The sequence below is a fragment of the Cyprinus carpio genome, chromosome B5 (assembly GCF_018340385.1).
Source record: "Cyprinus carpio isolate SPL01 chromosome B5, ASM1834038v1, whole genome shotgun sequence".
NCBI lineage: Eukaryota > Metazoa > Chordata > Actinopteri > Cypriniformes > Cyprinidae > Cyprinus > Cyprinus carpio.
In genome coordinates this window covers 3,767,867-4,040,721 of record NC_056601.1, presented here as the reverse complement: position 1 = coordinate 4,040,721, position 272,855 = coordinate 3,767,867, and the positions used below count along the sequence as shown (strand labels likewise).

Here is a 272,855-nt window from a genome sequence, read left to right as displayed (position 1 = left end):
CAAGGCCATGGTGTGTGATGTTGTTCCGTTGAGAAAGCGAAACTACTTTGTTTTTGCCTTCCAAAAGAAAACACAGCTAGAAATCATGTTTATATCATGTTTATAATGGGTTTTATGTTTTCGTCTCGTCGCTCCGGCCGGACAAGGCTTCACAATATGTTAAGAGGCGTAACATTTCCATCACACGCTTGAGGCATTCAGCCAATCACAATGCGCTGGATAGCTTGCCAATCACAGCATACCTCGCTGTTCAAAGAGATGAGCCTTGTGAAAATCGACGCGTTTCAGAAGGCGGGGCAAAGAGGAGAAACAGTAATGTACAGTATGTGAAAAATGTGTTTTTTTTACCTTAAACTGCATAAACACATTTCATTACACCAAATACACAAAATAAATGTTCTTTTAAGCAGCATCATATGACCCCTTTAATGTAAAATGCTTAAAAACATGATGAAATTCATACTTGGCTTTAATAAATAGAATATCAATGAGAATGGGATTTATAAAATAAACTTGATGGGAAAAGTAGTGAGAAAATTAATGAAGTAAACAGCTATTTTAAACTCTGTTTTCATGTTGATATAGAGGTTAACATTAAATATTCCACTCTCATTATTGGAGATAAGGACTGAAATTACATAAAGTCATTATGCAGAAGTTAAACCAAAACTATATGAATTGACATATTTGTAGTGGATTCGCTTGATCATCTTTAAACTAAACTGCAGATCTCAAGTTATAAGAAAATATTTTTAATGAAAATGATGTGCACTTACTTTGATATTATGGCGGATACTGCTGGATTCGGTGGTTGAATGGTCCATTGCCCGGTTCAAATAGGTCCAATGATAATAACTTATTGTACAACTGCAGCTGCGCGGAGGTGATGATGTCACGTGAAGGCATCTCTACAACATTATGAAAAATACAATTGCGTTTGAAGGATAAAACTTGATGCATCATGATACAAGCCTCTTTCACACAAAGAAGTTGCAGGATTTTGTTCATTCACACTGCCAGAGCTGCTCTGTTTACTGTGCTTGCATTCATATAAGCCTAAGGTAAAAAGGAGTATGTTAAAAACCGTCTGGGAGCTTGGACAATTTATCAAATACTGTGGTTTCCTTTAATATATTTATAAATTAAATAACATGCAAAATAATGTTTTTGGCCTTTCTTTTCTTTGACAGGGAAGCCTATACAAGAGTTTACTTCGAAATAAATGCAAGGTACAGTTTTTGTGTAACCAAAATACCAATAATAACTAGATTTTTTTTTGCATCATGCAGGACTTTTGATTATAAACAAGCCCAAAATACGGCAGGTCATAATTCATGAACAGTAGGTCATAAGCATCTGTTGGCATAAATGCACAGCATTCATTGATTTCGAAATGCTTCGAAACCATGAGAACTCTGATACATGCATCACTTATATTTAATTAAATCACAGACTTTTTAAGTTTAATAATCACATTAGCCTGCTGCAAATCCTGTTTTTCTATCAAGTCTTAGAATTATAATTCATATGTTTGTTATACCATTTTAAGACTTTTTATGAACAGAAATTTCATAAAACTAATGAAATGTAGTTAAAGACTTGTTTGCACACATGGTCCTAAATACATTTGTACACATCCCTTTTTAGTCGCAAATGTGAGTCGAGCCCTGCACTGTCTGGAAGTGAATTTCCAAAATGCAGGTAAAGACAAAAGTGATACCACAGGACTGTCCTGTATTTCAGAAATTTGCATAGTCTTGGTATAAATTATACAGAGAAAAACTAGGTTTTCTGTTTGGAGTGTTTGCATTCTTTACAGTTTTTGTATAGATGTTGATGACAAATTTTCTTTTAGTCCTGGCTTCTTGTCATGAAATGTTAATACGACATGAAATACACTGAAAACTCTAAAAACTGTATACACTGACCTATTGTGAGTCCTGTTGCTGAGCCCCAACTTGATATAATGATTGACAGGTAGATGGAGTGATTGGCTCGGAATGCATTTTCAAATCCACATTGACTTTAGGAGGGGTCCTATTATGCTCTTTTATAGATTCTTGATTTTGTTTTGGGGGGTATACTAGAACATGCTCTCATGCTTGGTGGTTTGAAAAAAAAAACATAATTTTTCACATAATTTACATTATTACAATACCTCTCTCCCCAGCCTGGCACAAACGGCTTGATTAGTTCTGGGTTTGATGAAGTCCTGCCTTGTTGTGATTGGTTAGCTGTCCCAATGCATTGGTGAAGAGCTAAGATGGTGTTTCAGTACTACCCTGCCCCTTGGAAAAGCAACAGTTCCATCTGCTCCGGTATTGTTAAGGATGGCGTCAATATTGCCACATCAATTTGAGCCAGATTCAGATTGTCAACCGCTTAAAAATTTCAAATTTCAAATTATTTCAAATGCATCAATAGGAATGTAAACAGTGAGATGTTGAGGCAGGTGAAAAGCGTTTGGTTATTGGTGAATATTGACCTATTGTGCGTCCTGTTGCCGAACCCCGCCTTGATATAATGATTGACAGGTAGTGGGCGTGATTTTTATAAAATTTCTGTTCATAAAAAGTCTTAAAACGGTATAACAAACATATGAATTATAATTTTAAGAGGTGATCGAAAAACAGGATTCTCAGCAGGCTAATGTGATTATTAAACTTAAAAAGTCTATGATTTAATTAAATATGAGAGATGCATGTATCAAAGTATTTTGGGCTTGTTTATAATTAAAATGGCATTTAAATTATAATATTGCTACAGTTTTTGCTTGGACATGTTAAACATATCTAATCAATTTGGGTAATACAATTTTATTTTATTTTTGCAACTTATAAAATACATAAATATGTTTTTAATTTACATATTAAAACTAGTGTAGGAAATGGCAAACCTAAATTAAATAATTAAATTTTCATTTTGCACTAAATGTTGCACATATGTATGGGAAAATGTAAATTTAAATAAAGAAATGCATTGCCATTTTACATATTTCATTGCCATTTTGCAAATTACATTTCAAAATGAATTTTGCTACCCATATGCTTCCATAGAAGACAGCCGGTTTCCTTCAAAAATATGGTGATATAAAAACACCCGCAAGGGGTTCGATTTTGATGGGGGTGCGGGTGCAGGCGGGTAGAGACTCATGTGTGCGGGATGCGGAAGAATAAGTTTGTACTCATACTAGGCAATTTTAACCATGCCCGAACCCTGTTCTTTTGACTAGTGTGATTGCTCCGTGTTCGTTTAGGCGTTCCTGACTCAGTTGGAAGAGGTGGGCCAGAGTGCGGTTCAGTTATATAAAGATTAGTGAGTGTGAGCTCTAACCGCGTAGGAGCGCGTTACTTCTGATACATGCAGCATGATTTCATGCACATTTGTGAGCAGCAAAAGTCATAGATCTGTAATGCAATATATTCCTAGAGGGCCGTGTGTTACTGTGTTCCAAACGACTCAAAATAATAAACCACAAAGTTAACAAAACGATGCACTCCACTGTGCTGAGCGAGAGTGCTTCTCTGCTGTCTTCACGTGCTATCGGACACTTCATATTTCCCACATGTGAGCAGTGCTGCCATCTTAGGCCCACCCCTAATGTTCTCATTGGGAGACTCCATATCAATCGGATTCAACGAAAAATACAGAATATTAGAACAATCAGTAACGCGCAATAAATAACAGTGTCATAATTATGCACATTTTTCCCAGAATGTCTTTGCGACCCGGCAGCAATTCTTCCACCCAGTCCGGAAGTGGGTTGCGACCAGGTGGTTGGGGACCTCTGCTATTAAACCTTCAAACATTAATTAATTCTTACGCTACCTTCTTTAATTCAGTTCATTTTTATACTGTGTCCTTTCATATACTGTCCCCTTTTGGAATTTGAATTTAAGACATTGTCAATTCAATTCTGAATGTTGTACAATACAAAAACAGCACAAGGAAGTCTAAACGCATGGAGTTTGCCAACATTTCTTTAACCTGATAAAAATCTGCAGTATTTTGGATGGTTGTCTCCAGATTGTTGGATGCTAGTCCCAGTGGATGCTGATGTGCTGGTCTCCTCACAAAGCTTCTTAACCCGCTTAATCAGTGTTACAGAGCTACCGCCTCCCCTTATGTCAGCACCGCCCCATCCTTTTGGTCACCACCTTGTAGTCAGGCTTCTGACTGGAGCAGGTGTGAGAGGAGGGGCGCAGTAAAGGTGTACTGCTGGCAGTGTGCTCTGGTTACGAGCACTCATGTCTGCTTTAGAAATACCGAACTCTGCAGCCTGGAATTGGGGGTGTAAATCGCTACTGCTGTACTCTGCTCCTATCCACACCGACCAGCATGTGATTAATACACACTATGTTTTAGTTTCTGCAAAACAATCCCTTTGGACACACTATTACCCCCATTTTTCACATTGATGTTGACTTGTTTATAATAAACCACACCACATCCACAATATCTATCTTTGTTCATCAGGAGGTCCAATTTAACCAGAGCGAACATGCTAGCAAAAACAAAAATGGTGTATAATTATAATAATTGATTTAGACTATTCTTTTCAAAATGTTATTTTCAATAAAATAAATATATAATTTCATTAAATTAATTATAGAAATTGAATTTTCATCAAAAGACAAAAACTTTAACTAAAACAACAGAACTGCTAGACCAGCACCAAACCACCAGTAATGATATAAACTAGCCTGTGAACTAGTGAATGATTCATGCCAGCCTAAGTTGTTCTTTCTACCCATTTTACTTACTTTATGTTTCTTTTAATACATAACAGATTTACTTGTGTATTTATTTATTATGTATTTACCAGCATATCATACTGCACTGTTTGCACAAAAGGTGCTACATAAAGTCTGAACTGAATTTGTAGCCCCTCAATCTTTGTGCCCAGCGGACAGCAGCAACAAACTTATCAGGAAAAAAATACCCAGCCTTGATGCTTTTCCCTTTCGTCTCATCTGAGTAAAGATTAATCTGATCTACAGAGCTCACATCTCCCTCACACGCTTTCGACCAGTGTCACACAGCCAAGCTCGGCTCATCGTCATTTCTCATCCCTTCATCTGCAGCCTCTGATTTTCCATCAGCCAGCCCCTCTGCTGACACGAGTCCCTGCGCGCACACACACACACACAGTCCCAGCTCTGGAGTCATGTCGGGTTACTTGCCTGCTCCTGCTGTGGTCTTTTCCTCTCTCAGTATTTTCAGTTGCCTTATGCTCAGGGAATTTAAATGTCACTCATTTCTGATTGGTTGTGTATACAGAAGCGATACAGGCTGTTTGTGGTCTAAAACCCACACATTCAAAGCGCTAGAGTTTCAGAGCTGACATATACACTACATTTGAAATCTCCCCTATGAGCAACACAAAAAGAAACCTTTGTGGGTTTATTAGTGAGGGTCAAAGTTTCTGTCTGTTTTCAGATGATTCATGAACATGATTCAGAGCAGCAGTTCAGATCCTGACACAGATTTTTCCCAAAAGCCTTCATGATGACTTCATTTTCAATAAATGGCAGAACATCTGAGATGTTGACCTTGCATTGCTTCACTCATACTAGTTGACCAGCATTTCATCTTTCATAAATAAATTCATCAGATTATTTTTCAGAGTTTGAATGCTGGAAATATGTCCTCATGATTTTTACACCCACTCCCTGCATTCACCATAGAGGGAGATACAACAAACAATAATCCAATTGAGGACCCAGCATGTTGGAGCTGTGGCACTGCAGGTGTATATGCTCATGATACAAGCCTCTTTCACACAAAGAAGTTGCAGGATTTTGTTCATTCACACTGCCAGAGCTGCTCTGTTTACTGTGCTTGCATTCATATAAGCCTAAGGTAAAAAGGAGAATGTTAAAAACCGTCTGGGAGCACGGACAATTTATCAAATACTGTGGTTTCCTTTAATATATTTATAAATTAAATAATGTGAAAAATAATGTTTTTAGCCTTTCTTTTCTTTGACAGGGAAGCCTATACAAGAGTTTACTTTGAAATAAATGCTAGGTACAGTTTTTGTGTAACCAAAATACCAATAATAACTTTTTTTTTTTTCTTCATCATGCAGGACTTTTAATTATAAACAAGCCCAAAATACACCAGGACTCTGTCATAATTCATCTACAGTAGGTCATAAGCAATCTACTGGCATTGATTTCGAACTACTTTGAAACCATGAGTACTTTGATACATGCATCGCTCATTTTTAATTAAATCATATACTTTTTAAGTTTAATAATCACATTAGCCTGCTGCAAATCCTGTTTTTCTATCACCTCTTAGAATTATAATTCATATGTTTGTTATACCCTTTTAAGACTTTTTATGAACAGAAATTTCATAAAACTAATGAAATGTAGTTAAAGACTTGTTTGCACACATGGTCCTAAATACATTTGTACACATCCCTTTTTATTCACAAATGTGAGTCGAGCCCTGCACTGTCTGGAAATGAATTTCCAAAATGCAGGTAAAGACAAAAGTGATATCAGAGGACTGTCCTGTATTTCAGAAATTTGCATAGTCCTGGTATAAATTATACAGAGAAAAACTAGGTTTTCTGTTTGAAGTGTTTGCATTCTTTTTGGTTCTTAGGTATAGATGTCGATGACAAGTTTTCTTTTAGTCATGGCTTCTTGTCATGAAATGTTAAAATTAAATGAAATACACTGAAAACTGGAGAAAAGTATGTGTAAAGACCTGTGGTGCTCAAAGAGATGCAGGTTCAGATTTGGCCAGCCCCAGTTTCGTTCTCCACTTTCCTCTCTAAACCGGTCTGCACTATAAATGCAAAAGCCCAACAAAGAAAATAAAGAATTTCCTTAGCTATTTCTCTTTGCAGTGTAAAAGCACTTCCAAACAGTCTTTTTGTGCGGCTTCCACACCTGACGCTTCTCTCTCTCTGTCACCACAACTTTGATACTGTTGCCCCTAGAACTCAAAGACGTTGTCACAGTCCTTTAATCTGAGTATAGCCTGTCTTCTGAGGTAAGAGTGGGGCCTAGAAACTGAGGAAAACATGCATATTGGCAATTCAATCAGTTAGTTCAATCAGTTCAATCAATTAGTCAGCACTCAATAAAACAGTTAGCAGATGCAGAAATTAAATATGCATGATCTGCAAATATTTAATTTTATTAACAAACCTACACCATAAAAAGTTTAAACTTGCAATTTTAGCATTCAAACATTTTATACAATGAGTTTAAAGGGACAGTTCACCCAAAATTAAAATCTGTCATGAATTACGTTCCAAATCTGTAACACAAATCTTCGGAACACAAATGAAGATATTTTTGTTTAAATCTGAGGGCTTTCTGACTCTGCACAGACAGCAATGCAACTACCACATTCAAGGCCCAGAAGCGCAGTAAGGACATTGTTAAAATAGTCCATCTTTAAAAGTAGTCCATCCACACGTGTGTGTCGTGGTACTCTTGTGAATGCGCATCAAAGACTGACACTGAAGAAAATAAATTGTTTGACTAAATTTATTTTTTTCTTTTCACACAAAAAGTATTCTCGTAACTTCGTAAAATTATTGTTGAACCACTAATGTCACATGGACTATTTTAACAATGTCTTACTACCTTTCTGGGCCTTGAACGAGGTAGGCACATTGCTGTCTATGCAGCATCAGAAAGCTCTTGGATTTCATCAAAATATCTTAATTTGTGTTCCGAAAATGAACTTAAGATGTCTTACGAGTTTGGAATGTGAGGGTGAGTAATTAATGAAAGAATTAAAATTTTTGGGTGAACATATTCATGAAAAAAAATTAATTATAAAAAACATATATATTTTTTTTTTAATTTTATAATTATATATTTTTTTTACTCATCCACTGTCGTTTCAAACTTGTATGATTTCTGTGGAACATAAAAGAAGATATTTTGAGATATGTCAGTTCTTGCAAAGTTGGAATTGCCCCACTTTGTAGAAACAGCCTTTGTGCACAGATGGCATTGTAGGCTACTCTCCTAGGTTCAGGAAACAGAATTTTCATTTTTGGTTTAACAATTTTTATAGCAGTTTCTAGTATACAAGCTTTGGGAAAAGACAGGAATAGTAACTTTTTGTGCCATCAGTCAAGTCCTCTACACACTCAAGCTTTTAGGGCCATATTACTCCCAGTTCTTGGCTCATTTTGAGTCAGACAAGACAAATTCAGTAAGTGGTTATCTGAATGCTCCGACCGGATCAGTGAATTTGTTGTTAAATAAAGAAAAGGTGCAATTGGTTCAGTGCAATTCGAGAATAAATTCTTCAGTGCACTCTGTTAACCAATTCAGCAGTTTCATTGGAAAGAATCAGCTCAAAAGAATTAGACAGATCGCAGCGGGCCTCGGTTCAATTCAAAATATTAAGGAATGATATGTCTCTCTAAGATGTAGTGGTGTAAAAAGTAAGATATTATGCTTTAGAGTATAGTCAAGTATAAGTAAAAGTCTATGAAATTATAGTAGATACTTGAAAAAATTTACATTTGAACAGGGAATATACAGACCTAATACACTTAAATGCAACAAATATAAATATCCCTTATAAACAATGAATCAACTCTCTTTTAAATATATGTTGAATTATTTCTGTATGAAGCTTAATGGAGGATTAACAGACGGAAGACGACACCATGTAACCAGCAAAATACTTGGTTTAACGGAGCGCACACACATGCACATACACATACACATACACATACACATACACATACACACACAACTCATTGAGTTGGAAGAGAGAATAGATTAACTCTCCCCACTCTCTGAGTTTAGTTAGAGTTGAACATTCTTTGGTATCGACTTAGAGATTAGCTCACCTCCACCCTTCTACCTCCCCATGGGGTGTTACCATGGAGATACAAATGTGGGAAAGAGGCTGTAGCTATCCCACAATTCCACACGTCTCTACGGGGCAAGAGATCAAACTGAAAGACTCTCTCTCTTTCGCGCCGACTCTCCTTTGTTAACCCTTAGAAGGCTCCCTGCTGCGGCCGGATCTTTTAAAACTCAGTACTAAAGATTTACAAAGTGTCTCTCTGTAGGAGAACATTGAGACCAGCAGGAGTTGTAATCATACAACCGCCCAAACAATTCATTATCAAACCCCAGAGTCTAACCCTGAGCCAACCACCAATCTTACCAAACCTGTGCACATGCCAAGTTCCAGGAAAAAAGCTTTGTTACTTGTCTAATGACTGAATTTTGAACAACAGATAAATGCAAACACTATTAACACAGATAAAAATGATTAAAATGCCAATAAAAGAGTTATAATTAATTTAACATTTAGATGGAAATATTTTTAAACGTTGTGGTCAATTAGATTTTGTAATATTTTTGAAAGGAGCCTATTATGCTCACATAGGCTGCATCAAAAGTAAGTAATATTATTACAATTTAAAATAACTGTTTTCTATTTTAATATATTTTAAAATGTATTTCATCATTAATTTTTTTTTTTTAGCATCATTACTCCCGTCTTCAGTGTCAACAATCCTTCAGAAATGCTTATTTGATTCTCAAGAAACATTTCTTATTATTATCAGTGTTGAAAATGTGCTGCTTAATATTTTTGTGGAAACTGTGATTATTTTTTTTTTTTTTCAAATATAATTATTTGATTAATACAAAGATCAAAAGAACAGCATTTATATATATTTCTTTAAAACGTTCTGTAGCCAAAGGTTTCATGATGTGCCACAGCGATTCCTCACATAAACTCTCATTTTAGGAGGATTTGCCTGAAGGGGAATTTGTAGGTGAGACTGAAGGTTATGTATTATAGATTTGGCCTTTTTTTCTGCTTCTGTTAGGTTGGTGGCAGTCTGGTAAATTTGGTACTGTGTCGATGGATGAAATCTCATTGGGTGCCTGTTAGTTAGATTATGTTTGTTGTCTGGTAATGGTAAATGTGATTTAACAGTAAACTGCAGCAGGGGTCACAGCAAAGCCCAGAGCTAAACTCTCATGTGACTTGACGAGAATGCCATTGCCCTGTGGGAGTCATGAGGCAGTAATAAGATGTAAAGACAAACCACTCGTTGCAAAACGAATGGGAGAATTGGCAATGCCTCATTTTACTCCAGAACATGCTAGTAAAAATGTAATATATTTAAAATACATTTAATTCATGCTAAGTATTGCTATTAACATATTTGTTGACATATCGCTTGACTTACTGATATAAAAATTATAATTAAACTTTATATGGAGTACTTGTGCACAATGCCCATTTCTTAATATTTTGCCTAAAATGTTTTAATGTCACTATTGATGATGACTGTGATCTTTGAATAATTTCAGTCTGTAAATGCAAGATATTTAAAGTGTACCTGAAGTATACTTGCAATAGTTCCACTTAAGCAGAATCAAATATACTTTAGTATATCTTAAGTTGGACTTCAGCACTACTTCCACACAGTTAAAGTGCATTCAGCACAAAATAAGTTGTTCCAATTTAGCAGACTTTAAATATACTAGTTTAGTATACTAAAAGTACAATTGCAGGGTATTTTTTATTAAGTACATAAATATGTAAATGTATTTGTAGTATACTTAGCATGAAATAAATGTAATTTAAATAATTTTAGTATATTTTTTTTTCACTAGGGCATTTTTTTAAACTAAAGAAGCCATGTTTGATTTATGATTGTTGATTCGACATGTTATTGAAAAGTAAACTTGAAAAACATTTACAGAGATTTCTGTTTTCCTCCATTCAGTTAGATCTGTACCTGCATTCCTATTGCCTAGATGAAAAATAGCTGCCTGGGGGGCATTGCCAAGATTGCCGCTCAGCACACTGATTTACCTTAAAGGGACTCCAGCCAGTCAATCATTTTTATACCCTCCGATTGATTTTAATGAAATCACATCCCTGCATAATACATCAGGACATTCTCTGTACATAATCTAGCAGTCATCAATTAGCGGACCAAGGCACAGATCCAGTCTGAATGTGTGTGTTTCCATTTTTTCTGCCTTTCAAGCATGGTTCTGTTAAACATATTGTTTGTATCTTATTCAAATGAAGTGCAGTTATTAAAATAACAAGAAGTCCAAGTAAAATAATAATAAAAAAAGTTTATTATTCTCCCTGCTTCAAGTGTTAAACAGACAATGTATCATTTGCTCATTAGTGCTGCTAAAACGGGATAAAAAAGAGCCTGTGTTTGTAGCTGTGAGTCAGTGTTCTCAATCCTAAACATCATTAAATCAAGTTTATTCTGAGTTCAGCAAACATCATCAGATATGTCTGAGAATTGCACTGACTCAATTTGTTCACAATATGTGTAGGATAAGGAATGGGTTATATTTCTCACTGAGTGGATTAAAATGTAACAAGAAAAATACACTTTTCTTTCTTCACTTTTAAATGTATTTTGAAAAAATAACTTTTAAGGCATACAATTCATTGAGGCATACAGTATATGTGTGTATATACATTTAATAAGAATTTAAATTTAATTGAATTATATTTAAATTTAAAGAGTTAATTCAGGTTAATTGGGAAATTTTCTCTTCTAATATTCTAAAATATCAATGATTTGGGCTTCAAGCAATCATAGAAATGTTTTTCATAATTTGAAAACAATATTATTAAAATACCCATTACATTTTCACCATTTAATTTGTGAACTTTGAATGTTTGCTTTCCAGCCAGATCTTTATGGCCAATTTCATTTGCAAACCCCAATTATCTTAATGATACTAAACAAAGTATTACATTGTTTAGTTTCCTTTCAGTCTTAACATGCTGGACACACACACACACACACACACACACACACACTAGACCTCAAAAGAAAGTAGTAAATCTGCAATAAGAGATTCAGCATTCACCTAAGAGAGCCTTTTTTTAGTACCATTGACATTTAATACTTGCTTGTTGTTTCTATATTTCTTTAAGTTCGATCAATAATAAATGCAAAGCAACAAATGCCCTTTTATATTAGTCAATCACTCACCCCTCTTTTAGTGTGTGTAAGAATGATGTATATTTGCTCACTCACACTTCTCTTTCTCTCTCTTTCACACACACACACACACACATATAGGGCCAGCGGCGGAGGATTTTGATCGTGTGGTCACACTGATGCAACACTGACTCAATGGAAGTAAATGATAGCTTTTAAACATGTTCTTCATCTCTCTCTGTCATAACTTCCCCACAACCCATCTGCACTGGGGGTAAAGCATGCCAACGGCTAATGCATGCTAAAAAATAATAAATGCCAAAACATGCAGAAAGGTTTCAGTGAGAGTTAGGGGATAGAAAATTTCATTAGCTGATTAAAACAATAAAATCCAATCAAAAGTCCCCACATTAATAGAAATTATAGATATTTATTTGACAAAATTGTCCCTATAAATGAACAAAATCTGTGATTGTTCTCAACAGAAAAAAGCGAAACCAAATAAACATAATTTTGTATTATAAAGATGCTAAATGTTTCGCTTTGGATCAGGTTAGGGTTTGGGTATTGTGCGTGTGTTTGTGTGTATGCGTATTGTGTGTGTAAATATATATATACTTTGTGTGTGTGTGTGTGTGTGCGTGCTTGTAATCCCTTTTGCTCAGGTCTTGAAATCTGCCCTGCAATTACAATGAATCAGCTTTTCATAATTGCTGTTTAAAACATCTACCTTCCAAACTTCTCTCTCTCTCTCTCTCTCTGCATATGTTGAATATGGTGTTGGAGGAGTCAGCTATGTGTGAGAGAAAGCATTAAAAAAGCGAGAGCTGCATCAAGAAAGTGATAATGTCTATTCCTCACTCCCTCGCCTTTGTCTCATCTGACTTTTTATTTCTCTTTCTTTCTTATCTCACATCCATCTCTGCACTGCTGGTCTATACATCAGTAAAGCTGAGATCCAGACTCCCACCCTCCCTCTTTCTGCTCTTTTTTGGCCCAGCTCCCTCACTCCCCACTGGGCTTGAGTTGTCAGAAATCCCCCTCTCTCCCCTGGATCTCCACTAAGCCTGGTTCTTACTTGCTCGCTCACTCTAAGATCTGTCCTTTGGGAGAGCTGTTTATCCTGCATGCTGGGGAAAACAGTGTGCACACACACACATGCATGCACACACAATGACATGCACATGCATGGACATACATGAAAACCACAAGCACACACCTATACACACACACATGCTTGAACAGACTTACTCAACACTCATGCACACACATTCGCTCTCTCTCTCTCACACACACAATAAAATCTGCATGTTCTTTTAGCGGGGGTGAATAGCCTTAGTCAGTGATGCTTAGTTTTTCCATTTTCTTGCTGTCACATGCACTGAATACAAACAAAATCTTCGCCGTTTGAACCCATAGCACAGACATTAAAAGACCATCTTCTGTAGGTTACCACTATAAATGCTTCTCATGAATAAAATGTGCTGTCCGTCCACATGGTCCAAAGCATTCAAATATTAAGTAGAAGTGAGTGCAGCTGGATTTGACACTGAAACAAAAGAACACAGGGCCATTTCTGACATCATGAAACATTTATCTGTCTGTCTGTCCGTCCGTCCATCCATCATTTTAATGTTCATGGAAATACCTTTGCTGATTACTTGGTGTTTTTGTAAGTTGTGTCTGCATTAGGAACTTGTGAATGATGTTAAATTTGTAATTTTAAGCCCGGCAGGGGATCTTCTTCATGGCTGGCTGCATAAACAATTGAACGCCTCCGAAGCTCAAACCGAGAAGAATGTGAAGAAATAATCAGCAACTGTTGAGTTATTACTATGCACCCACCTGTGGCACGTGTTTCATCCTTCTGACGACTCTGGTAAAAGTCACCTTTTTCATCCACCCAAACCTGTATCCAGAGGTTAGTGGGGATACAGAGCATTAGGTCTCGCACTTTTTTATCATTACAGACAGAAAGTAAAAGCCTTCCTCTCTTCTCATCTCCACATCCTTTTTATAAGGCCGTAGGGAAAGATCTGCCACCAGTTAAAGAGATAGTTTAGTATAAATGTACAACTCTGTCATTATTTATTCACCCTCATGTCATTCCAAACCCGCTTGGCATTCTTTTTTCTACAGAACACAAAAGCTGATATTTTGAAGACTGTTGGTAACCAACAGTCTTCTTTTATTATGTTCCACATAAGAAAGTAAGTTAAACAGATTGGGAACAATGTCAGGGTGAGTATGTGGTGACAGAATTTGCATTCTCACCCTTAAAAATCCTGTACCAATAATATAGGGAAAGTTGTGTCATTGCAACCTGTTTTTAAGAAGTCATATTTTGCATGTTAAATGTGTGTGTATACTGTATATGTGTGTGTGTATATATATATACATATATATATATATATATATATGTATATATATATATATATATATATATATATATATATAAATACTGCAGTGGTTCTCAACCTCCCTTGATATTCTGTGTTTCGGGGCATGCCGTTATTCTCATCATGCTTTGTAAAATACAGACTGAATAGCATCTCAAAACACTTCGATTGCTGCAAAAGCATATGATACGCAAACTCTTGGCTGGATAAAGCAAGCCAGTGCCATGCTAGTAAAGTTTTGATGGATGACTATTAATAAGGTAAAGATGATTATAGTGACATACAGGAGTTGTAGAATAGGCACACGCAAACTAAGAGTGTATGTACGCTCTCATCCCACTGATGAGGGTTATTTTTTTTTTTTTTTTTATAAGAATGTTTACATTTTTTATTTGTATTTTAATGTGTTTAGTGATTCTGAATGGATCTGTATAGTAGTTTGTATGCAGTCATCTGACATCTCCCTCTGGTCTTGTTTGGTATGGCAGGTCGAATTGTGCTTATTTGTTAAAGTTACTGAATAGTTGAGCTTTGCATACTTTCAAGTTGTAAAGAATATCTGCAGTGACATTTTTGTAAAGTATGTTTTTAAATGAATTTTTAAATCTTTCTTGTTTAAAAATATTTACATGGAATTGAAAAGTAATAACACTAGAATACGTAGGTTTTGTGAATAGAACAGGTTGGAGGGCCTTGCAGTATTGATTTGAAGAGGAGTAAAAAAGGTTGAGAACCACCGATATACTTTATTCAGGATACTTTGAAAGACTGAATGCGATTTGTATGAGAGTAGAAAGTGTGATTTTTGCCTAGGAGCACATTTATTAATTAAGAGTATGACTAATAAGTTTCAATTTTACTCCAGTATTATTTCCCTACACTAAGACTTAGTAGTGAGGTACAATTTCTCAAGGACTTTAAGTCACATCAGAAGTACTCCCAGTGAAATCCATTTTAGTTTAAAATGTAATGGGCTACAACTATAACAGGTCACTGTTCCTTATGAAGAAACACCTCACAAGTCACTAAAACCTAGAAAGCAATATGTTTAATTATCACCATCCCTCAATAATCAATTCAACCTGATTATAAAGAAAAGCTACTGATGAATTTAAAGCTTTAAAATTTCAGGATACTGGTTTCAGTTAAATGTGTTCTAAAGCTCTACACAGTCAGGACAAATTGTGATTAAAGAGTCTGCTTTACAAAGTTTGTATATCAAAGTTGCGTTAATGAGAAAATCCCCTCTGATTGATTTAATTAGTCTATTTCCAATCTAAGAACGTTCATATTTATGAGTGGAATTAAATGTGGTACCTTTTCTACTTTCACTAAAGTATGTTTTTAGCTAGGTACTTTTTCTTGTAAGTGAATACAGGTTTTACATAATACCCACAGTCTACCTTATGTACAATTTCTCTGTATTGAAATTGTACAGTTCTGTATTTAAATGATTGAAAATAGAAAATCTAAGAATGCCATTCAAAACTTTCCCATAATGTGCCATCTGAAAATCTTGAAACAACTGAAGGACCTTCCAGTGTCATTCATGACTTGAGTGTTTCAGAGACCTTTGGCTGTTTGCTGCTGTTGGCTTTCTCCCTCAGCTGATGGATTTTCCCACAGGGAATTAAAGCTGCTTAAACACACACTCACAGGTCTCATTAACTTACAAATGTCTTAAGAAGTTTCTTGTAGAATCAATTCATACCTGCAAACTCAGGGTTTTTCTTCAGAAACAGATCAGTTGCCTTGAACACAGAAAAAACAGCTCATGCATCTGAGAGTCCAATAACTTTGTCTTTTTTATTTGTACTTTTATTTTTTTTTTAGTGATAAAAATGCAGCGTCATGATATCAGATAGTTGCCAGGGCATTTTAATGCAGTTTCTATGTGTCATAACTCAGGTTAATCCCTCATTGTCTTGGATATTTTTCAGCTGTTTTATCATTCACCAGATAAAATTTCTAAATGTGATTGTTTAGCACTAAATGATGTGGGACATGTTTAATGTCAGGCCCCGACTAAAGCTAGTTTCTCTATTTCTGTTACATGATGGAGTTTGAGTTCCCTGCCTCTGTCGCCTTTGGCTTGCTATAGTTGGGTTTTTAATATTTAGTAATATAATCAATATTTAACATTGACATGGTTGTCAAACTGAATTGAATCAACACAACAGAATTGAGCTGAATAATGACACTATTGTTTTCGACAGAGCTGCAGTAGCTAAATTAAACTTGGTAATAATTGATGAACTGCACAGTTATTCAACTGAACCAACACTGAACTGAACATGACACTGCTGTCTTTTAGTGCTGCTTTACAGCAGAATTTGTTTCATATTTGGTAATGTTTGCATCATTGATTCTGTTATTTTCCTGTTTAATACTGTGAAGCTACTTTGAAACCATTTGTAAGTCAAAACTTGACATTTTAGGGGTTTGCGCAATCTAATCTAATATCCTGGTTTACAAAGAAACTTAACCAGTGATGTGATGCAGTTGTTTTCTACTATGTGGCCGTACTCAAGTGATTTTAATTAGAGGGGTAAGGATGCTTGTAAAGAGCTCTGAATGTTGGAGCACGTTGTGGCTTTTGTACTTGAGGTCTGGATAAATTACTCCACAATACAGCATCAATGTATCCGATCAAGTGAGGAAAACTAAGTACAAACCCAATAATCTCTGTCCCTCTTCCTCTCAGCCCCCCCCCCCCCCCCCCCCCCCCCCCCCCAAACATCCCCCCATCCAAGGGAGAGAAAGAACGAGAGAGGTTGGGGCAGAGAGGGATGGTTTCCCTGAAGGCTGGTTTATAAGAGGGAATCCAGAGTAGAGAGGAGACATGGCTAATTTACCACAGAAACACCACTGACACCTTGATGAATGAGCCTCTATATACCTGAACTCCGTGTGTGTGTGTGTCTGTGTGAGGCGTTCACAGTATAACCACGTGACGCACACCCGAGTGTGAAGGGAGGGGTCGAGCCCCCCTATTCACCCCGCTGCTGCTGTTGCCGGGGGCAACTGGGGCCAAAGACGGGAGGAGCGGAGGTAAAAGAGGGGCAATAAAAATTGAAAAGCAGGATAAAGAATAAGGGGTTGCGGAAAGGTGACTGAATCGGAGAGAAAGCGAGGAGGGAGACGCCAGGCAGGGTCATTGCATCGTATGCGTGTCACTCTTCCTGTATGCGGCACACTCCACCCAAAAAACTGAGCTTTAGCCTCATTCTGGATCCTTCCCAGAAATACAAATGAAAACATCCTCGATATAATGCAGCAAATCATCATCATAATTAAATGCATTTCACTTTGAGCCACCTGATCATCTCTACTGCAAGATATAATAGGAGACTCTTTCACAGCTCAAACTGTACAGAGAGAGAACACGACATCCTGTTCCTCTCCTGTTGGTAGGCAATAATCATATCACCATGACAACGCAGCGGAAAAAAACCCGGGAAGAACGGGGCTGTGATGATTCTGACGGACCCTTCGGCAAGATTAAAAAAAAGCAGGTCGGAAGATATCGCAGCAACACTCCAAATCTAAACAACTAGGAAGATTCACAATGACCTTTAGACGATAAGAGGTTTGCTGTTGGGAAGTGTCAGGATATATTATGAAGCTCAGCGAAATGTTACAGTATGTGTATGTGTGTGCGGCTCTGTCTGTAGTTGTCATATACTGTAATATCTGAATGCCTGAAACGCTGATACACTGTGACTGGCAAATGCTGTCTTACAGTCTAAGATTGTGTATGTTTGTATGTGGTGCAGTACATTTTGTATATGTATGTTTACATATTTTGTCATGAACAGCAATGTTTCAAAGTTTATATTGTATATATATAATATATACTGTGACAGGTACACTAAGTGTTGTCTTACCGTTTATGTGTGTGTGTTTAGGCTGATGCACTTTATTCTAAAAACACACCACAAAAATAATTAGTATTTTTGCCTTTTTTCCAAATTCCTCAAAACAAGATTAGTTTACCTGAGAAGCAAAAAGATGGTGAATGTAATTAGATTCATACTTTTAAAAGTGTAAAAGACAAACTTTCAAAACACAAACAAAAGTTCCAATAGAGTTAGAAAGTCTCATCATTGCCTCATTTATTTGACCCACCCAAAATATTATTACAGTTTAAAATAACTGTTTTGTATTTTAAATGTAATTTATCCCTTGTGATGGCAAAGCTACATTTTCAGCAGTTATTACTCCATCAATGTCGAAAACAGTTGTGCTGCTTAATATTTTTTGAAAACCATGATACACTGTTTAATGATTCTTTGATGAAAAGAAAGAACAGCGTTTTTTTTAATAGAATAACATTTTAAATGGCTTGACTTGCACTTTTCAGTTTAATCCACAGAATACAGGTCCTTCTCAAAAAATTAGCATATTGTGATAAAAGTTCATTATTTTCCATAATTTAATGATAAAAATTAAACTTTCATATATTTTAGATTCATTGCACACTAACTGAAATATTTCAGGTCTTTTATTGTTTTAATACTGATGATTTTGGCATACAGCTCATGAAAACCCAAAATTCCTATCTCAAAAAATTAGCATATTTCATCCGACCAGTAAAAGAAAAGTGCTTTTAATACAAAAAAAAGTCAACCTTCAAATAATTATGTTCAGTTATGCAATCAAAACTTGGTCGGGAATCCTTTTGTAGAAATGACTGCTTCAATGCGGCGTGGCATGGAGGCAATCAGCCTGTGGCACTGCTGAGGTGTTATGGAGGCCCAGGATGCTTCGATAGCGGCCTTAAGCTCATCCAGAGTGTTGGGTCTTGCGTCTCTCAACTTTCTCTTCACAATATCCCACAGATTCTCTATGGGGTTCAGGTCAGGAGAGTTGGCAGGCCAATTGAGCACAGTAATACCATGGTCAGTAAACCATTTACCAGTGGTTTTGGCACTGTGAGCAGGTGCCAGGTCGTGCTGAAAAACGAAATCTTCATCTCCATAAAGCTTTTCAGCAGATGGAAGCATGAAGTGCTCCAAAATCTCCTGATAGCTAGCTGCATTGACCCTGCCCTTGATAAAACACAGTGGACCAACACCAGCAGCTGACATGGCACCCCAGACCATCACTGACTGTGGGTACTTGACACTGGACTTCAGGCATTTTGGCATTTCCTTCTCCCCAGTCTTTCCTCCAGACTCTGGCACCTTGATTTCCGAATGACATGCAAAATTTGCTTTCATCCGAAAAAAGTACTTTGGACCACTGAGCAACAGTCCAGTGCTGCTTCTCTGTAGCCCAGGTCAGGCGCTTCTGCCGCTGTTTTTCTGGTTCAAAAGCACACGCCTGTGCACGGTGGCTCTGGATGTTTCTACTCCAGACTCAGTCCACTGCTTCCGCAGGTCCCCCAAGGTCTGGAATCGGTCCTTCTCCACAATCTTCCTCAGGGTCCGGTCACCTCTTCTCGTTGTGCAGCGTTTTTTGCCACACTTTTTCCTTCCCACAGACTTCCCACTGAGGTGCCTTGATACAGCACTCTGGGAACAGCCTATTCGTTCAGAAATTTCTTTCTATGTCTTACCCTCTCGCTTGAGGGTGTCAATGATGGCCTTCTGGACAGCAGTCAGGTCGGCAGTCTTACCCATGATTGCGGTTTTGAGTAATGAACCAGGCTGGGAGTTTTTAAAAGCCTCAGGAATCTTTTGCAGGTGTTTAGAGTTAATTAGTTGATTCAGATGATTAGGTTAATAGCTCGTTTAGAGAACCTTTTCATGATATGCTAATTTTTTGAGATAGGAATTTTGGGTTTTCATGAGCTGTATGCCAAAATCATCAATATTAAAACAATAAAAGACCTGAAATATTTCAGTTGGTGTGCAATGAATCTAAAATATATGAAAGTTTAATTTTTATCATTACATTATGGAAAATAATGAACTTTTATCACAGTATGCTAATCTTTTTTAGAAGGACCTGTATATCCTTTCTGAATAAAAGTGTATATTTTTAAGACTATACTATGCTACAGACAAAAAGTAGATTGAAGTTACTTACCGGGGATGATATGTTTATAAATTAAAATATTTGAAATATGACAACCATCCAATGATATAATTCAACATATAATGTTATTTTTATCACCTTAAGTATTAAACTTGAACAGGTAAATGTATTATACACAACAAAACATCCTAATTTACATAACAGATTAGAAAACCGATTTTAGCACAAGGACTCGAATCAGTGAATTGATTTTTTTCTAAACGATTCACCAGAGATAGTCAGACCTACCAATGCTACAGAGAAAGGACTGTTTAGATGAGTGTGTTTGATTATTCCCTCCGCTTAGACAAACAGTGATGTAACGATGGAAACACTAGCTTGTTACTGGAAAAAGTACACTTTGAAGACAGCTAAAAGGTTAAAAAAAAAAACAACAGCCTATAACTGCCATGCTACTGAAATGCTACATTTGTATCATTGCTATTTTAGTTAGTGTTAATACTGTTGTTTGTCAGTACAGTGTAAACTAGCCTTTACATAAGATTGTGTCTGCACTGTTAGTGTAATCTATATTTAAATCTTAAATTACAGATACACTGTGACCTGTAAACACTGTGTTATAACCTAGATGTGTGTGTGAGTGTGTGTACACTCCGTCTCTGTCTGTTCAGTGACAGACACTATCTCCAAAAGCCCTTGCTTCGTCTCTATTACTGATCCAAAATGACAGCTGTCAATCATCAACAGAAATAAACCAGCAGGTCATTGGGGAGAGGCACACGATCTGTGTTGTTTTGTTTTGAAGGCTAATTCTGTGACAAACTCTTTCTTTATGCCTAACCCGCAGAGTGCACTTTCAAGTTGGAATTTAGAGTATTTTTGTAATGCGTGCGGACAGAAACATGTTTAGTGGTTAAGCAACGCAAAGACATCAAATTGGCAGAGCGTAAGAGAGAGAACCTGATGTACCTACCGGGCACTGCCATCCCGACAGTCAGGATAACAATATGTAACTGTGTATGTCATTTAGTCATTATGTTATGCATCATAATGCCTCCATCAACTAAAGAGCTTATTAATGGGTTCAGTTGCTCCTGTCCCCGAAGATCTGAGCAGATTATCGCTACTATTCTACCATAATCTGATCTGAACAGCCGCCTCAGGGCAGAGACCTGAAAACACACCAGACAGTTAGGAGAGAGTGGAAAAAAGAGAGCAATGGAGAGTTGGAAAGCAAGATAGAGAGATGGGAGGGTAAATTAGAGAGGTGAGATCAAAAAACTATAAGAGAAAAGCTCTAGTGGGGCCCTTTGCATGCAGTGACAGTACAGACAGCAGTAGGGTGCCCTCGGGGCTGCTGTGATCGCGAACCTCTATCAGTAAATTACACTCTGAGGTCATGAATAAAATGTCTATAAAACTAAAGGGGTTCTGGATTTTGTTGAAGTTCTGCCACAGCCTCTGACAGCAGTCAGCGCAACTGCACTTAAACTCTGCCAAGACTGATTTCACCCTTCAACCGTGTTTTCATTTACCTTGAAGCTTTCACCTTTTCCTGCAAAATGTGTCTTATTATTTCCCGAGCAAAGCCCTAACGACGGCTTAGAGACACAACACCTCCTACACAAAAATACACCCCCATACTGTCTTTCATATGCTCTCTCTATCTCTCACACACGGGTATAAACGCATGCAGACAAACAGACATGTCTTCTTTTGAACGTAAGCCATTGGCTACACTACTAGAACGTACGACTTGCCAAAAAACGCCCTGCATAATTTATTGGGAGATTGTTAGATCTTTGTCCATATTGATGTTATATTCATAGCGTGAGCTTTGAAAAAGTCTTGACATAACCTCCCTGATTCAAAACAAAAGGTTCAAACTTCTCAGAAGAAACCGTACAGAAAGCAGAGCCTCAATGAATCAAGAGAAATGTGTCTTTCAGCGTTCGAAATCTCTGTATTCAAAGCAAAATCAATCACTCCAGAGGATCAAAGCTTTATCACACACCTGAATTTAATCTGTTTTGGCACATACACACAAAGACAGTGCTGTGCATACGTGCCTGTCATTTAGAAGTCACTTTTATCAAGAGGACGGTCCCCCTCAAGCAACCTAGTCAATTGCTCAAGGGCACTGGCACCTTTTCTGCTATCCATCCATCCAAAAACTAATTTACATAACTCAGTCAAAACAGTATGGAGTCAAATGTGTGAATATTTTTTTTTTAAATATGTTGATATACGTCAACCACCTGATTCACTCAAATCATTTAGAATTTTCAATGCTACTTACTGTATAAGAGAGCCCTATTTATCACATTTCCCATCTATCCACACATTTATCCATTTACTAAACACATAAAAAACACCCTAATTTACATGAACTGGGTTGAACTAGTGTTGAATCAGTGAATTGTTTATCTGTTCATCTACATGAACCTTCTTGAAAGAATTGATTCACTGCAATCAGTCAGACTTTTTCATGCATATAATACATATATCATCCATCCATCTTCCATGAAAAACAAAATCTTAATTTACATACTACTACTACTACAACTAATCCTAAATCAAAACATATAATATATAATGCAAGGAGTCAATCTATAAATCGTTTAAAAAAAAAAAATCCATTTATGTGAACCACCTAAATAATATGTATCATTACAATAATATAATTATATAGTTCTTGTCTATCCATTTACTAGATATAATAAAACACCCTATATCTGTGAAATCCGTCCCTCCCTCCCTCCCCCTCATCTGTTCCAAAAACAATAAGCATCACTTTCTTTGCATTGGATTCAGTAGCTGAGCTGAGTGTTGGAGACCTTTGTTCGTGATTTTCAGCTTTAATCAGAATGCTTTTGAAAGATAACAGCAGGAAATCAACCTCCCCATTTTCTCAATGGTACACTTTCAAAGACAAGACTGGACGCGGTGGAATGGTGCTTTTACAGAATAGAAAGCGTCCCCTCTCAAACCAAATCAAAAATTGTCACAACATTGTTATGAATCCATGTGGTGCTGTAATTGCATGTATAACAGGTTACACAGGTGCACCACCTGCCTGACAGAATGCAGTGAACAATGTGAGGTGCATCTAAAAAACAAGTAAACAAAAGATGTCTAGTGGGGATGAGGATGCTGTCCTGGCATGACACCCATTCTTTATACAGCTGCCCAGACATAAAAATAGCAACAAAAAATGAAGGTTTGATGCAAGCTGGGAGCTCTGTGCCATACAAAGCTAAACACCTTGGTCCAAATAGGTCTTTAATTTCCAATTTGAGTTTCAGTGAAGTGTTGTCAGCCGATGCAACACTGCTCTTACTAGTCTAATGTCCAAAATAGTGACTGCTAATGGGTTAGTTCACCCAAAAATTAAGATTTTAATCTTTCTCACCTTCATGGTTAAACAGGTTGGTAACAACTTTGTCAATACATTAAAAGCCAGTGAATTTAAATGTTAGTTTGGAACAGTTCAAAATCAGTTAAAAATATAATCACTTGTGTTCCACAGAAGAAATAATGTCTTATGGGTTTGGAATGACGTTACGATGAGTACATGATGGTGATTTTCATTTGTGTGTGTGTGTGTGTGTGTGTGAGAACTATATAATAGAGGTCATGTGTGGCATTGTGTTTACAGTCAGAAAGTCCAGTTTCACAACAACCCACAAACACTGTGGTTTTCCTCATAACATATTTCTCCACTACAGCTGTATAATAGAAATACCCACTAGGGGGCAACTTAGAGGGTGATAATGGAACACCCTTGTAATTTGCAACCTTGTATGTGCACCTCCCACTGTGCAGCTAGTGTCCCAGTTTCAAAACCATGAACAGCAGCCCCTTGAATTCAGCAGATTTCTGTTTAGAACCATAAAGAGCTTTTTATTACTATATGTCCTTCTGTTCAGCACCATGGACAGCTCTCCGCCGTTCTCCCTCTCTTATTGACTAAGAGCCTCTTACTCTGACCATGAGAATAAGTGAATTGAGTTCAGGATAGAAATCTGGTCTATCTCCAGGGTTACACAACATCCACTCAGGCTCCAAACAACATTCTGTGGGGGCAAGAGACATGGTGACCTTCTCTTAACCAGTTTCTTCAATGAATTTGTGTGGTGTTTTTGGAGCCTCTTTCCTCCTCATTCGATAAAGTATTTTACAGAATCGCTGTTTGTGTGCCAGCGGTTTAGTCTCTGTTTTGGGAAGGAGCACCATCAGCTGATCTTCTGAAAGCCAGCATTAGTAGAATAAACTCATCCTCTCAAATGTACTGAAGGAAAAGTTCCATTGAATCCACATATATCCTACCGAAGGGCTTGTGGCAACAAGTGTAAATAGAGCTAGCATTCACGTGATGGGCTTAACTGACCACTGTGTGGGCCCTAGATTGACTGAAATTCATAACATTGTTTTGGCTCTATTAAGAGCTGACAGGAGAAATATACGAGATTACAGAAGTCGGAATGAAATGGAAGTTGTTATCATCTTTTCTTCCCTATTGTGACATATATCGAGGGCTTCTTGAGCAAAAAAATGAGAATTTGTCCATTGAGAACTGATTGGATCATTTTTGTTTGCAAATTGTTGCGATCTCATGAGAGTGACTCAATACTAGAGGATTATTGTCTCAAAGATTTTTTATTTTTTATTTTGATTAAAGACTATGAGGGCACATGGATTTGAAAAAAATGTGATGTGCGCGGATAAATCATTTATAATAAACACTGCAATATTCCATAATAAATAAGAAATGTCAAGTTCATGCCTTGACTTGAGGAGACAGAATCAAAGAACTACAAAGGACTGGCTTGCGTTTTACCACCCTTAATCCCACATCTTTCATTTGACTCTTTTCCAAACAAAGATTTGCCAATGAGTCTCTACGGGCTTCACAAATCAGAGTTTACAATGAAGCTTCACAAATGAGAGTTTTAAGTTTAAGTTTAAGTTTTACTTCCTAAAGACTGGTATGCCAATTTAAAGATGACAGGAATATTCACTATTCATATCAAAGAGGTAGTTAACCAAAAAAAAAAAAAAAAAAAAAAGAAACTTCTGTCATTTACTCACACAGCTGTTGGTATGAACCTGTGTCCATTTCTTCAGAAAACAAAATAAGATCATTTAAAGGATTTTGGTAAAAAAAAAAAAAAAAAAACCCTTACGGTTATTATTGATTTCTATTGTAAGGACAAAACACTAAGACATTTTTAAATTATCTTCTTTTATGATCTACAGAACAATCCATGACAGAACTCCCCTTTAAAGTTACAGGGCTCAGAAGCTACTACATAACATTAGTTGGTCATTTATTGGTCAAAAACAATTGTACAATGTTCTACGTTTTTAGGTCCTGCTTTTATCATTGCATTTTACTGAGTGGCTGACATTGCTGGTGATATGCTGTTGATGATACACAATATATTAAATTGATTTGAGTTTTAAGAAGCCTTTATGTAGCACAAACAGTAAAGCCCGGCACTAGCAATGCCAAGGTTTGATTCCCAGAGAATGCATGAACTGATAAAATGTTTACCTTGAATGCAGTGCAAGTCATTTGGGGTAAATGCACCTGCCAAATGCATAAATGTAAATGTAAAAATCATCCAATCCAAACCATTTTTCACATTTCAGATAAACCAGAGCTCACATCTCTGTCTAACATGCTCTGTGCTTTTAAAAAATACTGACATTGCTGCAGGCAGAAAAACTCCTCAATCATTATTAAACACATATGTGCTTTTGTGCATAAGTGCAAGAAATACATACAAGCTAGTGATTGGGAGGGTGTGTATGAAAGATAAGGAAGAAGTCTGTGTTCTTCAGTGGTTCGAATGTCTGAATACATCTGTATGTTAAGATGTTACACCGTTTGCTCTTGTTTACATGTGACTCGCACACGTGTGTGTGGGGACGGCTGGTTTGAAGAAGATTAGATCAGTGGATTCGCTTTTCCTGACAAACGCACTCTGACGGGCATACAAACAGGTTTGTGTCTGTCAGTAAACAAATCATCTGTGCTATTCAACACATGCATACCCCCCCACACACACGCATAAACACACACCACCAGGGATTAAGAGATGGCAGAAATACTTAAATAGAACTGACAGGGGGCAAATGATTTTGACCCCTTCCAAACACACACACAGATCTGAAACATTCACATGATCACACAGACAAACACACATATACAGTAGTATATGAGCACACAAACACACACAACAAAACACATACTTTGCCTCAGGCAAATGATTTGTACGACAATAATTTTAAAGGATAAAGGTTCAAAGCGAGACAAGCCTGTTATAGGCTTTGACGTGCATGTTTAGACATATCTGCTCTAAAAAAACAAAAAACAATGCAACTGGTATTCGCTTTCTGGCCTCAAAGGAGCATTTTTCTCTACTTAAGAACTGAAGAGCACTTCACTTTGCTTTTCCACTTTGTTTATATAATGCTCACTCAATTAAACTTTAATTAACTCACCAAAACACCATTCATTGACCTTTCATTACTGCCCCCTGCCCACTTCTCCTCTTTTCTCTCCCTTCATGCTGTTTTGTTTCTTTTTGTGCCTAAATGTTCCCTCTGTTTCAGTCCTGCATCCTCCAGCCGGTAGGGTTAGCGGAGCTGGCACCAGGGACTGGACACATGGGGCGAGAGAGAAAGAGTTAGTGCTCAGCGGTCTTCTGGACCACTCAATACAAAATGTTCATCCAATCAGAGACCTCGCTTTTCTATTCAGTTCCAGCTTTAGCTGAACCATCAGTAGCAGAAATATATATATAAAAACCCCAAACTCCCCTCCTCCACATCACACATGATTCCTCTTTTTCACTAAACTACATACAAATACACACAAAGATTTGTGAAATTCTTCAAACACAATGGTTTTCATGCTAACACAATAACATTTACTATGCCCTACGTCTAAATCCTACCTCACACAAGCCCATTGACATTGGTAGATTTGAAGAAAAACACGATTTGGTCCAATTATGAACTTTGAACAATGAATCCTTTTAGAGCTGGGTAGTAACTCATTACATGTTATCTTGATTATGTAATCAGATTCCAAAAATCATGTACTTGTAATTAGATTAAAATACATTTTTAAATACTCGTAATCAGACTAAAGTTGCTTTTTTTTGATTACATGATTACACATCATTCACTCAATAGCCATAAATATACCTAATACGATATACAATATACCAAAAACTCACTAGTTCAAACTTATGCTCCCTCCAGAAGCTTGCGTTCTGCAAGTGGTGCCATCCCAAAGAGGTTCAAAATCACTCTCATGGACCTTTTCCTGGACTGTGCCCGGCTGGTGGAATGACCAATCTCAATTCGAACATCCGAGTCTTTACTCATTTTCAAAAAACATCTAAAGACTCATCTTTTACTCCAGCACTTGACCAACTAAAACTAGCACTTACCTTTTCTTTTCTTGTCTATCCTATTCTTAAAAAAAACAAAAAAAAAACATCGATATTCCTCTTTTTCATCTTTTAAATGCTCCTTTTTAAAATGGTCTAGTCTTTTGTGGACATTCGCACAAAGACCAGTCACAAGTCACTACACAGCATTTGACCACTGGATTAACAAAATTCATTTCAGGTTTAAGAAGTGTTTCAACACTGCATCATACTGATGCTTTAATTTATATTTGAATTATCACTCAGTGGTTATTTAATCATTTATTACTGTGTCTGTGGAAGTTGTTTGTCTTTCAGACACATTAAAATGCACAAATTCACATGGTTATTTTTTTTATTTTTTATTTTTTTCATGAAATGCATGGATTCCTGAACTTTTTGTCATCATTTGTCAACCTCTTGTCAATCTCTTTCATCTAATATATTTACTTTAAGTACCCCTGATATTTTAAAATAAATATTTCAATAACTATTCATCATATTTGCATGTTCACAATTCTCTGACATTGGTTAATGATCACAACATGCAGGTAAGCATGAAATATTTCATCTTTTTTAGGATGTGTTTTATTTTGATTGTCATTTATTTTAATTTTACATTTTTATGATTTAATTAATTATGAGCTTTTTATTAAACTCACAAACCCCTGTTTGGGAAACCTTGACATAATGTATTGTTTAATGCGCTTCATGTTTTTAACTACAACAAATGGAATATATATCTTACTCTTAATCTTACTCTTGGTATTTTTATATCAATATGGTACAAGATTGTCCTACTTGTATTCAGTGATCAATATTTAAATATTTAAAACTGTCAAAGAGTAAACAAACAATTGCAATATTTTTATGTGTGAAAATACACTCCAACAGCTCAAAGCAATGCAGTCTTGTTTTGACTTACAGCAACTAGCATAGATTCGTCCAAACTGCAAATCGGGGCAGAAATCTATGTAAGGGTTGTGTAGTATATTTCAGCTCTTAGTTTTGCCCTTAATGAATTTTGTCCCTTTTCAAAAGTTTTTCAAAGGTTATGCTTTGTTACCCAAAAGACAACAGTGTCAGTGAATAACTAGTCTCAGCTTCAGACGTCACGCCCACAGACCGTTGGCTAAATGTCTGATGCATATGGCACACAAAAGTGGAAACACTTCAGGAGTTTCGAAGTCGTCGCCGGATTGGTTGAATTATACAGGATTTCCGGTAGACATGCATGTCGCGTTCTTTAACATTCCGCCTGGAAACAAAGATGCCGTGACACCAAACCTCCTCACGAAAGCCATTGTGTTTACAACTGTGACAACGAGTGCTTATCAGGATCAACTAAACACTGGATTTTCAAAAGTATGCGAAATATTTAAAGTTCACGGCATAGAATCTTTAAAAGGTTTTACACACCGGTCTGTTATTTTGGCGACATTTCCACACCCCAAAACGTGACATGGGTGGGCCTTGGCCAGTGAAAGCTGCCATGAATTCCAGACCTTCAGCCGTCAGTCTGAAGGTCTGGGAGTGATTAGCATGCTTGAGATGAAATATGTACACTGTGTGAAGAAAACAAAACAAAAAAAGTGAATATAATTTCCATTAAAAGAATGTTTTCATTGTGCGTCATTTTCAATTCAGCTGAATGATGCAAAAATTATTAATTATATTTAGGAAACGAAATTTGTAAAAAATAAAAAATTCTTTTCATTAACCTTATTTCAAAAATGGTTAAAATGCCATTTCCACCACTGTCATTGCCCTCACAAAACACAGGTTAAAATCACAATGTGTGTGTGTGTGTGTGTGTAAAATATTTTGTAAGAGTCCACAGTGCCTATAGCAAAAGAAACTCCAGTTATGGCTTTGAAAGATGACACATGTTGAATAATGAATGTGTTATTTTTGAAACTCATCTTCAGCTTTTCTCTCCAGGTGACACAAAGTGGGTCTAATGTTACAAAGCCAAGGTTTAATCCCTGAATTAAAGCTTAATCCATTCTCACACTGGCAGTTTACCTTCCATCGAGAGTGAAAGGCAGAGAAATGATGAAAATATTATGACAGATTTCTCTGTGTGCTGAACAATTGCATCAGGGTATATGAATGTTGGTCAAATGACACATCACACCGCCTTACTAAAAGTCACACACTCAAACCCACTTAAAAACCTTCAGGAGGTTCAGATGTACCCTTCAGCAGTATATCATTTTAAGTTGCTTTATCTTTGTGTGTGTGATTGCTGCTGTAGAAGACGGCACCAGCAGAGATCTATTTGTCAGATTAAGGCTAGACCTGAGCTAAACTTCACGCTAATGGCGATTCTGGCTCTCAGATCCTCCAGAGTCTTCGGAGAGAGCGGCATTCTGTCTGTTGGAGTTGAGCTTTGAGTTAAAATACCACATACACTGAACACACACACACACGCAGAGGAAACTTTCTTCCATAAACTTCCACAGAGCCAAACTTCGGCCATCTGTCGATCATAACAAATCCTAATTATTTAACTCTTCCACTCAAATCTGCTCTCTCTCTCTCTCCCTCCATCTGCTGGGTGAGAATCTGATGTCTATAGACAACCGATGATCAAACATGTCCTTTTTTATTGCATGTCTCAATTCAGTTCAGATGACATGTGCTCGCTCACTAACTCTCTCATCATTGCTTCCACATTTATTTTTATAACTTTATTTCTGCAAATGTGCCACGGCTCAATTCGGGATTTTAGAATCCATCTGTAAATAAGTAATGTAAAATGATGGGGTTAATTTGCAGGAAGTTGTTGAACACATGTTTAGAAAGAGTTGAGTCATCTTCATATGCAGGTAGAAAAAACAATATAATTGTGTATTTAGGCACTCAGCTTTGTATCACTAACAACATGATTAGACTGTAATGTGAGGCAGCTGTTAGCAAGCTCTGTGTATTTTCAACTATATGTCTCAATAATTGTCAAAAACGTTATTTGTGCTCTACATTGTAAATTGTTTCTATACTAAAGCTTGTGCAAGAAACAAACATCTGCTAAATATAAGTACAACAGAAACACCAAAATAACCGTTATAAGCAGTAAAAAAAAAGAGCATGAGGGAGAGCAAAAATAATCATAAAATTTTTTGCTCATTTATTCAGAATATAATTAGCTTAAAGATTTAAAATGTGAGCTCATTTTAGCAGTCATCACCCATGACGATTAAATGAATAACTTAATCAAGTAGCATACAATTAATCTAGAAGTTCACAAAGGCCAGCGTTACATTCATAACACTTATGCTGTATAATCATAATGGGGGGATTGTAATAAATGTAACAAAGGAAAAGATTTTATAATGGGAATATTTGTGCACATGCTAATTTTAATCAATAGGAAACACACCCTGTGTACTCACACTTACACAACACATATCTAAAAAAAAAATAATAAAAAAAATGGTCATTTGATGGTGGATGTGGTGAAGGTGCCAGTGATCAAAATACTGATTTTGAAGTCATTGAAAATGATAGTTTTGAGAATATGGTTGTGATCGTGAATATAAGCCAGATGCTGAATTTACTGTGGAAGTGCGCTCAGACGATGACAGCAATGGTAAAATCATCTGCTCAAATTGAACCCTTTTAAATTTCAAAAAGTAATTTAATATGCTTTATTTTATATTCTTTTGTAATTGTTAAAATATCAGAAGAGTTTTTTTTTTTTTTTGCTATTGCAGCAGCATGGATGCAACTCATCCATGCTGGATATATAGGTCCAGTCACTAAAGACCCGAATATGTAACAATGATTGGTGAAACATTCATGCATTTAAGGGTTAATATTAAGTTCTTATGGCTCAGGCATGCTGGGTTTCCACCTTCACTTCCAACAGAACATATATTAAAACCAAAACCAACATTTTTTGCTGGTCTAGAGGAAACTCACATTCTTAGAAATTTTGGTAATATTCTTTTTTGTAAATCAGTCTTTAAATCAAGAAAATAATATACAGTATGAAACTCTGAATGGTGAGATAGAGGTTTAATAAATAAATGAAAATATTATATACTATTATGTAAAATATGTTAATTATGAACCCCCACTATCGTTGTTACAAACTTAAACTTCAAAAAGCAATAATACAGGTTTAATTCAAGATAAGCTTCACTAACAAAATCTGTGGCAAAATTTGTATTTTATTTTATTTTATTTTTCCAAAAAAAAAAAAAAAACACAGAACAAACAAACAACATTGCCTCAGACCCACAAAGAAGAAAGATAAAATAGAATAAAAAACACACGTATATACAATACCTTAGACATAAATTATAATACTAACAATAACAAATACAAATTCATTAACTAGAGGTACCATAATAAAGAGCTATGAAACATCAAAATAAGTATTGATAATTGTTCAAAAATGTAAATACTGTAAAGGAGGTACAGTACATTTCAACATAAATCACCCAGAATATTGCTTTAAACAAGATTTTTGATTCACTCAAAAGTGCAGAAAACAACAGCCCGAGTAGCCTAGAAAGCAGTCTCATCAATAAATAAAGAGCAAGATCAGTGTTACTATTCCCTCTCCTGTGAGGAGACAGCAGCCATGTTGAAGACGTCTCAGCCCAACAAGTGGGATCTGACTGAAAAGCTCCAACTTTCAAGGCCTTTGAAAAGTAGACTAGAGACTGTGTCCTCTGAACGAGGCAAAAAAAAAAAAAAAAAAAGATTGGCTAGGTCGCAGGAGATCTAGAAAGCGACTTTATGATTTTCCATATTTCATTTACGAACCCAACAGAAGATAAAACAAATCCATGTTTTGAGAGCCTGTTTATATCACAGAGGCGTACACGCATGCACACACTTGCATTCTCTCTCACTTCCTCTCAGCAGCTCATCGCCCAGGCTTTGATTTCCCGCTGTTACTGTGGCATTTGTTTCCATGGTTACCAAAAACACTCAAACTGAGATACAGACAGTCTTTCAGAAAATGCAAACAGTTGTCACTAACCAACTGCGCACACTCGCACACACACATTTAGCCTCGTGCATGAATGTGTATTCAATTTTGCAAGATAGGTACATGCATATAATTAACATGTTTGTTTGTTTGTCAGTTGTTTCATCTATAGGAATTGTTTTGGAATATTGGGTTGAGTTTTTTAGTTCACATTTCAAGTAAAACCTTTTCTGTTGCAACTGTTCTACAAGATGACTATTTCTCAGCCCTGTAAAGGAGTAGTTCACTCAGAAATAAAGAATTATTTACTCACCCCCATGTTTTTCAAAACCCACATGACTTTTATTTGTGCAACACAAAAGGTGACATTCATGTTAAAGTTGTTCTTTTTCATACAGTGAAAGCGAATAGTGACTATAGCTGTCAAAAACAGGGTTCCAATTTAGGAGGCTTTAACCATTATGTGCTTAGATCATAAAATAAGTAAAATGTAATGATTGTGTTCATTTTGTATTGCACTTTTGCTGCTATTGAGGTGGGATACGGGTAAGGTTAGGGACAGGTTGGGTGGTATGGGTAGGTTTAAGTGTGGGTTAAAGTATAAGTGATGTGTCAACAGTGTAATTATAAATGTAATTACTGAAATTAATTATAGATGTTACTACATGCAGGTATTTTTTTTTTAATATAAGTACAATGTAAAAACAATGTATTTACACAATAAGTGCATTGTATCAAATATCTCTAGTGAATTATTTATTTATTTATTTATTTATTTATTTATTTACTAAGAGTTTATCAGGGGCATTCTGTCAAAGTCCCTTTAAGGTAAGTCATTTCACTTGGCAGCCATCTCTTTGAATGGAAAAGCAAAAAATTCTCCCAAGTTTTTGATGACTTTACCAATTAGCGTCTGGCTTTTATTTAGAAGTCTATATTGCGTGTTGCACTTTTTCCCTTCTTAGTATACTTCAAGTCTGTTGTTATGTCCCTAAACCTCAAATGCTATCCATACTCAAGGTTTTTCAGAATTAGCCAAGGGACTACAATACTGTAGTTTGATGTTTAACATAATTCTTACGTAACGAAATGCTGGGAATATGTATGTAACTGTACATAAATCATTTATTTCCCAAATGGTTGGTAATTTTCTAAAAATCTGTGCCAGTTACAAAGGGATTCGGGTGAGCAGATCTTCAGAATCATCATTATTGTTCCTCGTTCTCATTGTTTTGGTGATTTCATGCGCAAGAAAAGCTGTGAATTGCTCATTTAAGCGGGAAAATGTGTTTTGATTACCAAAAATCACATTGTATTTGATTAAAAACTAACTCAACTAAACTAATTGGCGGAAAAAATCATGACTGTTTATTTTCATGTTTTCTCAAGCAAAGCAAATTTTGAAAGTCCACTGAAAACATATGTTGAAGGTGCATGTGACTTGGGCAAACTAATCAAAATGTAAATCAAAATGAAATGTTTATTGTTTCATTTGTTTTTCCCCTTTGTTCTCCACATAAAGAGGTCACTGCTCGCCACTGGTGTTTATGCTTATATATTTTTTTTCAGTCAGTTTTTAATCTTAAAAGGATAGCTCACCAAAAAATGAAAATTCTGTCATTAATTACTCACCCTCATGTTGTCCAAAACCCGTAAGATATTTAATAAGATATTTTTGATGAAATCCAAGAGCTTTCTGACCCTGCATAGACAGCAACACAACTGACACATTCATTGCCCAGAAAGTTAGTAAGAAAGGTTTAACCTGCTGTTATGAAGCTACGAGAATACTTTTTGTGTGCAAAGAAAACGAAAATAATGACTTTATTCAAAAATTCTTCTCTTTCCCTTACTACCTTTCTGGGCCTGGGAATGTTTCAGTTGCACTGCTGTCTATTGGAGGATCAGAAAGCTAGCTCTCGGATTTCATCAAAAATATCTTACGTATATCTACGTTTGAAACAACGTGAGTATTTTGATTTGTGGGTGTACTCTTGTTATAGCTCTTATTGGACAACTGATATTTACTCACATATCAACTCATGTACTTATTTACTCTGGTAACTCAGAAGATCCTCTTAATGGCACACTCATTGATTCGCTCCCTCAGCCCACCATATTCTTTTCACCAGCTGCCCCCAGTCATCGCCATGGGAACGGCATGCCGCTAACGGCCTACACTGTTTCTCTCAATGTACCTGTAAACGTATAGAGTACTTGCCATTGACCTGTGACTCACATCGGGTCCATACACAGACACAAGTCTGCGGTATTCAACCAACTTTTTCTTTGCAACTTCTTATAATTTTCAAGGTTTTGCTTTTTCTATATATGAATCGTCTTTTCTGTCTTCTTTGGTATCTTTTATAAATATACTTTTTCCTTGTGTGAAGAGTCTCTATGTCCTGATCACACGTTCCTACAACGCCTGCATTTTAGTGAATTTAGAAGGGCGTGTTTGGGTGTTTTTGAACTTTTAGATTCTTTTCAGTTGTTTATTTGTGTTCTTGTATAATTTGAATATATTTTAATCAGCTCCCTCATTTAATGCTGCAATTAACAATGAATGAAGCTTAATGATGGATAATCACTATTTTAGTAAATGAAAACTAATTTAGCAGCTCTGCTACCTGGGGATTGTGTAAATGATTGTGTTTGTGTGTATGGACCAGTATTTGTGAGAATAATAGGTGTCCAAACAGACTCTGCTTTGATGAGTAGCAGGAATTAAATCATGGAATTATATTATACAATGCATACAAATGGCATAAATAGCATCAAAACATTACATTTACTTTAATGCTGTTTAAAGTTCACGGTGGATGAATATGAATGATGAAAGATGGCCAATCAGAGAGCCATTTATATTTTTCAGCGTTTTAATTTTTTTTAATACAGAAAAGGTTATTTGATTAATGAGTCAGATTAATTTGAAGTAATGTTGTTCATTTCCGACCACAATGAGTCACTGATGTACTGTTCACTCAAGTCTGAGCCAAACATGATGATTTACACTCCACCCTCACTTTTCTCTCATGCTGCAGTGTATATTACTCTTTCGCCGCATCTCATCTTGCACAGCTTTCTAAAGCAGGATGCAGTGGAATATTGTTTTGATATTTTCATATCTTTCTATTTAATTCACATGGTTGCTATCTCAGCTGCTATGTTTTCTCCTGTTGCTTCATTTTTGCCTCATCCCATAAAAACGCTGTGTATGTTTTAACACGATTTGAAGTTCTCCTGTTTTGCCTGCTGGGTGTTTAACTCTTCAGAGAGCACAACAGCTGTCTGCTTTCATCATCCCTGGGACAAAATCATGCAAGCATGTTCTTTTCCCCTTCAAAAATGCTGCTTTTTTAGCGATGGCTTTTTCTCCTGAAGGTGTGAGTAGGTGGTTCATTTGAACCCTGAGCATTAAATAGCTTCAACAAGCATCCTGAACAACAGCTCTAAAAATACACGATGGGACAGCAGTGCATCATTAATATGCACAAAACAGCAGCTGTTTATTTTACTGTGCTTTGACTTGTATAGATTAGGATTGAATGTCGGTAACCTTATACTTTATATGCTCTGATTTTACCTCATTTGAACTCTTTATTACTATAACCCTGTAAAATACATAAATAAAAGGTCATTGTGACTTTTTATACCGAAAAATAAATAAATATTTTTTTACTCATAAATTGCTAAGTCCATTAATCACAAAGAAACAGCAAGTAACACTGAACATTAAACATGAGATTTTGAAGTAAAAACACTGAAATAGTAAAAAGAAAATACTCAAATAAATACATTTATTATTATTATTATTATTTACAACTTTGAAAATGTATTTTTACAGTGTAATTGCGACTTTAACTCCTAAAGAAGACTGTATTATCACTGACTTTATCTTAAAATGATTGTATTCCTGCGATGGTTTCCATAAATCATGTCAAATTTAAATGGAATTGCTTTTAAACAACATTAGAGATGGTTAATTCTAACAGTGGCAAGGCAAGGAAAGTCAAGTTTATTTTTTAAATAATTGTAGTGCAATGCCATTTTGGCAGCTATAGTTACCATGGTTAATGATTTCTAAAGACATATAGCCAGGAATTGACGTGAATATACACCAGAACAATCTCCTGCTGTAGTATTGGACTCCTTTTGTTTGTTTTGGCAAGAGATTCTGCGTTCGCTTTGGACAGCCTCAAGGTTCTGTTTGGAATGAAAAGCATTTCAAAAGGTTTATGATTCTGTACTGACAAACCCAAACCTATCTATAAACGCACACACACACACCCAAACACATTGATATTAGCTGTAATTACTGCGTGGGTTTGTTTGTTTATCATGGTAACCACTTCAACAAATATTGAAGGAATCAACAAGTCAAGATAATGGGCTAATTTACAAAATGGTGTGAGCAGCGCAACTCTGTGTGTATGTGTGTGTGTGTGTGTGTGTGTGTGGAGAGAGAAAGAGAGGGGACAATCACATAATGCGGGGTGCCTGGCTCCAGCGTATTAATTATCTGATTTCTCTGGTTATAATAGTGCTGATTGAGAGACCCATTTGGACTAAAATAATCCTCCCGCCCTCTTACTCTAGCTCTCTGTATGCCCTCTCTGTTTTTATCTCCCGTATATGCTCATCTTCCTTTTGTTTTGCCTTATACTGCCTGCAAATGTACCAAGCTCTTATGTTGGGCACTTGTTATTATGATTTGTCATTCACATGAACATGCACAGCAATTTAATTGGTCATATGATGCGATTTCAAGTTTTCCTTTCTCTTTGGAGTGTTACAAGCTGTTTGTGAATAGATGAGATTCCTAAAGTTGCAAAGACTAAAGTCTCAAACCCAAAGAGATATTTTTTATAAAAGTTAAGACTCGTCCACACCCTCCTAAAATGGCCCTTTTACCCCCCCCCCCCCCCACATGTCTATGTCACTGTGTGGGAAGACTTGCATAACACCGCCCAAATGTTCACACAAAGAAAGAAGGCATAACTTTTATTCTTGCTGTAGTATTGTTGTTGTCGCTGGTGCCTTGTTGTCGTGGAGATGCTGTGTGTTTCATTGTGAAAGCAAAACTACTTTGTTTGGTCTTCCAAAAGAGGACACAACTAGAAATCAGTGGTTGAGTTGTATTTACAACACTGTTCCAGAACAGTTCAAACCAAATATTCAGATGTGTTTTTTTTTACGGATGACCAGGACTGTTTCCTGGGAGAGTAGCCTACAATGCCGGTGTTCTGACAAATAATGCTGACTCACAGCCTGTAAGTACATTTTCATATTTAAAGTATTTGCCACTGATGATTCAAACGCAAGTTTTGAGCAGTATAGAGCAGTGCTAGTTGTTTGTCGTTTCTCCAATCACAAACACAGACATGGTTTTATGTTTACGTGCGCGATAAGCAATGCAACGCATAAAAAGACAGTATAAGTTATTATAATCAGTAATAATGTCCCCACTGGATGCAACAAATGCCTTGTTTGTAATGGGTTTTATTGGTTTTGTCTCATCACTCTGGGACATACAGCATCACAGTATGGTAATGGGTGTAACATTTCCGTCACACGCTTGAGGCATTCGGCCAATCACAACGCACTGGATAGCTGGCCAATCAGAGCACACCTCGCTTTTCAGAATGATGAGCTTTGTAAAAAACAATACGTGTTCATATGACCCCTTTAACAAAAATAAATAAATAATAAACAACAGCAAAATAAACCAGTTTTAGTATTGATAACTGAAATCAATTTAAAAGCTGAAATAAAATAAAATATAAATAGTTAGTAGAATAATTTTATATTTTGTTTTATATTTACATTGCCAAGGCAATGTTTCTGATTTTCAAGTACTTCGATTTCTAAACTACTCTGGTACTAAAACTACTACTAGAACTGAAATAAAAATAAATGATAATAATGAACTAAAATAATTAAAATATCAATAAATAATAGTATATAAATAATAGATAAATATAATATAAAAGTATATAAATAATGCTTAAAATACACAGAAAAAATGGTGCTGAAACAATTTTCACTCAGACATTTCTAGTAAATTTCATAATTACAAAGAATCCATAAGTAACACTGAATTAAACATCATTTCTTTATTTTGAAGTATAAAAACTGAAATTTTGAAACTTAAAAAAACTAAAAACTTTAATTGAAAACATGAATATAATTTTTTACAATGTAACAGTGAAATTCACCTGCATCAGTTTTATAGTCAGTTTGATTTATTTATGCATAATTTACATTTACATAAAATTACATACAAAAAAGCTTTAATTAGCTTAGCATTATGTTCTGTCTGCTTGAAGTCCACGTTATATCAGTGTCTCTTATTATGTCCGTCTTTTCCCCTCTTGCTCAGTCTCTCTGCATTTCTGTTTGCTCACACACATGTACACGTTTACTCTACCCTTTTGTTTTGGTCCACGTGTTTGTCCACTCGTCCACAGGATTGAACATGCGTCCAAACATACAAATGCAAACAGGTCTGTGTGGCGTGTTATGATTTCTCTCCGAGCAGATGGTCTCGGAGCCGTCTGTACGATCTGTCCTAACAGTCTGTTCTTACTGCGAAGCCCCTCAGTTCTTTCTCTCTCACATACACACCCATTTGGGTTATCAAATGTTGTTTGGTTTGTGTGATTATGGTTGGTAAGCGGCAGGCTGTTGTGTAATTTTGTCTAATGTCACAGCGCTGTGGGATGACAGAGGAATTCTGTCTTTCTCGCAGGGTGAGAAACAAGCTAAATATTTCAGCTGTCATATTTACACTCTGTCAAAGACGCTTAAGTTGTTTTGCTTTTTTTGGACCTATCCACAAATTTACAAGCTTCAGAAATTAAAATGAGTGAACATCAACACTTCTAACTATCTTACTGTTATAGTAAGTCACAGAATACACCCGTTCACAAATAGGGGCCGTATGTTGTGTAGGTTGAGGTGTGATTAAAGTCCAGGAGACACAGCATGAAATTCCACCCTTTACCGCAGGGAGAAAAACACATGAGACCTATCAACGGCAACAAATCTTCTCACATGAAGAAAGCACCCAAATCTACAGCTAAAAACCCTTAACAGATAACCTTCATCTAAACAAGACACGTGTAATGCTACAATTCTTTTCTGATCTAAAAATTCTAAATAATCATTTACTCTCTTGTCTGACTTTCTTTATTCTGCAGAACTCAAAAGTATGTACAGTATTTCCAAAAAGGCCTCAATGTTTTTTGTGCATAAACTGAAAAGGGTGTCCAGTAAAGTAGGGCTGCACAATTAGAGGAAAAAACAAACTGAGATTTTTCCAATAAAAATTGAAATGGGATGTAAAAAAAAAAATTCTAGCTTGCTCTGGCAAACTTTTGCGATTATATATCAATATGGCTAAATAATAATAATTTATTACTAAATAAAAAATATTAAAAAAAAATAAAAACAAAAGAAATATTACTATTGTAATACTGCACTATAAAATAAAAAAAAGTATTTAAGAAAAATAGAAAGGAATGATCATTTTAATGTAAAATATACTGCAACAAATATTTATATTTGTATATTTAGATACTGTATATCTATTATTGAACTTTTATTTTAATGAGAAACAGCAGGGAACCCTTAAAGCCTTTCTTTTATTGATAAGCACTTCTCATTACAAGTATGGTAAGATGGTTGGCACTGATTGTGTTTCGCAACCTTTACGATATCGCAAATTCAGTTTATTTCAATTTATTCACTCTTAAAAATAAAGAGGCTTCAGAATGCCATAGAATGACCTTTTTGTCTAAATGGCTCCACGGCTGAAGAACCTTTCTGTTTCACAAAAGGGTTCTTTGTGTTGTGAAAGAAGGTTCTTCAGATTATAAAAAGGTGAGAAAGAGATGGTCCTTGGTCCACTTGACTGAATGGTTCTTTGTGGAACCAAAAATGGTTCTTCTATGGCATTGCCGTGAAGAGCCTTTTAAGCACGTTCATTTTTAAGAGTGTACAAGAAAGTCATAATGATTTTGAACATCATGAAGGTGAGAGATCACAGAATGTTCATTTTAGGGTGAACTATCCCTTTAGGGAAGAAATGTTACCATTTATGATCATGTGAACTTGGAAGGTGATCATGATTCATATGAATGATAATTTAGGAATATTTCACCCAAAAATAACAAATCAGTCATCATTTGTTCCTCCACATGTCATTCAAAACTTTTGTTTGACTGACTTTCTTTCATGCAACACAAAAGAAGATATGCATAATGTTCAATTAGACTAACCACAGAAAGTACAAGACAGCACCATAAAAATAGCTGTGTATATATTCTAAAACTTCTGAAGCCATTTGATAGCTGTGTGAAAGAGACCGGTATTTACTGTAAGTTATTCACTGAATATGCACAAAAAAAAGAAGCTGGAAAACAAAAAAACAAATTAGTGAAAAGAGGTGCTTTCAATACCCCTGGCAAAATTTCTTTTGTGTTTTACAAGATAAAGAAAATCATTCTGCATGATAAAACAATAAATTAATGAATGATCCGAGCATTTTCATTTTTGAGTGAGCTATCCCTTTAAGCCTTATTGTCAGTTATGTAGAAGTAACAAACGGTCACAAATCTGTCCTCATCTGATTTGTCACGGCTACACAAACAAGCGCTACTTTGCAGCCAAATCCAATTTGCGGCCAGAATGATGCAGCAACTAAATCAACATTGATTCAGCAAAATCAATTACAGATCCTTTTCAGATTCGAGTTGAAAGCTTATACCATATAAGTGTTCATCTCAAATCTTTTCTACAGCGCAGTGCTGTTGTGTTCATGACCACCTGTGTCGGCAGACGTCTGATGATTGTTATTTCCTGTTGCCAGGTGATGCCGACCGACCGCTGTGTACCCTGACCTTTACTCTGGAACCAGGATTTATGGAACGGTTGTGAAATATATCTGTATATATAAGGCAGCGAATTTGTGAGTGTTGAAAAACAATGCACAAACCCTTGACTACTGCAACCAAACCTTGCTCTTATTCTTTTGATAGCCATAAAATTGGTACAGCTTTCCTACAGCCATTTTTATGGTTTCTTGGTGCTCGGTTTCTGCCCTTGTGACCCGCTGGAATATCGTGACTTCACAATATATGTGGTTCATTGTAAGTTGCTGTGGTAAGAAGCAGCAAAATAAATGGAAATGGAAATGCGCAGACTTACAGCGGAAGACTTCCATCAGAATTCATCATCAGCATTCTGCTCCTCCTGAATGCATCTCTCTCTCTCTTATGTTTTTTAAATCTTTTGTGTTTCCTTTTCCTACTCTTTTGTGTTGCCAGAGATAATTCAAGGGTAGATTAACATGTTTGCACACACACACACACACACACACACACACACACACACACACACACACACACACACACACAAAAATGTTAAAGATTATGTATCGACTGTCACTGCCCACACTGACAATATTATCTCTAACTTCATAGTAGTGTTTCAGAGCATTTTCTAAACATAAATAGAATTCTGAAAAGAACTCTGTCCATTTGAATGGATTCATTCAGTTGCTGAATTGGCCACTCCTAACAGAAAGCTGGAATGACATGAACTTTACTAAAGTGGAATTTCAAGAAGTCATCAAACATAGGAATTTCATTAGTCTAACACAAAGAAACAATACATTAATCATGCTACATAATAAAAAATTTTTTTTCAATGTCCAACCACAAATATTATTGGTCCATAAAATGTGCTGTTTGACTATATAAATGTACACTATTGTTCAAAAGTTTGGGGTTGGTAAGATTTTATAAATGTTTTGAAAGAAGTATTTTATGCTCACCAAGGCTGCAATTATTTAATCAAAAATATGTGTAAAAACAGTAACACTGCAAAGTATTATTACAATTTAAAATACCTGTTTTCTGTTTGAATATATTGTTAATTGTAATTAATTTCTGTAATGGAAATGCTGAAATGTCAGCAGAAATTATTTCTTGCTATTAGTGTTCTATGTATTATCAATTATAAAAAGGGGTGAAAAGAGTTTGTGGCAACCGTGATACATTTTTTCAGCATTCTTAGATACATAGAAATTTCAAAAGAACAGCATTTATTTTATTTTACTGTCTCTATTTACTATTCATTTGGTTAAAAAAAGAACAGAATTTATTTGAAATGTAAATCTTCTGTAACATTATAAATGGAGTTACTGTCACTTTTGAATTTAATGTGGTCTTGCTAAATAAAAGTATTAATTTTATTAATTTTTTATTCAGTATTTATTTTTGTAAAAAAAAAAAAAAAAAAACACTTACTGACCCCAAACTTATGGACTGCTGGTTTTTAAAATATTAGACATTTTGTGTTGCTTTATTTTTAAATCAAAGAAAATTAAGTAAAATAAAATTTTAAAGTTGTATTTGTATACATCTATTCTTTTGAGGAAAAATGTGTTGTTGCATATCAAGAAATATATAATGATTCAAAATGGATAAGTACAATGTTAAATTGTAGTAATATTTAAAAAAATTTCACAATACCACTGAATTGATCAAATAAATGCAGCCTTGGTGAGCATGAGAGACTTCTTTAGGTTCTTTAGACTGGTAGTGTATGCTGATTTTATACATTATGTGTGTTTATCCATTATTTATGACTTATGTGTGTACACAGAAATCGACTTTCTGATATTCAGCGAGTTAAAGGTGTGACAACTAGCCTCGGTATTCCCTTTCCCACAGTGCTGCAGTTAAATCGGGCCAATGACAAACCGCTTTTCAGATTAATTCACTCGTTAGAAAAGCACTTCAGAGAGGAGTGTCAGCTCATCAAACGAAGAGGAGAAGTGGGAATCACTTTCAGTTCAGTTTTTTCCCTCCAACTCTTTCTCCCTGTTTTCCTTTTCTGCCGGTGAGGTCATAATGGCAGTGTTTCCTCTAGAGTCGTGTCATCACAGCAGGTCTAACTCTCTTTCATTCACAGATTACCTCCATTCCTCCCTCCATCCATCTTCATCCTTCACTTGCAATAATTTCACTCATTCATCTCTTTTCAGTCTCTCAATCTGGGTTTCTCTCTCTCTAATTCACTCAACAGAGAGAAAGGGAGAGTTCTTGCTGATGCTTCAAGAACACTCTTGATCTTTTTCCCGCCAATTCTTTTTGGCTCTTTCCTTTTTTATGCTCTCTGTCCTTTCATTTGCCCTTATCCTCATGTTTTTTTCTTCTTAACATGCTTTAACCCCAATTCTCTCTCTCTCCCATTCTGTAGTGGTTCTTTATGCTAAGCTGAGCATATTTAAGTAGAGTGAGTTAATAGTCTGTGACTCTGGGGTTTAGATTTGGTCATATAAGCTCCAAGGATGACTGAGAAAAGAGGATGAGTCTTTTAAAGAGACAGAAACGTTCACAGATTCTGCAGGCAGAACCAGGACTGTGCACCGTTCAGAAGTGAACAGAAAACGTCTTTACATTTCTGAAATTTAGAGTTTTTTTTTTTAGTTTTTTTTTTTACAAAAGTACAGCATTTAATTGAAATAGAAATCCTATCTCACCTTCTAAGTGTCTGTACTGTCTCTTTTGATCAATCAAATGCATTGCTGAATAAAAGTAGCCTATTCATTTCTTTTCATTCATTGCTTTGCCATTACTGCAGTGTAGTGTAAACCTATGCAAGCATGAGGCTACGAATTATTAACCAACACAAAGTTTTCATAAGATCTGTAATATCACATTCTATTTCACTTCTTATAGAGCCGCTCTGATTAGAGTTTTTATAACAGCGCATGATCAGCACTATATCTGCTCCGTTAAACAGGTCTTTCTGACCTCGCTCACCCATGAGATCGTTCCAGTCATTAGGGTAATTAAACTGGTTACTATACCTTTGTGAGAAGCTGGTCTTCGCATACAAAGTGAGGGTTTTCATCAAGCTTCAGTTTGTGAAATTCTTTTTGTTCTTGTTAGCTGCTCGCTTGCAGTACATGCCCTGAATTCCAGTTTGCATGCTAGGTTATCCATAAATAAAAAGTGAGATAAGAATTTGTGCATCCCATATCAAAGCAGACAGAAATAAATAAATTCAAAGAGTGCATATGCACATGCTATTTTAGCTAATAGGCCAGTGGACTCAGTGGTCATTTTAGCAGCTGCCCCAGGTAGTGATATTCTAGTCATGCCGGTACTTAGTGAATATATAACAGTTCACTTTCAGCTTTTCCAGCAGAGAAATGTTGTTTTTTAAATGTAAGCCCCTAAAATGTGCTTTGCATGAATTTTCACATAATTAATTTAGTTAGTGTCAAACATTTAAGCAAACAGTATGCCACAAGAGGTTCTTTGAAACCAAGATTTAATTTTATGATCTTATTATACTTTGCCATAACTGGTAAATGATGATGTATTTTTAGCAGTGGCATCAAGTTTTAGAACGTGTACTGCTGACATCAAAACAAGTCACCTTTATTTATATAGCACTTCATACAATACATGTTATTTCAAAGCAGCCACTGTATGAAGACTGGGCTTATGAATATTAATTAGCTTGCAGTGACGTTACTTGTTATTCCTTCTAGAAATCTTTAACGTAACAAATTAATATTCATGAGCCATTAAATTTTCATGCTGACTTGTCATTGAGATACAATATCCAGTATATAAAATTTTTTTTTTTACACATTTAAATACACATTTTTACTTTAATTAAAATGTAATTAACCCAGAGAGTGGCTAAATGGGTCAAAGACGAAAGTTTGTGTTTAAACATCAAAACAATAATAGTTTAATATTTTTTTCTCTCTCGATACATTAGAATGTGTCTTGTTTAGTTTTTTTCGGAGCAAAAAAAAAATTACTAATCAGACATTTTTACCATGGTATACAGAAGACACCCAATAAAATGTCCTTCAGTGTAACATTATACCTATATATATATATATATATATATATATATATATATATATATATATTATATATATATATATATATATATAAATATGTTTTTTTATTTTTTAAAAATTTTTTAAAAATCAGGCATATTTAGAACACAAATAATTAAAAGACTCTGTGTAAGGATTACAATGCAACTCCCACAAACTGTTGTAATTATAATTCTTTACCAATCTTTACCGGTATCCTTCAAACCACTAGATTTTACCCATTTGTCAGTAAGAAGTTTTAATAGTAGAAAATATAAAAAAATTTAGTTTGATCATTTTTGCTTTTACTGTATATATAATATGTACAGGTAAGAATAAGCATGCTGTTTCAATTTTACATAAATATATCTGTTACACTGAATGATGATTGTACACAGTATATAATAGGAAAAATGTTCTTGTCATTATAAAAAAACAAAAAGCAAAAAAACAAAAACAAAGCTGTGACCAAGTAAAATATATGTATATTTTCAAATATATAAGTAACTGTAAAATTTGTAAAGTATTAAATATGTTTTTCTTCAATGTGTCTAAAGGTTTTTTTTTTTTTTGGCACAAATCTGTCACTATGTAATTCTAAATACATTTTAATAAAAGTTGTATGATGAAAAATTTTCTTTCAGTTATTTAAAAAAATCAATTTTTTATCTATCATCTACAGTATCTTATTATTTATGTATTTATTATCTTTAATTAAAAGCTTGATTTTTGTGAATATTTTGAATGACAGCCCAAGAGGATAAACAAAAAAGACATTTTCCTTGGCCTGTTTTGCTGATATTTACAGAGGTTATATGAATAGGTATATATATTATCATGCATCAGAAATGTGCTTTTGAAGTGAGCCAGCACGTTTTAATATCAGACGAGGGGGAAATGGCACCCCTGACTTTTAACGGATATGTAATGTCAATTGGGACGTAGCCACTGTGTTACTCACTGTCTCTCATACAAAACCACACACACACCACGTGGCTGCTTTCTGCTAACAGATGTTTACAGCTTTTTACAGTCAGATTTTTAGACAGAAAGAGAGAGGAAATGCAGAAAAGTTACCATGTCCCTCTCAAGTGGCCGTGCTCCAGTGACTCTGAAACACCTGTCATAATGAGGGCCACGCTGGACACGCTCCAGTGATCTGTGAGCCAGCATGTGTGTCAGTGTGTGGCATGTGTGTTAATGTGTATTTTGCCTTCCTTTTGGACAGAGATCCGTTTCACCTGCAATGGTGCGGAACAACACAAACACATAAACGGTAAACAGCAAACAGCGCAGGTGTGGCCAAACATCTGCTCGGGTTACTGTGGTTATAGACTTAATACTGGAGTGCTGGCAGTTAAGTGCAGCTTTTGGCTGGCTACTCGTGTGTGTGTGTGTTTTTCTGAGTGATTAATGTCTATAATTGTGTGTGTTTGTAAGAATCACTTAATATGAGCTAACGTTCATCAAATTTGAAACCACAAATTATCAGAGCACTTGCAGTCTTTTGTATATGTGTCTCTCAGTGTTACCACAGTAATGAGGCCTGTTTACTTAAGAGGCTCTTCTTTTACCCTGAATGAATCCATCTATCTTCTTTTCTTCTTCTTTAAATTACTCATCTTTATTTCACGGAATAGCTCCTATCTTTCTGCCCGCCGCCTTGGGAATTCTCTCCTTTTTTGCCATGATTTCTTTGGTTTTTCTTTTCTCTGGTCTTGTCTCTCTCTTTCTCTCTCACCTGCACAGAATCTCTTCCACAAAATACCTCAATCTGTCTGTCCTTCCTTTTAATGGCCCCTACAACCCCCGCCCTATTCTTCTCTTTCCACCGTTTCTCGTCCTCTCTGATCCCTTCTGTCAGCTGAACTCTTTCATCTGTCCTTTGCCTTTATCTGCACCCCACTTGTCTGTCTGAAAGAGGGATGGAGGGTTCCCCTCTTTCATTTGAGTTAGAGATGTGCTGTTTTATGTTAACATGATTAGACTGATGCAGATAGAATCTGACAGTCTCTCTCTCTCTCTTTCTCTCTCTCTCTCTCTCTCTCTCTCTCTCTCTCTCTCTCTCTCTCTCTCACACACACACACACACACATACAGCACAGCACAGACAGTTTGGGCTCACAGGAGGAGCAGCAAAAAGACTGCAGACTACTTTCAGACTACTTTCACTCCAGACATAAAGGGCTCATCCGTGGTGGAAAGAGTACTGAAAATTTGTACTTAAGTACAAGTACTGTTACATTGCTGAAATAATACTCAATTACAAGTAAAAGTACTGGTGTCAAAACAGTTCTGTCAAAGTACTCCTCTCAAAAACTACTCAGGGTACTAGTTACTAGTTACTTTTTACCCGGCGATATTTAATTACCAAAAAATATTCGTATCAAAGATCTATGTATAATTTACATTATTACAATACCTTTCTCCCTAGCCTGGCACAAACGGCTCGATAAATTCCGGATTTGATGAAGGCCCGTCTTCCGAAAAACGAAATGTGTTGTGATTGGTTAGCTGTCCCAGTGCTAGACACTGAGACACTGTGAGCACGGAGCCTGTAGTGTGCACAGCAAATTTTTAAACGCTTAGCTTAAATATGTAATATTAATTAAATAGTGCTCATAAATGACTGCTGAGATAGTATTCTAAAGTGAAATGAGTAGAGGCTTGCACCCGGAAACAGCAGTCCTTACGTCATACTTAACAAGAGGATTCTCCCTGCCATCAAACTGACTTCATCAGAGCAACAACGCTATTCCAGAGCGGAAGCGACGGCAGACAATTTTTTTCCAGTGTATTGACTTGCATGGTTCAATTGTTCGCCACAAAACTAGTCATGTGCAGTAAAAAAGCAAGTAGGGTTATTTTTGATTTCATGATGTACAATAATTTTCAATACCATTGGAAAAACTACCACATGCTGTAGACTGCCATATAGATATTTTAATTTTTTGACCATCCATTTTTTCAAGGCACTCATTATTTCAAGCTTTGAAATTGGTTTAATCCAAGTATTCTAAAAAGACACATTCACTTTGTATGATGAACAGATTTTATATAAGCTTTTATTTACATATATATAAATATTGATCAATAACCATTACAAAAATCTCAATCTTAAACATTTGCTCATTCTTTGTATTTGTGTCTGTAAAATAGGGTGACTTTGTTGCAAAAGCTTACAGCTCAAGGAAGCTTGATTTCAAATTTGATTTCAAACTGAATTGAATTTACAAAAAAAAAAAAAAAAGTACACAGTCAGTAATAAAATTACAAAACAAATTACCTCAATTCAGTTTGAGGTATTCAAAATATGACAACACTGAATTTTTATAAACAGTGATTTAAGAGCCATATACAGTAGGCCTGTTTATTTAGATAAATGGAACATCAGATGGCTTTGACCTGTAATGTGTCAGTGTTGTGGACTTTAGTTTCCTTGTTTTACCCGTCTTAGTTCCTGTTTTCCTTATTTGGTCATGTTTCCTGTTCCTGTCCTCAGTTCTCTAGGTGTTCCCCGTTTAGTTAATTTGGTTCCAGCTGTGTCCCATCAGTGTCTCTGTATTTAATGGTTTCTCAGTTCCCAGTTCTCGGTCTGTTGTTGAATGTCGTTTATCAGTTCCTCTGTTTGTATCTCCTTGTGGATTGAATTAAAATCATACTTCTGTATTCTCCTGGATGTTCTCGTTCCTTCTCCAAGTGAAACGTGACATAATGACTGTACAATGTAGTGATGCAGTCAGGCAGACTAGGATATTTATATGTAAAAATCAGAAAAATATCCCATTCCAAAACATTTCTAGCATAAATTTACGTTGTAAGTTCCGTCTTTGACTGTTGAAAGACTTTCTGGTGCATTTCACTTACAGCCACTAAAATTTCTAGAAGGATTTTCATCGGTCAGGTGTGGATCTATTCTGAATGGTTGATAACTTTTGACAAAGTTTAATCCAGGAGCAAAGAGAAATCATTTCTACTTTAAAAGCACGGAGAGATTGCGACTGCACACAGTCTGTGCACAAGCAGTCCATTTGTATAAGTTAGGCCTATTTGAGAGTTCGCGTCCAGTTTTCTGCGATTGCATGACAGTGTTCTCATGTTACAATAAAGCGCTCGCCACATTTGCATGGGAATGATTAAAATTATATGGAATACTTGCAATCCCGTGCAGACATTCAGACTGTAATCAACAGGAGGCGGATGATTGTCAAACTCACTGTCGGAGAGGAAAGAGAGACGCAGATTGTATTGGTGTATATTCAGTAGAAACTGTGGAAAATTACTAATGGAACCATGTCAGATATTTCAGTATCAGTATCAAAATATTACGGAAGTTCTAAGCAGCCATGCATTATAATTTTTTTCCTTCTTGTTTTCTCGTTATAACAACTTAATTTTCTTGTGATCTCGACATAACGAGAGTTGTTTTCTCATTATCATGACTTAATTTTCTCATTATCTCGAAATAACAAAAGTTGTTTTCTCATTATCACAACTTAATTTTCTCGTTATCTCGAGATAACCAAAGTTGTTTTCTCGTTATAACGACTTAATTTTCTCATGATCTCGACATAATGAAAGTTGTTTTCTTGTTATAACGACTTAATTTTCTCGTTATCTCGACATAACGAAAGTTGTTTTCTCGTTATAACGACTTATTTTCCTCATTATCTCGACATAATGAAAGTTGGTTTCTCGTTATAACAACTTATTTTTATACTTCTGTGTCATAAAATAACTGCTAAGTACAGGTAAAAGTACAGCTTTAAAAATATACTCAAAAAAGTAAAAGTACCCGAAAAAACGACTTAATTACAATAATGTGAGTATTTGTAATTCGTTACCTCCACCACTGGGGCTCATACAAACCACAAAGTTTTGGGAGTGACAACTAAATTTAAATGTAGGAGTGAATCTCTTAAATTATTGTTCCATGTGTGTACAGATTATACAGAGCTCCTGACTGCCATTAACATGGTTGCAAACTCAAAAAAAAAAAAAAAAAAAAAAAAATTGTTACAGTAGCATAAAATCTTGCTAAATTCACAGCTGACGACTTCTCTGAACTAAGAAACAAAACATCCATCTTGATCAAGATTCTGTAATTTGTTAACTAAAAAGTCAATAGACTTTTAAATGTTCAATTTTAGTCTGGAGCTCTGAAAATAGGACACTCCCCATCATATGATGGCTGATATAGCAAAATAGTGACTGGAAGGAGCTCAGAGGAAACTGAAAACCTAGATTTAAAAAAACAAAAACTTGACTTTCCTTTTAGGGGCCATTTACACAACAATGTTTTCAGCCCAAAATGAGAAACTTTTTATAAGTTTTGCTTGTACGTTTACACGACAACTGCGTTTTGGTGACTGAAAATGCATATTTTTGAAAACAGGTTTCAAAGTGCAAGTTTTTGAAAACGTCACCATTGTCATTTCCGTGTCATTATATGTTTGTACGGAGTACACAAGAAGCCCTGATGGATCATTTAGCTTTTTTCCTTACTGACAATTTATGTACTTAAAGTGTAACAAAGATGTTTTTGCCACTGCAATGCTCTGATGCTTTTCTCCTCCATGTCTATACAAACGGCACTGTGTTTGCTCATGGGTGATTTTCAAACTAGTTGAGCTTCGATGATAATTAAAGGTGCTGTGAGCCATATTTGTTTGAATCACCACACATACGTCCCAACTACCTGACAGATAGCACAGAGATGAGTGCCATGAGAAATCACACCTGTCTCTTAGACTGCCCTAGGCCTGTAAACAGCAGAACAGAGTCAGGGAAGTGGCCTGCGGATTTTTATTCAAGAACGTCCCAAAGTCAATGGGTTTTTTGAAGGGGGCAAATGCCTGAAATAAGGTCTGTGGTTAACACAAGCTTAAAATACATTTATTGTACAGCCTGTTATTTTTAAGCCTTTACATGACATGAAAATGGCAGTTGCTAAGTGGCTAAATAGGACTACATACAGTATGTTGCCTGTTGTAAGGTACATTAAACACAATCACAACGAATAGGTAAACCTACTCACTAGTATGTTCTTAAATTTGCGCTATTGCAAACTTGTCTTTTAAGTTTTTAAACAAAGTCTTTAGTTTTTAGCTTTTATCTACCAGCTTTAGATTTTTAGTACTACTGATTCTATTTACAGTAGGCTTTAACATTCATAAAAGTTGTCATCTTTATCATTTTTAAAGATTATCTTGATGAACCAAATATTTAAGAATCAAATTTTTATATTTACTGTAATGATCCAAAAGCCAATGGAAAAATACTACTGGCTTTTTGTAGAAGGAAAGAGGGTAATGCTAAATTCTGAGTTGGACTACAAAATTACATCATCACTGCAGCACTCTATTGCCTACATAGAAAATAGCTGGCCATGATGGCAACCAAGTGGACTGACAGGACTTTGAGTTGGCAGAATAAAACTTTTTATGATGCGCAATTGAAGAAATGCATTAACGGTATTAAAAAATGTAATGACGTTAAACGTATCTAAATAATCGACAGCACCAGAAGTTTGGCTCTGAACATGCTTCATGGATTTAATTTACAGTAAATACCACTGCCTGAAATTTTCAGGAGTAGAAAGAGGTTGTAACTTCTATAAATATCTGAACTCTGTTCGAATGGTTAACCAGATTAACAGCAGTTTTAAGCTGCAGTGTGAACATGGTCATAGCGAAAGAGACAAGGACAAATAGAGAAGGAGACAGAAAAAGCAAGGGATTGTGTGAAAGGGAAATGGTCTCCCTGTCTCCTTCTCTATTTGTCCTTGTCTCTTTCGCTTTGACCATGTTCACACTACAGCTTAAAACCGTTGTCACTTCTCGTTCGAGTGGTTAATCTGGTTCTGGTTAACACATTTAGTGCAAATTTAAAACTGATTCAGATAGCATGCAAATATTTGGTGGTTAATGTGCGAGTATGTGTGAGGGAGAGTGCCAGTCTCTAAAGAATTTAGACTATTCTTACGTATGTGCCACGTTGCTACGGGAAACAGTCTCAATGCCTATTGTTTTAATGGAGAGAGAGAGAGAGTGGATGTGTGTGAGTCTTATATAACTGTCTGTACAAAATCCCTGCTTATGAAACGTGCGTTTGGAGACTTTATTGAATAGGATCTCAGTGAGGGGCTGAGTGCAGCATGACATTCTCTCTTCATGAGAGAGTGTGTCTGTGCTGAGGGCTGGGAATTTGTTAAGCTCATGAAACTAAACGCATCTAGGAGGACAGAGAAAAACAGGATGCTGTTGAACCCTCCTCTCTCATCTCAGTCTCTTTCAGTAATCATTACTCTAATGGTGCAATAACAAAACTTAATAAAAAAATGAATTTACTTTATTCCTTTGAGAAAAAGAGATGGTGTTTGTGTGAGAGAGATTGGGGGGGGGAGCTTTGAAAATGAAAAAGTTTCTTTAACAGCTGAAAAATTGCAAGATGTTTTAGAAGACAAGGCTTTGTGTTGCAAGACAAAGTATTGTTTTTAAAGATGATGTACAATATACACACTCTTACGCAGTGCTGAGCAACATACTCAAATGAAGCCATCAAAGGTACCAACTACTCAAAACAAGCAGAAACTATTTTTTATAGAGAGTAGTGATTTAAATTTAAGCATTCGAAATATGAATATTGCTGTAATTTATTCAAATGCTATACATGCTTAGCCCTATTAATAAAACAACAGGAATTCATTGCCAGATGCTGTGAGCATGTACATAGGGTTTGCTATAAATTTGTCCTCACAAATATATGAATTAGGGATGCACCTAATCCAGATTTTTTTGGGTTCGGCCGAATACCGAATCCACTGTTTAAGATTCGGCTGAATCCGAAACCGAATACCAAATCCTACTCGCATCCATATTCCATTAACACAGTAAAACACATTAATGAAGTAAACAACGTCCACAGCAGTGTATTTTTCATTTTATTTTATTTTAACTGTGTACTGCTTATGGTCCTTGCCACCATGAGACAAATCGGCATTGCAAATTGAACATATAGCTCGACTTGAATCGCCTTCTTCAGGTTGAAAGTACTGCCAAACAAAAGTTTTTTTGCTTACAAGTTCCATTTTCAGATTCTCACAGCCTAATACATTCGAACGGTCCACATGTTAACACCTTCACGTAATCAACGGCCGCATGACGTTGACCAGCGTAACTCAAGCCTAGGGTTCGGTTCGGTGGAAAAAAAACCTAAGGTTCGGCCGAAACCGAACCCCGTCAAAAAGCCCAGTATTCGGCCGAATCCAAATCCTGGATTCAGTGCATCCCTAATATGAATCATGCTGAAAGTCCACTAATGAGGCCATCAGAAGTGGTGCTTATTACTTAAAAGGCTGATGTTACTTTGAAGTACTGTATTTACATGGTAGGCTACTTCAGTGTTCCCACTTAATGGAAAACCATGGTACATTTCCAAAAGTAATGATAAGGCATTGTACTTTAAATGATTTTATCTACTGTTAGGCTGATGATACACGAGACAACTTTTTGAGCAATGTTGCCATCAATGGGCATCCAGGTGTGACACAGGGCCCACCACCGATTTAAAGTATCCAGACAGAAATCTGTCACCCGTTCTCAATGGAAAAGTGCTCAAACAACACTGTTCAAAGAAAGTTGCCTGGCAAAATTCCTCAAAAAGTTGCCCAGTGTCATGCATGTATTTATATTATTTTTTCATTATGTCTTTGTGTAATTGTTTGAACGAATTAATGATTCAATGACTCAGTGATTCAATCATGAACCAATCATTCAATGACTCATTAAGACAGTGTTGGCTTGGCTTTCCGATCCAAAGATATATATGGTAATTCAGTCAAAATGTTGTTTGTAGCGCAACTTTATTGTGTGAAATTATTTCTTTCAGTGCTTTTGAGTGGCAGTGACCAACCCGGAAGAGCCATCAATATTTGAAATAAGTGGATTGCCAGGTACAACTGTACAGTCTTGTCAACTGTACTGCACAAATGAGCTTCATCATAACAACATGATTTGAAAATATTTTAAAATAGTAATGCTGCTGCCCAATACTCATCTACACAAAAAAAAAAAAAAAAAACGTTTATTTTCCTTTGTGCCTTTCAGATTTCAGAAGAATCATAGTAGCATGACATAAACAACTGAGTGATATCTTTCTTTGTTTATCATGAAACCATCAAGTTTAAATTGAGGTTGTTTTCAAAAGCTTTTAGCTGTAAGATGTTGATATTTTTGGTCCAGATCTGTCATTTTAACGGCACAGCTGGCATGTCTGTTTGGCAGCTAACTCTGATTGACAACTTGTGTTCTTGAACCCCTGCTGAGGGTTTCTTTTATTAATGTGTGTATGTGTTAGGAGCATGTGTACGGCTGCATGGGAGTTTAATAAGTATACTGTGGCTGGAGGTCATACCCTATACGTGTGTGCATGCATTCAAGATATGTTCAAGTCTTGGGGGCAGAGTGATTTTCTCGTTACAGCATGATGATTTACTTCTGCACACCACAATTGGATGATGATAGTCCACTCAAAAAAGAAAATTGTCATCATTTACCCACCTTCAGGTCATTCTAAACCTGAAAGACGTTCCTTCTTCACTAGAATGTAAAAGAAGACTCACATATGTCATTTGTGTGATTTGAATGTGTGTATATACAGTATATATATTTTATTTACAGTATATTGGATATATATATGTGTGTGTGTGTGTGTGTGTGTGTGTGTGTGTGTGTGTGTGTGTGTATTATAGTGCTTTTTGACATTTTTGCAGATTGTCAAAAAAAATCATACAGGTTTGTGAGGGTGAGTAAATTAGTTTTCATTTTTGTTGAACTGTCCCCACCCGGGTTCCTGTGTAGTTTCATTAATGCGGTAACACATTTCTCCATCTGGTATGCACTTGTGAATCTGTTACCTGGTAAATTCTAAAGTATTTTTGCTGGGAAAAAGTTAAATGTTCTGTAGATGAGAACAGATGTTAGCTGAAAGCACTGCTGCCCACACTGCAAGCGAGAGTCAGTCGTCTGTTAGAATATCTCTTGTTGTCTTGTCTGTAAAAATTTCTGTCCTATATGGAAAAACGTGTGTCAACCCCATTGAGGCGTTAAACGTGGTCTTGATGAATTTCGTTATGATAAAGTCTTTTCTTATAAGGAGAGTGACAGGTAATTGGGAATAAGCATAGTCGTTATGTGTATGGGAATGTTTATGTCATAATTGAAGGCAGTGGGAGGCTTAATGTATCTGCTAGATGACGAATAAAATGTCAGCAATTTGCATAAAAGATACGTTTTGTCAAATCGTTTTTTGTACAGCAGTTAAACAATTTTCACTTTTTATGTCAGGTTATGTAATATCATTAATTCTGAGGTACAATGGAACATATGCTGTTAATTACTGCAGAGAATAATTCCGACAGTGTGTAAAAATGGACAAAATGTACAGTATCACACCATTAATGCATGTTTCTAGGACAAGCCACTGACATAAAACATAAAATACCCACAGTACATGTACTTGCTAACATGACTAGTATGACCAAATCACTTACGAACTTTGTCTGTGCAAAGTTATATCCAATTTCTCAAGTCATCACCATGTAAAGCCAGTGTAGCTTTTGCATAATACACAAGGGAAGGGACTTGTTTACAGAAAAATCCACCCACAGGAATTACATCGGTAATGCATAACAAAAGTCACCCACCTAGAACAGTGATGACACCACTGAAATGATTTGGGCAATATTACAGCACAAATAGCACATATTTTTGTACCGATGTATTCATATAAGAGCTTTTACAAAAAATGTGTGCTGCCTTTCCCAATAGACTTCTATTGTACTGTAAGTGCATTCATGTAAACATGATTGTTTGCGTCTTTTTACAAATTAAAGGGGTCATATAATGCAATTTAAAGTTTTCCTTTCTCTTTGGAGTGTTACAAGCTGTTCATGAATAGATAAGATCCCTAAAGTTGCAAAGACTAAAGTCTCAAACCCAAAGAGATATTCTTTATATAAGTTAAGACTTGTCCATGGCCTCCTAAAACGCCCCGTTTAAACACGCCCCCACATCTCTACGTCACTATGTGGGAAGATTTGCATAACACCGCCCAAATGTTCGCGCAAAGAAAGAAGGTGTAACTTTGATTCTCGCTGTTGCTGCTGGTATCCTGCCATTTTATCCTACTCATCATATTTTCCTACCAGGGTTTACTGCATTTTTTTTTTCATGCTGAACAACAATATTTAATGTATTTGCCTTACTATAAGGACAGGTTTAGGGTTGTGGTAGGTGTAGACGTTAACAAATCATAACTTTACAGGTAGCATTTTTCGTTGTCGAATTGTACTACCCACTGTTTTAATGGGAGACATCAAAATCTAACAAGTTAGAACAAATCAACACAAAAAACAGGCCCAATGTTGTGGAGATGCTGTTTCGTTGTGAAAGTGAAAATACTTTATTTGGTCTTCCAAAAAAGGACACAACTAGAAATCAGTGGTTAAGTTGTATTTACAACACTGTTCCAGAACAGTTCAACCTAAATATTTAGATGTGTGCAATGCATTTTATGGAGGACTGTTTCCTTATCCTGGGAGAGAAGACTTCGGTGGTGGCTCGTTTGTAATGGGTTTTATTGTTTTTGTCTTGTCGCGCCGGTTAAGGGGCGTAACATTTCTGTCACGCTTGAGGCATTTGGCCAATCACAAAACACTGGATAGCTGGCCAATCAGAGTACACCTCGCTTTTCAGAATGATGAGCTTTGTAAAAATCGACGCGTTTCAGAAGGCAGGGCATAGAGGAGAAACAATAATGTACAGTATGTGGAAAATAATGTGTTTTTTGAACCTTAAACCACATAAACACATTTCATTACACCAAATACACAAAATTTGTGAAACTCACAAATAAGATCGTCATATATAGTACCTTGCACATTCCTCTAGTCTATAAAAAACACAGCATATAGCTTTCCTTTCCAGCATTTTACTGCCAAGATTTACTTTTAAAGCAGCTGAAATCATTGACATCAAGATGTGAACTCATATCTGCCTTTCCAACTTTCTCTAGCTAGCAAGCAACATTAACAGAATCAATATGCCTGAGGTCATGTACTCTTTTTTTACACACCAACATCTTGAATTCAAAATGGCCACTAGCCCGGGGCTCCTTATTTGCCTCCCCCGTGAGCCAATTTTATGGTCTGGTTGACTGGTAAAGTCTGACACACGGCAGAATGCAAGTGAAATGCTTTCAATGAGAGCTTGCTAGGCGGCTGCCGAGGTGTGCTCACGGGATCACAAAGGCAACAAGCTGACCTTGAGAAACATATTGTGAATGCGAAATCTGTGAATGTGTTTCAAAGTGAGGGAAAACTGAATTTCTCAAACAAAGCAACAAACAAACTCTTTCTTTCAGTTCTTGGAAAAGCAACAGCTACCTGGCAGCAACTAACTGGCAGCAGCTACTATTGTGGCAGCGCTCTGGTGCCCATAATTGACGGTGCACTCCTGACTGAAGAATGGGAGAGAGAGGCTGTCCGTGATCATGGAGGTGGAAGAGGGGTGAGGCTCTTTGAGGTTATCTCACGCTGAGGGAGTGGAGCAGAAGTCGGTGTCAGTTGAGAGTGGCTGTGTGGCCTGTGTCTGCTCAGCTAGTGTCTAGGGAGAGAGAGAGATAGAGAGAGACACACAAGGAGAGAGGTTTCCACACAAAACTGGGGCACCAGCATCTTTTTTGCTGATGAACTGAAATCTGTGTCAGATGTGTTTTTTTCTCCCACGTCACCTGCTGCCCACGTGCCTGTGTTTCGGCCCGTCTTAGATGCTGAGATCCATGCGGTGTAAGAAGCACGGTGACGCTGATTGGTACACGGAAGGCATGTCTTCACACGAGCTATAATCAATTATTCATGCTTGCAGCAACAAGTCACTCCTCTGATAATGCAATTAAAAATTAAATGGATTATTTTGATAAACAAAACACAAGGATTTTCCGAAGTCTTGTAGAAATTGTAAATGTATCTAAATGTGAGTACGAGTTAGCACAGGATCACTCCCACGAGACACCATAAGGCATTCTAGCAGGGCTAAAAACCTCCTTCAGTATACATATGTGTACACGTTTAGACATGCTGTGACTCACTCGTGTGCTCTTAGACATTGGCTCTCATTCTCTCTCTTTCATGTACACATGCTGATATAAACATAATTGGCTTCCTTACGTTCGGTCAGTAATGCAGATCGAGTTTGCTGAGGTATTGATGCATGAATCACGCGCACACTCACAGCACATTCGCCATCGTAGCAGGCGTGCTGGAGCGTGAATGACTCAAATCATTAAAAATTTCATCCTGAGAGCCTCAGATCATCCCATTACACACATAGGGGGAAATGCACACATACACACACCAGTTTCTTCAGTGTGTAAGAATATGCATTGCTTATCTTTCAGAGGTCAGTCAGCTAAAGCTGAATGAGATCGTTCAGTATCCTCTATGGTGGGTAAGGCTGGTGGCGATATGGAAATATTCTATTCTATTCTATTCTATTCTATTCTATTCTATTCTATTCTATTCTATTCTATTCTATTCTATTCTATTCTTTATCTGTCAAAGCTATGTTCAGACAGCTTGATATCTGTATTTACTAACAGGTGTGTCCCCTTTTTAAATCCACTGAATATCATCTGTAACTATTATGTCATGTTATGGTTCTTTTGTCTAAATACTGTACACTGATTTGAAGTAAAACACTAAAAAATAAATTCATATTTAGGGACATTATTATGAAAGTTTTAGGAAAATATAATTTTGAGATTAAATTTAATAGAACAAAACTATCAATGCTATTAAAGATTAACTTTGAGTGTTAGATGATGGCCAAGGTAATCTTAATGTGAAAACAAGGCAAATGAGCACACGCAATTAAAAATGAGTTTAGGCTGATACATACTGCCTTTCAAAATTTTGTGATCAGTAATATTATTTATTTATTTATTTTTAAAGAAAGTAGTACTTTTTTAAGTAACAATGCATTAAATTGATCTAAAGTGACAGTTAAGTCATTTATAATGTTAAAAAAGATTTCTGTATTAAATAAATCCTGTTCTTTTGAATTTTAGCATGCAATATTATGCAGCGCAGTTGTTTTAAACATTGAGCACCACTGAGTTTTTAAGAGCACTGATTTCTTGAGCACCAAATCGGCATACAGTATTAAAATAGTTTATGTATCATGGGGCACTTAAGACTGGAGTAAATAAATAAATAAAAATCTTACTTATCCTAAACTTTTAAATGGTAGTCTATAAATCTAAAAACCATATATTAGATATGATGTATGGATATTTTACATATAGAGTGGTGGCTAAAATTGTTAGAACACCTGACAGATCTGAAATTATTGACCTTTTTTGCCTCCAAAACATGATTTCATTTCATAATGTTCATGAAACATGCAGATGTTTGCTCTGAGCACAACAAATATCAGATAAAGTGAGACCTACGGTTTTTATCCACTTTTAATTTTAATATTTGGTATGTTCACCTTTTGCAGCAATTACAGCAGCACATCTCTCTGGCATAGTGTCAATATATTTCCTGAGAACTTCAACACTAATGTTATCCCATGCCTTCTGCAACTCAAGCCAAAGGCTTTCCTTTGATTGTTCATTAGATCTTTCCAGTTTATTTTCCAACTTGCCCCAAATTTGCTCGAGGGGTTGAGGCTTGGACTTTGAGGAGCCAGTCCATCATTTTCAGTGTTCCAGTAGATTCCTTCCTTCGCAGGTAGTTCCGGCAATAGTTCGTTTTATGGATATTGTAATGACCAATTCAACAAAAACAACTGAAACCTCTTAAATATGCCAAGTCTTCTAACAATTTTGGCCACCACTGTACAATATTATAACATATAATATTCCTGGTTTGTGCTGTTTTTCTGAGACATCAATAATTTACAGCACAGAATAACTTGTGAAACATCATGTCATACATGTTATAAATGTGCATATCATTAAAATCATTCATAGTCCTGAAAGTAAGAGAATCACTTTGGTTATAGAATGCATAATCTATTACATGGCAATGTGTGAATGCCATATTTAGCACTCCAAATCGGACTGGCAATGGTAAAATGCTGCTTACTGTGAGCATGCACATTGTCTACAACTGTTTAATATATTTACACAGCAGTGCATTCAAATATATGCCTGTTTCCATTGCCTAAGCCTAACTAACTGCAGCTCTACACTAACATTCAGAACCAGTGCCAGGTCAGAGGTCACAGACAGAGCGTTGGCACATCGGAGTCATATGCAGACAGGCAACAATATTGTGATGGCAGTGATTACCAGCAGTGGATATCCTTGAACAAGTGTGTTTGTATAAATGAACTCCCAGTCTTCAAGTTTAGGTAGCAAAAGATACTATACATATTTAATATTTGCAATAAATATTGCATAGCTACAGCGTTACTAGGACTACATGCTCACAATAGGTGTTTGTGTGTGTGTGTGTGTGTGTGTGTGTGTGTGTGTGTGTGTGTGTGTGTGTGTGTGTGTGTGTGTGCCCATCCTCCCCATGGGGTGTAACATATGATACTCCCTGTCTTAAAATTCAGGGCACACACACACATTGTGGCTCCTAATAAATGTTTTTGGAGAGTTAAATGTATTTAGAAATAAATGGCAGACTACTTTCTCTTTCTCTTTCTTCCTTTTCGTTCATCTATATTTGAGGAGCACTAATGCATTTGTAGTGTCTTTCTGCTGCTGCTCATCACTTCTGAATTACAGCAAATGACAGACTGTCTTTCTATCAAAAAAATTCTACGTGCATGGACGTGCCATTTCCCAGCGAACCGAGAATTTAATGATTTTTACATTGAGAGCTCTTCTAATCCTCAAGTCTAAACAAACTATTTACTCACACACACAAATGTAAAACGGATGTCTTTCTATGCCGTCTCTTTTTTTTAAACATGCACTCTCTCCTGCTTTTCCGTGATGTGTATTTAAGAGCGGCATGCTGCTTACGGAACAATCTGGGGAGTTTATACGGGTTATTCTGTGGATAAGCTGAATAAGTCACACACCAGAGTGGCTCCAGTGGAACACTCCCTGATCAGTCTTTTGGTTGGTTTGCTTTGAGTGAGATTCTCCTCATGTCTTTCTCCTGACAGCTGGAATCCTAACTGGGAATAACCACATCCCTAATCCTGTGCGAAGTGAGACCACAGAGCTATTTATGCTACACAGAATGTCTTCAGCTATCGGGCTCACCGTGAAATCAAAATGGACAATTGCCTTTTTTTTTATGGACCATCACAGTGTTTATTTTAAATGGTGTATCCTTGCATATCTTATAATTTTTAATGAATTTATTGTTGTTTTAATCAAAAACATTAACTTCCCCTTGACAATGACAGCTCTGATGATGTGTGTACCAGTGCGGGGGCAGGACAGTAAATCCCTCCCACGACCTGTCAATCAATGAGAGAATGCCAACGACAACAATCCAATGATCCAATCAATACTCAATGGACAAAGTCAACTCCCGTCCTACATATTTTTCCTGTTTGAGAAGCTGCTTCACTTGGATATGCAACACAATAAGGAAGAAAAGACTGACACGCTGTGTTCCAATAATTCCGATACTGTATTGCAGTACTTATTTTGTTGTGATTGAATGGACTACTATTTGCGTACTCTTTTTTTTTTTTTTTTTTTGGAAATAGCATTTATACTTTTTATATTATTTTATAGAAACAACTCGTTGTGCAACAATATTCATTTCAAAACTTTAATATGCTACAGTGTTGTCTGTCACATGACTCCATTACATTGCATGTTTAATTGAGCATTCATAAATTACACAAGTACGTCTATTTGTTGAAAAGTTACAGAGTTCAGAATGTGCTGCATTACAGGAATGACCCTCTTAACCCTTGGCAGACAATAAAGTAATGTGTCAAGAAGGACGTGGCTGATATTACTTCCAGTTAATTTGTTCCTGAGGAAATGGAAAGTAAACACATTGACTTCCCTCACTAATAATGCATATGCAAGTATTTGTGTATAAATCTGTTTGTGAGTGCTGCCACACAGTTGTCGTAATGAAATCTTAAAGTCAGAAACTTTGCCAAAAAGTACTGTTACTTTTATTTAGAACTTTATCTTGGATATGTGATCCATATAATGTGATCCTGTACTGTACTGGTCCAAAACACTCTAGTCTATATAAAGGATATTTCTTGTGCTTAACTGGCTTTAAGGGTGTGTGTGAGAGAGAGAGAAAGTGGCGAGACTGTGTGAAAGCACTTATACAGAGATGGTTTAGGTGTGTTTTCATGCAAATTCTATCTGTTGGCACGCTCTCCCTCATTTAGAATAACCCAGATTCATCAATATGCAATGAGGGAACAAATTGATGTGCATAGGACAACCTGTCAAAATTTTGCATTAACGTTTTTGTGCACATAAATGCCCAAATTGAATGCAACTATTAGTGAATGAGGCTCATGTGGGAAATAGTAGTCCATGCAGTGAGCTCTGTTGTATGCTGCACATTTTGGGAAAAGTAGTGTGTCATTGTTTTAATTAAAACTTTTGAAATATATAAAGAAGAAAAAAACATTATGCACATAGTATACTTGCTATTTTGATCCTAGTCTTTTGTGTTTGTTTCTTCATTAAAAACAATTAAAATTGCTTTTAACTGTTTTTTGGGTCTATAAAAGGTCTTAAGTCATCTTTAAAAAGAAATCTCATAAAGCAAGACTTCTTATTTATGTAATTTTGCTTCTCAAGCCAATTATCTTTAGACAATTGCTTTGGAAAACAAGACAAACATGCTGAAGAAGAGAGTCCATTTTTCATTATGATTAGAAGGTACAGTAAAAGTTATTTCAATATTCTTGTAGTTGGGTGCCAACTTTTGCAGCATTGCTAATAGAAGACATTTACAATTAGAAACGTTATTGACATATTGTGTTCCATTCAATTTATTCCTTCAATTTTTTTTACTTGGTCTTAAAATTTCTTAAATTTACCTTCATAAAACCTGAAGTAACCTTGTTCTACAAAAGAGGCTACATTTTCTGAGAATCAGACTTTTAAAAGACTCTGTTTCCCTTTCTTCAATATAACTATTTTTTTCTTGCTCGGTTGACAGAGTTCTCTTGATTTAAGCGCAAAACTTATTTAGTAGAGTTCATGCGTGATATTTTTTATTATGTATGATGACAAGACAAAATGTCTGGTTTAAAATAGGATTTTCGCCATGTGTCTGTAATGCACAGAACGATGTCTCATTATTACATGGACCTAGCTGTTTTCCTGATGCGTTTTTCTGTCTTTAGCTTGCGTCAGCTGTATTTAGTGGAATGGATGCTTCCTCCAACATGCTGAGATGTTTATGTCAGTGCTGTGGGCCACACTTTTTACTGTTACCCAGCGAATGCTGCCCCAGATCTCTGCAGTAATTACTTTGCAGTAGGTGCTTTAGCTCACAATAAGAGAACGAAAACTTAACAAGACGGAATCTTACAATAGAGGCATGGGAGCGATAACGAGATGGGAAAAACCTGTCCAGACGTGAAAGCCAAAGAAAGAAGGCTTCCAGGATTTTTTGCTGTTTTTTCCCTCATGTTTGGAGGTTTTGCTCCAGGTTTTGGCAGACAGATACAGTAGACTGCGAAAGAGTGGGAGATTGTTAAGATAAATAGTTGATGAATTCTGAAAATATTCATATGGGTGAAAAAGTGAGTGAGAAGAGATGGGAAATGTTCCTTTCTTGTTAGCCGCTGAGGCCAGACTTCCTTGGCTCTGTTTCACTGAGCCTCAATTGGCGAAAGAAGAGAGGGAGAGGATGAGAGTTGATTGAGAGAAAATTGAGAAAGCCAGAGAGAAAATACAATGAAAATGTTCAGGCTTTCTTTCATTAAGCTGCACAGATGAATTCTACTTCAGTTAAATATTCTAATGGTTTTAGTTTAACATCTAACATCCATTTGAGCTGACAAGAGGCCGGTCTTGTCATATTTCATCTGGTGATGGGCTTTTAGTGTAGTCCACACTTTCTCTCTCTCTCTCTCTCTTTTGGTCTGGCATATGCAACTGAAAGTCTCTGGCTTTTACTGCTGTTTGCTCTCACTGTACTGTATACAATTCACAGTAAATATACCTGAACCTCAATAAACCTGTTTGACAATCACGTTTACAGTTTGCGAGGGAGGTAGAAAAGTAATATATTGCAGACAGGAAATGGCAGTGTATTATGGCATTATTAGAATAAATTAGAGTGAGAGTAAGGCACTGTTGTAGAATGTAGAATCTGGACACTACTTCACATTTTACAAAGACAGAAACACATTTAAAGCACTGCTCAGATGTGTGTTATTTCATACTTCATATTTATTGTGCCTCTTCTCTTCTCTTCTCTTCTCTTCTCTTCTCTTCTCTTCTCTTCTCTTCTCGTCTCTCCTCTCCTCTTCTCTTCTCTCCTCGTCTCTTCTCTTCTCTTCTCTTCTCTTCTTCTCTCTCTTCTCTTCTCTTCTCTTCGGGATTCTCTTTACATGTTCTCATTTTGTCTTCTTTCTTTCTTTTCTTTTCTCTTTAAATGTTCTCATTTTGTCTTCTTTCTTTCTTTCCTTTTTTCTTTCTTTCTTTCTTTCTTTCTTTCTTTCTTTCTTTCTTTCTTTCTTTCTCTCTCCTCTTCTACTACCATTTCATCACTCTTTCTTTTTTCTTTTGATTTTCTTTTTTCTCCTCTTCTTCTTCTTCTTCCTCATCTTCTTTGTCTTCCTATTCTCCCTCTTCTTTTTCCTCTTCTCTTTTAATTTTCTCATCTTGTCTGTTTCTTCTTGGCTGTTCAATGATCTAATTTCATCTTGTCTCATCTTACCTCTTACTATCCCTTCTCTCCTGTCTTCTCATCTGGTCTCACCTCTTGATCTTGTCTTTTCTCTTTGACATCTTGTCTCTTACTCCTTCTCTTTATTTGTACACTCCTGTCTGGTATCTCTCCATCTCAAGTCCTGCGGTCACTCGAGTGTCTTTCCCACAGAACACTGTGGTCAATGTCAACCAATACATGATCAATAAGGACATGTAGCTCTCTCTCCCATTTGCACGTGCACACATTAAAACTGATGTATGTGTTTACAGCATGTGCCTGATTCCCTGAATGTTGAATATGAATATTTATTTTAGTTAAACTATTTAGATCTGACCTTTCCTTTCTTTCTTTCCTGCTCTCTTTCTCACTCGCTCACTCTCAGGGAGTGGTCATTTACATATGGCCTAATTCTGAAGAGAAAAAAAAAAAGAAATTTAATGATGTTCAATGTTCATTTATCTCTCTAGGGCTGGAAAGAAAGAGAGAAAGAGAGAGAGAAGCTCTGGCATTAATTAATGATGGTAATATTGCAAATGGGTACCAGGGTACCAGCATCATTGCAACACTTAAAACATAATAGCAATTTTTGAACTTTTTAAAGAGTGGTTTGTGCTTTAAAAACCTTGCACACTTTGTAGAAATAGATTTTTCTATATAAACAAAAGAGCCAGTTTTAATATAAACAAACAAAGTTGCACAGCACACTGTGAGGAATTCTAACAACACCCAGTGGTTTGTCCTAAATCTGTGCAGTGTGACGGCGGCGGTGGCTTATTTATTTCTGTGTCAGGTTTTGGAACAGCTGTGCCGGCTGCAGGTGGAAACACAGAATTTCGGTTCTCTAAAAGCACAAAGCATGGTTTCTGGATGACTGCATCCATACCCTCCAAAATGACATTGTGCACCCTCAGCACTCAACGTATAGACATAGCTAGCGCATCTGAAATGCTCAAGAGGATGTGGACATGCTCACCTGTTTCTCTTGCATTTTAGAGATGAGGATGTACTTGACTTAATAATTACAGTGTGGCTCACAGGAAAAGTGATTCAAAAGTATTCACTCTAGAACACCTCTCTATAATTCAGTAGAAATGAACTGAGTAAAATGGAACTTCAAAGTGTAGGCAAGAGAGAGAAAGAAAGATTTTTGCTTAGAGGAAGTTTTAATGGGTTTGCATGTTATGTTTTAAAAGAGTCTTACTGTCACTCTTGGCTCCATTAAAAACATTTTCTCTTCATAAAGCATCAAATGATGAAAAGAGGAACAGCAGGAGAGAATTTAGGAGAGATTTTTTTTCTTCTAATTTTGCTCCCCTCTCTTTCTCTCTTTCAGACAGTCACAAACACCTGCTATCAAAAATGTCACACACACACACACACACATTCACAAACAGACACAGATTGGCATTCTTTCTCCATCCAGCTGCCGGGACAATGCCGCCTCGTAGATTTTCCTCACTGTTGTAAACACATTAATTAAAGACGTTAATTGATTAGGAGATAAAATGGTCATTAAAAATGAACTTTGTTATGGTTCCACCCTGCTGAGTGTCCACGGAGCGACTCTCTCTCTTCTCTGATGGAGGGCACACTGGGAGTGGGTGTGTAAGAGCTTTCTACCTGCTGGGTGCTGGGATTTTTGACTCTTTTGTTAACTTTCCGTGACAATTTGGTTAATTTGGGGAGTGGTGTAGCATTTGAGTAAGGCGTCAGAACATATTGTAAGAATGATGCGTTTTTTTTTCTCTGTTCTCAGTTGGTGTAGGATGGTCATGTAGTACATTGCTGAAATCTATTAATATTATTATTGCTATAATTATTATCACTATTTTATTATTATTTTATTTTTTACATTTATAAGTGTATTTTGTTTTCATAAAAGAGCAAAATACACTTTTTTCACCCACCTTTTCTCTTAGAATTAAATGGGCCAATATTTTTTTTTTTTCTTTTTACACTGACATTGGCCTAAAAAAGTTGGGAAATACCCTGGGAAAAGTGAGATTTTGCACTGTATCAGCATTTTTTTCCCCTTGGCATAAATGCATTTATAGCAAGTTGCAGTTATTACTGAATAAATAATGCAATAATTATTTTATTTTTGATTACCTAATAATGGAAATAAATACACATGCATAATTTGCAGCGGTGATGCAACTGAATCAAATTTCACCATTTATTTTATTTTAGACTTATTTATTCATTTGTATTTCTTTAATTTTTGAAAATTTTTGGCTAAAAATACATTTATAGGTTCACTGATTAATGCCCAATCAAGATTAGCACACATCAGACCAATTAGCACACAGTTTTTGGCTAGATATTTTATATGTATATATATATATATATATATATATATATATATATATATATATATATATATATATATATATATATATAAACTCAGTCTTTCTCAGTCAATTTTTTAACTAACAACTAACAAACAAATATCAAAAAAAAAAAAAAAAAAAGTATGCTGCTTTTGTTTTATACCGCACTTTGTCTAGATCCTTTAAAAACTTTTGGAGGGGAACTGCATATGCAAATGCACTCTTCATATGTCTCTTGAGCAACATTGTTTTGTTGCACTCATACCATGAGTCTTGGCTGGTTAGCTTCAGTAGTTAACTCTTGCTGGTAGATGTTTTGGTTTTTTTTTTTTTTTTTTTTTTTTTTTGGTGGCCATTCAAAAGTAACCAGACATTTCTGACCTTTATTCTACAACATAGAAACCACCAAAATTTCATTATTTCATTAGATGTTGCAGCCTAAAAAATAATCTTCACATGTACATTTCTAGTTGCACAAGCATGATTTTGTATGTTGTTGTAATCAGAAATGCATTAGTTTATAATGCAATGCAAGTACAAATCCCATAAGTATAGGTATAGTTGCTCTAACCTAGTAATATGTTTAGAGCAACATTTTACTTGGAATTTTAGGGAGTTTTACTGACCAAGTTAGTAAATGTTTGTTGCGTTTAGCAGCTCACTCTATCACCTCCAAAAGGTTTGTTAACCGTCAGATCAGTGCAAGAGTTCATGTTAAGGTCACCATGAAATCAAATTATTTTATAATAGTTTATTATAAACAATTTATCTGTGCACAGTATTATTATTTTTTTATTTAAGTGAAAATCGCTGGCCAATAGGTCTAGTTTCAATCCCTCTCCTCCAGCAACCTGTCACTTTCACAAAACTATCATTCCTTCGATTGCAATGCTCGCTTTCCAATCAATCCAATCAATTTCTGATTGGCAAAATCAAGTCCTGCTCTACATTCTTCTTGTTCAATATGCTGTTTCACTCGATATGCAACAAAATAGAGAAGCATAGCTGTCACGGCCGACTTTACATGCCGACTTTAAGTATGTTCACCCAAACCATTCATTGTCCAAGCACTCACTCCTGCATTCGTGTACTTTTATAAAGGAAGATTTTGTAATGTTTCTGGCTTTCAGATTGCGTACTTCATGTACTTGCAGGTATACAGTATTAAGCTTCTCCTCTCATGCAGCCTGTGGGTTTTCTGTTGAATCGAATAGAGTTTTCAGTGCAGTGCCCAATCCTTAAATAAAAGCCTCTGTGATAAGCCTGCTTCACAGTGTGTCAGGTTCACGAAACAATCTGTGCTGACATGTGCCACACAAACCGCTGAAGAAAGGTTCTGGGTTAAATACAACTTAAGCTCTATCAACAGCATCTGTGGCACGCTTACCACAGAAAATAATTTTGACTCATACCTTTGTGTGTAACAACAAACAAACAACAAAAAACACTAAATATTTAGCAATTATACACATTCTCTCTTTTGTGATAAAGATGGTTTAGGATTTTTTTTCTCCTCTCTCTTCCTTTCTCAGAAAATAAGAAACCAGAAATGTCTTCTCACCACGAAGATGTCCAAGCAAGCAGCTAGCCAGGGTTTAGAGGACCGTGGGGAATGTGAGTCTGCAGATAAAACGACGGGGAACAGAGTCCGAAACATGAGATGGCAGGCCCACGTGGCAATGTGGTGGAGAGAAAAAAAAAGGCGAGTGTTTGTGCACTTTAACATCTGAAATTAATGGATGAAGAATAGCCTTGTTAGAATGATGTAGGGTGGGATGTGTTAGATGTGGGTGTTGATGACAAGCTGTTAAAGATGCCTTATGAGAGGATGAAAAAATTTAAAATGATGTGTCAGATCTTTCTAAAGTAGGGGAAGATGAGTTGTTTTCTGTGAATGAGACTGATGCTTTTTCTTAGCAAACCAAAATGGGAAGATATAGATCTTTCCTTTCTAAATAAAAAAAAAAATAGAATTATTTGTCCAATTTTGACGTGTGTGTGTATACATGTATGTATATGTTCTATTTACAGTATATTGCAACATTTTATGTAACTGTAATAAGGAATTGTAGCTTTCCCGGCCTAATATATGACATATATTGTTAGGTGTTATGTAAAAATTATCTTTGAGGATTTTATCAGTCTTACAGAGTAGTATGGCTTGGATATAGCAGTTTGAGGTTCTCAATAGTCTATATTTCAAATTTTGTGTAATGTTTTGCTTAGATATGGTCTTTATTTGTTCAAGTGAACAATGTGAGATTGTTCATGAAAAATTTATATGAATATTTCTTTACATGTAATAATACACAAATAGGTAAAGATATGTATTATAAGACATTATAGGTCAGGTAAATAGCTTATTGAAGCCCTATCCTTGTATTATTATTATTTATTTTTTTATGAATAAAATTAGTTTGATTTTGCTTCTTTCTTTTTTGGTTTCAATTATGAAATATTATGGCAAGTCTTTCGCCTTACAAACATCTGACAGTGATAAGATGATGCTGAACAGTCATAAACGACAGACCAAATATATACTATAGATTTAAATCTTAACTTTGGCTTTATTTCGTCCTCTCTTTCTTCCCTTTTGTTCTCATACTACCAATTCCCTTTCTCATGCCGGTTTTACTTGGAGGATCTGCAATCGTAAATGGGCTCAGAGACAGAAGCAAATGAGCTCTGGTTTCAGAGCTCATTAATTTAAAATGGAATACTTTTCCTGCAAGTTGGAGTAGTTTTCCTGCAAGAAACCCACAGTGATCAGAGTAATGAGGTTTACTGGGGATTGTGGTGGTGGGGGGGAGGGGGGGTTACGGTTTCTGACAAGGTTCTTATATTAGTACAGGTGTAGCATTGTTGTTTTGCACTGCTTTGAGGGTGAAAATCGTGTCCAAGAATGATTTGAACCCAGGCGTTTACTGGTACTGTGGGCGGTGCTGCCATGTTCACTTTATTTTAGGATCTAGGTATTTACTAAACTGGCCCGCGTTTGAAGAACCTTTCGATCAGAGGACATTACGCTAATGAGAGCTGACTGGAATTGTACTGCTGCTGCTGATAGGGAAAAAATACTACAGTACATCTGTTTTGTCCAACATTACAGCATTGCTAGGTTTCCAAAGGGATAAAACCAATCAGTTAAGCAGTCCACCTGGGGGAAATTCTCAGAGGGTGGAGCTGCAAGGCTGGACAGATTTTATACCCCATATAGCACACGAAATAAAGTGTGTTACACTGCCATAACTCCTGATCCTCTCTTGGATCATAAGAAGATCGCCGCTGATTACGCATTATGCGGCATAATAAAACCTCCTTTTGGCATGTTAATGCAAAATTCCTACTGAGCAAAATAAGCTATGACAGTGAGAAGGCTCAGGTATTGTGTTTTGTCTCCAGTATTCTCCTTATTAAAAACCAAGTATGAAAATGAATATAAAGAGTCATGGGAGTTGTGTTTTTTCTAGTCAAGGGCAAAAAGCTGTTGCAGGCTTGTTTTTCAGACTGCTCTTGCTGAAGGGAAGCATCAGCCAGGCTTGTACTGGAAGATATAGTGATGCGGGTCGTAGTTAGGGCACGCTTCACCCACGTTAGAGACATTGATAGGCCAACAACATTTTTCTTTAATTTGGAATGCGAGACTAGTCAGGAGAAGCAGATGCTGCGCCTGAAGAATAATGAAGGCATTGTCATCTCCATCTGCTATGCACAAGCTCACTGTTGAATATTATTCTGACCTGTATACCGTTGATGAATCAGACACTCTGTACAGAGCTGAACTGTTCCAGAACCTCTCAAAGCGAACTGCTGGAAAACATTGCTGAAGTTATACTACACAAAGCAACCATAGACTGTTTGCAGCCAGCCTAAGGACTATGGCTTTGCCTTTGAATGAATATTTGACGTATTTCCTAAGCATAATCAGAAATGACTATTTTGAATATCTTGTTCGGTGTAGGCCAGGTCTAGCCCAGATAAAATAAATAAATAAATCACTTCTATCTAAGCAAAGATCTTGTCTTGCAGACACACTGGAGACTGGTGGCATTGCTGTTAGTCTCAGACGGCACTTCTGCAGACCGGTCGCTAACTGTCTGATGCATATTGCACACAACCTGGAAAAGGCTTTCTTGATCTAGCAAGATCTAATCTGATTGGCTGGTTTTATGCAGTTTCTGAGAGCAAGGGCAGGTGTTTTTTATCAGTCCGTCTGGAAATACAAAGGTACACGTCTAATGCAGTGAGTGCTCTTAAGGGTCTATCACTCACTGGATTTGCCATAGTTTGAAAGGTTATTCATTCATTAATAAGCTCATTATACAAAAAGTTTTTTAGATTGCTGTGCCATTATTTAAATTACATTTTTTTCCGTGCCGTGGCAGTATTATATACCTCTGGTAATGCCAGTCCTCAATGGCCCATAAGAACAAAATGAACTATAACTGATTGCTTTGCATGTCAGTCAAATGGCTATTCCTGCCTAAGTGTGTGGATTCCTAGAGTAAGCTGCAGTATGGAACTCTGGTCAAAGGTCTGGCTTTGCTGGATTAGGGTCTCAGTAATAGAATAAATAAGCAAATATGCATATAAAAACTAAACTATATTTGAACAAACTATTATGGACAGTGTTTTTCCTTCATGCTCTTTGTTCTGAATTGTAAATTATGCCATATTGAATTATCTTGACAAGAAAACATTCTCTGGGTAGGGCAGGGCTCAACATTAAGCCTGTTGTTTTGCTGGCCCAGTAATAAGCTAGTTAGTTTTTTGTTTTTGCTTCACTACAAAATGTGTTATTTTTAGCAATGTATTATGTACTTAATATGAAGCTATTTAAAGGATTAGTTCACTTCCAGAATAAAAATCACGCATGACCTTTCCAATTGGACTTCTTAATGGACGTGTATCGCAGAGCTAGTGCAAGATGCACATTTGTGGTTAAAAATTATATAAAGTGAACTAATCCTTTAAGTTTTACATTTCCTTTACAATTATGTTTGTTCAAATTTTTTTCAGATTTTTTTTTTTTTTTTTGCAAAATTAAAGATTTAATTGCAAATTGAATGCAACTCCATCCAGAGACATATTATGCAAAACATTACTAATTGGTTCGTGAAGTACACCTTCACTCTATAGGAAAGTTCCAAGCATCAGGAATAGACCCCAAGCCCCCCCCCCCCAAAAAAAAAAAAAAAACAAAACAGGCTGATGATCTCCTGTGGTGGATTACAACAACAGGCATAAAATATAAAAGGAAACAGGAGCACATAGAACCAGTGTTCTCTGTAAAAGAAGGAAGTCCAAGCAGTAGTTTTCTGTCTATTTTTGAATGTGGCAGACTACAGCCCATGCTTCAGTTGTTAAATGTGTGGTGTGAATTGGGACTGTGTGATGTTTTTACATTAGTGTGATTTATTTATGGGCCCAAATACAAGTTCATTAGAAATAAAATAGATGTACTGCTTAAAAGTTTCTGTACGGGCAAGCAAAGTTGGATGTAAGACTGTCGAGAAAAGCAAAGATCGATGGCTGGTCTGTTGAGGCCACAGTGACTCTGAGGGAACTGATATCTTCTTGGCTAGACTAATGGGTTTGAATATATATGAACAGTGTGTGTCTCTATTTGCATTTTATTGGAGCTCATTCCAGACGTAGGCAGATAAGGAAGCATCTGGTGCAGAATCATGCATCTTACTATTCGTTATTGGCAGTAGATGAACATGACATTTTCACACCAGTGCCCTTTAGAAGGAATATAACACAAGCACAAGAGCAAACCTAGAAATATTGAGCTCCCACATGTCGGATTAAAAAAAAAAGAAAAAAAAAAAGAAGCTAATTGCAACTTTTTATGTCACAGTTCAGACTTTCAGACAAGTCAGAATTGCAAGATTAAAAACTTAGAGTTCTTTTTATTTGGAATTCCGAGTTTATATCTAGCAAATTTGCAATTACCCTTTTAATTTTTTTATTCTGTGGTGAAAACAGGCTTTCATACTTTAGTGGTCAGTATTGTTTTTTTATGTCGAAATTCTAGACTTTTTTGTCAGAATTCTGAGTTTACATCTCAAAATTTTTTTTTATTGTTTCCGCCACAGAATAAAAAAAAGTTTTAAAAAGTTTTAAACTCGCAATTGCAAGTTAACATTTGTATATCTCATATATACTTACTTTATACGTAAGTATAAACTTGAAATTGTGGGTAAAATGTCCAAGAAAAGAAGTCACAGTTTTTATCCTGTGTGGAAAAGAGTTTTCTTTCTTTTTTTTTTTTATACCAAAACTATTATTCCCTCACTGGAATGAGACTGATAACTGGCTGATACTGACCTGAGGTTATGGCCAATATTTAAATTCAATACTAATTTGTTTAAGTAAAAATATACTTTTTAACTGATTTGCTAAAGATTAAATTTAATAGTATTGTTTGTGTTTTTAAAACTGTACTTGTAAGTGGGCATTATGTCTAAATCTACTAAACTATAGGTCTGCTTTAATTAAATGTGTCCCTGGAACACAAAACCAGTCTTAAGTCGCTGGGGTATAATTGTATATAATAGAAATATAAAAGCAAAAAAAAAAAAAAGAAACATTGTATGGGTCAAAATAATCGATTTTTCTTTTATGCCAAAAATCATTAGGATATTAAGTGAAGATCATGTTCCATGAAGATATTTTATAAATTTCCTACTGTAAATATATCAAAACTTAATTTTTGTTTATTAATATGCATTGCTAAGAGCTTCATTTAGACAACTTTAAAGGCGATTTTCTCAATATTTAGATTTTTTTGCACTCTCACATTCCAGATTTTCAAATAGTTGTTTCTCCACCAAATATTGTCCTATCATAACAAACCATACATCAATGGAAAGCTTATTTATTCAGCTTTTGTGTGATACATAAATCACAATTTTGAAAAATTTACACTTAAGACAGTTTTTTTTGGTCCAGGGTCACAAAAGTAATGTAGAAATGAGGGAAATGTGCATGCACAAATAAATATTTAAAACCAGTTGTAGCGAGTAGCATCTCTGAGACCAGTTTAGAAGTTTAACATGACCGAGATATTAAAAAAGTGCTCAAATTTAATTTTCTCTTCTGCTTGAGCATTATATATCTTCAGCTTTGGATCAACACAACCTTTTTAAATGGTGCAGTTTTGATTATGTAGAAATGAAAGTGCTAAATTTGTTAGCCATAGCAACAGTGAAATCTCCAATCTGGTATTGCTAGTATTGCTTGTAATATAAAAATCTCCAATGATTAGCATAGGAAGAAAAGACAAGCTCAGGGAGAAACAGACTGTTCCTATGATTTAAAAACCATAACATCTTTACCTGAGAAGAAATGAGTTTTGAAGAAAAGGATTGTTTGATTGCGGGTGATAAGAAAGACTCCATTTCCACATTGTATGGGAAGAAAGTGGTTTAATGGGATGACAAACACCGGGAACATTGAGCCTCGCAATTTGTTAATGAGATCCTAAATGACAGAACCATCATTATAATCAAGATGAAGGCCATGACAGGGCTAAAGGCAGGAGGAACACCAATTTCTCTAAAAAGATGTCGTCCAGACACAAGCGAGCACACAGTCAAAAACAGGCCAACCAGTTGTGATAAGAGAGCTAATTATGTGTCAGGGACAGTAATGGCCACTTGGCCCATTCATCTCTGTCTGTCTCTTGCTTGTCCCCTTTCTTTCCCACTTTTGCTCATATACTGCAATATTTTTAGATCATGCCGCTTTATAAGGTTATTATTAACACATCAACTATCATTTTTCTCAATACTCAATCTAAGAGATGTCTGCAATGCTTAAACACTTCTCCCAGGATACCACCGAAGTAATTTCTATCAGCAGTTATCATTAGAAATCAGCAGTGAGCACGATGCATTTATGTTTGTGAAATGTCTGGTGGCTTGGGTTGTTTTTTTTTTTTTTTTTTTGAATTAGTTTTTATTTAAACATTCATGCATTAATGACAATAAAAACACCTGGTTCAGATAAATGATTTTTTAATTTAAGAATAGAATGGTGCATAATGGACTTAATGGAAGTTTTTCTAAGTGTTTAAAACTTGCTGAAAAAAGTATGTGGATTAAAACATGCTGTAAATTAGTCATTAAAATTTGATCTGATCACAACAATGGACAACAACTGCTTACTGTACATAACACTGTAAATGAGACATTTTCATGTTTTACTTGAACATATCATGTTACTTGGCACAGTGGAAAACGTAAGTGAACCCTGGATATAATAACTGGTTGACCCTCCTTTGACAGCTGTAACCTCCACAAACCGTTTCCTGTAATTGTGGATCAGACCACAAGGGATTTTGCACCATTCCTTTTTATAATACTCTTTCTTTGGAGGCAAGCTGTAAATCGCTCTCTTGAGGTCACGCCAAATCATCCCAATCAGGTTGAGGTCAGGGCTTCGCCTGGGCATCAGCAGAAGGCAAATTTTACTTCTGTTGAAGCCATTCTATTGCTGATTTCCTCCTGTGCTGTGAGTGTTTGTCCCATTGCATCACCGAACATCTGTTGAGCTTCAATAGGTGGACAGATGGCCTTACGTTCTCCTGCAAAATGCCCAGATAAACGTGGGAATTCATTTTTATGTCGATGATAGCTAGATGTCATGGTCCTGACACAGCAAATCACCTTCATGATGGCCTCTCCAGAGATACTGAGGTTTGGATGTTGACATATTCTGCACCCCCCCCATATATATATAGCACCGCTCCCAACCCCCAACAACCCCCCCCTCCAAACAACTTAACTGTTCATCTGTCCACAGAATGCTTTGGCAATAGTGCTCTGAGACATCCAGATGCTGTTTTGCTAACTTCAGACATGCAGCAGTGAGATATATATATATATATATATATATATATATATATATATATATATATATATATATATATATATTATTATTAATACAAATAATACATACTGACAATATTTTCTCCATGAACTGTTCTTGATTGCATTTGTTTTACATTTTGTAGATTCGTCAATCTGCTAGAAGAATGTAGCCTACTAGAGCTTTCTAAAAGTCTTTGACTGACATTTAAAGCTTCTTCCTAACATGATTGAGCATTCTGCACTGTGCTTTTTGCAAGACGCCCACTCCTAGGGAGAGTAGCAACAGCACTGAACTTCATCCATTTATAGACCATTTGTCTTAGCATAGACTGCACATCAAGTCTTTCAGAGATGCTTTTGTAACTCTTTCTTGTTACACTTTCAGAATTATACTGATTTAAATGTAGTGGGAAAAAAGGAGCCCACATTTTGTCCACCTGCCCAACCAATTTTTATCTGGTCCAACCTGATCAAAAGAAACCCAGCTAGATGGGAACACCCAATCTGGCAACGCTGCAAGTGACGATGATGTTTAACAATTCATTGATCTCTTGCTTTGGAGGTGGTCATATGCAAATTAATTTACACTTGTGACATAATAAATCCCCAGTACCCCCCCCCCACCAAAAAAAAAAAAAAAAAAAAAAACATTTTTGGAGGTTTATTAAATAAAAGCTTTGTTTAAATTGTGTGTTTAAGATGTTTCCTCCACAAAAGATCAAGGCACATTTGATCAAATTTTCCTTTAAAAGTCTGGCCAATATTAGTCGATCTCTGTTTGAGATGTTTCATATTCAGGCAGTGCAATATTTTATTGGTCTTGTCTCATTGATTGGACTCAGGTTAGCTGACTCCTGACACCAATTAGCTTTTGGACAAGTTATTAACCAAGAGATTCTCCTATCCTTTTCTGCCCTGCACTGTGAATGTTTACATGGTGTGTTCAGTGAAGACATGAAAGTGTATAATTTGTCCATTGTTTTGTTGAAGATCAGATCAAAATTAATTCAGGGTTTATATACTTTTTCCTGCAACTGCCCCTATTTTCTTGTATGTCTGTAAAAATTGGTATCTCTACTCTACCCTAAACTCCACATCAAACAGATCTGGTCAATTCTAAGTATGATCCATAACACATTTCCAAAGTAATGAATGATTCTGCCCTAGAGATTGACTGTGTCTGTATTAATAGGAGCTTTATACAGGAACATATACCTCATCCATTGGTGCTGATTCTGTGGGATCATAGTAATGCATGCACTGTTTTTTTGACGCATTATCATACGTCATAAGTTGTAGTATTCCAAAAGAACAGAATTTCTTTTATCCACTACGAGATATAGGCAGATAATTACCTCATTGATCTTCAACAAGAACAAATGTTTATCAAAGCCAAAGTTCTTAGGAAGGCACAGACTGTCACTGTCTATAACAGTGTGTGACTGTTAACAGTTGCTGAGCGGACAGTAATCAGAAAACCTTGACCTGGCTGTACAGATCAATCAATCCTCCCACATGATAGAAGCTCTATAGTCGAACTCTGTAGTTGTCTAGACAGTTGGTGTCCTTGGTTTCTGCAGCTTTAATACTGAATGAAACCCTATCCCTTTTGTAAGTATTCATAGATGGTTGCAGTGTATTGGAGTGATGCTGAAAATATTTTATAATCAAGCCAGAGTGAAGCCACTGACCTCCAGTTCTTCAAGTGCTTAAGATTGCCTTTCTTTTTGCAGTCACTGATTGAGTGCAGCTGTTTTGTGGCACTTCCAAGCTTCCATAAACTGGTAAACCATTTTGGAGGTCAGGCCTTGTTGTTATCTGGAAATTCCTATAAAACTTGACAAAACCAGGTGCTTATTCCAAAGACAATTGTTAGGGGATTTTGCTTGCATCATTCTCAACTTTCTGAATACATCCACAGAACGTGTCATGGTGTAAAATCTGTGCTATGCCTTTATTTGAGACATGAAGGTTATATAAAACCTGTCTGTGAGAATTCGATTCTGGTCTCTCAATGACAAATTATTTACTCTCTTTTTGTGTGTGTGTGTGTGTGTGTGTGTGTGTGTGAGAACATGATTTCTGCCTCGGTATTGACTGTAAATTACAGCTATATCACAAGGACATGATACAAATTTGGTCAGAGTTCACCAAACTTGAAATTCGGAGTGCAGCAAAATTTGCATGAGCTTGTGTTTCCTGTCCTGCATTCGCATGCGTATGAATGGAAGTCAATGGAATGAAAAGTGTAGTGTGACTGGTCCTTTACCAACAGCTAAATAAAGAAAAGCTAACATGAACTGACTTTATTAATGCTGCTTTGTCTTAATTTTTTAATTTACATTTTACTTTTCTAACAGTTTAAGTATAAATTACCATTAAAGTACTGTGAGCAAACATGTATTAACAATGACCAATAGTACATTCAGTGGTGGAAAGTAACCAAGTATTGTTACTGTACTTAAGTACAAATTTCAAGTATGTGTACTTTACTGGAGTATTTTTATTCTGGGAAACTTTTACTTGTACTTCACTACCTTCCAAATCATAATTCATAAAAACATGAAAAATCGTCAAGAAATCGTCACACGCTACAAGACATGATCAGAGGTGGACAAAGTACACAAATCAAGTACTTGAGTAAAAGTACAGCTACCCTAATAAATATTACTCCAGTAAAAATATTAAGTACTCCTTTTCAATTTTGCTTGGGTAAAAGTACAAAAGTACTCGGTTTTCAATGTGCAGTGAATGTTTATTTATTTTGCAATTTTATATTATTTGTCCTCCTGCTAAAAATACATGTCATACACTGACTAATACTGATCATTACTGATAATTCAAGTTTGCAAACAAGTGAAAATAACAAAATATATCATGTAGTGTATAGAAATGAGGAAAAACAAAATGTGTGTTGCCAAATATAAATATATACTCTAAATACAGGGGTCACATTGGGGTAAAACATTATGCAAACATACTACTTTACAAAAAAAAATTAAATGATAGACACAATAAAATATAATAATAACAATAAAATAGTAAATACAAGTTGAAAACATTGTTGGAAACATTAGTATCACTTTTACGTATAAGTGAAATATGATATTTTGTGATAAGTTGGCTGTACATAATGTTAAAAACAGGGGTGGCAGTGGTTTGCATTTAAATGCCTGTGCATTGCCTGTGCAGGGCACGTGCCACGTCTGAAGGATAATGTGAAGTCAATGTTAGATGTTCAAGCTATTTTTGCATTACTGGACATTTATCATATTATTTCTTTACTCTTTCCTCTACTGACATGTTGTTGCATGCCCCTCTTACCATCTTTTTCTCATTTTTCTTATCAGATCGCTTAAAACTTTCCAGTTATATGCCATGTGCTTGAGTTATTTCCAGCCTCTCACTAGGGTAAATTTAATATCTGTCTTCTCTTTCTTTAATTTCTTTAGATTCTTGCCCTCTTCTCCTGTTCTGCCATACAAGATGATTTAAACATGGTCTGACATTTAAGATGAGATGTTGAATTTCTTCTCTGGGCCAAATATAAAAGGCACAGACAGGCTTCCAGTTTATTCACTCCATCAAAATTATACTGTAGCAAGTGCACACATATACATTGTAAATTTCTCAAATGTGTTTGGTGTCTCTCATGCAGGCGGAGGGCATATGTGTATTAAGCACAGTTTAATTTAAAGCCAATGTCCATTTAGGCATTTGCCTACTGCTACTGTTGATCAACCCCTGTAATGTCCTCTCTCTCTCACACACACTCACACACTTACACACATTATCATTAGTTCTAAGTGAGTGAGTGTGTATGTGTGTGTATCAGCTGAAACACAAACTGCAGCAGCCTTAATGGTCTTTAATTAGATGGAGGAGTTTGCGATTACACGCCTGACATGTTAGGAGAACACTGCGTGCTTGTGTCAAGTTTATTTGTATGTGTGTCAAGAGGTTAGGAAGCAGATATGAGATGTTTCATAATTCTGGTTGTGTTTATCAGGATTTAGAGTCTATAAATAATGAAAACTGCAAGACTCTTTCTGACACTGACAGCCATGTTCCCCCAGTTGGTGGTGGTTTTATATGAGAAAATCTAAGCTACTGCAGTTTTAACTGTGGGAGGTAAAGTAACAAACACGGTGGGAATAAAATGGGTGTGTTTAAATGGGTAAGAATAGGTGAACAAAAAAAAAAAGAAAGAAAAATTAAAGAAGAAAATTCTGCATGGAGTACTTTTATTGATACCGTATGTTTATGGTTCTTTTGCATCATGTTTGAAATTTGAATGTTTCAGTGAGTGAGAGTGAGTAAATGATGGATTTTTTTTTTTTTTTTTGCATGTTTTTTTTTTGGTGTGAACTACTCTTTTAACTGACCCTAAATGCTAAGTTGTTCTAAAGGGATATGCAATGTTGCTGTATAAACGGAGTAGCTCGATTGTAGCACCACTTATTTTTTGCTTAATTCATGGTTATTTCCAGTTGGTAATGCATGCATGTGGACTATGTATGAGTGCAAGTGAACATTTAAGAGATGCATTTTATATTGGTGCCATAGTTATTGATTGATTGAAAAAAAAAAAAAAAAAAAAAAAATATATATATATATATATATATATATATATATATATATATATATATATATATAGGAGATATTCAAGACTTGCAAAATATTGGACATTTTATTTAATTTCCTTTATTTTTACATACCTGTCATCTAGTGCTCACTTATAATAACACTAATAATTTGTGTTATTATTATTATTGAATGTGTAATCAGTGTTAGCAAATCTCAAAATGATTATCCATTTTACACACACTGCTAAAAAAAAAAAAAAAAAAAAAAAAAAAAAAATTTGACATTTATGGTAAAATACCGGCAGCTGTGGTTGCCAGAATTTCACTGTAAAAGATATGGTAGCAACATTTTAGGTTTTACAGACTTAACTTAAATTCACAATAAAATACCGTATTTCATTATGTATGTAATATTAATAAACCAACATATTGAAGTACTAACATCTATTTTGAACCATTGTAATGCATTGATAACCTCCAAAAGCTGGTAGTGATGAGATGTCGTCACAAGATGAACCAAAGCTCATCACAAACAGCTTTTATATGAGCTGAGGAGGGCAGTACTTATATACCGTATATAGAAGGTGCACAGTGTCATTCACACAAATACTAAACACCATCATGGTGAAACACATGATACTGAAATAATGCAATAAACATTAATTTAACAACATTAGACGTAAGATAAAACCCTAATGTACACAACTGATAAGAAAAAACTAAGGAGAAACCGTTATTTCAACAACAAAAAAACATCTCTTACAGGAAATTCTGGGAGTGTCAGTTTACAGTTTTTCATTGTAAATTATACAATTACATATTTTTAACAGCATTTTACTGTAAAATTACATTAAATGTAATTACATTTATTCACCCTGTATAGTATGGAAACTTACTGTTAACCAATTAACAGGTTTTACTGTTAAAATCACAATCATTTCTTTTACAGTGTACTGTGCATTTATATTGTTGTGCTCCCTAAATTCACTTGTGGCATGTAAAATTATTGTTTGTAGTGTTTTATTTTTTTTACACTTATTTAGACCAAATAGTATAGAATTTTATTTTATTTAACCATAACATGGAAAAAATATTGGCTTATTGTTATCAGCAAAAATTGTAATATTAGTGCATCCTTAGAAAGTTTTACTTTACTATTGCTAGAATGCTTTAGTGCTCTGGACCGTAATAACTTGAAATGTTAATCGCATTAATGTTGAATTTGGTTGTAACGTGAGTGTGTTGTGATCTAGTACAGAGCATTTGATATATAACCTGGATATCTATATGTAATATCCAGCAAGAAGATGGACAGATGGCTGGATCAATAAATAGAATAAGGGATTACCAGAACATGTGGTGTATTTGAAAGGTTAGGGAGTAATTCTGTGGAATAGGCTGTTCTTAAATCAATATATAGACCCTGCATACATGGACTATATATGTATTTAAATAGATGCAGGACCAATGGACTATAAATAGCTAATCGGCTGTAAAAAATTGCTTCTGATGCATCCCTGAATCTCAGAGCCAATCTGAAATGCAAATGAAAAATGGAATGGGTAGGTTTATGAATAATCATGACAGAACCTGTATCTTGTTATGGTTAAAAGTCATGAATTTTCTTTATTCTGACAGAAAACTATTAAGCTTAAAATTACTGCGAGATAATCATTAAGAGGAAAGAGGAGAGATTGCCCATTCTCTCAGAGAGAGGAAAGCCTGAAGGAGGCTTGTGTGAGAGGAAATTGTGTTGACACGAAAGGTGAAAAAGAGAGATGGATGAGGAGCAGCAGTCTTCCACACATGAGGATTGTGACACTGTAATGTCACTCTTCTCTATGCCATAAAACCTCCTCATTCTCTATAAAGTTACGGCAAACCAAGTTTCAAGCAAAACAAAACCGAGATAAACTTGGCGACCTTCATTATCTACAGTGTGCTGCTCTCTCCAAATATTCTGCCACTATTGGATCTCATGGTCCCTTTGTTTTTACTGTCATTTTGGGTTAAAATGAACCCAGAGCTAGGCATTTCTCTCTCGCTCGCTCGCTCTCTCTCTGCAACTCTTTTTCTGCCTCTCGCTCTGCTTGTCTAAAATATGCTTTTAGCATTTTTAGCCATTATCCCAAGCTCAATAATTATGATTCACACACACATACACCAAACTAATGGCTAATCATTTTTATCCTGTGTGACAATTTTTCCAGGCTGTATAAAGTCCCAAACACACTAAATCACATTCTAATACGACATAGACACCAACATGCAGTGTCATCAGAAATAGCCTAAGCATCCCAGTTCCCTTCATTAGATGGTTTTCACTTTCTCTGGTTGTCTTCAGGAAGATAATATCATCATTTACTCACTCGTGGTGTTCCAAATCCATATGCTTTTTTTTTCCCTTTGTGGAACACAAAAGAAGAAACTGCGATTTTTATATTGCCAAAGAAGGCAACATGCTAAGACTTCTGAACTATTGAGATTGCCTATTGAGATGTCAGTAAACGACTGTTTAAACTTTGAGACATTGTTCACTAAAAAATCTCAGTTGTGTATGGGCATATTCAAACACTGTGGCATGTTGCGTGGTTTTCAGAAAATCAAGTGCTGCATGATATCAAAATCCACAAGAGAAAAAATCTTGAAGGAATCCATTGCGAATTAGTCTTCCAGATTTTCATGGCTGTAGCACTCCATGTCTCGTAAGTGGACTGGAAGCTTAAAATGTGCTTTCATTCTATAGAACAAAGCAGCATGGATGTGTGGAAATATCTCATTTTATGTTCCACAAAAAGAAAGTAAGTGAGTCTGGAAGATGAGCAGATTTTCCTATTTGATTGATTCCTATAAATGCATGACATCAGGGTAACATGGTTACTTTGAGTTGTTGTTTTTAATGATGTGAGACTTTAAAAAAGCAAAGATAAACATGTATGTATCCGCCCATGAATGGCGAGCTCCGTACACTCACACGTGCACGCGCAGATCAAAGAAACCGTGTCTTCTCATAAATGAGATTTTCCTCGGCCAGACCTTAATGATCCATCTCTCTCAGTGGAGCATGAGGAGAGCAGGGGACGGCAGCGGTGGAATACAGAGCAGAGCGCAGGCACGGGGCTCTCTAAAGGCTACAAACCTGAGCAATGTGCTGCATGCGGCTATTCAAACACAGCATCACAGTGGGGTGAGAAACAAAAAATAATGAAAAACCAATTGAAATTTTAGTCATACGCACATATGCACCTGTTCCTTTTACTCCGATATGGTGCAGTGACAAGCTGCTGTTAGAAATTCAATGAAATGCACCTCAGGAAAAGAATGAAAGGAAGACGGGAGAGTGAGAGGTAGGAAAGACAGGAATGAGACCGGAGTCACTCTAAAACATTCATGTGTCTTTGGCATTTGGGAAGTCTTCTATGATGATGGGTGTGTGTGTGTGTGTATATATATATATATATATATATATATATATATATATATATATATATATATATATATATATATATATATATATATATATATATATATATATATATATATATATATATGTGGCGTGTGTGTGTGTGTGTGTGTGTGTGTGTGTGTGTGTGTGTGTGTCAGTGGCTTGTGGTAGCATATGGAGGCACGGTCCTTTCTCCCCCTTTGGCTTTTTCAGTCCAGTGTACATTGGCATATTCCGGTTTGATGTTTATACGCATTCCTGCAGTACAAACAGTGGAGCGTGGCACAAGGAACACCAAGGTAATGATTTCAATCCCCAGGAAATGCATTACCTGGTAAAATGTACAGTGTGTGGGTAAAAGCATGTAGCAGATGCATAAATGGAAATGTACAGTTACCAGGTTAAAGTAGCAACATTCCATACCCTTACCAACAAGCAACCAATGTTTTTGTATGTTTATACAGTATAAACATACCATTTAGTCTAATCAGGCTACATCAAAAGCCATGTTTCCACCCATTCTGTAAATTGGATTTGTTTGAAAATAAGTGTTTTGTATATATTGCTTTTGTTTATTATTGTTTTTAGTGTTTTTGCTATCATCAGATTTTTCACATAAATTCAATTCACAGCTTGGAATGAATCAGTTAAGATCATATTAAATGGTTTTGAACAAAAGACCATTTATTCAGTCACACTGAATTTTTAATATGCATTTAGATATTTCTTTGGTAAATTTGTTTCTATCATAGTTTGTATGCGGGTCACAGATGGAAAAAAGGGTTTAAGCATAAAAACAATAAGTGTAATATTGCTTTAAATTGTTGTTGTTATGCTCAAAAAAGTAAACATTTTCTGTTTAATTTAATTGCAATTTTGTTTTTGTTTTTCTGAGCAAAAAATAAATATCATACATTTTCCCATGATTTACAGAAGACAAATGTCATAATATTGTCATAATATATATATTACATATTACATTTGCACTGTTCTACTGATGTGAACAATTTTGTTTCTTAAATATTATATTACTTTCACCCCAAATCAAATACTAATTAGTTGTAATTTTAAATTTTTTATAGGTTTTGCCCATTTGTCAGTAAGACTTTTTTACTCATTTAAAACACAATAAAATGTAATATACTCTCTTTATATATATATATATATATATATATATATATATATATATGTGTTAATAAATATATATATTAATATGTACAAGTCAGAATAAGCATGTTGTTTGAATTTTTACAATAAACATTGTGTTACACTGAATGACCATGTAACATTATTTCAACCAAATTGTGACATTTTATCCACAAAAAATGTATTTCAAACCTTAAAACTAGACACTTAGCTTACATTTAATGTGCTTTCTGTGGACATAAAATCACTTTTGATCTTAACGTCTTTGACTCATGCATGTATTATTACTGAATAAGATTACCAAAAAATTATCCACTTCAAGGGAGCGTTGACGTTTTATTAAATGTAAATTTTGGATCAATTTTATTCTAGGTCTTGATCTTTCAATGCAAGTTTCTATATCTATATCTATATATATATATATATATATATATATATATATATATATATATATATATATATATATATATATATATATATATATATATATATGATACCCAGATATGTACATAAAAATATGTGGTTGGAAAACTTGGCTAATATATCAGCAAATATAGGAGTTTTTGCTTCAAACTATTGAACTTCTAAATTTGCAGAAAGAACTTCAATTTTTTTTTTTTAAGCCACCATTATTGTTAATATTCACCTTCTTTTCAGACCGTTAGTCATCAAATCCTCTGTGAACACAGCAGGTGCCATGATGATCACAGACACGGTGGTGACACTTTAATTTAACCAAGCTCATTTCTGGTTAAACATCGACTCGCTTACAGATTTACACCGTTTTAAGTTCAGACGTGACCGAACGTGATGTCTGAGTGTAATTAGTCTGTCCTTTTCACCAGTTTGACCCATTCAGGTCATTTAATTCACTGATTGTGAAGATTAACAAGCATGAATTGTTGCATTAACAGGATAAACGGCCAATCACAGTGACACGGAGGCACAAAAGAGACACTCCCTCTTCATTTTTTCCCCCTGATATTGTCGCTTATTTTAATGATTTTAAAACTAAAATATCATTTTAAAAATGAATTTTTTACACACTTTTTGATTTCACTTTTTGACTATATATTTATTTTTTTCATATAGTTGATTTGTTTTTGCCTCCTTAGAGAAAACAGAGAAAACACCCCTGGTATACGTGTGTGTTTGACAGCTAGAGATGAAACAAACATAATCTAAATGCTTTGATGTTTACTTTACAATCTAACTCAGTCATGCACAGGAAGAAGAAAAAGAGATGTTCTTTTAAAAATGAAAGGCTGAAAGAGCATTTGAGAGATTTGGGAGCTGATTTCTGATGGATGCTGTGTCGTGTCTGTGTGTGTATTAGTCAGCCGGTGAAGAAAGAGGAACATAACCTGAATGCTTTGATGTTTAGTCTGATCTTCCCTTTTTACAATCTCTCACACACATAGTGTAATGCATAGGAAAAAGAGAAAGAGACTTTGGAAAATGAAAGTCGGAAAAGAGAGCAGAAGAGCTGAAAGAGAGGTCTGTCTTTATCTGCTGCGGGGCTCATGTTCTTTTGAAAGAATGAACTCTGCGCCTTCAAGGGCACCATGCTATTGTTAAGAAATGCTATCTCTTACAAAAGATGCACACACACCCATACACACACACTGTACACATTCTCTCTGAGTTCCTTGTTCACATCAGTAGAACATTGCAAAGCAAAGAGAGTCATCTGTATGTGTGCAGGTTCTCATGCAGGAAGTCTCTCCGGAGCAGAGGAGTCTTTCTGGAGCTGAGAGTTCTGGTCCCGCATAAACACGAGCATGTCTTTGAATTGAGATTAACAAACACTCTCCGCCTGATATTCTCTTGGGATCATGCTTAGATCAACACTTACACACACACACTGAGAACTGGCATTGAACATCTCTCCTGGCTACATAATAGGGACTGTTTTACATGCAGATGTGTTTGCGATGAGGAAGTACTTGTGTATACGCAGCACACACGCGCGCGCCTGAGCAATGTTATCACATGCTACACGTGTTCAACAGCAGACTCTTTTTCTCTAGATCTGTCATGTCATTTTTATCAATCTGAATGTGTGCAGAATTACAACAAAAATGGAATAAGGTTCTCGCTGATAAACTGCTAGATGAGGAGATAGATTGTGAGTTTTTCTACGTGCTAATGTATTATTCAGAACTCTATTTTAATTAACTGAATTAACTTTTTTCCCAGTCTAAAATGAGCTTTAATATGCACACAATATGTATTCATTGTTTCAAGAAAAGTAGTAATCCAATCTTTTAGGACATTACAGACTTGGATTAAATGAATATAAAATGAGCAGTTTCCACAGATTCCACTAACCATGCTTGAAGCCCTTCAGTGACCAAGCATACTATATTTATATTTAAGTTACTGTGTTGTTCAGCAAAGCCCAGTAGTTTAACACCTGTATTTAACCAATTAGTATTTACTTAGTAGAATTGGTTATGTGTTATTTTAGTATTTTGTACTATTATAGTATTTATTCACTTCTGGAGCTTTTATTTTATATTTTAGGTTATCAGTTTAGTTTGTTTTAGTAAGTATATGTCCTTTTGTAAATCTCAGAACTCAAAACATTTAGTTAGTCTAAAAACAGCTTATATTGTAGGCGGTCTGTCAAAACAATGTGGAAATGCTTGTGGAATGTTCCACTCTATGATGTAATGTTGTGGATAAGCCTCCGCAGAAGATCAACGCCTGCTTCTACATTGCTACCTGTTTAGCCCCGCCTACCGATTCTATATCACTGCCTGTTTAGCCCCGCCCACCGATTCGTGCATCGAGTCTTTGCATTGGCTTCCTTTTGATCCCAAATTTAGGAAAGAGTGGATGAACTGTTTTTTAATATATTTCCAGGCTGCGTCAGTAAGAACTCGGATCTTTGTTCACTTCATTTAACTGTGGATTCGTTTACAAGCAAGACACAATTTGATGCGGGATTTTCAGAAAGATTGAAACTAAAAGACAATGCTGTGCTGGCTATATTGGATCTGACAGTAATCTCGCGACACACAAGTGTGAGTGACTGTTTTATTATATGGTCACTATGCTTTGTCTGTTATTACGGATCGTTTGATATGTACTCAGTTATGCGTTTTTGACCTAAATCACAGCAGCGTCCATTTATGAAGAATGTACGCTGTCAAACATACACAACAATTAGCCAATTATAGCAGTGGGTGTTTACTTTCATGCTACAATCCGCCATGCCTATCCAAACAGAGCATTCTGATGAGGGGGGTCAAAAACCAGACAGAAAATAGCCTATTATTTTTAAATTTAGCTTTTTTTTTAATGTAAAAATCTTGATAACATTATAAGTGGACCTCAGAGAACAGTGCAAAATAATAAAAAAACAAAACAAAGGCAGTTTGGGTTTGATCCCAGAGAACGCATATGCTCATAAAATATATGCACTGTAGGGTAGATTTAGGGGCGGGGTTAGGTGTGGCCATTTGTATGAATTTTGATTGGTAATGACAGTCATATGTCATTTTATGATGACAGACGCAACATGACACTTGCATTCTTTTTATGCCCACTAAGGGGAAACTTAACTTTAAAACGCAAATATAGGTAATAATAAGGTGCTTGCACAAACTACCTATAGGGTCATTTTTTTGTTGGAGGACAGTCTGCTTTAAAGTGACAGCAGCTTAATAAATCTGCTGCTGTCACTGTCATTTAATGTTAATCAAACAGCAAATAAACGAAAAAGAGAAAATCTCTCACTACTCTTGACTGAATCACTTTAGTAGTTTTAATAATAATCAATTTATATTTGATCCATTCAGTGAAGATTATGCAGTGTTTTATTTTTACATTTGATTATTCAATTTCTGTAATACTTCTTACCTGAGTGCTACTATACCTGATAAAAGCTTATGTCCTTAAAAAGTGAAGTGAGTGTGATTTGTTTTGTGACTTTTTTCAACAATGGAGTTTCACAAGGCAGTTTAAGGTATTATTAACTGTTTATCTATATATACCTGTAGGCCATATACCTATGTGGTGGCACTGGCCACTGGTGAATTTATTTATTTATTTATTTTTAAACTGCTCAAAAGGCAAGGCAGGAACATGTTGGTCAATGGAGAGTTTTAGTTTCTGTAATTAATAAATAAATCAAAGTTTTTACATTTCCTGTTGTTTTAGGTATTGGTTCAGTGTTGATATTGAGATATTCGAGGAGTCCTGCATGAATGTTTCTTTGTTTGTTCTGTTCTTCCTGATCTCAGTAACTGAGATTTGGTGAGGCTTTTTTGCCTGTAGTAGCAGGTGGGCTGGAGTGACTCCAAATTCACAAAACATTAAGCTGGTACTGGTTGAATTGCTCTTTTGGTAGTTAATTCTTAGAGTCCTGATACATTTTTTATTTTTTTAATCTAACTTTTTCAATTGACGGCCCCCCAAAAAATAGCATATAAAGATTATTCTCTATTTCTAGATTGTAATTATCATGCTGTTATTCACTCTGTCTTCTCAGATCTTGAGAGCTGTGTAAACAGAAGCCTATTGCTAAGATCATGTACACAAAGATTAATGCTAAATATCTATAATTGACACTGAGTTGTTGAGCAGTGCTTAACAATGTGGCCAACATGATCTCACTGGGTCCATTAAATTCTGATACCACTAAAGAGAAACACTCTCTTCAAGCCTGAAACTTTGTTTCATTTATTGAGATTGAGGCCCACAGAGAGAGAGAGAGAGAGAGAGAGAGAGGGAGAGAGAGGGAGAGAAAGCTCTGTGATAGGTAAAAGACATTCTCGTTGTCATAAAGTTTCATTCTAATCACAAGCTTCATTGGATCAGAAAATGCAGCCCCTCATTTCAGAGGTAGTGGGGCGTGATGTCAGACCCAAACACACACTCACACTCACACTCACACACACACACTCGCATAGTGTCAGCGAGACAAGGTGTCATTCATTCTTAACAAGCGGCAGAATAGGAAAAGAGTCTTTCCTCTCAATGCACTTGCTCACTGGAGGCTCATCTAAGCCTTCTTTGTATGCATTTTACGTTTATACGAATAAAGTTCATAGGTGAGGGACAGGCCAGATTTCAGAGGAAGATGATCTGTTTTTGACCTGCATGCAGTGCTGCAGCAAAAATCTATCCCATAGCCCTTTTATAGTCCTGTACTGTCTGTCTAAGCACAGGACAAACACACAGCTATATTTGTGTTGCCCTTTAAGTCTATTATCTTCGTCCATGGAACATCTTTGTACAGGAGAGTCATACCAGCATTACAAATATGTTAGAGCATACATGTGAGTGGAGAGGGAGCATGTGACCCCTGATCAGCTCTGCTGCTCTAATGCACTTACAGAGTTCAGACTCAGGGGGAATATCTGACCGCGGATCAACTCCTCTGCACTAATGCACTTACAGAGTTCAGATTCAGGTGGCAATATCTGACACCAGATATCAACTCTGCTTCAATTACAGATATAAACACACACATTTTTGTACATTGTTTTTGGGTTGGAAAAATTAGAGCAGAAAAATAAACATTCAGCTCTATTTGTTTATAAAAGTTCAGGGGTAAGAAATTGATAAACAGCTTAAATATATTTGATTTCCATATGTGGGCAGACATGAAACGCCCCTTTTCACTGATTGGTCAACCAAAGATGCTGTCATCACTTCCTTACTAGTTCCATGCTACAGAATAGTAATCATCCACTGTTATATCTCTCGCTAAAGAATTGACACAATTCAAACTGTTTACTCAATTATTATTATTATTATTATTATTATTTTAATAGTGAAGTGTGTAATTTTGGCACCAAATGGTATTTAAAAAATAACAGGTTTCCCAAAGATGAAAGTGAGACAATATTTACACCCTTTATTGGGTCGACATCTGGATAAATTTGGATAACTCTGCACACACAACAATCATTGCAAGGATTTTTTCATACAAAAAATAAAAATTAAAAATTAAACCCTTTACCTTTAAAAATGCAATATATCCTCCTTTTCACTTCCGGTTTGGGGAAGTTCCACTTAAAAAGACTGAAACAAATCACTTCAAAACATGAAGTTGCACAACAAATATTCCTTATCTGTCCGTTTGACTGAATGAGCTGTAAATTTTCCTTAAAGTTCTATTTTCAGATGTCAGAAGAATAATGTAACGCTTGGTGCTTTACTGTGACATGGTATAACAAGAATATCTATGGCAAAAGCTCTTTTCAATCCATTGCATTCTTTTCTTCCTTGTTTTCTATTTTATTTTGTATTCCGCTGTAACAATATGAAAAAGACAACATACTGTGCATTTGTGGTCTGCTGTTCCAATTTAATTTATGATATACCATGAATACTTCACTGGAATGCACTAAGAATCTCTCGTTTTTTTGTCTCCCCAAATCCTCACCTCTCTTTCCATGATTGTTTTCATGCCGATGCTTTAAAATCTAATTGTCTGCCATTTTCACTTCTAGTCCCTATTAACAGCGATTACTGAAATCTTTCTACAGCAGGTGAATTCTTGCTATGTGTCAAAATATCATTCTGAAATATTATCACACAGTGTTAATGTTAATGAACATTTTTGATGAAGTCATTATATGTTAATATAGAAATATTTTACTGCAGTGGTATTTAATACTGAATGTACTTTACTGAAAGCTGAAAGTAATTTGTTAATGCTTTTACACATTTATATTTCCTTTTAATCAATAGTTGAAGGGAAATTAAACCTTATTGTGCCCAGTTTTTGAAAATGCTTATTATTGCGTTCAGAAAATGAATATTTTGCTGATTGTTCACACAGGGTAACAGAAGTTACTTCCAGAATTTGCACAAGTGTAATGGGGTGTAGGAAAAAGGTGGATACAATCTGGCAGTGTTTCCTGCACCACAATTCAGTGACAGTGCCCTGCTATTTATAAATCTAAAAAAAAAAAGAAAACTGTGAACATGTAACGTGGTCCAAATGAATTTGAGATTGTGAACTGTATTTGTCTTTTGATTATGTCTGCACAGTCTGCATTAAAAAAAAAAAATCATGAGCCATTATTTAAATTTGTATATTTGAAGCAGTCTGTTGTATCCTTCACATAAGGAACAATGATTCTGTCATAATTATGTACAGTAATTAACAACTTACAGAACCACAAGTCTTTTTTGTAATGTTTCCATTTAAATGAAGAAGGGTTTTGTGTATTTTAAACACCTACGTGTACATTTTGTCATTTGGCCCATGCTTTTATCTATAGTGACATACAGATGAGGAACATCACCATCAATGTATTATAAGAGCTAACAATACTTGTACTGCAATGCCAAGGTTCTGTAAGGTTCTTCCTGCAATGCCAAGGAGTATATAGGAGAACAGAATCTAGAGCAGAAGTAAAAGTGCAGAAAAATAAAAGAGATAGGAAGGAGTCTATTTTTTTAATATAAATAATTTATAGCAAGTGCATTTGATTAGTAGAGTAGTTGTGGTTGATGCCAAGTGCTTATAAAGCCATATCTTTATAGACTTTTTTGTTTATATGACAAAGTGTAGATAGACACTCACTAGCAGATTGTTGTATTTTATCTTACAGAGGTTTTTTTTTTTTGTTAGTTTTTTTTTTTAGTTGATTTTAATTAAATAACCGTAGAATGTAAATGAAAATAAACTATTCAATCTTTTAGAGTTTGCTTAGGTTGCACACTGCACCAGTGCACTGATAAACTGCAAATTTTATTTGAAACTGACCATCACTATGCCATTCTTACTCAGAGAGCACAGCACTTGAAGTGTGAACTTTAAAGGTTGCAGGACAACCTTCTCCTATGTGCCTATTTGGTACACCCTAAGCTAGATGCCAAAGAAACACCTTACTGCCAATTTATTTTGAATCTGAATGTTATGTTGACGACATAACACAAAAACACTTGTATATAGCATCAAATGGATGTAGAGCATTGCACTGTGAATATAGGGCCTGAAGTGCAGTTTTAATTTGGTTGCTGTCACTATCTGTGTAGAAGTTGCAATATCACATAAACAGTAACAGTATTGTGACATTTATCCAAGTGAAACGGATTATTGAAAATGAAAAAATTGGGAGTCAAGGAACTTGGTTCAGTTCATTGCTTGTTGACTGGATGGAGGCTGATCTGAATTGGTAAGAAATGGGCAGGGTATATATGGACAAAATGATTGGAGAAGTCCAGCATACATCACCAGACAGAAGTCTAGGGTTTCACATGTACATTTTGATTCAAAATCAGGAAAAAATGGAGGAAAAATCATTAGTCATTCACAGTGGGTTAATCATTCACCATAACATTAATAATTTGCTTTTAAAAATAGATGGGGTGATTTTTTTGTATACTTTGTATATGGTAGTAAAGGTAGTATGCCACTCTGAACATATCTGTAGACAGTGCATCAAGAATGGCTTTGAATCATTATGGCTGGTTACTGCTGCAGAGATACTAACAAAGATGAGACTCTAGGCCAGAACCAAAAATGGATGTCTTTCTCATTATATGGACACTCAAGCCACACACAGATAAACACTCCCAAGAAACCGACTGGCAGATCAGAGAGGAACAGGTGCATGCTGGGAGATCTACTGTATACAATCAGTTAAGAGACCAGCTACATGTTGTCAGAGTACAAGCCAGCACACACACATACACACACACACGCAGCCTTCTAATCTTCAGGCTGAAGTCTAATCATCTGTTATTTTCCTGTCATAAATAATGGATCTAAGTGTTCAGAGTGCCACAAATTCACTCTTTTAGATGCTAATGTTAACTTATTCCCCCTAGACCATTTAGCCAGCACACACACACATACATACACATCACGGAAAAACACAATAAACACTGAAAAAAAAAACATTGTCCAACATCTTGCACATGCACATTTTCACTTCAGAGGGCATTTTAAGGGGCACATGTGTGTGTTACTGCTAAATGCATTTAACCCATGTAAAAGCACTCTACCCTATCCGTGAAATGTCCTCGTCTGCATAAAATTACCTTACGAATTCTTCAAACATGGTCAAAGGCATCCAGTCACAAATAAGAGGTAAGTAAAGGCATGACAAGGTGCTAACAACTTGAAAATCACCTAAAAATGCCTCTCGATGGATTCTGGAAGTGATTAGTGATACTTTAGTCAGTTATAAATTATTGATTTGTCTATTTAAGAAATATTTTGTTATCATCTAACTTCATAGAATAGTTTGTCCAAAAATAAATATTTGCTGAAAATGCACTCACCTTCAGGCCATCGAAGTTGTAGATGAGTTTACTTGTTCACCAATGGATCCTCTGCAGCAAAGGGGTGCCGTCAGAATGCACACATCTCTGCTGTGTTTGTAATACAATTTATAACTTTAAACCAGTCATTATGAGTCCTCTATCTATAATATTGCTTTATCTAGTGAAAAAGTAATCTTGTCTGAATCAGGAGAGACATAAGAACAGATCAAGCGCTGTTTACTAGAGAAACACGTTCAAACAAAACGGTTCTAAACAATTATGTCTGGGGATTGTGATGTGTGAGGACAACAGGGGATAGACTTTTTCACTGGAGGAAGCATTATTATGGAATATGGACTGCCAGAAGTGATGGTTTAAAATTAAAATGCTTTAAATAATGGATTTGTTACTTACAAATGTAGCTTTCTACTTCACAAGATGTTAACTGATGGACTGGAGTTATGTGGATCTCTTGTGGAATATTGTGATGTTTGAACTCTCATTCTGACGAGCAAAGGACATTTAAATTTTTGGGTGAACTGTTCCTTTAAAGTGATAATGATAAATATAGCAAAGATTTAACCCATTAAGAGAAAGGGATATTTATCCATTTTTCTTACTGTACATTGTAATGTTGTGATGCATTTTGTTTTTTACAAAGTATTTATTTTAGGTTTTCGTCTTTCTTTCTTTTGAAGTGCTAGATACTGTAATATTGTTCATTTATTGGTTATCGAGAATAACATGAAAATAATTGTAGGCTTTTTGTTAGAAGATCAGAATGTCAATACAAGTGCATCATTTTGCAAATAGATAAATGTATCCATTTTTCTTTTCATGTGATCATTTGAAACAGAGGTGTGAATTTTTGCTGTGATCTAGCAGGTACCCAAAGCACTTTGGTGTGTGCTGTAGGCAGGGCCATTTCTAGGAAATGCTGGAGGACGCCAATGAACAACTCAACACCCCTGTTAACATCTTATAATAACACTGCATTTTAACAGATTTAAGCAGCTGAATATTAGAATAAAATTATTCCTTTTTTAACGTTATCAAAAATACAAATGCGTAGACAAAATTGAATTTTTTTTAAACGAATGACACGTCATCAAAATAACACCAATGGGGATTTGAACTAGGATGCAGAAATGTTCAGAAACAGGCTCTTTAAGTCAGCTGTACGTTAATGTGTAACAATGCATGTCATAGAGTCCTGTTCACACTGCCAGCAATGCATTGTCACCACTCATTATATTGGTTTGTTGCTACATTCCTACTTCCCTGGTGCCGTAGTAATAGTTACAGTATAAAACAGCATCTTAGGTGTCGATAATGAGGTTGATGTTAGTCCGTTTGACATCAAATCATTTTTTATACTGCTCTTATTGAACATGAATGAGCTCAGGGTTTTTTTGGCTTTCATTGGTGGTGTGAATGAGGCTTGAGGGATAGCCTATTATAATTGGCTTCAAAGAGTTTATCATTTATGTAATGATGCATTTAGAACCTTGAAAAAGATGCAACATGTTGGAAAATTTGTTTATGTATACAGAATGATTTACTCTGACCTATTGCTCCCGTTGAGTCATTGATATACGTATTGATGTCCAAACACAACAGATTTGTTTCCATTAAGTCTTAGAGCATATTGATCTCCCAGTGCAAACACACACTAATATCATCAAATTCCAATTTTCATGTACAGGTACTATATGAAATTGAATACACACACACACACACACACACACACACACACACACACACACACATTGTTTGTTTCTTGGAGGAGACGTTGTATCGACATTGTTTTTATACAAAGCTAATTATATTTTCTGTCCCCTAACCTGACCTCAAACCTTCCTGCAGTTTTGCAATTTTATTAACATAATTATTTAGTATGTTTATTAATCATTTTCTTATGCAGTGGCTGGTACCCACACTGGAGGCGATTTTGGGTTTTTTGGGTCCCGGACACTGGGAGAAAAGCAAGGGCCCTGACACCAACTGCTCAAGCACACTAAAACGCATGAAGCAAATCTCTCTCTCTTTTAATAACTGCAATATGTTTTTAAAATAACTAGAGGTAGCCTACTTTTCCAATAACATGTGTATTACTGTAGATGTTTATCTAACTAGGCCGCAAAACATACTCCTAAACGATTATTGGCAGTGTTTATCCAGAGCAGCAGCGGTGTTATTAGGAAATCAGTCACACTCTTTGGATGTTTCCTCGGCGCGCGTTCTGGTCGGACTGAGATTGTGCTCGCAGCGTCGGCCGCTCGCGCCGGTAGACACGCGCCACCCGTTCCCCGTTCCTGCTGCCACACCCCCTTTCTCACGAGCGCTGAATGGTACGTCCCGGTGATGCTGAACGTGTCAGACAGTGAAAAATCCGTGAAGACTTGAATTTGAATCCTAAGCGTTCAGAATACAACGCTCCCTTCGCGTGCGTGTGCGCTTGTGTATACGAGCTGCCGCATCCCGTTTCACTCAGCATCCGCTCTCGCGCGTTTCCCGGTAACCGAGCACCGCGCTCCCGCCGCCTTACCGGAGCCACCGTGTCTCTGACCGAGGCGCTCTGCCTTCTGAAGGATAATCGCCCGGATTCGGTGCCTGAGCCTTTCCCGACACATCTAGCAGAGATTAAAAGAGCTATCCGGGGATTTTACACTGAATCATGCTCAGCGTTGACGAAGGTAAGCAGCAAAACCGGTTCTCCGTAACTGCGTGTGTTTGTGGGTGTTATACGCTGAATACAGACGTGAATTCAGTTTCTCAAACGAATGACTGCGGTCCGTTTATGTAAGAAACGCGTCTCTTTTTCTTTAAGGAGACCGTTGAGAAACGGAGAAACCGTTATAAGGCGGCTGAGAAGAAGCTCAGTCGTTTTTTCCTGCGCAGCACATCTGTGTAACTGATCCGAGGCTCCCCCTGCCCAGACATCCACAATCAGGCAGCCGTTAAATGGCTTTGGTTTGGTTCCCATCCATCCGGCCGTTAGACTTTCTCATTTTTAGAGGCGAGCTTTCCCGCCGTCACCGCGCGCAGATCATTCTTGACAGTATCGACTGGGCACGAGACACCAATTACGCGCTGCTTGTGAACTTGACTGACTGAATGCGACCTTTACGGTCTTTTACTCTTTAATTGTGATAGACATTTCAACGAGTTATGTCGGAGAATACAGCGGACGGGTCTGAATGAGTTTGAGGAGAATTCACCGAGAAATTTGCCCACGGTTTCGCGCACGACCGGGTCACCTGCACGTCTCGGCAATTGGACTGGTAAATATTTAAATTTCACGGGATTTTCTCCGTTTTAGTCGCGTATACAGACCACCCCACCAGCTGCTCGAATCCGGTGTTATTCAAGTGTTGTTCTCCGCTTCTCCGTCAGTGTGTGAGTTTTCTGCGACACATCAGTGCGTTATTCACTCAGGTCCCCTAGAGAGAAACCGCTGGTAACACTGGGAGAGTTGGTCGAGAGTTTGTGACCATGCTTTTGATTTAATTTTTATGATTATACCAGAGGAGAACGAGGGAAACAAGATTGAGTGTTTGTACTGTAGTACTTATAACTGAACACTAAATAAATAATTGAGTGTTTTTGACGTTATAAGCAAAAATACCAGGGCACTCCCCTTATTTACATAAATATATTCTTAAAACGTATAGAATTATAATGATTAACAAATAGTTTTCATGTGAATTAAAAAATGCTTATTAAAATTTGTATTTGTTAATATTGATTTTGCTTGTAATTTTATAGCTTTATCCTTCTGCAAATAAAAATCTCCTTTTACCTTTGCAGGGCCCCCTTTTCAATATTTTTCAGAAATTTGACCCACACACACATTCAGTTTCACACTCAATCACACACAAAATATACAAATATTTGCATATATAAATAATGTAGTAGTTTATTTAAACGTGATATGTCTTTCCTTATAAAGGAAATGTATGCATTAAAACTCACCGCATTAAGGACAAATATTTTTATGCATATTTAGAGGCAGGCTTCAGCACTTAGAAGACATTACACAAGTAATATCCAAAAAAAAAACATGATTAATTGGTTCAATTTTACTACTTAATGTATATTGCTCTCTGTTTGCTTGCTGAGGGAAACTGATGATTATATTTTTAAGATTTTCTAACAGTTTGATTGCTGCAGATAGTTGGAAGTAATCAAGATATGTTTGCTATATTGCCCATCCCTGAACGTCACATAAAATAAGGGGAAGTGTGATTGGTGGTTTAATATGTTGTTCAGATGGCCCATTCTTTTCTGAATTGAGGGTTCTTGAACCGATTAAGTATACACTAGATGTAATGCTAATGGTCTTTAGCTGGTGATACTAACAGTCTATAGTGAGGGCAACAGTGCACACTATATGGTTGAGCAGGTATACAGAGAGAATAGCATTTGAGGTCCATTGCCAGTATCCATACCAGCGAGTTACAGCCACTTCGAACACTGACTTATACTAAGCAGCATGTATAAAAAACAGCATGTGTTATGGAGGTATAATACGTAATGTTTAGCTTGGTGCTGGTGCATTAGTGGATAAGAGTTTTTTATTTATTACAACATAAATCCAAGTTTGGGTTACAGAAATCACAGTCCTGCTCTATCACTAATGTGCCGTCAAGTAAGACGCCCCAGGTTGCACCAGGCGCATTATCTCAGCAAGTGGTTAACAGTAAGTTGTGAAAAGCAGGTGCTAAATGGCAACTATGAACATGCAGTATTTATGTGCTGGAAAATGGTGCGAGTGTCGGCACCAATAGCCTTGTGGTTAGTGCGCCGACGTATAGCGCAATTGTGCTCACAGCGACCTGAGTTCGATTCCCATCTTGAGGTTCTTTGCCAATACACGCTCCCCTTTCTCCTCCCAGTAATTTCCTGTCATCTCTCTAGTGTTCTATATGAATAAAAAAAAAAATGGTGGGAGTGTTTGTTTGATATGTCAGTCTGCCATTGGTGAATTAGCCTGGAATTGTTGTTAGTTGTGACCTATTCTAAAGTCTCGTTATTATGCTAAAATATCTCTGAATATTGCCTACTTTATTAGAAAATGCCACTGAATTGAATGTAAAATGCCTTATCATTTGGCTGCTTTTTTCTCTCCTGACCTTTTAATTAATATGTATGCCTGTCCATATTTTAGGAATTTCCATTACCAGGGATAACAGATATTAAGGGTCTGACTTTGGCTCGAATGCCTTGCATTGTGTACTACTGGTAGCAAATTTCTTAATTTTGTGTGGATCATTGGGATTGGAATCATCAGTCCAGAATGTTTTAGATTTATTGACATATCTGTTGATGACTCATTTAGACCTTAATGCAATGGCATATTTGGCATTAGATGTCTGTGTTACTCATATTCTAATCTACAGTATGTCTAAAAATATACGCTAGGGCACACCTTTCTTTTACCCTTCCCTCTGTCCCTATCTTTGTCTCTCTCTCCTTATGATGTAGAGGTTTAGCAGGGATGGTAGCTACCCACGCTGGCATTAACCCCCTGCTATGCCTCACCCTCTTCTAACAATAGAGGTAAAGACCCGGAGGGGTTCCTGCCTGCTCTCCCATTCTCAGCAAATGCTACAGTACTGCGTTCAGCTTTCATTAACACCACACTCACTGGGAGAGAGCGAATTCTGAGAGTTCTTAGCTTTCTGACAGGCTCCACCGGCTTGGGAGGCTAATACATCATAGGCTTGCAGCTAGTGCAGCCCAGGGGTACTATTGTTCGACGTTTAACATTTATTAACCAACATTTTTAGAAAAAAACTACTTGTTGCAATAGTAGTCAATTGATTTTCTGTTGAAAATAACCATTATCTAAACAATGCTGAATACATATTTTAACAATGCCTGAAGTGAGTTAGTGAGGTGTGGGTAGTAGTGGTTGACCAATATATCGCCAAAGCCAATATTGTCCAATTTATCAGCCAATGTGCAGACACACAAGAGCACCCATCCTTTGTCTTCATTAGTTTATTGTCTTGTTCAACAGTTCTGTCTAATAATAAAAAGGCAAACATTGTGATATAAGTAATGCACATTTATATAATTTGAACAAATATTTGAATCCCTGTTAAACATTTCATTCATGCAGAATTCAGCTGAAAGGTGCATGTGAAAGGTTCAATTGGATGTGGACAGGAGAGTTCAGCTGTCACTGGACACACATGATTGAGCAACTTCAAACTAGGGCTGTGTGATACAGACATAAAATACTGTTACAATTTTTTTGGATCAGTACTTTGATTTCAATTTTAATTACAATTTTGAAAATATTTTCCTACACGCTTTACATTCGTAAATGCATTTCTGTGTTTATGAAATAGAAATATTTTTCTAAAGAAAACCGATTTGAGCTTTATCACAAAGCTGTTGACTAACAGCTAAAGTAGTTGTGGCTTTATTTATAATATTTGTGGGCACCATATCTTTAAATAAATTATATGTGATAAATTAATGGTATGTTTCCTCTTCCATAGAAAACAGTTATAAAGAAAACTTGAAAGTTGAAAAAAGTTCAACTTTTCTAAAAAAAAAAAAAAAAAACGCTCTACATCAGGCGCCTTTTTGACAGCTGACCAATGACAAGCGAGTAGTGAGTCGTTTCCATAACAACAAAAACAACAAGAAAAAATTAAGAATATATCTGGTAAAGATAGATTGTACTAGTTTAGGAACACAAAGAGTTGTATGATATGAGCACAAAACTCTATCTAGTCTAAAATATGCCACAAACCGTGTATGGAGCTCCTGGACTAAATTGTTGTAAGCACCATACTGCTTCCTTCCCTGTATAATGTCTCACACCCACAAACGTCGTTGTGAACCGTCATTCTCCTCCACGTTAACTTCAAAAGGGCCAACTTTCTCGACATTTCAGCAGCTGTTGTTATAGCAAAAAAAGATTCCCTCGGCTGCTATTTGTAACCGAAATGCTGCCAGCTTTTTTTTTTTTTTACTAAAAAAGCACTCTTGTCAACTTTTTCTTGTCAAAAAAGATGCCAAGTGTGAACACCGTAATTCATTAAGAAAAAAATATTATAAGACTAAATTTGGTACAAACTATATTACTAAAACATACTATCTACAAGAAAAGAAGATGAACCCAGCAGAAGAACGCAAAGCATTAAGCATTTTCTTTATAATGGTTTTCTATGTGTGAAAAACCGCTTAACGTAAAAATATTGTCTTTCCATTTGGACTATGGTGCCTTTATTTTAGCAGTGGATAGTGTTTATGATGAGAAATATGTGAAAAAATCTCTGGTTGTTTTTTTAGGACATTAAGCCATGTTAAGCATTTTAGAATTTCCCCGATTTGATGTGTTATGCTGTTCTTGCAAACTACCTTTTCTATATCCAAAATATTCGCACTAGTGGATAGGTTAGGTAAGAGACAGTCATTTAGCATTTAAAATCTCTGTTCTTCATAAACTATGTTCATTAAGTAAGCTGTGTTCATTTAGCATTTAGTTATTAGTTTGTTTGCATAGCTGCAACTATGTAATTATGGCAGTGAATACCACAATACTGCCCTCTGACCATCACAAACTCACATAAGGCTTTATCAAGTGATGTAGTGTCACAAGGGGGAATATATTGGACCTCATTACAGATTAGCCACCGTTGTCAACTGGCCTCAGCTTTGACATTAGCATGTTAGCACTACTCCCTCATGTCTGGATTAATACTGTACTGGAAACAGGGGATTAAGCAGCATTTACCCAACCCAGATCTGCCAGTCACACAGCCGGTAATTATACCAGCTGTGTGTCTTTTGCTTAATACTTCAGTGCAGTTTAAAGCGCCGATGAGCAATAACCAGGGGACCAATCGCCGGTGTGTTTTGCTGCATATATCTAAATACTTCAAGGTTATTTGGGCTTTATTAAGGTTAGAAAAGGCAATGTATTCAGCATGGAGGAGTGGAAATTTTGGGTTATTATAATAGGGTGAAACCTGTTATTACACTAATAGCTCTTTTGAAGAGGAATTTGCAACAGCAGGATGTTTATTTGCTTGTAATTGTACGTTGAAAGGATAAATTAGAATTTTATATGGATTCAAAAACTCAGCAATGACATTATTGTGGGTTCAGATCTTATGTATTTTGCATGTTCCAACTGTTTGAATTATTTATTAAAAATAATGAGGTTTATAGACCAGTGTTCACAAGAATACACTATTTACAGTTAGTAGAAAATGCAGAATCACAGTATGTACAGTAGCCCTTTTCTTTAATATAGATCCATGCTGGGACTCCGAGCTCTGTTCTTGGGTAATTATATTTCTGCCCCCCACCATTCTTGTTTTTTTATCCTCTTATCAGACCCCAGTTTGAATCTCACTCCTTCTTTACTTCCCCTATCCTCCTCTTATACCCTCTTTACTTTGTAAGCCCCCCGGCTTTTATGCCATTCAGATAGATTGTAGTCTTTCTTAGGAAGGTGGTAATTTTCACAGTCTTGACCACCCCCCTTCTCCCTCCCCAAACACACTCCATTTCAGTAACAGTGAGCTAAAAGTCATCCCACATCTCTCCGTCTCAACCATATTCTTTCTGTTTCTTCACATGCCTCTTCTGTCTGTCTGCTTTCTTACTCCTTTCTGTCTGTACTTCATTATAGTTCTCAGCATTATAGCTTGGGACTGATATTATCCCTGAGATAACTGCGATGTCAGAATAGATGCAGAGTGTTTTATCATACAGTTTTGTGGCTTGGCTTTGGTGGTGACTGTTAATCACAGGATACGTTCCAATAGCTCGGTAGTGCCCTGTGAACTGGACTACACAGGCTGTTAATCTTAACATCGTAAGTGAGATATCACTTGACATTGTAGCCATTGTATATGTTCAGTTCAAGGGACACTACTAACAGCATATCAAAGATGTGTACCTCAATATGTGACTTCATACTTCATACCTTTGTATCACACAATGTTTAATTCAGCTTAATTGATCTCTTTTACTAGCCAGTTGTGCATGTGTTTAAAGCACAATATATGTGACTGCTACTGTGACATTATGATACCATTATGATAATGTTTATACACATAAACATTAAGAAAACATAATGTACTCTAACCATTACCATCTGTTTTCATATCATTGTCTATAGTAGGGATACATGACATACGAATAACATACTGGATTTAGCCAATATTAAAGATGTTTGTTTATTTGTCTCTATTGATTGATGCTAAATAATTGTTTGCTCATTCCTCCCATTTTTACATTTAGATTACATTTTAGAGGAATATTTCAAAGCCTTTGTAATTTAATAACATTGTTTAATGTTGTCTTTAGTAAATATCAAAGTGAATGTTTTTTATGGTTTTTATAATGTACATTATAATTATGTGATGCATAAATTCACCTGTAGCATTTAAAAAAAAAAATTTTTTTTTGATACATTAGCCACAACATGAAATTATAATTAACATTTTAATATTGTGTTTCCCTAACATCAGTGGTTTAGAGTGTGACATTTTAAACTACATAAAATATGTAACACTCATGAATGTATTATATTTTTATATTTGAAAATTTGGACTAAGTGAACTTACAGATATCCATATCTGAGTTTGTATAGGGTAGTAATCATTGTATAGTTTTATAGACTTTTAAGAAGACTGATGTCATTTTGAAGGCAGAATCCTCAGAATTCCAGAACACTGAATCTCAATTTAGTTTCTTTTTTATTTTTATTTGTTGATGTTTTTTAAGAGAACATTACATACCTTGTTCAATTACACTAATTCATTATAGAAACTGTCTTCCTCTAAAAATAAGCCCTAGAAGTGTGTGATAAATGAGGTTTCTGAGGCACCCTCATTAAGTCTCCGATATGTGTGAGCTGAGAAGCATGGACCCTCATCATTCTCATTGTCTTCCTCCAATATGTGAATAATGTGAGTAAGATTGAGCATGTAGAACATGTCTCAGCGATGACCAGATTGACCGAGCGGCCGCGCTCAGTGGAATGATTATATTCATGTTTTTAGATTTTTCACTCCTAGATATTTGATATGCATGAAAAACCACAACACATTTTATTTTACGTGATGGAAAGCAAATATTCTCTGTCTACGCTGCTTTATCCTCCAGCACAAACATATTATGTGAATGATATTTAGCATATGTCACAGCAGACTGTAAAAATGCTTTTTTTCTATTGGTTTAACCTTCTGTGCTTTTTAACCTTACTATGTGAATGTATTGCATTTTCTATTGTACGCTCTTTTTTTGATAGTTGGCAAATTGGAAACAGTAATGTAACTCTCTATCTACTTCTGTATCAATTACACATTTCAGAAGGACTGAAAAGGCATAATATATTGGCAAAAAAGCATCCTCTCACTCCATAGGTCAGGCCACACATTTCCATCCATTTTAAAAAGGTTACGCTGCCTTTCAGTACAATGGGTAAAAAAGACGCATTGTCCAACTCGAGCACCCGTAACAGTGCCCAGCAGACATGGCCGTACAGCTTGATTTAATGACACATCTTACATTGCAGGTTTAGAGTAATTAACATACTGATGAGACATTTTGGAATATATTCTTATTCTAATCAGCAGACTCATTTGCAAAGTAAGAAACATCATACAGCAGGGTGCCGGGGCTGGTTACTTGTCATTTAGCAGACGCTTTTATCCAAAGCTGTGTACAGTACGCTAATTTCAGGAGTGACCTGGGGTCGGGTGTCTTGCTCAAGGGCACCACATTGATGATGGGTCACAGTAACCTTCCAGAGTGAAGCTGTCCCCTGCTGAGGTGTGAACCTGCAGCCCATGTACAGTAAGCAGGTTGTCCAGCACAGTGGAGAGGTGACAGGAAATCATAGGAAGAAGTGGGTGGATTGCGTCTGGAACTGTCAAAAGCTGGATTGAACCCTTCAGATTTTTAACAACACACCAGGAGTTTTCTGCAGGGGGTCTGTGAGCCCTAGGTGTCCTTGATGGCACTGCAAAGGGTCTGCCAATTATTGTTTTATCTTATATGTGACCCTGGACCACAAAACCAGCCTTAATTCACTGGGGTTTATTTTTAGCAATAGTCAAAAAAACATTGTATGGGTCAAAATGATTGATTTTGCTTTTATGCCAAAAATCCTTAGGATATTAAGTAAAGATCATGTTCCATGAAGATATTTTGTAAATTTCCTACCATAAATATATGAAAACCTAATTTTTGATTAGTAATATGCATTGCTATGATCTTCATTGGACAACTTTAAAGGAGATTTTCTCAGTATTTTTTTTTTTTGCACCCTCAGATTCCAGATTTTCGAATGGTTTAATCTCAGCCAAATATTGTCCTATCCTAACAAACCATACATCAAAGGAAAGCTTATTTATTCAGCTTTCAGATGATGTATAAATCTTAATTTCACGAATATGACTGGTTTTGTGGTCCAGGGACACATATATAAAAAAGGGATTAAGAAATAGTTCAGTCTAAAATGAAAAATATGTCACTTATTCATACTCATTTTGTTCCAAAACCTATATTACTAGCATCCTTTCTTGTCTGTAAAATGGAAGTCAGTATGGTCCAGTGTTGTTTTGTACCCCTTTATTGCATACAGAAAAAAACATGAAAATATATGTTTGTGCTCCAAAGAAAAGTTGTTTTCAGATTTGGAACAACATGCAGGTGAATAAATGACAAGCTAAACAAAGCTAATTTTAAGAAGCTGCAGATGCTTTACTGTGCCTTCCACAAAAAAAAAAAAAAAAAAAAGTATAATTAAAATATACAAGTATTTGACTCATCGTAATTATTAATGGCCTCCCAATGTACGCATCATTACAGAGTATATAAATGCATTAATATAGCACCATATGTACTTTCGAAATCTGGTTTAATGTGCATAACTAAGGTGATATTGCAGTAATTTATCACTTTGATTATGAATATTAAAATCCTTGATGATTCTCTTAGCTGATGCTCACACTTGTCATTCTCTAATGCCGAGCATTTGCTGTAACAACCATTTCTTAAAGAAAGCTCTCTGGCTGCATTGATGAAGCCCATCGAGTGATTAATCAAGCACATGGGCAGAGTTTTGTCACAACACAGTCCTCTAATCTGAAGTTCTTGAGCCAAGCTGTAATTTAAGTATGATTGGGTTTTAGTGCGTTGAGATGATTAGGCGTTTGGGAAAGAGTTTGCTATCAGTGAGACAGCCTTTAAAACGGGCCCTGTCAGGCTCTCATCTGTGCCACTGCAGGTGCTTTGTTAACCTATAATAAGGGCACTTGAACGGTTCACCTCAAGGCCGGACTCCAACTGGCCACCTGTTGTGGAATGATTAGGGGTAATTGTAAGTGTGTGTGTGTGTGTGTGTGTGTGTTTAAAGAAGCCTTAAGCCTGTAAAGCCCTCACCTAATCACCTGTAACTGCTTAGCCAAAGATCTGTGACTGATTTGTGTGTGAGATCCAAAGCCCCGTAGACCTGATCTGATTCAACTGACGTTTTGTTTCCCTTCAATGCTTCTGACATGGATTCTGTTAAGAGAGCTTAGCCCTGCACCGGAAATAAAGCCTTCTGAACCATAAGAAATATTTTATTAAAGTTCTTCTCATTTAATTTGCTTCATTTCCTCAAGCTAAAGTCAGTTTTCCCAGTGCACTCACAAATATCTGTTTGGCATTTTTTGTATTCCTTCTCACAAATTTGCATTGCCACTGCATGCTTAATGCAGAGTCTTTATTTTAATGACACTTCTGTGCTTGGGTCCCTTTGAATTGATGTGACCTCACAACAATGACACCCTCAGTTTCTATGGCAATGATATCAGTAGCAATGTCATGGTGATCAAGCGGAGAAAATGCAAACGGCTGAATAATTCAACAAGTCATCTCACCACACCGAATCAGAGGGGTCGCCAATGAAAAGTGTTTTTCATCTGAGGTACAAAAAAAAAAACATGAAAAATGAGGGGTCTTTGTAAAAGAAAATATAAAACCATCTCACTGAAACATTGTTCACTTGATTTTGTCACTGGCCTCATAAAGCTGCTCATTTAAATTTCATATTCTGTATTATTTAATAAATATATATTTTCACATTCTGCTGCATAATTAATGAAGCAGTGCTCTTTTTGTCTTCATCCAGCATGATTATTTTGGAGGAATGTGGCAGCGTTGAAATATCACGACGTGAAATTCTTATTAGCCTATGAATTTTTGTCAGAGCCACCATTTGCATGCTTGACATTAAGTGTTTTTGTTGTTGTAGAGATTATTACGAATGTGTGCCGGGAATGAAGACATTCGCTGAATGAAGCACATCAGGGTCACGGTGGAAATGCTGCGGAGAGGTGTTTATTTAGTATTAAGAGACCGATCAGACTGAAGAGGTTTTGGAGTAGCCGATGGGTCAGTCTCTATCGTGCTAGAGTGCACTGATAGTGCTCTACGGGAGCTCCTTGTGTGTCTGTACACTCGTCGGGAGTTCTCCAGGAGATGGGGGTTGAGGAGGTGGAACAAGAATTTGGAGTGTCTCCGAGAGACCGTCTATTTGGATGCTTCATCTTAGACCTCATCCGTTTCTGTTAGATTGGAGAAGAGAGCGGCATTACTTGTCGTCTTGTGCAGCCTTAGCCTGGCGAGCATGACTCGACTCCAGCTGTGACGCGTCTTCAGTCTTCAGCCTTCAGCCTTCAGCTGTGTGTTGTGGTGCTGTCCAAGGTGCTAATGGAGTGTGTGTCCTGGAAGAGCTCTCTGGTTGGTGCACAGAGAGCTTGATTTAACATGACTTTCTTCTGACTAGATTGTGAGTAGCTTTGCATAAAACAACTAGGTTTGAACAGCATAAGTTATTAGCTAGAGATTTAATTTCTAATTTAGCTACAATTAAAAACATTAAATAAAAGAATATTCTATTCAGCATGGATGCTTTAAATTGTGGATGTGAAGGCAAAGACTTTTGCATTGTTACTAAAAAACAGAATTGAAGAATTGAAAAATGGCTGCTAAAATTCAGTTTTGCCACCATAGAAAAATAAATTACATATAAAAAAATATAGTACATTGTAATATTTTGTGTGACCTCCTGTAAGTGTCAGTAGTTCTGCATAACTGATGGAACAACTAGGGATGCACCATATCGATTGTTTCAACTTTTATCAATATTTCACAATATTACTGTTTACTGTATTTTTGATCAAATAAATGTAGCCTTCGTGAGCATAAGAGACTTCTTTTTAAAACCATAAGATCTTTTGAACAGTAGTTTGATATTGAGAATATGTTGGCTTATATTGAATATTTATTTGTACATGATCATTTCCCATATTTTCTTTTTTATTACTTCTGCTGCCCTCCAACACACACTTTATCTTTAAAAAAACTAATAATTTGAAAACACTGTTAAATGTAATCTTTAGCAAATCCCAAAATGAATAACTTTTTCAAAAATGAAGAGTTTGGTTCCAAAACGCGATAAATGCCATTAAAAAAAAAAAAAACTATTCTGCCAAAATCAGTATTGTATCTGGTCGGTATTGAAAAGTCAATTTTTAATTTTAAGCAAAATGCTATATTCGCAGAGTTATTAGGTCATGTTTTCTCCCTTTTTTTCCAAACCGCAACAAACGCCATACACCCTCCCAACCAATCACAGTGCACCATTCCACACACTGTTAACAGTAACAACCAATCACAGTGCACCATTTCACGCACTCTAGACAGTAATGGCGGTGCTCTGAATACACCCGGCATCCTAGTTTTCCTCATCTGCTTTGTACTTTGTGATCAACAAACAGCAGAGGCTGTCATATGTGGATCAACTTACTATGATGTGTATTTTCAACAGTTTCAATATGAAAAAAAAACTTTTATACTGATTCAATGAAAAAAAAAGTGTCATTTTGGCGAAAAAATAATAAAATGTTATAATAAATCTTTGAAAATCAAAATCTGGATTTGAATTTTTAATGTTATTATAACCTAAAGATGCTATGTGAAAGTTTGAAACAGAAAATAGTGGTTTTCATATCGCCACTTTCTTGGTAAAAAAAAATTAAACAAATCTTTACACAAACAAACCAAAAACAAATCACATAGTTTTGGAACCAAACGCTTCATATATTGTACAAAAGTGTTGAGTTCAAGTCCACCTTGTCTAATCCCAAATGAGTCCAAGTCATTAACATATTGAGTTATTATTATCTTGTTAACTTAATTTTATGTTGCTTCTTATCTTTCATATTACACATGATGTGGATTTGACTGTCTAAAATGTCAGAGTCTGTGTCAGTTTTGAGCACAAGTCCACCTGAGAGTTCATTGATCTGAGTACCCCAACTCTGCTGTACAATATAACGTTGTTGAATTCACTAGTATCATTTAAAATAATTGGTTTTAGTTTTAATTTTAGTCAAACTGGTATATCATTTTAATATCAACCATTTATACACCATAACATTCAAAAATTAGTAGCTTATCGTCCAGTATTCAATTAATATTGGTGCGTTCCTAGAAATAACGAGTTTGCAAATGAAAACGTTCATCTTCTTTAACATGAGAGAATGCTAAAGGGAAAAAGAGAGAGAGAAAGCAAATTCAGTCTCACAGTGAGAGAGCTTTTTAGGCTGACATGAGCTTTTTATACAAATGAAACTGTCTACAGCTTTTAGTTTTTAAATGTGTTTCATCCAATTATTTCACATTGAGATTTTTTCCAAGTGTGTCCACTGGGATAAAAACAGGGATGAAAATTATATTTCTCCAAAATAACTCTAAGCTCAATTTGGTTTCCACACTTGCATCATAAACTCACTCCAGCTTATGAAATTATCGACATATTTATTTCGAACCTCATGAGATCAAGGCTGAGAGGACAATGCTGTAAGTTAAATCTGAAATTCAATCTTAATTGAATTGGCTCATTATGCGAAATTCAGCAAAATTATGCTACATGCAGAAAGAAGTTGTTCACAAATGTGAAGCAGTATGAGTTGGCTTCAAAATGTTTAGAAGGTTAAAAACGCTTAAACTTGAACCACTCTCATTCAAAAACCTCCGGCTTCTCAGTAACACATGAACGGCTGAATTTATGAAAGCATTTACTGCCAGACTTCTGGAGTAAAATGTCTAAGCCTGTGATTTGTAGAGGTTGTAGATGGTTTCCAGTCCATCATACGAGTAGAAGTACATGTGAAAAGGAAAAAAAAGAAAAACGTGCGATTTGCTGCAGGTGGTGGTAAATGCAGCTTGTATTCAAACATTTGAAAATGTCCAAGGTGTCAAACAGGAGCGTTTCCAAAGGTGATTTATGCATTAGAAATATGAGGTCCCTCATCTTCCTGCCTCTGTCAGTGACTTTTGTCGCAGGGTCTTTTAGATCAATGCAGAACTGTGAAACTCAACAAAGACAAATTATGGAAAGGGATCTCATTTGCGATACGCCGCAAGGAGGGGTACTTCATTTATGGGCAGAATTAATAAACGCATTTGGAATTTGAATCGGAACATCCCCACGGGCTCTGGATTCTAAACATTCCATTAGTTTGCCGGAATGCTGTTGCTCTTAGATAAACAGACTCAGCTGCAGCTGAGTTTATTTATTCCTGTCCACCAGCTCGTAGAGATACGCCGCTCGGAGGAGGTGCTCTGGTTGCAACATTAGTATGCAGGTCCGGCGCGATAGGGCTGGCGATTAGCTTAGCGGGTACTGATCCGCACCAGTAATGTGGTGAATGGGGGTTCGGTCCCAGGTGAGTGTGATCCATGAACTGGAGAGTTACTGAGATCACAGTGCTGTTCTATTACCATCGAGCCCTTGAGCAGGACACCGAACCCCCGGGAAACTCCAGAGGCACTGTCCTTGCAATTAGTGTACTGTCACTTCGGATGAAAAAACCTCTAGTTAATGTTCCAGGTAGATGGTCTGACATGAGCAACGCAACTGAGAATCCCGCTCTGGGTAAAAAGAATTGGGGAATATCTTTGATGCATGACTGATCAAAACAATGGTGCAAGTTTGTTCTCTTCACTGTTAAAAGAATGCGAGGTGCACAGGGTGGGGTGCTATATTGCACTGTTTTTCCCACAGTGAACCTGTAGGCGTATGCACTTCCTGTGTTCTGCATTCTCCACTAAAGACTCATAATTATGTACGTTTGTATTCTCATGTTGATGTCGTTTGTACATTTGGTGGTTGGGATTGTTTGTGTAGGTATGTACGCATCCCCCTACTGTTTTTGCTCATCTTAACCAATCCCCTGAGAATAACTTGATCGCTCGTCTCTCCCATCTATCGCCGTTTCTCTCTCTTTCTCTTTCGAAATGCAAATTTATTCCTTCACTCGTTCTTTGGTTCTGTCAGAGTGGGTGCGTAGGAGGGAGAAATGGCTTCTTGGGGAGATGGGATAAACGCTGGTCTGAGATCAGTAAAATGGAGACATCTGGTAATGAGAATGACTTTCTTATGCCACCGAGACCTTGCTATGTGGAGCTTTTTTTTAATTGACGCATTGAAAGTTTTTTCAAAGTAGACTTTCCCTGAGCCGAAGATACACTTTGTTTTCCAACACGGAAAATCACTCCACATTAGTGTTTTGTTTAACCTGGTTTAAAAAAATTCACTGCTCTGTGCCAGGGCGTTTCAGAGGTGCGTTTTTCGAAAGGTAGCAGTTTTTGGGCGGAGTTTCATTAGGACGATTGATTGAGTATTTCAGAGTGCAGAGCAGGAGTTCATAGCTGAATAAATGCCAGACCGAAAGAGGCTGTCCCAGTCTGTCCCCAAGCATAACGGTCACCTCAGATTCCTCATCTCATGAAGGAGAATCGAGTTTGAAGGATGGTTTTCCAGAGAAGGCAGATGTGATGTATATGTCACCCCGTCCTTTAATTAGTCAGCAAAGACAAAGACGTTATTGCTGCACACCTCTGCTCTCTAGTCTTGGTGAGAGTCAATTCAAAACAAGTAATGAAAGAACAATTGAGAAAGAAATGAAAAGGCATTGGCACAGAAATGGCAAGAAATGATGATCAGAAAGAAGGGGAGAGCGTCATAGGTAGAGAGAAAGAAAGAGAGAGAGAAAGCTTTTTAGGTTGACCGTGACAAGGTGAGAGATAATGATAGAATCCAAACCCTAGAGAGAAGTGTGTGTGTGTGTGTGTGTGGTATTGGGGCTGATATTCATCATAGCAGGTCGGGTGTGTATGACTTTAGTCATCTCTTTTGTCTTGAAGGCTCCCAATGAAAACAGGTATTGAGGAAAGTTTAAGGGCAAAGCACACAGGCCACAGGTCAATCTCTCTCAACACACATACAGATTCTGTCTCTTTTTTTGCCAAGTGTTTGTGGTTTGTTATGGTTGTCGATTATGGCCGTGTCTAGTGCTCGCTCAAGCGAGGGAGAGGAACTTAGTGCACAGAGACACTGAATACAGAGGAAGAGAAGGATTTGGCTCTGGGTCAAAACTCTGTTTTTTTTTTAACTCACTTAGACAAGCATGCCTGTTTAAAACCTCTTTAATCTGATCTCTAGAAATTTGACCTTTTATTAATAATTGTACTTTAAGCTTCAAGCTATGTATTCATTTTGATGGGATCTGGATATAAATAGTTTTTATTTTTATTTTTTTTGCAATATCAAATTTAGCAGTTTCATGAATATTACAGTATTTTTTAATTTTAAATTAAATTAATAACCATTTGAAATTCAGTGCCAATGGGTTTGTGTCTCATCAAATAATTTTGTCATGATTTATGAATGTTTAAAATAATCCTTTCAAAACAATTCTATAATTCATTTACATCATCATTTTCCTGTGTGGTATTTTACACATTTTAATTTGGTTTTGTATGGTTTAGTACAATAAACATGCATGTAAATGCTGTAAGTGCATACAAATAAAATTTGTGTTCTGTTGACAATTTCATCACTGTTATTATTTTTTACTATTTAATCATTAAGCTTTTTATACATACTTGTATATTTATATTTCTGAAATTATGGTCATTGCAAATAACTGTTTCATTGTGAATATAGCAAACATTTCTGAGCCTTATAATCAGTTTCTGTTTTATCATGAATAATTGTAACTATAAATATTCTACATTATCAATTATAAATGTGCATACATTCATAAATCTTTTTTCAAGGTTTAATCGTGACTAGGCATTAATCTTTACTAGGCTTTTAGTAAAGAATACAATTTTTATTATGATATGTATTATTGTAGTTTATGTATGATTTAATTTATTTTTATTGTGCATTTTTTTATAATGCCATTTTGTGGGATTTCTGTGTGATTGTAAATTTTTGTAACCAATCAGAGCGCAGCAGGCTCAGTTTTGTGAGACCGCGTTGTTTAGTAAATCACTCTGTTGACATACGCACCTGCTGGATGAGAGTGTAAAGATGGAGATCACACCCCAGCGACATCTAATAATAATGTGCAAAAGTCAGCCCCAGGGAGCAGGAAAGATTCCTCCCAGCATTCTCTGACCACAGGTGCGTGTCCCCACCTGCCTTTTAAATATGAGGCCGCTTCGATGCAAACAGGGCAGAAGAAGCATTGTCTCATTAGTCTGGAGTGCTCCAATAATTCTAGGTCTGGGTTGCGATAGCTATTTGCTTACCGCTTAGTATCAAATTGGCACAAGTGATGCGATTGGTTCTCTGGTGGAAATGAGATTTGCATGTTTTGCGCTTATTTACTTTCGAACATTATCAGTGGGCCAATGAAGGAAATGGGCTTTTTATTATCACAAAGGTTTACAGATTTATGTCATTAGTAGCGACACCTGCAGACTCTCTCAGTTCATACTCACACTGATGTGGAAGAGAGAGGAAAAAACAAGAGAAGGGGGAGAGAATGATTTTCTCCTCATGCTCCTTATCAGCACTGAAGTGTTACGTTCAGCCCACAGAGAGACAGACAGCAAGAATAGAGTCTAATTAAGTCTCTTAGTGATCAAAAAGTGTGCAACTGTCTCCAGTGTGAATGACTCACACACATCAACACACACTCTCTCTGTCACTTCATCTCTCTCCGTGGCTTTCTTTTGTTAGCCCTAACAAATTTGCATTCTTTAGATGTTGCCTTTATAGCTGCCTAAACCGAGCACAGTGTGTGTGTGTGTGTGTGTTTGAGCATAGACTCCTACGTTTTTTACCTTGTCAGCAATTTCACAATTGGAAGCAAAAAATCCTATTTGTCTGTTGCTCATTAGGGGACTCTGTACAGTATGTGTGTGTGTGTGTGTGTGTGTGTGTGTGTGTGTGTGTGTGTGTGTGTGTGTGTGCATGCATGACACACATTACATCCCTTTCGTGTGTGAATCGGTGTGACTGCCTTCGGAATGATCAGAGGCCGACGTCCGGTGATTGAAGGGGAATGTGGCACAAATGGAGCTGTGTGTCCCTCTGACCAGAAATGAAAGCCAGTCGCACAACACCATTGAAGTCTGCCCTCCAAACATAAACGCATACAAATTTACATACCTTTCAGACATATTTTTCTCTTTCTGTGCTCTCCCCTGCTGCTACAAACACACACACACACACACACACACACACACACACACACACACACACACACACACACACACACACACACACACACACTCAGAGACAGTAAAAAATGTTTTCCCTGCTCATTATTTATTCTAATTCAAAAATAATGATGCCAGCATATATTGTAGGCTACTAGGCAGGCACACACACACATACACATCATGTGTTGGCCTAGTTCTGATCATAATGTTTGGCTGGTGATGAATGCTGGATTCTCTGTTTTCAGGATTAGTCCTGTAGGGGGTGTGTATAAACATGACTGTCTTTGTGTGTATGTGTGTGTGTGCGAGTGTGTGTTAGATAAATGATAAGTGATTTAACAGTAGCCAAGCAAACAGATGTGCCTCATCTGACTGGAGTGTGTGTCTGTGTGTGTGTGTATTTTACAGTATGTCTGTACCTTTTGTTTAATGAACTGATTTCATGGTAAATAATTGAGTGCCAATAAAAATAATAATAATTTAATTTAATATAAATTACATTTTAAATATATTATAGAAAATAGCTGTTTTAAGTTTTTGTAATAAATGTAATAAATGAACTTCATTACTATTTCTATAAATATTTCATTACTATTTTTACTGTATTTTTCATCAAATAAATGCAGCATTTCCTTGGGGAGCATTTACAGGCTTTTACAGGTGCTGTGTGTATCATAAGGGCCTGTGTATTATGGCGTTATTTTAATAACAAATGTCGAGAGCGCATTATTGTAGCGCGAAAGCACATTAATATAATGCATGAGCGCGAATCTCTCCGCTTGCACCCGGATTTCCTTTGTTCTCACACAAAACCAGACGCGCGCACTCAGATATGCGCACTTAAAATGTGTCTCTCCTCTTGCTCAGACTGTGTCCTGTGCACTCACAAATCTCTATTTGCTCATGCGCTAGATATTAATTCTTTTCGCACCTGAATTAAAAATATTCAAAATTAAACAGCCAATCAGCTTTCAAACATGGATCTGTAATTTCTTTACAATTTAATACTACTTACTCATAATAATCAAATAAATCAATCGGGTGTTTGGATGATTTGGAAATAACCTTGTTTAACAGTTTGGTAAAACCTATCAGAACGATTTATCTAAACACAAACAAAAAAAGCATATGAAGTTCTTGTGGTCATATATGTATTGTGTACTTGGATTGATGCACAATACTTAAAATACTTAATACCGATACTTTGGAGACCAATATAACACTATAATGAATTTCACATATTTGTCATACACTATATTATATTAAATTCTGTGTGTTTAATGCATTTACAGTCAATGTAATTACATGTAACTGTCATATAACTGTATATTCACTTATTTAGAGGAGAGTACCATTGAATGTGTAGCTAATATGAAGTGGGTTTTCATAAAAAACAAAAACAAACAAAAAAAACAAACAAACAAAGCAATTAACTAAAATCAGAACTATAAAACACTGAATTAAATAATAATAATAATAATAAATCTCCCAACAAATGTACAAACAGCAATGCTATCAGAACATGTATTGTGAACATATCTTGCATCATTTACATCTATTTTTGCAGTTGATGTTGATTTGATAGGAACTGAGAATTTATTGCAATGATTTTAAGTTCAGTTGAGGTATCTTACATACAATGACATAACATTGATCTTTTAAATTAAGTCTTTAGAGCCATAGACTATAATATGTTGTTTTTAGATAAATTGCTCAGAGACCAACCAGGACAGAGGTTATATGTACAAATCATCCAAGCATCCAATAACCCAATTCCTAGCTATTTCTAATATACAGTAATCGATAATCGATTAATCTATATGTGTTCGTGTGGCTCAGTGGTGCGTTAGCAGCACAAAAGGTCGTGGGTTCAATTCCCAAGGAACACACATACTGATAAAAAAAAAAAAAAAATGTATAGCCTGAATGCACTGTAAGTCGCTTTAGATAAAAGTGTCTGCTAAATGTAAATGTAAAACAGGCGACATTTCATTAACATTGCTAAATATTATTAAACTGGAAATAAATTAAAGATCCATCTTTGATTGTCAAAAGAATTCTAGGTTCACTTCCCTCCCATTAGATTTCATGCACTTTCATCTGTCAGTCGTGGAGGTCTGATTGGTTAAAGCTTTATTTATATAGAACCTTTTAAAACAGTGTTTACAAAGTACAATACAAAGAGAGATGCATATGTGCATTCACAGAAAAGAACAAAATACAAACATAAAAGAGATAAAGTAGGCCTATAGTAAAACAATGTACTATAACCAGTTTATATATAAATACAACAATAAAAAAAATTAATGAAAGCCTGAACAACTCTCTTTTGAGACTACTTTTTAAAAGTGCATAATAACTTTTGACAACATTTAATTCAGGTGTGAAAATAATTAATATCTATAGCATGAGCATAGAGAGATTTGCGAGTGCACAGGACACAGTTTGAGCGAGAGGAGAGACACGTTTTAAGTGCGCACACTCTCACCGGGCGAAAGCAGTGTGTATCTGAGGGCGCATGTCCAATTTTGTGTGAGAGCAAAGGAAATCCACGTGTGAGTGGAGAGATTTGCGCTTGCGCATAATATTAGTGTTTTTTCGCGCTACAATAATGCGCTCTCGACATTTGTCATTAAAATGACACCATAGTGTATGTGTATACAAATTTTAAACATTTAAAAAAAATGTATTAGTAAATTAGTGTAGTTGTGTAAATAGATTAAATGTGTTAAACTGTATTTATTTAGGATTTTCATAGGATGAACTAAATATTAGAAGGACATCGTTCCAGCAGCTGTGTGAAAAAAACAGTTTCACACAGTGATTGAAATATCCTGACTTGTCATTCCTTGTAGGACAAAACAATCTGTATTGTTTTCTTTCTTTATTTATGTGTTAACTGTCCTTCTCCATCTCTCATTGTGTGTGTGTGTGTGTGTACTTTCACTTGATGCTTTTGTCAGGTTATGGGATTCATAATTCATGATCTCGGTTAGCAGCATCTCTCGCTGTGAAGGGACCTTTCTTTTGTATTTAAAAACCTGTCTCACTGCCTTCTGCCCCCCCACCCCCTGTCTCACTCTCTACTTCTTTCACCATATTCGTGATTAACCCTCATGCTCAGCAAACCCAAACACCCACACTCTCCATATGTGTTCGGCTCACTCTCCACTGGATATCAATTTATTTTAGTTCAGGCTTTATTGAACATTTGTGTAATGTCATTGGAACACTGGAGTAGTTTTTGCCCAAAAACAACGATGCAATAACCATTTATTATGTATTAATAGGAATAATGAAATCAGTTTTGATAAACTGCTTGATAAACTTTCTCTCTTAGACACACATACACACACTTAAAAAGAGAAACATTTGTTTTAAGCTTGAGCAGAGCTGACAGTTTTTGAAGGACAAGCTTTTAGCTCTCATATCACTCACTCACACACACGCACATCAGCTAAATGGGACTGTGAGCCACTGCAGTGTGTGTGTGTGTGTGTGTGTGTGTGTGTGTGTGTGTGTGTGTGTGTGTGTGTGTGTGTGTGATGGAGTGTTTTCACTTGAGTCGCAGGCCAGAATTAGAAACACTTCAGAAAAGCCCTCCAGAATGAGCACACCCAGATACTTTAGCCTAACAGGATCGAGAGAGAGAGAGAGAGAGAGAGAGAGATATGGGGTGGTGAGGTGACAAAAAGCATTTAGATACACAAGAGTATAGAATGCCATTAGTGAGCGAGAGAGAGAGAGGGAAATAGATGGTTGGAGAGGTAATGAATGTGAACATATGAATACCGTGTACCTTTATTGACATTAGAATCATTTAATGCCAGCTCTGGCACTTCTGTCCTGGTTTTCATGATGAAGCAGCACATTTTCATTTGCTGAACAGTAAAGAACATAAGAACATCAAACAAATTATTTGAAAATATATTACAGTAATAATGTAAAATATTACAATTTAAAATAACTTTATTTTTATTTTATTATTTTAAAAATGGAATTCATTCCTGTGGTGGTGAAGCTGAATTTTCAGCATTGTTACTCCAGTCTTCAGAATCACATCCTTCATCCTTCATGATTTGATTCTAATTTGTTCTCAAGAAGCATGACTTATTTATTTATTTATTTATTTATTTTTGTGGAAACTGAATTTTTATCTTTAGGATTCTTTGAAAAATACACTGAAAAAAAAATGGTGTAGTCTTTTCACTTAGGAATGGCTAGTTCATTTCACAAACATCTAATAAGAACAGCAAGTAACACACTGAATTAAACTTTTTTTTTTTTTTTTTTGTAAAACACACTCCAGTAATCTTTATTTACTTCTTTGAAAAATATTATTTTAGTGTAGAAAGTTCAAATGGAATGGATAGTAAATGCTATATATTAAACATTTTAGTATATAAATTATCTGTATTTATTTTATGATGTCTAAAATTTACAAAGAAAACTACAAATGTGTGTACTGTGTTATGATGTAAGTTTCACAAACCTAAACTACACAACATTAGTTAACACAACATTACATAATTCGGTAAGCGAGTCATATGTTGATTATGTAACTGTTCTGGATTCAGACTTAAACAGACTGTTTCCGACTGTAGACTTTTTGAGTGATTCATTTAAAGTACATCAGTGTACATTCAAAATACCACTTCAACCTAGAGTGCCTTTTGGAATTTCAAGTCTTGCTGTATGTCTGACACAAGATATGACATATTAAATAAATATATATCCATGCTGGATGTTTTTATTTTAAATTACTAGTCTGTGTGTGTATGTGTCAGACTTTGGTTTTTTGCTGTATATAAAACTCACAAACAGTAAAATTATTTGACACCCACTGGACAAATTGATGAAAGAAATACTCTGTAGCATTGCATGTTCAATATGGCTTATCAAGTTAATATCAAGTTTTCTCAAGGCCATCTAGATGATAGAAAGGAAGAACACATCCTGTGTGTGTGTGTGTGTGTGTGTGTGTGTGTGTGTGTGTGTGTGTGTGTGTGTGTGTGTGTGTGTTTGCACGCTTGACAGCTGTTACTGCACTGGACTGAAATTGACCGTGTGCAGTGTTGGAGTAAATTGCTGTCTGAATCAGACCTCAAGATACTGTGATAAATCACCCCATTACCAATAGAGCTGCAACAAATGATTGTTTTGATAATCGATTAATCTAACAATTATAAGAGCAATTAATTGAATAATTAATAATTCATTGAATGATTAATCAGTAGATTTAATTGATTATTCAACTTTTGCAGTCACTTAAAATATTGAGTTGTACATATTCTAACAAATAAATAAAAATAGGGTAATCACTTTAGCTTTCGAAAATCATATCAATATAAATTACAATTATTATACAATTATTTTTGTAAATAAATATATTTAGCACATAAATTGTGATGACAGACAAGAGAGACGCCCTTGTTCACAGTTTAATTAACTGTATAAAAACTAACTGAATGATGCATCATTCCGCCTAACATCTCCTTATGGAAGTCATATGGATATGAAACAAAATAAAGGTGTTTTAGGATACACTATTTTATTCATAACATATTCTCTCTTAAAATACAGTATATTATAGGGTTATTATAATCAAGACAGTCCTGAGCTAGATCAAGCTTTAATCTCTGCAAACCAAACTACTTTATATACTTTTGTAATAATTATTATGATCAATAAAAAAAAAAATTAGCATTAGCCAGCTCCACAATGGAGAGCTGCTTTATAAAAGAAAATCAAGTTGTAATTGTAACTGAAAACAACACTAACTTCACACTCTTTTTGATGTTAAAATACTATAAAGCTGCTTTATTTAAGTTGCATAAAGTGCTATATAAATGAACGTGACGTGAACAGACTTAGCTGCATAGCTTGTGCAGTCATCTTCGCTTTTTTCGTTATTGAGAGGAAAGTGTGCAGCATACAGTATATGTAACCCTGGACCACAAAAACAGTCATAAGGGTCAATTTTTCAAAATTGAGATGTAAACATCAACTGAAAGATGAATAAATAAGCCTTCCATTGATGTATGGTTTGTTAGGATAGGACAATATTTGGAATGAAAATCTGGAATCTGAGAAAAATCTAAATATTGAGGAAATCGCCTTTAAATTTGTCCAAATGAAGTTCTTGGCAATGCATATTGCTAATCAAAAATTAAGTTTTAATATATTTACAGTAGGAAATTTACAAAATATCTTCATGGAACATGATCTTTACTTAATATCCTAATGATTTTTGGCATAAAAGAAAAATCAATAATTATGACCCATACAATGTATTTTTGGCCATTGCTACAAATATACCCCAGCTACTTGAGACTGGTTTTGTGGTCCAGGGTCACATATTTACATACTCATCTAAACACCACTCAGCAGCTTCAGGGTTAAGGCTAGAATGGATACAGCTGTGGAGGTCATCCGCACATCAATATAGCGTCATTTTTGTCACACTGAACAACAATAATTACTGTTTTTGCACTATTGTAAGGGGTAGGTTTAGGGTCGGGGTAAGTGTAGATGTTAATAAAACACAATCTAATAGGTAGAAAATTTCATTTATTGTTAGTTTCCGGTCATAGCTGTATCCCTTCTATTGGGTTTCATCTGGGAGGGCTGAATTGCAGTCTTGCGCTACAGCGCCACACTGGTCAAACTGCATTATCGCAGGATCTTACATTAGGTCACATGAGATCAAATAACTATTCGACAACAATTTTTTTTTTTTATTGTCGACGTTGCTGATAATGTTGACTAATCACTTCAGCCCTAGTTAACAATCAGAAAATTTAAAAACACAGCTCTTTTTTATCCTTGTCTCTTCATTGTGAATGGTCTGTGAGTGGGCCATCTGAGAGTAGCCTCACCCCATGTCCTGTGTTGTTCGGTGTACCTCACCAGGTCATGTGTTAATCAAGAGAGCAAGCACATAATGGAGCCAGTAGAGCTGGTTAGAAGCTCATCTTTTGAAAGTAGACAACAGAAGGCTTCTGACAGCTTATTAAATATTTTAGGGAAGCTTAAATCAAATCAAATCGTATCACATTCTCCAAGCTATTGAATATCTTGATGAACAAACTATAACAGAGCTTCAACAGCTGCTGTGGGTAACGGCACCACTGCCAATTTAGCAGTCAAGCTTTTCAATAGGCTTTTAAAAAACAGCTTTACAGTAAATGCATAAATATATCATGAACAAGTTCAGGTGGTTTTCTAATTGATTTCCTCAGTGCAGTTAAGTTTAATTAAGGCAGGATTCTCATGATCTTGGAAAGCCTAAATATCAGTAGATTTGAATATTGTGACTTTCAGGGGGTGTTAAAGTCATTAAAATGACTGAAATCTTGATCTGATTGAGAAGGCAATGAAATAATTTTATTGAATATGTTTTTTTTTTCTAGTTATGTTATAGTATGGATATATATACATACATATCTTTATATCTTTGTTTGTTTAAATAATTGGTTGACCGATATTTTTTTATTTTTTATTTGACAGCCGATGCCGATATATTGGAAAGCAGGGGGGCTGATATAAAGCCGATATAATAAAAAACAAAACAAATTAATTAATATTTAAGAAATTTGAAATCATTTGACAATGGATTAAAAAAATAAATGTGTAAAATAATCCTACTTATACTTTAGATGACAAAGTATTTTTCACAAATAAATAAATATTTAATAAAAATATAATGAAAAAGGAAGTAAACACTGTGACCAACGGCACTCAGTATTCTGGGAAGACTGTGTGCATTGGGAATCATATTTTTAAAATAAAGACAGGATAACACTCATTTTACACACAGCAAACAGTAAAAATGACACAAATATGACACTGGGCAAATGCATAAGCATCATAATTTGAAATCACGAGTTTAAAGTTTAAAGCATTCAATTAACATGGACCGACCGTCACGCAGAGAACACGCAATCATGCTGGATAAAAATGCACACTTCACAAGATCTCACAGCTGGATTCAACTAAGTTTGCAAGCTTTGTGATATTAAATGTTCATTAATCATTCAAAGATTTGTTTAAATGATATAAATGCGTATATGCTTAATGCTGACAGCAAATGAGAAAGTATTATGTTTGCCTATTACTAATAGTTTAAAAGCAATCGTTATAATACTTTTTGTATACATTAATTCCTTTGTTTAACCATTCTATCTGATTAAAAGACAGATTTCTATCCATATTAGACAGAACTGTTAACGACGACGGCAAACAAAAAGTAGAATGTGAGCACCGTGTGTTCAGGCGCTGCCGTTCTCAGCGCCATCAAAATAAAAGTCCCACCTCGAACACATCGGTCAAGCAGAAAAACATATAGGCCGATGCCGATATTTGCAAAATGCCAAATATTGGCCGATATATCGGCATTGGCGATATGTTGGTCGACCACTAGTTTAAATAGTAATAATCATGTAAATGTCACATGAATCCGTGGATATTTATTGGTCTTAAGACATGGAATTTTCATGTTATTATGTCGCTCTGTAATTTGTTTCTGTATCCTGCTGCAAAATCAAACAAATTAAACCCGTCCAGGCGACTGTTATCTACAGGTTGTGCACAGTACAAATACAATGATATAGGAGGCTAAGTAGTGAAAGGAAGAGTGATTTGTGTGAAAAAGGCAAAGAATATTGATGTGAGTTTATGTATCATAAGTAGATGGTATCGCCATCCATTTCCTTAACCCCTCCTCCAGTCTGGGTCTCCATGGCGATGATCTTTGTCAGATATGACCCCCAGAGATGTCTGACTAGCTTCAGGTTTACGTAGAAAGTGTGTGTTTACCTTTTTGGGAACACTGAGAAATGCCACCAGCAAGAAATATTCTTAGCTGACCTGCGCTTGACTTTCATGTTTACGGACTCCGTTTGTGTGTGTGTGCATGTGTTGTTAGCTTTTATTTTAGGCAGTATCAGGGCTTTGACACGTTTGTGCAGTTGCTCAGGGCAAAAGCTTTCTCTAGCTGCAGATCTGATTCTCCTCAGAAGAATTTGCGAGTTTGTGTGTGTGTGTGGGGGGGAGAGAATCGCTCAGTGCAGGAAGTGACTCTGGCAATAGAGAGAGATGGATGAGGGAACGTCAACTCTTGCTGTGTATGTGTGTGTGTGTGTGTGTGTGTGTGTGTGACTGTTTTAGAGAGAATCAGCGCAGGAAGTCTGCCCTGATAATCTGAAGATGGATGAATGAATATTATCCATTGTGTGTAGATGCAGTTCGTGTGTGTGCGTGAAAGAAAATATGATACGTCTCTACGGGCTGCCTGTCATACTGTACGATTCCCAGCAGTCAAATCATGCTAATGTTATTGTTGACAATATTTCGAAGCAAATATTTTAAAATCTTAAAACTATTAACATGTCTGTCATATTCTCATGGCATTTGAATAGCGCAGCCCCACCCTACATTATTACCTTTAATTTAATTAAAAACTTCATTCCGTTCAGATTTATTTGTAAACCATATTTTGTGCAAATGATGCAATGCAAAGACATTAAAATGTCAGTTGGCAAACATGAAAGATTAAAAGCAAGGTTGGTGCATAATTAAACAGGAAATTATGTAACTAATAATGCAGTTACAGAATAACATAAGGAAGACATGCACATAGATCAAAGAGAATATGATATGTTAAATTAGAAACAACACAGCAGTTAAACCATATGCAATAAATACATAAAATAAAGTTTACAAATAAATAAAATCAGCCATATTAATAATGAAAACAGATCAAATGTTGTGCTAAAAATGTGCATGTTTTGTTTAAAGCAATCAAGAATGTGATTTCTTCTAACAGCCATTGGAGAGCAATGAGTTTTACTACTGACTGCTGGGACGCCAGTGTTAGGAGACCAGAGAGACCCGTTTGAAACGATCCTCGCAAGCTTATTAGATATGGATTTAGGTGCAAACCCATTAAGGGATCTGTACACCGGTAACAGAAATTTGAAATCAATCCTAAAATTTACGAGAGGCCAATGAAGGGACTTTAAGACATGCGTAATGTGTGCTTTCATTCTGCTCTCTGTCAGCGCTCGTGCTGCAGCATTAATTTGTAGTCTAGCCAGGCGTTCTGGGGAAAAGCAGACCGGAGAGCATTGCAGCAGTCCAGACATGCATCAATCTCTCAGCATCTGCTCGAGAGAGAAGCGCTTGGACTGTGTTTCTTAGCTGATAAAAAGCAGTTTAAGTGGCCTGTCTGATGTGGGCCTCAAAATTCAAATTTGTGCACAACGATACACAGAGGATTTTAACATGAGACTTAGTATTCAAGAGAGGATTTTCGCATTGTAGACAGTTTCACTCTCCGCTCTTTATCCCTGACTAACAGCCCTTCGATTTTCTCTTTCTTTAGTTGGGGAAAGTTCAGTGACACAGAGTGTTAATACTGTCCATACATTGATCCATCTCTGCATTGAGCTGTCGAAACGTATACAACTGTCTATGGTTAAAATGACCGATGCAGATGCAGAGATACACAGTTGTATATCAGCAGCAAGAGTATGAAAATCAGTCTAGACCGAGTTAGTTTCGCCACCCTGAGAGCTAAATATAAACATTTAAATCTCTAAAGCCTGACACCATTGGAAAACATAGTGCTACTATCAGAATATCTCAAGATGCTCTCAACAGTGAACGTGACTTTAACCTCCACGGTCTAAGTGGGTGTCAACAGCGTTTCAGGAGAGGAACAGTTCTTCACAATCTACTGCAAACTCTCTTTCAGTGTTGGTTTCATTTAGGTATCGATCCAACTGATTCTAGATGGTTTGGGGGAAGTTGCGGCCTAGTGGTTAGAGAGTTTGACTCCTAACCCTAAGGTTGTGGGTTTGAGTCTTGGGCTGGCAATACCATGGCTGAGGTGCCCTTGAGCAAGGCACCGAACCACCAACTGCTCCCCGCGCCGCAGCATAAATGGCTGCCCACTGCTCCGGGTGTGCGTTCACGGTGTGTGTATGTGTGTTCACTGCTGTGTGTGTGTGCACTTTGGATGGGTTAAATGCAGAGCAAGAATTCTGAGTTGGCTGTATGTCATGTCACTTTCACTTTTTTCACTTTTTTGAAGTACATCAGATTTTGCAAGTCAAATGGATTGTGAATAGAGCTGCAAAAATTATGCTATTGTTGATGACTAATAAATGGTTGATAGTATACATCTGTATACACTAGTGTGGTCAGTAAGATTTTAATCTTTCTGAAAGAAGTCTCTTATACTCACCAAGGCTGCATTTATTTGACTAAATAATAATAATAATAATAATACAGTACAGTAATAATAATAAAAAATTAATATTCAAAATATTTTTTATTTTACTATATTTTAAAATATAATTCAGAACAATATAATTCAATGCAAAGCTGAGTTCTTCAGTCTTCAGTGTCATATGATCTTCAAGAAATCATTCTAATATGCTGATTTGGGGCTAAAGAAATGAAAATTTCGGACCCTCCGATACATATCATTGATTTTGTTATTCTTTATTTTTCATTATTTGATGTAATGTGGGTGCAGAATGAGATCAAGACCTTTTATTGTTGAAATCTGCTATGGAGAAAAGATTATAAAATGTAAAAAAAAAAAAAAAAAAAAAAAAAAAAACTCCTCTTGCTTAGAAAGTGCCTGAATATTTTTTTTTTGGTATTATGTAAGAGAATGTGTAAGTAGGCTGAATAAGTAAAAATATCCAATATTGGGCAATTCCTGAAAAAAAAAAGTCATCAATGTTTTATATAATATAGCCAACTCAAGAACTTTACAGCAAAATATAGCTCCTAATAAAGAGAGGCTTTATTCTTTACTTGTTTCTAAATGATACAAGAACAGCATCTCCAAACATAAACTGTGTAGTCTGGAGCACAAACCCAATTAGGAGCACAATTGTGCATACATGACTGGGTTCGCGCCCATGTTTGTGTCCCCTCTTGGCAATTTGTTCTCCTACACTGTAATCATCATAATCGTCTGATTACAAAGACTTATTCAGCACTCCCATAAGAAACCTCTCCATCTGTCTGCTTAAAGTGTAGGTTTGCGTCTGCTTCCGTTCATTCCCACACAGATTTTCTTAGTGGCCTTAAACCCTCTTTACATGTTCAAGTAAGTTCCGTTTTGATTAAAAATGGTTCGATCGGCTTCCTCTACTAGACTTCACATGGCTAGAGCCTCATGAGAGCAGAGCGAGAGAGACAGATAAAAGAAGCTTTCATCACCGCTGCTGTTAACTAACAGACTTTTAATTGTGTTTGTGTGTGAAGACGTTGCCTCCAGTCTGCAAAGTCACCACCGCCTCCAATTGGCACTCGCTCTGGCACGACATCCAATCAGCAGGCAGCCTGCCAGAGACTGACAAGGATTTAACTCACACACCCCTCCCACATCACTTAGTCATGCCGGGCGTTTCCGCATCAGCCAATTAGTAACCCATTACCAAAGCAACACAGAGTATACACGCTAACGAGCATTTGATGGTAATATTTAACTTCTATTTCATCAATGTCAGGATGTGAGCGACATTCTCTCTCTGTCTGTCTCCCTCCTGTCTGCTTCCCACAAAGTCTTTAACCTGTCTGGTCATTTCAAGAGCTCCTTCTATCCTTCTTCATTTCTTCATCAGTCCACTCTCATCCTTCATTCTTTCCTTTTTCAGCCATACTTCTGTTGCTATCCGTCCCCGTCTTCATCTTCGTTTGACTCTTCTTCTACCCTGTACGGTCTATCGGTTCTCTTTCATCCCGTGTTCATCCGTTCCACCTCTTCTTTTCATCTGTCTCCTTTCGACTGCGTCTCTCCTTTCTCTCTCTCTCTCTGTCTAACCACATCTTGTTTTCCAGTGGCCCTCCCCTACCTGTGCGCACCTCTGTTGAATGCAGAATGTTCTTTTCAGGCTCAAAGGTCATTGAAAGGTCATGGTTAGCGTTTAGATTCTGGGAAGTAAAAGCTGAAAGGGAGCCATGTTCTCTGGAGAGAGAGAGCGAGAGAGAGAGAGAGATTCTGTCAGTGCTAGAGCACTGAATAAGATGTATGCAGGGCAATTCAAGCACAATATTGTCTGACTCCAATATTAGTTTCCTTCTAATCCCTCCTCTTATAGATCTATCTATCTATCTATCTATCTATCTATCTATCTATCTATCTATCTATCTATCTATCTATCTATCTATCTATCTATCTATCTATCTATATTATTAAACAAAATAGGACCAACAAAAGCAACAACAATGAGATTATAACCAGTGGCGGACTGGCCATCTGGAGCACTGGGAGTTTTCCCAGTGGGCCGCTGTACAATGTGGGCCGGCCAATGCATAAATATAAAGAATGGATTATAGTAAATGTAGGCTATGTAGCCTATATCCGTCCATCGGTCGAGATGAATGGCCTGCGCAGCCCACTTGAGTCAAACATTCAAATTAATTTAAATTAATTTAGCACACTCTGGCTCATTGCAGCGGCTAAAAAGTGCTTGTCAATGTCAAAATGTTTTCGCCAATCAAATTGAAGAAGGCAGGATTTACTTTTCACAGCACACCTCACAAAAGCTGAGCTGTGCGGCATTTAAATGCGAGCTGAGGTAAGATAAAAATTATATAAACAGCTAGACGTGATGAGACAATTCAGCAATATTTGTAAACGGTTTTCAATAAATGTAAAGCGACAGACATTAATTTTTAGGCATGCAAACTACTACTGAATTTCTGAATATCTCAGAACCATACGGTTCTCTACACACGGTTCGGCACGCGCTAGGACCGTGATTCTTCTTAAATCTGACCAAGCATCTGTTATATGGTTTGCTATAAATAACACGTAAAACAAACAGGGTTCGGCTAATGTATGTTTCTGTTGATGTAATTTTACGTGTCTAAGAAAATTTTTCAAAAAATATTTCAAAAAACTGTAAAAAATATAATCCTATATTACTCTAGAACATTGTAAATCTGAAGACTTTCTCTTTCAAGTGCCATGATTAGGAAAGTTCTAAATAAGATATTTTAATATGAACATTTTATTTTTTTTAATTTTTAGGCTAAATTACATTTTTTTCTGTGATCAAAGCTGAATTTTCAGCATCATTACTCCAGTCTTCAGTGTCACATGATCCTTCAGAAATCATTCTAATATGCTTATTTGGTGCTTAATTATTGTCAATTATGATTTGTGCTCAGTTATTAATAATGGTTCCTATTATTATCAATACTGAAAACTGTTTTTGTTTCTTAATATTTTTGTTGAAAATGTGACAAACATTTTCAGGAAAAAGAGACAGTTAAAGAACAGCATTTTAATATATAAATAATTTGTAATAAGTAGCCTATATATTTACTGTTACTTAAATCAATTTAATGCAAACTTGTTGAATAAAAGTATACATACATTTTTTTTTTTTAATCTTACTCCAGACTGAATGGTGATGTAAAATATTTTCCACAAAAATATAATGCAGCACAACTTTTTCAATATTGATAATAATCAGAAATGTTTCTTGAGCAGCAAATCAGCATATTAGAATGATTTCTGAAGGATCATGTGACACTGAGGACTGGAGTAATGATGCTGAAAATTCAGCTTTGATCACAGAATATATAACTATATATTTCCACAGAAAACAGCTATTCTAAATTGTAAATTTCTATATTTCACATATTACTGTATATTTACTGTATTTTTCATCATCATAACATTTTTCATAATATATATAAAAAAACTTGTCCAATAGAAAGGCACAATAAAAACAGCCCACATTCTGCACTGCATTTCAAGTCTTCTAGAGCATAGCAGAGTAGGGACTGATATTATGGCATTTAACTTTAGTGATATTAAACTGTCCCGCAATGTAAAAGATATAATATTATTTAAAAATTGCCATATAAATTAGGGAAGACAAATTATGATGTAAAGAAGTATGACAGTCATTCATTAATGTTAATAATAAAAATAGTAATAATAATAAATCAGTATTGTGTTATATTTATATGTAAGTAAGTGGTGTTAAAAATAGCCCTAATGAGCTGCTGGGTTTATGATGTGGTGGGCTGCTCTGTGCCAAAAAGTCAAAAAGCCACTTTTTAGCCAGTCCGCCCCTGATTACAACAATAATATATAACAGAAATGAAAAGAATAACACACATAGCTCAAAATGACACAAAAATTGCAGACAGGAATGTGTAATAATAATTAATTCAACAAGCACAATGTGTTTCAGGGTAAAACACACGAACAGCTCCTGATCCTTTGTTTTCAGTGTCTCAGAGTAGCTTGCTTTTCAGTTAGTGCTGTCAAACGATTAATCGCATCCAAAATAAAACTTTTTGTTTACATAATATATGTGTGTGTACTGTGTATATTTATTATGTATACTGTATATAAATACACATGCATGTATACATTTTAGAAAAATATTTTACCTTCATATATTAAATATATTTATATATAATAAAAAATATATGAATATAAAAATAGAGATGTAAATACATGTAAATATTTTAAAAATATATACTGTATGTGTTTGTATTTATATATAAATAATAAATATACGCAGAACACATACATATATTATGTAAACAAAAACTTGTATTTTGTATGCGATTAATCGTGATCAATCATTTGACAGCGCTATTTTCAGTAAATGCTGCTCCATCTCTGCATGTTTTTTAAATTTTAAGTCAATTATAATGTGCATTTAGAAATGCAACATGCCCCAACCATGTATATGTATATGACCTATTAGCGTTTTATTCTATCAGCCGATATACGTCAGCCGTCCACCATATTGGAATGGTCAAAAACGCTCCGTGGACACTAGAAAGTTGACTGTATGTCTACAAACCTAGTTATATGCATATCTGTATCTGCAAGAGACTTTAGCAGATGATTTTAGGGCGGATGCGTCGACATGTCTGGAGCAGTGGAATGTGGCATCTACCCACCTATTAGATGCAAAAAAAAAAAAAAAAAGTGTTACATTTCAATTAAACAGTCAGTTTAAAATCTAATATTTAATGTCAAACAACAAATATTTCAAAAATCTATATTTTGGTCAATATTATTCCACTGACATTCTTTGCTGCCCTTTGTCAGGTGGACACACTGTCTGAATGAGTCTTTATGTAGAGGTTGGTGTATTTTGAGTGTTTTTCTTTTCTCACAAAGGATTATTTATTTATTTTTTTTTACCATTGTAAATTGACGTTGCCGATTGACTAATTGATAAAGGAATTCCTTATTTTTTTCATTATTGATTACCAATTTTTACAGTATGGTTATTGACGTTATTATTTTCAGTATCAATTGTTTGTTGCACCCCTAATAATTTAGATTGGTCATGAAAAAGCAATGATAGTTCTAATGAGAGGAGCTCCAGATGACTGTTACGACATCTTTAAATCAAATTGGTTAGATATCATTTTGTCTTCTTTCTTATGAAGTACTGAATGCATTAAAACTGGATGCACTACACTGTCAAAGGAATCCATATAGATTTAATTAGAGCTAAATTTAAGCTAATTCAGAATGTAAGATTGATTGGGTTAACTGCAACAAAAAAAAAAAAAAAAAGAGAGAGAAGTGAATCCTAATGAATTATTTGAATCTATTGACTGGTGTACTGTACAGTGAGACAAGTTAATTTCATGATTTAATTTGCTTCATTACCAGACGGTTGTATAACTCTTGAGTTTGTTTCCTTTTTTCCCTGGTCTTTCACTTTTTTATCTCCTCTCTTTTCCTCTATCTAAGCATCTCTTTATCTCTTCATCTCACCCTCCATCTATCGTTCTCTCTATCTCTCCCTCTTCTCTTTCATTTGTCCTCTGAGTCCTTCTCTTTTCTTGGTGGTCGATGAATGTTTGGCTAAAACATGGGGTGGTTTTTAGTGTTTTTGCTTTGTTTTGTCCTTCATGCCTCTTTAAATGTATTTCTACTGAGCAGCCGTTTGTTCTCAAGCTGTTTCATGTATCGTGTTACAAAAAAATTGCACCACTGAAATGAAAGTTTAGAGTACATTTGAACTGCTGTTGTTTGTTTTCTGTTTCATCGCCTCTGTTCTGTTCTCTTTTTTTGTTCTTTGTGTGTGTGCAGTGTGCTTCGAGTGAGTTTTTGAGATTACTGAGTGTGTGTGTGTGTGTGATATTGTGAAAGTAAGCAGAGATGGATGAGAAGCTGTACCAATCTCTGGCACGGCCCCACCCCGGCCTGGAGCTCAGTTACTCCAGCTCATCTGAAGAAGAAGATGGTACCAGCCTTCATCACAAACACTACAGGGAGGCGCACACCCACACCGATTATGAGCCTGACCGCAGATTCACCTACAACAGCCACAAAGTCCGCAGGAAACCCTTGGAGCAGCCCCAGAAAGGTAGGGCCTTTTGTTTGTGTGTGTCAGGATTGTGTGCCATTCAGAATAGAATGTTTTTTTTTTTTTTTTCAGCAAATTGTAAAAATAAACAAAACAAAATAAAAACAAATAATTTTTTGAAATTTAAAGAATGTCATATGTATGTCATATAAGAAATCTTTTGTTCACCAAAGCTGTATTAATTTGATCAAAATACAGTAAACATTGTAACATTGTGAAATGCTATTACAATTTAAAATAACTGAATTCTAGGGCTGGGCGATATGGCAAAAAATTTAAATCATTGAACATTTGAAAATAACTTTTGACCGATTTACGATTTTTTTTTAATGATTTTTAACTAGTCACCTTCAAAATGTAACTACAACATGATTCAAGTAACTTTTTCTTTATTAGCCCTCTAGTTAAAGAAAAATCTATTCCAACTGCACCACACATGAAGTTGTCAACATTATGTAAATGTTTAAATAAATGTAACAAATCACTTGTTAAATATCTTTTCAGAAAAGAAACTACAAACTATCTTGTACAAAATTGTCTTATAAGGTATAACACCAGTAGACTATTTTTAACTATAAATTTTCTGTAAAAACAACAGATATTTCATATTGCAAACATGAAATATAAGTCATACAGTAGTAGCTCTTTACAGGTTTTTTATTTGTTTGCGCTGCTTTTCCATTGTTTTTCTATGTAAACATGGATGCATTTGACTGTTGCACCCTCATCTTTTGCAGTGTCTCATGCATAAAATGTTCATTCTAAAATGCATTCTAAAACCACAGCACTCAAGTTAAAAGAAGTTCACTCCTATCTTCTTGCATGTTTTTCCTATTCCACTGCCCGCTTCGCATCTTTGTCAACACCAAACTGCGTTCTGTGTGAATGGTGCCTAGCGATATATAAATGACTTTTGATCAAACCACTGCATCCTTTCTGAATAAACATTTACAGTCTTACTGTAATCTCAAAAATTAAAGTTTGTCAAGAAAAAGATTATGGCAATACAAATAAAAATAAAGCAAATAGTAATTCTTATTTTAAATTTTAAAAACACAAAAAAATAAGAATATAATTGTTGCGGTTTATAATTTAATTTAATATGAAGAGTAGCTTTATTCATAGTGATCAACTCATATAACGCTTAAAGGCTGTCAAACTAAATTTCCACGAGGATATGTGTGCATGCTTGCTTGTGTCTGAGTGAGAGAGACAGCATTAAATGATGACCCATAATTAATGTCCCTCTACATTTAGTAGATGGGCACTGGAGCTGTTATCACAAGCATCTGACATTGCATGAAAGGCTGCATTATCTAAAAGAGATCATAGGTCCAGAGTTGTTTTGTTTGTTGTTATTGATGGTTGCTTTAATGAAAGTGATTATATGGCATCATTTCTTAGTGAGGAACAGGATTCTTTGAAAACACTCACTGTAAATTGAAATGAGCCATCAACTGACACACACACACAAACACACACACACACACACACACACACACACACACCAAACATCAAACACTATTGTCATTAAATAATAATATGTTTTACTTTTGAAAAACAATTTACAATTTAAATTTTAAAATAATTTTAATAATATAATTTATTTCACCCTTTATTCTTCTGCCTTTGATATTCTACATTCATGGAGGCATTTTTTCTTGTCTGAGTCCCAAGGGTGGAATATTCCCATTAATTAAAGGATTCCCCACAACTGAAGAACAGACACAAGCAATGTTCCCTTTCGTTTTTATTCTTGCTGAATAGAACTTAGTTTTACTGAACCCTTCAGCCTCCTAAACAGATACATTTGGGGGATGTGTAAATTGTTTTTGATTAAAATTCAAAATTACATTAATAATATAAAAAAACTCCTGAATGATTATCTATTATGTATTATATACTGTACATCATTAAATATGTATGATTAAATTATGGATAATTAATAAAAATATATACTTAAAAATAAATGATGTTATCCAAATGGCATACATTTTATTTGTTTACTTGTAAAAAAAAAAAAAAGAAAAACAAGACAGAAAAATAATAACGCATGGCCTCTGTGGGTTTCCTTTTGCAAACGATCAACTCCACACAGCACTTCTCAAAGCTTCATGCTCATACTGAAAAAAATAAAAATAAAATAATACTAATAATAATAATAATGGACATGCAAAAAGTTTAAATAGTGCCCATTCATTTATTTGTTTCAAAAATGTCAAGCTATTTCGAACATATATTTAGATTACCCTCAGCGCTGAATTTTACCTCTCAACTGTAGAGTTCCAACATCAGGATATATATATATATATATATATATATATACACAATATATATATAATATATATATATATTATACACACACAGTATATAAAATATTCATATACATACATAAGGTGGTGGTTGTGCAAGCTACAGTGACGCTTTTTATTTCCTCAATGGAATTATTCAAATGTTACATGCAGAACAAAACATTCCGTTCCAGTTACCACGGAAACAGCTTTATAAAGAGAGAGAGGGCTAGAGAGAGAGATGGAAATGGAGACAGAGAGAGAGAGAAAGGAGGAGAAATTGAAAGAGATGTAAAGAGAGGTCTTTCACCCATTCCTCTTACCCTAGCTTTTTCCATCCATGTCTGCTCGTGGACGAGTGTGTATGTGTGTGTGGGTCAGGCCGAGAAGCAGGGGGTCATGTTCTCAGTGAAGGACGGAGAAGTGCATCGTGGGCAATTAGTACTGAGATGATTAGAGCAGTGAGAGGGGTCGCCACGGAGACAGGAGTCAGAGAGGTAGAGGAGAGGAATCTTAAGGACACTTGAGTAAATAGCTCACTTCTCACACGCACAGAGGTCTGAAATATCACACTTCCTAAACACACATCAAGAGCCCATCACCTTTACCTGAACAAATGAAGAGAAGAAATATGAAAAGAAGAGAATATTTAAGGCCAAGAGAAGAAATAAGATAAGATGATGAAGGGATAAAAGGAGGTAGGAAGAAAAGAAATGACATAAAATAAGAAGAGGCAGCACAAGATGAAAAGAGACTTTGAGAAAGAGACTAAGGATGCTATGTGTATGTACATACACTTGCACAAAGTGCAGTTCCCTAACTAGTCCAAAAAGGCCAGTCAGTATGTGATGAGATGAGAAAAGAAGACAAGGGGAAATGGGAACAGGAGAGAATGACAGCGACAGTTTTTGTTTTTAAAATAATGTGCACTATCATTCAAAAGTCTGTCATTTATAAAGAAATGAATATTTCTAAACTGATAAATAAATAATAAATTGACCTTAAGGGAACTTTATAATGTTACAAAAAAAATTCAAATAAATGAATAACATTCTATTAATTAAAGAATACTCATTGCAATCAAATCAAATTTTCATGATAACAAAAAACATGTATATTTTTTGCCTCATTCTGTAATAAGAAGCAACACCAAGTCACAAAATGAAGTTATTTCAAACACTCATCTGATGTTGTGGGGTAAAATCTTGTTATTAAATGAGAGAAGTCGCTAAATGTTATCAATGCTTTGACAATATAAAACTTTTTTTTTTTTTTTTTTTTTTTTTTTTTTACACCATGCCAATAAAGCTACTTCAGAGAATCTTTAGAGAATATGGTTTGTGTGTGCATGCTAGAGTGAGTTGATGTACTGTAAGCCTAAAAATGAGAGAAATGTAGTGATAGTACGCACACATGTTGTGTTTCTGTGTATGAGTGTGCATGTGTGTAAACCCATATGTGTCCTACACTCTGAGATTCTTGGGGGAATTTAAATGGTTTTCACATTTTGTGCAGTTAAAAGCAGAATTCTTTTTTGTGAAATATTTATTTGAGGGTTATAAGCCATTCTCCGTCTCCGAAGAGCGAAAAAAATAGTTTCTCAGCCAGGCACCAGAGATCTCACAGTCAGTACACAGCTCCAGCACTGAACTCTAAGCCACTAGACTATGTGTGTGTACTAAAAGTTTGTGCAGTACATTCTATTAATTTATTCCTTTCTCTTTCTGATTTTCACAGATTTCTCGGACCCCTCCCAGACAGGGTTCCCTGATTTCCAGACTGAGCTTCACGCAGCCAATCAGGAGCTCGCTTACCCTAGAGGCATGTCTGCCGGTGTCCCTTCCGATCCCGAATCCGAGGGCGGTGCCTCCCCTGACCACGCCCTGCGGTTGTGGATGCAGGAAGTGAAGTCAGAGCACAGTTCCTGCCTGTCAAGCCGAGCAAACTCTGTCCTGTCCCTCACCGATACGGAACAAGAGCGCAAGTCTGAGCCAGAGAACGGTACAAGATTATTTGATATTATATACATATTATATTATTACACATTTTTTGTAGGTCAGCCAGATAATGGTGGTGATGATGATGTTATAATATTTCATTCTTGTGCGTGCGTGTGTGCGGGTTACTCTAGATTGCCCTCATCAGTGTATGACTTTACAATTTTAATGAGAGTTGCCGCAGAGGGAGATACACATGCAGTTAAACAGACTTCCTAGTCTTGCTGCGCACACACACTCACACACACACACACACACACCACTTTCTCTTTGCTACTCAGTGATGCAATATTTATGCGTAAACTACACTCTATTATCTCACACTCTTACTCTCACACACATTAAGGTTATGTTCTTGTTAAACACACTTACATAAGGTTGTATTTGATTGACCTCTGCGGGAGCAGACCATTGTCTTGGTGATGATTTGGTACATCTGCTCATGTAGCGCTTTCATCTCTCCACACAAAGGGTTCTTACTTCTCCAGATCTGGAGTTTTATCCACAGTCCTTCCTCGCACATCAGGGTTGGTGCTTGTAGTGTTTTTGTCTTCAACTGTAGTACTTGACTTGGATCCACTATCTTCTGCTTTGCATCTCTCTTCCACGCACATAATGTATGCGCTGTCTTATCAAAGTCGCTTTGATAAGAAAGCGCCTGCCAAGAATATAAATTCAATGTGAATGCCGACAGTATGATAACGCTAAAACAGTGTTATATCAGTTAGTTAAGTGCTAAATAATTGCCATATCATGGAAAACAAGGAGCTACTTACTTTTTTGTAATGAAAGAGTTTGATACACTATGCTCGGGTAGCCTTCCCAACATTAGGAAAAAGTGTCTGGAGGTTCATTTTAGTAAGATCTTAAAGGGATGGTTCACTTAAAAATAAAAATAGGCATTATTAACTCATTCTCTCGTCAATGCATCCATCATCTTGGAATGTGTTGATGGTCAGTTAAGGTTTTGAACGACATCAGGGTGAAAAACAGAATTTTAATTTTAGGGTGAACTAGAGGTATGACCAAAATCTTATATCATGATATAAGTAATTTTATTTCAGCGTAACAATATATATTACGATATAGTTGTATATATAATTTGCTTTAAATAAGGTCTTTGTGATATCAAATTTTTTGATACCATAGATATTTAATAATTCTTGTTAACACTGTCAATATCACAAAAAAACTAATACTAGCCTAAATTAAAAAACAAACAAAACCAAAAAAAAAAACTACAGTAGAACAAATAAATGAGAAATGCTATACATACATTGTATAAAGTTGTCAAATGTATAAAAACACTGCATATTCTTCACTGTGTAAATTAAATATATATTTCTTCTTATTACAAAAGTGATTTAGTCAAGAGCACAAAGAGATTTTCTCTCTTTTGTTGTTTGATTAACATGAATTACAGACAGCAAGAATATTAGACTGCTGTCACTTTAAGAGCTGCCTGGATCCAATATACTGTTACACATGTATTTTCTTTCACAGCTGCTTGCTTTCCCTTAAGACCTAAATTAATGTGTTTACGAGAATACTTGCAGAGATGGGCATCTTGACACAAATAAGCATGTGTATTTAACCATTCAAGGCTTATAATGTGCTCTATGAGCACTGTCTTCACGTGTGCATGTTCAATTCGCTGCTGATTGCATTTCAACAGCTTAAAATCACTTGTTTTTAAACGGCAATGCTATGTGTTTTCGTGACCATGTTGCACAGTAACATCATGTGAGCATGTAAATGTGATAGAGATGATAGATGAAAATCTGTACCGGTAAATTTCTACCAGTTAATCGTGTCTAGAGTGAACTGTGCTTTTAATACTTTAAGCCGCACATTTCTGCATGTAATGTTGGTGATATGACAAAAGTTTGATGTGAGTAATTTTATTTCACCTTAATGATATATATCACAATATAGGTATTTTTAGAAAATAAGGTTGTTACAAAAACTAATACTAGTCTTATACTACTAGTCTTACAAATGCACAGACAGTTATCAAGCATATTGAAGACAAATAGTGTGATTGCAATAGAGACCATTCAAAATTTATTCTAGCTGTACTTGCGTAAAGACTGGGATTGAAAGATAGGGCAGTGGCAACTATATTAGACCAGACTACGAAACTGCAACCCTCAAGTTACTTATTTCACATGCAGGTTAACCAATTATAACTGATTTGCAAATGCTAAACTAAATGTACTGAAAAAGAAAACCTTGACTAATGTTATAAAAGCACAAAACTGTTACATGATATGGCCCTCTTAAGAAAGCACTGGCGTATTGAATTATAAGAACCTTTTTTTTTCATCAAGACTTACATCGGCCTCAAAGAATCTTTTCAGTGAATCATGTTTGGCTTCCTTCTGAGTGGGCAGCGAACATGTTTTCCTGCTCTCACACAGAAAGATGGATGTGGTATGGATACCATCTTTGTGTCCAGAGAGATCTAATTAATTTCTCCTGATCCAATAGATGCAAATGAAAATTAATTGCAAAGGCTGGACAGGCACATTAAGGCCAGACTGCATTGTGTGCATGCCTCTGTGTGTGCGTAACAGGTAGGAGTAGGGAGCTTGCTTCATTTAAATATCTCGAAATCCTGGGTCAGTTCAGAGGATTTTTTAATATCAAGCTTCTCCATTGATGCTGTCAGGGAAATGCGCTGTAGCAGTTCAGACTGAGCTCATGAAGCCAATTACACTGTTTCTTATGAGGTGTAGACAACCATGTGGAAGCAGAATAAAAAAGGTTCCTCTTCTCTAAAAAATAATAACCGGGAAAGCATGCACACATATATTCAGATATTCTGTTGCATTGCCTGATTTTGCACTACTAGAACTGTCACATTTTCCCCAAAATGTTTCCTGAGAGGAACACCACGGTAAGACATGCTAATTTACTAATTTAGCTTCAACACAGCACTCTGTGGCTTTTCAACGGTCTCCCTGCATTTCACACCATCCGCTCGCATGTTAGCTCGCTGTATACTGTAGATTCGCGACGGCTTTTATAAGAGCTCACAGCACCTGTGTTCCCAGGTCTCTTGAGATCGCCAGCCATCGCAGGTGCTAAAAGAGTCTTTTCCTGTCGGGAGCCACGAGGTCTCTCGTCTCAGCGCAGACTCCCGCCTTCACAGTTCAGCCAGTGTCACGGCTCCAATGCCAATAAATGCCGCAGTTTGTTCGCCTTCAAATGACGGCAGACTGCAGATTATACCGCTGCAGTAAATTCATTATCATGCTAAAGGTTTTTAATTTACAGAGTCTTGAAATGGTAAAATGAGATTATAATGAAAGTCAAAGGTGACGGAATTGAGACAGACACGCGGCGGTAAAAGCAGGATGTACAATTATCAGACAATAATACAATTAATTCATTGAATGTCTGGAGGAATTGAAAAACTATACATCTGCGGTAGACATTGAGCATGAGGGAGCAGCCGTTCACCACACTTTTTTGTGCGCGTGTGTGTTTCTTGTGAGAGATAGATTAGCTCATGTAACAGTCAATCCTCAAGACAGCAATGTGTAAATGCATTGGGCTTTCAAGTCTCAAAGCAGGCACTCTAGTGTCTTACCAACACTGTCATTCCACAACATTTGTGTGTGTGTGTGTATCTGTCTGTCTCTGTATATGTGAAGTCACTGAACCACTAATGCACTCACAGCTAGCCTGTGTGTGTGTTCTATGCAACTTTAACAGTAATTATTTTTAACTATACTACACTAACAGAGCAGTTGTTCTGCCATAGTGGCTTTGCTTACATCAACACACACACACACACACACACACACACACAGATATACACACATCTCAACAAAGTGGATGTATATCTATACGCTGCCCACGTAGTCATGCCCCCCCCCACACCACAATCACAGCTCCCCTCTGTACTGAATTATGGCTCACACTAACGCTTATGAATACAGAAAACATGGAGATAGGAAAAAAATCACTTTTTTTTCTTTCTCTCTGTCTCTCTCTCTCTCTCTCTCTCTCTCTCTCTTTTCATCTTCTCATTTAATAGCAGTGGAACAGGCCTTCATTTCATATTCAGACAGAAATATGCTTTTATTTGTTCCGTTCTTTAATTTATTTAATTTTTTTATATAGTCGTTTATTTATTTATTTGTGTTGCTTTATCCTCTGACAGGAAATTGTCAGAGGTACAAATTAGAATAAAATGACCTCTCTCCCTTCCTCCCTGTCTCTCATCCTCTCTCTCTCTCTCTCTCTGCCTCGCAGTAAGATTACTCTATTAATTCTTTATGCTTGTAGGTGGCACAGATTCCGGATCTGAAATGATGGATTTTCACCTATGAATTAATTTCATCTCTGTCATTTAAAGTTCAACCATCAGAGCTGTCCTACCATCGGAAAGAGAGAGAGAGATGGGTTTGTGAGGAGCAGGAGTTTATGGTTGCGAAGAAGATGTGATGTTTCCTGCTCCTCTGAGAGATGGCAGATAAAACTCAGACTACGTGCCTGTATTTAAGAGGTAACAGTTGCTGTGTTATTATGAATGCATAATTAGATGCTTTCAAAGCACCTTTAGCTCTTTATGTAGCGGAAGAAATGTGTGTCAAACATGAAAACGGAGAGAATTTATTCTCTATAACTGAAAAGATAGTCTGAGTGTCCCCATCTGACGCGGCTGACATTATTAATCTATATGCCCTTCAGAGGAGCAGGAAATGGATCGTCTTTTTTCTTTCTGAACATTCTGGGTCACTTGCCCCAGAACCACTCATAAAAGCAACAGATGAGATGATGTGGGTTACAAGGTGACCACGACAGAATGAGATCTGTGAGAGCTATTTGTGCTCGTTGGCTAAAGTCGAAGGCCCATTAATAAAATACTAATAAAATGCGTTAAGAGCCGTATTGCTCATAGCTGAAAACTTCCTTAGTGTGTTTTTTTTTTTTTTTACTCCAAGCGATGACGAGGCCTGCAGCAGACAATCTAACGCTCCAGTCTGGAGAATAATCTCTTGGGCACACAGAGATTTATGAGAGGGCTAAAGTCTGAGAACCATTAAAAGGATTTTCGAATAGAACGGATGGCGGCATACTTACAGTTAAGCATCTGGGCTTGTAACACAATTACCAGTGAGTTTAATAAAAAAAAAGAGGGAGAACAGAATGATTTAAAAATGAAAATTGTTTCAAATCAAATTTTCAAGTAGCATGATTGTTCCTTACATAAGATACACGGTACAAGAGCAGATTAGCTGGCTTTTTCCGTTTTTGACGTTAGGGAGGTTTCTGTTTTTCATCATTTAGTTTTATAGACTACTCTCAATTTAATAAAGCAAAACCACAGAATAGATGGTTAAGTGTATGATAATAAAGGCACTAAGTAGTTTTCTTGTTTACTTGTGCTTTAGGTGAGCTTATTTATACATAAAGGAGGAGGAGGATGACGAAGCGACGGCTCTCAGTGGCAACACCAAACGTGCCTAATCGGATGCCGCTCGAGCTGTCCAAACATGTTATACTCGTGCATTTATTTGCTCCGGGGTGCCGGGCCACAGTTAATGCAGTTTTCCTCACATATACATCAAGACTTTATTACCTTCTTCAGAAAAAAAGTGGAATTGTGAAAGTTTGATAGGTGTTTTTCCAGCCTGGAGGGCTGTCTGAGCTCCACCGAAGCTTTCATGATTAAAAACAGAAGATTGAGTTGAACCTTCAGCGAGTGTGTTTGTAGCACTGCACCTCTTCAGCCCAATAATTGAACACATGTGGTTTGTAGCAGCCCGTCCTCTCTGTTTTAATGATATCTTTCCTAATGACGCCGCCTTTAATCATCCGGCACCCGTAATGATCTTTTTGAGCACGCTCGCCGCTCAAACTCGTACGCCGAGCTATTTGCTGAGGAGAAGAACTTTATTATTATAGAGGAGATATGCAGCTGTGAACTATTTTAGAAGTAGGGTTTTGGTACCTGTGTAATTTGGCTGATGTTTACACGGCCGACGCTTCTACTTGAAGTCTCATTTAGTGTCGGTTTTAATGAGGTTTTTGCGGTTTTAATCTCGAGAACACTCTCTGAAACAATCCCTTTTGAACTATTCTCTTCCACATGCGTGTAGGTGTCTGTGTGCTGAAGGGTGGCATGATGAGACATTTTAAAATTACTCCTGTCATTTCAGAAGGAGGAAATGTAATAAATCGAGAGGAGAAAAGGGATGAGATTTTCCATCTCTCTTTTTCTCTCTCTCCCTCTGTCATACATATGCGTGTGTTTTAAGACACCGGTTTTAAAAATGCTCTCTTTATTCGCTCACACAATCTGTTTATCTGTGTTTCTCTCCGCATCGCCCCTCTGCTCTGCATTCTGTCCATTTCCATTCAGACGCCGCTTAGTTATCTCTCCCTCTCTTTCTCTTATTCTATCCTTTCCCTCTCAGCATCTGCCACTGGTACAGTTTGTACTTTTTACATTAGCATTTTTACTCTCCCTGAGGCTCCTTTTTTCTATGTCTTTCTGCTTTCCTCTCTCTCTGCCTTCCTTTCAGTGTTACGATGTGTTTTATTGGCGTGACAAATAATGGCATATTTGTTTTGCCAAAGCACTAGTTACAATAAAGAACAATGCAAAGAGGATTATTAGGGGGAATGATAACAGTAATAAATAAAAGTGATGCATATGTGTGAATAGGAATAAAAAAACAGAATAATATTAATATAACGAACATTCGTAAATGCGAGTTATACATATGAGTGAATGTGAATCAAGATAAAGTAAGAGGCAGATTTTATTCACCATAGACCCTGGCAGGCAGAAGGCAGAGGACTGGTACTGTAGGTGGGAGTCTTTCATTGTCACCTCTTGAGACCCCTCTTCTCTCTACCTGCCTCTTTTTCTTTTAACACGTGTGACGCATACACTGTGTGTCTGCTCTGTATGCATGCCTTTGTCCATTTGTGTAGGGATGTGTGTGTAATATTATACTGTATGCATGTGGCTTCATGATAAAATGTATCGAAATATTGTTATTTTACCAATTATTGCTTTCAATTGATTGAATTTACATTAAAAGACTTGTTTTGTGTGGGGTGACTATTCATGCTATATGCAACATTTACAAGACCAGATGAGAACTGTGTTGTGGAACGGCTTTTTTATACGTCAGTAAATCAAGACATTGGACTACTTTGCAGCATGAAAATAAAAATTGTGAATCAAATTTTCAATAAATTATACAGATGGAGTGAGCAATATAAAATTCTAGTGCTCTTCCATTATAATCACTGAAGCTGTCAGTCACTGCAGATTTACATAGATCCACATTACACAGGCTCTTTGAGTCCTGCTGGTCAGTGTGAGCAAACTGACCATCCATGCTCTGAGTTTTGGACTCCTGCTAATGTTCCTATTATAACCAGAACTACAGTATGTGCTCCACATTAAACCTCTAATTTGCTCTGTCTACAACTAGCTGATTGTAATGGGAACACTTTGATGTGTCTGTATATATCAGTGTATCTAGAAGTTAGTGAAATTACGTTTAAAATAATATGAATTTAAAAATCCAAATACATAATTATTCCAAATTATTTGGTTCTAAAGCTTCTTTTTTGATGAAAGGTGATTAACGGAATTTTAAAGGGAATGAAAGGTGTTTATTTAACACTCATTTTTGTGTGCCTTCACGTAACTGACAATTTCAACATGCATCTGTGGACTGGATTGTTTAAACGTCACTCATTAGGACCAGGTGTTGTTATTGATAGTCCTAGTACTGTTACACACCAAGCCAAAGAACGTCTGTTGTATAAAGCAAGGCCGAAATTGAGCGTTTTTCAGCCTAGTTTTCTCAGTGTGTGCTGCACTGTCGGCACTAGTCAGACCCCGTTGGTGGCTTTTTGGCCGATTGAGCATTTTGAATTGTGTTGGGCAATCGGTGAGAGAGACCACTGTTCATGATTGGCTGTTCATCTTAGAAAAGCAGTGCACCAGAAGAAAAGCGCCTGCTCGTATAGACAGTTCCTCCCACATAAAATGCAGAACGTATGAGATATTTGGCCCCTGGCTATAGTCTTTGCAGTGTGTTGAAGCACAACTTTTTGGCCGAGACGTAGGCAACACGAGGCGACAACTCAGTTGTCTTTGATGTTTTTTTGGTGTGTCATGGGGCTTTAGATTAATTTAAACACCTCTGATTCACCGCTGCATTCAAGAGCACAAGACATGCTATAATTGGTTACAATATTCAACTGCAAAAAATCACTGAAATGAAACGTTTTGACATAACAGCAGTAGACTTAAATGGAATGCTGCAATAGACACGTTCACGAAAGTCTTAAGTATGGCAGCCTTAATTGCAGTCTCTTTTTGGATTAATTATGCAGCGCTTTGATTTAAAGGAAGAAAAGTTTAGCCATCATTAAAGCTGCAAATGCTGGCGTTTGCAGGTGGTAGACAGCGTTCTAAAAAGCAGCTCCCTTTGTTGTACTTACCTCCCCGTTGCTGGCTGTGCCATTCCACTTCTGCTGCCTGTGAGTCTCCTCACCTGCTAAAGCAAACATGTGCAAGTTGGATGTTATATATAGCTACATACAGTACAGGTCTAGTTAATCAAGTCTGTACAATAATAAAAATAAATCCAATCGAAGGCTCACCGCTGCTTAGTGTATTAGAAAGTATAATTGCGTTATAATCTGGGATTTAAACTATAATGTCATTGAAAGAATCTTACCTTTAGATGACCTAAACATTTTACACTATTGAGTTACAATTTAATGAAAAAATCTAAGACACACACAAAAACAAAGTGCAGTGAAAATCATTATATATGATTTAGATAATACAGCAAGCAATAATCTGCATTATATTCATGTGTGATGTACACTATAGTTGGGGGTTATAAACTCAGATTTGTGAAAGGCCAGCATTAGAGCTGTTTTAGTCCCAGTTCATCTCTGCGTTTATGTATATATTTGTTATTCACAGCATTATTCATCTCTCTTGTGTAATGGTCTGTGTCAAAATTCCCTTCACAAAACTCTTGAAAGACTCTAGAAAGTTCATCCTCTTTCCTTCTCTCTCTTCAAACACACTTTTTTCATTTTCACTGCTTTCCTTTAAGTACTTCAATTGCTTTTGTTTTTCTCTCTGTTTTTAAACCCTATCACATTTCACTTTTTTCCATGTAGTAGTTTAGTACAGTGGTTCTCAACCTTTTTTGGCTCAAAGGCCCCCTGTTTTACACAAAAGAATGTATTATAATTGTACTAAAATGTATTTGAAATACATTTATTTCATGCTAAGTATACAGTAAATACATTTACATATTTATGTACTTAATAAAATACCCTGCAATTGTACTTTTACTGAGCTGCTATACTTAAGGTCTGCTAAATTGGAACAACTAATTTTGTACTTAATGCACTTTAACTGTGCAGAAGTAGTGCTGAAGTCCAACTAAAGATATACTGAAGTATATTTGTGCTTAAGTGGAACTATTGCTAGTATACTTCGGGTATCTTGCATTTAAAGACCGATATTATTCAGATATAAAGATCATACAATTCTCATCAATAGTGACAATAAAACACCTTTTATGATTAATATTAAGAAATGTGTATTGTGCACAAGTAGTACTCCAAATAAAGTTTAATTATAATTTTTACTTCAGTAAGTCTCAAGTTATATGTCAGTAAATATGCTGCTAGATTTGAACTATTCTTAGTATGAAATACATTTATTTTAAATCTATAACATTTATACTATGGTAGTTTTGTTTTCATATCTTATCTTAGTCTATGGACACTTCTAGTTTCTATAATTTTATAAAAGTAAATAAAATAATTATAATAAATTAAAATAAATACATTTCAGTATTCCAGAAAATTCCACCCCCCAAAAAACTCAGGTTGGACACAAGGTTGTATTTTAGAGCTTTATTTTAGGCAGTGGTGAAAATAAATATAGTACATAAATAAAGCAGGGCTTAAAGTTCTCTGGCACCATGCCTGATCTCCGACGCATTTTAAATGTAAAATCTTTTTACATAAAAAAAAAAAAACATCACTTTTGGGTCCATGAGTTCACCTACCAATGGTATAAGAGGAGCACAGCTTTCACTCTCAACCAAACTAACATTACTAGCCAATAAAAAACTTTTAGCGATACAAAAATGACACGCTAATAATAAAAACCAATTACAGAGTCCCACCGCTCATAAATGGAGAAGCATGACAAAAAGCTACGAGGCGCAATGGTCAAAGATATCATTCTAGTGCATATTTACATAGAAAAGATAATTAAAAAGCAGCGGAGCTTTGTAAACAGCTCAGAGTAATCATGTAATCTCCATAAGAATGATATGATTCCCAGAACAAATTTACCGGGATTTTTGAAAAGGTCCTGTTCACACATGATCTCTTAATGGTAACTTACCGGTAATTTACCAGTAAAGACTGTAACTTATGTGTGAAAGGGGCTAAACTCTTTCTCTGCATGTGCTGTGAATTTGAATTGCTTTATGTTCATCTGGGGAAAAAATGTGGATTATCTCACTAGATTTGTAACGTAGATCATTAATAAACCTATGTCTAAATATGCCATGTATTGTACATCGCAATTTCAAAATTAAAGTTTCTGCATGTGTTTCTGTGCTATTTAATGGATTTAAACATTGTTTAAATCAAGCTTTAAAGTAAAATGCCACGACCGTAGGCGCCCTGTGCAGATATTGAGCCATTTGGGGTAAATTTTGAAAATTTCTGAAAAATAGTATTAAAATATTGTCTCTTTCTAGTGAACCAAGTATCTGTATTTGTCTCATTTCGTGAGCTAAGTGTATATAAACTAAAAATTTTACAAAGCTCATAATTTACCAAATATATTACATACCTCACATCAACCACAAACACATTATATTCATGAAAAAAAAAATGGTTTGAATAAGGAAAGCAATAAAGTTTATATGGTTTGTATGTGATTTTCTTGAGATTTGGGGCATTTATATAACAATAATTATTATGCACATATGTAATGCTAATTTGTGCAGCGATATAAAAGCATATAAATAGCATATTTTTACAACAGTAAATGCCCAAATTCCACATGAGATCGCAAAAGGAAGTTATTAGAAACATTTGATGTAGGTTTAAAGTGAGTTTTGAGTAAAAGTGTACTAATAATCTCATAAATTGTCTTATGTAGCTTGATGCTATTGGTAGCGCTAATGCAGCTACATAACAGGTGCGGATAATGTCTCATACGTGGCCGATGTGTGAAAGGCTCGTTTCATAAGAACAATAGAATCATGAATGAGGCAGTATGCAGAGCCAAACATATGGAGACAGCACACAGGAGAGCTTACAGGAGATCACAGGGGCCATAAATCAATTTTATTAGCCTTCTCTAAAAACACACATGACATGGCCTTAGAAAATATTTAATAAAATTCACAGTTTTACAGATTATATTATGAATTTTCAAATGAAGCATTAGTAGATTTGTGGGTTTAGCTTCATTATGTTTCTAAAGTCATATCCAACATAAACAATTTTTTTATACATTTAAAACATGTTTTTTTTAAATATTTTTATTTTTGTTTTTATGTTTGAGCTTATATATCTTTATTATCTTAACAGTCTGAGTAATTCTGATTCTTGAACGGTAAACTTTGAAGTGTCGGCATTGTGAACATATCGTCGCTGCCCGATGAAACTCACGTATGTCCAAAACGGTTACTTTTCAGGAAGTGAAAAAAACACCGTATTTCAAAAGCAGTTGAATGTAGCGTTGTCATACTTGGTACGGCATCTTTACATGTAACCATATTCTTGCCAGTGTGTAATGATATAATCCACATTTGACCAAAATTTGAGTTTAAATGGAGATACGTGCATATTTTACAGTAACGGTGGTCGATACACGTTCTTCCGATCATTAATTAGAATGGCCAAGTCGCGTTTCATATTGACAGATGAATACGCTCAGTTTATTAAATAGCCTACGTCTTAGTTTATTAAATACGCTTAGTTTATTTAATATTAATTATAAATTTATTAAATGTCTCTTGCAAACTATGAAGGGACAATGAATCAATACACTGACATGGTAATGCTAGACAGATACTTTGTTTGCATAGTCCTACCGTAATTTTGTCACTCCTAGACGTACGTCTGGCGTCAGGGGGGAAACGTTTACCTCGATGAAGGAAAGTCATTGTCTCCCCAGGCTATGTTTATTTGGCAATGTATTGCAGAAAAGAAAAGTGAAACTTCACGAGACCGGCGAGATGCTTCCACAGGGCGGGAGATACGCGGCGTGATTGACAGCTTTGACACCAAATGGATATACGTGAAAATCAGATGACATGATTTCACAACTTTTCATTGGCCATTTAGATATGTGAAGCATACTGTATACGGAAATGAACCTGGACATTCAATCCGTCGAAAAATCTCAAAATCGGCAAAATGGACATACGTGGTTTTCATCGGACAGCGACGATATGTTGATTATGTATCTAGTCAGAAAGACTCATGAACAGAAACAGTTTTGGTTATGTCATTTCTGTCTCCATGCCGAATATGGGGGTATACTGGTAAGGGGTTAACCCCTGATAAAGACATAATGCTCCCTGGTTGAGAAGCTCGAAGCAGTGTGAATGTCCAATGAAAGTGGATTGGGACTAGAGGCTGCCACCAAGGACAAAAAAGCACAACGAAAGCATCATAAAAGTATTGTATTATATTTGCACTATATTTCAAGTTTTATGAAGCTATATGATCGTTTTGTGGGATGAACAGACTGAAATTTAATGTTAACATTTTATTCACTTGTTTGATAGCCATGGTCACCATTCACTTGGACAGCTTGGTCTGCTTTAAATATTTCATTTTGTGTTATACAGAAGAGTGAAAGTCATAGAGGTTCCAAAAGACATGAGGGTGAGTAAAGGATGAAAAAGCATCTTCATTTTTGGGTGCACTATCCCTTTAAAGAAACGTCACTGGTGTTGTTTTAACATTCTGAAGTCGTCACTTTAGCTATTCCAGATCCATCCGTCTTCTCTCCTTATCAGAACATCTTTCCTCCCTCCTTTAGCCTTCACATTTGCTCTGTCTGTCACCATACTTGGAAGGACATTTGATGGAGAAAATCTTCCCTTTCACAGAGGGAGAGACAGAACACGTGTTCCCATTGTTTTGATCACAGAAAACACGCTCGATGTCTGCTCCGTACAGCTGACACTTGAAGGAGGGAGAGAGAGAGCGAGATGCACCATGGCCCAGATTTTACTCTGGCTTCTTTCCATAGCAGATGCTTGGCAAGTTGGTCCATTCTGGAAAACACACACAAGCACACCCACCCATGTGTGTGTGTGTGTGTGTTAGCCCAACTTCAGTAACACTTTCCTAAAGGCTTTTTTATGCCACAAAGTGTGCGTTAATATCATTGTGCCGTGGTCTGGAGGATAATCAGCATGAAACATTAGCACATGTGGCCAGAGGGTGTTATGCGGCATGTAACGGAGCATCTCCTAGTGGAGCTATTATTCTAAATATCAGCATCATCACTGCTGCTTCTTCCTTCTTTTTACCTTTCTCACCATTTTTAATGATGCAACAGGAGATATCAGAGATGCATTCTAGCGTTTCCAGCACTGGAAAAAGAACCAGCGAGCATGATCACACTTCCTTTGTTTTAAATCGCACTTGATTTAAATTTGCTTCTGGGTTTTGTGAGAGTTCAACTTCTGACCCAGAGTGCCTCATAAATAAACATCAGTCGACATGACTTCAGGTCATTATTGGCAGCGAGTGTGTGCACATGCATGAGGAGGCTTAGTTACATCGGACATTGCTATGGTAGAAATATGCCAATACTTTCAGGATGTGACAAGTTAAGTGTGTAACATGCTGCCAGTGTGGTAGACGATCCGTATTTATGCTGCCGGTGTGGTAGACGATCCTAACACATACACAACTGGCTCATCAAGAGTAAACTTGAAACCATTTTTAAAATGACGTTTAAACAATATAATACATGGATTTCTATGTACAGTAACCCATGCACAACCCTAACTGCTTTTTTTTAACTAATATCCTAAAAGTTATTGATGTTTGAAGGAAACATTTCTGATTCCTTTTTTTTTTAATGTTTTTCTGTGTATCCCTCATAGTCCAAAACATAAATACTGGGGCTGTCAGTCGATTACAGTGTTTAATTGATCTCATAATTTTTGTAGCTAACATATTCAATTCCAAGAACACAAAATAATTAAGCCTGTACTACAAACGGCAGTGGTTCACTCGTGAATTAATATTTCACGTGTTGAGCTTTGATGATGATTAAATTCCACCATAAAGAGAGGGACAATTGCTTTACTTTTGTTAAATGTCCCATCTGGGTTTGATTTATAAATAAATCACCCATAGAATGGTTTTCCATCATTTACAGATAAAAGGGTGCTCCGCTAGGGACTTTGGTCTATGTGCGCACTCCCATCAGCTCCAATCAGTCTTTAGAAAGCACACAGAACAGAACGAAATAGTTATAACGTCAAATTGAATGAATGTGTTAATGGCATTACAAAGAATTTAAACATATTTAATTAATCACACGCATTAACATGTTAACATTGACAGTCCTATTAAATATAGAATCGTTCTCTAAAAAGAAACCGCCAACGGTGCTGCATTTTCAAAGAAACTGCTGGGTTGGATATTGTGATGGGCATGTTGTGTGGGCTATCCAGCGATTCGTTTTTCAAAAATAGATTTTTATCCCCCATAACTGATGCCAAATTCATGTTCTGATAACAGACAGCTGAGGGCATGTCCTCCTGTGGAACTTGCCTGCAGCACAAACGTGAACTGTTACTAGGGGGGAGAGGTGGCACCCTCCCACAGGGACAGATGCCACGCATAAAACCTCTGAGGCACTTGGCAGGGCTCAACCTGCCACTCAACTGAAAAAAAAGGAATATGAATATGTAGCAACTGATGAGTAGAAAGAAGAAGAAATGAGAAAAATCTTGCAGTTGCATGAAAGCCCAGCATGCTGCTCTCCCACACATGCCAGACTTGAACACACCCACTCCCAGCATTCAACAGAAATACAGCACAAGGGAGAGGGAGTCATTATATATTCATGTGTAAATCTCTTCCCAAGGCTTGTTAATCCTATTGTGTTAATTGATTGATGGTTTGATTAATTAATGTCAGGGGTAAGTATTTTGCTGACGTGTTACGGTCGAGAGAAAAACGACCTCACACAGTGTGTCAGGTCTTTTTTGCATGTGTGTGGGTAATTTGTTTGTTCATTTGTTTATTTATTTCATTTATAATGTCAACAATATTTTTAATGAACATTTTAGATGAATGTCTGTAATATTTGTACACGTGTGTTTATGTGTATACAGTATATAACTGTGCATATCTCTATATCTATCTATAGAGAGAGATAAAATATTAAATATGGACATACATTGTAAATTAATATTTTGTCTTATTGATAATGGAATATATATTTGAATAAGCTGTGTCAGCCTGTTTCCTGAAAATTAATGAAGTGAGACAGTATTCATATTTAATTTCTTAATTAGCTTTTTTCCTGACAGTTGCACTTCACATCATAAATTGTATTAACTTTATTACTTATTTACAATTATTGTTATAATAATAATATTAGCAGAATCACAGTTTAATTGATAAATAAAAATTGCATTACAGACAGTGACTTTAATTCGTGTAGATTATGAGTGTGTGCCAAAATAAATCATTATTTATTATCCAGTATTTATGGTTTTTCATAAGTGTACATTCATTGGCTCAGTGAATGAGTGAGTGTGCTTGTGTGTGTGTGTGTAAAGACTGAAATATGGCAGGTAGGGGTTGCACTTCATATCATAAATTAAGTGACTGTGAAAGGCCAAGTGCATTATTTAGCTCAAACTACACAGCTATTAATAAGGTTTAATGCTCTCAGACATGACTGTGTGTGTTTCTTTACCTCTGCCTCTCTCTCCTGTTGGTTAATCAGTAAGGACTAAATGTCATAAATTCACTACATTTATGCAGTGTGTGTGTGTGTGTGTGTGTGTGTGTGTTTTGGCAGTGTTGTCGGAGAGGTACTTTGAAGGTAATGTGAAAGGGAACGGTGTAGCTTGGGTTTTAAAGAGCCGATTTGAAGGATGGTGGTTGGATTAGCTAAAAATACTCCCTTCATACTTTTCTTTTAAACAACACACTATTAGAATCTTTGCCGGCGCTCAACAAGCTCAAGTGAGTCATCCTCACAGCTTATGAACTTATTTGCATCGTAATGTTTTAAATATGCGAGACGCACTCAGACATAAACACACAAATTATTCGCTTTATTTCTTGCTTTCATAACTCGCCCACAAGAAAGAAATCTTTGCAGACGCAGGTTTCCATCAAAATCATTTTAGTCATTCACTGAAGATGCAGGTGCGCTTTCCTGAGTAATTACAAAGTGATTTCATGTTTTTTATTTCTTTTTTTTAAAAAGCACATTTTTCCACCAACAACATGATTTCCTTTTAAACCATTAAAGGTCATTATTGTCACAGGAAAATCACACAAAATAACCAGACCAGCGCTTTCACTCACACTGTAACACCTGTCAATTTTAGCAAAAAGTAAAAAAATAAAATTGAGTAAAAAGGTTATTTGACAAACCGTGATTGTCTTATTCTCTCCCGAGGTTCAGAAAAACTCCTCCGTGCGCATTTGCATGCAAGCGTGGGTGCGTGCATGTCAGCGCCCGTCCCATCCCTGTTAGAGCGAGGGTCTTTATAAAGCATGTCATTTTCCTGTCACCTCATTAAATGTCCTGTCATCAAAGTGTGTCACTTTACCTGCCGTTATCCCACACACACACAAATGCAGATTTCTCCCATGCTCCTCCAGGTCACCCTGTTGGATGTCATTGTGATAAGGCGTTTTGACACTGCAGTAGACCTGATGCATATGTATGCTGCACAACTGACAGCTCCGAGTCGGTAACCACCGTTGGCTTTGTTTCCCGGTGCTGACACTCACTACTTATAGGGAATCACTCGCATTGAGACTTCTTTGAGGTCACGTTTGCGAGTCGCCAACGAGGAGCTGTTTTATAAGCACCGCAAAATAAACAACATCTAGAATGAGCTACGGTAACCCAGAAAAATATGGTACCTCGGTAACGAGATGTAGGTCAGCGGGGTAACTGCGCATATGTTATGAATCGGGGGGCTACCATGCGCAACAAGTGCGGGCATCCTTGCTATGTACGTTCACATCTGTTAGGCTCTCTCAAAGTGTGTGACAAGAGAGAAAGAGAGAGAAATTAATCACCCCATCAATTCTTCCCCTTTATCCATCCTCTCACACACACGCATTCAACATTCTGTCCTTCAGCAAGGGGGGGCGTCACCTGCCCTGAAGCATTATGGGAAATTCGGGGGTGGGGGGGGGTTGTTTGGAATACTTAATATGACTGCGGGACAATGCGCAAACACACACACACACACGCTGTCTCTTTCAAGCAGATGTGTAAATAGCTTGCGAATTGATCTGCGTGTTCCCACATACATTTTTCACCTCTCATTTTTCATCCCTCTGGGTGTTTGTGTCTGTCCACATGTGCATGTGTGTTTGTGTTTGATTGATGCCTCCCGAGGTTGGTGAGTTAGTCATGCAACTAATTAATGGATTAGCTTGTGGACCGACGGCTGGACTGGTGTATACACACAAACGCACATATACAAAGATGAGAGAAATGGCATTAAAGAATGCTGAATTTAATGAGAGAGGAAGGGAAGGAGAAGGAAGACATGGGATGGTGTGCATAACGAGCTCTTGTACTGTCAAGATTTCTTTTCTGGAGACATTTAGAGTTCTACATATGGCAGGGAAGCGAATAACTGGCAGAAGATTTACTGTATGGGCTGTGTGCGCATGTGATAAAGTCTGTTGTAAATAGACTGTGTCGTATCTGATAAGCTCAATGAATAGAGGGCTATAAAACAGAGCAATGAATCTAGCCAGAAATTTATAGACACACACACACATATTGTCCCTCTTTCATTCTTTTTCTTTTTTTTTTAGTTTATTTACTCTCTAGAGCTCAGGAACGTTTTTCAATGAAAGATCTGCCTATAAATGGAGCAGACGTGGTTTTTTGATAAAGAAAAACAACTGCAACAAAGGAAGGAAAAAAATGGAAGGATAGACAGATACAAGGTGTGAAAATAAAACAGGGCTGATGTAAATAAAATAGGAGAGATGTTGAGTTGTAAAGTTTTATTGTGGGAGAGTTTGGGAAGCATAGGGCCCTCTGGAGGCCTCCCGCTCCAGGGGCCGGTGGTTAGACTGCAGAGGTGCATGAAAGCAGATGCGACTTAAGCACAAAAGAAAAGCAGCCGAGCGAGTATGATGCAACAGGCAGGTGGGTAGGTGACACATCAGCACATATAAAATCGAGGCAGGCCTTATCTCCGAGGTACCAACATCCGTAAGGTTTCGCGGCATGAGTCACGGCGGCAAAGGTAGAGTCAAAGACTATCGCGGAGGCATCGGCACATGAGTCACAGCTGCAGCAGATGTGGCGTTGAAACCCATCACAGAGACCCTGCACTGGGATTCACAGCAGATGTTTCTTTGTTTAGCAGTTTTCCTCAAGTTGCTAATATGCCAGAGCCAAAGTGTGAAAAATGTGGTTGCGTGCGCAGATCAGTGGTGTCAATCAATCTGAAAATAATTAAACACAAAAAATCATTGCGAGTAAATTTACATTACATGACAAAAATTCCCCCACAAGGTGCTATATTTGGGGGGTGTGCATGTGTTTGTATGTGTATGTGTGTGTGTGTGTGTGTGTGTGTGTGTGTGTGTGTGTGTGTGTGTGTGTGTGTGTGTGTGTGTGTGTGTGTGTGTGTGTGTGAACAAGACCAGCTGGTAAGGGTAAACAAAGATGAAAGCTCAGTTAAAGCCAGCGGTGCGCCCTTGAAATGTGTCCCTGTTGAGCCTGACTGAGAGGAAGTGAGTGAATTGAATGTTACACTTCATGAAACTTTGTGCTAATAATAATAATAAAAAAAATCCTTTATCATATTGTTTTTAAATTTACAATTCTTTCAAATACTACAGTACTAATAAATAATAAATAACAGCTCAAGTTAATTAAAGAGATAACAAAATCTGTTCATTTACTCACTCTCGTGTTGTTATAAATGTTAAATAAATTCATAAACAACAGTGCTGGTTGCACTTCTCCATTCAATGTTACCAAATGTAGTTATTGTTGTCACATGAAGCTATTGTATGATTTTAGACTTACAGTATAGTGTGCAACCTGTATGGACCACCTTAATAATACATTTATGATGCTTTTGCAACATATAAAGTGTAAAAATGTTCAATGTACAAAGAAAAGAAAAGTATGTGGGTTTAAAACAACGTGTAAATGGTGACAGAATTGTAATTTTTGGATGCACTGTTCCTTTAAGTTTTAAACCCCAAGTCAAAACAGAATAAAATACAAGTATGATTTTAATTTAGCATATTATGTTAGAATTGAAATCAAACAATGTTTTCAAAAGATTTTGTAACCAAAATAATTATACTTTTAAAATCAGAATCAGTATTTTTGCCTGACACCAAAAAGATTCTTGAAATTCTCAAAATCAGCTGAGAATCTAACGATAACTTTGGTAGCCTGCTTGAGCACTTTCAATTTATGATACTTTTCAGACATTACAAAGACAGAATGTAAGGACTGCAATTATGTATTGCTTAACTGCAGGTATGTTACTAAAGTAGTTGCTGTTCGGTGTACTGTACCGCAAAATACAATTTGAAATGCATGAGAGGAACCTCAGTAATTGTAACACTTTAGTATAAGGACCAATTCTCACTAACTAGTTGCTTATTAGCAGGGGTGCACATAAGTTTTCAGCCTGGTTCTCATAAGAGCACCTGGAGAATCTCACACTGCACATCGTGTGACCCATTAAATATAAATATAAAAAAATAATTAATAATATTAGTGATAATAATATTATTGCACTTTATTTATTTCATTTTTTAATAAAAATAAAAAAAAATAAGTGTGATAATAGGCTACTATTATATTTTAAAACAAAAAAATTAGTATTAAATAAAAAAATTTTTTAAGTAAAATTAAAAATAAAATGCTAATATTTACTTTTTTAAATATGAATTTTCAGCATTTTCCAACTTAAAATCAGCAAGCTTTTATTTTGGTGGGTCGCCAGTAAGCAAGTATATGCATTGCTGGGTTTTGCGCTGCCAATTGAAGAGCATCAGTAAATAAAATCTCACAGTTTTTCATTGTTCTTTGAAACCGGCAGTGGATAGCCTAAATTTCTGCTTTCAGTCCAAATATAAATCTTATACAGTATTGCAGTGTGTCGATCTAAAATGGTAACAGCTGTGTCAACCATGTTGGTACGCAAACAAGTGGTCTAAACTTATTTACACAGCACAGTTTTTTTTTTTGGTCGTGCATGGGAGTTTACTGAGGCAAAAGTTGTACTTAATAGTGTTAATAGTGAGAACTGGACCTTAAAATAAAGTGTGACCATAATTCCTTTAAAAAGGTTAACCCCGCTAAAAGTCATTGTATGCAATCTGCATTCATAGATGAGATATTTGCATTATATTTTTATAGTACACAAACAAGATTAAAGCTCTGCTTTTAGAAGCCGATTGTGGCTGAGCTATGATGAAAAAATGCAGAAATTTATAGTACCATATTACTTAAAAATATACGACTGAGTCTTGGGAATAAGCCATCGATTTGAGTTTTAAATGGGGGTATAATTTCAAGCGCACAATCTGTCTTGTGATGTGTAAAGTGAAACGAGGGATGTTTGTCAGAATTTACCTTGGATCTATCGAGCATGTGTCATAATAAGGTGTCTTCTCTGACAGATGAAGATTTGAGGATGTGAAGGTGGTGGTGGGGGGTGTCATGTATCCGAGGAGACGGCTGTGGGCGAGATGGAACTGTAAATTTCCATAAGTGAAACAGATTGATTTTCTTAAAGTAATTTTGTAGTAAGAGGGATATTTAATAACGGTTTAATGGCTATAAGGTTTCCACCGTCTCTCTCCTGCATCTACACACACATTACCTCGCATTATTTTTTGATAAGTTGATCCTCTCTTGCTTTTTGTATCTGTACGGAGAGAGCAGTGCATAGTAAGAGCGAGAGAGAAAGGATTAGATAGTTCGAGAGAAAGGTGGAGAGCGCTTATAGGAATTATATAGCTATGTATTCAGGAGTCTTCAGTGCAATCAGTGTCATACACACATTTAAATATGTGTGTGTGTGTGTGTGTGTGTTTGTGTGTGTGTGTGTGTGTGTGTGTGTGTGTGTGTGTGTGTGTGTGTTTCCATGCTTGCCTCTTTCAGTCAAAGGTTTCTGCACTGGATTATGAGGGCCAAGCTCTGTTGCCATGGAGACCAGCCAGGTTAATGGTCCTTTGCTGTGTGCGTTCATGAGTGCGCGTGTGTTTGATCTCATGTGTTAGTGCTTATGTGTGTTTGTTAGATGTGAATGCTGGGTTTTCTCTGTTTATGTCGATGTGTATGTTTGCAGCAGTTTTGCCGTTGCTCTGTACATGCCACTGCTTCTCAAAAAGACTAGGGTGAAAAAAACAGTTGTGATACCGACACAGAGCACACACACACTGCGCTGCACCGCTGCAAGACTGATTATAGTTTGGCTTCATTCTTGTAAAGCTCATTATAATTGTGCAATCGTTTATGTTGTAATTAGGAATGCACAATATATTGTTACCCACGTTTTTAAAAATGTATCAGCATCAGTTGCTAAGTTAAAAATCAGAACAGAAATTTAAACCTTTAAATGCACTTTCCATATAAATCGGATGTGCTTGAAGATCTCTTTCCTTTCAGTAGTGCATGTCGGATTGACTAACATACGGCGACTGTGGATGTAATGATAGCAGAGCCAGCTGTATGCAGTCATGCATAAAAATGAGCAGTTTAAGTGAATTATTTTGGAGGGGGGTGAGTTTACTTAATCTTGACTAACGATACTCTGAAATGCATAATCAACAAATAATTAGCCATTGGGGTTAATTTTCATTTTCTGTCTTAAATAATTCCTTTTCGTTTAGATTCACTTGTAAAATATTAGGCCTACTCCTGTTTTAATCTCAGAACTGTATATGTTCACAGTATGTGCATTAATATTCATTCAAATACTGTAGGCCTTCTCAGAATCTGTTTCAGACCACGCACAAACTGTTTCATTATTCTTATATAATAGCCAATCAAATTATAAATTGATTAGAACTCTCAAAGCTCTACTCTCTAACTGAAGTAGCATTTTCTTTTCTTCTTCCAAGAAATATCTATCCAACATTCCATATCTATTATGGAGTAGACTTATTCATTTAAACTGTATTTTTTTTACTCCATAGTATTATGATGTCTAAAATCACTTGTCACACTTGTTGCAACTTCTGAAATGACTTCATTGTAATCAAAGTTTATAATATTGCCCATAGATGGATGGATGAGTATATGGGTAGACAGTAGATAGACGAATGTGTGTATTTGTGCGTGCTGGTGTATCAGCGGGAAATGTCTCTGTGTTTTATTCGCTGCTGGATCGATGAAGGATGGTGCTTTGATTATATTATCTTCAGAGGTCTATTCCCATTCAAACCGTTGTGCATTTACACTGTCTAAAACATCATACATTCTCATAGATCAGAGACAGCCTAATTTAATCAGCAAATCCAATCTAAATCAATGCTGTTCGCTCTCAACTCTACAGCCAAGTGAAATACAATGTATTTCTAAGTGCATTAGAAAACGGAGAAGTGATCTCAAGAAGAGAGGGGTGTTTGCAGGGTGATCTTAAATCCAGTGCACACTTTTGGGAGTTTTTTTGTGATCGTATATGTGCATATTTGTGTGGATTCAATGCTGCTCATGGCTTTTGCCCACAATCGCATCAGCTTGTATCGCCATTGTGGCTTTGCATTAGAAAGTGCAAAATAGTTTTAAAGAGTGTTAATTTGAGTTGATTTGATCTTGTTTCTGAGGTGATGGAGAGAGTAAAAGAGCTCTTGTGTAATGCAATCCCAGAGCTTTAAGAGTGAGGTTTCCTAATTGAATTTGTTCAGCTGCTCTCTTTGTGTCTGGGTCCATTCATTGAGATTGAAATTTAGAGCTTTGTGTGGACATGTGTGTGTTTTTGTGTGTGCGTCTTTGCCAAATCTCCAAATAGAAAGTGTTCTTCTCAGATTAGGAAGTAATTTTGGCTCTCAGAAAAGATTAGGTGACAGGCATGAAGTGAAGGGACAGAAAGAGAAGGACGAAAATAATAAAGAGAGAATCTCTAGCTCACTAAAACAGATAGATAACCCTGGAATGGAATTAGAAGGGAAGGATCAGACGCTTTTGTGAGTATATGTGTTTGTGTGTGTGTGTATTATCCTTTTTACCAGCAGAGTTTAGCAGTATGTGTAAGACCCTAAGCCTCATTTTAAATGAAAGAGAAGAGAAAATGATGGAAAAACTCAGCATGTGCACAGGTGCTGCAACATCAGATGGAGTTTCTGTGATCTCGGCGGAGACAGATGCAGACACTTGGGGATGCTTATTGTGATGCTTTTACGGACCATTCAGCTTGTTGTAATTCAAGTAGAAGTATTAAGCTGAAGTATCTTAAAGTAGAATGTGTTGTTTTGCAAAGATAAAGAGGTGAGAAAAGATGTTTAGTAACACTTCACGTCTATGTGTATTATGCTTTTTAAAGATACTTGTTATAAAGGTAAGCTATATAATTAATTCAGTCTTTTATATGTTTGAATGCTATGTCCTAATATATTTGTCTTTTTTATTGCTATAATGCAATTCTTGTAGTATATACTGTATAATATAGTACTTGCTACTTTCAGCAAATACCAGTCATAAATTCCACTTTCAATAACAGATTTTTTGTGTTGCTAGAAAGTATAAGAAGCTTGACAGGATGTTGTATGCCAAATGTTATATGTGCTTGCTTTTTTTGTACTACAATATTGATTTTTTTTTTTCAGTCCTGCTTCCTAAGCTTGAAATGGTTGAAAACATTTAACATTTATGTGATTTAGTTTTGAGAGGAAGGGTCAGTGGGCCAGTGTATGTGGGCCCTTTTTGATATTTCAATGCAATATTGTGAATTAAGCTTGCCCAATTGACATATAGGTCCAATTTTATTTTCTTCCCACAAAGCGATTTTTTAAAAAACAATTTCTGCATGAATAAAAAAATTCTTCTACATAGCAGTCAAAATTGTGCTGAGGGGTATTCAGAACAGATTTAGATAAAAATCAGAAAATATAAGTAGCTATAAAGTTATAGTACAAAATTATATATGCAATTATAAAATAAAACACAAATTATAATAACATTCATTATAAACAACGTAGGCCTATAAACATCTAAAAGTGCTATTAATGATATGCTGTGTATGTGACAAGCTCCGGTAAGATCACAGCAGAAAAAAAGAACAATATTCTGTCATTTTTTTGGAGTAAGACATTGTTTGAAACTGTAAAGGGTTTATTTTCATGTGTACTCACAATAAGAACTCTGTCTTTGTAAAATAAAGAAAACAAACAGGAGGTGATTTCAGCCATCTCTGGCGCAGCCATAAAAATGAAACAAAACAGACTGTTTTTTCCTTTTGCTTTGTTAATTTGTTAATTATTTCACTGAAACATATTTTGTGTAGGCTTATTTATTTTATTCCTTTCATGTCATTTTATTTGTTTTTTTCTCCTGTTGTTTATGCGCATGCAAAACTAAACCACGGAAAAGAAAAACATTTATTTTTAATGGGTAACATACACTTGTCCATTGTAATTTAGGTGGTTGATGAGCTTATATTTCCAACAAATAAAAGAAAGGTATTTGCTTGAGTAATTTTAATCATATTTACTGACAGTATAGGCTTCAATGGTTGAGCTCAGCAAATGTGCTCAATGTGCTAATATTTGTGTAAAAATTGAGAAAATGAAATGAGAGTTTATTTGTTTTCCTGTTGTGTTTAAGAAAGGGCCCAAATGATGTAACTTTCTTGGTGTGACAGTTTTATGGAACGATTGAACAATAAATTGAGTATCAATTTAACAGATTATCTCAACACTTTGATATTGTTGTATTATTTTTATTGTTGGATAGACTTAAAAACCACTAGACAAGTGTGCAGGCACAGGCCAAAATCACAGGTTGTGGTAACTTATTTACAATTTCACATGCTTTGGTAATCTTTGGTCTGTTTTTCTGTTAGATAATAGTTTATCCAACATATATAATATAAGAAAAGGTAAAGGAAAAGGACACAGATTGTACTCTATTCGTTGCCACTTTCAGTACCTATTCACGGGTGCATCTTTAAAGAGTATAATGCAGGATAATGCACATGATAACACATTCAATAACTCAGGAAATTGGATGCTGATTGTGCATTTTAATGCATTATACTTTTATATATTATTCATGAGGCCACACAAATGATAACAAGCTGTAGGACATTAAAATGCATAAAGAATGGCTTTATAATTCATTTAACATATATGCTGCAAAGTGAAGTGTTACCAAAGGTTTTTTGAGTTTGACAAGAAAATAGAGTCTGAACGATTTTTAAAAAGAATCCATTTCTCTCTCAGGAAATGGACGCTTTGAAGACTATCATTAAATATTATAATTACATCTCTTTTTCTCCTGCTCTTTCTCTCTTTCTTATCTTTCCCTTTAGATTTGCCTTCCAGCCCCGTGGCTCAGTTCAGCTTTCGTCCACTGCCCCCTCCTCCTCCACCGCCCCACGCGTGCACCTGCGCTCGTCCAGCACCGGCTCCCCTTCCAGAGGTGGTGCAGAGGAGCACGCTTCCCGCACGATGCCAACCGCTGGATTCCGGGAACAAAGCTGGACAGGATGACAACGGGCAGACGCACAATACCTGGGCACTAAACAGCAACATACCACTAGAGACCAGGTGAAATACAAACACACACACATTTGTTTTTTCTATAGTAGTGGGGTCTTTCCATCTGACTTCTATTGTTTTATTGTGTCCCATTAAACTACATCTGCATTTGAACATTTTCATTAAGACATTTAGTGTTTTGTAAAGCCATTTTTCCTCGGTACTTCACTGACATCCACATTGTACGCAAAAATTGGCACACACACAGAGACTCTATTTTTTTTAACCTCAAGCAACCAAGTTAGAAAACTTTCAAAAGAAAAGCCCAATTAATTATTTAATGTTAAGCCTGGATAATAGAACAGACAAAGGAAGGACTAAATCTTCAAGAGAAAGAGAATATGCATGAGTATATGTGTTTGTCTGTGGACGACAGATGGAGCGATATGAAGATGATGATGAAGATGAAGGTTGAGGGTTGAGGGTTGACTTACTCTTCTGAAAGAGAGAAATGGGAGAGTAAATAAATGATGAAGGATAGACATGTCTGCTTTGAGGGAGGAAATGAAGCTGTCTTCCTGGGGTGATTGTCTTACACGCACAAAAACCCCAAAGATATTGATGAAAATGAAAGCGGCGTGCGTGTGCATACATATGAGCGCGTGTACGATGGCTTTTCTAGATTTCCAGCAAGGTGAATGTGGCAGTAGCGGTCAAACTTATTTCGACTGAGAACTTGAACAAACAACCGCTGAGTCACATATCCGCTCTGATGCCGATAACTGGAGAGAAGTTTATTGTTTTCTGAAGATTTGCCACGTTGGTTAAGCATGCAGGGCTCTTTGTCACGGTGTGATGAAATAAAGCCACCATTATACAAACAACACCTAATAACAGATTTCAAGTGTTCTGAACTATACTAAGCACCGCGGCACCTTTTCTAAACTCTCCACAAGCAGCAGGCAGCAATGGAATGTTATGCTTGTGGCTATTAGAGGAATGCTGGGCAATTTAGCCCTTCTGTATTTTTCCAGCAGCTCCGGTCCTGTTTTTCAAACATCACTTAATGCTGTTGAAAGGAGACTGAAGCATCTGAAAGAAGCCGGCAGTAGGAGTGTAGACATGTAACCTCTCTTGCTTACAGAGTTTCCGTGGCTGTACACTTTGGCTTGAAACATGGCACAGAGCGAATGTCGCCCATTCAGATGTTTTCTTTGAGATTTGGGGGTTAAAGAAAAGCAGATTTACCAATTTTGTAGAGTGGTTCGAAAAATCCTGCCAATTGCCACAGGAAAGTCCTCAGGTTCAAGGGTTGCCTGAGAGATTCTGGCCGGTTTAAACAACAGCTTGAGCCCAGCGCCCGATGACATTGGCGTTGTGTCATCGTCATGGTGATGGCTATACCTGCTGACATGTTGCTCTCTCCCAAATGAACTTTCTCAATTAAATCTGGATCAATAGACCAACATTAATGCACAGAGGAGAATCACTCCCATCAGCATATTATTCTGAACACTCGCTGATTCAGTCGCCATATGCTGCATATGCATTGTATATGTCATTTTTTTTTTACAGTCATTCCCATGCAAATGTGCCTTACTGATTTTTAAATGAAACTTCCCCAAAAAACAAACAAACAAAAAAAAGTTGCCCAGTTATTGTGCATAAAATAATAATATATGAAATCATGTATTTTTCTAAATGCATCTCCTACACCTGTACCCAACTTGGTTTTGGATGTGCACCTTATTGATATTTTTCATATAAAAAATACATTTAAATGTATTGATATTTAATGTAAAATATGTTTCATATATTAAAATATTAAGTAAGTATTTTAATATATAATGTATATTGAAAAATTTATGTTTATCGAGTCAAGTTGAAGCTGCTCTTTTTCATACAATGCAAATGCATGATAATCAATTAAAACATACTTTTTTATGCCTTATCTTGCATTAGCCATGTTGTCACTTCGGAGTTATTTTAATCTGAGATTGTTTCACAGTTTTTCCGAAGTGTGTGGTATGAAAATCAGCCACATACTGGCCATGCAAATTCAAGGCTCTGAGATTTCAGTGAGAAAAGCAGCCAGTGGAATAGAATTTATTTTGAGACTGTAGAAATCTGATTTGTAAAACTGTGATCCCCCATGTTCACACCTGCTCATTTCTTTCTCTCTTTTTGTCTTTTTTACCTTCGTTCTCTTTGTTTTCTGCGTGTTAATTGTTATTTATTTATTCTACAGTAAATAAAGACAGGATTAGTTCTGCGTGTCTAAGTGTGAAATTAACTTTCTCTTTTTAATGGCTGAGTTAACTGTCATTTTTCTCTCAGTCTCAAGCCTCATTTTACCATTGCATGCTCATTTAAACCTCCTTTCATGGCTTTGAACGGCATCCCTGTAAGACACTCTAAACAAATAACCAAAACTTGTATTTGTGTTTCTGGGTATATTCTCACCTTTAGTACTTGACTTATATTTGACCCTGAAACAGTATCTGCTCTTTTCTTTTGTATCCCTTGGCAGAAAATATTTTTTTTATTAGGATTGCTAATTTACACACTTTTATTTCATACAATGAATCATATAAAACTATAAATGTGTTTTAAAAAATTACACTTATTTGACACTTGACAAACTGAATTTTGCTTAACTGACTGATATGGAAAAAATAGACAGTATATGTCCATCTAATGGCACTTTTTGCAATACCTCAACAAAATGATATTTACAGTTAATTTTAATATATCCAATTAATTGATGATGTATCCAATATTTTTCATGATCTATCCAATTAATTATCCCATCTGCACAAAATGTATCGCATTTTATTAAAATTGTTCATCTGTTGTCAGCCATAATTGTATTTTTATGTACAGTGGTTTTGTGAGTCTCCTCATGTAAGCGCGGTCAGGTTTTGCTAACTTTGTAGGGCCCAAATGTCCCCAGAAAAATAGTAAAACCTGAAACGACCTATTTTGTGGGGACCTTTGGGAAGACACAACAATGAAAACAACACCATAAATGGACTAAACAGTGTTTCAATAAAAATCGAAAAATGCCAAAAGCTGTGTGTTGGGTGCAGTTTTGTTTTGGGGGTAGTAATTAACTTAATTTTAAAGAACAACAGATGGGTAGTCTCCATTATAATATAAACAGAGACGCGCGCGTGTGTGTGTGTGTGTGTGTTCAGTTTTTCACCATCATCTTCAGTCCATATCGATGTCATCATGCTTTTTTTGTCTCATCAGCATATGAACTTGTAAATGTGTTTAGACTGATCTACCTTTCAATGATTTTGGTCTTTTTTATTGATTGACCCTTTATGTCTTTGGAAGAGTTGTCCAGCTCTAGCTGATGTTGCAAAGAGATCAATTGCTGTTGAGAATCAATGTGTATCTTGGGAATTTAAGATCTGTCTTCTGTTGCCTTTGGGCTTTTAACCTAAAAGCTGCAACCAATTTTCCCATGGCTATCTGTCAATCTGTCTGTCATCGTGATGACACGACTAAACGGCCCATGTGCCTCACAGACTAACCGAGGATAAAAAAGGGAACTTTTGGTTTTAAAGTGAAAGAATAACTACAAGGGCTTCAAAAACTCGGGTGTTCTGCACTGTGACATGATGTAAATTACTTAATTTTATTTTACACGCCAAAAAATGGTTCAAATGGTAGAGAGAATTTACAGCGTACACCTAAAATATAAAAAATATTGCCCATATATTTATATAAATTTCAACTTGAAATCTTAATATAGAATTTAGTGAGTTAGTTTGTTTTTATTCGGTAACTGCCCACCATTGTAACATTACTGATAGGACGGTGCATCTCTGAATAAATTGTTTTTAAGTAGGCACCTTTTAATTACTCTAAGAATGGACTCCTCTGTGTAATTAATATCATAATTAATCTAAAGGATGTTATCTATTAATAATGGCTCATTAATCTCTGGTGCTAAATATCTGTAATTAAATGCACATGAGAGCAAATGACTCCAATTAGTAACCAAAGCAAGCGAGAGTGATCACACGCTCCGATCGCACCTTTCTCTTTTTTTCACTCCATCTTGCTCTCTCTGTCTCTCTTTGACTCCGTCTCCCAGGTGTGATTTGTTTTTTGAGGTATTCGTAATGAAATTGACTGACAAATCAAATTCCTTTCCTTTACAGGCACTTCCTGTTCAAGCATAGTTCAGGTTCGTCTACCATTTTCAACGCGGCCAATCAGAATTACCCTCTGACGTCCACCACGGTGTATTCGCCGCCTCCGAGGCCTCTACCCAGAACCACCCTCTCCAGACCGCTCTTCTCGTTCAGCAAGCCCTACCGCTGCTGTAACTGGAAATGTACGGCTTTGAGCGCCAGCGCAATAACGCTGACTCTCGCTCTTCTGCTGACGTACATCATCGGTGAGTGTCTTATCTCTCCGCCTCTATGTCTCTCTTTCTCTCCCTCGCTCCGTTCATCTCTGGCTGCTGTCGTGCTGGTTGGGGTCATATGGAATTAGCAGAACTCACACTGTGAAAAACTCTATTAGAGAGATGAATATTTATGAACGAGGGATGAGGGAGAACGAGAGATGAAAGAGTAAATATCCCACAAGGCCGTTCAGAGGTTAATGGTGTTAAAGTTTTGTTTAGCCAAGTCACCGTATGTGTGTGTGAAATAGAGAGAGGTGCTTATGCACCTTAGTGGACTGACTTGATTTTCTCCGGCTTTCTCCCTCTCACAGGCATTTCTTTTGAAAATCTCACTAAAAAATGATGTGTGTTTTACAGAAAAACATTAGGGTAAAAGGTTTCATCCATTAATGTTTGAAAGGCTGCAGTTAATAAAGTTTCTGGTCAGAAGTTCACACGGCAGCCTCTTAAACACTAATCATGTGTTTCTCGCTAATGAAACGAGGACCTCTGCAATTCCCAAACACGTTATAATGACTTCTTTACAATCTGACATTTGTGATGTTCATTTCTGTTCTACAATGTGTATATCTGTTCTGAACACATTCCATTTGGAATTATGGTTTCCCACAGAACAACTACTTTTTTTTATACATACAATAACAGAGCACAAATGGAATTATTTTCAGTGACTGTTATCAATACTGGAAAAAAAAAAAAAAAACCTTGTACTGCCTAATATTTGTGTGAAAACCATCTGGATTCCTTAATAAATAGAAAAAAAAAATACATTTATTTGAAATAGAAATGTTTTGTAGCATTTTAATTGTCTTTACTGTCCCATCTGATCAGTTTGATGCATCCTTGTAAAAAAAAAAAAACATTTCTTTCAAAAAATTTTACTCATCCAAACTTTTTAATCATGTGTATTATTATTATTATTTTGCTAAACAATTTGCACTGCAGGTCAGTGGATGAATATTGAGCACAGCATTTTTTTAGTGAATTTGGGTTTGCCTAAATTCTGCAGATGATGTACATTTTTTAAATGTTGTCAATTTTTTTCTTTTTTTTTCATGAATAAGGACAAATTAGTCATATGTTATTCACAGCTTTTAATCATTCTGTCATGACAACTTTAGCCTCAAGATGGCACATTTTAGTATTTGGGTGAACTATTCCATTAATTATGCCAGAGAAATGGTTTGCTAGATGTGTGTGTATGTGTGTATGTGTGTATGTGTGTATGTGCGTGCGCTCTGGAGATGTGCCGTTAATGATCATATGGCCATCTTTCACCCCATCGTTAGTGGCACCCTGTCTAAACAGATGCAATCCGTCTGCTTTGTCTCTTGGCTTTCATTCTTATCTAACAATCTAAATGTGTTCTCAGTTCATTTTCTGGGCAAATGAAGGGAAGCAAAGGGATAAAGGGAATAAAGATAAAGAGGAACATAAAGAACGAATGAATCCGCATTATCTTCACATACTGAACAAAAACTTTTGTCCTGTCGAGTAAAAGCATCAACGATGAGAAGAAAAGGATCCATAAAACATGGTGACTGAAAACGTGACTGTGTTGTGTGCCGGTGCTGAAGTCTAATTTAATTGGCCAGTAGGCGTATCGTAAATATCCGATCTGAAATGTCTCATTGTCTTTTAGGTTAATGTTAGGGTTGGGTTAAGGTTAGCATCAGGGCAATATAATTCTCCACTAAATCTTCAGATTATAAGCAGGCATCCACGTCGGCTTTCTACATTCATTATTGGGGAAAATCTGTGGAATGGAACAAAAACCTTATTTTATTAAAATATAATTTTTTGCATCTGTGTTTTGTGGTAGTGCTTGTATATAACCTGCAATATTCCTTTAAAAACAGTACAGATTGTTAACTGGAGCTGAGTCTTGTATTGGTAGCTAAAAGCATTATCAAATTAGTCTTAATATTTAAAAAAAAAACACAGGTGAGATTTGTGTAATTTTATGGACTTTAGAGGAAGTTTAATGGAGTTAAATCATAAGAGCTTTTTGCTGAATTCTGTTCAGGTGTGAGTATATAATTATCATTATGGAAAGAATAAGGGACAGTATGGAGTTCACCGTTTAGATTAAGGTCAGATGTTTTAATAGAGTATTTATTGTACAGACTTGCACACCCTATGAAGACATTAAGTAGGGAGTGAATGTGTGTGTGTTTTTGTTATGCCCTAATTGAGTCAAGGACCCTGCAGGGACAGAGAGAGAGAGAGGCAATCAATAATTGTTGATGAAAATGTATCAAAGGCATTGAGTGAATCTTTGTGTGTGTGTGTGTGTGTGTGTGTGTGTGTGTGTGTGTGTGTGTGTGTGTGTGTGTGTGTGTGTGTGTGTGTGTGTGTGTGGCTTTTAGACTTTTAGACATTATACTTATTTTCTGAACGTCATGATGCCTTGCCCCATAATAACAGAGCGGCGCACCAAAGATTTTATTATGTGTGTGAGTCTTTTGGGTGTGTGTCAAAGGTAGGTGTCTGTGGGTGTGCGTTGCTCACTTCGGAGGGATAAATGGGAGGTGTTTTTGTATGAGTGCAATGACCCAGATAGCTGATAGTATCCAGGGGACTAAGTAAGATGGTTTCAGTGAGAAGAACCTCCATCTATCCAAACTAAGAATGTCAGCACAAAAGGTAAAATGTACAGCCACATCAGCCAGGCTTTAATTATCCTGATTTATTGTGCTAAAGTGGCTTCAGAATCTGTCAGAAGAGATGTCAGAAATCAAAGATAATATTGTAGTTTCAAATTTGTGTGTGTATGTGTATGTGTGTGAGTCATAATTTAGTTTTAATTATAAGGAAGCATTTTAGACAGCCATTTAGCAAAGCCTACATTACACTGTAACACGACAGAAAGAAAGGAGCAGATCTTGTTGCTGTAATGATTTTCATTTGGCATAATACTGTACATACACTAATAGGCATTGCTGATGAAAGGTGGGTGGTTATATGTTAATGTATCTGCCATCACATCCAAGGATTTATCGCCGAATTACAATATATGGTATTTTTGAACTGTGGAGGAAGTTTTGAGTTCTAAAAGTTTCTTCAATAATTTATCTCAGTGCGCTCTTATTTTAAAAGATCAAGGAAAATTTGATCTCTCTTTATGCGATTCCTTTAAATCTGCTTCACCAAATAAACAATAGAGAAAAATAAAGTGAACTCTCCTCCACTTGATTTTCCAAAAGGGTCCTTGGCATCAAATTTTGAAAGCCCTCTGGCTTATGTGACTAAATGACTGGCTTTAGAGATGAACTGGACAACCTCATTTATTCCACAAATTCTTTTTAATGGATATGGATTTACTGAATCTAATAGTGATAAAAATCCACGGGTTAATGATGGAGCAGTGCAGGACTGGAGTAGATGGAGCTTGGCAGGACAGAATGAGGTGAGGCAGGATGTTGATGGGCATGACAAGCTTAGACTGGGCGTGGCATTATAGGAGAAGGCGGGGCAAGGCATACACAACATTAAAAGCAAAAAATGGAAGCAGTAGACATATGAGTGTGAGTGTGGGAGTAGTTCTCACTCTCGTGAATCTAGCATCTGCTGCTGTGTTATTCATTTTCACTTTATACACACATGTTGTTCCTGATGTTTTCTTCTCCCTGACACATGCATAATACAGCAGCCACATATGTGATCTATATGTGCACACGCATAAACATGTTTCAACAAGAGCTGTCAGTCTCAACTGAATGCCTCAGTGCTGTTCAGTGCTTTCATCTTTCATAATAATGTAATGTCTTTTAATCATCATTTAAAGGATTTTCACAGCAAATATAGATATATACAAATAATTTGATTAATTAGTGACTGTCCTAGTTTACACACACACACACACACACATAGGCTCACTAATGATCTTTTGCAATTTTACTAATTTGAAGATGTGAAAAGGACTTCATGGCTTCAAAAGCAGTTGAAAAAGGATGCATGTTTATGGATCATCATGTGTCTTTTATGATCAAAACATTAGATCAATGGAAAAAACCCTCTGGAACCCACAAGCCCCCACTCAGCAGAGCGGCTTTCTGCCATTTTCCTTAAAAGGGAAGAAATCAAACAGTTGCTTTTTTGTGTATCTGTGTGTTTGCATGTTTGTTTCCAGAGGAGAAAGACACACCCTTAGGCTAAGCAATGGGGGGGTTTAACTGATGGATAGGAAGACATGTTGTTCAGAGAACATGTATACCCTTGCATTTGTAAATGTGATTGTCTTTGTGAGGGAAATGCCAGTTGTCACAGGGATCTTTCTAAATAAACCAGCATTTCTAAAGCCTGTACTTAAAACAATTAAACAGGTTGAAAGGAGAATCTGTTTTAAGGTCCTTTGGTTACAGCTCATTTAGAGTGATTGGATGACTTCAGTAACATGTTAGTCTGTGTGTGAGAAAACCAGATGAGAGGAGTTTCATCAGATAAAGCTTTATCTCGGCCTTGGGATGTTTCTGCATATTTAATGCCAGATGTTTTCTGCCTTTATAATAGGGACCAACAATATTGCAATACTATATTGTTTATTTAGTATATTTTGCCTGCTCACTTCCCCTTATTTTTATGTTTTGATGACTTAAGTCATGATCTAACTCTCTTTTTTTCTCATAACTAAAAATTTAAAATGATTGTTAAATTTAATCTTAAGCAAATCTCAAAATTAATATACTTTTTTCACACAGTGTGTCCCTAGTGAAAAATAAATGCTAAAATGTATTTGAAATACATTTATTTCATGCTAAGTATACTACAAATACATTTACTGTACATATTATATACTTAATAAAAATACCCTGCAATTGTACCTGTGGCATACTAAACTGATATACTTAAAGTTTACTAAACTGGAATGACTATTTTTGTTCTTAATTTACTTTAATTGTGTGGAAATAGTGCTGAAGTCCAACTAAAGACATACTGAAGTATATTTGTGACCCTGGACCACAAAACCTCTGTCACTGGGGTATATATTTAGCAATAGCCAAAAAAACATTGTATGGGTCAAAATTATAAATTTTTCTTTTATGCCAAAAATCATTAGGATATTAAGTAAAGGTATTTAGTATATATAAAGATATTTAGTAAATTAAGACTTAAATTAAATTTAAATAAATTAAATTATTAGTATATTTACACTTAAGACTGGTTTGTGGTCCAGGGTCACATTTGATTGTGCTAAAGTTAAACTATTGCAAGTATACTCCCGGTACATTTTAAATGTCTTGCTTTTAAAGACCGATATTATTCAAAGATCATACAACAGCTATAACAAAATAATGAATAAAAAGAAAGATCGTTGAATTGCATAGCTCAGAATATTTGGTCAGGAAGAATTAGATAAAAATGTTTGAGTTCTTATTGAAATCTCTGACTTTCAATTGCAGATTTTGGGATCTTGGCCAATCTGAATCTCAAGTGAGAGACCTATGAGATTATGAGGGTACTTTTTACTTTCTCTCTGAAGAAAAATCTCTCTCTCTCTCTCATTTTGCTTTCCATTTAATCTAATTGCTTCTAGGAGAAACAATTGAGATTTGCATTTATTCATTTAGTAGACACTTTTATCCAAAGCGACTCGCAAATGAGGAATACTTAAACAAAAGCAATTCATCCTACCAGTATAGTAATTGAAAAGTGCCACAATAAAAAGTTTCAAAATTGCTCAGAAGAGTACAAAGTACAAGCTATTACAGAGATATAAGTAAGAGGGTAGAGAATGGAGAGTTTTTTTTCCATTAACAGTTGTGAGTTGTTTCTTTGGAGGTAGAGAGGGATTCAGCCCTTCTGATGGTGTCAGATGGAGAAGATCGTTCCACCATCAAGGTATATTGAATATGATGGTTTTGAGAGAGTTGTTCTCCACCTCTTTGTGCTGGTACCGCAACTCTCTCTCATCGACTGCAGATTTCTGGAGGGAACATTGATTTACAGAAGTGAGAGGAGGTAGGAAGGTGCAGATCCGGTGAGTGTCTTGAACTTGATGCAGGCAGCAACTGACAGCTTGTGGAGTGAGACAAAGAGAGACATAACGTGATCTCTTGGGTTCATTGAAAACCAGATGCACTGCCGCATTCTGAATCATTCGCAGAGGTTTGACTGTGGCTGAAAGAGCATTACAGTAGTCCGATCATGTGAGCTTTGGCATGGAGTTGTGCTGCATGCCTGAACAGGAAAGGGTCTAATTTAAAGAGGTTTCAGTTCTACTCGACAGTGAAGTGTGTAAATTCTGCATAATAATTGAATTATAATTCATGGAATCTGTAGATCAAGCTGGGATAGAAGGCGTTTTAGCATCAAAATAATGACATGCATCATCTTTTGATGCACCTTTTGACAGGCATCTCATCCCCATTTTGCGTATTTTTCTCCTTTTATCTGCCAGCTTCTGCATGGTGTGTGTGGAAATGAATGAGAGTATGCGTTTGCAGATTAATTCCACTTCATTTGCATTCGTCAGTTCGCAGTCAGCTTTTATCAGCAGCAGTCACTTGTCATTTAGCAGGCTTCTTTGAACCAGGGTGATGTACAGTGCTCTGGGTGCACAAACAGTCCTGCTGAAGAAACCCACAGTTTAGGATCTCTCCTATGCTTTGCTTCTCACCCTGGGTTTAGATGGTTGTGTTTCTGGCTCAGATAATTAAATATAGAAAAATTCAAATTCAATTGATGCTGTTGTAATTTTGAGGAAATCATCTGGGGCTGCGCAGAGACAATAATTTTGGTGTGAAGTAATGTTGAAAAAAATGACCAGAGATTTACTTAATTATTGTAGTGTGTGTTTTGTTTGTTTACTCCCTATTAAAGTAATGCATCTTGATGCAGTTTTTCTATCACAATGTAATATTTTTTACCATTACTGTTTTATATGTATGCAGAAGCTCATAAACATTTGTTATGTGAAATACATCATGCAATTGTTATGATCCCACTTATTTTGTTAAAATTATTGAATGTAACTATGGTGCACCTTATTTTGTGATTTCACTGGAATAAAGAGCATTTGAATAGAGAAATACACACACACACACACACACACACACACACACACACACACACACACACATATACTGTATGTGCATGCTTTCCATGTTTACTGAAAACAAAAGTATTTATCTGAGTATCTATTTTACTCTGAATAATCCCCTTAACGGTTGTTTAAAAAAATGTTAAAGTTAAAGGTTTTTTTTTTTTTAATTATAAAAATGGAAGCACTGAAGTATTACCCTAAGTGACATAGGATGATGTACAGCCACATTATAGTCCTCACAAGACATTACATTTCTCTAAAAATCATTCCAGTGAAATCACAAAATACAATGTACCACAGTTATTGATATGCATACTGTAAACTGACTCGCAGATGTAGTTTTATTTATTTCTTTTTTCAAAGTCGTCAGTCGAAAAAGATTCTAACCTGTGATTTCTCACACTTAACACAGATGTTTTCTTCTGAACCAGTTCAGATAGTTATCAGGTAGGGGGCTGAGCCCCTCCTAAAACTGAAACACTAGAATAGGCCTACACGGGAAAAGGGTTTTGTGGTTTGCCCATTTACCCTCTTCCCAGCATGCACTGGGGCATAAATAATTAATATAACTGCATTTGTTTGCCAGTTTTATTTACATTGTAGTTATTGATTGTGTTCGGATCTTGTTTGGTAAGTAGATGTTTTGTGATTTCAGGCTTTGATTTTCTGTTCCTCTACTTAAAACCATAGTTTAATTGAGTGTTAGCCTGAGGTCTGTGTGTGGCTTTTTAAAGTATTTCCTGAGATTGTGTGTCATATAAGTCTTCATGTAACGATTTCAGTAGTTTAAGATAGTTAGTACTTTTCTCTCCATGCATATTTCTTGTAATATTTAACCAGGTTAAAATGAAGGCTGTTTTAATTATGATTAATTTTTTAGCCATTTAATGTTTTATTTTTTCCTTTTAGTGAAGCTATCTTACATAAGAAAAGGAAGAGGGCTAAAATCTGATTGTCTGACAGCAAGAGAAATTTGATTGACAGTCTTCCCAGTCATCAAAGATCGTCCTTTTTTTTGTTTTTTGCATTCAGTCACCTCCATACAAGTTTTCCATAAATATGAAGAAAATGACAGATTTATACTAGCAATCATCTCAGTCCTTAAAGATAGTAAGAGTTTTTTTTCCCCTTTTTCTTCAAGAAAGAGGCATCTATGTTCTCTCCTTACTAAAAAGGAGGGTTTATCTTCTCCTCTGGAGGAGAAAGGCCTTATCTTCTCCTTAAAACATTTGTCTTGTGTCTTCACTTTAAAGTCAAGGAGTTATCTCCGTTGGGCAAAGTGTCGAGGTCAGGCTACGGTGGCGTCCTCTGGAAATACGAGCCAGCGGAATGTTCACGTGAAGCATTTTTACATCATCTCAACAAGCGACGATCAATTCACAAAAACTCTCCTCTCCTGTCATTGGCAGTAAGCCCCTCCCTCAGAGGCTGTCCGCCCAAGCCTCATAACTGCTCTATTAATTTAACCTGAACCGCCCGTCTACAGCATTACTCATCTAAACAACATTTCCATCGTCTCTGAACAGCAGCTGGATGCGAAAACGTCCACCTCCTGCCCGTTACATCCCCTAATTCAATATCTTCCAGACCATTCTCTTTAGATGTCCTGAGGGGGATTGGGTTTTTGCCCGGATGCGGAGCTTGTGCCTTTTTCAACATTGACTCGCCGCCACATCAGCCAGCCCACAAAAGCTCATTGTTCTCATTGACCGATAGCCAGGACACACAATAAACGAATCCATTTTTTTAGGCCAGCTTCCTAGCCGAGGATATTAACAAACTGGGGTGTGACAGTAAACTCGGAGAGCTTAGCCATTGCTCAGTCTCAGGGCAGTCTGCTATTCAGCATCAAGGTTAAAGCCGGCTTTGATGTATGTGGGACTTTTGTCTAGTGAACAGCTCTCAGTCCTTTCCTGTGAAATGCATCTCTTTGTCTTTCTCTTTATCTCTCTCTCTCTCTCTTTTTTTTCTCATGCACGGGCACACGCGAGCGACACATCTCGTAGTCAGTGTTGAGTGTTTCCAGCTCTGTCGGGCGCTCTACAAATCATGTTAAAATCTGTTGATTTAACAAAAGCCTTGATAAATGGTGTCCTTCTTGCTTTCTATTTCTCGCTCACTTTCAAGAGTGCTGAATCCTTCCCAGTAGTCCATCTTGTCGAAAGAAAAGTGGGGGAGAAGGGTCAGAGAGAAAAATGGCAGAGAGAGAGAAGGGGAGAGAAAGAGATTTTTCTCTTCATTAGCGGTTGTAAAGAGAAAGCTAGCAGAGAGGTTAGAGGTTTTAAGGGATCGATGTTTGCCGTTCAAGGCTCTGAGTCCTGTGGAGGAAAGAAATGTGGCCTCCGTGGAATTTATGAGACCTTCCAGACGTGCACCTTTAAAGAGCTTTGTGATCCCGTACACACACATGCACACAGGACAGCTCTCGCTCACGCACACACACCTATGGAAAGCTTTGGGATGTCATTGATCTATCTGTATATCAGTTTCTTTTCTGTCAATCTCACCCACCTCCTTTCTCTTGTCCTGTGTGAAGCTCTCTTCTTTTTTTTCTAATCAGAGAAGTAAACTCTAACAAATTGGGTAAATAATGGATTTAACCTCGTGTCCCTGTTTTTTTCTTTTTTCTTTTAACATCTTTTTCTTTGCTTTATGAATGTCACATAAAAACTGTTTCGAAAACTCATACCATGTTTAAATGGTTAACCCTTGCCAAAGACCAAGACTTTTATTCTTAAAATATGAAAATTTCTGAAAAACATATAATTACCTGTTGACAAATAGGATGATCTAAAGATGATCTAAAAAAAATGTTTAGGTAATATTATATTTAAAATGTTAAACATAATATAATTATTACACTATATTATAAAATTGTATATTTGATGTGTGAAAATAATATTTTTCTTATAATAAACTTGGTCAATAATTCATTTTAATGACACTCAACTTTCTCTTAAACTTCAAACTATTTAAGAATTTAATTTTAACATTTAACCATTTTAATATTTATTTTGTGAATTGTATTTATTCATTTATTAATTTATTTTGTGGTGTCAGTTACACCACACTGACTGCTATCAAACCCAGAACATAATTGGAGATGGTTAAAATGACACTGTGGTGGGAATTTCTAATTCTTCACAACAAAGGAAACATAACAGAATTCACCGATGATGTATGTATGTGCACTGTTATACTTCAGAATCATTTTCTTGCAACCAGGAGAGAGAAATCAGTAAGGATCTGAGGAGAGAAACAAGTGATTCTGAGTGTAGTTCAGAGAAATAATTCATGGAATATTGTTCATTAAATTGGGAGAGCAAATCGCAAGAGTGCAGTATCTGTTGTCTTTTTCACAAGCGAAATAAAAAGAAAAAGGTGCAACACAGTGCCTGGTAAGGCTAAAAGAGCTTTTACCACAGAAGTTATGTCACATTAAAGATATAAAGTGTTATAATATTTTATGGATGGATAAAACTACACAAAAACATTATATCCCAGGCCATCAGAGTGCCAGGTTATTTGTTGTGCAACATCTGTATTACTTTAGTTATGTCAGGATCTGTCCTTGACCACCTCTAAAATTGGTATTAATCACAATGTGCTATCCAACTGTGTGCCGATCTCCGAAAACATGTTAATTTTAAATGTGAATGTGACCATAGAGGAATATCTTGTGTCAAATTCTCTTACTGAACTCTGGACCCTGTGCGTTTCTGAGTTAAAGCTGATCCACAGTGCTTGGGGTGATCTGTCATTTAGCCAATGGCAGCTACAGTGTGTGTGTGTGAGTGTGTGTGAGCGAGAGAGATGAGGGCGAATAGGGGGAGATAAAGGAGAGGATCATGTAGATCCAGCTCCCCGCTGAGACACCAATCCCTCTTTATGGCTCGTAAAGATGCCTCCTCACGGCAGAGTCCCACGTGCACACGCGCGCACGAACCCACATACGACTTCCTATATGCCTGAGGAACGGGAGGGAATGAGAGGGAGAATAACCTGATTCTCACTCGGCGTTCCAGAACTCGTCGTCGGTATATCTTCTCACCTCATTTCCCTGATCGACTGAAATCCCACACACACACGCTCAGGAGAAAGAGAGAGAGGGATCTGCGTGATGAGATAGCTGGTATCGGGGGCCCTGAGGTGAGCAGAATGAGAGTTTGTCCTTTTTATTGGCTGTAATTAGGATGAGGTCATTACCATGCGCCAAAGGCCTTTCACTGCTGGGAGATCATAAAATGCCACCTGAGCGATTTATATTCCACTCCCAGAATCCTCTGCAGCGTTTCACACACATTCAAGAGATGAGGTGATAAGAGAAGACCTTAAATGTATGTGCGCACACACTCGTTCACATAACTGTTAAAAAAAGAACATAGCTGGAGACAAGCAAGTAATATACTGAATAATGCGTAATACAATATTCCAGTTCTAATTTTCGGTGCACAATTAACATGCAATTTTGTCTTTCTTTTACAAAGTATATCCTATCTAACTCTATCTATCTATCTATCTATCTATCTATCTATCTATCTATCTATCTATCTATCTGTCTATCTGTCTATCTATCTATCTATCTGTCTGTCTGTCTGTCTGTCTGTCTGTCTGTCTTTATGTCTGTCTGTCTGTCTGTCTGTATGTCTATCTGTCTGTCTGTCTGTCTGTCTGTCTGTCTGTCTGTCTATCTATCTATCTATCTATCTATCTATCTATCTATCTGTCTATCGTTCCATTTATCTATCATTCTGTCGTTTCGCAGTGGTTCATCTGCTGGGGTTGCCATGGCATCTGAAGCGAGTGGAAGGAGAGCTTTATGAGAATGGTATGAGTAAAGATGATCAGCCTCTACCGGGAGCCGATTTCACCTTCACTCCCGTCCACCTGCCAGGACTCAACACCACGCAGCCAGGTGTGTGTGTGTGTCTGTGTGTGTGTGCTACTGAAGTCATCTAACATAAGTTTTCTATACAGTGTGATATCAATTCAGTGTTTCACACAATGTGTCTAAATGTCAGGTCTTTGCCTAAAGCAGGAGCCAAGAGAGGGTGTGTGTGTGTGTGCATTCATACAGAGTTTATTTGCCATTTAATTAATAACAGTACACAACAGTAAATTATTTTTTTCTCAGATGACCGCTGAGATTATGAGGTCATGTTTTAAGCATGAGGTGTGTTTGTATCTGTATAATTTGATAAAGTGTGAATTAAAGAAAGGGTCCTTGTTTATTTGAGTTTGTTTTGCCATGTCCATAGAATAGAATCGAGGAGAATAGAATATTTATCTGCACAACCTCGATCAAGTGGTATATACATGGGATTTATGCCTGTGCTTACATTTTATCTCCAAGATGTGCATTCATATACTAAAATATAAATATTACAGGAGGTTATGAAATGCCAAAAGTAATCCTGAAGTTGTTATTCTATTACAAGTTATTACATTTTTTTTTTTGTTTTTTAATTATTATATTTATATATTTTAAAATGTGATTTATTCATGTGATTGTAATGCTGTAGTCTTCAGTGTAACATGAACACTTCAGAAATCATTCTAATATGCTAATTTGGAGCTCAGGAAATGTTTCTTATTATAATGATCAATTATTAAAACATTTGTGATTTGTGCTGCTTAATATTTAGTTCAAGAGAACATCATTGTCTATTTATTTATTGCTGTAGTAAAATGTATTTGCAAATTGAGACAAATTTGCTTTATACTGTAACTACTTTCTTGTCTTCACTTACTATTGTCTTTCCTCTAAATCTTCACTCTATCAATATAGCCTTTTTACTCTTTGATTTTACACATTATGATGTTCCATCAATATTTAATTAAATAAAATATAGTCAGTTTTTCGGTAGTCATATTTTAGGACAAGAAAGTAGACAGGTTTTGTTATGGGGCTCTTTAGCCGACATTGTTTCAGCAACTTCTACCTGATATCTTCATGTTATGATGCAAAGATGTTCACCCTGGAGCAACTTACCTCAGGTGTTAAGCGTCTTGCTCAAGGGCACAGTGATCATAGTTCAAGGATTGCCCTTACAGGGCTCAGACCTGCACTTTATTTTGTTTTTGTCTAGCACAGATCTTTGACCACTAGGCTGCACTATCCCAGTTTTTCTGTGCATGTATGTATTAATGCACAGGTGTGCCTGTTCTGTCAATTCTAATGTAAATAACCTCTCACTTGAGAGTGTTTCGTCCCGCTACTAAAGTGGTGTCTCGATACAGTAGGTGGCATTTCATCTTTGCCGTCACCTGAATTTGACTCTAGACAGCAGAGCTTTTCAAAGAGTCCTGCAGATGATCACTTCTGATTCACATCAACTGAACCTCTGAAAAATACATCATTCTTTTTGACACTTAAGAAGATATGGAGATGTCTGTGTTGATAGCATCAGAGGCAGGATTCATTCAAAAGCCCTCGGGCACTGTTTTTTTGTACTTTTCACATCTACAGCCTTTCTGTGACCATCCATCAGAGAACTTGAGCTTGGTTGCATCATTTTCAGTCTTTAAAGAGATAGTTTACCCAAAAAGGAAAATTTGATGTTTATCTGCTTACCCCCAGGGCATCCAAGATGTAGGTGACTTTGTTTCTTCAGTAGAACACAAACAAAGGTTTTTAACTCAAACAGATGCAGTCTGTCAGTCATGTAATGGAAGTGAATGGGAATCATGGCTTTGAGAGTCAAAAAAACATACACAAACAAAACCAAATTAAACCCTGTGGCTCATGACGATACATTGATGTGTAAAGACAAAAAATGATCGGTCTGTACAAGATACTGAATAGTATTTATATTGGTTTTTACCTCTGATTCACCGCAATGTCAGAACTGTCCTGAACGCATTAGCGTCTTCTTCAGTTGGCACGTGACGCGTCTTCTTCTTCTTCTTGCTTTACGGGAGATCGCAAACATATAAGTGCATTACCGCCACCTATCTCTCAAATGGACCATTGACAATCCTAATTGAGATTGTAGATAAAGTGTCAATGGTCCATTTGAGAGATAGGTGGCGGTAATGCACTTATAAGTTTGCAATCTGCCATAAAAAAGAAGAAGAAGAAGATGACTCACGCGCCGAAGACACGAACGCGCTCAGGACAGTTTGAACATTGTGGTGAATCAGAGGTAAAAAAAATCTTCATTTGTTTTTTACTGAAGAAACAAAGTCACCTACATCTTGGATGCCCTGGGGGTAAGCAGATAAACATCAAATTTCCATTTTTGGGTGAACTATCCCTTTGACAACTATCATCCTATAGCTAAAATCAAGTGGAAGCTTTTGTAATCTAGCTGATTTAAGATGACATGTTTGTTTTTGTTTTTCACTTGATCACATCAGTTTAAATGAATAGTTCACTTTAAAAAATCTGTGATTATTTATTCTGCCCCATGTTGTTCCAAACAGTACCACTTTCTGTCTTCTGTGCGATGCAAATGGTAAATTAATAAAGAGTATCCTGGCCACTATATTTCACATACTGAATGTGAATGAGGACTAGGCCAGTCAAGCTTCAAAAAAAAAAAAAAAAAAGGCACCATAAAGTCACCTGAACAATATTTCAGTCTATTTCTCACACAAAGCTATCATATGGAATGTAAGACTGGGGATATTGTAAAGGAGTCATATAGACTACTTTGATGAGACTTTTACAGTGTGGTGCAGAGCTTTTGTGCTCTTTTTGAAGCCTGAAAGCCTGTTCAATGTAAATGCATACGAAAGAGCAACCTGAATATCTTTGAAAATCACTCCTTTTGTGTTCCATGGAAGAAAGATAGTCCGGTTTAGAATGACATGAATTCATGGCATAAACTAATACTATAAAGCTTATGTTACAGATCCACATGGAAAACACTTGGTCCAATCATTCTCCCTTTTCTGTTTGTCCCTCTGGATAAATCAAGAAAATTGGATGTATGTTTTTTTTGTTTTTTTTTGCTTTTGCTTGACAGATAAAGAGGTGATTCAGCGAGGCAGGGTGATAGAGAGGGGAGAGGTGGCTGTTGGGACACAGCTGGTCCAGGTGATTCCTCCTGGACTCTTCTGGAGGTTTCACATTACGGTTCACCACCCCGAATATATGAAGTTCAACATCTCACTCACGCGGGATGCACTGCTGGGCATCTACGGCAGGAGGAATATACCACCTACTCACACGCAGGTAAACACATGCAAACACAAATACAGAAAATATAACACAAACATTGTTTTATGTGCTATATATTTATAATATATATGTCAATGTATTAAAAATGAATGTAAAATGAATTACAGTCACATATTGATTTTGCAAAGAAAAGCCCCTAAAGGAAGATGATTTAAAGAGTTCCTTGCCATTGCCATTGATTAATTTTACAGCATTAACACTATTTTCCTGTTTATTAATGTGATGCTGAGTACTGAGTAAAAAATTATGAAAGTGGCGTTATAAAATATATTCCTTATTTTGACTTTGAAAATATTCCTCATTTTATTTTATTTACAGATTATTAAACATTAATCACCTGCATCTCACACCATGAGCCGTGTGAAGTTTAAAAGTAGTTCAACTTTGGAAACCGTATCTTGAGACCCCAGTGTTTGTATTCTTTTGTTCTACAGTGTGAAAAATGTGCACAAAACTAGAAATTTTTATACAAAGTAATACTAATTTATAATAAATAATTATGTGTTTGTGTAGGACGGCATGTGAGAGAGTGTGTTTGTGTGTTTGAAAGATAGTGTGTTATCAGACTTGTGAATCCATGCCCAGGTTTTGTCACGATTGCTCATGTTGTTAACCGTTTTCTAAGTACATATTGTTATGACTGGCAGATAATAACAAGGAGGATCAGGAGCGTATCTAACGAGGTACTATAGACGACCCCAACATGCTAATTACATCTCATTATTCAGGATATCATCCGAGATTAACTGTTCACTTTGCTCAAGAAATTAGAGCCCGGTGTAATTCAATTTAAGGCTTCTCGTTTTCACCTCATTTGCATATGCGCTCACATATGTAGGCGGAGGCAAAGCAAGAAGACTGGTTAATTGTTCCTGCATAATGAAAAGCCTTCTTTTGTGCGTGTATGTCAGAATAGAGATGTTTATACTGCCACAGCTTCCGTGGGTCTACTTCGGTGCGCGCGAGTGAGAGTTTGCGCTCGCGCGTGTGTTTGTGTTCACTGAGGCCTGACAGATCGCTACTGCACTGAGACTGTCAACTCCATTGCGGCTCCCACGATCGTTCCTCAGTTTCTCTGGCTGTCATTAAAAGCAGTGGGGCTCTGGTGCAACTGCTGCCCTGCTGGCTCCTGCCTGTCAGCGTGAGAGTCATTACAGTCGATAGGGCTTCAGTGCCTCCTCTGCTTCCAGAGTGACTCCGGAGGAGGAGAGGGACTCATTATAGCCAGAGGGTTCTGTAGTGCCTCGGAGAACGCCGCTCATTGATGTTTCTGATGTTTGTAACAGCTCTGTCTAAACACTGGCAATCCCCCCCCAAATACAGACAGACAGACACACACGCCATGTATCTTTTCCAGTTTCCTTGGAGATAGATTCATCCCACTTACGGGATGGAAGTGACACAGTGGTGTGAGGTGATGAGACAGACGCTGAGCACAGATATACTGATCGCAGGCTGAGTCAAACGAGTGCAGATGGTGAGCTGTAAACGCCTGGATGAGAACGTCTCATATCTGCAGCGGCTCTTGACTTGATCTGGACTCTGTGTGTGTGAATGTCAGTGTGTCTGGCCATGTTTGCTCAAACTGCAGGCCTGTGTGTGTGGATGTTTGTAGCATGGGAAGGGGATGGTTCTTAGTTTATGCCCACCAGTAACACATGCCAGTCACGATGGGGAGCAGATGAGGGTACGGAAAATACTCATGCTTAATGCCATTAACAGCGGAAGATATATAGAGCTTTGCCATCATTAGTGAAGTATGTCGTATTGAAAATGTTACATATTGTGCTTAGAACCCTTCAGCCCAATCAAGTCTTCATTTTCATTGTTAGTTTATCTTTCTTATTTGTTACTTGTTTTATTACTTCTTTACTGAAATCCTTTTTTATTTCTTACCCTCCAAGTTTATTTTTTGCTGTTGTGTTATTACTTTTTTTGCACCACAGATGTTTCATTTTATGTCTTAACAGTAAATTGTCATTGTGTGATGTATTCCTTTGTTTAAACTTAATTAGGTTAGTTGCTACTTTCTTAGTTTACTCTGCACTGTTGCTGTATTTTATTTCATTTTGCACTACAGATGCTTAGTTTTATTTTGTTTACATTGGTTTTACCTCATTTGACATTGTTAAATCTATTACTTTTTTGTTGCCGTCTATTAATGGCTGCTTTCTTGGTTTACTGTATTTTTATTTTATTTTGCAGTAATAACAATTTTGTTCATAGTATTTGTTTTTGATATGTATTGCACTACTGATGTCTCATTTTATTTCTTAATAATCCTTGTTTATTTAATTGTACTTTTTTTTGTATTTGTTCACACAGCTGTTTTACTTACCTTGTACTATGTATTACGTCTTGTTTAAAAATTATTAATTGGTGCTTCCTTAGTTTTTTTATTTTGTTTTTATTTTTTATTATTCACACACACTTTCTGTTTGTTTTTTTTTCTTCATTAAAAGAACAAAAAGATATATGGGGTGCCATGCATTAACCCTGTGGAGACGTCCTGCAGGTGCAGATAATGAATTTGTTTGGTATCATGCTTTTAAATTAATGTAGCTAAAAATAGATTGCCAGACATGGAGGCATTCAGAGGGTTTGTCAGACACATTCCCTAGATGAATGCAATGGAGCGTGGTCGTTTCCAGTGTTGGGTGGATATACTTGATTTACTTTTTCCAGTTCTGTAGGATACATGTATTGGACATATAAATAGGAGCTTGTTTTCCTCAGAGACTGTGCCAAGGTTGGCAGCATCAACATCAGAGACATAGGGTAGAGTACAGAGTGATTCTGAGACACAGAGCACTAAGTTACGGACGGTCAGTGCCAAGGGCATGAATTCAACTGTCGATCTGTGCTATGTTCTTTTTACCACAATTTAGATTAGATACACAAATAACTGTATGTCCTTTTTCTCCAGTTTGACTTTGTGAAGTTGCTGGACGGGAGACAGCTGATTAAGCAGGATTCCCGGAATGTCAAAATTCCGAACCCTCCTCTGCGAAGTCTGCTGGTGTCTGCTCTGCAGGAGACGGGCTTTGTGGAATACCTTGATGTGGGCACCTGGTACCTGGCCTTCTATAATGACGGTCGAAAGATGGAACAGGTGGTAGTGTACAGCACACCCATAGGTGAGAGACCAACCGTTATTTGAATTCTTTTCTTTTTAATATAAGCAAACCTATTACATCATATTATAAAAATGCTTGCTAACAATACACAAAATAGATGTGTACTTCAGAATTTTTTAATTGTATTGTGTCTGTGTGTTCAGAAACAATAGATGGTTGCTCCACTAACTGTAACGGTAACGGAGAGTGTGTCGCCGGACACTGTCACTGTTTTACTGGCTTCCTGGGGCCAGATTGTTCAAAAGGTACATCTGAAGGCAATTACACACATCATCATAATCACACAATGATACACAGTAATATCGCAATAATATACATAATCACATAGTAACACCTAATATAATTATACACAACATGATCACAGTTTTGCACAAATACGCAAAGACATAATCAACATCTGTACATTAAAGCCATCAAACAACATTAGCAGCATAAGCCTAAAGGCACATTCACACCAACTATAACAATAAATATAGTTTTAAAAATAGCAAGAATCCACATCACAACCATAAGGTTGATGGCACAGAGAAACAATATTATTGGAATCACTAGCAGAACGATTGCTTATGAAGCTGATAAGCGACAAAAACATTGATACCCAATCAGAATCCATCATATAAAGAAGCAGAAAACAGTATTACAGTATTACACAGTATTACTTCTTAGAGTACACAATGTAACAAAGATCTGATTGATCTGATTATTCATGAATTTGTCTCTATATTTCAGACTCTTGCCCAGTGCTGTGTAGTGGTAATGGCGATTACGAGAAAGGTGTGTGTGTGTGTCACGCTGGATGGAAGGGGGCAGAGTGTGAGGTGGAGGAAGGCCAGTGTATCGATCCCACCTGCTCCAACAATGGAGAATGTGTCAACGGAATCTGTGTGTGCGCTCCTGCTTTCAAGGGCGATAACTGTGAGCAAGGTACAGCTCTCTGTCACCCACACACACACACTTTCATTAAAACATTTTCAGCTTTTGATGGACTAGATTCATTTTTAGATAGAAAGCTTGAGTTTGAAGCACAAATAACCCTCATCTGCAACATGACCATCATGCTGCGTGCGAGCATGTGTGTGCGTGCAGAGCTACAAGTCTATCTCCACGCCTTGTTTATGATGAATGTCCTGTAATTGGATTTTAAACACACTTTCTCCCCTAACCATTAAGCTGAAAATTCATTGCCGCCATTTCAGTGATAGAGAGAGAGACAGAGAGAGTTAGAGAGAGAGACTCAATTTAATCCCATGTAGATCCATCCGCCAAATTAGCTTTTCCATCAGACACCTTCCCCATCTACACACACACACTGAAGTGAACATAATGTTGCAGTTGTAATTGGAATTTACATGTATTTGTATCTTGTTCTTTTTTGTTATGCACTCCCTCTTACTGTACTGTTTTCATGTTTCACCTTCTCTGCCTCTGTCTTAAGCACTATTCAGACAGAATTCATTTTCTAAACAACGTTTGAGTTACGATTATTGACAGAGGACACCCATGATTTCTTGTATTGATGGACCAAATAGAGATTATTTAATCTAAATACAATATGTATGAGTAAGGAAAACAATAAAGTTAATACCTGATTCTTTTAATACGTTTACATTTATTCATACTTTCACAGGCAATTATTGTTATGAGGGATGTACAATAAATAGGTATCACAGTACAGAGCGCCGTCAATGTGGGAAAAAAAAAAAAATTATATCGTGGCCATGATTTACTAGTTAATTTCCTTGATTTAGTAAATCAAAACAAGAGAGTGAATTAGTACAATGTGGCCATAATTTACTTCAGGGAACAAATTAGTAAATTGTGTACATTAATTCATAGTAAATTGTATTCCTGTAATTGCACAGCTGAATTTTCAGAAGCCATTACTTGGGTCTTCAGTGTCACATGGTCCTTCAGGAATCATATTAATATGCTGATCTGATGCTCAAAAAAAACATTAATTATTATCCTTATTATTATTAATATTTTTTTTGCAGTTTATTAATATTCTTGTGGAAATCATAATGCAACATTGCCTTTCAAATGTGTGTGGTAAACAGCAATGCATTAAATTGATCAAAAGAGACAGCAAAGATATATATAATGTTACAAAATCTTTGTATTTAGAAATAAATTGTATTACTGTTTCTACAAAAGTATTTAGCAGCAAAAACTGTTTAAACATTGATAGCAATAAGAACACTCATTAATAATTGGGCACCGATAATAAATAACAAGTATAAGTTGCATGCATATTTTATATATGTAGAATGTATTTTATCATTATATATATAGGGTATATGTCAACTGATATTGCATATTTAATTGTGCCTCTTTTGTGTATCTTGGTCGTCATTTTGTGCTCAGTTACAAAACAGTAATCATTTTATAACAATGCTAAATGTAATCTTCAACAAAATACACACACTGTAGTAGTATTTAAATTATTTGTTTTATTCAATGAATATTTCGCTTACCAGTACAACCATTATGCTAAACTCAAGTGTTACTCTACCCAGATCAAGTGAAAACTGGTCCAAATCCATAATGCAGATGCACTAGACGGCACAAGAAATTCAGATGTAATTGCGGTGTTTGACGTAGGTCAGAATATATGAGAAGATGCGTTGTGAAATAATAATATACTGCAATCACACGCTTTCCGATCCGGATGGGATTAGATGTCTCAGAGGTAATTTGCACCGCAATTTCTACCCGAGTTAGTTTGAAGAAAAACTCGATTCGAACGGGATTTAAATCATGAAGTACGTCGGTGAAGCCCCAATTTTCTGAACTTCCTCAGGGAAAACTAGTTCTGTCTGCATATGGCTTTATATGCACCTCTACATGCACCTGTAATTAAATGCTCATGGACAAACCTGTTATTTCTGTGTGTGTGTGCGTGTGTGTGTCTACAGTGGATTGCGTGGACCCCTTGTGCTCAGGTCGCGGTGTGTGTGTGCGCGGTGAGTGTGTGTGTTCGGCAGGCTGGGGAGGTGAGACCTGTGAGACGGCACTTCCTGCCTGTAAAGAACAATGTTCAGGTCATGGAACGTACCAAGCCCAGACAGGGGGGTGTGTGTGTGAACAGGGATGGAGCGGTGACGACTGCTCCGTGGGTGAGTATCAGTCAAAACACACAGCTTGTTCCTTTCATCTTATCATTTGTAATTATAGTCTTGAAAGTGCTTTTTCATCATTTGGTCATGCGTCTCTCACTCAGAAGTTTCTGATTTTAGTTTGATTCAGTTACCATTGACCCCAAAACTCCAAATCTGGTTCCGTTCCTGTCTGACAGAGTAAAGCAGGGCCCTGTGTGCAGGAGTATGGATCGGCTCTTAATTGTAATATGATATACATTGCAAAAGGGGAATGTACTTTCTTTAATAGGGAGAAAACGGATTCGTTCTTATTGTCTGATTGATTGTGCATCTCGTAAATGAAACCTGCTGGACTGTGGAATTTCCTGTTTTACAGATGGAGGAAGAGGTTTGCCGTTAAATACGTGATATATACCGGGCACTTTCCACAAATGCAGTGCACTATGGTATCTCATTACTATTTTAAAAGCTTTAGAGGCCCAAATTCCTTTTTTTATTATTATTTTTAATGTGTTTCCATCCCTTTCTAGAGTGGGGCAGGAGGACAACTAAACAATCTCTCAATCTCAAGCACAACCATTTAACCCTGTTACAAAAGTTATTGTAAAAAAAAAATGTATTAAAAAATATTTCCATGGGACACACAAGTTTAATAATAACTACAGTACAAGCAAACTTTTTGTCCTAGACTAGCTAACCTCAACTGAGTGATAACATTATTTCAGGTAAATCTGCAACCTTGGGTGTTTATTTAATGTTTAGTGCTATAAAATTTAACAAACTGTATTAAACATGTTCCAAATTTTTGTTACAAGGTTGCAAAAATTGTAGTACTCATATAAAATGAACAGAAAATAAAACAACGTTTGTAATATTTAGTCTGACCTCTCCTGAGGTTGACGATCGATATATATTCTGAATGTTAAACCGTTCCTTTCACTGTGCCATTTGTTGAAAATGGTACTTCCTGTTGTGATAGATTCAGGCCTTATTTTGTAGCCTGTTCATGGAACATGACACCAGTTTCATCATTTCCTGGTTAACAATGATGATATTAAAATAAGAACACTTTTTTATTGCAAAGAGATGGCTCTTCTGGAAGATCGGCAGGATTTTGTAACTCATTGCCTTTGGCCACTGGCTAGAATATGGAAGCATTTATTAAATATCAGATTATCAAAATTCATGAATATTACAGCTTGAAACTGTCCAAGCAGTTAAATTGATAATGTGTGTATTAATAAACATTCCGGTTTAATGCCCTCCCTGTCATTTCAAGACATTTATATCTCATGTGTGATTGAGAGGAAGAGCTCTCGTCCGATGTGCGTTATGGAACAGCAAGGATAATTTGTTTTGAACAGTACGAGACGTGGAGGGCGATAGGAGTGAGAAAGACAGAGGAGAGGCTGTCCAAACTCAACGCTCAGTGCTGCAGTTACAGAGGAGAAATGTGGCAGCTGATTTTAAGTGACTTTTAAGATATGAAAAACTGTCATCTCAGTTTGACCCGTCACGAATCCTGTAAGTACGCGTGAAGACAAAGCTGTTCTGTCTGAGGGCCAGAGAGCAGAGATATCTTACTTCAGGGAAATTGTTTTTGTCATGAAACCGTGCTAAACTTGAATTCAGAACCACAGTAACATTATAACAGTTTAGGCTGAAAGCAGAAAAAGCAGGCTGTAGATGGAGAGGAGAGGATGTGTGTGAATTTCTGCTCTCTTTATGCTCGTTTCTCAAAATTAAAAGTGCATGCACTCAGTCAAAATATAGTATACTGTTTATATAGTGTATATATATATAGTACATTAAGCCAGTGTGCTCAGATTATTTGCAATGTCCCAGACAGTCCAAACAGAATGAGTGAAAACCTCAAAATGAGCAGTCCCTACTGGAGCGATGTAACAAACCGTGACGACCGGCAGCATCCATGCTACAGATCGAGGCAAAAATGCTGGGAAGTCAAGTCTAGAGTGTGAACACATGACCACACCACTAAATTCCTCCGTTCAAGATATAACCACAGCAGGAAGTGTGCTCTCGGCAGTCATGGTGCAGTGCAGCAGCCAGCTGTGAACCAGCATGATCCACCAACAACACACAGAAAATCACTGGATTGATTTCAAGAATGCCCATATACTGTATGTTTAGCACGAAATGAAGGAAAACAGACAAAAAGAAAAATCTGATGTGAAGCAGCATGCGTGAGTTAGTGAACATGCAGTACTTCGTGCATTCAACAGATGTCAGTATAAAATCCGAGATGAAAAAGAAGCAGCAGCGTAAACAAAAACTTACAAAGATTTTATTGTGTCGATTGTGATGAATAGTAACAAATGTCTTTTTCTCTCTGTCGCTTTCTGTCATTTATTTCAGAAGTTTGCCCCGTTCCATGCAGCGTCCATAGTGTGTGTGTTGCTGGACGTTGCCAGTGTGAGGAGGGGTGGGAGGGGACCACCTGTGACAAACAGGCGTGCCATCCAATCTGTGAAGAGCATGGAGAGTGCAGAGATGGACAGTGTGTCTGTCAGCCCGGTTGGGAGGGAGAGCACTGCACTATTGGTATGTCAGAATGACACTAATTGTATTATACTATTATATGATATATACTATTATACAATTCAAAAGTTTGAAGTTAGTATGATTTTTTTTTTCTTTTGAAAGAAATAATAATAATAGAGACATTTATAATGCTACAGAAATAAATGGTGTACTTTTATGATAATAGATGAAGAAATGCCTCTTGAGCACCAAAATCGAAAATTAGAATTTATGAATGATCATGTGACACTGAAAATTCAGCTTTGCCATCACAGGAATAAGTGACATTTTAAAATATATTAAAATTAAAAATTTGAAATTGTAATAGTAGTTTACAATATTACTGTTTTAACTGCATTTTTTTAAGAAATAAATGCTGCAAACTTGGTGTACATTAGAGAATTTCTAATTTTCAATTGTCCAACACCAAACTACTATATATATATATATATATATATATACAGTATAAAATGTAAAATTATACAATAATTTTAAGCAGTTAGGTTGCATGTGGAATCAGTGGCACCACTCTGTGAATAGATTTAATGTATAAAGTTATTTGTGTCTCACAATACTTTTTTGTGTTATTCTTTGTGTGAACAGGCTCTAACACCCTTTTTTTTTAGTTACATCTTATTTCAGTCTTGATATTTACTTGACATTTCGCCAAACCTTTGACAACAGGGTGTCACATTTGATTAACACATTAGCAAGACTGGCAAGCTTTTAGAAATCATGCTCTAGACACTTTGTAAATATCATATCTTGATGATTATTTGCCTTTTCAACCATTTTTCAGCAGTAATTTGACAAGCTTTGTGCAATTTTTATGAAACATGTAAATCAACTGACACTGAACCAACATGGAGCCGAGTTTTTGCCTCGCAGATGATGTATAAACTAAACAGTTTCTCTCTTTCCGCCCGTCTCCCTCTCTTCCTTTTTCCCGTCTTTTTTCCTCCTCCGAGTTAAAGCACGTTCCTTTAATTGTGGCACTCATGATGAGAACAGTCTGTGAAACTCAGGGGACAAATATACGCTTAAGGCAGCAAACGACAGGGACACTTAAAAAAAAAAACAGCAATGCATATGCACGCACACACAGAGCTTCTCTGAAGTATGTCTCCAATGTAATTTCTCCTCTTTGTTCTCTCTGTCTTTCATTTTGTAACTCTTTCAGCAGCACATTACCTGGATCTGTTTGATAAAGGTAAGTGTATGTGTGATAGAGTGAATGAAGGAATGAATAGATGACTTTGTGATGTCTTTTGTATGAACAATTTTACTCAAGGTCTGAAGAAAGAACGCTGTGATTATAGTCTCTATGTGTCTCTCTTTCCCTTAGATGCGTGTCCAGGGTTGTGTAACGGTAATGGACGCTGTACACTGGAGCAGAGCGGTTGGCATTGTGTGTGCCAGTCAGGATGGAGCGGGCCGGGCTGTAATATCGTCATGGAAACAGAGTGCAATGACAGTAAAGATAATGACAGCGGTAAAGAACCCTATAGAAGAAGAGCTGTGTGGATGACAGATATAGCACGGATGAAATTAGCTTTAGGTTAACAGGCACATACTTACAATGGTATTGTTAAAGCATGACTAGCTACACTACTGTTCAAAAGTGTAAGGTCAGTTCGATTTTTTAAAAGAAATAAATCATTTTAATCAGCAGTAATGCATTCAGTTGATCAAACGTGACAGTAAAGACATTTATAATGTTATAAACATTTCCATTTAAGATAAATGCTTTTGTGTTTAACTTAATATTTATCAAAGAACCTTAAAAAAATGCATCATGTTTTTGACCAATATTTTCAACACAACATTGTATTACAGTACAATGATTCCTGAAAGGAACCATCTGACATGATCTGCGTAATGGAGTATAAATTTAGCTTTGCCATCACAGGAATAAATTGTATTTTAAAATATATCAAAATAGAAAATAGCTATTTTAAATTGGTATAATATTTCATAATTTTACTGTTTTACCGCATTTTAGATCATATAAATGCAGCCTTTGTGAGCACAAGAGACTTCTTTCAAAAACGGTTAAAAATCATAACCCTAAGCATTTGAATGGTACTATATGTGCAAAAATGCACAACAAAACCTGTTGTATAATAAAATACTTTGGCTATGTCTCAAATTGTGTGAGTGAGTTTAGTTAGCTATATTTTTAGTTCATAAATATATTATAGTACTATATAAGTTAGCTAAATTTGGCCAAACCTCTCTTTGTGGACACCCTCAGTTTAAAAAAAAAATGAATGAATAAATAAATCATAATAACTTTTAAAAAATGTAGCAGAATTGTAAAAGTGCAAAAAGAAAAAATGCAAAAAAAAAAAAAAAAAATTAAGGTGAGTCTGTAGTGATAAGCATTAGCTTTATATTACAACAATAGAAGTCTAAAATACGCATGCCCTCTTTAAGGCGACTGTTTAAACATATGTGTGAGTGTGTGTGTGTGAGAGAGAGGTTTCTGGGTTATTCTCTCAGAGACTTTCTCCTGTGGGAGGTTAAAAACACAGATCCCCTTTAATGGAGCTGACAAATGAGATCATGCGCACACAGACACATGCAGAGCAAGGGCAAGCTGCATCAAGGCTACATGTCTCTGCATGTAAAGTGTGTGTGTGTGTGTGTGAGTGTTTCAGATGGTCTCATGGACTGTGTCGACCCAGACTGTTGTAGTCAGCAGGTGTGTGTGAGCGCCCCGCTGTGCCAAGGCTCGCCTGACCCACGTGACATCATCCAGCAAAGTCACGCCCCTTTTGAGACACGCCCTTCACGGCAGTTCTTCGACCGTGTGCGATTCCTCATTGGACGGGACAGCACACACATACTGCCAGGAGACCTGCCATTTGACAGCAGGTGATAAACACACACCTATAAATATTAGCGCAAGCACGCTGAGCCAACACACATGCACACATAATCTTATTACAGGGAAAACAGCACTTGATCGTGACCTTTGCCAGATACTCAAAGATTTGTTGGCATTATTGTGATCGAATTTATATGCACATCATTTTCCTGTTAAAAACGTGACACTTATAATTATTATTTCTTTGTCGTGCGATCGCACTAAAATTTTGGGTAGGAGTAAAGGCAGACTATGCGACATCAACTGTCTTTTTTGTCAGACTGCAACAGACATCTTAGTTTAGACTGTGGTCACGATTGACAGCCTTGACTGGCCATTTAAGCCACCAGCCCGCATCCATTCTGACATCCTCATTCACATGCGAAATTGAAACGATACGCACAAACCCAAGCATGCCCTTGCATGCCAATGTTGCCAGTGTTTTGGCTGGAAAAGGAGGGAAAACAAAGTCAAAGTGCCTGGAGTAATTTGGAAGAAAGATATCATAGACTGCTCATTCAAAATAATTTTGATAGTGCAATCATAATGGTAATTTATGTAGGTAATTCTGATTTCTGAGATATTTATTTTGCATATCAAATTTGTATCCTCCTCACAGAAACAAAGACATAGTCAATTCTATGAATTATTTTTAGCATTTCTTTTAAAGTTATAAATCTAACATTGAATGACATTTAATTTTTCTTAATACAGGCAATATTGTTAAAATTGTTTCAGGAATTTTGACTGTTTTGAAATTATTTAAAATTATATATATATACACACACACACACACACACATACAGTAGTGACCAAAATTGTTAGAACACCTGACAGATCTGAAATTATTGAACTTTTATGCCTCCAAAACATGATTTCATTTCATAATGTTCATGAAACATGCAGATGGTTGCTCTGAGCACAACAAATATCAGATTAAGTGAGTCGTACGGTTTTTATCCACTTTTAGTTTTAATATTTGGTATGTTCACCTTTTGCAGCAATTACAGCAGCACATCTCTCTGGCATAGTGTCAATATATTTCCTGAGAACTTCAACACTAATGTTATCCCATGCCTTCTGCAACTCAAGCCAAAGGCTTTCCTTTGATTGTTCATTAGATCTGTCCAGTTTATATTCCAACTTTCCCCAAATTTGCTCAAGGGGTTGAGGTCTGGACTTTGAGGAGCCAGTCCGTCATTTTCAATGTTCCAGCAGATTCCTTCCTTCGCAGGTAGTTCCGGCAATAGTTCGTTTTATGGCTATTGTAATGACCAATTCAACAAAAACAACTGAAACCTCTTAAATATGCCAAGTGTTCTAACAAATTTGGCCACTACTGCATATATATATATATATATATATATATATATATATAGTGGTGCAGTAATTAAAAATGACAAAATGGTTGCTGTCCCTGGACTATAGTTTTGTCCAAAGCATCAAATACTAAGGCAAATACATGTGTTTAAAACAAATAAACAGTCTGAAGTTACACAAGATGCAATAATGCATCTTATTATCCAAAAATGAAGTGTTAATATGCTGATGCTGAGTCCAAAAATATGTCCATACACTTATGAATGTGTTCAAGCATTTGGTTAGCTTGTGTGAACTGTTCCTCAGGCTCTCATATGATGATACAGTAACAGCTAGCTGCTATGAACAGTGAAACTCAAACCAAAAATAATCTCCCAAAATGATTTTTGCAGTCATCGTCTAGTTTGAGGAAGTTTAAAATCGATTGAAACATGTATTGTATTTTTCTCTGATGACTGAAAAGAGAGTGCTCCTCTCTCAGTTTCGATCTCTCCTGACAGATCCGCTGGTTTCTCTTGCAGTGACTCTCTCTCTCTCTTTCTCTGTGCAGTCGAGTGTGTGTAATTCGAGGTCAGGTTTTGGCCTCTGATGGAACTCCTCTCGTTGGTGTGAACGTCACGTTTCAGCATAACCCTGAATATGGATACACGCTCAGCCGACAGGACGGCAGGTGACACACGCTCTTAAATACTTTGTAAAGAAAGAAATGCAATGGAACATGCACTGACACACAGGCACCCACACACCGTAGACATTGTATTAACCTCTCCTATATGTTTTATTTATATATGAAGTGTATTGTGTATGTTCTGCTTGTTGTATAGAACCCTGTATTCTGTATACTTTATTCTTTCTGTACATTTAGTGGGAGGCAAAAGTTTAATACTGCTAGTTGAATAGAAAAAAAATGATTATTTAAAATGACCTTCTAAGTGTTTGTCCACTTTTGCTTTACTAACAGCTGCACTCAAGCTGCATGAACTCCACAAGTTTGTGCAAAACCTAATGATTCTTTAAATAACATTCTGTTATTTAAACAGTGTTCTTAATATTTCTTTTAAATTTTATGACTTAATTTTTTTTGTTTTTCTATTTTAAAAATCCAAAAAGTTCAACTATTTAAAATTTGTTCAAGTAAGATTGTTTAGAGAAATTAATAAGGCTACTTTAGATTGCTTAGTAGTGACAGTAAAGACATTTACTGTCACAAAAGATCTCTGTTTCAAATAAATGCCGTTCTATTTCCAGTCATTTTTCCAAGACTCCTGAAAAAACAGGGTTCCACAGAAATACTAAGCAGATTTTTGAAGGATTATGTGACACATAAGACTGTATTTTTGATTACTTCTTTTAACACATTTGAACAACAACAATATTTTAAATATGAATGATATGTATTTATAGCACACTGTCTTGTATATTTGGTTCATATTTTTGTTTTCCCTTCTAGCTTTGATCTTCTGGCAGTGGGCGGTATCTCTGTGACTCTGTTGTTCCAGCGCGCCCCATTTTTGTCCCAGATTCGGTCTGTCTGGCTTCCATGGAACCAGTTCATGGTCCTGGACCGTGTTTTTATGGAAAGAGCTGAGTCCAAACCACCTGTCTGTGACCTGAAAAACCTGATCAGTCCACATGCCATTGTTCTGTCCGCTCCTCTCCCGCGATTCGCCGCCGCCTGTGAGGACAGAGGAACTGTCGTACCTGAACTACAGGTGCGAGACGCATTCACTCTGAGAAAACACTGGATGCAATATCTTAGCCACGTGCTATGAGACTATACCAGAATCAGTGTTACTCAAGTCTCTTGTATACTTCAACTCTATTTATGTGACACATGAAACTGCTCGCTTGCAGTGTTAGACGTGTAATACCTGATATACACTGCGAGCCGGTGTTAGAGAAAGAAGAATGTTCCTATTATAATCAACAAGGCATAAACACAGCGTAAAATTAAGATTTCTGCAGTGTTGACATTTTTTTAAATTATAAAGTGAGCATTTTCAAGAGTCCAAATCTCAGTTGCGTGAAACTTGACACTTGATTATAATGTAATGAGAACGATCTAATATTGATGCGTTGCTCACTTTGAGTGTATAATTTACTCAACGTTTGAAGAAAACAGTCTCTCTGAAGTTGACTGATGAATAAAACAGCAAGTAATTCAGGAACACAGTTCTCAGCTAAATTTAGATGCATAGCCCACAGTAACAAAATAACATTTTGCCCACACAAAACCACTATTTTTACTTGTAGTATTAATAATCATGATTGCAATATCAAGGGAAATCAAGGGATTTTTGTCATTCTCACGCAGTCCTTCTGCTTATGTAGAGCGTTTCAAATCAGTCCCTCATGAGAATTCATTTCATTGGGCAGTAGACAGCGAGACAGCTCACTCAGTTTTGGAACGAAGCTCGTGTGTGTGTCTGTAGGCTGTAAGAACTGCAACCTGTGTTTATGGGACATTTATTTGGCAGCATTACAGTCATTGGCTTGGGTTTTGTTCCTTATGGAAAGTGCATGCAGTAAATAGAAATACAATTAATTTCTCTCACTCTAACTGTGCCTCTGCCTAATTCATCCTTGTTCTTTTTCCTTGTCTCTTTCTCTCTGTAGGCAGTCCAGGAGGAGGTGGTTATCCCTGCTACTATTCTGAAGTTAAGCTACCTCTCTTCCAGAGCTCCAGGCTATCGCTCTCTCCTGAGGGTGGTTCTGACCCATTCCTCTCTCCCGCCGGGCTTGGCCAAAGTCCATTTGTCTGTGGCCGTCCAGGGTCGGCAGCTTCTGAAATCATTTCCTGCAGCTCCGAACCTCATATATGTTTTCTCCTGGAATAAAACCGACATCTATGGCCAGCAGGTCACAGGGCTGGTTCAGGCACACGGTGAGGGTCTCTGTGCGAGTGTGGGAAAGCAAACTTTTGTTTTTTTAAGATAAGCCCTTATTCAGTTTTTACACTATAATTCAAAAGGTCAGTTTTTAACTGAACACTTTAATAGAGCAAGGATGCATCAATTTGATCTGTTTTTTAAAATAAATGCTGTTCCTTTGAACTTTCTATTCATCAAAGAATCCTGAAAAACGCATCACATTTTACAAAAAAAAAAAATTGAGCAGCACAACTGTTTACAACAAATCTTTCTTAAACACCAAATCAGTATATTAGAATGATTTCTGAAGGATCATGTGACACTGAATGATGCTGAAAATTCATCACAAGAATTAATTACATTTTACAATGTATTAAATAGAAAATTTTAAATTGTAATAGTATTTCACAGTCATACTGTTTTTATTGTATTTTTGATCAAATAAATGCATCCTTGATGTGCATAAGACTCCTACCGACCCTAAACTTTTAAATAGTATTATAACCATTACACGTTAAATAAAATGTCAAGATAAAGTTGGGTGAAGATTAAGTAGAGCAACAGCAACTGAAGGTACTGTATTAGTGGTCTTTCATAATTGAACTGTTTGAACGACTGTGTTTAGGACTCCAAAAAGGACTGACAACTTTATTCTATCTCACAATACCCCTCTTTCTGTCATTTTTCATAAGCTGAGATTGACAGCTAGCTAATATTAATGATTGACAGCAAGAAAATAACCTACAAAGCTCACACTTATGTCCTGGGTATATCAATGATGTGACTGACAACTGTTTGTCAAGTGTAGTTCCATTCAAACAGCACAAGTCGATCGAACTCGCTCTTAAAATTTAGTGGTGACCCCTGGAAAATGTAAGGAACTAACTTGAATGCGGTTGTCACTGTCTTTTATGAACAACCATATTTAGTACTCCAAACAGGACTGACAACGGTATCCTTCTGTTGTATGATCGCAGCTCCTCTTTCTTGCGATCTCCCTCTCCATTATTCCGAGATCCATCACAATGACAGCAATCAGACACTGCAGAGAGCCTGAATCCATCATCTTTTTCTCACTGAAAAGCATTCTGTTTTACGGCACACTTGCGCACCTACTGAATAATGGCTAAAAATGAGTAATTACTGACTATTATGGAAGAAATTAACTCCTGTGTTCAAGTGATAATTAGAAAGAATTAAGCAAAAACAGTTCATAGTCACAATAAACAAATGTGTGAAATGTGTGAACAGCTGTTTGTTTTGTTTTTTTCACAAATAGAAATTATTTATCCACAAATTACAGGATGCTAACATATCTACAGTGTAACATTGTAACGTTTTGACAGTAACATATTATTAAAAGGTAGAAAGACAATAAATGAAAATCCTCATGACTCAGAATCTCTGCCCTGTAAATAGGCAAATATAATTATTGGTTAATAATTATTATTCATCCTCCTTACTCTGTTTATGTTGGCTACAGCTCAAGCGTTGCTATTTTGAAGCACCTGTCTAATTAAGTTCACCGTAACACCATGGCAACACAACTGTAACTGAAGCAAACATCATTTCTCCACATACACTGTAGCAACCTGCTGCTCACTTTAACTGGATTCAGCTCTTTAAACATTTTCCTGTGACGCGACACATTTATGTAGAGTAAGGTATTTGGAGATGTTATTCCGTCTAGTCTAATTAATCAGTCTAATTAATTTTGTAAAATGACCATAATTATTGGTTACACTGGGTAATTTATGCATTAAAATTATGCAGGTTCACTTAAAAATGAAGAATCGCCAATGAAATTGTGCGCGAGTAGGTAAATTTGTTTATTCTGATGATGGTGATGGTTTGTCTCTTTCGGATTTTGATGATGATGGTGATATTTAATGGGCTAAGTCTGGCACTCATACTGGTGTGTGTGTGTGTGTGTATGTGTGTGTGAATTAATGGCAGTCTCTGTTGGATACGAGTATGAATCCTGTCTGGACGTTGTGCTCTGGGAGAAGAGAGTTGCTCAGCTGCAGGGTTTTGAGCTGATGCCATCAAACCTGGGCGGATGGACACTGAACCACCACCACGTCCTCAATCTGGAGAGTGGTGAGGGATTATCACACACACACACACTCATGTACATTGGTATTTTCTTCAACTACTTCAACTTTTTATTTTATTTTTATTTTATTTATTTTTTTGCCCTAAAAGGGTCATAAAATAATTTCCACCGTATCTCAAATCAACATTAATTTTGTGGTAGAAATTTTAAAAAATTACATTTGAAACATTTTTGGAATAAAATGGCAGGCTATGTTTCCTTGTATCCTAAATACACATAATTAATATTTTCGCAATATTATTAAGCATAACGGCTTAATAAGAGATGATACAAATATAAAATATCACCTTAATTTTTCACATCTTGTATTTCTTCTCAAGCATGCTTTTCACAAACACAGCGGTCTGATTTGTAACGAAATACATGAACTTTTGATCAGATGTTATTAGTACAAGATTACTGGCCTCAGGGTAAATGACAACACAGTTGGATAGTAATCATTTGTGTAACAAGCCAAACAAATGTCCATTTTGCATTATATAGTCTTTGAAGAATTGTTTTATGATGAATTTCTGTTTTATGATTGAGAGCCTAAAAGCTAAAAGAATATATTCATAAGAGCAAAATAGTCAAATGTTTCCAACACAGTTTTAAAATGAAAAGTTGATCCCTTGGACCTTCGTGTGCTCTAGGAAAAATGAGCTTAAACTATGACCTTCAGACAGCAGCATAGCAGTGTCCCAAAGTAGAGCATGTTTAAATCTAACATCCTCCCAGTCAATAAATCTTGTTGGCTCCTGAGAGCTCCCTCGATGGCAGTTTGTATCATTCCTTTCTTTAGTTATTTTCTACAGGGTCTTATAGCACCATCACATTTCATCATTGCTATATAAAGGCTTCAATCTAATATTCTGTTTCTTTTCTCTTCTGCAGGTATCCTTCATAAAGGTAATGGAGAGAATGTCTTTATTTCCCAGCAGCCTCTTGTCATCTCCACAGTGATGGGGACAGGGGCGGTCCGCGCAATCCCGTGTCCAAACTGCAACGGCCCGGCCGTGGAGCAGAAACTGTTTGCTCCCATCGCTCTGGCCTGTGGCTCAGATGGAAGTGTGTATGTAGGTGATTTCAACTACATCCGCAGGATTCTGCCCAATGGATTCGCCATCAGCATCCTGGAGCTCAGGTCTGCCATCTTCCATCAGCAAATTATCAGTCATTTCTGAACAGTGTTGTTTTTTGTTTGATTGTTTTTTTCATTTTACTGTATACGTAACTGCCGTATGTAATTTCTATTATTTTAAACTAATAGTTTTTATTTGTTATCTAGGAATAGTGATTTTATGTTTTTCTTTATTTCTATTAGTTGTTTAATTGTAAGTTTTTGTTCAAGTAGTTTTTAATTCTTTTTAAAAAGTTTGAATCATATACCCTCCTGAAATATTGAAACAAATATTGAAATATTGTGACATCTAAATTAAAGTTTTATTAAAAATAAAAACTATTTAATTATTAGATCAAGTAAAAATTGCACTTGGTAAAATGTATTTGGTATCCACTCTTTGTAGCTTATAAAACGTGTCGTAATTTTTAAAATCATCTGAGGAATATCTGTTTTTAATTGTTGACTTCCATTTTTTTCCATGTTACGCATCCAGAAATCGTGATATTAGACACAGGTATGTTTCTTTTCAGAACCGATCTCACCATTTAGTCTTTCTGTCGTTTGTACACTGCACCTGTGCTTGAATTCATTATTTTTATTTTGAATCTCCATTCATCCATGCATCAACCTTGGAGGAGCTATAGAGGTTAAGTGACTCGAGTCTCAAATGCAAAACAACTGATTTAGAGGCAGCAGTCCCTATAGTAAGTCAGCAGAATCAAATTCTCAAAACTGGATATTTTCTCATGAAAAAGCTCTAAATAACATTAGTATATTTAATAATATACTGATACACTAAACTAATGCTCTAAACATAAATATTCCTACGCACAATAACAGTAGTGATAAAAATACTATTAACCCCAAAACTTTAGTCAATACATCCCATTAATCCTGAGTTTTAATGACTACAGCCTTTTTCTTCCAACCCTTTAAGCAGTTTTATTCCTTTGATTGTCCTCTCCTTTAATGCATGTGTTGTTGTTTTTTCCCCTTTTCATTTTTATCCATTTAATTCACTTATAGTTTACCTTTTAATTGCTATCGAGCATATCACATTTTAATAGAGACCATGTTTTATCATTTAATTTTTACATACTAATTCATGGCATCTCAATTTGTGTATGTCTGCAATTGTTATATTTTTGTATTTGTATGTGCATGAACCCATATATGTGTGTGTTTGTGCATTTGCGGACATGTTTTTGTGTCGGCGTGTGTTATGAAGCCACGCAGTGGCAACTGTTGCCTGTAATCTTCAGTGTGTGGTGAGGAATCCATCTGAGGCATTTTTCTGGTCGATAGATTGAACACTAACAGCTTTTCTCAGCAAACTGCTGGCAGCGTCACACCGCAGTCTTCCGTTTATTGTCTGGATCTTCCTCGTTTCATGTGAATTTAGAAACGGCGCCCCCCACAGAGAGGGAGTTAGAGTGCGGGATAGACCTCTGCCCCACAGACTAACACTGACAAGCGCACTGTAATCCTTTATCTTTGCGTGCGCATGTGTGTTTGCGCACAGTATTACATACCACAGCAAGGGGGAAATCCTACCTTCAGCCTTCTTTGGGAGATAACGCTTCTGATCAAACCAAAGTCTGATTCGACCTCGCAAAGACTCAAAAGAACCTCATAGTTTTAACATTTGCAATTTCATCAGTCTGTCAGTAAACACAGACAGTTAGACAGGGCGGTTTTGCCCTTTATTCCTTTATATCGAAAACAGCTTCGAGAGAAACGTGAATCTCTTTTACCATTTCAATATGGTTGTGAATTTGGTTAATGGGTTTGTAAAGTAACTATTTAGATTCATGCAACATTTTGCATTAAAAGTCTGTGCTTTCCCAGGGAATTGAACCATGACCTTTGAACTACAGAAACTATTCCTGTTTATTATAACGAAAACAGCTTTGAAAGAAATATTAATGTTTTTGATGTAAATTTGCTTAATGGCTGTGTGGAGTAACTACTTACATTTGTGAGACCCTTATCGAAAGCAACTAACATCAGTGCACACTTTGTCAGTCCATGTGTTTTTAGAAACTGAACCCATGACCTTGGTGTTGTTAGCAGTTAAGCTATACAGAAACTGTTCCCCCTTATTATAACAAAAACAGCTTTGAGAGAAATAGTAATGTTTTTTTTACCATTTCAGTATTGATTTGAATTTGTCTAATGGCTTTGTGAACTATTTTTGCGAACTGTTTACATTTGTGAGACATTTTTATTGAACGAAAAGTAAGTGCTCAGGTGTTGCTGGCGGTTGAGCAACATGACCTCACAGCCCCTACACAATTCTAATCCTCAAACCCAAAAGAGTGAATCAACTTCCCTCAAATGTCAGAGCAGCAGAACGCCTCGTAATCTTAAAGCGCCAAACTCAGATGCCACAGGTGATGTGCCAGAGGACGTGTTTCGCTTGGACAAAGACAGCACAACCTCAAAAACATGTTTCTGCTGTCAAAAGACAAAAAAAAAGCTCATCAGTTTTTGTGCAGGACAATGTTTTGCCCTTTTAGGAAATCCTTTTTTTTTTTTCATTCTGCTTAAGGAACAGTTGAGAAAGAGGCAGCAGGTAGATTTTCTCTTAGGGCAGATGCGGATGGAAGGAAAGGAAAGGAAGATTATAGACTGGCAGGGGTCTGACGCACTGGAGGGGCTGGGAGTTTTGATCGGGGCTTGAGTTCAAAATGAATGAAATTTCTGCATGGCGCTGAGACCTGGAGGTTTTTTTTTTACTCTAACCTCGTGTGTGCGCTAGTCTGCGTACGGTTGTTTTTCGGCACAGATTCCGACTTTATGAAATAGTTTAAGCAGAAGAATGTTGCAGATATGTGTGTAGCCCTGCTTGTTAAAATTCTCTTTCTCCAGCTCCAGCCCAGCTCATAAGTACTACTTGTCTGTGGATCCTGTGCGTGAGTTGCTCTACCTGTCGGATACCAGCAGCGGGAAGCTGTACTGCCTGAAGACTCTGACTGAACCCAAAGATCTCAGCAGGAACATGGAGGTGGTGGCTGGCAGCGGGGAGCAGTGCACACCCTTCCACCCGAACCAGTGCGGCGATGGAGGCAAGGCCACTGAAGCGGCGCTCAGTAACCCCAGGGGTGAGAATCCAGTGCACACACAGGTCAAAGAGAAAGAGCGAGTGAGCGAGGTGGAATGGTTATTGAAAAATAGCAGCATGTTTCAGCCAGAGAAATGGGGAAAGTAGAAAAAGTAAGATAAATGAAAGATGCCTTCCTTCTTTGCTAAATCAGGCGGAGCGGCTATTAGTCCCGCCTATCCATCACTGCCACTGTCTCTTTAAACCCGTCAGCCAGACTGACGGACAGACGGGGGCGTGGCTAACGGGCACGCATGTTCTCTTATCCTTCAAGCCTCATTGTGCACTCTCTCTCTCACACAGAAACTCACTCACTCAACTGTCGCAGTTAAAAGCCTCCACTTACTTGTAAACCCCTGAGGATAGAATTCATAAAGCATCCCAGAGCAGGAATGTTATGTATGCGTGTGTTCGCACGCTTTGATTTCGGACTGTTCTGCAAAGGGCTGTGTTTGAGATCAAACTGTAAATCACATTTAAAACTGATTTAAGCCTTTTTACACTCACTTCAACGATCCATATGCGTTTTTTTTTCTGGCAACCTGATGGATAAAAGCCTTCCGTTGTTCGCGTTGGGGTGGAATACCCAGTTCTCCCTTTGTTAAAGTGTTTTACTGAAGTCTATTATCTATAACAGGCTCTGACCGAAATGCTGAGGGCTTCAATAACTGCAATCCGACCTTCTATGTTCTCGGGCCATGAGGGGGTCCACACAAATAGACTGCAACCAAAGCATTAACATCTCTGCATGGTGATTTTTTTCTGTTTAATTCTGCTAAACTGACTGGTAATGCTGAAATGTGTCACTTGCATATGAGTTTGACAGTTCTGTACACTGGTGTGTGGCTTGACTTTGGCTTGCTGTTGATTCAATTAATCTCAATATACAGAATGTTTTTATAATCAATATCTCTTTATACACATAGAAACTCAGAGTGATGCAGTATTGATCTCTGCACCACGGCAGCATCTTCCGTGACTATGATCTCCTTAGTGCGGTAAAAGCTGATAGTCTTTGGCTAGCTTCATCTACCGTAGGCCCAGAGCTTCATGCACAGAGCCAGTAAGCAAGCCGAAATAAAATCAAAATCGAGATCTTTGAAAATACCCTGTTTGTTTTGAAAAAGAGATTTAATGGAACATTACAGGAAATATACTGGCAGGACTGACACTTTCAGCATCTGTACATAATGATTTTTGAGCATTTTTTGGACTGTAAAAAAATGATTTTACCACCCAAAGTATTTGTTGCTCAGTGACCAAGTTGAGGTCCGGGATTTACTCTTAAGGCCCCAAGACCTTTCCAGTTTTTCATGATTTATTGGATGAGGAATTAAGGATAAGATTTTCTTTATTATTATTATTAGCTTTTGATACTCAAAGTTTACTCATAATTAGTCCAAGATATAAGGTATAAGATTATAAGAGTTATAAGATTTTATTATTTGACATGACTTTTTTCAGGTCTACAAATCAATCTTTTAAAATTAGGCTACCTCTTGTACTCAGGTTTTCCAAGACAGTGGGAATCCCTATTCTTTAAAGAAAAACAAAAGCAAGTTGTTCAAGGTGTGAATTCCATAGTGAAAAAAATATATATATACTTAAATGTATTTGCAATACATTTATTTCATACTAAATATACAACTAATACATTTACATATTTATGTACTTAATAAAAAATACCCTGCAAATGTACTTTTAGCATGTTAAACTGGTATACTTAAAGTCTGCTAAATTGGAACAACAAATGTTGTGCTTAATGCACTTTCATTGTGCTGAAGTAGTGCTCAAGTCCTACTAAAGATATACAGAAGTTTATTTGATTGTTCTAAAGTGGAACTACTGCAAGTATACATCAGTTACACTTTAACTATCTTGCATTTAAAGACTGATATTATTATTATTCAAGGATCACACAATCCTTATCAGTAGTCACATTAAAACACATTTTAGGCTTAATATTAAGAAACTTTTTTTTTTTCAAAGAATGACAAAATTTATCATTGTTTGTCCAAAAAAAAAAAAAACATTAAGCAGCACAACTGTTTTTAACATTAATAATAAAAGGAAATGTCCTTAAGGGGAGACACTGCAGGCAAAAACAGTGTTTTTTCATGCACCTGTCAATATTAAGATTTTGGGCTTTTTGGCTTTTCATAAAGTGTTTTTTCAGACTCATGGAAAGAAAACATCCAAAAGACACTGTTAAGTGTTTCTTTTATAGCACTTTATCTATTTATGTCAATAGATTTCAATTACAATACATATTTTTAAAGGCCGTTTTCTCAAAATGAGTTTTTTCTCCAACTCTGAGCCATATATCTCCACTTCAGTGGCACTTACACACACCAAACTTTACATATTTATTCCTGTCTATATTCTGAAGGTTTTTACAGAGGGATTTGTTCATATATAATTTTCTTGATTATATACAACATTTTATTCCCCCCAAAATTGTGAAAAATATATTGTTTTCTAGCTGTTCAGAGTATTTTCTGAAAAATGGAGTGACAAAAAGAGATACCCAGAATTCCCTCTGTAAAAACATTTGACTCTAATATGTAAAAAAAATAAAATAAAATTAAACAAGAGTTTTGAAACTGACTTCATAGTGTTCAGATTTTTGTACTAGAAATTTATGCAAATTAGTGCATATTTCATTAAATAATGCCTAATTTGCATATTTAAATATAACATTTTAGAAAACTTGTAATACAAAAGATGTTTGCAATTATCAATGTAATCAATCAACTTGGTAAGTAAGGTGATATCTATTAGTTAATTTTTTTTCCCTATTCACCTGCAGTGTCTCGCCTTAAGCACCAAATATTTTTTTTTTTATTATTATTTTTTTTTATAGAAACTGTTAACATAATGTATTATATTTCATCTTCCTTCCTTCAGTTTAATTAGCAATGAGATGGTTAAAACATTTTAGGAAAAACATTGTAATCCCTTAAGTATGTTACTCCATTAAGTATCCTGATGGAGCAACCACTAAGCAGCTCCTCTGGGATTCAAGTATACAATATGTGTCCACGGTGTATGTGTGTGTCGGCGTGTGCTGTGTATATGTGCTGTACAAGCTCAGAATGTGGGTGAGTGTGTGGTACAGATGCAGCTCTCTATGATTCACTGAAATCTTGGATCCAGGGTGGAGAGAGATAGAAGGAGAAAAGGGCACATTAATTCACAGGTCCCTGAAGGATAGGGTGCTCGAAGTCTGGTCTGATGCCAGCCGAGAGTTTAAGAGAAATAGAGTTAGAGAGGCGAGGAGTGAACAGACAGGCATGCTCCGTTCAGTAGGCTCAGGAAGAGAAAAACTCCTGAAGTCTAAATTAAAGTGGTCTGTTTTGAATTGTATATGTGTGTGATGATTAGCTGCTCCTCTGATCATTTTCAATCTAACCAGCATTTTGCATTTTAGAAGATAAGTAAGAAACAAGGGTTCTGGACCTGGGGGTCTCTCTGTGTCTTCAGGACCCTTTGAAGGGCAGAGGGAGGTATACCCCTCTGAAGGCAGAATAAATAATTAAGCTCGTTATGCTCGTTAAGTGGGTAATATGCCTCGTAATTAGCACCCATAACAAGATACATTTGTAAACAGGCTTATTGAGGCGGATAGAATTTCTGCAACAAGGGTAGTGTGTGTGCGTGTGTGTGTGTGTCTACATGTCTTCACATGTATTTCTGTCTGGTTTACAGCACAACATGATCTGTATTGTTTTTTGCATGCAAGTCTGAATGGATGCTCAGCATCTAAAAGGCTGTACGCCACTCATCATGACTGAATAGTAGATTTAAAAGTACTGAAATCTGAACAACAAAAATAGGCGAGACTGGGGCTACTCTAGTGAATATTTCTCAGAAGTGATTTACTTTTCAAAGTCAGTTTCTGTATAGGGACATACATCAAAGTCTTGGCCACAAAAAACTATTGAACATTTCCACTGTTATTGCACAGGAAAAATGATACAGATCAGTTTTCATGATGGCAGTCTGCCACTGCATACCCTATTAGAGGCTATTTAATGGCTTTCCAACTAAATTTAAACCGTAAAACAATAATGCAGCATGTAATTCATTTAAAAAATGTGAATGATATTATACCAAACTATCATTTTGGCCAATGAAAAAAACTGAAATTGATAATTACTACATTAAGATTATAATATATTAAACACATCTGATAACTTACAGTAATTGGTTTTATAAAAATGTGATACTGTAAATAATAGTTATAACTACATAATAATAATGTTTTCATAATTTTCAATAGTTTTTCAGTTTCTAATTTTTAGGTTATGATTATATGACATAAAAAGTCACATATATGACAAGTTGGAATTGAGATGTTACAATTATATAATATGTAGGCTATTATATGTAGGCAAAAGTCCTAAAAATAGCAAACATAAATGACAAATTATGACAATTGTCATAATTATGACATAAAAACATGTTTTTATGATTGCCCTTGTGACAACTAGGCAGGTCTCCCATATAAAGCAATGCAACTGATAAAACTGACTGGTTTACATCACATAAATACTCTATATTGACAGCTTGCCAACAAGCAAAATAGCAATTAATAAAAACAGATTTCATTCTGGAAGTTTGCTGTAAATGTAGATCTGTATATGAAGGATTGTTTTACTGGCAAATTGGTGTTTGGTTGTAAATGTACAACTGTTGCATTGATTTTTGGTCATTTTCGAGTTGAACATAGATGATCCATATATATTTCCTCCAAAAGTATAAGTCAAAATATTGTTTAAATATGATTGAGTCAGACCGACTGCATTAGTTTAAGTAATTTTAAGGGTCATGGCAGGTAGAAAATAAGCTCCACAAGGGAGCAACTGCACATATTCAGTTTTTACAGTGTGGGTTGGGAAAGAAACAGGCTATGCCACTAGTGAAGTACTGCTCTGTGTCAGCTATTATAGGCAGTTTATCCATATGGAGAAGATGCTGTTACCGCTATCCATACTGACATTTGTGAGCTGTCATTTACTGGAGCTGTGTTGAGATGCACTCTCTGGGCAGATTTTCTTGCCATATACTGTCTCCGAAAATATGTGGATCCTGTTAGTATTATCTAAATTGTGAATCCAAATAAAGCATTTAAAACATCTGGCACTGCATGCATGTGTATGTGTGTGTGTATATGGCTACGTGTGTGACTCGATCTCTCCCAGAGTAAATCAACGTGGTGAGAACAGACCAATATGTCTGCTTATCTCTGTGATTCTCATTAGAGGAAGAGAGCGAGAATAAAGAGAGCAAATTAGAGAAGGGAAAGGAAAGCCGCAAACGCGCACACACACACACACACACAGTGCTATTTGCCATAACAAACTCTGATGTGTGTTTGTGAAATAGATGGTTATATAAGCCCGTTCCCACTTCAGCGTGAAATCCCTGTGGAGGACAAAAATATCAGTAAGCGACACAGAGAAAAAAAAAAAAAATTAATAACCTCTATATTTATTTGTGTGGAGGTGTTCCAAATAGTATACAGCACTACTCTTACTACTGCGGCGGAATGTAGTGTCTATACTGTGCACAAGACGCGATATGCACAGAATACATGGATTTGCCAAAATTAGCAGTGTACAACCAGAGGACATTGTACAGAATACTGTATCCCACAGTGCAATGCACTCAACTTGACCTTCAGTTTCCAGTGTTAAAAATTAGCCAGAAATAATATCAGCTGTGGTTTTTATAACATGTTTCTTGACTCATTATTTGATCTGACTGCCAAATGTTAAGACGCAAAATTTGATTACAATTGCAAAATAATCATTTTAATTTTTAGTATGAAAACTTGCTGAATTTTTACATGCCATTAAGTTTACTGTGAAATACTGTCTAGCTTGCTCTTAATAAAAATGATGTGGTCATATATGGTATTAAGTATAAAGTTAAGCACAATGAAGTCTTTGACAGCAATGAGGGTGGCGATTGTTTCCTGATGTCAATGGCCTGGAGGTGTATTTGTGCTAAAGATCACTTTTAATTAAACTGCAACAATATATGTTTGTGCATTGTTCGATTTAAATGTAAAACCGAGTTGCCTTGCACAGCTCAAGGTGATTTGCAAGCATTCGAATAGAACAAGACAAATGAAAGAGAGAAATTGGATGAACAATAAAAAGAAATACCGGATTCTTGTGCATATCTGATGTCATTTCGCATAAATCTGCATGTATAAGGTAATTTGCATATATTTAAGATGATCTGAACAGAATGATCGCACACAGAGGAATATATTGCCTGAGATGGAGAAACTCGTCTTTCTTCATTGCACCGTTCCTCATCATCTGCTGTTAAGCTGTGACTGCATCGGCAGTGCAAATGTAACGTTATTTGTTATGCCAATAAAGCGCATTAAAACTGAAAGAGATGGAGAGAAATGACTGTGTGTGTATCCTGTTGTCCTGCAGGTATCGCAGTGGACAAGCACGGGTTCATTTATTTTGTTGACGGATCAACGATCCGTAAGATTGATGACAAAGGAGTGATAACAACCATCATTGGGTCAAACGGACTCACATCCTCCCAGCCAATCAGCTGTGACTCTCGAATGGACATCAGCCAGGTGAACAAAACACACACACTGGTACAGATTTACATACGGTGGCTCCAAAAAGCATTTCGAATAAACCAAACATAATGTATGAATGTCACTGCATTAGAAACAAAGAAGTAATACTTGAACTTTTCTCAGAACTAACCTAATTTTTCTTAAATATTTTTGCAATTACTATTAATTAGCTGGTCCCAAGGTGATTTTGTAGTGGATGTATCAAGCAAAATGGCAGATTTCAAATATTTACTAGGGTACAACATGTTGACTATACATTTTTAGGACCGAGTATCATTGCAGAACTCCTTATTCACAAGCTGTCAACTATATTTTAATATATTTGGGTATACATTTTTCACTTACAATGTCCATTTTCCATCTTATTAAAAATCATCAGGTTTTTAAACTGTTAATTCGTTAAAACCATTATTGATTAAAAGAATCAACTCACTTTTTGTTTTGGGCTACAATGTACATTGTTGATTCGGTAAAAGAACCAGCATAGAAGAGTCATTTGTTCATGAATCGGACTACACTGCATGTTTTGATTCACAAAAAAAGAATTGTTTGTGATTAGAGCTACACTGGTCACGTTATATATTTTAGATTAATGGAAAATAACTTCAGAAATGTAGTTGATAAAGCAGACCACACTGGTGGTTACACTCTCTGTTGTTAATTCACTAAATAGAACTGGCTCATACAAATTTTTGTGAACTGGGCTACACTGGTCATGCAATATGTTTTTGATTAGCAAAAATCTGTTCATAAGATTAATTTGTTCATTAATCAGATTAACACACTGATCACATTATATATTGTTCATCACTAAAAAAATAACAGTTATATGTTAATAAGATTAATTTGGTCATTAATCAGATTAAAACTGATTACACTATATATTGCTGATTCACTTAAAAAGAACCATTGTATGTTTGTGAATCATGCTACACTGATAATTTTGTACAGGTATGTCTGTCTTTGCACCATAAGGACAACTCAATAGAAAGACACATTCTTGCCATTATTTACATGGTGTTTTTGTTGCAGCACTTTCGAAAACCGACTAAAAGTCATGTTCACAAGTCAGGAGAGGCATGATTTCTTTTGCCATGGCACCAAAGATTCAACACTGACGCTGAAACACGATGCAGGGAATTTTATAAAGATATTCATTTTAAAATATGACAACAGGGACCAAACTCTGCATTTTTGTGAGTTAGCTGAAGAGAACACAATACAAATATGTTTTGGGACAACGAACAAATACAACAAACACTGAAAAAAAGTAGATGTCGATTTTAAGAATCAATATCAGGACTGTTCAAATTAAGTTTGAGATGCATTGCAAATTTGATACTTTTACCCAGCCCATTTTATACCCACACAAATTTACAGATCGTTTGTTTGCGCATAAGATATTTCTTAGATATGGCCTATCTCTGTCAGTTTAATAAGTGCTTAACTTGTTAAAGGCAGTCACACATGATTTTAACTTTCTGTTTGCGTGCAGACATCAGAAAAATGATCTGTCAGTATGTCTTCTCAAACGCTCGCTTAAATCAAGTGAGTAACAGCACACAGAAGCTGAAGAGCTGAAAGATGAAGGAAACACTTCATACACACCCACCCCACACAGCGAGAGTCTCGACCAACGCTCTCTCTCTCTCTCTCTCTCTCTCTCTCCTTCTCGCTCTTTCTTTCAACCTTTTCCTTCAGCTCCACAGGATTCATGCACACACACTTTTCACTGTTCACCTCAAGAGTGAGAAAGTGCTGATACCGAAGGTCTCTCTGGTGCTACAGTTACATTATACAGCTTGCAGCAACATCCTTACTTTTCTTTTATCTCTCTCTTTCTCTCTTCATCCTTTGAGGTTTCCGCCTTTTTCTGTTCTATCCATTTCGAACACTAAAATCATAAAGCCTTTCTCAAACATAAGGCAATTCCACGTCTTTCTTTTAAAGTGCTCTTAAAAATCTATTTTACTCTCTCGTTCTGTCTCTCTCTCCCCCTGCAGTTTAACTTAGTGTGTCCTCATTAAATCTGCAGGACTGCTCTCCCTTCAAAGTCAGACACAATTCTTCCTGCTTTTGAATAGCATCAATTTTTGGCAGACTGTCCCTTGATTTCTCTTTCATTCTCTCTCGCTCTCTTTCTCGCTCTCTCTCACTGCCATCTACACACGCACACACACTCTGCACTTCTTCACAGTTCATCCGGCGGGGTGTGTTGTGTGTGAATAAGAATCAGACAGTGAGGAGAGATAGAGAGAGAGAGGGAGAGAGAGAGAAGGGGAAATGAGGTGCCGCAGGCCACTGGGTAAAAGAAGCACTGAAATCTGCATAATTCCCAGCATGCCTGGGATATGACACACTTCACACTCAATACTGTCCGGCTGTCGGGCAGCTGCGGACACACACACACACACACACACACAACCAAGATGTAGTTTTTGTACCTGGCTGCACATTAGGGCTGTCTGCTATGACTAAAATATTATCACTGTAATGGTATAGATCACAATGTAGTTATTTTTACAGGAAATTTAACAGGGAAATGGTTAATATCATGGGTGTAGATAGCCAAGGGGGTATTTTTTTCTCCAGACTCGAACAGTGCTACTGCTCACTGCCCCTGTGTTATATGATTAGACTGCAGTCTACATGGTTACTTTTATGACAGTAGATCATAGACTGATTTTTTTTTTTTACATTGTTTTAAGCAACAAAAATTATTCATAGTGCACTTGTTCTAAATATTCTCTCACTTAACGTCATATATTTTACATATATGAATTGTAAAATATTGTTTTAGAATGCTGCTTTGGATTATTTGATCTATGTATTTTCAGTTTGGTTGGTGCACATCACAATATATATATATACTGTGTATGTGTTACTGTGTGTTTAATATTATATATAATGTTTTGAATGATGAATAAGATACTTATACATATATAATCACTGTATTGTTCAATATGTATAATATTTTTTATTATATTTTAGTGTATATTCATAAGAAATATGTCTAGCATCATTGCAAAAGCAGCCTTATTATGTATCACTAGATTTCAAAACAAAGCAGAACAACTAACGTTGTTAAATGGATCAGTGGCTGCAGGGTGCGTCTTTTGCCTCTCGTAGTTTAGCATACTTCATTTTTTGGTAAAAGAGGTTTTTCCACCTCCAGTGGTGAAAAGTAGTTTTGCCATTTCCACCTCCAGTGGTGAAAAGTAGTTTTGGCATTTCCACCTCCAGATGGCCGGCGTGCGACACAGTTTGCAGAGAATATTTTTCTGCTCGCTCTCAGATTTTGTAAATCCAAACCGTGTCCACACATTACAAGACACAGTATGATATCAATTCTTCACTTGTTTGGTACTTTCACATTGCTCCCTGTCTCATCTCTTCCCTGTGTATATAATGTTAAACAGTCCTGCCCACTGATGTTACATGTAAATCGGTATAATGATAGTCAAAATGAGATAACTCGCTGTCCTCCACGTCAGCTGGAGAGAGTGTGTCTGAATGGACCATGAGCAGATGAGAGTGGCTGTGAAATCTGTCATGATGAAAATCACACTTTTCACATTCATAGCAGGTAATAATATACATTTGTGTATCCACAGGTGCGTTTAGAGTGGCCCACAGACCTGGCAGTGAGTCCACTGGATAACTCTCTCTACGTTCTCGATAATAACCTTGTGCTCCAGGTGAGCGAGTCCCAGCAGGTGCGTGTGGTTGCTGGACGACCCATCCATTGCCCCATGGCCAGTATTGAACCGGTTCTTCTGGGGAAAACAGCAGTGCGTTCCGTGCTGGAGGGAGCGAAAGCTATCGCTGTCAGCCACCAGGGGGCTCTGTACATCGCCGAAACCGACGACCGGAAGCACAGCCGCGTGCAAGAGGTGTCCACAAATGGAGAAATGCTCATAATCGCAGGGGCGACCAGTGAATGTGATTGTAAGATTGACCCCAACTGCGAGTGTTTCTCAGGTGAGATACATGCACCAAAACTGCTAAACGCATTGATTTTCCTTTGGGTTATTCATATTAATATTGGGTTATTTTTCCATGTCAAACCTTTTTTTAATAAGCCACTGGTTATAAAAATTATGAATTTTTCATGCAGATTTTGTCTTGGGTGAGTTTTGAAAAATTGCAACACTGGGATTTGAAAGTAGCTAAATTTCACCACTGTTATAATAAAGTATACAAATTGGCTTTCTGGAGCAACCTTCCCAGCAAGCTAGGAGGCTGAAATTCAGATATGTTAATTTCAGAGCAGTCCTCTGACACTCTCTAACATTGCATAATCCTGGAAGAATTACTTCTGAATGCATACAAGCCTACAGTGCAGTTGCATTGACTTCTGTAAAAGCCTTTCCAGTAAGCTAGACAACTGAAACTTGAGTATGTTCGTCTGAGAGCGGCCCTCTTACACTCACTAATGTTTTACTTGCCTACGTTGAAAATCATTAGGAATAGTTTATCCATCTCTCTCTATATATATATTTTTGTATTCTAATATCATTACATTGTTTATTGCCCTACTTATATAATTATATGAAGGAGAAATTATGCTGTTTAGTGTATGTGCACCTCATCATGAGTTCCTTTCGGTAGCTTCATACACTACTGTTCAGAATTTGAAGGGTTTTTTCTTTTGAAGGAAAGTATTAAATTATCAAAAGTGGCAAAGACATTTAGCATTTATCATAGTGTAACAAAAGATCTCTATTTATAAAAAGTCTTTAATAAACAGTCTATCACATTTCCAAAATTAAAATTAGAATGATTTCTAATGGATCTTAAGACAAGACAATTCAGCTTTGCCATCACAGGAATAAATGACATTTTTATTCATACTGTTCTTTTTTTTTTTTTCAAATAAATGGAACCTTGGTGAGCGTGAGAGACTTCTGTCAAAAACATTAAAGAAAAACCATTTACTGACCAGAGTATTACAAGTATATATTTTTTATTTTTAATCCATTTAATTGTGAAATGAGAAGTGCAACATATTCTGTAATATTTCTATATATAACAAGTCCAGTGCTTTTTTTTTTTTTTTGGTCCAATTACATTTTTGCTGCATTTGATCCAAGCCAGTCAGCAGTGTGTCAGTAGGCAGCTTGCTGTGTGACTGTAGCATGCTGGGAGATTCAATTTGTACATATCTCCCTGCCAAACGTCTTGCTATGACACATGTAAGAGTCTGAGCTACTGTTGCACGCAGGTTTAATTACTGAAAAATCTTTATTTTTTAACTACTGTAGATAAGTGTTGCATTTTTACTGCAGAGGTTCTCTGAGGGTTAATCGTTAAGCCCAACACTGAATGCCTAATGAACTAGACTTCCATTTCTTTCTCCTCCTATTTCTCATTCTCTCCACAAATTTGTCCCCAGGTGATGGAGGTTACGCTCGTGACGCCAAGCTGAAGTCCCCCTCGTCTCTGGCAGTTTCTCCTAATGGCTCCCTCTACATCGCTGACCTCGGGAACATGCGCATACGCCGGCTCACGGCTAACCATCCTCAGCTCACTCCCGAGGGGCTGTATGAGCTCACCTCGGTTGCAGACCAAGAGCTCTATCTGTTTAGTCCAAACGGTACTCACCTGTTCACCCGTAGCCTGGTGACGGGGGACTACCTGCTTAACTTCACATACACCCCTGAGGGCCACCTGAGCAGCATAGCAAACAGGGAGGGCACAATAGCGCAGTTGCGGCGGGATGCTAATGGCTTGCCCCTGTGGCTCGTGGCCCCGGGCGGCCAGGTTTACTGGCTGACCATTAGCAACGCAGGAATGCTGAAGCGCATCTCGGCTCTCGCGCACGACCTCGCGCAGCTCAGTTACTACGGCAACACGGGGCTGCTCGCCACCATCAGCAATGAGAACGGCTGGACTACTGTCTACGAGTAAGTGATGCCCTTCCTTTACTCTCCCTTTGTCTGCCTCTCTCTCATCGGGAGAGTGCGCTGCATTGCTTGATTTATAGGCGCGCGTGATAGTGCGATCTGTCTTCGTTTTGGTGTGTCATATCCTGTCGTTGCTTCCTTTAGATCTATTTCGGCTGCCACGCAGCCACACTTGCACACTCTGATAGTCTAAAGCTGTGTTATTAGCAAGAAGAGTAGCAAGTTTCTGCTATACTGTATATAAAACAAAATTCCCTCCCAGCATAGATTAATCTTTACCTGCGTCTAATCTAATCATGCTTTATCAGAATTTATCAGAAGGAAAATAATCCAATACAGTCTGATCGACAGTGTTACCTGAGATCGTTTGAAGGAGTGCAGCAGTTCGATTTCTCAAGCTGCGTGTTTTTCTGCTGCAATGAAAATCACTCAGCCTTAATCTATCCAATAAAGAAAAGAACTCTGTATCCTCTTCTGATTTCACTATGAAAGAGCCTGGGTACCTGCGAGTGTGTGTGCGCGTGCGTGTGTGTGTGTAAACTGTTTGCATGGGCATTTTCAGGGATTTGTGAGACTGAGCTGCAAGTTCTAATTTAGTGTGAAAATGTCAGGGGCTTCTTTTGCTCTCTCACTTTCTCTCCTTTTTGTTTGATCAACTCGGTGACCTTTCACACACTGTGTTTACACACACATACACACACATCTACACGTTCTCATGCAGCTCCTGGTGTAGTGTTGAGGCAGATCACATGCCTGGCTCCCTGTGCTCAATCTGTTGTGAGACACTGCCCCCTGCTGGTGCATACTAGTGCATTCTCGAGCGTTACACTGATCAGCCTTAGCTCATAAATCATAGTTTGGTTTAATTCATGTCCTGTAACAGCCAAAAGCACAAGCAGTAAACAGAAAGCAGTATTTTTTTGCGATGGTAATACTTTATACATTAATATTAGTTAATTAATTAGATATCATGAGCTAACAATAAGCAACCATTTTTAACAAAATTTATTAATACAGGTTATTACTTTTTTTTTTTAAATGCAATGTACAAATTAACATTAACCTAGAATAATAAATGTAGTAAAGATATTTTTGGGGTGATAATTTAAAAATTGCATATTCGTTAATATTAGTTAATGCATTAGGTATCATGGGCTTAAACAATAAACAATACATTTTAACAGGATTAATTAAGTCAAAATGAAGCAAAACACAACACTGGAACAAATATAATACAATTATATTATAGTATATGTATTTGTAGATATTGAAATTAAACATTAACCTAAAATAATAAAAGAAGTAAAAATATAGTTTTTTAGTTCATGATACTGTTAACAAAGTGTAATAACTAATGTTGATTAATTTAATTTTATTGTAGATTGTTTGAATTTTTGATGATCTATTTGTTTATCATTTTTAAATGGGTTCATATGTAATTCTGTAAGCCTGTAGCTTATTCAGCAATAGTGGGGAATTTTATTTAAATTATGTTGCAACATTCTGTTCTGCACACAACACCGTAGGAATTAGAGGAAGTGGTGTGTTGACTTTGATCAGTTCCCTCATCCAGAAGTAATAAGTACTGAATATTTCAGCAACATACCTCAAAGCAGAATATGCGCCAACGTAGGTGTTGCAAACTCGTCAACAAGCGCCCCTGGTACAGGGAAATTTCTTAGATCTGATATGCATGCAGTAATGACTTGAGATAAAAAGTTCTGATCTGATAGGCTGTGTCTCAAAACCTAGCTGCCTATCTAAACTTTGTTTTGGGGAATTTTCAGTTTTAAAGGCATTTTACCTTTTGCAGTTGCTCGTTCAGCCATTATCCAAAGAGATTTACAAATGAGGAATACAACAAAAATCAATCATTGCATGAGAAGTACTGCAATTCAGAGTCGAATTGCTCCGAAAATTTCAAGCTACAATAGAGATGAACAGGAGCGGCAATGTGAGAATAGCAAGTAGATTATTATTTATTTATTTAATTTTAAAAAGAGAAAATAGCATTGAGTCAAATGCTAAATCAAAGCCAGCTTGTATAATGTTTCTGGTCTTTTAATGGGACATCTATTATACCTGACTGATCTGTAAACAGAATACAATCTCAGGCGTCATTAGTCAACTAAACATGCACGTCTATGCTAGGTGTAAGGAAAAGGTTAATCTCTCTAGTAAAAATATATGGTTGTAAAACCATTTTCATCTCGCCTTCCACCTGAAAATCATTTTGATTTTGAGACCACTAATATAGACATTCTTGAATGTGCCAAGGAACTTGAGGGAGTTCAAAAGATCATTCCACCATTGAGGAATAATGAAATTTCGGGAAAGTGATTTTGCGCCTGTTGATTTGATTTGCAAAAGTGAGAGGCTGCTCAATATGCATGCATTAGTGTCTTGGTGAAAGCGTCTGGCAACCAGTGAGGCGAGACGAAGACGTTCGAATGATCGATTCAAACGTTCAAATGCACCTATGATGCCCAAAAATGCATCTAGGTAGGCAGCTCATTAAGTTTTGACACATAGCCATATTAGTTGTGCTTGCTAAGGTGAGCATCACTATCACTGTTGCTCCTACCACTCAAAACCCCTTAGCAACCGCATAGTATCTTCAGAAAATGCAGAAATATAGCTTTAGAACAAAATTACAGTGGAGTTTTAATGAAAATCCAGTAACGTAAATCATGTGGATTAGCTGCTTATCCCTGCACAGTCAATCCATTTAGTCCCTTTTCAAATAAGGTTTATTTGTATAGCGCTTTTTGCGATACACATTGTTCCAAAGCAGCTTTAGAGAAAATAGAAAAATAAAGAAGATAAAAGCAAAGAAAAATAGTGGCTTAAAACCCCCCAGTGAGCAAGGAAAGGAAGGGAAAAGGCCCTAAGATGTTTAAGTAGATGAGGAAGAAACTGGCATTTCAGGCAGACTCAATATTTTGTGTAGAGGAGAAGACGGCGGCTGATGTCTCTTGATCTAAACTGCAGGCCTTTGAGAGCTCAAGAGCTTCATCAAATGAAAAGATTTTATTCTTATACATCAGTGTGGGTGGCCAGATGCAAGTATATGAAATAAATCGGCATTGACATTGACAAGACATAAATAAATTAGGGGTTAGAGAAGATGAGCTGGAGCTGTTTAGTTCTAACAACTACTCTAGAAATGAAGAAAGAGAAATGAAACATGTCAGAAGTAGTTCACCCACTCGTTATATCACATGACTCGCTGTCCACACAGATTCAAATGTCAAGTCATCTGTCCTCTTGCTCACCTTTATAATGTATCTCACACCCCACATGTTTGTCTTTCTGTCATTTCGCATCGACTTTTATACTGAGTAAATGATATTTTCTATCCTTAACTTTATGTAATTGTCATTGAGACATTTACTGTATTTAATAAGCTGTTTAAGCTGCAGTGTTTGTAGGTGATTTCGTTCTTTACTTTCTTTAAAACGTAAAAAAGTCGAAACTACGGTTGGATAGCACTGTGTGCTGTGTGCTTAGCTCAGTGTTCATGAGTTCACTAATCCCTGCGTATAATGAAGGTAAACAGATTTGGCTTGCTGTCAAAGACAGGACTGCAGTCTGAGACTCAAATAAAGCTCTTAAGAACCCTTGGACTACTTAATAATGAAGTTACTAATGAATGAATAGGGGAAGAAGTGGAGTTCAGGGTTGGTGGGATGCTGGAGAATTGTCACAGAAGTGAGATAACTGTTTGTGTGCATTTACATTATGATTGACAGGATTAGATAAAGAAGCTTCTCTCATAACTTCTGCATTTGAAGTGATGGTCACACTTTTAAGGTCCAATTCTCACTGTTAATAAACCATTAACTACGACATTTGCCTCAAACTCCTAATTACATTTAATACATTTAAGTACTGAGTAATATTAATTAACTACATATTTTTTACATTAGAATTAGGATTAGGGTTTGGTTTAGGGTTACTTGCATGATGTATTGTTCATATAATAGTAAGTATATGTAACAAGGACACCCTAAAATAAAGTGTTACCCTAAAGTGTTACCGTAGTGATCATATAATTAAAAAAAAAATTACATTTCCTTTATCATTCAAAATAAGTGACTTTTAACTTTAACACATCAAAAATACCTTCTCAGTCCAAAAAGATTATTTTTTCCTACATTATCTTTTAAAAATATTAACAATAAAAAAAAAAATAACTAGACAAATAAAAACATTCATATGTCAGAATGTCATTAGCAGTGTTGGGGAAAGTTACTTTTAAAAGTAATGCATTACAATATTGCGTTAAACCCTAAAAAAATAACTAATTACACTATAAAAAATTATATGTGCTACTTTTTGCCCCCATTTTTCAAGAGCTGAACTCAAAGATCTAAGCCTTTTTCTATGTACAAAAAAGGCTTATTTCTCTCAAATATTGTTCACAAATCTGTCTAAATCTGTGTTAGTGAGCACTTCTCCATCCACCTCACAGGTGTGGCATATCAAGATGCTGATTAGACAGCATGATTATTGCACAGGTGTGCCTTAGGCTGGCCACAATAAAAGGCCACTATAAAATGTGCAGTTTTACTGTATTGGGGGTCCGGGGGGTCCGAAAACCAGTCAGTATCTGGTGTGACCACCATTTGCCTCACGCAGTGCAACACATCTCCTTCACATAGACTTGATCAGGTCGTTGATTGTGTCCTGTGGAATGTTGGTCCACTCCACTTCAATGGTTGTGCGAAGTTGCTGGATATTGGCAGGAACTGGAACACGCTGTCATATACCCCAATCCAGAGCATCCCAAACATGCTCAATGTCTGGTGAGTATGCTGGCCATGCAAGAACTGGGATGTTTTCAGCTTCCAGGAATTGTGTACAGATCCTTGCAACATGGGGCCTGGTCGTGGATGAATGGCACAACAATGGGCCTCAGGATCTCATCACGGTATCTCTGTGCATTCAAAATGCCATCAATAAAATGCACCTGTGTTCCGTTGTGCATAACATACGCCTGCCGATACCATAACCACACCGCCACCATGGGCCACTCGATCCACAGCGTTGACATCAGCAAACTGCTCACCCACACAACGCCATACACGCTGTCTGCCATCTGCCCTGTACAGTGAAAACCAGGATTCATCCGTAAAGAGAACACCTCTCCAAAGTGCCAGACGCCATCGAATGTGAGCACACGGTTATGACGACAAACTGCAGTCAGGTCAAGACCCTGATGAGGATGACGAGCATGCAGATGAGCTTCCCCGAGACGGTTTCTGACAGTTTGTGCAGAAATTCTTTGGTTATGCAGACCGATTGTTGCAGCAGCTGTCCGGGTGACTGGTCTCAGACGATGTTGGAGGTGAAGATGCTGGATGTGCTGGATTTAATATTTGAGAAAAATAGGCCTTTTGTGTAGATAGAAAAATGTATAGATCTTTGAGTTTAGCTCATGAAAAATGGGGTCAAAAACAAAAGTGTTGCATTTGTAATTTTGTTCAGTGTACGTAAATTAATTATGTAACTGTTTATGGAAAGTAATGCATTACATTACTTTTTTTTAGTTACTTTTTAAATCTGGGCAGGGCTTGCTTGTTATTTAATATAAAAAAGTTATTTTAAAAAAATGTAAAAGCTCAAACAAATTGCATGAAGAATATGATGCAGGATTGACACAATTCCGAAATAACAAAAATAAAACACAAATGTGTAATTTTTGCTAAATAAGATTGAATTGGATTATTGAAGGTCAGTAGCAAAGACCCTGGTTAATAAAATAGGATTTAATACATAAACGATATTTGTCTTATTTAACATATTTAATTATTGCAGGTTTGTGTAATATTCTGAGTTTGCATTTGATTGTTTTTATTCATTTTGAGGAATGCTAAATCTGTTTTTGTGCAGATGGGATGAGTAAATCCATGTTCATATTTAGTCAAGAACTACAGTAACATCATGTTCACATACAACGCCCCTGCACTTACTCCCGATATCTCTCAACATGCGGACAGGAGAGCTGTCAGTCAATACATAGGAAAAAAGTAACTGGCATTACTTTTTTGAAAAAGTAACTCAGATATTTCCACCTAAATGCATTACTTTACTAGTTACTTTAAAAAAGAAATCAGATTACATAACCCAAGTTATTTGTAATGCATTACCCCCAACACTGGTCATTAGTACATTAATTATACATTATATAACCTGCACACCATAACATAACAAGGACGAATCAGAAAAGAAACAATGAAGAACCAAAATAGACACTTAAAAGAAAAGATACTGATGTTCCAATTTGTGTATAACTAACAATAAAAACATCCTTTAGATTGTAACTGCAGGAAAGTGTGACTCAAGTTTATTTTTAACAAGGTCTCTGATAATTTCAGTTCCACCTTCACAGTTCAGCACATTTCAGTGGATTGTTTTATGATCCTGTCACAAAGTAATTCAGTCTTTGCAAAGAAGCCGTTATTGAAGAATTCAGCAGCATGAACTATATTGGACCCAACAGCAAACCCAGGCCGCATGTAAGTGAAGCAAAGCCTTGTTTCTCATTTCACATGCGAAGAGGTCTTAAAGGCACGGCAGCAAAAAACAGCCTGTTTACTGCTGTTGTAAGGGTCAGGGAGAGAATAGAAAATTGTCATGAAAAACTAAATTATGACACACGGAACCTTGACTAGCGTTTCAAATGTCATCGGGGGGGAATAAAATGATAAAAAATGCATGATATGACCCCTTTAAACTCCCTTACATGCACATGCATTTACGCTCATTCATTTAAACTTTAATACAGTCTTCTCTCTCAGACACACACACACAAACTAACAGAAAGTGTGTTTATGAGCAGGTATAACTCTGATGGACACCTCATCAACGTGACCTTGCCGACTGGAGAGGTCAGCAGTTTCCATGGAAACATGGAGAAAGCTGTCAGAGTGGAAGCCACTGTCTCGAACAGAGAAAACTTTATTATAATTACAAACCACTCTGCGGATAACACCATCTACACACTTCGACAAGGTGAGAGAGTGTATGTGTGTGAATCTACAGATTCGTTTTTGTCGTAATGTCAAATTCAGTGGCCCCAAAAAATATTTGAACACCTCAGCCAAAAAAATTTTTTTTAATTCTGTCATTATTCCATGTAGGGTTGGGCGATATTAACTGGTAGAAATTTTTCAACCGGCACAGATTTTGGACTATTGTCATGTGTTTAAAAATAAGTGATTTTAAACTGCTGAAATGCAATCAGCTGTGAAAGAGAACTAATTTCGCAATATGTACGCACTGTCTGTGAGCGCTGTCTGAGAGGAGCATACAGGTGAAGACGGTGCTCATAGAGAATGGGAGTATTGAACAGAGTTATTTTTTGCCACTTTATAGGCCTTGAACGGTTAAATACAAACACTTGTAAGTGTCAAAATGCCCGTCTTGGCAAGTATCCTCATAAATGCAGTAATTTAGGTCTTAAGTGAAAGCAAACAGCTGAGAAAGAAAACACAATATATTAGATCTGGGCAGCTCTTAAAGTGACAGCAGTCTAATATTTCTGCTGTCTGTCATTCATGTTAATCAAACAACAAAAGAGAGAAAATTTCTGACTGCTCTTGACTAAATCACTTTTGTAACTGTAATAAGAAGAATTTACACAGTGAAGAATATGCATTGTTTTATGCATTTGAATACTTTATACAATGTATGTAGCATTTCTTATTTATTTGTACTTTTGTCCTATTGCTTGTAATTAGTTTCTTATTCTTAATCGCTGACTGTTTATTTGTCGTCAATTACCTTTTTTTCGTTTTTATTTTTTTTATTTTTTTCATTTAGTCAATTTTTTTGTGATATTGACACTGGTGACAATAATTATGACATTTTCAAAAATTTTGACATCATAAAGATGCTATTTAAAGCAAAAATAACTATATTGAGATATATATTGTTACCGTGAAATAAAATGACTTGTATTGTATAAGGTTTTGGCCACCCCTGTTTTCATGTAATTAATGTAGTGCATTTAAATCTTATGAAGCTGTTTCTCTCTATCCAGCTCACTCTGTTAGTGTGTATGGCGTTAGAGATGATGGCTCTTTGTGGGTGACATATGCCAGCGGGATGGACGTTACTCTCAGTACTGAACCAACCGTCTCATTCGGGCTGTTGCCGGGAGCGTCGTCAGGCCTCGTCCATCCCACAGTCGGAAGGTGTAACATCACGTTGCCGGGGGAACCAGCTCACAGCCTGATAGAGTGGAGACAGAGACGCGAACAGGCCAAAGGGAATTACACAGCATATGAACGGAGACTGAGGGTAATACACAGACACACACGCAGCATATGAATGCAGACTGAGAAAATTATGTTTTCTGGGTGGGGTGACCAGGGTATAGCATGTAATGCACAGGAGCGCAATATGATTTTTCTTAGTGTATCACACATTGTTCTGTGAGGTGTTTACGGAAAAAGAGAGTAAAATTAGAAATCGTTGTTAATTTAGGATTGTTCTTAGACTTAAAATACAGTCATTATTTTGTGTTCACCTTTGTGCTGAACAGTCGGGTTTTTTAGGTTATGTTAACAGTAGTAGTTAATGCGTGATTAGATTCAAGTGGAGCTGTCACAGCAAATGCAGCATTCATCACTGAGGTCAAGTCAACTAAAATGGAACCAAATGAGATCGCGACTCCCATTATTCATCTACTTCCAAAGTATTGTGTTCTTTCTTAATTTATTAAAAGATAAATTCATTTATTCCAGCTTTGGAATTGAACCTGGGTCGTTCTAAATGAAGAGGACTAATCTTATCTCTGCCTCCGCATATTTCTTATAATGGCGCTACACTGCGCTTTAATTAACACCATTGTACTTTAAGCTTTAATTGCATGATTTTGTTTGATACCCTACATTAAAGCAAACCTTATTTATTTGATATTCTTTCTAAAAGGTGGGAGAAAGCTCTGACAGAAGTCAAACACTTGATATTTTTTATTGACGATTTAAAATGTTATTAAAACTTAAGCTTGAAAAATAGTTTTGTATTTCGGTCTTTTCCCATTCAAGAATACTTTCCTGAGTACTAATACCTGCCAGGATGTGAACAAGATGGACACAAAGTTAACTGACTTTCCTTAAAGGGACTTTGCTGTAGTGCAAATGGAAGAAATACACTGCATTGCTACACTCTCTAATATACACCATGTTATAGGCACTGCACAGCCTAAAAATAATTTGAAGAACGAACTTATATGACATAATTTCGAAGTTTGTTTTGAGTTAATTTCGGCAGTTCGAAACAGCTGACCAAAGCGAACTTTCTGGGGAGTTTGTTTTGGCTCCTAAACACCTTTGAGCTTCTATTGGTCCGTGGGGGTTATGCAATCGGTGGGTGTGTTCTCAAACTCCACCTTCTTTGATGTGCAATTTTTTTTTTCTTGGTTCCTTTCTCATTCAACGGAGGTCAGGCAAGAGATTTATCCAGTTTCAAAAAAGAAATGAACACTAATATTTTTTTTCCACATCATGCTAAAGTTTTCAAACTACGAGACATTCACACTTCCCATAGAGGACTGATTATGGTTCTTTTGTATTGCAAACATGATACTTGACTCTGAACTGCTGCTAATCGTTATTCTTTTGTCTATAATATTCTGACCATTGATGCCCATCTCACACCTAGATGTCCTACACTTCCAGCAGTAACTAAAAAAAGTAAAAGTAGATTAATTTTTAAAAAGTAACTAAAAAATCTAAAAGTAGATTAATGTAAAATTAATCAAAATTAATGCAAAAATTCCATTTTCTCACTGTCCCTCATACAGTGACAGGCAAAGACACAATGTGGAGCCGGTACACAGTGCTCCTTGAACCTGACCTGAGGTGTTTTATAATATATATACTGTATAAAGTATATTTCTGATACAGTGGACAGTGCTTTATTTCTTTCAAAGTCAGATATGGATTATTCCAAGTTGGAAGTCCAACTTCAAGAAGATGGAAGTTCTAACTATACTAGTTGGGTTGAAGCCAGCACAAAAAGTCTGTCATAGTGCAGTATTTTTAGGGCCAGACAGCATTGCATTTCACGTTTGTTTGGGTTTCCTAATGTGATATGAGCATGTTTTGCTTGTGTTTGTAATTTAGTTTATTCTAATTAGGCTCACAGAATTACTCTGATCGCAGGGGGCATGTGTATTTTAGTACAATTAATTTTAAAGCTCAGGACCAGCTCAGCGAGGGTTCTGAGTTCTCTTCTCATTGCAGGGTTTTATAATGATATGGGCATCACTGAATTAATGTTATTGGCCTAATTCCACCCAGTATGTGTAACTTGCGGTGTTCCCATTTACTTTTAAGATATTTTTTACCGAACATTGCATGCAAGGATTCAGCTGGATGTTTTTCCCATTTGCCTAATTTCTAATTTGTTAGTGGACACCACACCTCGCTGCCGTAAAGGGCAGCCGGCTAAATTACTGATTCTAATATATTCAGCCGAATTCTAACAGGCCTCTCTACGGGACATTATCTTTTTATGGGAGCAAAATCTTCTTGAAGGTCTGGACTCTGCGGGAGCCTCTTTCAGTGGGAGACGGCCGAAGCGATTCATCTGCATAGAGCTGGAATTTGATCTCGGAATCACAGAGTGAAATCAGGAGCTTCAAACTGTTCCAGATTCGTTGTCAATTCATTGATGTATCTGCTGAATAACGTTGGCTCTAACAGCAACCCTGTCTCCCTCTGTGCCCCTGAGAAAGAAATCTTCTTCTTTTATTGGCAGTTTTATTGCACACATGTTTCTGTATACTCCGTTATAATAAGATCATAAGTTTTGCCTTCTTTCTCATCCCCTTCTCTCGCTTAGGCTCACAACAGGAACGTGTTGTCTATAGATTATAGTCAAGAGAGTCGGGTCGGGAAGATATACGATGACCATCGCAAGTTTACCCTGCGGGTTCAGTACGATGACAAGGGCAGGCCTGTGCTCTGGTCTCCCAGTAAATACAATCAGGTGCGAGTAACGTACTCGAGCGAAGGTCTGGTCACCAGCATACAGAGAGGCAACTGGACCGAGCGCAGAGACTACGATAACGGACGCATCATCACACGGACCTGGGCCAATGGAAAGATCTGGAGCTACACTTTTCTGGAGAAGGTGTGTACAGTACTGCGTGTGTGTGAGAGCTGCAACTACGCCTGTGTGAATCTCAAAAAAAACCCTGTTAAGAACATGGCTAGGTCGTATTTGTCACCAAAAATGGGATGTACGAAATCATAACTTGTGTGTTTATTTATTCATTCATTCATTTATAAGCAATGTTAATATTTTACATTTGTAAAAATAATATTTAACAAATAAAAATCTTAAAAATAATTATTATTAATTCATTTATCTATCTATTTATTTACTTAAAAAATTGATTGTCTTTTTTTAAGCAAAAGAAAATTTGATTTTGTATGTTTCTTCATTGTTCTTTTGATTTTAGGGTTCAATGTGACATTTTTTTCTTGAGATTCACCAGCCAACATGTTTAAGTCTCAATGGTCTTTCTCATCTTTTTTTTTATTTCCCGGTTCTACTATTCAAAACCCTGGCAAGAACATGTCCAGGTCATATTTGACCCCAAAATGAGATGAAAGAAACCAGATTTTTTTTTTTTTAATTATGTTAGTATTTTGAAGCCTATTTATTTATTTATTTTGCATTCTAACATAATTTTTATGACAAGTGCCCTAATTATCATTAGCATGGTGGAAAAAAAAAATTCTCATTCTCTTAACTATAATGAAAAAATATATTAATATTAAATTTAATAATTAAATTGTATTTGTTGAAAATTGTTTAACAAGTGTTTATTTAGAATTAATTTTATTGGATTTAATTTTCAGTTTTTTGTTTGTTTGTTTTTTGTTCAGAAAAAATGGGAATCACAAAAGAAATGCCAGGATGCTTTATGGTTATGAAAATGTTGTTTTTGAAGCAAAACATAATTTGATTTTGTTTGTGTTTTTTTGATTTTGGGGTTTAATGTGATGATTCACCTGCCAACTGGTACATTTAAATGTAATCTGAATGGCCTCTCTCTGTCTTTTTCCCCGGGTTCTTCTCCTTCTCTCAGTCTGTCCAGCTGTTGTTACACAGTCAGCGCCGCTATACGTTCGAGTACGATCAGACAGACTGTCTGCTGTCGGTCACCCTCCCCAGCATGGTGAGACACAGCCTGCAGACCTCTCTATCTGTGGGCTACTACCGAAACACCTACACCCCACCCGACTCGCCCACCTCCAGCTTCACGCAGGACTATGCTCACGATGGGCGCCTGCTCCAGAGTCTGTACCTGGGCACAGGCAGGCATGTGATCTACAAATACAGCCGAGTGGCCCGGCTGGCTGAGATCCTCTATGACTCAACAGTTGTTACCTTCACCTACGACGAGGCAACAGGTGCTGTTAAAACCATCCACCTGATGCATGAAGGATTTGTTTGCACCATCCGCTACAGACAAACAGGTACAACACTTTGACACAAATGTTTCCACCCAAAGACTTCTTTGGGTCAATAATTCATTTAGTTAATTCATTTAGTGAATCAAACTGACTGGGTGTTTAGTTTTAATTAAAATGATGCTATCATATGGTTAATGGAATTACAATTTTTCTCAAAATATTTCTTTCCTAAAAGAATTATTGAATGCTTTACAATTCCTATACTTAATTATGCTATAATTATTTTTGCTGTAAATTCAACAAAAAGTGGTCTCTATTTTAATAACCATGTGGTGCCTTTTTTGGTTTGAATACATTAAAAAGGACATACACTAATAGCTACGCAAAGATATCTGCCACAGTGTAAATGGTGTAGTACAATCTTTACCGGCTGAAACATTTCTGCTATCACATTATACATAATGTCAGCCCTAATTGACAGAAAGCCAGGTAATTAGATTTTTTTCCACATATATATAACAAGTTTTGCTATAGCCAGTAACTAGGCAAAATGGTTAGATCTTTTAGCACAGACAGACAGGTAGCACCATGGCATCTTTGCGCAAATAAACAGGTGAGGTGATAATCCCATGAGACAGAGAGACAAGTGAGATGGGTGAGCGGTTGGACAGGTAAACAGGTTATACTCTTGCACCAATAAACACACAGGCTGACGTTTAATCTTCCTTTTGTCACTTCACTTGCACTTGCCTCCTGCTTGGCTGATCTAAAAGCGCTTTGAATCACAATCAGTCGTCTGACAGTGGGAGAGTTCATTCTATCTCACGCTGTGGCAAAGCTGGCTCATGTTTTACCTCACCTCTGTGGCTCTCTGCTAACTTCTCATTCTCTCTCTATTTCTCGGATTCAGGTCCTCTGGTGAGTAGACAAATATATCGTTTCAGTGAAGAAGGACTGGTAAATGCTCGCTTCGACTACAGCTACAACAACTTCAGGGTCACCAGCATGCAAGCGATGATCAACGAAACGCCACTTCCGATTGACCTCTACCGCTACGTGGATGTGTCGGGACGAATCGAGCAGTTTGGAAAGTTCAGCGTTATCAACTACGACCTGAACCAGGTCATCACCACGCATGCAATGAAGCACACTAAAATCTTCAACCCAGACGGGCAAGTGATCGAGGTTCAGTACGAGATTCTGAAAGCCATTGCCTACTGGATGACGCTGCAGTACGACAGCATGGGACGCGTCACAAATTGCGATATTCGCATTGGCGTGGACAACAACATCACGCGGTATGCGTACGAGTATGATGCGGATGGGCAGTTGCAAACAGTCGCCATAAACGACCGGCCACAGTGGCGTTACAGCTATGACCTAAACGGAAACATCAACTTGCTGAGTCACGGTAACAGTGCCCGTTTGACACCGCTACGCTACGATCTCCGCGACCGGATCACGCGCCTTGGAGAGATCCAGTACCGCACTGATGAGGATGGGTTCTTGCGCCTCCGAGACAACCTGCTTTTTGATTATGGTTCGAATGGACTTCTTTTGGGTGCCTACGACCGGGACAGTGGACAGAGGGTGTGGTACCGTTACGATGGGCTCGGGAGGAGAGTGGCCAGCCGCAACAGTGATGGATCACAGCTGCAGTTCTTCTACGCTGATTTGACGGAACCGACACGGGTGACGCACCTATACAACCACAGTAGTTCAGAGATCACCTCCCTCTATTACGACCTTCAGGGACACCTCATCGCAATGGAGATGAGCAGCGGCGAGGAATTCTACATAGCATGTGACAATGCCGGAACGCCTCTTGCGATTTTCAGTAGCCGTGGCCATGTGGTGAAGGAAATTCGGTACACACCCTACGGAGATGTTTACAGAGATTCCAATCCCACCTTTCCACTCATCTTCGGATTTCAGGGTGGCCTTTATGACTCTTTCACACGGTTGGTGCATCTCGGTCGACGTGACTATGATGTGGTAGCTGGAAGATGGACGACACCCAATCATGAATTGTGGGCAGAGCTGAGTGTGAATCCCAAACCATTTAATTTGTATGCATTTAGGAACAACTATCCTCTGGGAGAGCTACAGGATGTAACCAAGTTCACAACTGGTAAGTTTTGTTTTGTAAACATTAAAGGGATAGTTCACCCAAAAATGACATTTTGTCATTAATTACTCACTCTCGTGTCGTTCCACACCCACAAGACTTTCATTCATCTTCAGAACACAAATTAAGATATTTTTGATGAAATCCGAGAGCTTTCCGACCATGCATAAACAGCAACGCAACTACCACATTCAAGGCCCAGAAAGGTAGTAAGGACATCCTTAAAATCATCCATGTGACATTAGTGGTTAATGTGATTGCTGCCTACGGAGGGTCAGAAAGCTCTCAGATTTCATCAGAAATATCTTAGTTTATGTTCCGAAGATGAATGAAGGTCTTACGGGTTTTGGAACGACATGAGGGTGAGTAATTCATGACTGAATTTTCATTTTTGGCTGAACTATCCCTTTAAATTGTCCACTTTGTATTTACTAGGTTTACTGTGCTAAAGTTAGCTTTAATAAAAAACAGAATAAAAATCTTCAGGGAATCTTTTCCCTAACTGGCTACACACTTTAATTTGGAGTGTCCAACAGATTCACTTTTAGTTTGTGTTGAAATAAAAAGAAGGGGGAATGACAGTCAGTCAGGTGAAACAAATGTCATGCTTTAGGTTTGGCTTTGTGAGCTGTGATTGTGCTTTTGTGCCAGTGACATTTCCCTAAGGTAAAATGAACAGCAGAGAAATAGCACATGGCAGAGCTGAGATTCATTAGTTAGAGCCGAAGCAACTTGCTGTAGACTAATTACTAGGAAGGTCTCCCTCAAGTTAACTAGGGTCAAGTGTATTGCTCGAGGCTATGTTGGCATTACACCAAGATCTCCATAACACAGGGTCAACTCCATTTTAGAGTGGCCCTGCTATTTTTAACTGTTTAATTACTTGTGTACTGTGGAATGCAAAATGAGCCACGAAACAAAAAGATTTGTTTAATATGTCAGTGTGTTCCATATATCACACAAAGTCTCACTGAATCCAGGGGACTCATGCTAAATGTTTTTGATCACACAATCACACTGCATTAAATGAAGTTATCTGTCTCAAACCTGTCTGTGTTTTCTGTTCTTTTATGTAGTTCATTGCATTCACACGAGTAGAATAGTTACTTATGTAGTTGTTTACCATGACCAGTATGTTTAAAACTGAACTTGAAACTTTAAGGCTTTCATGATAAAATTTTTGCATCTGTTTCTGTGCAGATATCAGTAGCTGGCTGCAGCTCTTTGGGTTCCAGCTTCATAATGTGGTTCCAGGGTTCCCCAAACCAAAGGTGGAGAACACAGAGCAAACGTATGAGATGATGGCCACACAGATCCGCACACAAACCTGGGATACCAGCAAGGTGAGCTGAGGTTTCCCACAGCACGATATTTATTGCCAACACAATTACTTAGAATTCCTTTTTAGTCTAGTCTTAAAGAAATTTTCTTAAAAATGATTTGACATCATTTGTTAAACGGGATTAGGGCTGTCAAGTTCCAATATGACCAAAAAGCACCATAAAAGTGTCTTAAAAGTATTATGCTATATATTATGCTTATGCTTTATGTTCCAACTCTTCTGAAGCCATATGATAGACATCATCTTGACACATTCATGAAAGTGTCGGCAATGTCAGAACATGATGAACAAATCAATCAAATGAACAAATAGGTGAACAAATCAAATCTTTTTAATTAAATGATTGATTCAGGTCACAAAACCTGAATAAAATGTTCCCAAATACATTTATCCGGTTCATCTCACTGACTCAGTTCAGTGGCGCTGGTTCATTTGTTGGTTCAAACTATTCTTTTAATTAATTTAGTGCATCAAACAACACTCATGGTAACTATTTCATAACCTCTCCCCTCACCTCAGATTGTACTCGGCATCCAGTGTGACCTTCAGAAGCACTTGAAAAACTTCATTTCATTGGATCGCCTCCCCATGACGCCAGCCAATGGGAAAATCGGAGGTCGCCAAGGCCGCAGGCCAATTTTCTCCGCCCTTTCTTCAATCTTTGGCAAAGGTGTAAAATTCGCCATCCGTGATGGAGTGGTGGCGACTGAGATAATCGGCGTGGCGAGCGAGGATAGCCGTCGTGTGGCGGCCGTACTGAATGGTGCTATGTACCTGCGTGGCCTCCATTTCACCGTGGAGGGGCGTGACACACACTATTTCACCAAGTCCGGCCCACTGGAGGCAGATCTGGGAGTGGCTGGAGGTGGAGCCGGAGGTGGAGTCAGAGTGTTAGAGAATGGCGTAAACGTCTCGGTGTCCCAGATAAGTGCTATGGTCGGAGGGGAAATGCGGCGATTCGCTGACATTGTGCTCCAGCAGGGGGCGCTTAGCTTTAACATTCGTTACGGAGCAATGCCGGAAGAAGAGCGTACACGCGTTCTAGAGGCAGCACGAATACGAGCTGTGCAGGGGGCGTGGCTGTGGGAGCAGAAGAGGGTCCTGGAGGGGGAGGGCGGAAGTTTGCCATGGACTGAGAAAGAAAAGGATGAGCTGGTTGCAGAGGGCCGTGTCTCAGGCTACGATGGGTTCTACGCTCTGCCTGTTGAACAACACCCTGAGCTAGCAGACAGCCCCTTCAACATTCACCTGATCAGACATGTGGAGACTGGTCGCAGGTAACAGCGGCACCTCAGCACACCTCTACATGCCTACACGCCCCTTTATACACTTCAAGCTACCACATATCTCTTCAGCTTTTTCTAGAACCCCAACCAAACGAAGCGAGAAAGACTCTATTGCCTTTAAAATGTGACAAATGATGGTATTGTTTTTGATTTTGCATTCGTTTATGCACTCTTAGCAAGTTTGGATTCCTGTTTTTCGGTTTCGTTAGGTAGATTTTGTTGAAAGTCTTTTTTTGTTTTACAGTGGCTTAACCGTTCTTACACAAGAACAAGCCTTGCTTGCCAATCGGAGGGTGCAGAGAATGATTCACCTGTGACTGTTCTTGGCATACATTAAGGAGTTTTCATCTCTACACATGCTGATTCTCTCACTTGAGCGTGTACAGTAATCATTCAAACTGGTTGTGGCATTAAACCTTGCAAACCTGAGGGGTTTCCTTGTGAGCTCAGATAAGCGTTTCTCTCCAAATTTTCAGTCAATCTGCATTCCAGGATTTACGTAGATGGCTTTCAGAGCCCTCAGAAGTTCTAATGACCTTCCAGAAACCCGACCTTTCAGCGGAGCTCTAATAACTGTCATATCGCAACAGCTTTCTGGAGTCCTTGAGAAGTATCTGACTCAAAACTGTCACAAAACTTAACCCCTGGGCTGCAAGAGATTCACAGTGTTTGGAGTCTTGGCAAGAGCTCACCACCATCTTGTGTTGTTTCTGCTTAATCAGTGTTGACGAAGCTGAGAGAATTACGCCGCTGCTGTGGAAGACAGATTTGTTCTTTTTTGCTAAAAGTGTACAGTTAAACTTTTTTTTTTTTAAATGTAGAAATCAAAAAATATTATGTATGTGGAAATTGTGCCTTCCTGGTCTGCTAGAAACGATCACACGAAACGGGCTTAGACATATCGTACATACTCAACTTCAGTATTCGTCACATGCCTTAGTTATATGCAGTAATTTCTTTTTTGATTCTTTTATTTTAGTTGTTATTTATTTATTTATTTTGGCAGGGAGGGGTTTGGCTAGCGGAAGCCAAAAACATGAATGCTAATAAGCCTGCGAGGTGAATTCTTGTAAACAGACCCCAGGATATAAACATGTCCAAGTTTACAGTTAATATGCTGCTCTTTTTTATTTCTCATGTGATTTCACTCTTTTCTGTTGCTTTCAGTTTTGCTGTACACTTAATGTGAAACTCGCATCACGTGTTGGTCATTTCGGTTTCTAAACTAGTGTCAAAGCTCCAACGGTTTGGATTTTTCCAGTACTTTGACAGGTCCTTTTGCTTTTTTCTGATCCCTCTCGAAACTAGTAGGAGGCCTGAGGAGGAAGATATGTAGGGAAATGAAAGAATCACTTACTGAAAAACGGTATTTTTGTCTTTTCCAAACTATTAAAGTCTGCAGCACTGTGGGTAGACGTTCTGTGTGTAGGACTCTTGATATGGACTTGTATATCATTAATGGACTATTGTAGACTGTTTATAGATACTGGACTATTTATACATGACACTCGAGAGAATTAGGAGTAAATGTATTTTCTTGTGAATTCTGTGGATATGCTGTACCATCAAGCTTTGTAATCTTAATCTGAGATATATATAAATATATATATATATATATATTTGCACTGAACATAAGGTGAAGAGATAAATGCATTAGACTGAATTTTAAGAGTGTGCAAATATGAACAAATTCATGTGAGAGGTGCTCCGAAGGCACGTTACGTTTCCAACATTTTGCAGATGTTCATTTCAATCGAAGTATGATTATGTTGCACAAAGAAAAAAAAATGTGGCGTAAATATTTTTCTTTTGGTCTTAGTTTGCAACTTTGTCATTATCACAACCATCGCTGAAGTGAAAAAGGAATATGTAACTTTTTTTCCATGATCAAATGACCTTCCTCTCTCAAAAGTCAAGTACTAAAAAACTTCAGTGTCCTCTCCTTGGCCAAACAAGTTCCTGTGGTGTATATTTGGCGGATAGGCTTTATGTACACAGTTTGTTAAACATGCCTATTTAAAAACAAAGTACTTTGGGCAGTGGCCTTTTTATAAATAAAACCGCAAATGTAACCCTTTCTTTTGTGTGTGAGTATTTGCGCAGGACAGCTGAAGCACTTGTGACTTCCTTTATATGCATTATTTGCACCTTTTTTTCCCCTTCTCGTTTGTTTCTCAAACCAGCAGAGCATTCAAACACTGAGGAATCATTTTTAAATCAGTTTAAAGAATCATAAAAAAATCTTCTGCTAATAGTTTTGGAAAGAAAAAGTGAATTATGCATATTATTTTGTTGGTTATATTTTTAACATCAAAAGGGCTCTAAATTCCCTTACACGTGAGACCAATTTGTTTTTAATATTAATGTGATGGTATTCTTGCAGGAATTGTGACACAATGAAGTTTAATGAGAAAATGTGAGCACAAAACAGTTGTTTCCTGTTCAGTCTCCAGAAGTAGTTTTTCTAAAACAAGTTTTACACAGAAACTCTTGGTTAGCAAACCCTCATTACTAGACTGAAAACAAGATAGCAATCAAACTAAGAACAGATCTGACATTTAGTTCAAGGCCTACTTCTCTCTTGGGTTGATTGTCTCTGTAGTGATCTGTAACTGGCTGTATCTATGTTGCTGATACTATCTGAAGTGAGGATTACCGAATGTATAGCTAACATGAGATGATTATTTATGAAAAAAAAAAAATTGAAGGAAAAATCTAAAATTAAAATCTACATAAAAATTGAAGTTTACAGTGTGTAATGTAACAGGGAGTGGCCAATTATTTAAAGTGCCCCTATTATGGATTTTCCTTTCATTACCCATAATAGGGGCACTTTAATATATACTAGATTATTTGCAGCTGCTTCTGTATTTATTTGATTATAAATGTAGCAGCCATATTGCTTCAAATCAAGAATCTAATACACTTAAATATACTTTTCAACATTTTTACAATTTACAGCATTTACAACATTTCCAGTTCACCCCTTGGATTAAGAGACCCCAGAGAAGATACTCTCACACACATTTACAGAATGTAGAAACTGTTCTAATGCGTTTGTTTTGGCTTGTGTGCTATCATTTAACTCTGTTTACAGGATACAAAAGAGGAACAGAGATGCCTTGGTCTGGGATCTTGAAGGCAGCAATAAGGTTGCCGGCTTTCCTAAAGAGCCTTTCCTTCATCCCAGGAGCCACCTGGAGAGAGAGAGAGAAGAATTTCTCAAAAACATTCTTCCTGAGCTCTAAAAAAAAAACAAAAAAAACAACGATATGCCTTAACTTTTAAGTGTACAATTTAATAGTGATTATAATGATGGCGTAAAATGTACACATTTGTGGTTCTTCCATTTCCGCTGAGTCAGTGTAAGTTTTTCTTTTATATAAATATTTGTGAGGTATTTACTTACCAAAAAAATTTAAACCTAAATTTACTAACATACATTTTTTTAAAAATGTTAGCCTGAATGCACTGTAAGTCGCTTTGGATAAAAGTGTCTGCTAAATGCATAAATGTAAATTTAAATATATGCACAAAGGCACAGATCCCTAAACAAGGCCATTTTGCTCATGTGGCTGGTGGTTGATGCTGATCAGTTACAGGAAGCACAATGAAGGGAGATAAAACAAATAAAATGTAAAGCTTATCCACACTGACATAAATTGACATACTGACATAAAATGTGGCAATACTTGTTTAAAACAGGGTTTAATGAGGCCATTCTAATGTTATAAGAAACTTGATCATTAATTAGTGTGGATGATTGGATTTCAGTCCAAACTTTTTGCGGTTATGAACCAAAATGCAAATGTTTCTAAACATCTCGGGGGATGGGGGGGGGGGCTGTTTACAAGTTGCACAGCCTGCCATTTCCTTGGTTGTAGAAAACGAGATGTGGGTGATAGTGAACACATCAGATGTACATGGCGATTCTCTGGCTGTTAATTTGTGTGGTGTGAGGCTACAAATACATGCAACACATTGACCACAAAGAGAAAAACACATCTGCTGTGCATATAGTCTAGTGCAGCTCTTCTTGTTTTAAAAGTATCAGTATCATTAATGTACTACAAGAAGTAGTCACAGGAAACATACTATACTGTATTCCAAATATCATCACACAAAACATATGCTAAGACAGAAGTATGCGTTTATATTAAGACATGTATATTCAGGTTTCGAGTACAAAGGTCCAAAAATCTATTCGTACCTCTATTGTCCAGAGGCCATCCTTTCGTTTGAAAACTCTGTAGGTGTAAACCCATCCACCACACCTGAAGATTTACACACAGTCATAATGTTATTCGCAGCACAGTATTTAAACTTGGAGTCACCCCGTTTTGCAGTTGAATGTGTGTCCCAGCCTGGGGTCTCCAAACTCAGTCCTGGAGGGCCGGTGTCCTGCAGATTTTAGCTCCAACTTGCTTCAACACTTGTGACTGCTCCAAAACCCACAAACACAGACACCATCAAAGACAAACTTCAGACACCCCTCACTAAAGTAAACTATTTGAGATACCTGCTTTATTTTGAGATTTTAGGGGTTTGTGCTGTAACGGCATCTGGTATTAAATTTATATGTGCAGATCATGAAACAGACTTGAAAAAATGTTACATTTGATTTTAAAAACAATGCAGAACTACTGATTATCTTCAATTCAGTATGCATAATTCTGACTGGTCACTCCGCTCATCCAGGTGATGAATCCGGCACTACTTTCATATGTCTTTACTATCACAACAACACAAATCTACTCAACTACAACTTCTCTCTTGTTTTATACAAATGCAAATGACTCCAACTTGAGTCTCAGTTATTGTAGTGAAAAAGTAACCTTACTGTATTTCTGTAGTAGAGTTCAGAAGCTTTTAGGTTTTATACATGTAAGATTATACAATTATTTAAAATCAAGTCAATATTTTATGTCCATATGTATTGATTTGATTTGAGTAGCTGTGTAATAGAGGGACTGTAGGATTATACAGTATATCTCACATCGTCTTCACCCTGAAGGGGTAGCCTACATTTTTGCATTAATGAATACATTATCAATTACATCACATGTAACATTATCAGTAATGGTAATCACAGCATGTAAACTAAATTAAAAAAAAAATGCAATTTAGTCATTCATGCAGTTAAAGTTACTTGCACATGTACCTAAAAAAAGTGGCACAAACGGTACAGTGGTTCTCGCGTGGTTTTCAGAAGTGACAAAGCAACAAAACTATTTTTCGTACTAAAATTAAAATTCAGTGCTCATTCTGAATGACACAAGCCATGTTTATCCTTATTGCAGATGAGTTGTGTGTTCCCTGTCACAAACTGCAAACTAGTATTGATATTTTTACCATATGGCAGATTATTATTATTCCGAGCATGGAAGCGATCTGTCCATGCAGTTGGCACAAAAATTTCGATATCAAAAACGGAAATAATTTTATCCATTAATGTTGTCTAACCATGTACAATTATAGAGTTAATTGCATTTTATTATTTGTATTTAACATCGTTTTTCCCCGCTATCCCAAAACCAAAATCAGACCAGACACCAACACATTTTTAGTCACAATAACCCACTACATGAGAACCACTGCACTGTGGTACAGATTGCTACACATCAAAGAACACAAATGCAGTAATGTGACTCACAGCACACACACGCAGTAAGAGCCCGCTGCGCTCGCGCTGTCTCTGATCAGATAGCTGCCGTCTCTGCCCGCTTCATTCAGGATCTCTTCTGCTTGCCTCTTGCTGATGCGCCCGTGATACTCTGCCAGATCCTCCATTCTGTCTCACTGTCTCTAGCAATCACTCTCACACACAGACACCACAAGAGGTGACCTAGCGGTAAAGGAAGTCAAGAGAAGCTTTGAGTGAATGTAACTCATCTAGCATCAGCTGCAGATATCTTTTGAATGTTATGCTGTTCGTATAGTAAAAATATTAATATAAACAAAACACTTTAAATCTCGGTAATATTATATGTGTTATTAGTTCGAGAAAGATTTCCTTAAAGAGCAGTTTTATTGTACTAACTCCTGATACTTTATAAGGATTTTTCTACATATAGATGAATTAGTTTGTCTGCATTAAGAACTACATAAACACATTGCATTTGTTATTTATTACTGCATGAAAACACTCCTACTCCTAGCAACTTTAATTTCCTTAGTTTTATTCTCACATTTTAAAATCATATTTTATAGCAACATATGACCTCATGAAACACATTTTCAAACTACTGAATTGGATAATTTAAGTATTTTTTACTCATTTATCCAATCGCACTTTCCTCCATTATGAGTGTGAGATGCTGCACTAGAACACAGAGTCCACGCGGGGGCGCTGCAGCCCCGTTATAATGATGCAATCGAGCCTTGTAGCCTCATTTTAGAATTAATGAAGACATTAACACACTATTTTATTGATAAGTAGAATTTACATGCATTATACAGCTATAGAATGAATAGTAATATTCTTTCCTGGTTTAGTTCAAGACGTATAATACATAGACAAAATATAACTTATTTAGCCGTGAACTAGGCCTACAGAGCTAATTTAAATTCAACAATGAACATTTAGATTTTCCAACTTATAAAAGTGTATGTGTGTGTTTGCACTGGTTTGGGTTGTTTATGAAGACACACATTTGTGGGTATGACAGAGGTATTACAATGTGAAGCTGGTTTATGAGGACACTGCATATGTCCCCATGATTCAAAAAGCTTTTAAAAAAATAGTAGGGTTTTTTTGAAAAAAAATTTATTAAATAAATATTTTAAAATAAATGACTCATTTTTATTTTTCTCATATTTCAAAGTACATATAAAATATATGAAAGTCCCACTTCAGTGGTTCAAAAATATCCCTCAAATGTTTAACTAAATGCATTTGATGTCATTTTAAACTGTAATATATTTGAAATCAATTACAAATAATATGCATTTAGGTGGTCGGAAACAGTGCACTTAATTCACACTTAAGTGGATTGTTAACTGATATTAAAGTAGCCTATATTTGAGTTCACATTAATTGCTTGTCAGTACATTAGTGGTACACTTTAACCATATTTTAAAGATACTAGAAGCAATTATGAAAGTACATATAAAGATGTACATAAGTCCCACTTAAGTGGTTTAACAAATTACTCAAAAGTTCAACTTAATGCATTTAATATCACTTTAAAATGCGATACATTTGAAATTAATTACAAATACATTGTACTTAAGCAGCAAAAGCATTACATTTAATTTGTACTTAAGTGTGTTCTTTTAAAGTATATTATTTCCTTATATTTCCTTATTTCCTTTAAAGTATACTTAAGTGCACTTCCTTTTCATAAGAGTTTAATGTCTTGTTTCTTTAAATTGTTTTAAATATTGAATTCAAATGTCTAGTTTTACATTACTGAAATCAAAGGATAATTTACTACCATTGATAATGTGAAGGAAGAGGTTACATTCTCTTACCTCATGTAGCACTGATGGAACATTTCGATCTTGGTATATTGGTGACTGACTCACACACCAGGAATTATCTTTACTACTCATTACCATTTGTGAAAGTTGTGTTCTTCAATACCTGACTTTATGGATCTATGATGATTTCCATAGTGCTTTTGCTTTTTAAATAGTTTCCCTTACATAATTCATACATGACTACTGGTTGTGCTTTTCAGAGTCTACTACTCATACTATTGTGTTTCATATGAATGTTCTAGTGAGAGCTTTTAAAAGTAGAGCATATATGAGCATAAATATGAGGTATGTTAAGGTGTTAATATATGTATAAAATATATTTCTGTCATGACAACTCTCAGAGGGATTGGCATGGTAATGTACATAACAATGTTATTTGGTCTTGGCGGAATAGATCTGCTACACTGCTGCGGCAGAGCAAGAAACTTGCTACTGCCAATACATCCACAACATGCTGCTGTGAGCATGTAAGAAAAATGAGTTTGTTTTAACATAAAATAACCCCCAGCATACATGAATACCTCGTAGCAGATCTATACAGGTGGAGCTGGGGAAGGTGGAGGGTTTCTGAAGCAAGCTGCAGCTGCTACGGCAAGCTCTAGTCCTATATTTGAATGTTGAACAGTGAGCTCAGTAGCTACCAATACAGGAGAGAACCAATCAGCTGTGCCATGTGATAATGATGTCATTAGGTCAGATTGAGTTAGACCTATCGGACTGTGCCATCTAGAGTTTCATGCCAGAACTCTGTGTATATACATATATATATATATATATATATATATATATATATATATATATATATATATATATATATATATATATATATATATATATATATATATATATATATATACTATATGTGTGTGTGTGTGTGTGTGTGTGTGTGTGTGTGTGTGTGTGTGTGTGTGTGTGTGTTATAGCTTGATGCTTAAATCTGGCTGGCTGAAGAAGAAAAAAGAAAACATTATTGGCCAAGAAAATAAATATGGCAAATATTTTAGGATAAATATGACAATTTTGAGTTTCAACATTTCTTATAATATATGGACATCACAGTTACCTGTTTCTGTGATAAACGCTTAGAGATACTCGTCTCTACAGAACCTAGCTGTCCGAGCTATTCTTACTTTTCTCATTGCTGCCTGACTGATCCCTATCATTACAGTCCACTCTCACACCTAACCCTAGCCACTGGTGACTGAGGGGAGTCAGAACTCAAGAAGACACAGGAAAGAATGTAAATGTAAAGAATGTAAAACTGTTTTTTTTTTTTTTTTTTTTTTTTGTGGAAGTTTAAACATATACATTAAGTACAGTGTAAATTCACTGTAATTACACTTATCTTCTTCATAATGACATGCCTTATTTAATGTATGTAATTTTGGTGTTAAAATGTGAAAAAAAAAAAAAAAAAAAAAAAAAAAAAAATATATATATATATATATATATATATATATATATATATATATATATATATATATATATATATATATATATATATATATATTTATTGACAGCAATAAGTTTCATGAAATCAAGAAAAGGCATTAAGCATCAACCTGACATTTAAATGCTAGGTATCTACTAAAAAGGGTTTGGTTTGTCTGAGCATGAGGGATGAGTTTTAAGACTCTGTCCAAGTCCATTCTGGTCTCTCATTTCCAGTTGAGAGAACCTTTTCTGTAAGCCCCGATCAACATTTGTTGAAGCTCCTGCATATTGTTCACTTTCATTTCTAAAAACGAAATAATGTGTTATGATTATTGCCATATATAACAGATATTCATGTATCAGATTGAATAGACTGTTTCTTGGGTCCAACCTTTACACTCACCTGACATTAGAGCAGATTCATCCATTTTGTTTGTCTCCTCCTCAGTCCATATTTTGTCTATCTATAAATGGAAGAAAAAATTCTGACTGAAGTTATACAAACTAGATATGAAATCATGGTAAATTATTTCAACATAAATAGTACTTTAAATACATTCTACTTTTTTTTTTAAACTGACTTTTCATAAGTATATTTGGGCTTACTTACACTAAATGCTTGTTATGTGTGTAAAATTTACTGTGTAAATGACATATCTGGTAATATTTAGACCAGGCAGCATTAATAAATTTCAGTCCATCCACTTTTAAAGGTGTGGTCTTTTTAAACGAATTAACCTGCAGGCTTTCTTACCTCAAACAGCATTAGCTGAATAGTTTGTCCTTGAGATGCTGGTGACTGACTCTCAGGATGGACTTCAGGTTTTATCCTCACTAAGAAGATGACAATTCAAGTGTGAATAGGTTTGTGTGAAATCTGTGATCTTAGATACCCAAGTTATCCTCTTAGATAATTACCTTACACACTAATTAACTTAAGATTTAGCTTCTATGAATGCCATTACTATAAAACACTACACCTTAAAATGCATCCCATCTTTATGGTGAAAAAAATGGCTTCAGTTTTTTGTATTCTGACAAAAGATCATTAATTAGGACACTGGGCTGATGTACAGTAATATGGACTTGCAGAATACTCACCTCCTACTGTAATCTGTTTTGTTGTGTCTCTACTGATGACCTGGCAATAGTAATCACCAACATCTGAGACACTGAAGTTACTTAGATTTAAAGACACATTTCCTCTTTCCAGTACGCAAGTGGCGAGACTCGCTCTGTCTTTGTAGCTCCGCCCCTTAATCACACATCCGTTCTTGTAGATGCAAACACAGACTGTCTCCTTAAACCATTTGATCTGCATGGCAATGGCACAGACTTCAGGAGACAAGTGACAAGGAACAGTGATCTCAGACCCCAAAGAAATCTGTGCTTCTTGAGCAGTTTGAGGAATAACAAGCTGAAAATTATCTGAGGAAAAGAGAGAAAGATGGACTTACATGCATTAATACTTTCACCTTTACCTACACAAACAGTGGTAGAATAAAAGAGTTAAACTGATGAAGTGTTAATGATTTTAAGAAAACTTACCAGAAATGCTTTTGCTGTAATTCTAATTTAATGAAGAAAAAAAAAAAAAAAAAAACAGTAAAGAGATTTTAGATTTCTTCTAACAAAACATCCAAACATTCATTTTACAGTGCTTCAAGAGTCACAACATAAAGCCAGTTTTGACATGCAGTTCAAGAACATTTTAGAATGAATACTTGTGAATATTTAATTTATTTATGGTTAATTTATTAACCAATGAATGGTATGAAAACCTAAACAATACAAAGTAAAACAACAGTGTCAGTTTGTGGACAGTATTACAGTAAAGTGCACACATACCCCCTGTTGTTTCTCATCTGAATCTCTGTGATGTGAAGTGCGCCTTGATAATTCTAAAAAAACATAACGAAAAACAAGAACACGCAAACACTTTTCACAAACAAGACCAAACACGTACAATATTTATACAAAAGAATCACAAACTTACTTTACAAAATAATTAAATTTACAAGGTAGAGAATTTAAGACAACTTACTGTTGGTTGGTTCTCTTGTCCTTTTATCCTAATTGAGATAAAATGGTTGTACAATGTATTTACAACCATATTTACAGTTGAAAATAATAATACCTAAGTTTCATTTTTTATATGTTAGGGTTACTACATTAAGCAAATTTGTCATTTAGCTATTTAGTATTTTAATGAGCAAGAAAGAAGATGTGCAGGAAGGGTGCTGATTATTGAAAGGCAGTTTGTCTTTTAATGTCCTGCTTTCTAAATTGTTTTAAAATATTAAATTCATAAGAGTAGTTTGATATTATTCAATGGATAATTTACCATGGATAATGTGAAGGTAAAAGTTACGCTCTCTTACCTCATTTCCTTCTGCAAATATTGGTGACTGACTCATAGACTGGACACTAGGATTTATCCTCACTAAGTAAAACATTACTCAAGTGTAAATAGGTTTGTATAGAAATTGTGTTCTTAGATAACGCTACGTGGCACAAATACCAAACTACATGTTTGCATCCTGGAATTCAGTGCAGTTTCCTTGTAGCATGCTGGAAAACATGCTGTAACTATCAACTAGGTTTTCATAATGCAGAAGGTTTAATCATCAAAAAGGTTCTAATATTCAAATCTCATCTGATGATTTTCAAAGAGCATTTGTTATTGTTTACTTTGCAAAATTCATACATGATTATACATACATCTCTTACTATTCATGTAGAATATTAAAACTGACTATTTTATATAGTCCCTATGAGATGAATGATTCATTTTTGATTAAGTATTACAACTGATTAAATGTTCCAGGGAAACAGATTGGAAAATTTTGAAATATGGCCATATGTGTTAGATTCAGAACAGTTTACTGATACTGATGAGGATCTAACATACCTCTAGATTTCTGTTTGAGTTCAGATTCAGTCTGACATTATTAACGAGCACTGAGCTGATGTAGAGGACTACTCACCTCTTACTGTTATCTTCTCTCTTCTGTCTTTACTGCTGACCTGACAATGGTAATTTCCAATATCTGACGGCCTGACGTTTTTCAGGCGTAAGGACACATTTCCTTTCCTAAGCTTGTGAGTGAACAGACTCACTCTGTCCTTGAACAAAACCCCTTCTGTCACCTGCCTGTCCTTATACAGGCAAACAAGTGCTCTGTCATTAGACCAGCTGATCTCCAGGTCAACCGCACTGATTTCAGGAGACAGGTAACATGGAATGATCAAATCAGACCCCAAAGAAACCTCTGGTTCTTTTGATGTACTGGGAACAAAAAGCTGAAAGTTCTCTGGGAGGAAAAGAGAAAAAAGGATGGACTCACACTTGTACTTACACCCTCCAAAATTAAAGTTCTGTGGTGGAACAAGAACGATTTTTTTTTTTAACTTACTGTTCAAGACTTCCATCTTGGCATTCCAAATGAGGTGAAAGCAAATGCAAAACTTTTGTTATTTTATAATGTAATATTAAAAGTGTTTATTGAGAGATAAATCTTTTATTTATTTACACTTAATTTATAAATGAATCACACAATGTATTCATGTGTGCACATACCCCATGCTGGCTTTTGTTTGGTTCATTGTGATATGAAGCTCGGTTCAAAAAATCTATAAAGCAGAAAAAATTTGCACTGTTATCAAATAAGATTCACATATCACACAGATTATGAGAGGAGTGTAAAATGTGTACATAAATTTAAAACTCTGTGTTCTTATGCATATATAGAGAGAGCAATGTTATAACCCTAATCTAATGACAATAGAGATGCACAATAATCTGCTTTTAAAGTAGACACATTATTACCCACATACACACAGCATTACCCACCTATCTATAAAGAGATTATTTGGTATCATACAAAGCCATCTTTAAACATCATATCACATTTTTTTAAAAATAAATAATGCACATTAATATGATAACAGTCAATGAAATTAATGCAACTTGCCTTTGGTTCCCATTCTGTTATCCTAATTGAGATTAAAACAAATAAATTTTGTTTATTTTATGTGGTATTATATATGTATACATGTATGATGTATGAATAGGTTGTTAAAGTTCACACATACCCCAGACTGCTTGTCTAGATGTCTTAGGTCTGATTTGATGTACTGTGATGATAATTCTATAACAGAAAATAAAAAGTCAAAAAATTATATTTTCAGTGTCTTACATTAGTGATGTTTTTTTACATAGGCCTTCAACTATTAATACAAATTATGATTTTAAATGTTAATTTTTAAATGTGTAGTGCAAATACTAATTTCAATGATTTCCAGAACTTACTGTCATCTGTTTCTCCCTTGTAATCCTAAATGAGATTAAAAATAAATAAATAAATAAATAAAAACTAAGATATTTTTTCTTTGGCTAAACATAACATTCTCGCACACTTGATTACACTCAGTAATAGATACGACAGCATGCAGCAAAAACATTCAATAAAGAGAAGTTATATGTGCTAATTGTAAGACAAAACATTATCTGAAAATAACATTTGCCAAAAGGCCACAAAAGAAAAAAGAGAGAGCGAAAGAAAGTACACTTCTTAAGGATAATATCGATGTGGCCAATGATAATCTAGTTGTATTACTATCTAAATGGCAGCTCTGTTGGACAGACTACAACTCTTCTTTTCCTCCTAATGCATGGTCTTCAAGCAGAGATGGATTCAAAATCATACTGAATTACATAAATCCACAAATCTGACTTGTGATGAAACCCAGTATATCACATCATACAATATTTGTTCAAGGGTTTGTGTTCTCTGCAACTGTCACCTTTGACTTATTAGTTGGGTCCTAAAAGGCACTTAATATTCAGTACTTTTATCAGTTTGTTGGCTCTGACACTATCATGTGCAAAGAACAAATCTTGAACCGAAATGAGCTGAATAATGTCACTACTGACACAGTTTTCTGTGAGCTGCTTTATAGCTGAATCAAATGTTTATAATTGTCAAATGTTGCACACTATTGAACTGAATCCAGCTGAATAATGACAGTCTTCATTTAAGCTACTTATTTCTGAATTGAACTTTTTTTTGTATTTGAAATTTGCACAGTTATTGAACAAACCTTGATCAACACTGTGCTGACTGGAGCTGAATAATGGCACTATTGTCTTGTTAGTGCTACTTTACAGCAAAATTTAAATTGGTCTCATATTAATCTCAAAGTTGGCATCACTGATTCCATTTAATACCGTGAGGCTGCTTTAAAACAATCTCTGTTATAGAAAGTGCTATATAAATAAAGGTGACTTGACTTGACGTTCACACATACCTTGTGCTGAAACTTCCCTAAAGATCACTTTATTGTGATTCTAAAGTGGTCAAAAATAATGATATTATTATTTGTGAATGACCTTTTTGAGGAAAAAGCCAGGAATATTTTGGAATACTGTAAAATTCTGTTTTATTATACTTGTTTAGCAATTTAATCTAAAATTCAAAATAATAGAACAATATGCCTCAAGTTGATTCAAAAAGATTTATATTAAGTGTCAATCTAGTGATGATGACCTTTATAATGTAAAAGAGATATTTTTAAAACCACAGTGTGTTAATAATACTACTGCACACAAACCTCAGACTGATTGTCTGAATCCCCTTGATGCTCTGACAACTCTAGAAAGCAGAAAAAATGATATCTTCTTTTCAAATAAAATCTGATATATATATCATCATATATATATATATATATATATATATATATATACACTCACCTAAAGGATTATTAGGAACACCTGTTCAATTTCTCATAAATGCAATTATCTAATCAACCAATCACATGGCAGTTGCTTCAGTGCATTTAGGGGTGTGGTCCTGGTCAAGACAATCTCCTGAACTCCAAACTGAATGTCAGAATGGGAAAGAAAGGTGATTTATGCAATTTTGAGCGTGGCATGGTTGTTGGTCAGACGGGCCGGTCTGAGTATTTCACAATCTGCTCAGTTACTGGGATTTTCACAAACAACCATTTCTAGGGTTTACAAAGAATGCTGTGAAAAGGGAAAAACATCCAGTATGTGGCAGTCCTGTGGTTGAAAATGCCTTGTTGATGCTAGAGGTCAGAGGAGAATGGGCCCGACTGATTCAAGCTGATAGAAGAGCAACTTTGACTGAAATAACCACTCGTTACAACCGAGGTATGCAGCAAAGCATTTGTGAAGCCACAACACGCACAACCTTGAAGCGGATGGGCTACAACAGCAGAAGACCCCACCGAGTACCACTCATCTCCACTACAAATAGGAAAAAGAGGCTCACCAAAGCTCACCAAAATTGGACAGTTGAAGACTGGAAAAATGTTGCCTGGTCTGATGAGTCTCGATTTCTGTTGAGACATTCAGATGGTAGAGTCAGAATTTGGCGTAAACAGAATGAGAACATGGATCCATCATGCCTTGTTACCACTGTGCAGGCTGGTGGTGGTGTAATGGTGTGGGGGATGTTTTCTTGGCACACTTTAGGCCCCTTAGTGCCAATTGGGCATCGTTTAAATGCCACGGCCTACCTGAGCATTGTTTCTGACCATGTCCATCCCTTTATGACCACCATGTACCCATCCTCTGATGGCTACTTCCAGCAGGATAATGCACCATGTCACAAAGCTCGAATCATTTCAAATTGGTTTCTTGAACATGACAATGAGTTCACTGTACTAAAATGGCCCCCACAGTCACCAGATCTCAGCCCAATAGAGCATCTTTGGGATGTGGTGGAACGGGAGCTTCGTGCCCTGGATGTGCATCCCACAAATCTCCATCAACTGCAAGATGCTATCCTAACAATATGGGCCAACATTTCTAAAGAATGCTTTCAGCACCTTGTTGAATCAATGCCACGTAGAATTAAGGCAGTTCTGAAGGCGAAAGGGGGTCAAACACAGTATTAGTATGATGTTCCTAATAATCCTTTAGGTGAGTGTCTATATATATATATATATATATATATATATATATATATATATATATAACATCTACACTATTATATATATGTATACATATGTATACATGTATATGTATACATATGTATATATGTATACATCTACACTATTATAGTATATATATATATATATATATATATATATATATATATATATATATATATATATATATATATATATATATATATATATACATTTTTGTCTCCAGTTTTCAGTGTCACATGATCCTTCAGAAATCATTCTAATATGCAGATTTGGTGATCAAGAAACATTTCTTTTTATCAGTAAATATCTTACTGACACTTCTGTTTGTCTATATTTTATGAGAATGACAAAGAGTTTTAAGACAACTTACTGTTTGTTTCTTCCCTTTGGTAATTCTAATAGGGAAAAAGAATCTATTTCAGTTTGTCTGGATAAACATAACAAGGATTTATTTACAGTGATTCTTTACAACGAAACAACACAAAACCTACTAAATTTCTTGCTTCAATTACATTTATTTAGCAGACAATGTTCCTGTTGCAAGCCTTATTTTATAAAGAAAATGCTATTTCCACAACAATGGTCGATGTTTATGGGGTAAATTGACACTTTTTGACAGTTTTCCAAACATCTAGGTTATTTTAGATGCATGCGTTTTTTGTGTCATATTAAATAATTAAGTTTGTTCATATTTTTCATTCGTGACTTCTAAAAAACACAGACACCACAATCCAAAAGTACATACATAAACAATTTTAATTATTAGGATCAGTTTTGCCAGTTTAGTCTTAGTTCCTCTGTGTCTTCAACCACATCATCTTAGTAAGTGTTCATACCCACAGTTCCCAAAAAGCTTTATTTTCTTATTTTCAATTAATGTTGCTATATCCTGTTGTGGCTACTTGCAACTGTCCTGTATTGTCTTCACCTAGGTCTTGTTTAATGATTAATGTACACAGGTGTATGCCTCCTTTGGAAGGTTTTGTACTTGTTATTTGATTGAGCCTTATTTCCTGTTTCAAGACCAGTGGTAGTTTCATATGAATCTAGCTTTTCGTTCTTTATTATTTAACTACATTTAGTATGTACATGCCTCTTTATTGACTTGTATATTGTTTTATACTTTGCAATATGTTGTATGTTATTCTCAAAAAGAATGACAGGTGCTGTCTTACCACTGTAAAGAAGAGCTGGTCTCCGAAAATAGCAGAAACTGCATATGTCAACAAAGAAAAGTGTTAATTGGACTTGAGGCATGTTTACTTTCAACCTAGTCTTACAACTGAGTGTACATCATGCTGGTGCAACCGGCCCATCCTGAGTGCAGTTATGAATTGCTTACCTTCTTCTGCAACATTTACTGTTATCTGCTGTGTTTCATTTCTACTGGTGACCCGGCACATGTAAACTCCCAGATCTGACTCTCTACAGTCTGCCACTCTTAAGGAAACATTCCCTTTCTGCAGGTCATTAATGAACAGACTCGCTCTGCCCTCATAGTCAACACCCTGTTTCATCTCTCTGTTCTTATAGGCACAAATACAAGACATCTCGCCAAACCAAGTAATCTCCATGTCAACGGCACTGAGTGCAGGAGACAAGTGACATGACACAGTGAGAGTAGATCCCGAATTAATCTTAACTCTTTTGCCTCTTTCAGGAATAACCAGCTGAAAGTCATCTGTGAGGGAAAAGACACATGGACAAGATTCAAATACCACCTGTACTGTGATTGTGTTTAAAAGGCTTATTCCTACAATTCAGTCTTTTAAATACTTTTAATTATTTGTTGAGTTTTGTTTTTGAACTCTGGTTCCTCCATTTATAAAGGAAGTGGCCATCTCAAAAGTATAACAATGTTACTGCAAAAGTATAGCATTTCAGACATTTCAAAATGTCAAATTCATGTAGTCAGACAACACATAAGGAGCTTACATATTAAAAGCTAAAAAGCCTAGTTATATAAAATACAGAAATATACGAATATTCAGACACCAAAATATACTGAACTGAAGAAACAACCTACTGTAACTGTATGCAATACAACAACAATATAAAATATTTAAAGTTTTTTAACCAATTGACAGCTAAAACAAATAATGAAAATATTATTTGATGAGAACATACTGCCACTTCTCGCTGCCATGCCTCTTCTCTAAAACAGGATGCACTCTCAGTGGTTTATAATATGATTGGTTGAATGGTAAGCTCACATCTGATTGGCTAAAGAGTACGACAGACCCACGTGGGAAGAGAGCTCTGCCAGGAAAGTCTCAAAAACACACACACACACAAATCCGAGTGGATTCGTAGTAAATCACGATTTGTACATTCAGACACTCGTACATTTTAAACATTCAAAGGTTTTGGTGCACAGTTGTATATCTACGAATTGTGTTTTGCATTTGTGAAATGTATTTTATGAATATATAATTTTATTTTGCGCATGTGAATTGCTTTTTGTGAATATATTTTTTTTTGTGTGTACGTGAATTAGGTTTCATGCATGTGAAATTGTCTACGCATGTGTGTATCATGTTTTTTACGTGAATTATATTTGAGATTAATCTGCTTCCATACTCTCTCTCTTCATTGTGAGATATGGGTGAAAACATGAAAACATCTCAGTCTGTATCTCTCTTCATAAATGAAAACATGTATGGAAATGAAGAAAGATTTCCAAGAAGCTAAAAAAGGTTCTCAAAACAATGTTATGTGTTATTTATATTTACTTTAGATATGAGCTGTTGTTAGATTAAATTACTGTATTTAATGAAGAACCTACTTTTTAAACATTGACAAAGGGCGTTCTGTTGGTATGCAGGTGTAGACCAACATTCAGCCCTGCATGATGTCTTCCTGGATGTGGGGCCCCTGGACAAGGGCAGAATTGATATACTGTATGGTTAATTCAGGCCTGGTAACAGCCCTGTGACCTTATGGAATATCAAAGTGTCTATAGATTGCATCATTTAGAATCTTAGAAGCAGTATGTCATTTGGGTATTGTTTGCGAACTGTAAAATGACTACTGACTATGTAGACAGTATAGGCTACACATTTGACGTACAGCTTTATATAGCTAATAGGGAAGTAAGAATATTTGGACAATCTCAGAAAGTTGTGTTCTGTAAAATAGTTTGAAACTAATTTGTAATTACATGCATTCCTTTTTAGTAGGCTAAGTAAAGAAAGGATTTCTTCTATTGGCTCGTGTCAGTATCATTAATATGTAAGCAAGTGTAAGTGAAAGTGAAAGCAAATTAACTTTCGATGTAACCTACACTCACTCTCACCCTCCTGGCTATCTGCTATGGTTTCATCTTCGCTTCTTTCCCCTAAACTGTTAGCATCTTTTGAGATCTTTAGCATCCAAATCTTCAATACTTATCTTGTTTGATCTGTCTGCTGCTTTTGACGGTTAACCACCAGATCCTCCTGTCAATCCTACTGGCAAAGGGCATCTCAGGAACCATACTCCAGTGGTTTGAGTCTTATCTCTCAGATAGGTCCTTCAAAGTATCTTGGAGAAGTGAGCTGTCTAAGTCGCAACTTCTAACTACCTCAGGGCTCAGTTCTTTGACTACTTCTCTTCTCTATTTACATGGTATCATTAGGTTCTGTCATTCAGAAACATGGCTTTTCATACCACTGCTATGCTAATGACACTCAACTCTACCTCTCATTCCATCCTGAAGATCCGACGGTAGCTGCTTGCATCTCAGCTTGTCTAACAGACATTTCTTGCTGGATGAAGGACCATTACCTTCAACTCAACCTTGCCAAGACAGAACTGCTTGTGGTTCCAGCAAACCCATCCTTTCATCACAATTTCACCATCCAGTTAGGCACATCAACCATAACTCCTTCAAAAACAGCCAGAAACCTTGGAGTTATGATTGATGATCAGCTGACTTCCTCAGACCACATTGCTAAAACTGTCTGGTCCTGCAGATTTGCTTTATTTAACATCAAGAAGATCAGGCCCTTTCTTTCGGAACATGCTGCACAACTCCTTGTTCAAGCTCTTTTTCTGTCCAGGCTGGACTATTGCAATGCTCTCTTGGCAGGTCTTCCAGCAAGTTCTATCAAACCTTTACAATTAATCCAGAATGCAGCAGGAAGATTAATTTTTAATGATAAAAATGCACATCACACCTCAGTTTATCAGTTTGCACTGGCTACCAATAGCTGCTCACATAAAATCAAAGGCATTGATGTTTGCCTACAAAACCACTACTGGCTCTGCACCCCTTTACCTAAATTCATTACTTCAGACTCATGTGCCCTCTAGAACCCTCTACTTTGTTCAGTTAGTTAATAGAGTTAGGACATGCACCTGTGATTCTTAAAAAATAATAATAATTGGCTCTGACAGTACATCAAAAGCTGCACAAGGCATATACCTCACAGGTGCAATGAAAAGGCAATTCACGGGCAACAGCTCTGGTGGACATTCCTGCAGTCAGCATGCCAATTGCACGCTCCCTCAAAACTTGCGACATCTGTGGCATTGTGCTGTGTGATAAAACTGCACATTTTACAGTGGCCTTTTATTGTGGCCAACCTAAGGCATACCTGTGCAATAATCATGCTGTCTAATCAGCATCTTGATATGCCACACCTGTGAGGTGAATGGATTATCTTGGCAAAGTAGAAGTGCTCACTAACACAGATTTAGGCAGATTCGTGAACAATATTTGAGAGAAATGGGCCTTTTGTGTACATAGAAAAAGTCTTAGAACTTTGAGTTCAGCTCATGAAAAATGGGGGCAAAAACAAAAGTGTTGCGTTTATAATTTTGTTCAGTGTAGTTCAGGAGAGAAATTGACAAATGTCTTTTATTTGCAAGAGCTACATAAAAAAAATAAAATTAAATTAAATAAAATTAAAAAAAAACACTAATTGTAAATCTATCACACATTTTTTTATTTCCAGTATAACAGCTAGATGCCACTCACTAAATTAAAAATGCAACATAAGGAACTCAAATTATACCAGTTTTAAATGTCTATGGTTGAATGCTGATTCACATAGGCCTACTAATTTTTAAAATAGTAATATAAATTGTATACTGTGCAGTGTCAGTATCTCATATCAAACATATCCAAACATGAAGCATTTTAAACATAGCAACAAGTTTAAAATATTATGACTGTATACTTGTCCCTCTTTTCCCTGACAGATGATTTTCAACTTGTTCTTCAAAAGACTGAAAAAACTAGAGTTGATTGGGGCTGACTTCATTGTGCCATGTCACCTGTCACCTGAAATCAGTGCTGTTGACATGGAGATCAGGTGGTTTAAAGAGACAGACTGTGTGTGTCTCTATAAGAACAGACAGATGTTTAAGGGGAGGGGCTACAAGGGCAGAGTGAATCTGTTCACTGAGGAGCTGGACAGAGGAAATGTGTCCTTACAACTGCGAGACTTCAGACAGTCAGATGTGGGAGATTATCTTTGTCAGGTCATCAATACAAAGAGAACAGGGCAGATAACAATAAGAGTAGGATGTGAGTATTTTATCATTTCATTTTGTACTGTATTATCTCAGCATAGTCATTTTTAACAATCTGTGGAAACATCTACATTTTAGACTAAATACTCATGACATGTTGTTTGGGTACTCTAAAATATGATGGAACCACACAAATTTAAATTATATAAAATTAATTGGACTGTTTGTTTCTCACAAATTAGAAAAGGAGAAATCAACTGCTAAATCAAGATCTTGAGAAAACCTATTATGATGTTTTCACTATTGAATCCACTTTTGTGAACTAATTCACAAAATATTCCCTCACAAGATGAGAAAAAAAAACAAAAACAACAACAGTTATTGTTGTTACATAATTTCACAAACTTGTGAGTAGGTTATGTATGTTATATTGCAGAGGATATATGCTGCAATTATTGGTCATTTTAATGGAAAATATGTATTGTGTTTTCATATCATGCACACCATGATATACACACATATTTACACTGTTTTCTTCATTTCCACAGATACACAAAACATGGAGTGAAGAAGAAAGAAAGAAAATGACAGAATCTTCTCTTTTGGCAGGTGAGTCTAACATCAGATAGAAGAGGAGATGGTGCATTTGAGTGGATTGTGAGCTGTATTTACAGTTAAAAGTCTCCTCTAAAATTGAGCATTAAACATATCTAGCAATGCAGTAAACAATGTCAAATAATTTTTAGATGTGATGGGTATAGGTTCTGTACATCACTTCAAATAAGAGTTATTTTAATCAATTAATCAATTTTATCAATAGATTTTTCCTAATTTAATGTTTCTGCTGCTCCATGTAATGCCCTCTGGTGAAACTGTAAACTAAACACACCAGAAAGAAGAAACAGCAAAGAGTTCCTTCCTCCAGACAGTGAGTCATTTCACATCATTTGACAATTACAACTTATCCGTCTAAAATACAATTTTAAGTTTATTTCATTATCTAGATATTAGTGTGCACTTAACTATTTCGATTTGTGATATTCCTACTGTTTCATTCCTAGTGTAAAACCATCACAAAAGCAAAAGTGAAAATGTGGAACAACACTAAGTTTATTCTTCCAATCAGTAAGTTGTAGTAATAAATGACTGTACACAAAACACAAAAGCAAATGCTTTATTTAGTTGTGTATTAATGCAAACGCACAATAAATCTAAAAGCTGGAGTTATTCCCTGATAAAACAAACTCACTCATTCCTGATGTAACTTTTACCTTCAGACTGAAAGAAAAAAAAAAAACGGCTAAATCATGATCTTAAAACTTATGATGTTTTCATGTTTGATCAACTTTTATGTGTTGCATATCCCTGAAAATTGTGCCTGTTTAAGTTTACACAACTTTAAACATTTTCAATTTAAAGTCAGATGTCTTTTAAAAGTACTATTTGATGTTTCAATCTGGCACAGAGAAACTGAGGAGCCAGAGCAAAGGCCAAACCCTGCGTAGAGAGGCTCTGGGAATGTGGAGTGGAATGTGTGTAAGTGTGTCAATCTGTTTTTGTCAGAGACACTGTAGAAGGACAGAGTGCCAGCAGGACAGTCCAAATACACCCATACCCTTTTAGAACGAGATGAGCATGATGGTGGATGCATTTTAGTCCTCTTATTATTGTGCCAGGCTGTGTAACAGTAGTTCCTTCAACAGTATACTGAAGTAGGAAAGAATTCTGACCAAAGACTGATTAGCCGGCGATGTACGCATACGTAAACCAAGCACTTGAATGAAGGGGCGGAATAAAAGTTTATGGCTTCTCACTGTTTATGTAAAAAGGTGAGCTGATTAATACTACTCCATTCATTTTATATGCTTTAGAGATGTAAAACCTCCACGCTTCACGTCATTGGGTGCGTCAATAGTATAATTGTGTATATGTTACAAAAAATGTATTGAAATATACTGTTCGAAAGTACCAGTTTGTGAAAAATAATCAGACTTCCCTGTTGCCCGAGGTTATAAATTACAGGTAATAATGTTCCGTTTATTGCACAGAACGATCATTTCACTTCATAAGAACTCAATATATCATCAGGAGCCATGGGTATTTTTTTGTTTTGTTTTTGATTCTCAAGTGATTGCAGCCACTGACTTGAATTTTATGAATCACCAAGGACCACGGTTTCAGCTAAAAACCTTCTTTAATGTTCTACTGAATTTAAAAAGTCACCTACATCTTAGATGGCCAGAGGGCAGGTAAATTTTCAAACGGAAAATAAAAATGTTTTAGTGAACTATCCCTTTAAAGGGTGTCAAAAATGGCACTGATTTCAAGTGTCTCAGTATCTGAAATTAACAAGAAAAGAAAAGTCTCCCTGTGCAACATACTGTACTTGAGGGTCTCCAATTTGAAAGTTGGATCATTCAATCTAGCTGTGAGCAGCTGACCACCTAAATCTCCAGGATGATTGCAGCTGAGGTCCAGCTCTCTAAGGTGTAAGGGGTTTGAAGTAAGAGCTGCGGCCAAAACAGAACAGCCTTCCTCTGTGATAAAACAGCCAGACAGTCTACAGACATTTACATATGACACACATTTACATATGTTTACATGAAAATTATCTAAGATCTAAAAATCTGAAAGTATGTGTAACATAATACAGTATAAACTATTTAGTATAAATATCTATATTGAAATGCTAGCTTTTAAAACACCTCAGTATCTCCAGTTTACAGTGTGAACTCTTCAGGCCATCTGAGAGCATCTTCACTCCTGAGTCCTGCAGGTCATTTTTGCTCAAGTTCAGCTCTCTCAAAGGGCATTTTGCTAGTTGTAAAACTGAAGCCACAGTCGCACAGGACTGATCAGTGAGATAACAAGTGGACATTCTGTTCAGAACAATAAACCAATAATTAAGACACCCACTGAACATGCATAGCAGCAGAACTGGCTGATGTGTGCACACCAATATTGCAGCAACATAATATAGATTGCTACTCCATATGTTTGGAGTAACTACTTTGAGCATGAAAGTACAGAACAAACACACTTCTGTGCATATACATTACAAAACATATTTAAAACCAGTTTTAGTAACAACATATAAATGAAACTGAAATACGAACCTCAGTATCTCTAGTATACAGTGAGGACTCTTCAGTCCAGTTGAGAAAATCTCCACTCCAGTATCCCGCAGGTCATTATCACTCAGGTCCAGCTCCTTCAGAAGGCAGTTAACTGATTGTAGAGTCGAAGCCATCATTTCACAGGACTGACCAGTCAGGTTACAGCTGGCCAATCTAAAATAAAGAGTTATGTTTCACATTATGTAATAATATGTTATTTATCAAAATCTTGCTTTACTGCATGTCTAATACTGTCACATATACAGTTGCATTGCAATGCTTCAGACAATACTTCACAAACCTTAGTTTTTCCAGTTTACAGCTATTCAGTCCAGCAGAGAGCCATTCAAGACGTGAATCCTTCAGGTCATTATTACTAAGGTCCAACTCTCTCAGGCAGGAGTTCACTGAAAGTAGAACTGAGGCCAGTGTTTCACTTGACTGGTCGGTGAGTTTACAGCCAGCTAGGCTACAAATAAAAGAATTTGAAAAGTTGCTTGTCTTTGTAAAATGTTCTGTTTTTTAATGAATCTTAAAATATATTATTTGCTTTTGAGGTTTATTTTTATAAAGTCCTTTTTTATTCCAATGTTAATTCATGTTTCCAGGTCGGAAAATCATTTTTTCTTATAATATAAACAAGCAAACAATGCTATGAAATTCTGTATGCATATATTATTTCATATTATTTATATTGAATTTATTTAAACCAAGTCTCATCAAGTATGTGCTGTTAACACAATTTTTGCACTGCTTCAAAAACTAATACAGTAACAATGATCATTTGTATCTTCTATTCATTACTACAAACTGCTGTTTGGGTACTTTTATTAAGTATTCCCTTCCTTTTTGGATGAATGAATCCTGCCACCATGTTGTACACTATGTTCTTTGCTATGTTTATAGACAATGCTATTCTTTCCCAATATCTAATGTATAGAAATATATGTAGCAGACCTCAATATCTCCAGTTTACAGTGTGGGCTTTTCAGGCCAGCAGTGAGCTGCTTTACTCCTGAATCCTGCAGGTCATTGTTACTGAGGTCCAGCTCTCTCAGGCATGAATTTTCTGATAGCAGAGCTGAAGCCAAAGTTTCACAGGACTGCATGGTGAGTTTACAGCCTTTTAATCTACACAGGAAAAATATTACAAATATATTACTGTGATGACTATTATAATGAAACATTTTTAATTATTCATAATATATTTTACATCTCACAGCTGCATTTTACTGAAACGTCATCACGTAAAATTTTTCTATGCACAAGGTGAAAACAAAATGATTTGGTGAGGAAAAGCACTTGATATGTCATTACTCATGCATGCAACCTTAAATATTTACGTTGGACAATCAATAGACTATGTTTCATTCCCAACATGATCTCTACTAGAACATTTTGCATTAACAATCTTTACAAACAATAGCATTGAATATCTGAGTGATAAAAACCTGCAACTAACCTCAGTATCTCCAGTTTACAGTGTGAACTCTTAAGTCCAATAGAAATGAACTTAACACCTGAGTCCTGCAGGTCATTGCTACTCATATCCAGCTCTCTAACAGGAGAGTTTGCATTCTGTAGAGCCGATGCCACAATTTCACCTGATTGTTCAGTGAGATTACAGCCTTCCAATCTGAAATGAAAGAAGATAATGCAAGAAGTATTACTTACATGTAACAACATGTGGCTGCATAGTTATTTGGAAATCAAAAATTCATGATCATAAGCCTTTTTGTTTTAAGTTCTTCAGATCACTGTTGGTTTATTGGTTCTCACGTTGCTTTTCGACAGTTCCTCACAGCTGGTACCAGTCTCTTTTGAGCCTCTGTGGATGTTGTGTTGTATTTCTTGAGGTTTAGCTCTTCCTCTGCCATCAGAAGCATATTAGCTAAAGCTGAACAGTGTGCAGGTGATAGATATTTTTTAAACTTTCCTTCAGCTTTCAGGTAAGCCTGAATGTCTTCAAGAATAATAGACTGATCTTGAACCACCTGTTTCTTTCTCCCACTGCAGAAACAAACAAGATTTGTAATCAATTAAAATATTAAAGACCCTCTGTGGTGAAAATAAAAATTTTAATGTTGTTTACAAGTTAATCCGGAGTTTTGATACGCTTAAAGGCAACCCATCAGCAAATTCATCAGTTTACACCATTGTTGGGCATTGAGGAGCACCAAAGACTCAAAGTAAAGTCTCAAAAAACCTGCCCCCATTTCCTATCATCACAAACATGTAACCAATCCAGCAGTGAGTAATGTAGCCAATCACAGACATATCTGTTGATTTCTTGAATGCAATGGCCAATACACTCATCGCTAAAAACACTGGACTTTATGCCAACATCTGAAATTGCATACTTCCCTACAATATAGTAGACAAAAAACAGTATGTGGCAAAAGAAGTATGTCTGAATTCACAGTGCTTATAAAAAAGTAGGCAAAAAGTACCCAGATGACCAACTACTTCTGGCATGATTCTGAAGTGTGCATATGATGAACACTTTACTATCCCATGAGACCACGGATAGGATTTATGAATGGCAGTGATACGACGCAACTGACACTGGTAGTCACCTGATAATGACAACATGCCAAATGTAGTATGTCTAGATTACATTTATACTACTCACATTCATACTATTTAGAACATACTCTTTTTGCAGTCGCAAAGTAATTACTTCCTCAAGAGATTATGTGATTTCTAATGCAGCCTTTGTTTCAGTGCTGAGTTCTGCTCAGGACTCTAAGACTTTAAGAGATATGGGCTATACTGAACACTCAGAGACATCTCTTGAGATTCAGTATAACTCAGCTCTTAAATGTAAAGTGATTAAAAAATGAATTGCACAGGATTTTTAAAAGGAATGTAAACAAGCCTGTGAGGGATAGAAGTACACTTCAATGATTGTACAGTTGTTTAACAGACTGTTCAGTTGATCTTTTGCGAAAGGAAAAAAAAATCAGTAGACAAAAGATAAATAAACAGGTCTGAAAGTTAAGTTGGCAAAACCTTTACCTTTATACAGTGTGTGCCAATGTAAAGTCTGTAATTCAGTACCTTGCAGTTTTCATCCACATTAAATTCAACATGGCATCTAACCTAACTAAATATATTTGCTATTGTTTAATTTTTGTCACACAATTCATTTCATAAGAGAATTACATGAGCGTGTAAATGAATGTGCAAGCACACCTGTGTTTAAAGTGTTCTGCTTTATCACTGAATTTAGGAGGTTCAGCCATGGATCTGTCACTCTTCAAAGACACACAACTTTGACCTGATGTTCTCTGAAACGGATGATGAATATTACCCTCTTCTTCTCTCTTCTCATAAAACCCCTTTTAAAGGCAGCGTTCCCGTCCTCACTCCCCAAATAAACACTTGGGTTTGAAATAGATTCGTCTGCCTCCATAATAAATAAATAATATTACAACTACGTGAAAACAAAGTATGTATAGCAATATACAGCACGGTTGAACTCTGGTTAAACTCAACTCCACGAGATTTCTTCACAGAGTTTACAGTTCAAAATAAAAGTCCTCCTGACTGCGCATTTTCCTAGCTGTATACTTTACATGGTACTAAACGATACTGTTCTAACAAAAAGTGTGAGGTACATATTTATATCTTTATACAGTCTCTATACAGAGATGATTTATCTGTTTAGATGAAACAGATTTTGTTTTCTGTTTATACATTATGTAGCATCGTCTGTTTGAATATTAAACTTGACACATTCAGTTTGACAGCAGGCTGAAATGGCTGTATAGCGTCCTCTAAAGGCTTCAAGTGACCTTGAGATGAAAGAGTGGAGCAGGTGACAATGAAAGTAACTTTACCTTAAAGAAAGCAACTACAAGTTTGGCATTTTTTACAAATTTCTCCTGAATCAGCAGATAAAAAAATCGATGAATAGGAACAGTAAGATTTATAGAATCATGCCATTTGTGAGTTTTTTTCTTTCAATATTCACAAATGAACCTGTATCAATAATGTTATTATGTTCAGAGTTTGAATGAAATTACATTTATGTTGTGTAATCTGCAGGAATGACTATATACTTAAGAATATGCAACATAGCTCATAAAACTTGGCAATAACATTCATTTTTTTTTAGTTATAATTTTTGAAACTTTACCTGATCTTTCTATCTTTTTTTTTTTCTCACAAATGAGTATCAGCTTACTGCCCTAGATGAAGCTCAAAATGCTGAGGCCAAACTGTGGTCTGATGTCAGTGTAGGCCTACTGTGTCACCTGTCACTTGAAATCAGTGCTGCTGAGATATTTATTTTAAATATAGTGCATACAGTGCATCCACACAAGTCGTATTGACTAGTTTTATGATACACTTATATTATTTTTTTAGAGCTTGACAGTCACACATATATGGAATAATGAGGCGTAAATTACAACAGAATTCATGAGTGTTTATAATTTCACTGTTTTGAGATTGTGGGTTGGTGACCACAAGGTGTCTCCAAATCTTTGTTACTTGCTTGCTGCCACTCTGGGTGATTTGACCAATGATGATATTAGCAGCAATTAAAGAAATAATTCATCCAAAAATTATCATTATGTCATCATTTACTTTAACCTGCACCTCAACCATCCCAAAACGGTCTTCAATATATTGTGTGTTCCATGAGGGTGAGTAAATGATAGAAATGTTTTAAACCTGGGGTGACTCTGCTCAGTTTATATAATCCTGTTTTTAGTCAGGGTTTCAATTTTTTATTTTTTTTTATTATATTTTTTTTTGTTTGGTAACCTTTCTATACCTGACTTTTTAAAGTAGTCATCTTTATATAGTTTTATATATTTTATGCGTTTGATCTTTTCATTCTTCTATATAATAAATAAATGTGCAGACTAGATATAATAAGAATCATGACATTACTTAACTCGTGAAACAATAAAATGTATTAAAATGTATTAATGGATTTATGTTAATAAATGTATCTTTTTTATTTAATTTTTTATTCGCTGTTTTTAATATCAATAGCATGTCTGTTACCATCAGCACATGCTAATACTGTAACTTCTTCTGTCAACACAAATAAATGATTACCCAGAATTAGATGACAATATCCAGACACAAATGCTTCTGCAATTTGGAAATAGCTCATTAATGGGACACGGCTCAAAGGCTTGTGTGCAATTGGTCAGGAGGTCCCGAACTGTCAACATTCAAGCACAATACACATACTGGAGGGTCTACATTGTTTCCCGTCATTGGTTTAACTTTCCTGTCATGGCTTTTGTGACAAGATAAATGAGAGACAATAACCATCAAGTTTCCACTTGGACATTAACAGGACTACAGTGGATAGAAAAGTCTTGTCAATGATAAATTTGTTATTAAATACTAGAATAGTAAAAAAAAAAAAAAATCACAATATCACAGAAAGTTTCTTTAAAATATCATTTTATTTTCAACTGTGCGTTTGTACATGGCAAAATACATTGTTTCACAATGGCAACTGACAATTACTAACTTCACATCTTAAATATATAGAGAATAAAGCTAAACACTTCCTAAGCCCCCCACCCTAAACCCCAAAAAAGAAGCAAATACATCTGCACAGTTTCAAGCTGCAGAGCAGATGAGCCTGTGTGGTCGTTTGTTTCCAGTCAGCTTCCCATGGACATGGATCTGTTTGACACTTGTAAACTATGGGCCTTTGAGCTGCTGGTCTTCAATGGGAAGTTAAATTTATGAATCGCTCCCACACCCAATGTCTAAACAGCGAGCTCTGGACTGATCGTTGCTAAATATATCTTGTTAAGGAGTTATGGAGTGTTTGGGTGCAAGGGACAAGAGGATCAACAAACTATTTAAAGATAAATACAAATCCTAACAAGACGTCAGTGCTTGGAAAGCAGTTGATTAAAGCACATACAACATCACTGAGTATTTGAACACATACTACATGAGAAAATGATAAATAATTACAATTAATAGGATACCCATATTCTTTGCGCAACAACATCATACAGTATCATATACTGTGAATAGTGTATGTAGTCATATGTACAGTATTACTATACAAAATCACCTAAATAATAATAAAAACAAATAAATTAATCAATAAATAAGCTTTATAATTATTCAAAGCAGCAGAACACAATTTGTACTTCAACAACAGTAAAGTTAATATCAAAGTCAGTAATGCAAAGTATGCATCAGGCATGGGAATAATCCTGGAAGATATTATCAGGTTGAAAAGTCTTGTGAAGGATATCTGTGGGTGGCATGACCTTGCCAGACAGTTTCCATTCATCCTCCTGCCCTAAAGGTGATAAGGGTCCAAAAGGAGAAGAAGAATGACGAAAGACTACAGGAGGAGAGCGATGGGGAGTAAATGATGTGTCTTCGCTTTAGGGTAGACTGGGGTCAAAAAGTAGATATGATATACAACTGCCAACTGGCTTCTCATTCCCAGGAATCAGCTTGGAATTGTCTTTGGTCCTAACACACATGTTTTTCAGTCCTGACACCTTCTTATCACAGCCGTGCTTCGGGGTGGAAGCGCAGCTCGCACGGCATGTGGAGCGGGAGGGGGGGGGAGCCCCCAGTATCCCCCTTGTTGATGCCGTCTGTCGCCAATGGAGCGAGCCGGACCGACTAAGATGTACAGCATGCGTCCTTTGTCAACTGTCCCATTCTCACATCTCAGCAGTGACAGGCTGATTTGTGAATGAATTCCATGGTGAAATGCAGACAAGATTTCAGTAGGAAGAAATGTTACTGAAGAAAAGATAAGTGGCCCAAGAAAGCGTTATATATCAAAACAGCTTAATTGCTTTGAGACATTTCAGAAGTTCATACTGTCCTTTTCCAATGTCTCTCTTTCATGATCATCTGTTTATTGCCAGGTTTTGCACTGAAATAATGGGTTTTCTTCATTAATAATTGCATGGATTGTTTTGTGTTTATACCCACAGGAGTACTTCTCACAAAACACTTTTGCATAACACTTACATATGCACATGAATTTCTTCTTGTCTAATCTAATTTTAATACTTATTTGCATAAAACATGGCCAAACCATCAAGTGCTTTCCGCACAACCTTTACATGAAAACTTAAAACCAGTTCAAATACAATAGACCTTTTATACAGACCCAGATTACAAACCTCTCATTAGTCAGCTGTACATAAGTACAGATGTACTGTTTTTTTTTTTTAAATAGAAAAACATTAAAACTCAAGCTATAATGTACTTTTCTTACTTTTTATTCTATATGATGGAACCTCTTCTTAAAATTTCATCTTCCACCCAGAGTCAACATTTTTGCTGGTGTGTTGTTTTAGCTGTTCCCAATGTTTTCATTAATTTAGAATGAATTTTAGCACAAAATGCAATGCTGAATAATGATTTGTCCTTTATGCAGATTTCACACATAGATTTGTGCATGACTAGTTAATGAATGAGACCCATTGTTGTAAGACTGCGGATATCCATAATAGGAGTTGTTCTCAGATACATTCGAAAGTCCAGACTGGTCCGTTCTGGTCTGTTTTACCCTTCATTTACAAGACTTTTCTGATAAACATTTCACTTCAACTTGGACAGTTCATATCAAATGCATTCTGTTAAGCAGGAAGCTGCATATTGACTTGGCGGTGTCACGACAGATACGATACTGGGCTTTGTGGAAACAGGCCATTTCACAGGCTTCTTGTCTCTGGTAATGTCACTGGACTGACCCTGTGGTGCTTGAGTTCGCTGCCATCTTAACGAAACACCCACTTAGCGAGGACTCTGCTGACGCAAACGATTTAAACTTCAGTCTTTACTGATAAGATATCCCGGCTGATCTTGAGGCGTGTCAGTGGTTCAATTATTGTCTTATGTTCCACCCAATCCTTGTTCAGCAGGGATGAAATGGTCACCGTTCCCACTAAATGTTGCATTGTGGCCCCTCGTCACGTGGCTCCAGAATTGGCTGATTCCACAACTGATTACATGACTCCTGCTAACGCTGTTAAGGTTGGGAGTAAGAGCTCATCCACTGCCATTTGGAAGAAACTTAGAATATTAGTCGTAGACAATGACTGCCTTTTAGTCTCTTTCCAATCCAAACTCTAAGCTTGTGGCCCAGATTCACCCCACTTCTCCATGTCCATTAAATACTATCTGCATCCACACTTCGCTACCACCATACCTTCATATTTATACTGATATGTCACCACACCTGCATCATCTAGGTAGAGCAGGGAGATGGGATCTAGCTCAGTGGGAACGCAACAAGCCCTGGACACTCGTTGTGGACTTTTCAGACTGACCAAAGTTTGCACAATGGCATGTTTAGTAGGTGTAACGTGTTTGGTCAAAGGGTACATGCACGTCCCTGTACACTCGAAGGCTTCATAACCGGAGGGCGCTAGGATCCAACTGTCCCAGCCGATGTCTTTGAAGTCCACATAGAGGGAGGTCTTTTTACACTGGTTGCCTTTGGCATTGCGTCTGATTCTAGACGCTGTGTCATAGATGAGGTTGGAGCGCATCTGTAGGAGAGCCTCCTCGCTCTGCACCTCTTCCTCATTCCCATCTTTTTGTCCCATAACTTCCAGGTCATCCCAGAGACCGGTCAGTTCTAGATCAAGGTTGTCTTGAACACCAGGCCCACTGGTCTCATGCTGGATCAGCTCATTGAGCTCTCGTTTGTCTCCGCGGTGGTCTACGCTCTGGTCATCAGAGAAGACGATCATTAAGGGTTTGTGTTTGTCCTCAGGGCTGGTGTCAATGTCCATGTCCCCTCCTCTGGCGGTGTCTTCCTCCTTACCTTCGGTTGACGTCAAACTCTGAGAGTTCAAACTGGCTATGTGGACCTCCAGCCTGTGGGTGGTGCCATAGTCTGATTTCCTCCAAAGATGCACCACAGCGGTCAGGTCAAAGGATTCCCACCCATTATCTGTACCATAAACCTGTCGAGATGCCAACTCCACTAGTTCTGTTTCTCCGTCTCGCTTGGTTTGATTTCCTCCATCAATATTGTCCCCTCTTATTTGCTGACTGCTGTTCATTTCAATCTGTTTGACCTCATATATGGTCACTTTTCTGTCAACACCAGTGTATTTGTTGCGGTCAGTCTGGACCAAAGTGTACAGTCGGAGCTCAGCTGCGGTGACTCTCTCGTGATGTGGGATAGACACGTTGAAGATAAGTGGGTGTCGTCTCACTCCACCAGGTCCCACACTAGATGGGGAGGAGTCTGAAAAAAAAAGGGAATTCAAATTCTCATGTTGTCATTAGAAATCTACCATAAATATGCCTAAAAAATGTGTCTAATAATATTACAGTAAAATGTAAAAAAATATATTATATGTGTGTGTGTGTGTGTGTGTGTGTGTGTGTGTGTGTGTGTGTGTGTGTGTGTGTGTGTGTGTGTGTGTGTGTGTGTGTGTGTGTTTATAAAATGAAAGTAACTACATTTATGCATTTAGCAGACGCTTTTATCCAAAGCGACTTACAGTGCATTCAGGCTCTACATTGTTTTTTACCAGTAGGTAAACTAGGTGAAAATAAGGTCAAATTGTCACGTTTTGAATGTATTTCTAGACAATATGATAGTTTTTAACTTTCACAACACAAGTTGGTTTTGATTGCTTTTATTGTCCTCATTTGTAAGTCACTTTGCATAAAAGCATCTGCTAAATGACTAAATGTAAATGTAATGTAAATGTATTATATTGTCTTGATTAATTGCATATAATGTAGCAAGCACAATTATTATATTTTAATCAACAAGCAAATAGCCTAGTGCACAACCAAAACATGCATTTTAGAACACTTTTCTAGCATCCTTACTTGATTATTCAATTACTTTAAGTACTTAGTCAACATTATTGTTTCTTTGTACTACATCCACAGTAGAAAATATATTATTTTATTGCCATAAGCTGATTTTATAACACAGTCCTCATTGGAAAAGTAAATATACAATTACCTTCATTTTTAAAGCTGCGTACAATGTTTGCAGAAGGCATTGCTGTTCGGTCACTGGCGAAACGGTTGTACAGCTCCAGCATGTACTCAGGGGGCTCTACTCGAGTGGCCCCATGCTGCACAGGGGGGCTGGGACGTGTCAGGTTAAAAGTGCGCAGAAACTGTCCCTTCAGGGTCTCCAGCAAGCTCTGCATGTCTACCTCACTGTCCTGCTCCAGAAGTGAAGGATCCAGAACCCCTCCATGTCCGTCATCCAGCCCTGGAGCGGTGCGCAGCCTCTCGGGGGAGCCGATAGGGCTACTCTGTGCACAGAAGGGCCCCCAGAAGAGCAGGAAAAAGGCCAATAAAACAGATGTGCTGGATGAACACGTAATCCAAAAGTAATTCCTGCTGACACCCATGATGTAAGGCAAATGAGGTGTGTATCAGCTATAGGTGCAGAGTTTCACAGGAGCGAAATCTAGAGATCCAGTGACAAATGCCTTCAATTTAAAGAACTCAACCCTTTCTTCTGGATGGAAGGTCAGTGGTCACTCCAGTGCAGAATGTAGGGAAGTAAAGCCGTCCTATGCTGTTTTGGTTCTTATATGTAGCCGCAGACTGGTCACTGCATTAAAGTGCCTCTATTCCTGACCTCTGAGCATTTATTCTTCTTCTCACCTTTTGATGAAAGGTTTGGGCTAGAGGGTGGTTTCACTACGTGAAAGAGATGTCCCAGAGATGTGGCATCTCTTTTCAAATGTTTTTTCCTCTCTCTCTCTCCCTCCTGCTCTCTACTTTCTCTCTCTGTCCCTTATCTACAAACTAGGAAGCTCTGCGTTTTTAGCGTTCGTGGTGTCCCTGTGTGTGTGTGTGTGCACCGTTATCTGCTTTCTTTTCCTTAATGAGGATTTTGTAAACATCGCTCTGATACGTGCAGAAGCCCCTTCCTTTGTTTGGGTGGGTGAGCCAGGGCAGATTTTGGGCCTAGTGTTTATTTGTTTTTCCTATGATTTCCTATGAGTGTTGGGACTTAAGTTCATTGACCATTTCTTTTTGACAAACGTCTGAAGAGTGCCTCTGTATCCTTGAAAAAGAGAGAGGATAAATATCTGCGGTGACGGAAATTGAAATGAAATGAGGTGTGAGAGGTTGCAGGATAGACTGAAAGCAGCCACTTTTTGCCATTACAAAACTATTATCTGTGAATCTCTGTGTATCTCAGAGAGGTTTGTAAGCATCAATTGCAATGAAACGAGTACTTGAAAGTCAAACATTCCCTCATGGGAAATAAATAAGTTGCTCAAAGTGTGGACAGATGACTTTTTTCCCCAACACAAACAAAACCTACTGAATTCCATGCATGTGAGTATTTTGTTTGTATTTCCACTGACTTCTGGAGTATCTTATCATCTGTAGGGTGAGCAGCAGGGTGCCTGCTGAAGAGCTTCTGCGCTTACAGGCAAAAACAAACCGCTCATTCGGAAGTGGAGGGAAGCACTTATCACCCACTCTGAGGAGCTCTGCGGCCACTGGAAAACGTCTCCAGAGGCTCAAGATGTCAGTACCCAATAGACGGACTTCATCCACTGAACTTCATATAAATCCCCACTTTGCAAACTGTGTAGAGGCAATCACGAGAGGAATGCTTCAGTCAAGAAGAGTTTCTACTTCCAATAATCACCTAAGATCAGTTTCATCCTATCTGATCTAAATCTGTCTTGCATGCTTCTAAACTGGCAGAGGATCTAGAGCAGTGGTTCTCAAACAGTTTGACTCCAATGCTATTCAATAGCAATGGTATATATTTAAACAGACAATAAAATATTTATATAAAAATGCACATCAGTTTTAAAGTTTTGTTAATTTACATGACTTCTGAAGGTCTATAAATCACACTATTAAAATTAGGTTTCATCCGCACTGTTCTATAGATGTCCAGGCAAAGGGTTAAAGGAGCAGTTCATAAAAAAAGAAGAAAAAATTAAATAGATATGAAATAATGATAATTCGAATTAAAACTGTTTACTCATCCATATATTGCTCCAAATCTCTCTGCCGTCATTTTTCCGTGAAATGCAAAATGAGCTATTTTGAAGCATGTACACACTAGGGGTGTGCAATAATGATGAAAAAATATATCTCTATATCTTCTGGAATTTTGTAGACAACAATAATTAGATGATATTTTGCTAAGTGTGTTATTGTGCTGGTACCTCTGCAGGTTTAGGATCTGTGGACAGCTTGGAAATTATTCATATTCTGTGTGGTGGCTAGTTTGCAGGAGTAACAGAAATAAACTTTTAAGCTTAAATGGATTTTCAACTTTTATGGGCATTTTTACCTTAAAAAGGCCGTTTTTTTCTAACATAATTGATTGTATGACTTTTGTGTCAAATTCTTAAATATAAATTAAAATCAAATACTTAGACACTACTGGGCTGTTACCAATCAAATGAAAACAGTATCAACAAAATTTGTGTTTGCAATGCAGAGGTGGCACAGAATCTGCATCTGAAGTGGCATTTTAGATGCATTTACACACACTGTTTAATACAAGACAATCATGCATTTAACCTGCAGTTCCAATTGCATAAATGTCTTGATGTTAAAAAAAAAAGTTGAAAACTGATATTTGAAATGATTTTAGGGTAAAAAAGGTTGAAAAAAAAGAAAAAAAAACTTTATATACAAGCCGAAAATCCCCAGTAGGTAGTGGAAAATCACTGCATGAGTGAGTCGTTGAGTCATTCATTCATCCGATTCGTTCAAACCAACGGCTAATTGATTCAACAAAGCAACACCTTCATGTGCAGCTCAGAGACGCAATGCAGGCTTTTCTTTGGAACTATTTTTGTTGTCGAAATACAGCAAAAACATGCAAGTCTAACATGTAAGTAAATTATTAAATTATTGTTTATTGAACCAGAAACTCATGTCATCGCTCACTTTTTACTGATGAACATTTGTTCACCGTTGATGGAAATGTCATACATAAACGATAGCTTCTGTTTAAAATCAGACAACACTGACGATACATTTAAGTAGGTCATTTTCAACTAAATGGTTGAACTGATTAGAAAAAGGTTCGTGATTCAGGCTTCTACAATTCACTCATGCACAGAATCTGTCACGGCTAAGAAATTGAACTAGTAAATCAACTGTAGAAGCCTATATTAATCATACACATGAATACACAAGAAAATGCAAAATAAAAAATAAAAAATGCTGCTTCCAAATTGAATGCTTTGGTGCTATTTTTCCAAAAGTTAAAAGAAAAAAAATCACAGCAATTTTGAAACTCTATACCATTATTACATTATTAAGAGCAGCATTCTTCAAAATTTATTTAGTACTCCATAGGTAATCATTATTTAAGTTTATAAATGGGCATGTGCGTGAAATGTTGACCCAGTAACCAGTGGTGTCACATTCTGTGCTCACTCTCTTCCTCAAGATAATCTTTCCTACGTAGGAGAAACACTTGATGACCGTGTTGTTTATCTTTGAAACTGTGGTGCTGCCATGAGCTCCATTTAAGTGTACAAGAGAAACATCTGGAAATGCCCACTGAAGAGCATCACGGAACAAACTGG

General features: G+C 36.5%; 5 protein-coding genes across 7 annotated transcripts; 1 reads left to right on the top strand and 4 right to left on the bottom strand.

Moving 5' to 3' along the window:
- Window positions 1-97,466: 97,466 nt before the first annotated feature.
- On the top strand, window positions 97,467-235,693 carry LOC109102647 (teneurin-1-like). Of its 3 annotated transcripts, none has more exons than XM_042723704.1 (33): window positions 97,467-97,847; window positions 132,812-133,088; window positions 137,117-137,380; window positions 163,176-163,413; window positions 167,520-167,758; window positions 179,581-179,730; window positions 182,786-182,994; window positions 185,927-186,137; window positions 186,281-186,382; window positions 186,867-187,061; window positions 189,053-189,253; window positions 191,612-191,797; window positions 192,960-192,986; window positions 193,122-193,268; window positions 194,437-194,653; window positions 196,516-196,635; window positions 197,416-197,677; window positions 198,582-198,849; window positions 200,792-200,935; window positions 201,825-202,074; window positions 202,547-202,567; window positions 204,925-205,157; window positions 211,612-211,766; window positions 215,387-215,753; window positions 217,168-217,678; window positions 224,523-224,695; window positions 225,726-225,985; window positions 228,536-228,826; window positions 229,791-230,181; window positions 231,029-232,249; window positions 233,447-233,589; window positions 234,108-234,865; window positions 235,119-235,693. In XM_042723704.1, exons 2-33 carry the CDS (start codon window positions 132,881-132,883, stop codon window positions 235,189-235,191), a joined length of 8,235 nt encoding a protein of 2,744 aa, XP_042579638.1. In that variant the 5' UTR covers window positions 97,467-97,847; window positions 132,812-132,880; the 3' UTR covers window positions 235,192-235,693. The 3 variants fall into 3 exon arrangements, with proteins under 3 accessions (XP_042579638.1, XP_042579636.1, XP_042579637.1); XM_042723702.1 differs by having other exon boundaries at window positions 192,957-192,986; XM_042723703.1 differs by lacking the exon at window positions 97,467-97,847 and adding an exon at window positions 97,882-98,435 and having other exon boundaries at window positions 192,957-192,986.
- A 1,558-nt stretch (window positions 235,694-237,251) lies between these two features.
- LOC109102407 (SH2 domain-containing protein 1A-like) lies at window positions 237,252-240,754 on the bottom strand. The gene is made up of 3 exons (XM_019115762.2): window positions 240,528-240,754; window positions 239,085-239,148; window positions 237,252-238,071 (listed from the first exon to the last, which is right to left on the bottom strand). The coding sequence occupies exons 1-3, from the start codon at window positions 240,662-240,664 to the stop codon at window positions 237,952-237,954; spliced, it is 321 nt and encodes a 106-aa protein (XP_018971307.1). The 5' UTR covers window positions 240,665-240,754; the 3' UTR covers window positions 237,252-237,951.
- Window positions 240,755-243,876: 3,122 nt separating this feature from the next.
- Window positions 243,877-252,916, bottom strand: LOC109102403 (butyrophilin-like protein 2). The gene is made up of 19 exons (XM_042723701.1): window positions 252,878-252,916; window positions 252,093-252,431; window positions 251,926-251,963; window positions 251,121-251,145; window positions 249,404-249,444; window positions 248,103-248,127; window positions 247,886-247,941; window positions 247,765-247,786; window positions 247,371-247,423; window positions 247,207-247,222; window positions 246,778-247,104; window positions 246,172-246,233; window positions 245,835-245,862; window positions 245,639-245,691; window positions 245,339-245,360; window positions 244,892-245,218; window positions 244,545-244,624; window positions 244,194-244,254; window positions 243,877-244,094 (listed from the first exon to the last, which is right to left on the bottom strand). Exons 1-19 carry the CDS (start codon window positions 252,894-252,896, stop codon window positions 244,015-244,017), a joined length of 1,674 nt encoding a protein of 557 aa, XP_042579635.1. The 5' UTR covers window positions 252,897-252,916; the 3' UTR covers window positions 243,877-244,014.
- Window positions 252,917-258,502: 5,586 nt separating this feature from the next.
- On the bottom strand, window positions 258,503-262,826 carry LOC122137345 (ribonuclease inhibitor-like). Its single transcript, XM_042723383.1, has 8 exons — window positions 262,519-262,826; window positions 261,103-261,333; window positions 260,786-260,959; window positions 260,281-260,454; window positions 259,625-259,792; window positions 259,324-259,497; window positions 258,913-259,086; window positions 258,503-258,767 (listed from the first exon to the last, which is right to left on the bottom strand). The coding sequence occupies exons 1-8, from the start codon at window positions 262,566-262,568 to the stop codon at window positions 258,503-258,505; spliced, it is 1,410 nt and encodes a 469-aa protein (XP_042579317.1). The 5' UTR covers window positions 262,569-262,826.
- Window positions 262,827-264,607: 1,781 nt separating this feature from the next.
- LOC109102410 (bone morphogenetic protein 10-like) lies at window positions 264,608-270,738 on the bottom strand. Its single transcript, XM_042723699.1, has 2 exons — window positions 269,282-270,738; window positions 264,608-268,546 (listed from the first exon to the last, which is right to left on the bottom strand). Exons 1-2 carry the CDS (start codon window positions 269,679-269,681, stop codon window positions 267,465-267,467), a joined length of 1,482 nt encoding a protein of 493 aa, XP_042579633.1. The 5' UTR covers window positions 269,682-270,738; the 3' UTR covers window positions 264,608-267,464.
- Between the last annotated feature and the right edge of the window lie 2,117 nt (window positions 270,739-272,855).

Coding starts and splice junctions, on each gene's coding strand:
- LOC109102647 (XM_042723702.1), top strand. CDS start 132,881: ATGGATGAGAAGCTGTACCAATCTCTGGCACGGCCCCACCCCGGCCTG. Junction 211,767..215,386: donor CTCGAATGGACATCAGCCAG/GTGAACAAAACA, acceptor GTGTATCCACAG/GTGCGTTTAGAGTGGCCCAC. Junction 224,696..225,725: donor CATCTACACACTTCGACAAG/GTGAGAGAGTGT, acceptor CTCTCTATCCAG/CTCACTCTGTTAGTGTGTAT.
- LOC109102407 (XM_019115762.2), bottom strand. CDS start 240,664: ATGGAGGATCTGGCAGAGTATCACGGGCGCATCAGCAAGAGGCAAGCA. Junction 239,149..240,527: donor TCTTACTGCGTGTGTGTGCT/GTGAGTCACATT, acceptor GTAAATCTTCAG/GTGTGGTGGATGGGTTTACA. Junction 238,072..239,084: donor ATGGCCTCTGGACAATAGAG/GTACGAATAGAT, acceptor CTCTCTCTCCAG/GTGGCTCCTGGGATGAAGGA.
- LOC109102403 (XM_042723701.1), bottom strand. Junction 244,625..244,891: donor AAAACAGATTACAGTAGGAG/GTGAGTATTCTG, acceptor TCATCTTCTTAG/TGAGGATAAAACCTGAAGTC. Junction 244,255..244,544: donor TTCAGCTAATGCTGTTTGAG/GTAAGAAAGCCT, acceptor TTCCATTTATAG/ATAGACAAAATATGGACTGA.
- LOC122137345 (XM_042723383.1), bottom strand. CDS start 262,568: ATGGCTGAACCTCCTAAATTCAGTGATAAAGCAGAACACTTTAAACAC. Junction 260,960..261,102: donor AGGAACTGTCGAAAAGCAAC/GTGAGAACCAAT, acceptor CTTTCATTTCAG/ATTGGAAGGCTGTAATCTCA. Junction 259,087..259,323: donor TGTATACTAGAGATACTGAG/GTTCGTATTTCA, acceptor TGTTCTGAACAG/AATGTCCACTTGTTATCTCA.
- LOC109102410 (XM_042723699.1), bottom strand. CDS start 269,681: ATGGGTGTCAGCAGGAATTACTTTTGGATTACGTGTTCATCCAGCACA. Junction 268,547..269,281: donor ACGCAGCTTTAAAAATGAAG/GTAATTGTATAT, acceptor TTTTTTTTTCAG/ACTCCTCCCCATCTAGTGTG.